Here is a 288,358-nt window from a genome sequence, read left to right as displayed (position 1 = left end):
AATCCTAGTTGTAGACATCCAAGTGAATCAGCAAAACTATTCAGAGAACCGTTCTGTTCTACTGTATACACATACAAACACTTGTAAATCGATCATCACACAGACTTGTTAATATTTTATTTCTTATTTACTTAAAGTGACTACGTTCTGTCCTGGTTATCCATCAAGACTGACACTCTCATTCATGAAATAACTACTTACTTAACCATAATACAACTGAGCCAGTAATAATCACTTGCAGTGAGAAAAAGAGAGAATGAAAGAGAAAACTAAAAAGGGGCAAAAAGCAAGACTTCAATAAGGCTCATTTCCAGACTGCGTCATGTTCTCAATTTACTAGGGAAAAAACAACCCACTCCACAAGACAGAAGTGACACTAATGTGTCTGTGGTTTGCAGATTTTTTTATAGTTTTAAAACGTTGTGTTTACTTTTGGAGCTTCACCCAATCCCAGGTAGCGACTTTTGGGGAAATTCCTTGAGTCACAGCTTAGGATAAGACTGAGAACAGAATAACTGTTCTGTTGATTTAAACATCTTTAGATGGGTCATCATGATATCAATTACTTTGGAAACCCAGTGGTCCCACTGGTCATAGAGGTCAATTCAATGGCTATTCCACGTTGGTTCAAGGTCAATTTCATTGAAATGACATGGAAACAACGTTGATTCAACCAGTGTGTGCCCAGTGGGGTCTCACTGGCATGCTAACTGGTCACCCAGGTACACTCAGTGAGTGTATAATCTACTTTCTCCCCAAAATTGTAAAACTATTAGATTGGTGTTGGCATTGGCTGGAGGGAGGGAGGGAGTTTCCATGTACCAGTCATTTCTTTCAAATCCACAAAGGGAAGTGAACAAGATTAGTGGGATGCAACCAGTCTGATGCATCCTGGCCCAGGCCTCTGAGCTCTGTCCGTCTGTCTGTCCATCCGTCTGTCCGTATGCCTGCTGGGTAGGGAGGGAGGACTCTACAAAAACACCCACTGCAAACACTGTAGTTTTCCACTCTGGCATCCCAGAGAGAAGTGCATCCTTGTGAATGAATCCCTTTGTATTCTACTCTGTGTTCTTGTTTTCCCCCATGGAATGGAGGCAACACTCAACTCCAAAGTTTTCCAGGGACTAATAAACGGAGGAAGGTGTTGGTTCTGAACTCAACTCGACTTCTATGGGTGTCATTCCCAGGAGTTCACAATATGTGTATACTTCAAAGTGACATGGGTCATGTTTGACCTCCTTCCCTACATACCCACTAAACATCTGTCAATGATGGGAGGAGTTGTTTGGTCAATCAATACCTATTGACTATGACAAATTAACACTATTCAAGGTATTTACAAACTTAGTGCTGAAATAAATGTGATGAATCATGATGCCCTGGACCATGAGGAAGTTTTAGGAGATAACCCATCAATTAGACATTAAATAGCTACTCTGGAAATAAAAGAGTCATATAAGTTGATCAGTGGCGGTCAGTGCAGTTTAACATGAGGGAGGACATATTTTTTTAATGAGAATGTCTTTATTTCTATTACAGCATTTGGATGATTGTCATTCATATTCCATTAACCCAGTTCAATGTAACAGCAATAGGTTTAGGCTACCACATGATACTAACATTTTCCCTATACCCATCATGAGGTTGCTACAACCTAGCCTATGAATGTTCAACTATTGTCTTGCTCTCCCTTTGAGTCAAATACTCACCACATTTTATGCACTGCAGTGCTAGCTAGCTGTAACTTATGCTTTCAGTACTAGATTCATTCTCTGATCCTTTGATTGGGTGAACAACATATCAGTTCATGCTGCAAGAGCTCCGATAGTTTGGAGAATGTCCTCCGGAAGTTGTCATAATTACTGTGTAAGTCTACGGAAGGGGGTGAGAACCATGAGTCTCCTAGGTTTTGTATTGAAGTCAATGTACCCAGAGGATGGAAGCTAGCTGTCCTCTGGCTACACTATGGTGCTACCCTACAGAGTGTTGTGGAGGCTACTGTAGACCTTATTTGCAAAATAGTGTGTTTTAGTCAATTATTTGGTGACGTGATTATATTTAGTATAGTTTTATCTAAAAAGGATAACTTTTTAAATGTTTAAAAATATATATTTTTATGAAATTCACTGTGGAGTACGGTCCTCCCCTTCCTCCTCTGAGGAGCCTCCACTGAAGTAGATGGATGAACAGCAATCAAAGAAGTCCCACTTAAACAGGAAGTACTTACCATCTGTGGCGATGTTGTCCACTGGGAGGTTGTGGATATGAGCCATGTAGCCGATTGCTGAGAATATCACAAAGCCAGCCAGGATACTGGTGGCCGAGTTAGCTAAAGAGACAATCAATGTGTCCCTAGGGGAGGACAAGAAAACAAACACAACAGTCAGACTGATGGGATGTATCATAGTCAAGTGGATCTCTAAGGAGAACACTTAGCTCTGAGGGCTAAAACTAGCCATTTGGTTTGAAGGACAGTCTGTGGTGAGTAACTACAGTAACTGGCCAGGGACAAGCAACATGGTTGGTTGCTTCTGAGGAGTAACCAAGCACTTGTGTATCAACCAGTTCCACTGAGGCTTTACGCCTTCGTCAAAGCTAAGTGTTCTCAATTCTGAAATACCATTTTAGTCCGCAAAACAACATCCTCATCGCACATGCTACGTCTATTTAGCTATTCTCACAGAACTAAGAAAGAATAACACTGATTTGAACTAGATATGACTTTAAAAAGGAGGAGCAGCAGTGCCTCCCTTAGAATGTATGGAGGGGTTTTAGTCATTGATAACATTACATGCTCACACAGGGATCTTTTGTGTTTACATTTTTATTGATACCATTCATGGGCAACAGCACTACAGTGTACAATGGCACATTTTTAAGGTCACAAATCGGGAATGTATTAACGGATCTGTGGATGTACAAAATATGGTGGGACTTATTGAGAAGACACAGTTAACTACTCTTAGTCACCATGAGAGGCAGCAGTGGGACGTCTTCATGGTTGCCAAGGGAAAATCAGGCTTCCCCAAAAAATTGACAAAAAAAAAAAATACAAAATAAAATAATGTATCTTTCGTCTCTGTGTTCCATAATTTTCTCTCAATTCACAAGAGGCTGAATGTATCTCACCGGAGAAAGCATCCGAGCAAGCGAAACAGCTTCCCTCGGTCTCTGTATGTGTAGCCCATTTTTCTGATGCCATCTGGTCAAAATTAGTATGATATTGATGCCACCCGTAGCATTGAATGCAAGGGAAGCCAGTGAGCATTTGGCCTCAGTTGATATTTTTCTTTATACAATAGCCGATCAGCGTTGAGCCAAACTGAGTGAGATCAACTGTGAATGGTCCTGGCGCACAAAAAAAATAAAAGTATCATGGGAAGCCTGTTTGGATTTGGCTTCACATCAAATCAAGCCAAATGTAATTTGACAGAAAGAAAATTTGATGCATTACGTTGTGTTGTTGTCTTCCGGCGGCTAGCTAGCTAGGTAAAATTGTCCCTTTACTAAATTAGCCACGAACGGAGATTTGGACTTGTGGTTTTACTTACGTAATTCTCCTTACTGGCCAATGATTATAACAACGATTCTGATCCAACCATAAATTTATACATTGTGCCTCTGGCTTGAGAGGATGGAAGTTCAATATGTAGCTAGACGTAGTAGGCTAATGTTAACTAGCTGGATAATCATTGTCCATGAAAGGAAGCTAGGCTAGCGAGCAAGTATTTTAGCCAGGTACCTTAGGACAACAAAAACTAAAAATGTGTACTGTATGACAGCGTCAAAGACCGTTTCAGCAACATCAGAGAGGAGGATGGCATTGGCGTTTCTTTACAAGTAGGTTGAGTCAACATGTTTTTTCTACTTACGCACACACACAAATCAGTCCCATGGACAGCCACATGATATTTAGCTTACGTTGAATGGACTAAATTGTTTTTGGAATCTTTTAATTGTCACTGTATTTATTAGACTAAGCATAGGTGATTTAATGATTGGGCAAAGGTGCTGGAATAATGGAGGCCACTCCTGTTTTCTTTGTGACTTGCAGTAACTCTCCAGTGTTCTAAATCAATAGTTGTTTAGTAGTCCAAAAATGTCAGAAACATTAAGTTGATTGACCATGCTGTAGGTTATGTAACTGTTTGTCACGTGCAATATGTTTTGTGGACTCCACCGGACAGATGTTGCTCTCTGATTTTGTGATGAAACAAAGGTGTGGTTAAATTTATTCTGCCAATGTGTCTTCTTATTGTTTCGGCCTAGGCCTATATATCACATTGTCAAGGCATATGAACTAACATGTTATAGAGCAAACAACGAAATTATCAAAACACATAGGTTGTAATATGGCTTTTTTCCCCAAAATTGGCTTCCCCAGTGATTTTACCCACGCACCACTACTGAGAGGCAGTTATTATTTTTTAACTATAGAATTACACTGTGGATCTGCGGACAATCATGGTAAAGACAAAGTGGTACTGTAGTGGTTGGAATAGGAGATTGCATGTCTAACCTAAGGATGTTATTGTTGAACTTGTTGTAACTGGCCATGGAGATCATGGAGCCAAATCCAATTCCAATGGAGTTGAATACCTGGGCTGCAGCGTTAACCCACACCTGCAGAACGTCAGAGGTGAGCGGATAAAGGTGAGAGAGGGACACAACTTATTTACTCATACTGTAAAACAACACAAATACACTTCTAGGTCGTTTCCCAGTAACAGATTAAGCCTAATCCTGGACTAAAATGCTTTTTCAATGTTGTCCAAGACTACACTCTTAGAAAAAAAGGTGCTATCTAGAACCTAAAAAGGTTCTTTGGCTGTCCCCATAGGAGAACCCTTTGAAGAACCCTTATTGTTTCCAGGTAGAACTCTTTTGAATTCCATGTAGAACACTTTCCACAGAGGGTTTGACATGGAACCCAAAAGGGTTCTACCTGGAACATAAAAGGGTGCTCCTATGTGGACAGCCAAAGAATCATTTTTTCTAAGAGTGTAGTAGGCTTAATGTGTGTCCAGGAAACCACCCCTTAATCCTCATTGATCCTCTCCTACAATATGTCAGACCTGAACTTCAAGCAGCTTGCTCCACTTTGGCTTCAGGAAGTAGAGCATCCCATTCTTGGCCCCGGGAAGCTGGACATTGTTGATGAGCAAGGCGAACAGAATGAAGTATGGGAACGTGGCTGTGAAATAAACAACCTAAAGCACAGAGAGTGAGAAGAAAAAATATTCAGTAAGCATAATATTAGATTAAATGTATTGTATTTATTTCTTATTTTATTAGGATCCACATTAGCTACAACCAAGCTGCAGCTACTCTTCCTGGGCTCCACACAAAACACATAACATTAAGACAATTACAGCTGTCACGGCCGTCAAAAGGTGGAGACCAAGGACCAGCGTGGTATGCGTACATTCTTCTTTTATTAATAAGAATGAACACTGAACAAAACTAACAATATAACAAAACGAACCGTGAAGCTATACAAATGAGTGCTGAACAGGCAACTACACATAGACAAGAACCCACAAATACCCAAGGGAAAATGGCAACCTAAATATGGTCCCCAATCAGAGACAACGATAAACAGCTGCCTCTGATTGGGAACCATATCAGGCCACCATAGACATATACCTAGACCTACAAAACCCCTAGATATACAAAAACCCTAGACAAGACAAAACTAGCATACCCACCCTAGTCACACCCTGACCTAACCAAAATAAAGAAAACATAGATAACTAAGGTCAGGGCGTGACAACAGCTGAAGGACAGAACTACATAAAATGACAATACATTACATTAATATACAGGTAATATAATTTCTTCTCCCTGTGCTACTTACGACTATTATTGCCTTATCATACAGGAATAATAAAGCCCCAGTGCACTCAATTTGTGGAACAAATAAATACTAAATATATACATTCTGATTTATCAGGGGGTGCTGCAGCACCCTCAGCACCCCTACTTCCAGCGGCTATGAATGTCACTGACTGTCACGTTCGTTGACGGAAGAATCTGACCAAGGTGCAGCGGTAAGCGTACATCATTTATTTTGATGAACACGAAAAAATAACTTACAAACAAACGTGAAGCTACATGCAGTGCAGAAAGCAACTACACACAAACAACATCCCACAAACTAAAGGTGGGAAAAAAGGCTGCCTAAGGATGATCCCCAATCAGAGACAACGATAGACAGCTGCCTCTGATTGGGAACCATAGCCGGTCAACAAAGAAATAGAAAAACTAGAATGCCCACCCAAATCACACCACGACCTAACCAAATAGAGAAATAAAAAGGCTCTAAGGTCAGGGCGTGACACTGACGACTATTTAGGTCTTCTCATGCAGGAGTAATAAAACAACAATGTCAAATATACTAATTCCTCCAGCTAAGGCTTTAACCACAGTTTTCACCCTAGCAACCGTGCCATTCAGTTCATAAATGAGCAACAGATGGAGTTTCCTCCCCCCGAAGGCTTCAATTTAATCCTTCACCTCAGCAACCGCGTTGGAGTTTTCTGCAGCTTAACTTTCAATTGAATCCTTCTCTTTAGCTACATAAGTTCACTTTTTAGAGATCCATAACTCCACTCTGTTCAATAAATTGAACAGAGTCATCATATCATCAGATGGGGTTCACTTACGTCCTTCGCCCTGTCTTGTGCATAGAAATGAACTAAACATTTGCTGTGCTACAGTCTACCACCCATAAAGGGATAATTGTGGTAAAGTGTAATGGTTTTCAGTCTACTGCCCGTAAAGAGGTAGCTAAGGTATAGTGCTTAGCCTTTGGATTTATTCATAAAATGAATAAAGTCTCCTCGATATGGAGTTTCCTCTGGTTATCTTATGGAGTTTCCTCCGGTTTTGCATTTCCATATTCAACCCCCGCACCACACTCACACCCAGCAGCACCCACCAGTCACACACAAAATAAGAATACACTTCAATAAAACTTTGCTCTACTGACTAACATCAGTAATCTGATAATATGGAGCAGGATGCCCTTACTCTGAGGCTTTGCTTACAATTGCTTTCTCTGAGTAGGCCCTGATATCCTGATGCCAAGGGCATATCTTATCTTTAACCCAAACACCAGCTGTGCTCGGGAGGAAGATGCTACAGCTATTTAAGTCAGAGGTGTTGTGCTGTGCTGTTTTATTTGTTTTTTAAAGCTACTTTTACAGCTTGCTTACTCAGATTTGAGATGGCAAGGAGTGCCATGCTTTGCCTTGAATTCATTTTGGCTTTAGGGACTATGAAGAGACCTTTAGTTGCATGCCTTGTGGAATATGAATGTCTGTCAGAGCTACACTATATATACACATAAGTATGTGGACACCCCTTCAAATTTGTGGATTCGGCTATTTCGGGCACACCAGTTGCATAACATTTTAGACAAACATTGGCAGTAGAATGGCCTTACTGAAGAGCTCAGTGACTTTCAACGTGGCATCCTATGACGGTGTTACCTTTCCAACAATTCAGTTCCTCAAATTTCTGCCCTGCTAGAGCTGACCCGGTCAACTTTAAGTGCTGTTATTGTGAAGTGGAAACGTCTAGGAGCAACAACGACTCAGCCGCAAAGTGGTAGGCCACACAAGCTCACAGAACGGGACCGGCGAGTGCTTAGGTGCGCAAAATTCGTCTGTCCTCGGTTGCCACCCTCACTACCCAATTGCAAACTGCCTCTGGAAGCAACGTCAGCACAAAAACTGTTAGTCGGGAGCTTCACGAAATGGGTTTCCATGGCCGAGCAGCCGCACACAAGCCGAAGATCACCGTGCGCAATGGCAAGCGTCGGCTGGAGTGGTGTAAAGCTCGCCACCATTGGACTCTGGAGCAGTGGATACGCGTTCTCTGGAGTGATGAACCACGCTTCACCATCTAGCAGTCCGACTGACGAATCTGGGTTTGGCGGACGCCAGGTGAACGCTACATGCCCCAATGCATAGACCCAACTGCAAAGTTTGGTGGAGGAGGAATAGTGGTCTGGGGCTGTTTTTCATGGTTCATGCTAGGCCCCTTAGTTCCAGTGAAGGGAAATCTTAATGCTACAGCATTCAATGACATTCTAGTCGATTCTGTGCTTCCAACTTTGTGGCAACAGTTTGGGGAAGGCCCTTTCCTGTTTCAGCAATGACAAGCAAGGTCCAGAAATGGCTTGTCGAGAGCGGTGTGGAAGAACTTGACTGGCCTGCACAGAGCCCTGACCTAAACCCCATCGAACACCGTTGGGATGAATTGGAATGCCGACTCTGGAATGCCGCAAGTCCCCGCAGCAATGTTACAACGTCTCATGGAAAGCCTTCCCAGAAGAGTGTAGGCAGTTATAGCAGCAAAGGGGGGACCAACTCCATAGTAATGCCCATGATTTTGGAATAAGAAGTTCCACATACTTTTGGTCATGTAGTTTATATGTTAGTTGATCGAATAGACAGTTTGGAGTTAACACATTAATATTTTTGATCAAAACGTAAAAGAAAAATGTATGAAACAACAGAGGTGGAACAGATTCTGTCTCCTCTGAACTCCAGGAGGAGAAACATGATATTTGAACACCATCAGTGCTCCTCCCACTCCTACCAACAATGTAGGCGACACAAGGCAATGGAAAACCCTTAAACATGTATAATGATTCCCCACTAACGAGACAGCCTGAGAGTATACAAAAGTTCTAAACGTATACATTTAAGGACTAAGAGTATCACTGGTGAGTGCAACCATTTCAAATGAAACAGCAGCTATACACTTCAGTTAAACTATACCACAAATTACAACCACTAAATAATCTACACTCTTAGTTACAAAAAGGTTATTCGGCTGTCCCCATAGGAGAACCCTTCTTGGTTCCGGGTAGAACCATTTTGGATTCCATGTAGAACCCTCTGTGGAAAGGGTTCTATATGGAACCCAAAAGGGTTCTACATGGAACCAAAAGGGTTCTACATGGAACCAACAAGGGTTATCCTATGGGAACAAACAAATAACCCTTTCAGGTTCTAGATAGCAACTTTTTTCAAAGAGTGTACTGCTCTGAGGAGGACTAACAATAAGTAGCTTCTGTTGTGAGGGAAGAGAATGCACTCTGACCTTGCCAGTGGATTTGACGCCTTTAAAGATGCACAAGTAGACAATGACCCAGGCCAGGATGAGGATGCCAAACAGCTCCCAACGTAGTCCTCCTGCATCCTCAATACCGTTGGTTATCTCCAGAAGCCTGTGACTGAGGAAGGAAGGGTCAGGATGGGAAACAAAGCTAAAGAAACCTTCATAGCTTATCATACTGTTATCATTCAATAACACAAAATCCCTGACTTTACAGTAATCTGTCCTGCTCCAATTCACATCCAACTTGGGGTTTTCATTACTTTTCTCACCATATGATTACCCAAAGAGAGTACAAACCCTCTGCGATAAAAACAAGCTATAACAATAACCTACCCATGTCTGCGACTTTCAGGCCCTACCACTACGTCAATATAAAAAATATTAAATGAAGATTCCCAATGAGATTTCAACCTTTATTAACCAACTCAAAAAGACAGCCAGAAGTTTGTTGAATTCCCAATGTGTTATTACTGCTTTCAACCATCTAAAAATACAACCAAATTCCAATGGAAAAACAATGTCGGATTTTTGGTTTAGTGATCATCTAAATGTGTTATTGCTGCGCTTTCAACCATTAAAATGCACAACAAAGATCAAATGGGAATAAAATGTCAGATATTTTGTATTAACACAATTACTTAATGGATTATCACTGTGCTTCATCTAATATCACAACCACATGACAAAGTACATAGTGCAAGTGATCAATGCTGTTCAAGAATCTGCTATCTTTGCATGCTATCTTGAACATGCACGCGTTCTATGATCACATAAAAATACATTTATAGTTACATTAGGCTAACCTCAAAATGTGGCCATGGATGTGTTACTCCGGTTGAATAACTACTGTTACATTAGTTTGTAAGATAGCCCTAACTTTACACTATTTACTGCATTACAAAATTATTATTGAATAGTGTTTGGTTGACAATGAATCCAAATGTTAACATTTAAAGAACATCTAATGCTTGAAAAGTTTGATCTCAGCCACTGGTTTTATCTTATTCTTTAACTTTTAATTTTGGTTTAGTTGGAGACGTAAAGATAATAGGCAATTAACTGTATTGCAAAAGTGATATCAAATTCCAGTTTGACTATAAATTAATAATTTATATGTTGGATTCACATCTCCATCTCAACCAATAATCAAAGTTAAAGAATAGAACTAAATTACATCAAACCTTATTTAAAGTGCATTTAAAGTTATATTTAGTCCTATTCTTTAACTTAGATTTTTGGGGTTGAGATTGAGACATGAATCCAACATATCAATTATTCATTTATAGACAAAAAAAAAAAGAGAGACCAAGTCAGTGGCACAGATGGAACTATCCAAGCAGAAGATACATCTCCTTCTAAGGTTGATATTTAGTTGTGTTGACAACCAAACACAATTCAGTATCCAGTTTGTCTACAAATTAATAATTTATTTGTTGGATTCACGTCTCCATCTCAATCACAACAAAAAAAATTGAAGTTTAAGAATAGGAATAAATCTAATCAAACTTTAAATGCACTTTAAATAAAGTTTGATTTGATTTAGTCCTATTCTTTAACTTAGGTTGTTGGTTGAGATAGAGATGTGAATCCATCATATTAATGATTCACTTGAAGATTACATTTGAAGTCAAGAAAAGCTTGAAAACATAGGCCTATATTTGTTTCTTTTTAGTTTAACAATAGCTGCTGATGATTTTGCAAATGCTATATAGGCCTAAATGGTATCATTGGTGATTTGACTTATAGACTATGGTTCCATTTCATTTGCTCTGTTAAACCTACCCTTCTGGAATGACTGATAATAACTCAATATATTCACTGTTGCTAAGAGGCGACTCAATAATCATTCTCACAATAGCATATTGGTAGTAGTCAGTGACAGATATAAAAGATAAGCATGGCTGGGCTTGGTTAAAACCCTGGATGGGAGACCAAATGAATAGCTGTGGATCAACTCTTCCGTAGGTGCTGCCCAGCCTAATGTTCATGTTTTTGATAGTGGATATAACATTTGAAGATCTGACGTTGTTTCAAAGGGACAAATTCAACATATTTAATACAATAGGTTTGTCAATGTTGAAAATGGGTAACTGCTGCTAGGACATAATCCTGTGGTTGAAGTTTTACCCAAAACAACAGTTAACGTTGATTACTTTTTGCAAATCCAATGTATTTTAAAACAGACTCCATGGCACAATATGTTGACAAATTACAATGAAACAACGTCAAGTCAACCAGTTTGTGCCCAGTTGGTCAGTGCTTACTCAAAGTACTGCTGACTGGCTGATTGCAGGTGGGTGGCATTTCCAGGGAAACCGCTGGAGCAGTTACCCACGGCATTCCAGGTGTTGTTGCAGGTCTGCCAGGGGAGGATGGCTCGGAATGAGTTGAAGAAGTAGTAGAGCGCCCAGCTCATAAGAACGTTGTAGTAGGTGCAGAGCACAAAGGAGATCACAACTGTGGCAATGCCCACACCTGTAGAGCAACAGGGAGGGCACAGAGGACAAAGTAAGATACCTTTCCTACAGTGGTGATGGCCAAGCAGCAGTAGCTACTTTCTCCTCTGGTGTCTCTTGTGTATGGACCTCCTTTGGCAGTGTACTGGTCTTTATGTGGATCTGTAAAGGTAGGCCTGGGTAAACAACAATGGTAGTGCTCCCATTAACAATTAGCTGTGGACAAAGTTTTTTTTTTAAAGATACTGTACAAAATAAGTACACTTCCAGTTAGTGTGGTACTTGGATAAATTCATCCAGCAAGAATGTGAGGTTCCAAGAAAGATGAATAGCTGCTATGGTAGGGTTTTAGACATGCATGTTGCTACAATCCAACTAAACTAGCATAGCAGGCGTAAAATAAATGCCTGAGCAGCGTTTCTATCTTTCTGGTCGGGGAAGGTTCTCTTCTGCACTGTTCAACCAATCCATTAAATGTCGAGGAGGGGTTCAGATGGAATGTCGCTCAAAAGCGGAAGTCGCGTCGAAAAGCAGATGTCGCGTCACATGCTCTCTTTCCATTTCCCCTGAAAACTAGATGCATCCGGTTGTTACCGACCCGCTGAGTGTGCAATCCGACAAACACTTTCCAGGAAAGCCCAAGCTCAAGAAAAATAAGTCCTTAGAGCACGTTCCAAACTCATTCCACGACGGGCCGAGTGTCTGTGGGTATTTGCTCCTCCCTTGTACTTGATTGATTGAGGTCACTAATTAGTAAAGAACTCCACTCACCTGGAGGTCTATGTCTTAATTGAAAGGGGAAGAAGAAAAAAACAGCAGACACTAGGCCCTACATGGAATGAATTTGAGAGCCCAGCCCAGCTTTCTCTAATATTTCTTTCAAAAAGGTTCAGTAACAGGACCCATTCAAAACCATGCAAACCATAAAAACCAGAGGTGGGAAGGGAACGCAACATTGGCCATAACCGGATCACAACTAAATACTGTAGGCCAGCAGTTCCTAACTTAGAATAATTCCACTATTTTGTGGGAACTAAAGAAGAGTCATATATCGACATCCTGTTCCAGGCCTTCTGGCATCTGTGGATATATTGAGTTGGGATTTCTTTTGCGACACAGTCCTTCAACAACAGGACAATATATATATATAAACAATAGTAGGCAAGTATAAACACCAGTGACCAATTTTTGATAATTGTGAATTGGCTGGCTGACACAGTTAAGCCCAGTTTCTCTTCTCTGAATAGTTTGGATTATAAAAGTCCTTATCGCCTAAAATATGTGGAGACAACAGTTTAGCAGTAGTGTCTTAATGACTGTCTGCTGTTCATAAATCTTTCCACTGTGACTCTGCATTACAGAATATACATAAATGTACTCAGAGAAGAACTAAATCTTTACAAACAAATCTGTGAGGTTACAAGTGTTTGTCACGTGGACAAGTACAGTGAAATGCTCTAACCACAATAGTGCAGTAATCAATAACAATGTAATACTAAAAATAACAAAGGTAGAACAAAAAAGCACAAATAAAAGTAAGAAAAATGTGCAAGGATACTGGAGTGATAGAGGTAGATATGTATAGGGGTAAGGCGACTAGGCATCAGGCTGATAAACAGAGTAACAACAGCGTATATGATAATTGTATGCGAGTGGATGTGCGTGTGTGTAGAGCAGCGGTTCCAAAACTACGGGGTCGGGGGTCGCCTGATATGAAAATGGAGTCGAGGGAGAATTTTCCAAAATCCTGAAGAATATTTTTTTATTTTTTATAATATCGTCTTTGTATCTCAAAATCATTGTAATGTGGGAAAGGGCAAAACTTGACCATTGCACTTGAATCATTCCCACGGTGAATGACTAGGTCCGCTACGCTATGAAACCACACATTATTGCAGAGACTTTGATATTACCGGCCGCAATTGATATGGTGAAAACAAAGTGTGGGGAGGCAGAGGCACAGAAACTCCAATCAATACCTTTGTCAGACATCACTGTTAAATGGAGAATTGCTATCGCTAGCAATACAGAGGAAACGGTCTGAAATGACTCAAACTCGCCCAGCTTATGCTCTCCAAATGGATGTTAGCTTTGAGGGCTAAAATGCCCATCTATTGCTTTTGTTCGCTATACATGTTGGGGATGCTATTCCTGAAGACATCCTGTTCCGTCTCACGAGAATGAAAGGGCACAGAGGATGTTCAGTGTGCTGTGGCTGTATTGACGAAAAAACAGATTTCATGGGATGGAATGGTGGCACAGACGGGGATCTAGAGCATGACAATGTTCTATTTAATACTGAGGCTTGGTGGTTATTGAGGGGAGTGTTGGAAAGATTTTTCACATTGAGAGGGGAACCATTCACAATGGTTTTTACATTTAAAAAAAAAATGAAATACTTGGTTGACTGTGTGTAATGAATACATTTTCTGTGTAGTCCATGAAAATGTAACAGACATATTTGGAAAACTGAACAAACTGAACGGAAGTTTGCAGGGGAAATACAAAGACATTCTACAGATGAATGACTGAATCAGTGGATTCAGAGGAAATAATTCTTATTGGAGAGAGTCTTTCAAAAGCGAATCATGCTATTCCCTCGGCTGAGCATATTTCTAACAGAATCAGTAACTGTCCCAAACGAATGATGACTGCTCACCTCCATCGCTTAGAGGAGCACATTGGCAAATCGAACAGCTGATCGAGCTGTCATGTGACCGAATGCATTCACAGGTCATTAAAAAGGAGTTTTGGTTCCTTACTCAAATGGAATAATACCCTGCCGAACTAAAAAAAATGCAAGCTCTGAGTGGGAAAAAACGTTTTGAAAGGTCATCCAACTTGGAATTCCAACTCGGGCCTCTTTTTAAAGCTCAGACTTTCCGACCTGAAGATCACTGACGTCATGATTTGACCTCGTATTTTTCCCAGTTTCTTGAAAGCACCATAAAACTCATGGTAGCCTTTGTCAGCTCATATCTGTGTGAAGCTGGATTCAGAGCTCTCGTCTGCATTAAAACCAAATATCGATCCAGGTTGGATGTGACAGCAGAGATGAGGCGCGCACTGTCGACCAAGCCCCCTGACTTTGAGAAGCTTCGACGTGACATGCATCAAGCACACCCATCTCATTAGTGGTGGTGAGATATGATACATTATGTCAGACTAATTTGCAAATGACGGTCAACTACTTACATTAAAAGTATGTGATGGTGAGTTGAGAAGACAATCAGAAATACTGTTGGAATGTTTTTTTTAATTGACTGCCATAGCACCAAATAAAAAAGTAAACATGGGCTGTTAATTACATAATTTTTTTCACATTGTTGGGATTCCGAGAATTGTCAAATATCAACATGGGGTCGTGGGCCCAAAAAGTTTGGGAACCCCTGGAGTAGAGTCAGTATAAATGTATGTGCATATTATGTGTGTGTGTTTGTTTGTGTGTGAGCAAATTATGAAGTGAGTGTGTGTGTTGGAGTGTCAGTGTGCGTGAGTAGGGCCCTGTGAGTGTGCGTAGACAGTGCAAAAACATAAATCAAATAAAAAACACAAGGGTCAACTCTGATAGTCCATGTAGACATTTGGCTAGCTTTTTTAGCAGTCTTATGGATTGGGGATAGGAAGCAGAGAGAACAGTCTATGGCTTGGGTGGCTGGTGTATTCAACGATTTCCCGGGCCTTCCTTTCACATCTACTGATATAGAGGTCCTGGATGTAGTGGGTTGTCCGCACCACCCTCTGTAGTGCCATGCAATCGAGGGCGCTGCTATTGCCATACCAAGCAACGATGTAGCCAGCCAAGATGCTCTCAATAGTATAGCTGTAGAACTTTTTGACGATTTTAGGGCCCATGTCAAACTTCTTCAACCTCCTGAGGGGGAAGAGGCGCTGTCACGCAATCTTCATGACTGTGCGGGTGTGTGTGGACCATTAAGTCCACACACACCAACCTCAGGTAGTGAGGGTAGGCAACATCACCTTCGCCACACAAAAGTGATTTGGACACAGAGGAACTCGACCTGCTCCACTGCAGCCCCATCGATATGGATGGGGACGTGCTCACCCCAGCGTTTCCTGTAGACCATGATCAGCTCCATGGTCTTACAAACGTTGAGGGAAAGGTTGTTGTTCCGGCACAGCACTGCCAGGTCACTGACCTCCTCCCTGTAGGCTGTCTCATCGTCGCTGGTGATCAGGCCTACAGTACCACCGTCGTGTCGTCAGCAAACTTGATGATGGTGTTGGAGTCGTGCATGGCCTCGCAGTCATGGGTGAACAGGGAGTACAATAAGGGACTAAGCAAACACCTCTGTGGGGCCCCCGTGTAGAGGGTCAGTGTGGCGAAGGTGATGTTGCCTACCCTCACTACCTGAGGTAGGACCATCAGGAAGTCCAGGATCCATGTTGCAGAGGGAGGTGTTCAGTCCCAGGGTCCTAAACTTGGTGATGAGCTTGGAGGGGACAATGGTGTTGGAACGCTGAGCTGTAGTCAATGAACAGCATTCTCACATAGGTACAGTATTCATATTATCTAGGTGGGTGAGGGCCATGTGAAGTGCAGTTGAGATTACATCATCTATGGAGCTGTTGGGGCGGTATGAACATTGGAGAGGATCTAGGGTGTCTGAGATGGAGTTGATGTGTGACATAGGCAAGTCAGTTAAGAACAAATTCTTATTTTCAATGACGGCCTAGGAACAGTGGGTTAACTACCTTGTTCAGGGGCAGAACGACAGATTTTTATCTTGTCAGCTCGGAGATCCGATCTTGCAACATTTTGGTTACAAGTCCAACGCTCTAACCACTAGGCTACCTGCCGCCCCAGTTTAGTGTCATCCTCAGTGTTAATCCAGGGCTTTCGATTGGGGAAGCAACGTGGTCGATGCATTTCCTAATGAAGCTGGTGACGGAGGTGGTTAGCTTGTTGATGTTATCTGTGGAGTCTCAAAACATATTCCAATCAGCACTAACAAATCAGTACTGTAGCATAACCTCTGATTCTGGGTGACAATTTCTCAATGGAACGAGTCACGGGTACTTCCTGTTTGAGATTCTGCTTGTAAACAGGAAACATACATGATCTGATTTTACAAATTGCGGACGAGGGAGGGCCTTGTATGCTTCCTTGTGGGTAGAATAACAGTGGTCTAAGCCTTTATCGCCCCTAGTGGTGAAGGAGACGTGTTGATGGATGTTGGGCATCACGTGTCTTAATGACGCAGAATTAATATCGCCGGCAACCAGAAAAGCAGCCTATGGAGGTACGTTTTCCTGCTTGTTTATAGCCTCATACAGTTTGTTAAGTGCCAGCTTGTTATTTTCTTGTCCTGAAGTGGAATGTATACAACAGTCACGATATCAGCTGAAAATCCCCTGGGAGGTAGAAGGGTTGGCATTTGAACATCTGGTATTCCATGACAGGTGAACAATGGGTCGACTTTTCTACCGCGTTCGAGTCAGCAAACCAGTTGGTGTTGATGAAGAGGCAAACCCCTCCCCCTCTTGATTTCCCTTACTCCACTGTCCTGTCCGCACGGTTAATGGAGAATCCATTGAGTTGGATAGCATCTTGTCCGAGAGCCACATTTCAGAAAAGCAGAGAATATTGCAGTTTCTAGAGTCCCATTGGTAGCTAATCCGCGATCTGAGGTCATCCATTTTAGGCCAGTAAAAAAATGCAGGGAAGAGGTGGCCGGTTTTCCCTTCGCCTTAATCTCTCCAGGATGTCACTTGCCTCTGTAATGCCAGCATTTCCTATTGGGTAGCCCGAACATTGTGTTGGAATTACAGAAAGAGCCCAGGGCAGATGAGTCGAAGTCGAAGCCGGAATTGAGGTATGTAACTGCCGATTTGATGTTCAAAGTTATTGCAAGAAATGATAGTGGATACATTTAGTGAAAATAAAGTAAAAGTTGGGTCGGAGCTTGCAAAAAGGCGGACATCCAATACGGCGCCATCTTGATTAAGATCAGGTCATGTTTGGTGCCTCACAAAAGAAAACAAAATATTTTGGCATTGTTAGCAGAGAAAGAATTATGGAATGCTGCTGACAATATGGAGGGGTGGGCTGGAAAACACCTATGTCAACACAATGATGGAGCCCAATCTAACCCCACTGATCTCCCGGATCAGTTGGAACTACTACACGTGGTACACCATAAGCCTCTTCTTTTGTCATCCATCCCCGAGTTTGCTCTTTCCCTTCACGCTAATTTATTGGCTCATCCTAACACACCCAGAATGGCGTAATGGTGTTTGCGTTCTCCCTGTCAAAATGAGTTTAATCTACAGTGTTCAATAACAACCCAGCGCCGCTATACTGCAGACGAGGAAGAATTCCGTGGGAGTGGTCCAAAGCATTGGAATATTTGAAGAAGAATTGCTTAATTGTATGTACTGCAATACAATAATAATGTGAATTGTAAGGGATCAGGGGTTGATCTCCAAATGTACAGTTACTGTTATCATTATTTTGTCAAGAAATAACTAAGTAAAAGCAGGTAAAATACATTCTCAGTTTACTAATCTAAAGCTAGGGAACCTCATAAGCCAACACAAGTCCAGTAGCCGATCTCTATCTTTCACTACAGCAACATTGCAATATATTTTGGCATGATATTGCCAGCAAGGAAAACCCAATTGGCTGGGTTTACAATTTGAGAAACACAAAGGCTCTTCTGATGCAATGCTACTTGTACACCTATTATTCAAATGTTAACCCTTTGTGTTAATGTTAACCTTTTCATGACCCAAGTCTCCCTGTGTAGATTCTGCTACTGCACCTGCAAAGTTGCTAAGTCATAGTGATTTCACCTGACATGACCTATGTGCCTATTTTGTTGTTGGGCATCTGATTGTAGTGAAGAAGAACAGGTTCCACCAGATTGAATTAACAGTGCATTTTTTACGTGCATTTACATGCCATTGTAGCGACATGTCATTTTAATGTCGTATGTTGAACAATGATGAACATTTTATTTAACTAGGAAAGTCAGTTAAGAACAAATTCTTATTTACAATGACGGCATACACCGGTCAAATCCAGACGATGCTGGGCCAATTGTGCGCTGCCCTATGGAACTCCCAATCACGGCTGGTTGTGATACAGCCTGGATACGAACCAGGGTGTCTGTAGTGACACTTCTAGCCCTGAGATGCAGTGCCTTAGACCGCTGCACCACTCGGGAGCCCTAAACATACATTTACTATCTGTCTAGAATGTTGAACTGTTATGAACTACCGAGCTCCTTCCTCCAAGCGCACTCTACTCTCTCTCTAAGACAAAGGGTCAGAAAAGTGGCCCTTCACACCCAGGTAGATACCATGTGACCTCACAGGACTACCAAAAGGACCCTGCAGTCTCCCCCTTTTAGCCTCTTATCCTGCTGGACCTTCCTCGATGAGGGAGAAGAACCTCCATCTTCAGTAGGCTGACCATAAGGAAGGACCTTCGCCTTAAATGGCAAGAACTGGTAAACTGATAAGTTAGGAAAAGTACATTTATAGAAATTGGGACGGAAGAGCCCATGCACTAAACAGTCTCAGATGGAGTTTTCATTTAAGCTAACCTTCTTCAAAGAAAGAAGGAGAAGACCATTTAGAGCACAGCCTCTGCAACTCAAAGGAAGAGCCATCAGGTAGAACAAGCAGGGACAAAACCCAAAGTAGCAGTCCACGAGGAACCATCCAAACTCAGAGGAAAGGAGCAAGAAACCACCACCAAGGAACCCCTCAACTCAGGACAAATGAGGACACACTGCCATCTTTCCTTTGTTCACCTCCATGCGGCCTAACCAGAGCCAAGGACAACAGACTATCACATCTTTAAATATTCAGATGTATTGAGGTCTCTTGTCTTTCATTCTATTTCCTACCTTTTCATGATCCCTCTCATTATGATTGTAAATATCTTGATTAGAGTTATTATACACTACATGACCATAAGTATGTGGACAGCTGCTCATCGAACAACCCATTCTAAAATTATGGGCATTAATATGGAGTTGGTCCCCCCTTTGGTACTATAACAGCCTCCACTCTTCTGGGAAGGCTTTCCACTAGATGTTGGAACATTTCTGCGGGGACTTGCTTCCATTCAGCCACAAGAGCATTAGTGAGGTCGGGGCACTGATGTTGGGCGATTAGGCCTGGCTCACAGTCGGTGTTCCAATTCATCCCAAAGGTGTTCGATGGGGTTGAGGTCAGGGCTCTATGCAGGCCAGTCAAGTTCTTCCACATCGATCTCAACAACCCATTTCTGTATGGACCTCATTGTCATGCTGAAACAGGAAAGGGCATTCCCCAAACTGTTGCCACAAAGTTGGAAGCACAGAATTATCTAGAATGTCATTGTATGCTGTAACGTTAAGATTTCCCTTCACTGGAACTAAAAACAGCCCCAGACCATTATTTCTCCTCCACCAAACTTCCCAGTTGGCACTATGCATTGGTGCAGGTAGCGTTCTCCTGGCATCCGCCAAACCCAGATTCCTCCGTCGGACTGCCAGATGGTGAAGTGTGATTCATCACTCCAGAGAACGCGTTTCTACTGTGCCAGAGTACAATGGCGACGAGCTTTACACCACTCCAGCCGACGCTTGGTATTGCACATGGTGATCTTAGGCTTTTGTGCAGCTGCTCGGCCATGGAAACCCATTTCATGAAGCTCCCAACAAACAAGTTATTGTGCTGACGTTGCTTCAAGAGACAGTTTGAAACTCTGTAGTGAGTTTTGCAACAGAGGACAGACAATTTTTACATGCCTCAGCACTCGGCGGTCCCATTCTGTGAGCTTGTGTGGCCTACAACTTCGTGGCTGAGCCGTTGTTGATTCTAGACGTTTCCACTTCATAATAACAGCACTAACAGTTGACCAGGGCAGCAGCAGCAGGGCAGAAATTTGACGAACTGACTTGTTGGAAAGGTGGCATCATATGACGGTGCACGTTGAAAGTCAATGAGCTCTTTAGTAAAGCCATTCTACTGCCAATGTTTTAGTCTATGGAGATTGCATGGATGTGTGCTCAATTGTATACATCTATCAGCAACGGGTGTGGCTGAAATTGCCGAATACACTAATTTGAAGGGGTGTCCACATACACTATATACACAAAAGTATCTTGAATGTATAAAGAACTTGTTTTTGTCTCGTTATTCTGGGAAAGAACTCAAATTTATTCTCAAAGAATTTATACCTTCAGATTCATCTATGTATTACTATCAATCAAATTTTGGGTAGGCCTTCTTAGACAAACTCTCTGAGGAATTACAAGACACATCTCAGGGACACCAGGATACCAAGGAGACAATCAGTCAAAACATACAGTACACGTGAGGCCACTCAAAGTATAAATAAAACAAAGCAAATCTTGGTCTAACAAATAAAATACAACATGTGTGCCCAAACCAGAGGGGTTTTAGACATAGGAAAGCATTTAGCAAAGGAAGAACTGTTAGCTCAGTTTGAGCTGCTGTGAAACTGGAAAGACGTAGTTGTATAGAATGTGAGAATATGAGTTTGGTGTATGATAAAATCCACAAGGCCATGTGGAATAGAATGTGGAAAAGAATCACATTAGGGGTCAACAGGTATATGCTGCATTCTGTATCCAAGCTCAACCACAAAAGTGACAAATTGTATATTACTCTATGGAATTACAAAATTACATTACAAATACAACCCACAGATAAAGGTACAATGGTGGGTCAGGAGAGGAATGGGGTAGAGGATTTTACAATGATATACATTCATATACTACTGAGTAAGTATACTGTAGGCATTAGTCCAGAGTGAAAATTGTGTTGGTTGAGCAGAGAGGTTTGTGGGGAATTGATTGGGAGAACTGATGACAGAAATATCACAGTTACTATGTGAGGCATAGTAATATAAATTAAAAAGATATATACAGAAAGAACTACCTGCTTTTGGCCTTCGCTTAGCACAGAGCCATTACCAGGCTGAAATGAGCGATAAATCAAGGGACGGACCCAAAAGTTTTGACCGGGTAGACTATCTCTGTCTTTGAGGAGATAAAAACTATGGAGAAAAGTCTTAAGTTAGAACAGGTGACAGAATACCTTATTGATTCAAACCCAAGATAAGCAATGGCTGTTGATGGCTGGGCCTTGTACATTGAGGGAGCATTAGGTGACCGCTAGTGTTCTGTAGATCCACACATTCCATGGTCAAAAATAGTGCAATCTTCCAGACTACCAGAGTCAGAGGCCATTTGGTGTTCAAAGGCATTTGGATTTAACCAATCAGAATTCTTCAGTATGATTTGAAACATATTCAACTCTCTAAATAGTGAAAGTTGTATTATCCAACAGTGTCCCTACTGGACTGCAAAACGAGATCCAGGCAGAAAGTTTGAAATCTTTAACTTAGATGGAAAGTAGTACCCTGCAGTTGACACTAGAAATAGAACATACTGTGCTCTCTTCTCTCAAAACACTGAGGACTTTGAAGGGATTTGTTGGGAGCCACTGACTCTGATCCTATAAGCTTATTTGATGTTTCAAAAGTAAATGTGCCAGGTTTTTTTCTGATAAAAACAATATGTTGTGAATCTGTGAATATCAAGAACACATGTTGAATCACCCATATTTGATTCCAAATTAAGATTAGAATTTGCTACTTTTATATGTTCAGAATGTACACCATTTCACTCCTTTAGTAATTTTAACATGTGTCAACTCAAAAACGTAGCCCCAACTGTTTTGTAGTAGATTTTGATCAAAACAACTCTTCCAGAAAGCATGGGCCAAAGAATTTGAGAAACTAATTCAGGCACTACAATGTAAATTGTACAAGGTCTCAGCCATCAACACAGCATCTGAAATCATTTGGTTTTGTGACAGATGTTTTATTCAATACAATACACATAATTGATTAAACAAGCATGCAGCACAGGCGGTTCTCAGGATAACGTGTGTTCCTACTACCACAGTCCAGCAAAATGCCAAATGAGTGCTTTCACAGAATCAGAACCTAGGGAATCTCTGTAATTCAAAGAAATGTACCATGATGAACAGTAGTTATTGTAGGGTGGCTTCTGACAAACTATCTTTCAAACCTTGTTGACTGAGGAGGCAGGACTTCCGCCTTTATTTATGAGGCGGGCATGTCCAGAGGTAATCAAATTAGGTAAATGAAATGAGATAACCAGGGGGTTTCAACCATTGTAAACATCCGGTTTGTGGGGGACGGATTTGGAAGGGGTTGGTAATTAGGTTTAGTTATGTTAATTAAGACTATAAGTTAGAGTGAATTAGGTTTGTCTGGGTGTTGTCTGTGATTGACGTATTTTCATATCATATGGCATAATGTCAGGTAGAACGTGACCCGGAAGTCGTGATTTATGACCACAGATGTCAAATCTGGGATTAGGGACAGATTTTTATAGAAGGGTATTTGCACAAGAAGATTATGTTACACATATTATCATATGTAACATGTAAAATATTATTATAATAAATGTGTAAGATCATTGAAGATCTCTTGCACATATGAATATAATTATATCCACGGATGCTGCAGACAACAGTTTTCAAGAAGTTACATTGGTGATGGAAAATGTCAGATATTCAAAGACCATCACATCTTTCACATTGCCGTCAGTGAAGCTTATGTTAGGAACTCAGTCCTGCCAGTGATTAATTGACAGGTCTTAATCCTACAGGGCTCCCTGTTAACCATCAAGTGAATAGACCACTTATCCCAACAGAGGTAGGGTGAAAAGTTGGAGAGAAATTGGTATAAGGGAGGTTGGGGTACTTTTTTGAACGGTCTTTTCACTCACGGGATACAGTAGCTCACCCCGAGAAACCTTTGCAAGGGTTAAATCTGCATAAACATTGTTGATTCGCTGTTACCTTACGATAAGACAGGCCCTCTCTAGACCCCTTTGTAATTAAGGGGTGGTGTGTCTGGACTTGTAGCCTGGTTGTGAGTCTGGGTGGTAGATGTAAATGGGGAGAAAGTGGGTGACATGTTAAAGTGGATATTGTCGGATGGTACCAATTTGATAACCTCAAAGTCTGGGTTCACATAGAATTGATTAATGACGTAACCTCAAAAGGTAAAATGCATATACGGGTATGTGTACACACATTTAACATATTACATTTAAAATATTATTAGATCAGATTTGAGATCACAAAGGATCTCTCTCACACAACTATATCCACCGATGCTGCATACATCTGTTTTCATGAATTAAGGATTATTTTACATCCCATACACTAATATTAGTCATTTAAATACAGTTTGCAGTAGCTTGGTGGTAGTTGAACTAAATTCAAATTTTGGTAGTGTTTTCAGTAGTTAATGACTTTTTCCCCCACGTAGCGGTGTAGATAACTACTGAAGCTATACACTATTTTATTTGTCGCTAAAATAAAATGTGTGAAGTGGGAAAGAATGTCCTTTATCTTTCGGCATCAGAGCTGCTAAATTTACACTGGACTCCAGAGTGATCTGTTCTTGCTATTTGTAGTCTACGACATTTCAGACTTAGACGTGATAATTTGTCAAAGTAGTTTGGATGTAGTGAACAACTTTTCAATCTAACGTTAGTTAGTTAAGTCAATTACAATACCCCATAATGATAAATCAAAAACAAGTGCTCTAGGGCTTAAATATACCCAACCAGTTTGAATACAATTTGGGGGCCCATCAACAGACAATTAGGTATGTATGCTAAGTTGAGAGCCTTTGAGAAGGTCTGTAAGATAGTCATGTTATATACTGTATATAGTCAGTGTTAGGAGAAAAGTACTCTGAACAAATATTTTACCAAGCTACCAATTACAGTACCAGTCAAAAGTTTGGACACACGTACTCATTCAAGGTTTTTCTCTCTATTTTTACTATTTTCTACATTGTAAAATAATAGTGAGGACATCAAAACTTTGAAATAACACATATGGAATCAAGTAGTAACCAAAAAAAATGTGTTAAACAAATCAAAATATATTTTATATTTGAGATTCTTCAAAGTAGAATCTTGATGACAGCTTTGCACACTCTTGGCATTCTCTCAACTAGCTTCATGAGGTAGTCAACTGGAATGCATTTCAATGAACAGGTGTGCCTTGTTAAGTTAATTTGTGGAATTTCTTTCCTCCTTAATGCGTTAAAGCCAATCAGTTGTGTTGTAACAAGGCAGGGGTGGAATACAGAAGATAGCCCTATTTGGTAAAAGGCCAAGTCCATATTATGGCAAGAACAGCTCAAATAAGCAAAGAGAAACAACAATCCATCTTAACTTTAAGACATGAAGGTCAGTCAATATGGAAAATTTCAAGAACTTTGAAAGTTTTTCAAGTGCAGTTGCAAAAACCATCAAGCGCTATGATGAAACTGGCTCTCATGAGGACCGTCACAGGAAAGGAAGACCCATAGGATAAGTTCATTAAAGTTATCAGCCTCATAAATTGCAGCCCAAATTAATTATTCAGTTTATGTAACAGACACATCTCAGGCAGGATCAGGGTCAAGGCAGGCAGAATAGTCAAAAACTGGGACAACTAGAAAACAGGAACTAACAAGAAACAGGAGTACGGGGGAAAAAAACTGCTGGTAGGCTTGACGAGAAAAGACGAACTGTCAACAGACAAACAGAAAACACAGGTATAAATGCACAAGGGATAATTTGGGAAATGGGCGACACCTAGAGGGGGGTGGGGACAAACAGAAGACAGGTGAAACCGCACAGGGTGTGGCAGCTACCACAGCATTCTGCAGCAATACGCCATCCCATCTGGTTTGCACTTAGTGGGACTATCATTTGTTTTTCAACAGGACAATGACCCAACACAACTCCTGGCTGTGTAAAGGCTTTTTGACCAAGAAGGAGAGTGATGGAGTGATGCATCAGATGACCTGGCCTCCACGATCACTCGACCTCAACCCAATTGTCATGGTTTGGGATGAGTTGGACCGCAGAGTGAAGGAAAAGCAGCCAACAAGTGCTCAGCATATGTGGGAACTCCTTCAAGACGGTTGGAAAATCCTTCCTCGTGAACCTGAGAATTCCAAGAGTGTGCAAAGCTGTCACAATCAAGGCAAAGGGTGGCTACTTTGAAGCAAATCAAAATATATTTTATATTTGAGATCCTTAACACTTGTTTTGGTTACTACATGATTCCATGTGTATTATTTCATAGTTTTGATGTCTTCACTATTAGTCTACAATGAAGAAAATAGTAAAAAATAAAGAAAAACCCTTGAATGAGCAGGTGTGTCCAAACTTTTGACTGGTACTGTACTTCACGCTGGAAGAAGTTAAGCTACACTAAAGCTTACCTTAACATGCTGACCACACTGCTCACATCGCGTGTTACATGTTATTAAATTATTGCACCAACACTGCTCGCACGCGCCAACGAGCGTCTGCGTTGCCAAGCGCTTAAGTAGAAGTCAGTTCTATTTGTGACACTGAACGCGGTGCAAGTCCTGCCTCTCCCATCTCCTCATTGGTTTATAGAAGCAGATACCAACGTGCCATCTCCTCATTGGTTATACCCACGTGGGTGATTGAAAGATGAACTGAGTTCGGTCGGTCGTCGTGGTAACTAGGAAAGTTAGATGCCAATCGCCATATAAAGTCCAAAGAAGAAAAAGACTGGAAGGAGGAGATGACTTGAAACGATTCGGTTGACTGTTTTATGTGTGGATTAATTGTCAGAGTAGAGGACCTTGTGCATTTCAGGTAAAATAACAACTCAACGTTTATATCCCAGAACAAATTATCTAGAAACAGCATGCTAGCTAAATAGGACAAATTAGCTAGCAACTGCAAGCTAGCTAACTAAATTGCCATAAATGTTTAATGCTTTTCGACCCTTCCCCAAAATAACAATTGGTTCAGAGTTTGTTTTGATATTTATACCTGCGTGTCGTGATCGTGTTTGGTGTGGGGGGACAAAAATCTATTTGGGCACAATGGTGCGTGGACGGTTTGGATACGGTGTTAGAACATATATTGGACTTGACTAAGGTACAGACTCATGTGAAGGCCTAATTACAGAGGATGAACTTCTAGATGCAATTAAAGACTTATAGTCCGGGAAAACTCCAGGGCTTGATGGAGTTGAGGCATAACAAATATTTTTCATTGTACTCAAACTACCATTATTAAGATGTTATTACTACTCCAATAAAAATGGTAAAAAACTGGAGACCCCTTACACTTGTTGTGATGCCAAAATTCGAGCAAAATGCATAGCGCATAGAATTAAAAAAGGTATTGTCGGATATGATTTATCCTAGTCAGACAGCTTTTAACATGGACGATACATTGGAGATAATATAAGACAAGTACTAGAAACAATAGAACACATTTGAGAAACCAGGTCTGGTATTCATAGCCGACCTTGAAAAGGCCTTTGATAAAGTACGACTGGAATTTATATATAAAGGGCCTGGACAATCTCTTATACAATGGGTTAAAGTTATGTATAGTAACCCTAGTTGTAAAATAGTAAATAATGGCTGCTTCTCAGAAAGTATTAACAACTGTCTAGTGGAGTAAAACAAGGTTGTCCACTGTCAGCAAACCTATTTATTATGGCTATCGAAATGTTAGCTATTTAAAAAATGATATATATATATATATATATATATATATATATAATTTATATAGATGAAGTCGGAAGTTTACATAAACTGAGTTTAAATGTATTTGGCTAAAGTGTTTCACAATTCCTGATATTTAATCCTAGTAAAAATTCCCTGTCTTAGGTCAGTTAGGTTCACCACTTTATTTTAAGAATGTGAAATGTCAGAATAATAGGAGAGAGAATTATTTATTTAAGCTTTTATTTCTTTCATCACACTCCCAGTGGGTCAGAAGTTTACATGCTACCAAATACTAATTGAGAGTACTGCCTTTAAATTGTTTAACTTGGGTCAAACATTTTGGGTAGCCTTCCACAAGCTTCCCACAATAAGTTGGGTGAATTTTGGCCCATTCCTCCTGACAGCGCTGGTGTAACTGAGTCAGGTTTGTAGGCCTTCTTGCTTGAACACGCTTTTTTCAGTTCTGCCCACACATTTTCTATGGGATTGAGGTCAGGGTTCTGTGATGGCCACTCCAATACCTTGATTTTGTTGTCCTTAAGCCATTTTGTCACAACTTTGGAAGTATGCTTGGGGTCATTGTCCATTTGGAAGACCCATTTGCGACCAAGCTTTAACTTCCTGCCTCTTGATGCCATCTATTTTGTGAAGTGCACCAGTCCCTACTGCAGCAAAGCACCCCCACAACATGACGCTGCCACCCCCATGCTTCACGGTTGGAATGGTGTTCTTCGGCTTGCAAGCCTCTCCTTTTTTCCTCCAAACATAACGATGGTCATTATGGCCAAACAGTTCTATTTTTGTTTCATCAGACCGGAGGACATTTCTCCAAATAGTATGATCTTTGTCTCCATGTGCAGTTGCAAATTGTAATCTGGCTTTTTTTATGGCGGTTTTGGAGCAGTGGCTTCTTCCTTGCCGAGGGGCCTTTCAGGTTATGTCGATATAGGACTCGTTTTACTGTGGATATAGATACTTTTGTACCCGTTTCCTCCAGCATCTTCACAATGTCCTTTGCTGTTGTTCTGGGATTGATTTGCACTTTTCACACCAAAGTACGTTCATCTCTAGGAGACAGAATGCGTCTTTTTCTTGAGCGGTATGATGGCTGCGTGGTCCCATGGTGTTTATACTTGCGTCCTATTGTTTGTACAGATGAACGTGGTACCTTCAGGTGTTTGGAAATTGCTCCCAAGGATGAACCAGACATGTTGAGGTCTACACATTTTTTTCTGAGGTCTTGGCTGATTTCTTTTGATTTTCCCATGATGTCAAGCAAAGAGGCACTGAGTTTGAAGGTAGGCCTTGAAATACATCCACAGGTACACCTCCAATTGACTCAAATTATGTCAATTAGCCTATCAGAAGCTTCTAAAGCCATGACATCATTTTACGGAATTTTCCAAGCCGTTTAAAGGCACAATCAATTTAGTGTATGTAAACGTCTGACCCACTGGAATTGTGATACAGTGAGTTATAAGTGAAATAATCTGTCAGCAAACAATTGTTGGAAAAATTACGTGTCATGCACAAAGTAGATAAACGACCAAAACTATAGTTTGTCTAACCAAAGTCCTAACCGACCAAAACTATAGTTTGTGAACAAGAAATTTGTGGAGTGGTTGAAAAACGAGTTAATGACGCCAACCTAAGTGTGTATATATATATATATATATATATATATACATACACATATACACACACACATACAGGGGCTTGTGAATTATGCAGACAATTGAATTGATAGAAGCCACAATCTGCAATATTAAAGCTGATCTACCCCCCCTGATCTACTAGTATTAGTGTATGGGATGTAAAAATGTAAACCATAATTCTAGAAAATGGATGTATGCTACATCAGTGGATATAATTGTGTGTGTGAGAGATCCTTTGTCATCTTAAAAATCTGATCGAATAATATTTTAAATGTAATATGTTCATAGTACATCAATCAATTCTGTGAAACCAGACTTTAAGGTTATCAAATTGGTACTATCAGACAATATCCACTTTCACCTGTCACCCCCTTTCTCCCTATTTACATCTACCACCCAGACTCACAACCAGGCTACAGCTACAAGTCAAGACACACCACCCCTTATTTACAGAGGGGGAGAGGGCCTGTCTTGTCTTAAGGTAACAGCGAATCAACAATGTTTATGCAGATTTAACCCTCGCAAAGGCTTATGCGGGTGATCTAATGTATCCTGTGTGATGATGTAGATCTTTGAACATCAGACATTTTCCATCACCAATGTAACTTCTTGAAAACTGTTGTCTGCAGCGTCAGTGGATAGAATTATATTCATATGGGCAAGAGATCTTCAATTATCTTACAAATGTAATACTATTTTAAATGTTACATATGTTAATATGTGTAACTATCTTTTTGTGAGTACAAACATCCTTCTATAGAAATCAGTCCCTAATCCCAGATTTGACATCTGGAGTCATAAATCACGACTCCCGGGTCAAGTTCTACCTAACATTACGTCAGATGATATAAACAGACATTAAATCACAGACAACACCCACACAAACCTAATTATAGAGTCTTAATTAAACATAACAAAACCTAATTACCAACCTCCCAAATCATGGGTGAAACCACTTGCTTCTCATTTAATTACAACTGGACACGGCCCCCTCAAATCATGGCGGAAGTCCCATCCCCCTATTCAATCAATCAATCAACGAGATGTGAAAGATAGTTTGACAGAAGCCAACCTACTATAACTACTATGAACATATACAAACACTTCACTTCAATTATCTGCCATGAAGCAAGTGTAAGAAATATGGAAAACATGGCACCTGTAATTACCATTAATAACAGTTTGTCAGCTCATAAAATAATAATATAATAAAATAATGTTAATACACATTCAGCGATTAGGTTGGATAACATAGCGTGGATGTGTCAAGGTAACAGAAAAATGTCATTTGCCACAAACTTGCATGAACAATTCTAATGAATTGCACCATGAAATTTATATCATGACAAATAGTTCAAAGTGAAGTGGAACTACAGTATAACCTGAAAATGTTGTGCTAAATTATTATTCACTATTAATAAACTTTGTGTTTATTAATCTGAAACAATTTGAGGTTGGTCTTATTTGTTTGTACATTGTCACCCTAAACAGCAAACTGCTTGTGTGGTGCTTTGTGCAACATGTTTAAACAACTTACCCCTCGAAGAAAACCACTGCATTGGTGTTACTTCTATTGACATTGTTCTAATAATTGATGATACTGATGCCAATGCCATAAAATGTACTGTTGATATAGCAAACATTAACTTACATCCCAACTTCTTAACCTGAATTTAAGGACAATCCACTGGGCACAATATGTCATTTCAAAGTGGATAATTGGGTAATATTTGGTTGAGACGTTGATCAATGAGATTGCAACCTACACTACCGTTCAAAAGTTGGGGTCACAGAAATGTCCTTGTTTTTGAAAGAAAAGCCAATTTTTTGTCCACAGAGTTCCTCTGTCCAGTGTCTGTGTTCTTTTGCCCATTTTAATATTTTATTTTTATTGGCCAGTCTGAGATGTGGCTTTTTCTTTTCAACTCTGACAATGTCAGATGTTTGGTTTAGTTGTCACCCAACTGCCTATCAATGCGCTTTCAACCAATTAAAAGCATAAGGTTAAAATGAGAATACAACGTAAGATATTTTGTTTATTTATATAACAGATTGTGTTATCACTGGTCTACATTAATAGTATATGGTGCAACCATCTCCCCAGACTTACGCATGCTATCTTGAACATGCATGCTTTATATGATTACATAAGAAGAAATGTATACAGTTACAGTAAACTCAAAATGTGGCCATGGATGTGTTACTAATTTTAAAAGGTTGAATGTTACATTAAGATTAACTTTAGGGTATTTACTGTATTACAAATGTAATATTGAACTGTGTTTGGTTGACAACGCAACCAAATATTAACGGAGTCACTGGCTTAATCCCATTCTTTAACTTGTATTTTTGGTTGAGTTGGTGACGTGAATCTAACATATCATTTGTTAACTTGATATGGGCTATTTATTGTATTTTAAAAGTGATATTGAATTGGGTTTGGTCGTCAACGCAACCAAATATCAACATTTGAAGGAGATTTATTTTCTGCTTGGATAGTTCCACTGACTTAGTCTGGCTTTAATTCCAGTTAGTCTACAAATTAATAACTGATATGTTGGATTCACGTCTCCATCTCAACCAAAAATCTAAGTTAAAGAATAGGACTAAATCAAATCAAATTTTAAATGCACTTTACATTCTTTAACATAGATGTTTGGTTGAGATGGAGACATTAATTCAATTCTTTCTGCAAATTAATAATTTATAAATTGGATTATGGCAGACTGTCAGTGGCACAGATGGAACTATCCAAGGCGTAGTTACAGTACATCCCTGGGTGGGATCTCCTTCAAATGTTGATATTTGGTTGTGTTGACATCAACGCAACATCACGCTGTAATGCTGAACTTCAGTTGATCGGAATTTAAAGGCTATGTTCCCTTGTTAGCGGAGACCACATTCACAGTAAATGCTGCATTCAGAGCCTTCAGGAAGTATTCACACCACTTTTCTTTTTCCACATTTTGATGAGTTACAGCCTGAATTTAATGATTTTGATTTTTTGGGTCACTGGCCTACATACAATACCTCATAATGTCAAAGTGGAAATGTTTTTCAAAATGTATACAAATTAATTAAAAATTAAAAGCTGAAATGTCCTGAGTCAATACATTTTCAATCCCTTTATTATGGCAAGCCTAAAGTTCAGGAGTAAAAATGTGCTTAACAAGTCACGTAATAAGTTGTATGGACTCACTCTGTGTGCAATAGTGTTTAACATGATTTTTTAATGACTACCTCATCTCTGTACCTCATACATACAGATAATTGTAAGATCCCTCAGTCAAGCAGTGAATGTCAAAAACTGATTCAATCACAAAGACCACAGAGGTTATCCAATGCCTTGCAGAGAAGGGCACCTATTGGTAGATGGGTAAAAAAATATATTTAAAAAAAGCAGACATTGAATATCCCTTTGAGGATGGTGAAGTTATTCATTACACTTTGGATGGCGTATCAATACACCCTGTCACTACAAAAGATACTGGCAGCCTTCCTAACTCAATTGCCGGAGAGGAAGGAAACCACTCAGGGATTTCACCATGAGGGAGAAAACTGAGGATGGATCAACATTGTAGGTACTCCTGTACAGAATAAAAATATTCCAAAACAAGCATCCTGTTTGCAACAAGGCAATAATGTAATACTGCAAAAAATGTGGCAAGGCAATTTACTTTTTGTCCTGAATACAAAGTGTTATGTTTGGGGGCAAATCCAATACAACACATTACTGAGGACCACTCTCCATATTTTCAAGCATAGTGGTGGCTGCATCACGTTATGGGCATGCTTGTAATAATTTTTCAGGATAAAAAAAGAAACCAAATACCTGGTTCCGTCTGCTTTCCACCAGACACTGGACACCCAAAATACAAGGCCAAATCTACACTGGAGTTGCTAACCAAGAAGACAGTGAATGTTACTTTCTGAAGGCACTGTAAGTAGGCTCCATTGGAAATTTCAAATTGGGAAATCTGTAACGCTTCAGTGATACCTGATATTTAGATTGAATTGAGCCCTAAATATCATTACATTTCGCTAGGCCTTTTGTTTGTTGAATACTGGGTTGAATTCAAACAATAGCTGTTGATGACTTTGCAAAGGTTATATAGGCCTAAATGGCATCATTGATGATTAATTTGCTCTGTTAGACCTACTCCTTGGAATGACTGTGAATCTATTTCGTTTTTATGAGGAGATTTCACAACAGTCATTGTCAAAATAGCACATTGGTAATAGTCAGTGAAAAATATCCTAGCTAAGCAGGGCTGGGCTTGGTTAAAACCCTTGATAGGAGACCAGAGGGTAGCTGTAGACAAATCAATTCTCCAGTACATTGTTTTAAGGTACAGATTCAACATATTTTATACAAGGTTTGTCTTTGTAGAAACTTGATTACCATGATGACATAATCCAGTGGTTAAAATGTCACCCTCAAAACAGTTGATTACTTTTTTCAAATCCAATGTATTTTCCACATCACTATACGTTGACAAATTAAGTTTGTCAACGTATAGTTTGGGCAGTTTGTGCCCAGTGGGAAGGTTAAGTTTATGTTTTTTAACCTGTGCACTTGGATTCCTGTTTATCAGCACATCACCTTATAATACCAAACCAAACTGGGCATAAGTACACTCACACGACAGGTTTCCTTTTGAACTAATTAGGCCCACATTGTAGGATCACTCCTTTCACTGTGAAGTGAAGCCAAAATGGGGCAAACATCATGTCAGTGTACTATTTAACTAGATGGAAAGAAGACTGGCCAACAGTTAATTGTCACGGATAAAAAAAATCTCACAAATGTGGATTTTACTCTGTATTACTTCACATTGGCACCTGTTCTTTTCAGAGGGGCCTGAAACATAAAACATTGAACATGAGGTTAAGAAGGAATATGATTTTATTCACTTCAGAAAATAACAGGTGCAAACCCATCTAACCAAAATAAACTGAAACTTTAAAGAATTACTTGATACAATTCATCACATTTCTCCTTAGTTGGTCTATAAGGATGGGTCTGTTACATAATACTATGTACATTATTGGTAACGTTTAATTTCTAGTGGCATCAATAAGCCTTTCAGATCAACGTTAACACAAAAGAAAATGTATAACATTATGATGTGTGATAAACGTCCATAACAAGTTACAACAATGATTTAGGCTTTGTCCATACTAATAATGATATTTGGAAATAGTTCATTTAAAAATAATCCATCAGACACTATGTGTACTGGAAAGCTTATGTATAACACATGAAGTGTTACCCATGAACAGTAGGTATGAAACTGAACATGTGACAGATGAAAAAAAAAATGAAAAAAAAGCTGTGAACAAGCACAGCTTTTAAGAAACATCTTATTTATAAAGGACTGTTTGTACAAAGGCCATTCCTTTTATAACTTGTAGCACATGGGCAGGAGTCTCTAACGTGGGAAGGAGAGCTTAAATTAGAGCTAAACAACAGGGTGCACCTTGTTTTCGAAAAAAAAAGTTAATTAGTGAAGAACACTTAAGGGTGAAAGTAATGGTGCAAAATTATTGCATGGGTGGTATAGTGTAAATACTTATGAGTGGCAGTTAATTGCATAAATCTTTCTATTATTATTTTATTCTGTGAACACCTAGTATAAACCCAATAGGCTATTCATGTGTAATGTCTAAATAATTGATAACATGTCAACAAAGATGTAGACTATTGTTTAAAGCCAATTTTGAGTCATATGACATTGTCGAGTAACACAATGTCTGATAACAGTTTATTAAACCCTTCCCCTTTTGAACAAAGGAGCAACCTGAACCTCCACATGTTAATCCCTTTACCTGTGCCAAGTAGGCCTACTGTACATATGCGCTCATTCAAATATCATTGTCTCTTTGCTGGACTCTTCCAGGTTGACTAAAACCAACAGAAAATGGTGGATAAAGGTTAAACATGTGTGAGGTCTTGGGAACCATAGGCCTGTGGATATCACTCACCTTTGAACAAGGGGCAGATTGTGGCTAGAGCATGCACCGGTCCCAGACGGGTGTACTGCCCAATAGCAAACTCCATGAAGAGAAGGGGGATGCCACACAGAAACAGCATCAGAAAGTAAGGAATGAGAAAGGCACCTAAACAAAGGGAGATATGGAGCCAAATAGATTAGTAACACAAGAAGTGTTCAAGATAAACAATAAATGTCTTGTTTTATTTGCAGTTTCTCTGGACCCCCGCAAGGTCGGAGTTTGTTAAGCCTAACATTTCACAAAGCTATACAGTGTCACAAATTGCTGGCTGGTGGCAATAACGTATGTTGGAAATTCAAACATTGCTGATTGTAAAATAAATGTTTGATGCAACATACTAATCAACTACCAATATATATTTTTATTTTAATATACAACTGTCCTGTATAGGCTACTTGAACCTGCATGACATGAGCCGTCCTCACGCTACCTCCCAGCTTGGATAGAAAGTTGTTGTGAAACCAGTCTATTAATGCCAAATAATACAGTCAGTCCACCCTCAAATCACTAGCTTAGTGGGGATTGTTTCATTCTGCAGTGTACAATCTATAGCTATATACTGTATTTGACTGCTATTTATACACTTTTTTTAAATGACACATGTAGGTAGCGTTAGCTGGCGCTAGTCTGCTATACATGTGCCAAAACTCTGGTCTTTTTCATCCTATAGCTTGTTCTCCATTTTCTTTTTAAATAGTAAGCCAACATGTTTTGAGCACTTATTTCCATGACAGATCTCATGCTCTTGTCTTTTCTGCAGCAGACATATAGTGAGCAATATGTTTGGAACATCAATTCTCAATACATATAGAATCGTGAAAATCGCAATACATAAATCATACCTGCACCTAAATACTGTGATAATATCGTATCGTGAGGTCCCTGGCAATTCCCAGCCCTACCCAGTAGTGATCATGGGTTTAAAGAAGTTGCTTTGCTAGCACTCAAATACAAGAAACAATGAACTCTCAATGTTGGTTCAATTCAATTGAAACTCGACCCAGGCAGTGGACCATCAACTATTGTCTACTACTACCACTAATACAGCATCTCCGTTTACAGAGCAGATCCACCCTATCTCAGTAACTGGATAGAGGTCTGGACTGCTAGCCCAGGAAACGGTCATATATGGTAATTACCATGACAGATAGCTTAACACCAAGGAGGATGAATAGGCAACACATGGTATGTCTTACTGTAATAAAACCAAGACAGACAGTCTTAATTCCCTAAACTACAACTAGAAATGTCCTTATACTTGTTTTAAGCTCTCGGGTGAGGGAATGAGATACAGACCCCTTATTGTAGTTGTCACAGACAGGATCTGAACCCTGGTTCCTCACAGGAGAAACATACATCTTGACCATTAGACCAAGAGCATTCCCCCACGAGATTATAAATCCAATTTATGTCTGCTACATAAACCAGGGATGTGAATGAATGCCAGATTAATGTAGTGCCTTCTAAGTGCCTGAGCAAACCAGTGTGATGGTATCTGTCAAGGTAGCACATTTCTGTTATACAGTGAGGTCCGTGGCAAAGCAGGAGAAGAAGTAAACTATTTGTATTTATTTTATTTAACCTTTTTTTAACTAGGCAAGTCTAACGAGGAAATACAACAGAACACAATCATCAGTGTCTGTTGTTTGGGAAGGTCTGATGTTTTGCCAAGTCACACATGCCTAGATCTCAGCTGTGCCAGATGTAAGCCAAGGCAATGCAAAGTCATGATGATGATGCAACAGTAAAGGACCATCACGTTTTTGACTGCACTGGTCCTTTACTGTACCAGTAAAGGTACAGTAAAGGATTTCAATTTCAATTGAATTGAACCAAAAACAATTTCAATTGAATTGAACCAAAAACGTGATTTTTCTATGATATATATATATATCATAGAAAAATCACGTTTTTGACTGCACTGGTCCTTTACTGTTGCATCATCATCATGACTTTGCATTGCCTTGGCTTACATCTGGCACAGCTGAGATCTAGGCATGTGTGACACGGCAAAACATCAGACCTTCCCAAACAACAGACACTGATGATTGTGTTCTGTTGTATTTCCTCGTTAGACTTGCCTAGTTAAAAAAAGGTTAAATAAAATAAATACAAAAAAATATATATATATATTTCCACCTATGTGGTTTGAATAATACTGTGAAAATTATCATATAATTTTAGTGTAAGATCTGTTCGAAAAGATAGAGTTTGGGATAGAGTTTTTGCCTGCCTGGTGATAATTCGTTAATAGAACAATACAAACAAGAGTTCCAAACCTCTGCCAATAACAGCTCGTTTTCAGTTTTCCCCTCCCCACTTAGACCACTCCAAGACAGTCCCAGCAAAATTAGTCGTGTGTCTCCTGGCTCCTTCAAGAAGTCCAGTTTATATTAATATCATCTTGACCTTAATCTCAACCTGAAAGTCTTCCTTTGCGGTGTATTTCAGAGGATGGGGCAGATAGAATCCCTGAGATCCAAGTTTCAACATTTTATTAAAAACAGAATCCATATGGCAGCATTTGGCTCAATCCTATATTCTACAAAAGGCATGCAAGTAAGATTAAAATCAGCAAGTAAGCAAAATGTCATACATCTTCAAGAAACAAACATCCAACATAAATTAACACATTATCTTTATTCTGAAAGCAACCTTGTTATTGCATAGTGAAAAGGCTTCTCCTTTTTAAATTAGTAAGGCTATTGTTCAACCAAAAGGCAAATACACCACAAGTAAAGTTTATGTAGGCTACATCACAGATTGCTCATACCTGTTGGCAGGTAGACTAGCAGTTAGAATGTTGGTCCAGCAACCGAAGGTCGCCAGTTTGAATACCCGAGCCTACAAAGTGAAAAGTCTGTTGATGTGCCCTTGAGCAAGGCACTTAACCGTAATTTGCTCCAGGGGTTCTATACTACTATGGCTGACACCGTAAAACAACACATTTCACTGCACTGATCATGTGTATGTTGCAATAAAAAAATTGCAACAAACAGGATTGCAAACTTCATGTGACTGTGCTCAGTAATTAAACTCATTTCTAAATTAAACAAACCGAAAAATCTTTCTGGATTTATACTTCCACATATACATGCTTACCTCCACCGCTCCTGTAGCAGAGGTATGGAAAGCGCCACACGTTCCCAAGTCCCACCGCGTACCCCACTGACGCGAGGACGAACTCAATGCGGCAACCCCAGGTGGCTCTTTCTGCTGTCGCGTGCCCCACTTTCTTTGATAACATAGCATCTACGTTTAAGGATGCTTTCAAAGCAATATCAGTCTCCTCTTTGTAGACCGCCTTGGTGGTGGATGATGTCTTTTCGGAGCCCAGTCCCATTGTAAAGTGTAATAGTCTTAACTCTCACCAACAATTTCAATTAAGTTATGGGCTATTATGCCACTTACTAACAGATAACAGTCGAATGTTCAGCTTAATCAATAGGCTAAATGTGACGAGAATCTTTATAACAGAATAAATCAGTAGGATAATACTGAATATTATGAACAAAGCCTATAGCAGGAAATATATAATAGCCGCACGACTAAAATGTCTAAACCAAATAGGCTACAGACAATCTGGACAACTCAATTCCCTTATGAAACACAATTATATTGGTATACTAGCTTTAGCCTACAACGTGCGCTATCTTACTGTAGGCATCAGATGACACCTCATTCGACGACTGCCTGACATATCACAACTAATGCCCCGATTTACCATCAATTCACATGCAGGATAATATGCACTAAACTCCCGGTAACCTACCCGTTCTTATTATATCTCAATGAACCCACCGAAACATTGACCTAAAAAATGTCATTCTACCTGCTTATGTACCGTCATAAAAAAAAATCGGGAACCCGCCCCTACGTGCCGTAGTTTCCTAGCGAAGCCCTTGTTGTGCGTTTCCACTAGTTACCACAGCCACAAACTACAAATTGGCAGTCAAAATTAATGAACACAAAAATGGTCTTAATTTAAGGTTAGGGTTAGGCATAAGGTTAGCAGTGTGGTTAAAGTTAAGATTTGGTCTGAGTCGAGTGTGATGCAATTATGTATATAATCCCTGGATTGCTGATGCTATGTATTGGCCATTGACAGGCTCTGGAGCCACCGGTCGGCCATATTGGCTCTACCCTGTAGCCACAGTCCTCCTTAAGAATGAATGACATTCCACAGTATTTCAATTAAGTGTCACATGTATTTACAAAATTACATTCTATTTTTATTTTGTTGTAGTGGAGACGACCGTAACATTAGTAGTCTCTAATAATTATACTTTAGGGAAAATGTTTTTTTAATATATTTTTTCAGGTTTTGTTTGTATGTTTAGCTCACATTATATAATTTAAAAGTTGCATTAAGGGGTCTTTTATATAATAAACGTGGCAGAAACGAATTGAGACATTAATAAATGCATTTCTATAGCTCCAAACTGTGTTTTACGATAGTGAGGGAGTGCCAAGATGGAGGCGCGGGGGCTTCAAAACAGTGCCCCTTATAAATCATCAAGTGTATATATAAATCGTTGGTGCGATGTCTGACGTCACTGTTTTAAAGGCTGCGTTCACACAGGCAGACCCATTTTTTTCACTAATTGGTCTTTTAATAAATCAGATCAGCTCTGAAAAGCGCAGACTTGAAAAGATTGCATGTGTTTGGTCAAAAGACCAATTAGTGAAAAAAAATATCAGAATTGGGCTGCCTGTGTAAACACTCAAATCAAACCTTTTCAGTGGATTATCTTTCATTATCGCTTGATTTGTAAAGGATTTAGATGCGATTCTTAATAATTTTATTTGGAGGAACAAGCCTCACTATCTAAGGAAATCAATTATCAGTAATACCCAGAAACAGAGATCTTATGGTTTTAGATTTCAATATTAGGTGAATTCAGAAAGAGTGGGATATATAAACTGGGACAGGTTAAACGCCCACACCATTAGAAATCCACTTTTTCGAGTTGAAAGATGGCCAAAGTTTACCCATGATGTTGCACAATGATGCAAGTCAATAAGTCAGAGTTTTAACCGAACTGCCTGCTTCATGCAAATGTGTGCCAATGGCGTGTCTTATGAAATTACGTATAAATAATTTTCCGCTTATGTTTAATTGAAGGCTGGGTTTTATTTGATTGGTACCACCCACCAGCATGGCATTGTTTATTAAATCAGAAACACCTGCAAAGTTTGAGTCGCTGCTGAGCAATATTAAAGTCCGCCACAGCGGACAATCGAGAGCATCCTGTCGGGCTGTATCACCGCCTGGTACGGCAACTGCTCTGCCCACAACCGTAGGCTCTCCAGAGGGTAGTGAGGTCTGCACAACGCATCACCGGGGGCAAACTACCTACCCTCCAGGACACCTACACTACCCGATGTCACAGAAAGGCCAAAAAGATCATCAAGGACAACAACCACCAGAGCCACTGCCTGTTCACTCCGCTATCATCCAGAAGGCGAGGTCAGTACAAGTGCATCAAAGCTGGGACCGAGAGACTGAAAAACAGCTTATATCTCAAGGCCATCAGACTGTTAAACAGCCATCACTAACATTGAGTGGCTGCTGCCAACATACTGAGTCAAATCTCTAGCCACTTTAATAATTAAAAATTGGATGTAATAAATGTATCACTAGCCACTTTAAACAATGCCACTTTATAATGTTTACATACCCTACATTACTCATCTCATATGTATATACTGTACTCTATACCATCTACTGCATTTTGCCTATGCCGTTCGGCCTTCGCTCATCCACATATTTTTATGTACATATTCTTATTAATTCCTTTACACTTGTGTATAAGGTAGTTGTTGTGAAATTGTTAGATTACTTGTTAGATATTACTGCATGGTCGGAACTAAAAGCACAAGCATTTCGCTACACTCGCATTAACGTCTGCTAACCATGTGTACGTGACAAATAAAATTTGATTTGATTTGAAAACATAGTGGTCAAACACGGAAATGGTTCCAATTGTCTTTCCACCATTCATTTTTCACATAGTGCATTTTACAAACACTTCAGGTTCAAGGATAATTTGAACCAGGATAAACCGCTACCCTCTCTGTCATCCCTGTCTGTACCAGACATTGTTAAAAAACAAGGGCACCTGGAGTATGCAGGCATCCTGGCTGGGATGGCGCTGTTGGTGGAGCACAGAAGGCTATACGGCAGGCAACAGTTGGACCGCGCACCAACCCCCAACCATGAGAAGAGGGAGGTTGACGGCCAGCAATTATGGAGCAGTGGTTAGGGCCAAGCGTGTTACTCCTTCGTTGCTAAAAAGGGTCCTCAGATCAGTCGTTGGATGGGGTGTCTGTATAGTGGGGCACAGATAATGACGAGGAGGGCACCAGACCATCCAGTGAGGCATCAAGGCAAATGGCTACAGGGATGGGTGTGCAGGAGTTCGGGCTTTGGGTCACGAGATCTGGGATCCTGGGTGCCTTACTGGATGGTCTGGTGGGCACCACAGCCGTGGTGGAGGTCATGTGTCCCTATGGCGCAAGGGACCTTACCATTTGAAGAGGCAGTCAAGTCGAAGAATTTCTATTTCAAGGAGAAAGGGTCTTACAGCCTCCGTGAAGACGATTCTTACTGGTCGAAGGTCAGTTCCACATCACTGGAAGGGACACCTGCTTCTTCGTTGTGTGGACCACCAAAGCCAACATCAGCATGACGACCTCTGACAGACTCGTATTGCTCCTCTTGTCAGTACCTGTTTTCAGGGAAGCCAATGGTCCAAAAATATTCCACACACACTAGGCTCCCAGAATAGATTATATTACATACAGGTTTTGCTCAAAGCAGCCAACTAAAGTAATGTAGTTAACATAAGTTAAATCACAAAGGCTGGTGTGAGTGCATCTCCTCAGTTTCATTCAGTAGTACATCACAATTCACATTGCATTTTATCATGGTCACAGTGGGAATTTATACCTGTGATGTTCAAATTATTTCTTACCCCATTCGTCCCTGCCTGTACCTGACATTGTTGAAAAACAAGTGAACAATAAATAAAAGTCATACACAAACAATAGGCTTCTAGAATATGTTAGATTATATTCAAGTTTTGCTCAAAGCAGTCAACTAAAGTAATGTAGTTAACATAACGTAAGTTAAATCACAAAGGCTGGTTTGAGTGCATCTCCTTAGTTTCATTCAGTAATACAACACAATTAGAAACACAAGCAATTAGCTGCACCTGAAATAGCATCTGCAAATCTGTGTACTGTATGTGACCAAAACTTTGATTTGAATAATAAATTAACTAGTTTCATTATAAAAATGTTGATAAGACCTTAATTAATTGAAACAAACATCACTTGGGTAGGGGTAGATTGATTTTTATTGTTATATAGCGATCTACCAAAAAGTGCCACAGACTCACAATGGCTTCTTCTAGCGGCTTGGTTTGGAGTTACAAGGTATTCAGTGTGATTGTTGAAACCATTTTGGTTGGCTAGTGTCAGTTGTGTTTTGGCCCAGTTTTTCAAAAGTTATGTCTATCTAGAGGAATAAATGCATTAAAAAAATTATGAACAGAACGGACAAATCATTTACTTGAATGGGGACTCCTGTTCTATTCATTCTATTTCTATGCCTTTAATCCTATCTGATAGGTGAAATCCAGATATACTGAACAAAAATATGAACGCAACATGTAAAGTGTTGGTCCCATGTTTCATGAACTGAAATAAAATATCCCAGAAATGTTCTTTATGTATAAAAAGCTTATTTTTTTCAAATGTTTACATCCCTGTTAGTGAGCATTTCTCCTTTGCCAAGATAATCCATCCACCGGACAGGTGTGGCATATCAAGAAGCTGATTTAAACAGCATGATCATTACACAGTTGCACCTTATGCCGGGGATAATAAAAGGCCACTTTAAAATGTGCAGTTTTGTCACACAACACAATACCACAGATGTCTCAAGTTTTGAGGGAGTGTGCAATTGGCATGCTGACTGCAGGAATGTCCACCAGAGCTGTTGCCAAAGAATTGAACGTTCGTTTCTCTACGTCGATTTAGAGAATTTGGCAGTACATCCAACAGGCCTCACAACCGCAGAACACGTGTAACCACGCCAGCCCCAGGACCTCCACATCCAGCTTCTTCACCTCCGGGATCGTCTGAGGGGGAGCTGAGGCATATTTCTGTCTGTAATAAAGCCCTTTTGTGGGGAAAAAAACTAATTCTGATTGGCTGGGCCTGGTTCCCAAGTGTGTGGGACTAGGCCCACCTATGGCTATGCCCAGTCATGAAATCCATAGATTAGGGCCTAACTTAAGATAACTTATGAAAAACTGGGCGCAGGTATACTACCGGTCAAAAGTTTTAGAACACCTACTCATTCAAGGGGTTTTCTATGTTTGTACTATTTTCGACATTGTATGAAATAACACATATGGAATCATGTAGAGATTTGCTTGGGTTGAGAGAATGCCAAGAGTGTGCAAAGCTGTCATCAAAGCAAAGGGTGGCTATTTGAAGAATCTCAAATATAAAATATATTTTGATTGTTTAACACTTTTTTGGTTACTACATAATTCCATATGTGTTATTTCATAGTTTTGATGTCTTCACTATCATTTCTACAATGTAGAAAATAGTACAAATAAAGAAAAACCCTTGAATGAGTAGGTGTTCTAAAACTTTTGAAAGGTAGTGTATATGTATCCACTCCACCAAACCGTAGAATAGTAGCTATGAGAAATAAATTGAGATCCCTACTTTTTGACAGTAGATGGTGCTCCCGTTTCAGTGTAGTAGGGGATATTGGCCTGTGGGCTCTCCAATTATTTTCTCCTGTTCCAGGTGTTGCTGTTTGATTCCTTCCGGTCTCCGTACAGGAATTTCAACTGCATGACGTCATTTATCCTGCTAACAAAGTTAGGCTACTGCAAAACAGAGCTGTGATATTAATAACCTTCCTTGGAAAATGTGACGGGATTTAGCGGACAATTTCCCTAGAACTGGATTTTAAGATTTTTGGATGCGTAGAATGAAAACACCCCATTGTAACTCATGCTGGATCACGATGAGAACTTTCTGAGAAAAAAAAAAATCGACGACACACAGAAATTAGCTATATGGAGGAACTGGAAGGTGAGCGGTCTAAACTTTTTTTCCCCATTAAATTGTCAATTAGCTTAGCCTACATGTGGATAACAATGTGGATTTAAAAAAATATATTGTTGGTATATAAAAAAAATACTTGGTGTGTAAAGGGAAGCCATAGTTACATCCAGTAGGGGGGACGCACTATTTTCTGGATTTGGTCAATTTTCGACCTGGTAGTGTTTACGTCAAATGAGAATTTGCTACAATGTATCTGATCATCATGACATACATAGTTACTTTCTAACTACGGCAATGATTCTGCCATCAAAGTAAAGCTGATTATGATGAATTATACTATGTATTCTACTGCGAGTCCAATTTACTACCCACTTTATATTTGTAAATATAGTCAATTATTACTATGAATACTACCCCTATTACTTGTTATTTTGGACTTTACTGTTATTGATTAATGTAGGCTACTACATTGTTGAGGGAGCTAGAATTTTGCTGCACGTTTTATACCTGCTGTAAACCTGTTGAGTAAAATCTTATTTCTTCATATTTCAAACTTAAATTTAGCTTCTTGGATTCATTGGGCTTGTTTGAGTGGTAAAGCTGAAGCAACCAATAATTTATATATACACTAGAATTACTGATGGGGGCGCTGTGTTGAAGCCACCTTGCCTCCATCTTGGCACTCCCCCACCGTTGTAAAAAATATTTTGGAAGCTATAGAAATGCATTTATTAATATCTACATTTATTTTTGCCACATTTATTCTATTAGACACCTTAATGCATAATTTTAAATTATATTATGTGAGCTAAAAATACAAAATATGTAAACATTTTCCTTAAAGTATATTTTTTTTTAGATTACTAATGTCACTGTCCTCACTACAAAAAAAAAACTTAAATTCATGTAATTTGTCCTTGAAGCATTTCTTTGAAATACTGTATAATTCCTTTAATTCCTATGGAGTACTGCTTCTACTGGGGAGTGCCATTATTGCCAACCGGTGGCTTCAAAGTATCTCAATGGCCAATACATAGCATCAGCAATCCAGGTTTTATATACCTAATTGGAAGCAACCTACTTCAGATGAAAGTCGAGGAGGGAAGTTGAGGGAGGTACATCTGTGACAGCCGAAAGTCAGACACTGATTGGTTTTCCAACAGCAAGGCTCAGTGCAACATGGCAGTGTTGCCATTGTTGATAAGCTTTTCTTTGTAATGTTGAAATTAACATGTCTCCATATCACACACTATAAATATGTGTGTACATTGTACTATCAATTAGGGAGAGAGGGACTCAAATGTCAATCATTTGTACACTGTATACATTGCGGCAAAGTTGCTTCCTGTTTCAGTCACGTCCTGTTTGCGTGGGTCAGACAAAAACACTTTAATGATTGGTTGACAGTTATTGCCTCCCACAATGCAGGTGATGGCTGCAAGTTGCAGCTGGTGAGGGGCAACTGCAGAAAATTGCAGTCGACTTCATGACCATTGATCACATGGTTGTTGTAAAGTTCATGCAGTCGACATTTAGGCGCAAGTCAGACAATTTTCATCCCCATAATGCAACACACTTTGAAAGGTCACCGACTTGACAAAAGTGAGCTGCTCGAACGCGCCCACTCAATTCTAAATCCCCCAATTTTCCCACCATATTCATTGCATAGAGCTTGCTAGGGGTGTATTCATTACAGAAACATTTTTAAGAAGCAAACAGAGGAAACAGGGAGGGACCTACCTGAATTTGTCCAATAGAAACTCTTGTTTGTGTTTTACATTTGAAGTAGGTCCCGTGTGGCTCGGTTGGTAGAGCATGGCACTTGCAACGCCAGGGTTGTGGGTATGATTCCCATGGGGGACCAGTATGAAAAAGTGTGACAATGTATGCACTCACAACCCTGGCGTTGCAAGCGCCACTAAGTCGCTCTGGATAAGAGCATCTGCTAAATTAGATTTTTTTTTTTTTTTAATGAGTAAACGGTTGTAATGTTTTCATCACAGCTTGTAATCCTAAAAAACGGAAACGAGTTACCCCTGGTTTGTTCAGCCATTCCTATGGGGGAAATTAATGGGGTCTGAGGTTAACACAGGCTTAGGAGATCTCTTCAGTAAGTTAACTTTACCTTTATGAATTATGAAGCCTTTATGTGCTTGTTTTGTTTACATAAATGCTTCAAAATTATGAAAATTTTACTTCAGCTGATGAAGATTATCTCCTAGAACAAAACGTATAAGATCTCCTAAGCCTGTGTTTACCGCAGACCTTATTTTCGGCGTTTATCCCTCCAAAAATGATTAATTTCACCATAAGCTTTGGCCAGCGAGCCATGGTGGAGTTGGTGCCTACAAAAAGACAACATTTCTATTGGAATGGAAGCGTCGTGGGTGCAGGCTTTTGTGAGAACAAAACTTTGGGAATAGCTCAATGAAAGATCTTGTTTAAGAATGATGCGCAGGCTTGTCTGAAAGTTTTCTTTGTTACTTGAGAATCACTTATAGCCCTAACTTTATAACTTTATAATGTAAACAGCCTGTGTCACCCTATGTTCTACAAAAACAGTAGCAGAGTTTCTCAACTCTACGATGAACATCACATCAATGGAGGTGAGGTGCGACGAGTCTGGGCGAACTGTACCCCCCAACTACATCGAGTCGCTGTCAAATGTTTGTCCAGTGTAAAGGCCACCTTTCTTTGTTTACTGAAATTTGTAGTTTTTGATAAAAGTAGAATTTTCTGAACCTCTGCCAAGGTTCCATTTTCAGGATCTCTGCCAATTCCAACTGACAACTCTAACAATCAGGGCAAGCACGGGTACAAGTATCAATCAATCATTCAAATGTATTAATAATGCCCTTTTTACATCCGCAGATGTCACAAAGTGCTATACAGAAACCCAGCCTAAAACCCCAAACAGCAAGCAATGCAGATGTAGAAGCACGGTGGCTAGTAAAAACTCCCTAGAACGGCAGGAACCTAGGAAGAAACCTAGAGAGGAACCAGGCTCTGAGGGGTGGCCAGTCCTCTTCTGGCTGTGCCGGGTGGAGATTATTAGAGTACATGGCCATTAAGGCCAGATTGTTATCAAGATGTTCAAACATTCATAGATGACCAGCAGGGTCAAATAATCACTGTGGTTGTAGAGGGTGCAACAGGTCAGTACCTCACGAGTAAATATCAGTTGGCTTTTTATAGCCGAGCATTCAGAGTTCGAGACAGCAGGTGCGGCAGAGAGTCGAAAACAGCAGGTTTGGGACAAGGTAGCATGTCCGGTGAACAGGTCAGGGTTCCCTAGCCGCAGGCAGAACAGTTGAAACTGGAGCAGCTGCACGACCAAGTGGACTGGGGACAGCCAGGAGTCATCAGGCCAGGTATTCCTGAGGCATAATCCTAGGAAGCATACTTCAATTCATACAGGACACCAGAGAAGACAGGAGAATTACACCAGATGTAACAGACTAACCCTAGCCCCCCGGCACAGAGTATTGCAGCATAGATACTGGAGACTGAGACGGGTGGTTCAGGGGACACTGGCCCCGTCCGACGATACCCCCGGACAGGGCCAACCGGGCAGGATTTAACTCCACCCACTTTGCCAAAGCACAGCCCCACACCACTAGAGGGATATCAACAGACCACCAGTTTACTGCCCTGAGACGAGGCTGAGTATAGCCCAAAAATATCTCCTCCACCGCACAAGCTCAAGGGGGCGCAAAACCGTCTGTGACTCAACCCACTCAAGTGACTAGAGCACTAGTAAGCCAGTGACCCGTAATAGGGTCAGAGGCAGAGAATCCCAGTGGAGAGAGGGGAGCCGGCCAGGCAGAGACAGCAAGGGCAGTTCGTCGCTCCAGTGCCTTGCCGTTCACCTTCGCTACCCTGGGCCAGACTACACTCAATCGTAGGACCTACTGAAGAGATTAGTCTTCAGTAAAGACTACAAGTGGTAGTGCCCGCTTGAAGTCGTAACTTCCTACTCCATTGGAAAACAGTGGATTATGGGGCATAGTTTGACAGATCACATAAAAGAAATCCCAAACTACGGATTTCAGCAAACAAAGAAAAGCACGCCTTTACACAGGACAGACATAGGTACACGGTAAGCGTTTTAAGAATTCACATTTTTGCAAGTATCGACTGACTGCGACACGATGTAGTCGGAGGTACAGTCCGCCCACACTCTTCAATTCCACTCCATTGATGTGATGTACAGTGCCTTCAGAAAGTATTCATACATCTTGACTTATTCCACGTTTTGTTGTTACTACCTACATTTAAAAAAAAATATATATATATATATATTATTATTCTCACATTTACAGACAATACCCCATAATGAGAAAGTGAAAACTTATTTTAAGAAATATCTAATTTGCATAAGATTTCACGCCCTTGAGAATACAAGTTAGAATCACCTTTGGCAGCAATTATAGCTGTGAGGCTTTTGCACATTATAAAAACAAAAAATATTAAAGTTCTGTCAAGTTGGTTGTTGATCCTTGCTAGACAGCCGTTTTCAAGTCTTGCTGTAGACATTGAAGCAGATTTAAGTCAAAACTGTAATTGGGCCACTCAGGAACAGCAACTCCAGTGTACATTTGTCATTGAGTTTTAGGTTATTGTCCTGCTGGAAGGTGAATTTGTCTCCCAGTGTCTGTTGGAAAGCAGACGGAAAGCAGGGTTTCCTCTAGGATTTTGCATGTGCTTAGCTCTATTCCATTACTTTTTATCCTAAATAACTCTAGTTCTTGCCGATGACAAGCATACCCATAACATGATGCAACCACCACCATGGTTGAAAATATGAAGAGTGGTACTCAGTGATGTGTTGTGTTGGATTTGTCCCAAACATAATACTTTGTCTAAAGGACATAAAGTAAATTTCTTTGCCACATTTTTTTGCAGTTTTACTTCAATGCTTTATTAAAATCAGGATGCATGTGTTGTAATATTTTTATTCTCTGCAGCAGGGTTCCCCAATTTTGTGCTAGTATTTGGCACCACAAGTTTTAATTTATTATTATTATTTAATTTTTTTTTGGGGGGGGGGACATAAAAGACTGTAAAAACACCAGGAAATCAGCTCCAAGTTATTTTAATTTAAGGATTCTGTTCCCAAGTATTCCCACGCATAAGAGAGAGATGTGATCGTAAACAAATGTAAGACATTTTCAAATAAAATGTCAAATATTATAAATGTTTGGACTTCTTGCAGTCAATTTCCAGTCTACAAATGATTTGTAATTATGTTCCAGCCCCCTGACCATCCGCTCAAGAAAAAAATAGGCCCACGGTTGATGATCCCTGCTCTACAGGCTTCCTTCTTTTCACTCTGTCATTTAGGTTAGTATTGTGGAGTAACTACAATGTTGTTGACCCATTATCAGTTTTCTCCTATCACAGCCATTAAACTATTTTAAATGTTTTAAAGTCACTATTGGCCTCCTGGTGAAATCCCCGAGCTGTTTCCTTCCTCTCCGGCAACTGAGTTGGGAAGGACATCTGTATCTTCGTAGTGACTGGGTGTATTGATACACCATCCAAAGTGTAATTAATAAGTTCACCATGCTCAAAGGGATATTCAATGTATGCGTTTTTATTTTTACCCATCTACCAATAGGGGCCCTTCTTTGCAAGGCATTGGAAAACCTCTCTGGCCTTTGTTATTGAAATTCCCTGCTTGACTGAGGGACCATACAGATTAGTTGTATGTGTGGGGTACAGAGATGAGGTAGTCATACAAAAATCATGTTAAACACTATTATTGCACACAGAGTGAGTCCAGGCAACTTTTTATGACTTGTTAAGCAAATGTTTACTCCTGAACTTATTTAGGCTTGCCATAGCAAAGGGGTTGAATACTTATTGACTCGACATTTCAGCTTTGTAAAAAATGTCTAAAAGCATCATTCCACTTTGACGTTATGGGGTTGTGTGTGTGTGTGTAGGCAGGCCAGTGACACAAAATCAACATTTGATCAATTTTAAATTCAGTCTAACACAACAAAATGTGGAAAGAGTCAAGTGGTGTGAATACTTTCTGTACATTGTGGATTAGAAAAACACAGCAACAAAAAAAAACTGTACCCCTATAACCATAGTATTTGCAATTACTCTGAATTGCAGGTATTTCCCTATCTTAAGAAAAATGTGACTATGCAAAAAGAGTAGATAAAATGTTATTTGTCACATGCTTCGTAAACAACAGGTGTGGACTAAGTGAGATGCTTACTTACAGGCCCTTCCCAACAATGCAGAGAAAAATAATAGCATGATAAATAAATACACAATGAGTACCGATAGCTTGGCTATAAACACGGGGTACCAGTACGAGTCGATGTACAAGGTAATTGAGGGTGGTATGTACAGTTGAAGTCAGAAGTTTACATACACCTTAGCCAATTACATTTAAACTCAGTTTTTCACAATTCCTGACATTTTAATCCTAGTAAAAATTCCCTGTCTTAGGTCAGTTAGGATCACCACTTTATTTTAAGAATGTGAAATGTCAGAATAATAGTAGTGGCTTTTATTTCTTTCATCACATTCCCAGTGGGTCAGAAGTTTACAAACTCAATTAGTATTTGGTAGCATTGCCTTTTAAATTGTTTAACTTGGGTCAAATGTTTCGGGTAGCCTTCCACAAGCTTCCCACAATAAGTTGGGTGAATTTTGGCCCATTCCTCCTGACAGAGCTGATGTAACTGAGTCAGGTTTGTTCGTAGGCCTCCTTGCTCGCACACGCTTTTTCAGTTCTACCCACAAATTTTCTATGGGATTGAGGTCAGGGCTTTTTGTGATGGCCACTCCAATACCTTGACTTTGTTGTCCTTAAGCCATTTTGCCACAACTTTGGAAGTATGCTTGGGGTCTTTGTCCATTTGGAAGACCCATTTGCGACCAAGCTTTAACTTCCTGACTGATGTCTTGAGATGTTGCTTCAATATATCCACATAATTTTCTTTCCTCATGATGCCATCTATTTTGAAGTGCACCAGTCCCTGCTGCAGCAATGCACCCCGACAACATGATGCTGCCACCCCCGTGCTTTCCGGTTGGAATGGTGTTCTTCGGCTTGCAAGCCTCCCCCTTTTTCCTCCAAACATAATGATAGTCATTATGGCCAAACAGTTCCATTTTTGTTTCATCAGACCAGAGGACATTTCTCCAAAAAGTACGATCTTTGTCCCCATGTGCAGTTGCAAACCGTAGTCTGGCTTTTTTTATGCCGATTTTGGAGCAGTGGCTTCTTCCTTGCTGAGCGACCTTTCAGGTTATGTCGATATAGGACTCGTTTTACTGTGGATATAGATACTTTTGTACCTGTTTCCTCCAGCATCTTCACAAGGTCCTTTGCTGTTGTTCTGGGATTGATTTGCACTTTTCGCACCAAAGTACGTTCATCTCTAGATGACGTGTCTCCTTCCTGAGCGGTATGACTGCTGGGTGGTCACATGGTGTTTATACTTGCATACTATTGTTTGTACAGATGAATGTGGTACCTTCAGGTATTTGGAAATTGCTCCCAATGATGAACCAGACTTGTTGAGGTCTATTTTTTTTTCTGAGGTCTTGGCTGATTTTTCTTTTTGATTTTCCCATGATGTCAAGCAAAGAGGCACTGAGTTTGAAGGTAGGCCTTGAAATACATCCACAGGTACACCTCCAACTGACTCAAATTATGTCAATTAGCCTATTAGAGGCTTCTAAAGCCCTGACACAAATTTCTGGAATTTTCCAAGTTGTTTAAAGGCACAGTGAACTTAGTGCATGTAAACTTCTGACCCACTGGAATTGTGATACAGTGAAATAATCTGTCTGTAAACAATTGTTGGAAAAATTACTTGTGTCATGCACAAAGTAGATGTTCTAACCGACTTGCCAAAACTATAGTTTGTGAACAAGAAATTTGTGGAGTGGTTGAAAAACGAGTTTTAATGACTCCAACCTAAGTGTATATAAACTTCTGACTTCAACTGTACATAAACACTAAATGATCAAAGTATGTGGACCAACCTTCAAATTAGTGAATGCGGCTATTTCAGCCACACCCGTTGCTGACAGGTGTATGAAATCGAGCACACACCCATGCAATCTCAATAGACAAACACTGGCAGTAGAATGGCCGTAAATGAAGAGCTCAGTAACTTTAAACGTGGCACCGTCATAGAATGCCACCTTTGCAACTAGTCAGTTTGTCCAATTTCTGGCCTTGACTGGCCTGCACAAAGCCCTGACCTCAACCCCATCGAACACCTTTGGGATGAATTAGAATGCCGACTGCGAGCCAGGCCTAATCGCCTGACATCAGTGCCCGACCTCATTAATGGTCTTTTGGCTGAATTGAAACAAGTACCCGCAGCAATGTTCCAACATCTAGTGGAAAGCCTTCCCAGAAGAGTGAAAGTTGTTATAGCAGCAAATGGGAGACCAACTCCATATTAATGTCCATGATTTCGAAATGAGATGTTCGACGAGCAGGTGTCCACATACTTTTGGCCATGTAGCGTAGGTAGGGGTAAAGTGACTAGGCAACAGGATAGATAATAAACAGTAGCAGCAGCGTATGTGATGAGTCAAAATGGTCAATGCAGATAGCTACACGGACTATTTGGCTAACTATTTAAGTTTTATTGCTTGGGGGTTCAGGAGTCCTTTTGGTTCCAGACTTCATCAGTACCGCTTGCTGTGTAGTAGCAAAACAGTCTATGACTTGGTTGGCTAGAATGTTTGACCATTTTTAAGGGCCTTCCTCTGAAACCACCTGGTATAGAGGTCCTGGATGGCAGGGAGCGCTGCCCCAGTGATGTACTGTGCAGTACGCACTACCCTCTGTAGTGCCTTGCAGTCAAATATCAAGCAGTTGCCATACCAAGCGGTGATGCAGCCAGTCAAGATGCTCTCAATGGTGTAGCTGTAGAACCCATGACAATTATTTTCAGCCTCCTGAGGGGAAATGGCTCACATCAACGTCATGACTCACATGTATGAGTCACACCTTTGTTCAGTCAACAAAACATATTCAGAAATTCGTTGCTACTGTGATTTTAGTTTTATGGATGGATAGAGTATGCTTTTCCTTTAATGAAATCCTTGAACCCTACAGGTACACATGGATGCCACTGTGCGGGTTGTGGAGGAGCAATTCAAGATGCATTCAATGTGAAGGTTCTGCAAGGAACTTGGCACAATACCTGTTTTCAGTAAGTCATACTTTTAAATGTGGATTTCAGTTATATTCACTTTTATTTAATTGACAATTTATTGTAGAAATCACATGCTGTCTGCACTACGCATTAGAACTGTTTTGACATTAAATAAGCAGCATTGAAGTCAACAATGGACTGTTTTGCTGGTCAACATACAGCTTTTGACAATTTCAGGGATTCTTTGGGGTGAAAAACTGTATGCACATGTTTAGAAATGGACTTGTGGGTAGCCCTACAGAATTCTACCTGTCCTGTGGAATGTTTTATCATCATTTTCGGCAGGAATGTCTCTGTTCAGTGTTCAAACTATTCTACAGTAACGCAGAACTCCATTACAGTACTTATTGAAAATCTAGTCACTCAAATCCCATTTGCTGATACCACCATTCTAATTTTTTTTCTTCAAACCATTGTAGTTAGAAGTTAGTACAACAAGTGAACAACTTTGAGGTGGTAGATATTTGTTATCCTTTTGCCTTTTTAAAGGTGGAAAATAATAGACATGAGGCATTACTCGCACATGAATTTGCATGGGTCACAGGGACACAGAGGATCCCACCACCTCTCTCTCCGGCCTTGTGGACTTTGGCCCTGGCAGTTTCTCTTCGTCCTGTGGCTTAGTCATTGTCAGGATTGAGACTGTCTGGCATTCTCCGATCACTGGCCTCCAGTGATAACCCTCTAGACTTGGGCTGAACAGAGGTCAATACGATAGGACCTATGTACAGACGCTCAAACAAACAAAAACATTTAGCTCCCAAAGCTCTCTTTGTGAAATACGATCACTCAGGTTTTCTTTTCCCAGAAGAGAATGTATAGATATGATGGAGCTTCAGTTAGATAAGCAGTAGATGGGCACATGACACTCACTGTGCCCATCCAGCACACAATGTGACGTAACACAAATTAAAGAATAGAACTGATGAATAGTTGAATGGAACTGAATAAAGTAGAGCTGTTTTTCTAGAGCTCTGAATTCCCCCTGAATATAATAAATTCATTTAGTCTTCTTTTTTTTCTTTTTTAAGGAATAAAGCCTAAGAGAACGCCAAATTCACGTCATATCATTTCCGAGTACGTCTCCCTTGGGTAAAAGGGGCTTGAAATCTGTGAGTGTTCCTTAGCCCAAGCACTCAAATTTCAAACAAAGCTTTTCAGCAACAGTGTCCTTATATAACCCAGGATTTGGGTCTCTTTCTATGTTTCTATAATGGCTCTTTTATAGAACCACGGAACCTTGTGTCAGTTCAAAAGCCAAGTCCTTGATACAGCTGTGCAATTCTCGCTCTCTGGCTGTCAGTCTGTGTCTGGGAATTTCCATGTAAAAAGCCCCATGAGAACTTAACATGCGAAGTTCGTAGGAGAACATCCATACCATTTTCCATCCTAAAAATCTTGATTATGTAAAGGCTTTGATTTCTGGTCTAACATATGGAAAAGGGGTCTGAGAGAACATCTAGCAGAAAGTCAAATTTCACATTTCTCTCCCTCATGAAAAGGGAGGATAATGGAAGTTCACAGAAGTAACAAGGTAGACCTACTAATTTGTTATTGATTTTACTGATAAAATTTGGTTTATGATTTAAAATGAGTCATTCTGTTACTAAATTGGTAACTCTCTCTCCCTCTCCATCTCCTCTCTCTCATTAATATCACTGACACCTACCCATGAGCCCCCTCTCTTTCCATTTACTGTAACCAGCCCTCTCACCCGCTGAGCACTGACCGACACCGGACGTCCATGGACGTTGAAAAGTTGCAATTTGGTCAGTCCAAATTTTAACCAGTCATAGACGTCTGTTTCACAAGTTTGGACAGTACAGTAAAGAAAAGTAGAGTATAGTACAGTGAAGAGTAGAGTATCGGTCAGTACAATACTGTAGAGTTTAGTACAGTAGAGCACACGAGTACAGTATATTTTACTGTACTGAACGATACTTTACTCTACTGTTATGTACTCTGCTGTACTGTGATGTCCAAACCTTTTAAATAGAAAAATCAGTCTGAGTCATTCTGTTACCGTGGAATTGCCCCTTTGTCTCTCTCTCTCCCCCTCCTCCTTCTCTGTTTCTGCCCAAGACCACCTCAGTCATTTTCTGTGAAATTAACTCTTTAGATGGAGCATCTGCTTTGGGATAAACCTCCATCGAGCCAGACTACCGTACTGACGCTCAGCCAAGTGTGCTGGAGTTTAGCCCTCAGCAGTCAGACCCCCTGGCCCCAAATCTGCCCGTTTTCTGGTAATTTGAGACAAAAAATGTCCTGTTTTTGTAAAATGTTGTACACAAATTTTGTCCATGGAGTACAGAATTCCTTTCACTCTCCGTGTGGGACATTGTGAAACTTTAAAGCAACTACAGTAACTTCCTTTTCCATGTTACCCCCTGCTCTGTTCTATTGTGCACACACAGTCCTGCACCTCTCCCAAGTTGTGCAGCATTGTGAAAGGCTGACGTTATCCCTGTTCCAGTAAAGCTGACATTCAGACAAATGTATAGGTAAAGACTAGACAGTGTGTGCCCCGCTGCCGCATTCCTAGACAGCGATTCAGAGTTGTGGGCCCGCTGCTCCCGACACTGCACAGAGTCCTTTGTTTTTCCCAGGGAAAACTGGATTTTGGGTTGTCCCAAAGGACTGTCCTTTATGAGTCGATGTTAGTCCTCTAAAAGAGGTGAAGCCTTCTGGCTCAAGTCATAATGATAGTACTTTCTCCTTGTTAATTGTCTGTGGGGTCCAATAATGTAACGTTGATGTGTTTGACTTGAACTGTTACACTCTGTTCACATTGGTTGCCTTCTGAAATGAAAATGTGCTTTCACTTAGCCAATGATCTGGTGGCCACTGCTCTGGCTGGTTTGCTTTGGTTTGGTTACTCATGAGTCCCTTGATAACAGCCGGACCTGCATTGACCAATACCAACCATGAGTGCAATGTGTGCTATTGTGTTCTTGATATGCTCTTATTAAATCGGATCTTAGTTGGCTAACATTGAAAGTTGTACATGCAGTCCATTAATACATATGATCAAGTTTGAGAGGTTTCAGGTTATGTTCCGTGTTATGGCATCTTGAACTAGTGTTTCTTGTTTGCATTACTACGACACTGCTTCCCCATAGGCCTCGTGCTTAGTGTCAGTTTTCATCATAGAAAACTAAAGTATGGATTCTAGTACACTCCAACAAAAGGTATTAAAGTTGGCCTTCCACAGGTATAGTGGAATTGAGGAAATGGAATAAGTAATGTTTGCCCATTTGTGTTTGTTCATAGCATTGTTGGAGGACCAGTCCTTCCTCTCACTTGAGACAGATTTTTCTCTTTTTTTTTTTCTCCCTTCTTGGATAAGAAATGGCACCAGTGTTGTTTACTCTGCTCATTGAGGTGTTTGTAAGGTCAGATAGTCTAAAGACCAAAACAAAGATGATTTCTTCAGGGACATAACTGAAGATTACACAGTCATCTGTCATCCCCTACACTGGGATTGACAAAGCAATGTTTCTCATGAGGTATTGGGTTGTTTTGGAATGACAGGGAGGGAGGACGCAGTGACTCAACAGGGACCAGCCAAGGTTACTTTGTTCAGTTTTACAGTGAAAGTTGGTTTCCCTGCAGCATACCTGGAGCCCCTGTGAGACTCGTCTGTCTGAGGCAAGACATTCTTCACACTTGTCGCGTGTGTGTTTGTCAGTGTAGTTTGGCATTGCCTCCTGTTTCTGTTTCCGTGACTGTTATAAAAACACAATGATTGCAGAGGGGCTGCTCACAAATGCTCACATACAGTGCACACCTAGCAAACAGACAGCCATGCGTACACAGGCAATATTCAGGTTTACTATCACATACAGTAGGACACTACTACTGACCACAGATTGGCTAGCAGACTAAACTGTTGCTCACAGAGGAGCGTACAGAGGAGGAAAAAGACTAGTGTTTTTAAAATGCAGTTCCTTTTTTGTCACTTGTTTAGTCTGGTTTTGTAACCGGGGTGTATGGTCTCGTCAACATTCTGTCAGAATGTTGATCTTTATCTGGACAGCCTTTCAGACCACCTCTGCTTTTCCACATCATCCCTCTGTGCAAAGGAAGGCCCGGAAACCTCTTTTCCACATCATCCCTCTGTGCACAGGAAGGCCCGGAAACCTCTTTTCCACATCATCCCTCTGTGCACAGGAAGGCCCGGAAACCTCTTTTTCACTCTTTTCCTGCTTACCTATTCTTGCTTTCCTTTTTGTGTGTCGGCTGCATTTCCTCACACAATGTACCAGAAGCTATTAACCACCTCTAAGGTTTACCCAGTAATAAACATTGTGTTAAAGAATGAACCATTGTAAAAGGGAATTGACTTTCCTAATCTCCAGGAGTGGATTGTCTCTCCAAAGGCTGATCAATTGGGATTAGCGCTATTGCAGGGTTCAGAGATCACTGTGATCCACAGACCCAGGCCAGCAGTGGGCAAAACTACAGCAAATCCCCAGACCGGCAGGTGGTTGGCATATTTGTTAAGACTGTTACCTCAGTGTTTGTCTGTTGCCAGTGTACCGACTGTTCTCCATATAAATATCAGTCAGTATGCAGAACTGGCAACCTCTTCTTCACAGGGAGCTGTCTGTGTAAGTGGGTTGCCAGTTTAGTGGCTTCATCTCTTTGACAGAGGTGTAGAATTGATTGTGTGCCTGACACAGCTTAACCTGGTGCCACCATTTTGCATAACCTGTGAAACTTTCGGAAGGTGCGCTCATAGCCTGAAAGTGCTCTCTCCAACTTCAGCATTCCTAACTCTGAATGTATCGCGACTAAGTCCGAGCCATATTTTTCTGCCTGATTTGCCAAGTTTCACTCCAGTCAAGGATGTGGATCAATCCGCTCTTGAGTAGTGGCATGGCAGGATAATTGGTCTAATCATTGTATTAACCACAATTGAAGTTGATACCCCTTCACCGGGCTGTAGATGGTTGTCAGGGTTTCTGTCAGAAAGGTGCTGCAGCCTCTCCAGAAACATCTGGAACACATTAAGATGCTGGAATGTGGCTGTGGAGGGGGAGGGCTGAGGGCAGTGTTTGGTGTTGGTTGCTGGTTGCTGGTATTTAGTACCAGGTTAATGACCATTGTTTCCCAACGTCTACTGCTTATCGCTTCATTCTTCTCTGAAACCACATCCTTCAGGTAGACACTGTTCTCAGTGTTGCCCACCTTGTGCTGGAGCACACCAATGAGACGTGACATGTCTCAGGAACAAGGTAGCCTACTTCTTCATCGTACCTGACGATCAGAGACGAGTACATACCGTCATTCTAAAGAAAGGCCTGAAGCAACCGCTGCACTCCAGTGCAACATGGGAGTGGAAAGTATTATGTTCACCAGTGTAATTTCTCACACGATGAATGGCTTCTGCTGCACTGTGTCTAATGTGCCAGTTCCTCTCATTAAAGGATACTTTCACCTCCACACTCACTTTGTTGGTTGAGGTTTGGTTGAGGGAAAGTGTACAGACAAGTCTGGTTAACTGTTTGGGCGTTGGTTAAACTATTTCCAATGTTACCTGACTTCGATCGCACACTAAGCATATTTGTCTTTGTCAAATGCTGTTTTCTTTCAGGGTCTTTTGCTAGGTATTTCTGCTCTAGCCTCTAATTCCTCCCAATCCCGGATCCGGGAGCACCCCCATCAGTAAAAAAGCTGACTAGCATAGCGTCACAAGTAAATACTAGCATCTAAATATCATTAAATCACAAGTGTAAGACACCAGATGAAAGATACACATCTTGTGAATCCAGCCATCATTTCTGATTTTTAAAATGTTTTACAGGGAAGACACTATGTAAATCTATTAGCTAACCACGTTAGCAAAAGACACCACTTTTTTTACTGCATAGGTAGCTATCACAAATTCGACCAAATAAAGATATAAATAGCCACTAACCAAGAAACAACTTCATCAGATGACAGTCTGATAACATATTTATTGTATAGCATATGTTTTGTTAGAAAAATTTGCATATTTCAGGTATAAATCATAGTTTACCATTGCAGCCACCATCACAACTCTCACCAAAGCGACTAGAATAACTACAGAGAGCAACGTGAATTACCTAAATACTCATCATAAAACATTTCTGAAAAATACACAGCGTACAGCAAATGAAAGACCAAGATCTTGTGAATCCAGCCAATATTTCAGATTTTTTAAGTGTTTTACAGCGAAAACACAATATAGCATTATATTAGCTTACCACAATAGCCAGAAACACAAGCCATTTACCAGCAGCAAAGGTTAGCGATCGTAACAAACAAGCAAAAGATATATAATTTGACTAACCTTCATAAACTTCTTCAGATGACAGTCCTGTAACATCATATTACACAATGCATATAGGGTTTGTTCGAAAATGTGCATATGTAGCGGCACAAATCGTGGTTATACAATGTGATTAGTAGGCAAACTTCAAGCAATCTGTCCGGCGCCATCTTGGAGAGGCACCTAATCTAATCGATAACTAATCATAAACTTGACTAAAAAATACAGGTTGGACAGCAAATGAAAGATACATTAGTTCTTAATGCAACCGCTGTGTTAGATTTAAAAAATTAACGTTACTACTACATACAGCTTGCGCTAAAGCGAGACCGCACCGAAATTCATGGCGGAATTATTGTTTAACATTTTTCAACATAAATACGAATTAACAGCATAAAGACTTCTTACTATTTGACGAGCTTCCATCAGAATCTTGGGCAAGGTGTCCTTTCTCCAGAACAATCGTCTTTTGGTTGAAAGATGTCCTCTTCTCCTGTAGAATTAGCAGCTAACGCTAGCTATGTGCCGGAGAGGTGTCCAACTCGTGATAGCGCGTGACAAAGAAATTCCAGAAAATCGCAATAAACTGATATAAACTGCTATAAGTCGGTTTAAATTAACTACCTTATGATGTCTTTAACACCTATAACGAATAAAAACATGACCGGATATATCTAAGGCCTATAACCGGAGCGTTCTAGAGCCACAGCCAGATGTCCTTCCTGCGTCAGAGCGAAGTGAACAAAGGCCGGACACTTTTTTCCCAGGCCATTTATAACCTCTCAGTTCTGCCTAGCAACCCCATTTCAACTCTCACTATTCGCTGACACCCAGGGGAAGACGTATGCAGTGCATCTCAACCAATAGAAGACAGGCAAATTAATAAACTGACCTGGAAACAGCTTGCAGATTTCAGCATTCTCACATCCTCATAGGAAAAGTGCTCCAACTCCTGTTCTGTTTCACTCACAGATATAATTCAAACGGTTTTAGAAACTAGAGTGTTTTCTATCCAATAGTAATAATAATATGCATATTGTACGAGCAAGAATTGAGTACGAGGCAGTTTAATTTGGGAACAAAATTATTACAAAGTGCAAATAGCACCCCCTATTGAGAAGAAGCTAGCTTTGTGTCTTGTTTATTTGTTTCTATATGTGTATGTCAAATCTCTCAGCTCAGTCAATACGTGAACGCTCACAGACTCCTCCATTGTTTGAGAGTGGACTCTCTGCTCAATTGGAATCTTTCAGGAATCTAACACAAGCCTTTGAGATTGTCAACTTGTCTTTGAAATGATGCACCCAGGCTTTGTAGTGAGTCTCCTTTGATTCGCCTTGAAACAGATTGCTTTGCGCTTGATATGGTCTCCGCTGAAAGGATTTGTTTGTCCACTCTACTCCCTTCATTTCCTGCAGAGGTCATGAAGTGTTTTCCCATCCACAGGTGCTCGGAGTGCTGTGACCACCTGACCAACTGGTACTATGAGAAGAACGGCAAACTGTACTGCCGTAAACACTACTGGGAGAAGTTTGGGGAGCTGTGTCACGGCTGTTCTCTGCTCATGATTGGACCTGCCATGGTAAGTTGCCCCGCTCCATCCTCCTCACCTCACTTGTCAGTAAACGCTGAGACTAAGGTTTGTCATTTCCACAAACACATATAATCTCAGTCTGATCCGCGCTATCTCTGTGTGAAATCAAGATGAACCCTGGTTTATCCAGGATCCAGAGTATCAGGTATTATGATGCAGTAGGCTTCTAGCTTGGTTCACTTAGATCTCATGGAACATGAAGAGGACAGTGTTTAACTGTGTGGTTCCAGCCCTGAATGCTGATTGGCTGGCAGCCGTGGTATATCAGACCGTATACCACCGGTATGACAAAACATTTATTTTTACTGCTCTAATTACATTGGTAACCAGTTTATAATAGCAATAAGGCACCTCGGGTTTGTGGTATATGGCCAATATACCACAGCTAAGGGTTGTGTCCAGGCAATGACAAAGCTGTACATTATATAATATTTGAATAATAATTCACTGTCAGGGTTACCATTGTATTCAGAGGTTAGATGTGTAGGGCCATACTCAAATAACACCAGTTCACAGTGAATCACTGTTCTTCTAATGTGAGTTCAGGGGGTTGTGGACTAATAGGATCTGTTTTTCCTCTATGTACACAAATTTAGGGAACTGTCAGCTTTACCCCTGTCCCCTGCCCCTCATCTGTGTTGTAACAAACATCTCCTTGGTGATTGAGGTCAATACTTGTACAGAAGAGTTAAACTATTTCCAATGTTACCTGACTGTACAGAAGATAGTTATCTGTACAGAAGAGGTCATGGGGGCTGGGCTATGGCTCAACAAGTAATCACCCACACAGAGCAGCCATACTTTGCATCCTGGTTGCTTTGAAAGATAGCCGACTGGACCTGAACCTTCTCTCTGTATCTGTGGAAGTTAGGTTCCCCATCACATTGTGTGTATTAGTTAGGTCCCCCATCATGGCCCTGCTCTGTTCTTTGTACAGTCTCCACAGTTCACTTCCCCCAGCACAACTTTTGGGGTGAAAGCAGAGAACATGGAGTGATTTTGGAGCTAGTCCATCACCTGATTCGGTCCACTGCGGTGGAAAGGCAATGGATACTATGCACACTGCACCACCAGACCACCACACTGTTTACTGGGGATGGTTTTTGAAAGATCGACTATCTGTTATTAAGGGAAGGTTCGAATGGTTAAGCTCTACTGCGTTTGTCAAATCTATGTTTATCTTCCAGGATTAGACCATGAGCTCATGGTTATGCTATGGAAGAGTTACTGAAGGCTGGATATCGGTTAGCTTTCTTGTTGTTTCATCAGTGCTATGGAATGCCCATGCCTCATGCATGGGGTTGGAGTGCTGGGGAACTTCATTTTAACAGTGTTATTGGCCCAATTTAAATCAGGTCTAAATTAAACTGCTGCTGGCACAAACAATCGCTCGTCACAAAAGGATGCTTTCTCTTCAACTGGATTAGGGGGGGGTTCCCAAAATGATTCTTTTTTTAGAGCAAGAAGTTTGCCAGTAAGCAAAACACACAATGTGCCTTTCTATTTGTTCTTGGCCACATTGGCTCTGAAAGCGAGATGCCAAGTATTTCTGGCAGAGTTGAATTGGCAGGCTTCTCTTCGATAGCAGCCGAACCAACACGGCGTAAAATCGTATGGATGTTGGGTCTCTCAGGAGAGGAGAGCAGTGTGGAGCAGGCAGCTACTTATGACCGTTGTGTGTTTGATGGGCAGGCTACGGCACACAACTGCATTTTGTTCTCCTAATTAGGAGATTGTGTCATGCCATTTTTTTCTTCTTCGGTTTTACAGTTCTGACACGTTGTAAATCCTCTCAAATTAGATCACTTTTGAAGATCCTTCTTTTGTTCCCTTTTATTTTGATGAGATGGGAAAATGAACTTGTGTGTTGTGTAAGAGACATTTCCTCTGGAGTCATGTTGGTCATACACACACAAACGCACACTAGCCTAGCCTCCCCTCAGAGAGCCTGCACACACACAGCCACCTATGGACTATGACACAGCCATGTGTGTCTAGCTGTGGCTCCTTCAGGCTGTTTCTGACTGGGGTCAGTGTGGTAATGCTCCAGCCTGGAGGGTGGGAGGCACAGCCACAGATGCACACATGGCTTACGTCACCCAGCCTAATCTCACTGCAGCCTGCAACAGCAACAATATCCTTTCCCAACAGTCTTACTCATAGCAGCATACAATGAACAGCAGGGGGGTAATGGAAAAGGTTATCCTACTTCAAAGACTACAGGTTTTCATGAATATCTTCACATTCCTTATAAGTTATCCCTGTTTGAATTCATCTGGGGAAGAGCTTGCGTCTTGGCACAACAGTCTTAAGACTCCCCTGGAACTCTTAATACTCCCATGAAACTGCAGTCTGTTAACACTGACTAGTTTAAATACTGTAGATTATCTTCCCACACTCTCCAGGCCTCATATTTAGGTTTTCCAGCTGCCCGCCCAGCCTTAAAAAGAAAGAATTGAGGGAGAGGTTGAGGTTTTATTGTCACATACACCAGAAAAGTGCAGTGAAATGTGTTGTTTTACAGGGTCAGCCAAAGTAGCACAGTGCCCCTGGAGCAAATTAGGGATAAGTGCCTTGCATAAGGGCACATCAACAGATTTTTCACCTTGTCGACTTGGGTATTCGAACGAGCGATCTTTCAGTTACTGGCCAAACGCTACAGTGCATTTGGGAAATATTCAGACCCCTTGACTTTTTCCACGTTTTTTGTTATGTTACAGGCTTATATGGATTCAATTGTTTCCCCCCCCCCCCTCAATCTACACAAAATACCCTATAATGACAAAGCAAAAACAGGTTTTTAGACATGTTTGTAAATGTATTAAAAAAAAAAAAAAACTGATCACATTTACATAAGTATTCAGACCCCTTACTCAGTACTTCATTGAAGCACCTTTCATAAAGGCCTTTATGGTAGAGTGCTGCAAAGATGGTTGTCCTTCTGGAAGGTTCTCCCATCTCCACAGAGGAGCTCTGTCAGAGTGACCATCGGGTTCTTGGTCACCTCCCTGACCAAGGCCCTTCTCCCCCGATTGCTCAGTTTGGCCGGCAGCCAGATCTAGGAAGAGTCTTGGTGGTTCCAAACGTCTTCCATTTTAAGAATGATGGAGGCCACTGTGTTCTTGGACCTTCAATGCTGCAGACATTTTTTGGTACCCTTCCCAGATCTGTGCCTTGACACATTCCTGTCTCGGAGCACCATGGACAATTCCTTCGACCTCATAGTTTGGTTTTTGCTCTGACATGCACTGTCAACTGTGGGACCTTATATAGACAGGTGTGTGCCTTTCCAAATCATGTCCAATCAATTGAATTTACCACAGGTGGACTCCAATCAAGTTGTAGAAACAACTCAAGGATGATCAATGGAAACAGGGTGCACCTGAGCTCAATTTCGAGTCTCATAGCAAAGGGTCTGAATACTTATGTATATAAGTTATTTCTGTTTGTTGTTTGTAATACATTTGCAAAGATTTCTAAAAACCTGTTTGTGCTTTGTCATTATGGGGTGTTGTGTGTAGATTGATGAGGATGTTTGATTTATTTAATCAATTTTAGAAATAAGGCTGTAACGTAGCAAAATGTGGAAAAAGTAAAGTCTGAATACTTTCCGTATAACCGCAGGAACCTCCGCTATGGCACAGGCCCTGTTTGTACTTGTCCCTTGCTTTAGGGGGTGGATACTGGGGATCGGGTAAAAAATCTATACAATAGAGTTTAGCAAAACATTTTTTTTATTTTTGACGATATTATATTGATTCTCCCCTCAAAAAAGGGTCGTTTTTGTCGCTAGTCGGTTGCACCTGCGCTAAAACTTCAGTATTTCTCCTCCTATATCTTGGCCTCAATCTTCTTCTTAAATGCTGAGCTAACATGTTTTCAGCACTTAAAAAAATAAAAATCCCCATGACTTATCAAAACTCGTTTTTATTATGACTTTCGTTTGTCCCTCTGCAGAGGAGACCTACAGTACAGTGAGCACTATGTTTGGAACATTGAATCGCAATTCAATCGCTGTATCGAATCGCAATACATATAGATTCATGATAAATTGTGAAACGTATAGAAGCACAATACATATCGTATCGTGAAGTCCGTGGCAATTCACAGCCATAGTGGATAAGTTGTTTAATTTAGCATGAGCGCAGGACCAACAGATTGGGAGTGTGTAAGTTGTAGATAGAAAGGGAATGAGTAAGCGAGGGTGTGAGGAAAGTTAGTGAGGAGGTGAGGTGAGTGTCAGCAAGAGGTGTGCTGTGATTGGAAAAGGCAGGGCTTGGGAGCTGGGAGGTAGATGACATCATAGCAGATTCCAGATAGGCTGAGAGTGGAGCAGCTGTTACTGTGACAAAGAGAGGACAGTACACACAACACCATCTAGCACACAACACGGGACAACACAGAACACCACACAGTGTACAGCTCAGCACAGCAGGATCACCCTGAAGAATTCTCTGCTTGGACCTGGAACACCATGGGAAAGATCAAAGCCAGGAGACAAACTCAACTTTATCTGTTCTTCCAGGTGGCTGGAGAATACAAGTATCACCCAGAATGCTTTGTATGTCTGAGCTGCAAGGTGGTCATCGAGGACAGAGACACGTACGCCTTGGTGGAGCGATCCAAGCTGTACTGGTGAGGGTTGTTTTACTATCTACTGCTCACAGAGTTGTTGGTTTTATTTCTTTAGATTCTGTTTGTAAGTATGGTGTTAAGTCAGATGTTGATAGAGGCAACTAGGGAATGTGATGTTATTGCAAACAGTCAACATCACTCTTTCGGCTTGATCTTTTAGGAATCTGGTGCGTCTGTCACACCTGAGTCCCCTCTACAGTCTGACTCTCTCCATACCCCTCCTTCCTGCTCTCTCCTTCTCTTCATATTTTTCTCCAATAAAACGTTGTTGTTCCCCAAAGGGAAATTATTTTGCAGAAAAGTACTCAGATGTAGGTAAAGGAAGTTGGAAGAAAGTAGAATAATTTGATGTTTAAACACTGATGAACACTTTTGAATACTTTAAGAACTGGTAAGAACTTAAAAAACGTCATTATCCACAACAATACCCCTTATTCCTTGTTTCCTCTCTCCTCCTCTCGGTGTAGTGGGAAGTGCTATAAGCAGGTAGTCCTGGCGCCCGTGTTGGAGAAGCGTTCGGCCGACTCGGCCCTGGACTCTCTGCCCCACACGGTCACCCTCATCTCCATGCCCTCTGCCACCAACAGCAAGAGGGGCTTATCTGTCTCTGTCCTAAGAGACGTTGCCAGCGGCTCCGCTAGCGTTCAAGTCAAAGAGTGAGTGGATTTAACTGTGACTCACAACTAGTGAATCTGTACACCCTTAACTATCTAGGCCTGAGTGGGACAGGGTGAGTCGTGTTCTGTAACTGATTATAGGTTTGCTGAAATAACAGGGCATTAGTCCTTGGTACAGATATGTGTACATTACCAATAAGATTATGTCATTTGGATTGAATAGTTAAATCCCAGATCTCTTTACGTTGGTGTTTATTATAGTCTTGATCCAGGTCAGCCAAAGGAGTCTCTCATTAGCTGATAGATGTACTAGATGTCGTGGACAGACGGACACACCCACCTCTGTATTGTCCAGGTGCTCACTGCTGATTGGTCAACAGAACCAGCTCTCGTTTGACAGACCTATATGGAGTCATAGTTCATTCTGATACTGGTGCTCCAAACTGACATGTCTATGTGCTGTATTTCTCTTAGGGTCAGAGGAATGCATATCAGCCCGGAAGTTCGGAATGCCATCCATGTTGGTGACCGGATCCTGGAGATCAACGGTCTTCCAGTGGGGACACTGATGGAGGAAGAGGTGAGTTGCATGATCCAGGTTTTGACAGTACACTGAATAATAAAGCATTGAAACTATTCAGACTATTCAGTTGTAACCCAGTGGTGTATAAAATGTGACCTATTACATAAGTATTTGTTACTGTTACTCTAAAATAGATTTCGGAACATGTGATCTTTGCATTCCATTCATTCTGCCTTCATTTAAACATTCTTTAGCTGGGAGAGGATGGCATCTGAAAGGACTCGAACACACAATCTCACCACACACCTCACTCAACCATGTTCATTCCAATGGTGCATTCACTAATTACATTTTAGTTCCCACCTTTCCTGTTTGCAACAAGGTGCATTCCAATTAAAATTATTTGGCTTCATTCAAGTCATGTCAGTTTGATAGCTCTTCGCGTTGTCAGGAATCAAGATCATTTTCTCATTGGAACCCTGCCTAGTTCTAATTCCATCCCGTGTTCTGTATAGGCCTTACACCAATACCTCTCTCATTAGTGTTGCTTGCTCATGTTACTATGTCAGAGGACTTTGGCCTAGCAGATGATGTATTCTGATTGATTTGTGTTTCAGGTGGAGGACCTCATTCATCGGACCAGTCAGACGCTGCATCTGCTCATAGAGTATGATCCAGTCAGGCAGCGGTTGGAAAGGCTCAGACTTGGGTCCTCGCACAACCGCTTGGGGGTCCCCGCCACCTCCCGCATGCGCCTGTCTTCGCCCTCTGACAGTGTCCTGGAGAGGACAGATCTGGTGGATGATGCCACCCTAAAGAGGAGGTCTCTAAGGTACAGCTTAACCAGCCAACCTTGGGAGAGAGAGAGTCTAAGCATTGGGGAAAGAATTGAGAGATACAAAATTATTTATAATTTGTTCCAGTAGAACCTGATCAATGTCTTACTGACCTTTGTTCCTCTCTGTTAATGGAAGGCGTAGCAATAGCATCTGTAAGTCCCCTGGGCCAGCCTCCCCTAAGGAACACCCTATCTTGACCCGGGACATCGGGCGCTCTGAATCCCTGCGCTCCTCCAGCAGTTGCTCTCATCGCATATTCCGCCCCTGTGACCTCATCCATGGAGAGGTGCTGGGCAAGGGCTTCTTTGGCCAGGCTATCAAGGTCAGCTTTTCACTCAAAAATCAACATCTTTTCCACACACATCTCAATCTGTATTTCCATACCTATTTGCTATAACTTTATCCAAAGCCTAAAGGAGTGCATGTGTCCACAGGCGTAGAAGGAAGCTAAAGTAATTCCACTGCCTAAAAATAGTAAAGCACCCTTTGCTGCCTCTAACAGCCGGCCAATCAGTTGGCTGCCTGTTCTTAGTAAACTGATGGAGAGAATTGTTTGACCAAATAAATGCTATTTTTCAGAGAACAAGTTAACTACTGAATTTCAGCATGCTTATAGAGAAGGGCACTCAACGTGTACTGCACTGACTCTGATAACAGCTGATTGGTTAAAAGTAAAGCTGTCCCGACCTAAAAAAAGTATTGGTCAATTGAGTCGTCTGTTCTTTCGACTCAATCGATTGGTCTACATTTTTAAATGTGCATTTTTCCATACATTCACACCCTGTGTGTTTTAATAAAATCAACTATGCACTGCGCTTGTCTGATGCTTTAAGCACACTGTTTGATGAAATGATTAAGACACAAATGACTTGAGGGAGCCAGAGATCAAGAGCCCCCCCCCCCTCACAATTTTTTCTGATCTGCGTGCCAGTTATGATTTTCATATGCTAATTTTCGTGGAACCGTTTAATTTCAGTTATAATAATGTGTTTTTGTTATTTTGCTAACTAGGTAACACCAATACAATTTTTTTTAAACAATACAAATATTGCAGGTAGAAAATATCCTGATATAAATAAATAGCCACTAAATCAAATTGGCTACGCATGCAGGTTTGTTCATGTTCTTCAATCGCATGAATCTCTCTACTCTGCCTGCCTGTCTGCAATGAAAGTGAAACGTGGTATCAACTATCACCTGGGTATGGCCCGGCAGCTCGAGCTAGCAAACTTGCAACATTGTATAAACTATTCTGGGCACTCAGTTTCCCATGCCAGTGACCTCTGGACAGAGAGCAGTATTTGCACAACGTATAAGAAGTAATCAGGTATTTTATGAAGTTTCCACTGGGTCAGAGCATGACATTTCTCCCTTTCACGCTGAGGCTTGTCGTGATTGAAAGGGAGAGCGCTGTAAAGATTTTTCAAATAAATTGACGAACTATTGTCATTCTAATTTGATGTAAAATAAACTTTGTTTACTTGCTGTTTGAGGTGTAGAAAAACATACTTTAAGAAGCTACACAGCTCATTAATGGTAGTGAGTTGAGAATCAGAGATCCCCAAATGGGTACATTTATACATTTTACGCGCAGGCTAGGCCTTCTGCATAATCAGGTGTGTGTCCTTACTCAACATTGACAGGAGTGCTCCAAACAAAATACAATGAATAAAATTGACAAAACTCGTAAATAGAATGAAATAAACCAAAACTTCTGTCTTGCAAGTGTAGCATAGGTTGTGAGCTCTGCAAACAAGGTGCCCACTCCGACAATGAGAACGGTAAACGACTGTAATAATAATGTATTGAATGTATTAACAGAAATTACCGTAACCAAACAAACATTGTAGATTAGAAATTATGGGAATTAATGGTAAATGTACTACTGGTGTTATATGTAATGGTGAATTGATAGACACAAACAAGTTATGAAACATTGAATGTACATGAATTGGTGGGATAGTTCAATCTGGAGAGAGACGCGCCTTGTGCATCTAAGCCACACTCCCCTTCTTGACTCAACATTTTAAATTATAGGCCTACCCAAGACACAATACTCTAGGCCTAAGGAATACTCTCACAAACGGTGTCAGGTTCAAAGGAGTAGCCAATTATGGAAAACCAATGCAATTTAACTTATTTTCTAAATTTGCTTGGTGTGCCAAGGCAAATAAATAGCCTCGCGGCACGCATGCCTTATGTTACCGATGCCTGTCTTAGTGATGGACCATTCCATTCCCGTGGCTTCCGCAATGGATTCTTCCACTGAGACAGGTGTGCCATGATTTAGTTTTTTTGTGACTGCTCGACAAAAGAAATCTCAATCAACAGCCTATCAACCAAACAATCGACCAGTCGACTATATGGGGTCAGCCATAGTTAAAAGAAATTGATAGTTGGAGCTCTGTTAGATTTCAGTGCAGCCTTTGATGTTAATGATCATACATTGTTATTGAAGAAACTCACTTGCTATGGCTTTACCTGCCATCCCGTGGTTGGAGAGTTCTCTAATAGAACCCAGAGTGTTCTCCATCGGAAGCTTCTCTAACAGCAGATACAGTGCATTCAGAAAGTATTCAGACCCCTTGACTTTTTCCACATTTTGTTACATTACAGCCTTATTCTACACACACACTCTAACACACACATTTTTTGTTGTATTTTTTTGTTGCATTGTCTGTATTTTAAATTTGAATGTTTTTCTCCATTTTGACAGGTGACCCACAAAGCCACTGGTGAGGTGATGGTGATGAAGGAGCTGATTCGCTGTGATGAGGAGACCCAGAAGACCTTTCTAAAGGAGGTCAGTAGACTAATCTGGTTATACATTGGGCCGTGATTTATTATACCCACAAATGAGAGCTTGCCAAATGTCCCTGTATTTGCTTCATAGATGGATTCCTTTAGGCCAACCTTATTATTTTTGTATGCATTTGCTCCAGTCCTCAGAGGGAAAAAATAAGCTTCTGATTTTTTTTGCAAAGATAAAATATCTCCAATGTGGAAACTGATTTCTGTGGTGATAATTTTCACAATTACATTGTGTTTATGATAATGCCCTTGTGTAAGAGCTGTTTGGAAGAAGAAAAACATTGCAGTTTCATTATGTTCTGGTGGGATGGAACTTTTGACCCACATCATGTCGTCACAATTTGATCTGCTTATAATAGACCAATGCCTGTACATATGGGTAAGGGGGTGGCCTCTAGACCATCCTATCAACCAATCAGGGATGTGTATGTAAATATCTTCACATTTCTTTCCTGTTGCCCACACGATCAGACTGAGCATTTCAAGGGCCAAAGGAGGCTCAGGGAAATAAATGCAAAAAATATATTTCGGAGTTATATTCATTAAATAAACACAGTGATTTTAATAGACATACAGTGATGATTTGAAAATAAAATTACAAAGACTGCATGGTGGGGGCTTTAATGGAAAACTCCACCCAAAAACTATATTTTGGTATTTGTTTCATTAGTCCATTGTTGACATGGTCCCAAAATGTTTTGCTTGTCAGCAATCAAGTTTTCAAGATATGTAACTTTCAAAATACAGAAATCCTCCCTGTATGATGCATTTTGCATCATGCAAAATGTGTCATATGGGGATGATTTCTGTATTTTGAAAGTTGCATATCTTGAAAACATACCTCTTTCTCTCCAGGTCAAAGTGATGAGGAGTCTGGAACATCCCCACGTGTTGAAGTTCATCGGCGTGCTATATAAGGACAAGAGGCTGAATTTAATAACCGAGTTTATCGAGGGAGGCACACTGAAGGATTTCATTAGAGACATGGTGTGTTTCAACTAGTTAAATTCACTTCACTCTCTCTGCTCTCCCACTGCTCCAAAATAGCATTAATGTTGGCCTTGGGTCTGCTGTTAGTGTTTTCCTTAAAGGAGAAGTAATTTTTTACAACCAAATCTAAATATTTTATGTAAATGGTATGTTATAGAAGGGTCAAGACACCTTTTTGGTGATTTCACTTTTTATTTTTTTTATTTTTTATTTACTTACCCCAAACAGCGAATCACTTCCTCATTCTTGTTGTCCAGTATAGGGGCCTGTAAAAATATTAACATGGGCTCCAAAAACACCCAAATACGTCCTTTTGGAAACAGCTAAGCTCTCAGTATATTGATGCGGGTCTTTTAAATGTTATACACATGAAATTGTGTCATTCCTAACTTTATCCGCAACATATATTCCATACATCTCAAGACCTGCATCACTATACTGAGAGTTTTGCCGTTTCTAGTAGGACGTATTTCAGGGCCCCCATACTGCACAACGAGGGTGAGGAAGTGAGCACTGTTTGGGGTAAGTTTCTCAAAAACAAGTGATATTGCAAAAAAAGGTGTTTGGACCCTAAAATTCCATTTACATAAAAAATTGAGTTTTGGTTGTAAAAAAAAAAAAACGTATCCTTTATTAAGGGCCTGTGCTGTTTGGGACTGGGACTCGCTTGACCTCATATAAAGGCTGTTGCCTCAGTGGTGGGCTGGCTGGCATGTCAACCAGCAGACCTATTCATTTAGTTCTTTCTTCTCTGGGTTGTTATAGGACCAGTTTCCATGGGAGCAGAGGGTCAGCTTCGCTAAAGGTATTGCTTCTGGAATGGTGAGTTGGTGCCTTCCAGGGATATTTACCATTGGCGGTAAAACACTGTCCATATAGACACTGGCTGCTTTTTGTTCAGCTGGACTAGCCTCCAATATGTATGGTGGTAGTTTAACGCAATGCATTTAAAGGTACAGTACCTGAAGTGTTTCATTCCAAAATGCTATGTATCCATTTACAGAAATGTTTGTTTAAAGAAGTTATGAAAGTGTAGTTCCCCCCCCCCCCCCCCCCCCCCCCCCCCCATCTAATCATGGAATGAGGTTGTTAAATAACAGACATGTACAGTGCCTTCAGAAAGTATTCATACCCCTTGACCTATTCCACATTTTGTTGTTAGAGCCTAAATTCAAAATGTATTAAATTGATTTTCTTTCCTCCCCCATCTACCCACAACACCCCATAATGACAGTGAAAACATGTTTTAGAAATGTTGGCAAATTTATTGTAAATGAAATACAGAAATATCTCATTTACATAAGTAACGTAAACTCACCCCATTCCGTACAAATGTGCGTAACTGCAACATTCAAACGAGGCTACAAAGAAAACGAATGGGACTGTAGCGACTGTGTTGACTTCAAAATCGGGGGTGTGAACTACGTTTCTATTCAAGCGTTGATCGACATGGTAATGGCTCTATAGTATTGGAGAAAAGTTGAAAAAACTGACCCCTCTGTTACAGCGTGACGTGTCATGCCATAACGTACAGCACGCATAAAGCAACTATCTTTGTCTTACAATCTCTCTCCACCAGGTGTAGCACTTCTCTCATCCTTTAAAAACAAGAAATGGACAGTGACGGGGGTAAGGGGGGGATACCTAGTCAATTTTTGCGTCATCATTGCATGCGATCATCATTCTCAAAGCCGCTGTTTACTTCTAAGATCACTTTAGCACCGCCCTAAAAACCTGATTCAAATTCGACACAAACCTTCAAATAGGTATGTAATGACACATTATATAAACTCTTTATAGTGTTTTATTTACAATTTAGAGGCGATAAGGTGATAAGTTGGATAGATCGAGTGAAAAAAAAGCAATTTTCCCACACAACATCTCTCCTTCTCACTATCACGCATTAGTTTCGCTTCCCCACCCGCCATTTTTAAAAAGACCCGACGGGGCTCATTGCCTTCTTGAATCATGCAGAAACGGGCAGCGTGGGGGTCATGTAATTGATTCTGTTGGAAAGGGGAGAAATTGTGCTGTACAATGGTATTGACATTACAGTTGATCTGGAAGTATTACGTTTTTGGGGCGCTAAAATAAGGTCAATTGTACAGACCAAAGCGATGTACAAAAGTGAGTGAGTTTACGTTATTCACACGCCCTTGACCATCCGCTCAAGAACAAAAATTGTCCTGTGGCTGAATCTAGATGATGATCCCTGTTCTACAGGCTTCCTTCTTTTCACTCTGTCATTTAGGATAGTATTGTGGAATAACTACAATGTTGTTGATCCAGCCTCAGTTTTCTCTGATCACAGTCTTTAAACTCTAACTGTTTTAAAGTCACCATTGGCGTCATGGTGAATCCATGAGCGTTTTCCTTCCTCTCAGGCAACTGAGTTAGGAAGGACGCCTGTATATTTGTTGTGACTGGGTGTATTTATACACCACCCAACGTGTAATTAATAACGTCACCATGCTCAAAGGGATATTTAATGTTTGCTTTTCATTGTTACCCATCTACCAATAGGCACCCTTCTTTGTGAGGCATTGGAAAACCTCCCTGGTCTTTGTGGTTGAATCTTGTGTTTGAAATTCACTGCTCGACTGAGGGACCTTACAGATAATTGTGTGGGGTACAGAGATGAGGTAGTCATTAGAAAATAATTTTAAACACTATTGTTGCACAGAGTGAGTCCATGCAACTTATTATGTGACTTGTTAAGCAAATGTTTACTCCTGAACTTATTTAGGCTTGCCATAACAAATGGGTTGAATACTTTTAGCTTTTTATTTATTTTTTATAAAAGAATGTCTTAACATAATTCCATATGACTTAGGGTGTTGTGTGTGTAGGCCAGTGATGCAACATTTCAATTTAATACATTTTAAATTCAGGCTGCAGCACAACAAAATGTGAAAAAAGTCAAGGGGTGTGAATACTTTCTGAAGGCACTGTATTTGTTTGAAATCTAGCCCTTGACGTTTTAATTTCGGAGACAAATAATCATGTTTTGTTGTAAAATACTATACATATCCGTTCAAAGGTTTGGGGTCAATTAGAAATGTCATTGTTTTTGAAAGAAAAGCTAAACATTTTGTCCATTTGTGCTAACATAATTGCAAAATGGTTTTCTAATGATCAATTAGCCTTTTAAAATTATAAACCTGGATTAGTTTACACAACATGCCATTGGAACACAGGAGTGATGGTTGCTGATAATGGGCCTCTGTACGCCTATGTAGATATTCCATTAAAAACCAGCTGTTTCCAGCTACAATAGTCATTTACAACATTAACAATGTCTACACTGTATTTCTGATCAATTTGATATTTTAATGGACACAAAAAAATTGCTTGTCCTTCAAAAACAAGGACATTTCTAAGTGACCCCAAACTTTTGAACGGTAGTGTATATCCCACCTTTACACAGTCAAGGTGATAAATAATTACATATTTTAATAAAGAACTGTGCAAATGATACATTTGTGACATCAATATTTTAAAATCTGCCTACTTGAGGCAGGGATTGCCCTTGCTCATGGGTCATACTGGAGTGGTTGGGGCTGGGCAGTGACCAACCATATGCTCCAGAGACCTTACTGTCTTAGCCAACAGTGGCAGGCCTGGCCTGCATGTTTCCCTGGAGACCAGCTCAATGCTGACAGTAATCCTAATTCCCTTTCCTTTTCCACAAACACAACTATGTGGGGCAACAAAAACATGTTTATATTTTCCCACTTAAGGAATTGTCAAATGATGACGTTTCGGTCTCTAATATGGCGTGTTTGCTTCCCCTCGTGGATGATTGGTTTGTTTGACTCATATTTCTTCTTTATTTCAGGCCTACTTGCATTCAATGAGCATCATCCATAGAGATCTTAACTCTCACAACTGCCTGGTGAAACTGGTAGGTGACCTGTCCTGAATTGTACATTGCATGCAGACTCAGAGATAGATATATAGAGGAGCAGAGATCCCTTTCAATTTTTCCTGATTTTCATTTACAGAAACACCATAAAGATACTAATCCAGCCTCATTATCTCAAATGAATCATGAAGTCGTTGTTTCTCTCTTATACCAAAGTGTTTGGCTCCTAAACAGTTAAAGCTAGATGTACCTTGGGCGTACTGTAGGTTATTTTTCCGATGAGCCTGGGGGCAGGGTGTTCTGGAGCATGTTTTGTTGTTGTGACAGGAGTCTGTTACTGAGCCAGGGCGGTCTTGTCGATACAGGCCAGGGTCCGGTAGAGCTAGGTTCTATTGTAGCAGCCGAACACAATTTACAACAACATGTTGTGTAAGTAGTAAAGTACAGGCTTATATAGATCTTCACAGATCTTTCACTGTATGGCAACACTCAATGAGGTGTAATGAGTCTTGTCTGTTATTTCCAATGAGGTGGCATCTGTATAATTGTCTCAGTTCAGTGTCGTTATATACAGGAAGACAACTCATTGTTTAAATTTGATACACATATCTGGTCATATTGCATTGTGATTTTTTGGGGGGGGATTTGTCAATGACTTTACACACAACAAGCAAAATCCATTGAACAATCTTATATTTTGTTGTTGACCCATATTGATTGAGGTATGAACAAAACACCCACCACTATTACATTGCCACTTCATATGCTCTTGACCTCTGACTTCTAACCCCTGTCCTCCCTCAGGACAACACAGTGGTGGTGGCAGACTTCGGCCTATCCCGGCTCATGGTGGAGGAGAAGGTCAAGCACCCTCCCCCTGAGAAACTGGCCAATAAGAAGAGAGTGTTCAGGCGCATTGACCGTAAGAAGCGCTACACAGTGGTGGGGAACCCCTACTGGATGGCTCCAGAGATGCTGAATGGTGAGCAGAGCAGGACGACCCAGCTTGGAGCTGTGGATCACACAGATCAGTCACTTCAACACGTCTTTATTCACTCTATGCTGGTCTGTTAATCAACTTTCCATTTTGTCATCCTCAGGTAAACGCTATGATGAAAAGGTGGACATTTTCTCCTTTGGAATTGTGCTTTGTGAGGTAAGAATGCCATTTTGAAAGTTTTGCTTTTTATATTGACAGTATTAGGCTTTGAGGTAGCTGTATGTTGAATTGAAGGATACATTTTGTGCTTCAAAGTTAAGCTAATATAGTTTCAGTATCATTTTCATCAGTTTGATTTGTCCACAGTGTTAGTCAGATACTGTAATCTGGAGTGTGGATCCATTCTTAACTCTCTCTGTTGTAGATTATTGGGCAGGTGAATGCCGACCCAGAGTGCCTTCCAAGGACCTATGACTTTGGCCTCAATGTAGACAAGTTCATGGAGAAGTTCCTCCCTGCTGACTGCCCACAAGCTTTCTTTGCATTGGCTGTGGCTTGTTGTGACCTCATCCCCGAAAACCGGTGAGTTTTATACAGTATCTTATGGCTTTTGACGCTGAGTAATGTATTACAGTTGAATCTGTTGTATTATCTAGATTATATTTGTATGCTAGTGACAACAGCTATAGTAGGCATGTTTACAAAACATTCTGTAATTGAAGGCTCAGGCTGCCTTCCCAGGGACACTCCCTCATCCTGACCTGCCTGCCTAGCTACATTCCTGGTTGTAACCTCTAACCCCCCCTGTGTCTCCCCCCACTCCCTCCCCAGGCCTGCCTCCCAGAAGCTGGAGGACTGTTTCGAAGCCCTGTACCTCAACCAGGAGATGGGCATCCCTCTGCCAGCCGAACTGGAAGAGCTGCACCAGAGACTGTGTCGACTCCACCCCCCCAAAGACAGCTCCTCTCCGTCCCAGTCCACACCCCCAACGCCAGCCCCTGCTGAGGATCCCAGCTTGGCTGACCACAGCACCTAGCCCACCTTCCAGGACCACCGTCTGGACTGCTGCACTGGATGAGGAGTGGGGAAGACGGACCTAACTCGTGCCATCTGGGAACTTGATACCCTGAGCTAGCTGGACAAAACCCCCAAACACCAGGACATGCAGGGTACACATCTATTTTTACCATACTACCAGAACATGTTATGTGGTTCACTGTCTCTATACAAGGAGGAATCATATTGAGAGTAATCTCTCCACAGCATTTAATATCAATCCCCACGTGTAAGCTGTTGTGTTTTTCACTGGGTTGTTTTTTTGGGGTTGGTCTGAAGTTGAAGTTTGCTGAGTGTGGAATGTAGAGATGAGACCCAGCCCATGAGAAGACTCCTTCAGCAGGCAGGCAGCAGCAGAGAAAACAGATGTGTGACAGACTGGCTTGATTGATGACTGGCTCAGAGTTAACGCAAGGCAGGGCGTTTGGAGTGAAGTTTGTTAACCATCAGGAGGACACGTCAAAGGACGAAACGAACACTCTCTCTGAGGAGGCCACGTCACATCAGTCAGAGAAATATGTGGAGCTGTGTCAAATGAATATTTATGAGCTCACCGACCAGAAAAATAGTTGTCGAACAGTGCTTCACCTTGAGGTGTGACTCTCTGAGGTCCTTGATCTTAGAGGGCACTTTCAAGCTTCACTGATGGGATCAGATCCACTCTACAACCGTTAAGTGTAATCATGTGCACTCATCCTTTAGTCTTCAGGCGTCCGCATGCTTTCCAGACAAAACATTTCGGAAGAGTTTGTGCATATATATATTATGACATTTTGTGACGTTTTTGTTTTGCACTTTGGTGAGGGTTTTTTCAGGTGTTCGGATGTGATTGGTCAAATGTAGGGATTCTTCAGTAAAGTCTTTGTTGTCATTCAATGAGAGACGACGCGTCTTCATGCACATTTTGTCATTAAGAAATACAGCTCCAAACATCTTAGTTAGATGTAAAATTGTGCAACTAAGATCTCCTAAGCAAAAACATCAAAATTAATGACAGATTTCTTGAGTTACCTTAGATTCCTTCTGACTTTTGATGAAGTGTATACTGGCTACGGCATCTCAAAATGGACAAGCGGTACTATTGCCGCTTTTTTCTTGTTTTTCAAGCGACGGTCTTTTAAGGGAGTATGCGAGCACACTTATTCGGTTTGCCTAGCCGACTTCGACTAGCCACCAGCCAAGCTAAAGCATGCTGATGCCGTTGTCAGTGGAGGGTTTATGGGGCATCTACTGACTTCAAGTTACTGTAAAGGGTAGTAATGGTAGTGTATAGATTTTCTTACCGTTAACTAAATGTTTTCATTCCACTTTATTAACTACATATGACTTTGTTTATCTGTTCATGTGCAGTCATGGACAGATTTTAATTGAATTGTGATTTGGGGATTTTTAGAGCTATTGACTGATTTGGCGTTTATAGAATGAAATGAATAGTGTTTTCACATGTAGCTAAGCTAGCACACTTTCAGAATCAGACCGGTACCTGGTGCTTGTTATTAAAGGTCCAATGCAGCCGTTTCTATATTAAATACCTTACTGTAATATAATTCCATTAAAATGGGCAAAAATTGCTTTTTAGCAAAACTATTTCTCAAGCAAGAATTTTACTAGAACTTTCTGGGAGTGGTCTGAGTGGGGAGAGAAACTAGCTGTTATTGGCAGAGGTTTGGAACTCATTTAACCAATTTACTGCATGACGTCACCATGGAAAGCTGAAACTCTCACCCATGCTAACCTGCTGATTTAGAAGGTTCTGTGTAGATTGTATTTTCAACCAGCAACTATCAGGAAATAATATTGATCAAATTTTTTCACACTTACTGTGTTCATTTCAGCAGCTATAGGACAATTATTTAAAACACAGGAAAAACAGAATTTGGACTGCACTTGGCTTTAATGACTACTCAACACAGCTCTGTATGTGCTTCAGAATCTCAGCTGCTGATTAGACACTGAACATGTGTAGTAAATGGAGCTCTGCTCTCAAAGGCATTGTACAACTTACTAAAAAGTGACTTGTATAAATAAAAAAACTGGATTTATTTGTTTTTGTGATGTTTGCTGTAAGAAATGTATATATGAATCTATCTGAGAATCAAGGGTTTATATATTTTGTTTAGACATTTTGTACAATATGAAGATTTAATAAAAACTTTGGGAGGTTTGTTTGATAGCGTAATCTTTCTATGGTACTGACTTGTACAAATTGTAACCACTATCATTTATATCACCATAGTGTTGAATGAATTTAATGAATTAAACAATACCATTTTGAAAGCAGTTTCTTCTTTTTTTGCCTAAAGTGCTAACTTTACAAACAACATTATTTACTTCAGTGGCACACATTGGAATCCTACCCTCCCCTTGTAAATGGAGGTAGATGACCACTAGAGGGTGGTAGTGTGTAACTTTGCGTCTCCGATGGTCTAATTTAATTCCCAGTGAGCATGACTCTCATTCTCTTTACAGGAATAGCAGGTTTCAGCTAAATTACGTTTTAAATTGAGAGTTGTGGTGAATTGGGATTGTGCAGCAGAGCATCATGGGGGATGTATGTGTTGAGATGATCACGTTCTATATAAATGTTTGAACTGAATTTCTGTCTTCCGTCTCATCATTATTGAATTGTTTTTAAAGACGTAGTTATGAAACCCATGAGACAAAACAAAAGATCTGTACCTACAGTTTTTACAAGTTTAACATTTTCCGTGGTACAAGGTGGTGTAGTGCAATTTTGTTTTAGGTGAAGGAACGGCAATTTCTTTTAATGACGTTTCCTTAAAGTTGAATAAGCCTTTCATGATATACCGAACAAAAATATAAAAGCAACATGTAAAGTTTTGATCCCATTTTTCATGAGCTGAAATAAAAGATCCCAGAAATGTTTCATATGCACAAAAGCTTATTTCTTGAAATGTTTTTGCACATTTGTTGACATCCCTGTTAGTGAAAATATGTCCTTTGCCAAGATAATCCATCCACCTGACAGGTGTGGCATATCAAGAAGCTGTTGAAACAGCATGATCATTACACAGGTGCACCTTGTGCTGGGGACAAAAGGCCACTCTAAAATGTGCAGTTTTGTCACACAAAACAATACCAAAGATGTCTCAAGTTGAGGGAGTGTGCAATTGGCATGCTGACTGCAGAAATGTCCACTGTTGCCAGAGAATTGAATGTTAATTTCTCTACTATAAGAGAAATTTACGTTTTAGGAGAATTTGGCATTACGTCCAACCGGCTTCACAACCGCATATCACATGTAACCACACCAGCCCAGGACCTCCGGCTTCTTTACTTGTAGGATGGTCTGAGACCAGCCACCCGTACAGCTGATGAAACTGTGCAGAAATTCTTTGGTTGTGCAAACCCAAACTGTCGTCGTCCTCACCAGTGTATTGCCCGGACTGCAGTTTGGCGTTGTAACCGACATCAGTGGGAAAGTACTCACCTTCGATGGTCACTGGCACAATGGAGAAATGTGCTCTTCACGGATGATTCCTGGTTTCAACTGTTCCAGTCAGTGGCGTCATGTGGTCGAGTGGTTTGGTGATGTCACCGTTGTGAACAGAGTGCCCAATGGTGGTGGTGGGGTTTGTTATGGGCAGACATAAGTCTTCGAAAGCCAAGTTAACAAACAGATCACCGACCATTTGAAATCCCACCGTACCTTCTCTGCTATGCAATCTGGTTTCCGAGCTGGTCATGGTTGCACCTCAGCCACGCTCAAAGTCCTAAACAATATAACCGCCATTGACAAAAGACAATACTGTGCAGCCGTCTTCATCGACCTGGCCAAGGCTTTCGACTCTGTCAATCACCGCATTCTTACCGGCAGACTCAACAGCCTTGGTTTCTCAAATGACTGCCTCTCCTGGTTCACCAACTACTTCTCAGAGTTCAGCGTGTCAAATCGGAGGGCCTGTTGTCCGGACCTCTGGCAGTCTCTATGGGGGTGCCACAAGGTTCAATTCTCGGGCCGACTCTTTTCTCTGTATACATCAATGATGTCGCTCTTGCTGCTGGTGATTCTCTGATCCACCTCTACGCAGACAACACCATTCTGTATACTTCTGGCCCTTTGGACTCTGTGTTAACAAACCTCTAGACAAGCTTCAATGCCATACAACACTTCTTCCGTGGCCTCCAACTGCTCTTAAATGCAAGTGAAACTCAATGCATGCTCTTCAACCGATCGCTACCCGCCCGCCCATCTAGCATCACTACTCTGGACGGTTCTGATTTAGAATATGTGGACAACTACAAATACCTAGGTATCTGGTTAGACTGTAAACTCTCCTTCCAGACTCGCATTAAGCATCTCCAATCCAAAATTAAATCTAGAATTGGCTTCCTATTTCGCAAACAAAGCCTCCTCCACTCATGCTGCCAAACATTCCCTCATAAAACTGACTATCCTACCGATCCTTGACTTGGTTGACGTATTCTTATGACTCATGTGAATAGGATATCGACATCATTTGTTTGTGATCAGGAAACATCTTGAGGATTTCAGAAATGTATCATGTGTTGCATGTCTGACCCGTCATTCAGGGCAGACGAGCATCACATTTTTTGCAACCGCCCAAACATATTAAAAAAGGAAAAAAAATTGGGGGGGCTTGCCTGTTTTGTATGTTATTTTGGCATTAATACGTGTCACACATCAGTTTGCAAACAATGTAAAAAAATATATATATTATTGAGTTAATTAAGCCGCATACAAACATGGTCTCTTTTTTGTTTTCTTGAGTAAGGCAGCTCCAAAATGCAGGTGTTTCAGCCTAGCTCAGTGCTTTCTGTGGTGGTGGGGCAAGCCAGCAGAAAATACAGAGCGTTGCACCATGATTGGCTCAGTGTTCTGTCACTCATGGGGACACTACGTCACCGCCAAGTCTAAGGGTAGAGCTAGAAAATTCTAACCCCTTGGGTGCTGCCATAGAGTTACATTTGAAGTGCCCATACAAGAAGGCCACAGATAAAATGACGTCAAATCATGTTATATGTACAGTAGCTTTAATTGGACAGATCATTGTCAATATCATACTTTCAAAATCTTAGCTAGCAGTCATCATCATGAATCAAGTCGACAATCTACTGGCAAATCATTTTTAATCCTTGTCATATGAAGAGAAATAATGAAGAGAAATTATAGATAAAACGTATCGGTGCACATCGGCCATTGGACATAAACATTACACAAGTTCGAAATCGCAAATTCAACAACGAGTGGTTTGGAAGGAATCAGTGACAGTGGCTAACTGCAAGCATTGCAAAGCAATCACTAGCCTGCTATTCAGTGGAGTGGCTGTGTAGTCTCAAATCTGGGATTATTTGGCTCTTTTCCAAGTTTAAAATGATAAACATTCAACATTGGCCATGCTGTCAATGAAACATGATTTGTGCCACGCTCAAAACAACTGTTAACCCGGAATTGCGAAAACTTGACTTCAGTGAGTTCAAGACACCTGGGCAGTCGGGAATAAACGAGCTCCAACTGGGAAAATATGTTTTCAACGGTCATCCAAATCGGAATTGTAAATCCGGCCTCTTTCTAAAGCTACGACCTGAAGATCAATGACGTCATCATGATTCGACCTTGTTTTTTTCAGAGTTCCCAGTTGTTTTGAAAGCACCATAAATCCAGAGAATGCCAGACTTTGATGACAAAATTTGCCCACGAAGGATCGCAGCGCCACCTTCTTGTTCAAGTGGGCACAGCACAACAAGGTGAGTCCAAAAATGTATTGTATGCTATTGCTGCTGCATAAATTATGTAATATGCCAGGGAGATATGTATACTGTAGCTAAGAAAGTAATACTAAGTGTATATTGTGTAGAACAATGTTAGTAGCCCATGTGCCTCACCCTAATAATTTGGTCAATTTACCCCTCTTAATTTCACCTACTGTTCTGACTTGGTGGTGCACATGTAGCCTTTAACCTGTCTTAGAGAAATGTAATCATCGAATATTGTAAGAGCTTTCATTGTCTGCTTATATGCCCACTTTATTTATCCTACGGTTCTGACTTGGTGTACAGGGAGAACACTGTAAGAACGGCCCATGTTCTGAATTCTGTCGTTGTACATTTCAAACGTGCTAAACAAATAGTTATAGTGACTATGTCCGTCCTAGCTCGCTCATTAATGTCTTAATCGAAATTACCGATTGCCTCTTATCTGCTTGTCGTTCCTTTATTCCATAGTTTGTACATCTCAATTGTCATTAGAAACCACATTTGTTTAAGCAAGTCAGCCATATCACCTATGTTTTTTTTAAAGACAGTAAATGAGGCTGAATAAACTGTTTCGCTGCCAGACAAGGCTCTGCTGATAGCCAGGTGTAGCAGTGGTAAGATGTTGGGACTGCTGTTAGGATAGCTTTATGTAGGCCTAACAGTTTGTGGGCACCGTTTGTCACCGTTAAAGTGCAATGAATGTGTTTTGTATTTTTTACCCCACCAAGATTTACATGCTGAAATCGCCTCTGCTTCATAGTATACTCTGCTGATCTGATGCTGTAACGGTGTCAAGCGAGTCATGGGTAATTGCTTATGTGGAGTGAGTCTGAAAGTGGCAAAATAAGTGGGAGGATCAACATAAGTGGGTGTATGGAAACCTAACAGCTAATTGGGCAGATTGGTTGCCACTCAAGACCATTTTGCGTGGCTGCTTGCTGCTTTCATGTAGCGTTTTAGCTAAGCCTAACCCTTTTCCTAACCTTAACCTCGTTCTCATAACCTGCTAGTTTAGTTCTCCTAACCTGATACATTAGTTATCCTAACCTGCCACGTTAATTATCCTAACCTGCCACGTTCATTCTCCTAACCTGCCACGTTCATTCTCCTAACCTGCCACGTTCATTCTCCTAACCTGATACATTAGTTATCCTAACCGGTTTAGCCAAAACGCTACAAGGAAGCAGCCAAACAAAATCTGCCCAATTAGCTCAGCTGTTATGTTTCAATAACCCCACTTGTTCCGCAACGCCCACTTTCAGACACTTCACGTATGCAGTTACCCATTGTGTAAAACCGGTGTTATGATACTAATGTTTTGTCTCCACAGATGGTTTGTTTATATTTCTACCGCTGTGGCGATATAGAGTAGGCCTACCACTCCATCTAGTGGTCGCGTCGGGGACAACAGTTGTTGACAACTAACATTGTCGCTAACCCTTTTACTACCTTTAACCTAATTCTCTTAACCTGCTGTGTTAATTCACCTAACCTGCTGCGTTAATTCACCTAACCTGCTGATTTAGCTCTCGCCTATCTTTTCTTTGCATTAGTGGATACATCTCATTATTGTAATCCTTTTTTAAATATTCGATGAAGGTTGTTGACGTCAACCGCCTGTATTCAATGGAGAGAGATGACAAAGATTTGTATAACTAACCCAAAACAGACAATCGTTTTTTCATTTAACCAGGCAAGTCAGTTAAGAACAAATTCTTATTTACAATGACGGCCTACCCCGGCCAAACCCAGACGACGCTGGGCCAATTGTGTGCCGCCTCATGGTACTCCCAATCACGGCTGGTTGTGATACAGCCTGGATTCGAACCAGGTGTCTGTAATGACACCTCTAGCACAGAGCTGCAGTGCCTTAGACCGCTGCGCCACTCCTCTGATGTGCGCGTGTGCAATAGCTTAATTCGCTATTGCACTCCTTAACAATAATATTTTGTCCACTCTGTTCTTAACAGATTCTAGTTTAGGAAACAAAAAACTGTATTAAAATCAAATGTTTCATCGATGAGAAAATTTGCAGAATGTCAGCCAAAATTAATCTCCTCCCGCTGCCGGCCACTGCGCTTCTTCTCACCACCATATTTGGTAGTGGGTGGAAACGCCAAACGGATGCTTCATATATATACATCCGATTGAAATATCTGTCTCATTGTTCTGTCTCATTGTTCTATCTGCTATCTACAAGCCTCAATGCATGAATATGCATCAGACAACTCTGATATAAAGTGTTTATTCTCAAAGTTGCCGGGATGCCACGTGTCCTACTTATGTCAGTACACAACTTAAGCATTACGAAACTTGAAATTATGAAATTTGATCAAATAAACCTCACATGGCAAATAAGCCATTTATTGTTTTGTTGACCAAATTCGACACTCATTGGTCTCCTTGCTTGGTGGGCGAAGCAATGGAAAAATGCCATCTGCTGGACAGAAACAGATTTTCTGCTGCTCTTCCTCTCTGACAGCGGAAATGGTCATTGTCTGCCTTCAGTATTCTCACCCCAATGAAGAAACATCCTACACTATATATACAAAGGTATGTGGACACCCCTTCACATTAGTGGATTTGACTATTTCACCCACACCCGTTGCTGACAGGTGTATAAAATCGAGCACACAACCATGCAATCTCCATGCAATCTCTCTCAGATAGGATGCCACCTTTCCAACAAGTAAGCTTCATGATATGGGTTTCCATGGCCGAGCAGCCGCACACAATCTTAAGATCACCGTGCGCAATGGCAAGCGTCGGCTGGAGTGGTGTAAAGCTCGCTTCCATTGGACTCTGGAGCAGTGGATACGCGTTCTCTGGAGTGATGAACCACGCTTCACCATCTAGCAGTCCAACGGATGAATCTGGGTTTGGCGGGTGCCAGGAGAACGATACCTGCCCCAATGTATAGTGCCAACTGTAAAGTTTGGTGATGGAGGAATAATGGTCTGGGGTGGTTTTTCATGTTTCGGGCTAGGCCCATTAGTTCCAGTGAAGGGAAATCTTAACGCTACAGCATACAATGACATTCTAGACAATTCTGTGCTTCCAACTTTGTGGCAACAGTTAAGGGAAGGCCCTTTCCTGTTTCCCGTGCATAAATCAAGGTCCACACAGAATTGGTTTGTCGAGATCGGTGTGGAAGAACTTGACTGGAGGCTGTTATAGTAGCAAAAGGGGGACCAACTCCATATTAATGCCCATAATTTTGGATTGAGCTGTTCGATGAGCAGGTGTCCACATACTTTTGGTCATGTAGTGCATCAGGAACAACGAAATTGAAAATGAAAAAGATAAATGGAATATTGTGACATATTATAACTGAAATAATATTGGAAAATGTAGCCTGTCAATTACGATGATTATGACTGCGAAAATAAAGTTATTGAAGACCAACTTTTAATAAATTACATTGTAAATGAAAGTGATATGGATTGCAGCAACGGGTGTGATAGACAATTTAAATATAATTTTAAAACAAAGCTCTTTCCATCTGTTTCTTTGGATAACGACTTCCATATAATAAGAAATTACTCGCCCTACCACATTTCAGACATTGTTTCTTCAATGAAGTAGGCTACAATATGCTACATTAGGCCTACTGGCCTAAATAATATTTCGTACAGTAGCCCTAAACGAAATTATGAAGGTTCACTATTGAGTGTTATCACATTGTTCTACACATAACTTAATTAAATAATCTCCACTATCCGCACAATATTAGAATGCAATATAATTTGATTCCAAATACAACTAAATCACAATTTAGTTTCAAATGTCAAATGTGTAGCCTACAGTTCAGGAATATTTCCTGGCTTTTCCCTTCTTGATAAGAAATTACCATTAATGGATTACATACATTTGAAATGAAAAATTAATCCTACACCATGACTTTTCCATTCATAAAGATTTGTTGTGGTAAACGACGAAATTAAATACTTTATTTCAGTGTACAGAATTATTGTCAAATAGATAAACAGCACTTAGTCAGTTAAAATAGCAAAATCAAATTGTTCTGATAATACCCACCAGAGGGCGTAATTGACTTGAAAAATGTTGGTAGCAATCAGGACAAGATAACGCCGATATCCGTGTTGTGAAGTGGTAAATCGGTGGTGGATGATGGTTGCAACTGAGATCAACTGTGTGGGGGATTTTAGAGCATATTGGTGGTTTAAGGAGAGATCATCTGGCTATAATCTAGTGGCCAATCTTCGTTTCTATTGGCCCATAATTTGTATATCTTGGTCAGTCCTTGCATGATAGCTCTGTCTATGAATTGGAGAGTGGTTACATTTCTCCAGGCCCATCCCTCTGCTTTTTACTAAAACAGAGGTGGGGGGTATCCACTTTGTTATTGTTTCAATTCCGGATTGCCCCTTTAAGGGTGAGGAATTAGAATGCAGTTCATCTTTTTCAAAATCAGTTTTATTTCAGTCACAGCAGTAAAAATCTGCCAAACATACAAATACAAGTACTAACCTCCAATGAGGAGCAACAGTACTTTGATGCATTGCAAAAGTGAAGAAAATGATATTTACAAAACATTGCACTAAAATTAAGGAACCACAATGATTGAGAAGTAACCAGTGATGCAGAATGATTTTCAACCATTTGAAAGATGAATAGTCTCATCACAAAATACCATTTGGAGTGATGCAAGGTTACATTAGCAGAACAATAGAGCAACCATGTAAAGCAGAAAGATATTACATTTCATCCCAACAAAAGAGATTGTGCTGAAATCAATGACTCCGATGATACGTTACATTTTCTAACCAACTCTGTGGCATTACTTTCAGCATCCTATTTCAAAATGTGACAGACTACTTATTAAGCAGTTAAACCATCCTGTACATATCTTAGGTTACCTCAAAAGGTTTGGACTTATATATCCTCTTTACACTGTTTTACTTTGCTCCACTGCTTGCCCAAACATTTGGGACACATAATTCAATGGTCTAAATTCAATCTAATGTCACAGGCATCAACCCTTAACAAGAGACTGTTCTGTTCTGTCCAGGCGTCATTCAACAGGATCTGTCTGGTTCTAGCCAGACAACAGACTGAGCGGTATTCTGTTTCACGCCAGTGCTGCTGCATTTTGTCCTGAGAACAAACTGTCTCTTCGATTTTCAAAAGAGGCTTCCCTTTTCCTGTCACTCCTTAACCTGAGGAACGATACAGTCTGTCTCATGTAAAGCCAACGAATGGCTGATGTTTGTAGTTACTGTATATTGGCTTCTGTCACACAGACTTAAGATGAGTTAAACAGAAAGGTCACCAGGGGAACCATGCAATACATTCAGATGCATCATGCTAAGGCAACGCCACAGCTTCAGCGAGCGGGAGATGTTGCCTTTTCTTTTGCAGATCTGATTTAGACCTCATATGAATTTTCTCTGAAGCTAATTCATTACTCCACACATCGGTTCCAACACTGTCTTTCAGACAGAAAAACACAGATGTCTAACAGGGCTATCCTATACATCTACTGTATACTAGATGCCCTCCCATACCTGACCTAGCACAGCCAAAGGGTCAGGGGACATGAGTAGCATTGTTTTCTCTGGTAAGCCCTTAACACCCAACTGCCGCACTTCAATATGAAAAAGAAAGCAGAAAATAAGAAAAGGCTATGAATTCCCCCTTTCCAAGCACTCTTACTCTCTTCACCCAAAGCTCATAAAATCACCCTTCTCATTAACGTTGATTGATACACATCCCATTGCTATAGCAGGGGGTCAGCCCATGATCATGTTTTCTTGGATATCAAATGCACTATTTCTCAATGAGCATCCCTGACATTCACATTTGTACACAACCATCACCAGATTCACCGGATGGTCTCCACATGGAGTGAAATTAGTCCTCCTCCACATGTTGTGTCGTATTCTTTCCCTGTTTGTGACACGTGTGTGTGTGTTAGAAGCAGGGCAATAAGGACACAGAGTTCAGTCTTTGGAGCTCATCCCTTCTCCTTGTAGGCCTTCAAAAGGGGGGTGATTTGGGGGCAGAGGGAGGTCAGGCTAGGGGAGTGTTTTGGTCTTCTGAGGTTCGAATGTCATGGTCCATTCCCAGTCCAGTGGGGCGGTCAGTGCTCAGGCTCCTGGTGTACCAGCCTGCTGGCCCATCAGGGGGTCTCCCCCCTCCCCTACCATACCATCCTGGGTGGGGGTCTGCTTCTCGGCCGTGATGACGATGGTGTTTTCATCCAGCAACTCACAGGTTGGGTTGGAGAAGGCTGACAGGGGCAGGGTGATCCTCTGCATCTCCCGCTCATACACACGCTGCTCATGCTGCTTCTTCAGGTCCCGACCTCTGCAGCAAACAACACATAGACAGAACAGGTTAGGTGGACTGTGGTACCAGGGGCGGAGCCAGAGGGGTGTACGGGGTGGCACTGGACACCACTGACATCGGATTGGCCACCCCTGGTGCCACACCAAAATGTCATTCCCTACTGGCAGTTTGATGCTGATTGACATCTCATTTCACCTCTTGTTGAAAGAAGCAATTATTTTGACATTTTCAAATTGAGGACGAGGAAGAGAGAATATTAGCGTTGGTTTCGAGATACAGAAGAAGAAGAACATACAGAAGAAGAAGAGAGAACATTTTCACAGCTCCACAAGCTCTTTTCGCGATTGTCGAAAGCATCATATTTGAAGTAAGTTTTAAGGCTTAGCATCGGGTTTAGGTTTCTTGAACAACTTTTACGAAAGTTGAGTCGCTGTGTAAGTTAACGTTAGACCTTTGGCTCCATTAACAGACAGTTAATCAGATAAGAGAGATCGGTTCCCAATTTAGCATTATGTTTACATCTGTGCTAGTAATACATGCATATACAGTGCAGTGTCGTAAGTTACAGTATACGAATGTTTAGCTAATGTGGGGTAACTAGTAGGCTACAGCTGTCAGTGTTCAGCAAGTTAACATTCAGCAATTTGAAATCCATTAACTCAGATTTTCGTACTTGAACTCAAAACGAACAATTGTTATTATCAATCTGTTAACATTACTCAAAAGATGACCACAATTTGCAGATAGCCTGTTTGCTATCGTGAAGGTGTAAGAAATTACAGCTAGCTAAGTTACTTACTGCAGAGTAGGACTAGCCATGATCTAACTAGTAACTTAGGCTGGTAGTTGATTTTAAGGTACAGTTATGATAATGAGGATTTGTATTTGAGATTGGACTAAAATGTGGGTAATTGGATGCTTAGATGTAACCATAGACTGTCTTATTTTTGCATAGGGTCAATTAAACATGAAAAGAAAGGGAGAGATATCAGACTTCTTTTTAAAGAAGCAGAAACAGGCAGATCAGGTGCAAACAGGCCCCAGTCATTGCATCACCACTGGACCCCAGAGCAGCTCCCTACCTGAGGCTAGTCAGAGTCAGTGTGGTCAGACTTCACAAGGACCCAGTCTACCAACACCAGGTCAGAGCATCTACCAGACAGTCTGTCACATGCCCAGTTCAGAATTTAAGTTTAGCTTCAGCTTTTAATAGATGATTTTGTCAGATTAAGCCTCACTTTAAAATGTTGGTTGTTGATTCATGTGTGTTCTTGTTTTGATGGCTGTGGCATTTTTATTTTGATTATACACTAATGGTTCTTGTGTTATTTTAATGTAATAGATCTAGTATCAAGGGATGACACAGAGACCTCTGGCTCTGAGCAAGACAGTGAGCCAGAGCTGCCAGGAGATGTCATCGAGCCCCTCCCAACTGCATCAAGCACCAGATATGCTGTTCCAAAAGGACCCAATGTTAGGCCAGGCCTATACTTTAAACTACACATTTTAGTTAGCAGCTGTTAGTATCTAATCTTGTGGATCCCTTAATTATACATTTCCATTAGAGATATGACACATTATTTAACGTGTATTTCAGACATTTCAAGATCCAGAGAAGAGGGTCCTGTATAGCCGTGTTTGAAAACATTTCCCAGAACTCAGCATGGTACTAGGAAAAGGGCTTTCAACGGATCCTGGTATAAGGACAATTCATGGCTTAAATATTCTGTAAGTCAAGATTCAACTTATTGTTTCACCTGTAGGCATTTGTCTCTGCCCAATACACCTGAATCTGCCTTCACATCACAGTCAGGTTTTTGTAACTGGAAAAAGGCTCTGTTTAAAGATTCTGTGTTTAAACTCCATTCGATTGCAGAGCATCATATCAATGCTATGTATGCTTGGAATCAGCATAAAAGGGATATTGACAGCAACTCATCAATGTTAGATGTCATAAATGAGGACTGGAAAAAGAAAATGGAGGAAAACTGTACTTACATTAAAACAATTGCAGATGTGCTCCTAATAACTGCCACTCAAAATATAGCACAGAGAGGTCATCAAGAGTCTAATGACTCTCACAAGAAGGGTAATTTTTTGACAATCTTAGAAGAAATAGCAAAGCATGACCCTCTCATAGAGAAAAGGATGAATGCATGTGGCAATGCTATGTACACAAGCCACCAAATCCAGAAGGAAGTTCTTGAGGGCTTAGCTGAGATGGTACAAAGTTAAATAATAAGAGAAGTAAAAGAAAGTGACGTTTTTAGTGTAATTGCAGATGAAACCAAAGATTTAAAGAAAAAATAACAAATGTCTTTAGTTGTGAGGTACTATTACAACGGTGCCATCCACGAAAGCTTTCTACACTTTCAGTCAGCTAAAAGCTTAGATGTCTCACAAAAATGATAATTGATTGCCTTGATTAGGCCAATTCCCAAACTTTTCTTTGCTATTAGTTAACATAATATATATGAGCATAAATATGATACTCTAAATTTGTAATATTGATGGGCACCAAAATTATTTTTTATGTCCATTTCTGCTTGATACCAGGTATGTCAAATTGCATTTTTTTTGTAAATAAATTGTTTTGTAAATAAACTATGCAATTTATGTAATACACAAATGCTATCTTATCTCCTTGGTGCTTGAGCTTTATTTTCTGAAAATATTTTGGATGTTCAACACTTATAGACCCAGATTATATATTCATGAAAACAGAGTGATTCAAGTCTCTCCAGTATGTGAGTACAGTGTGTGTGTGTGTGTGTGTGTGTGTGTGTGTGTGTGTGTGTGTGTGTGTGTGTGTGTGTGTGTGTGTGTGTGTGTGTGTGTGTGTGTGTGTGTGTGTGTGTGTGTGTGTGTGTGTGTGTGTGTGTGTGAGAGAGAGAGAGAAAGAAATTGAGCTGCAGTTCCGAGGTAGAGACACTGACTATTCATAGTATGTTAAAGAATTGTAGTGAAGTAACCCTTTATAGTGAAGTAACCCTTTTGGACCACACTATCTGCCACATTGAAGAACTCCACGTTAAGTGAATTATCACTTCTACCTCTAATCAGTAATCATAGGATTCACTCATGCTCCTTAGATGCCAGGTTAGGGTTACACACTCATTTTCTGTCATGGTCTATGGACCCCCTGAAGTAGCCTTGGCCACCCCATGTATAAAACTCTAATTCCGCCACTGTGTGGTACTGATCATAGTGTTGGGGCAGATTATATACACACACGGGGTTGACAGTTGCTATTTCACATTGCAGTTTGCAGAAGTAATGTCTTTAACCTGAGGAAAACACAGCTTTAAATCAGAGGCTCATCATAGCGTGCCTCAGCAACTTACTTTGACCTGGATACTCTTTCAAAACACTTGGAGAGCCAGCTTGGGTCCTGATTTCTATTCATGACAAGAGCGAGAGGTAGTGTCCCATGCTCAGTCTCATATCACTGGATGAGGCTATTTTTAACAGTGTCCCATGCTGAGTCTCATATCATTGGATGATGGTATTTTTAACAGTGTCCATTAATCTTGTGGTAGCAGAAATGACAGGGGCGGTTCAAGGCAGTATCTGGTCTGGTACAGGGAAGGGAATGTTTTGATGGAGACTGGGGGTAGGTGGTGGCAGGCATGCTGCAGTATGAGCTAAGCCAGTCCAGGCAGGTAACTGGAGTTGTCTCAAATGGCACCCTATTCCCTATATAGGGCTCTGGTAAAAAGTAGTGCACTATGTAGGGAATTGGGTGCCATTTGGGACACAATCTGAGGGTGTTGTGAGGTCTGCTATCTGCTGAGCCCCAGCCGGCACAGGGAACATACCATACTGTTGGACGGGAGCCTCTTCCTGCCCCCTGCTTCTATGCGACACTACGCCCCACTACAGCACTGATTCTACACATTGGGTCTGCGTTATGTAATTTTAGGAATCAGCAAATCCTCCTAACCCTCGCTATTTACTTATTATGCGGCTATCCTTCCAAATCTTGTCTCGTTGACTCCGACAAGCCTGGGATTCAGAGGCTGTACCTTTTCCCTAAACCTGATATTACTGCGCGAGAAAGAAAAAGGCTAAAACTCTGTATGTACGTATGATTGGAAATTGATCTAATCAATTTAATTCAAGCTACTCTCAAAAGTACACACATATCATTGGTGGCATGGATTCACTATCAATATGTGATGATGCGTGTTTACTATACATGTAGGAGGCTAAGCAAGCATCACATTACTGATGTCACTTGTCTCTGAGGGCAGGTCTAACCCCCACACATGCCCTCCCTCTCCCCACTGGCATTCCGCCAAAGAGGTTCCAAGCACTCAGCTGCCTTCATCATGAACACAACAAGTCTAAGCTGTGCCAAGCCTGTGCAACGCTACATTCGAGTTTTGAATCACCACTACACCACTGTCTCTCTCGTGGTAGAAAGAAGCATCTGTTGCAAATCGATGAAACATTGTGTTCCTACTCTCCGGAGAGGCACCGTTTAGTCTTGTGGTGCACAGCATGTGTTCTAGTTCTTATGTCACTCACACATACCACATGATACAACCTAACAAAGTAGTAAAACATAGCTAGGGTTGTAATGTTCTGTCTCTCCAGTTGTAGCACCTAGTGTAGCATAGTGGCTGACACTGACCTCTTGTAGAAGTATCCGAAGGTGATGCCCACCCCGAGGAGGATGATAATGGACATCATGAGGATGCCAACCACATAGCCTGAAAGAGACATGACACACCGTGACATGACACACAGTTTGGTAACTCTATGGTTACCAAACTGATTTCACAAAAGTTTATAGACAGTATGTATTTGAAAATGTGCATATCAGTGCAGTTCACTTGCAGTGAGGCAAATAATGCTGTTATGACTATGAGAATATTTTGAATCCTTTATAACTCATTTATATCCATCTCATTGTACCAAGCCGAGCTGCATCAAGTTGGCCCACTCTTTTTAGTACTGTCCCTTTAGGCTCACATGTTATGGCCCTATGGCATCCCCCCTTTCCCCTATGGCTCAGCAATGAGATCAGGACATACCAAGAGTGCCCAGGTCCTTCTTCTTCTTGGGTCCTGTGCGTACCCTCTGGATGATGCCCATGACTGGCTGGACCGCATTACCTCCTCCCTGGGCAAGCCCAGACTTGACCGGCTCAAAGATCTCTGTCTGTGCTGTGGTGAGGGGGCCTGCCTCTGATGCTTCTGCCTCTGTAGGGGCTTCGTCTGTGGAGACAATATGATCAACATCCAGTCCCCAAACACTGACCAACCGCCATGTTAGTTTGCTTTCTGTTTTTTCCAATGTTGTATTTGGGTTTCTGTACTTGAGGACACATGATAGTAATAGTTTTAACTCTATTTCTTGTTTAATGATTCACATTTCCCAGGCCGGTCAGAAGAGGCTCTTTACGTGCTTTATTGTAGAATCAACATTGAGATAAAATAAATGAGTGAATAGAGGAGGAAACTAATTTCCACTTGGTTCCATGTAGTAAATAGCATGGTTTCTAATCACTGCCTTGTTTGACATCAATAAAGTTGACACAGAGGCTATCCTCAGATGGGCAGGAGAGCTACTGGATTAATCTAATTTGTTTACTTTGGAAGCAGTTCTATAAAGAAAATGCATAATAAAAATGACAGCCATTTCACAGCACAATGGGGTCACTACACGTGACGTGATCGCAGTCTCAGGAGAAAGGAAACTGCAGCTGCGGATGTCAACATCTGCTCTCCAAAAAAGGTGTTTACCAACTCTGCTGGAGTTAAAGAACATGAGGTCATAGCCAGCATTAGCCAATTGCCTGCTGTCTCCATGGGAAAGGTCTCATTTCCACCAATGGGTTGAGTAAGAGGTTCCGGCTTATACCTAACCTTAGGCAGCCGCCTGCCTAACAAGTTATGGCTCTTTAAAATGTAGCATCTGCAGGTTCCGTAAGGACAGGGCCCTTGTTATTGTTTGACATGCACTGTCTTCCCAGACAATGAGAGGTCAAAGATCAAACCCCCAGGAAACAGCCTCATAGTGGATTGACTCTCACAGCTTTTCACATGGGAGAAGAGACTTCTCCAGATATGCCTAATCAGCAGGGTTATTAAAAATAAAATGCAGCAGTTTGTGTATAAATGCATAACCATAAAAAAATAACTACAAATATCTCTTGTCTAAAAATCTTCAGCTAAAGATCTCTAGTTTCCTTATTTTTTATATTCTTTATTTAACTAGGCAAGTCAGTTTAGAACTTGCCTCCTAGAACTTGAGAGGAAATACATTCTAGGTTCCCAAGAAAGAAACACACGCCTCCCATTAGTTTGCTTGGTTCTCAAGGCCAACTCTTAGGGGGACATTCCCATCATAACACTTCTAGAGCCTCGCACCTTAATAATAACATTCACAGGGTTAGACAAGTTCTCAGAAAAACATTTACATTTCACCTCTTTAAAGTTAGCGATTTCTCAACTACAGTGACTTTCCTTTCCAAGAACTGCTTTGAGAATACATTTAGGGAAGGGCAGAGGAAGCAGCCCCCCCTCCTCATCCAATAATGTGTTTTTACCCAGCCCTGACCTACATTTCGATGTGTGTGCATAATATATATGCCCTCCGCCAGGTATATGTTTAAGCAGCATTTTACATACATTTCCCCAATGTAGTGCATTGACTTGTGTACTGTCAGTGGAGGTTTTTCTATTAGACTGATTATTTCTTTGTATGACTGGGCAGCTAAATACCTTTGCAGGTGTCAATGGCACATGATTGTCTCTGTGCCTCAGCATCTGGGCCAGTCACGTAGCACCAGGGCTTCTCAGATGAGTCTGGGTTACGGCAGTAGTTATGTTCCCCAATACCTACAGAGCATGAAGAAAAGGACATCAACATCCTCACTGTTCCTCACAGGTGGAAAAACCCTCACGGTATAATTAATTAAAAGCTTGCATAATGAACACAAAGGGCATGAAATATACTGTACTACTGAAATGCATGCTCTGGCTCTGTATTTTGCCAACAATATTGAAATACATCAACCCTGACCTTACTAATATAACCCACACAGAGAGACTAGAGCCTTGAGTTATACACTCATGTCAGGAACATCTATAACCAAACAAACATTTTTACCATCACAACAAATGTGCCATTTAAACCAGGGCACTTCTAGTGAACACCACAGGAATGGTGGCAGATGAGAACTTGTCAAATCAATGAACTATCAATTTGATGGTATATTACATGTTTGATTGTGTCATGAAATGACAATGTAATTTACCCATTTGTGAATCTCTATACGCCATAACATCATAGTCCCGGGTTGTGTTGGTCCAGTTCAGACAGGTTAGTCCTGTGTAGGAGCTCTGTTGCTCCCCTCTGTACTCCACACCGTTGGATTTGATGCAGTCTGGGGACACATTGATTTATGGGAAAATTAACATGTTCAGTTGAAAATAAAGAGGAGAAATTGATAGCAAATAAAACATCAACATACTGTAAGTGCATAATCTAGAAGTAATACATTCAACAAGGAATTGCCCCGAAAGTGCTGTAATCGTACATTCATATTAATAATCAACACAAAATGTATTCTTGAATCTCCTTGTTGTAAACAAATACATTTTAGAACTTGCATTTTCTTGGACTCAATTTCTCAGGTCCTAAGCCATAATGTAACTATAAAATTCAAATTCTTAACCGATAAAGGGAGTATATTGAGTATATAACAAAACAAATAAACATAATTATATGTAATAATAAATAGACTAGTGTGAACAAAGGCATTGCTTTTCAGTCGTCATAATAAGAGTATTGTGTTACCTTCAGCATTGGGTGTTCTGTCCGCTAAAGCCATGCTTAGCAAAACGAAGTGCAGCGAGAAAAACATTCCGTAGAGTTGACAGGATGAATAAAAATGAAAAAGTATCAGTGCACAAAATGAAATAGATGGGTTATTTAAATAAAACAATCTGTTTTATTGTGGAAGAGCCTATGCTGAATAATTCAGTCAAACTGCTCTCCTCTCTGCAGACTAGCCCTTCTTCTTGTCAAAGCAAGATCTGTTTTCTTCGTAAACAGCCTCTCTCTCGCTCTTTTGGAGAAGGAACGCCCCTTTGCACTGCAGTACCGGTGGCGGCAGCTGCGGCGCGCTGCCTTTTTCAATGTCCTAGACTTAGAGCCAAAAGTGCTCCACCCAGAAACTCGCTCCATCCATTGGGACCAAATTGACATGCTCAGATTGCTTACTCGGCACTGAATAGTACACCTTTTAATATCATATCGTCATGAAGTTATACGATTTGAATAACTCACTGTTTCTCTTGATGTTTGAGCAGCTAAAATGTAGTTTTTATAAGCAAATAATATATGGTTCCTTTAGGATCTGTTGATTTGAATTAACTGTGTTAAATGAAAATGTTTTTAGACGGCCTTGTTGTACTGATCACTGATCAATGGTATCATCCTTTTTTCTAATCTTCTTTTGATGGGAAGATTTAGGTGATCTCCTCCTTTGGCAGCACAGAGCAAAGCCAACCCACTGCTCCACCAACTACATTATCGGCTGCAGGAGACATGGTAAAATGAATTGCAGAAAATGAAACAATGAGAAGCTCCTTAGAGTAACAGCATTGAAACACTTCTCCCTTGTTTGTTCCCCATTTAGCCTGCTGGCCCAATGGAACACATTACGGAACTCATAAATTATTTCCCCACTGCCCTACTTCGCCAGCTTTCAAAACAACACTCTGAATATAGAGACTGTCTAGAGTCCAGACACCGTCCCACTGTATCTCTCAAAGAGCCTCTCTGCCTTCCTGAGCTGTCCAAAGATTACCCCAAAAGACTCACACTATAAAGTATGAGTGCTGGCAATAGACTTGACTTGCAACACTTTACATATTACCTCAATTATTACCTCCACGCCATAAGACTCCTGAACATCTAATCAAATGGCTACCCAGACTATTTGCATTGCCCCCCTCCCTTGACACTGCTGCTGCTCTCTGTTATTATCTATGCATAGTCACTTTAATAACTCTACCTACATGTACATATTACCTCAATTACCTTGACTAACCGGTGCCCCCGCACATTAACTCTGTACCGGTACCCCCTGTATATAGCCTCGCTATTGCTATTTTACTGCTGCTCTTTAGTAATTTGTTAATTTTATTTGACATTTTTTACTTATCTATTTTTTACTTAACACTTTTTCTTAACTTCTTAAAACATTGTTGGTTAAGGGCTTGTAAGTAAGCATTTCACTGTAAGGTATACCTTGTTGTATTCGGCAAATGTGACAAATACAATTTGATTAGATTTTTTATCCCAGCTATGCCCTTTGCTCCCTCCACACAACCTTCCTCCACCACCCACCCCCTCTCTCTCTCCACCATGTTCTCCCTCAGCCTCGGTCCCTGACAGCACAGGACATCAGAAGGCTATGGGGACTGGAGGGGGCCGATGTTAAATGCTGCCCCCTCTCCCTGTGCACCCAGCTGCCTAGCTGGGTGCTCAAAGGAGAGAGGCCCCTGTCATTGTTGCCTGACCCCAGCAGGAGAGAGCCACAGGCCACTGGCAGAGCATGACTCATTCACTCAGCAGCCGCTTTTCAAACAAATGTCACCCTGCTTTCAAACAATTACCAATACAAACACTCTCCCTCTCTCTCGTACTCTCTATCCCATTCTATAGTCACTCTGTCTTTCTTCCCCATGCCAATACAAATACTCTCTCACACCCAGTTCTCTCTCTGGTTCATCTAAACACACACACACACTCTCTCTAATGCAGTATATTACTTCATTGTCAGTCCTAAAACCAATGTCACACAGACAGACTTCGTATATTTATTAACTTTACATTGAGTTGAGCTAAATCAAGTTGTGTTGATGCTGAGTAAAGTGTGAATGTTCCCTCTTATTATTTCCTTAACCAGAACTGCACTGACTGGTAGTATGTCAGTTAGAGAAGATTCCTTGTGACACTAATGGAACACTCCGCTCATAAAAGCCTTGTTTCTATCTGCCGTGTCTAATCATTTCATTACCTGTACAGACTTAATGAAACCTCCAAGGCTGTATCCAGGTAAACCTTCGGTCTCAGGGAAATGGTAACAAAAGCTCTAATAAGGCCAGATGGTCAGCCTCCAGGTTCCTTTTAAACCCTCGCCAGAGTGCAGGAAGCACGTACGCACACACACCCCTTCCAGAAAAGGCCCAACTTTCCTTTTCTTAATTATGTATGGAAAGTTTCCAATGGAAAAACATTTGGACAGTTAAATAGGTCATTGTTAAGACATGAGGGGGAAAAAAACACTGAAATAAGCAAGAAAATAGGAAATTGTTTATAAGATTAGGCAAGTCATGTTTTTATTATTCATTTCATGATATGTATGTTCTAGTTCAGGAAGACTCAAGGACAGAAATCAGAACATGTTATCTGTCCGTCTTTGTCTGGAACTAGCACAGAGTTCACAGATCTTTTTTTCTGTTTGTTTTAAAAGCACTTGAACCTCAGTGCCGGGTGTCACAACGGGTAAGTCGATAGACCCGTTTTAAAGTGTTCTAGTACGGTTCCTACTCCAAGCCTGCTGTGGTTTGCTCTCAGACACATTTAAATCCTGTAGGATTATCTCTCGGTGTCTCTCATTTCTAAGACGTGTTTTAGGAACACGTACTGCGTAATTCCCACGTATGACTCATGAAGTGGTTACATAAAGTAAGTGAACAAAGGTATGAGGGGTGAGTTACACTCCAAGAAAGATGTCTACAGAAAACCAATAGGGAACTGGTAAAGAAACTGGCTAACACATCACCTAGTTGCTCTTAGGCCTGTGTATTAACATTGTAATTAACACAGGAAAAACTTCACAGGAAAAAAAAAATGACCAGTTCAGAAACAGTCCTACTTTATAATGCCTGCTCCAACAGACTACAAGGACATATTAGAAAGGTCATTCAGCCCCAATGTACACACAAACACTTCTAAAGAGCGTGAACTGTAGCCTATCAAATATTTGCCTGCCACCAATAGAACAAAAAGGAGTGGACTGCTGTGATAATGATGTAAGACCGTTCTAGTGTGGGGTGTTGCACGGCAACCAGCAGCTCAACAGTACAGTCAATCATCTTCATCTGAGGGAGGCAGGCAGTTTGACAATGGACACTTATCCAGGCAGGAGACTGGCCACTAATGGAGCATAAAGCCTTGTATGCCCATTCTGTTCACCAACCCTCCTGTCTGTCTGCCTCTACTGCTGACGGCCACTGGCATTACATCACTGTCTGTGTCCCACTGCTGCAGATGAAGCCCAATAAGACGTGGCTAATGCGGAAAGATGAACAGGAGGGAAGAAAAGGCAACGTAGCCTACTATAGACTAGAATGAAGGAGTGCGCCTTGCTGTGGCTGCTGGTGGTATGATAAATATACCAGGAGTGGTCGGAGGCAGTTGGAACCGGACTGAGACAGTTGGAACCGGTCTGAGAATTCACACAGAGGGGCCTTGTTCAAGCACAACAGAGGGATTTAATGTTGGGCAACAGATAAAGGAAGACATCCTAAACGTTAAAGCCTACAGAAAAGAGAGGACAACCCCACTTTAATAGATTATTTAATCTATAAAATTAAACATTTATCCTTTAAAACCATACAAAAATACTTGCATCATGGCTGCATCATGATCACACAGACATGCAAATGCATTAACATAGTAAATAAAATACACAATAGCATCAACAGAGATGTTCTAAGAGGCTCTTTGGATCAGTATAGACACTCTCAGTTCAGGCATAGTAGGTATAAGGAGATGCTCTCTATAGCTGGTCAATACTTAGCAGGCCTCATCAGCAGCAGTACGTAATCTGATCATTGCATTCATCTGGCTGTAGTCAGTTCTTTTTCATAACTAATCAGAGAACCTGCCTGCCAAATGCTACTGTACTGTAGTGCAGAAGCTACAGAGAGAGTACATTCAAAGCCCACGTTGTTTGCAGCTGCAGTAGGCATTCATGCTGCATCCATGGATTCATTAATTCTGGACTTGGATCGTCAAAGAGGAGAACTAAGGCAATCTGTTGTCACAGTGTGGACCAGACTACTGTATCATCAAGGCAGGTCTCCAGTCAGAGCTGCAGTAAAGGCAGCGGGCATCTGGACACCGTTCTGGCGGAGCACACAGTGAACTTCCTGGATGTTCTTACGTAAACTCTCGGGATCACAGAGGGGCCGGAGGTCATCAGATATTTCTAGCAGCCGCAGGAGGAATGCTGCCCTGGCCCACAGACCACACAGGGTGCCATGGAAACTAGAATCCATGAGAAGAGCCAACCAGGCCGGGTCCAGGGTGTCACCTAGAATGGAAGAACAGTTAAAGGGATTCTTCGGGATTTTGGCAAAGACGTCCTTTATCTATTTCCCCAGAGTCAGATGAACTTGTGGATAGCATTTTTATGTCTAATTTGTGTGTCTCATGCTAGTACATACCCATAGACTTCCAGTCATTGTGCTAATGCAAGTTAGCCTTGGCTTGCGAAATTACCTCTAAGTTCCTTCATACGGAGATATAAAAATGGTATCCACAAGTTCATCTGACTCTGGGGAAGTAGATAAAGGGCCTCATTGTCAAAAGCCCGAAGTATCACTTTAAGCTCACCTAATCCTGTCAGCCATGACATTTTCAGTACGTTTACATACACACTAATAATTTGATATTAAACTGATTATGGCAGTAGGCAGAGTATGGCAATAGTCAAGTAAACACTTGATTCTGTTTATCTTAAAATCGGAGTGAGGTCAAAATCAAAGTAAGCATACGCTGCTTAAAACTTGGTTTTCTGAGCCATCTTTCAAGTTATTGGGACATGTAAACAGCTTAAAATCAGCGTTCCAGCTGTGTATTCGATCTGCACATGTACCAGCAGCGGTAGCGCAAGCCTCCCTCTTATGTGCGAGTATCTTAGAAATAGTTCACATACAAACTTTATATGCCTGAACTCAGAATCAAATATGCTTCGCAAAAATAACATGGTCGCAGTGGTAGAACGTTTATTTTGATTGCCGATTTTCAGCATTTGTTTAAGTCCCATCAGGTAGCCTGATTTCAGATGTGTCCATGTAAACAGGATTATTAGGGAAATTGTTCTTCTTGCAAAGCATGTAAACATTTTAAAGAAACTATTATATTAATGACTATCCACAATAATCGTGTTATTTGCATGTAACCATCCTCATTCTGTAGCTTTCCGACACAATCAGTAAGTATGTGGTCCTTGGTCTGTGTGTTACCTAGCTGGAGGTCTTTACAGACCCTGAGGTTCTCCAGCAGGTCTGTAACATTCTCCCTGGCCCATACACCCAGGCGTTCTCCCACCACTGAGGATGCAGGGTACTTTTCAGCGAGCTGAAGCAGGTATGGAAGCAGACATGCTGACATCACAGACGGTTCTGCAAATACGTTGGCCTCATCCTGCTCATAAAGACTGGCACACCTGTGGAACAGAGAGGGATTGATGAACAACATAAACAAAACAAAATACATACTCGGCCTACATGTCATGAATTTGTTGACTGTGTGTGTGGTGACTCACCCAGTGTCCCTGGCCTCCCTCAGGACTGAGCTCAGGTCAGACTGGGGCATGTGACACAGCAACACCTCCAGGGCATCAGGACTATCCCAGCATTCCTCCAGCAGCAGCTCCAGCAGGAAGGGCAGAGCCTGGTTGACCTGCATCAGGTACATGCTCCTCTCCCCTCCTCCTCGCCTGGCTTGGCAGAGTGTGGAGGCAAAACCTGCCGCTTTTATCCTCACCTGCTGGCTCTCATCCTGCAGCAGGTAAAGCCCTGTGTTGATCAACCTGCATAGGAAGAAAGACGGAGAGGACATTATGCAGCAGATTGTGACAAAGTCAGTATGCATACTGTAATTGACTTTTTAACCTACGACTCTGCTCTAGATCTCTACCTGGTGCTGAAGACAGGGAGAGGAGTGTGGTCCCTCAGGGCCATGCTCAGTAAGGGGGCCCCAGCCAGACACAGGGCCCCGGCACAGGATCTCCTGAGAGCCTCAGGGGCCTCTGGCACCCGGTGGACCTCCAACAGACTGCACCACCGAGGGAACAGAGATGTCTGAAGACTGAGACAGAGGGAGAAGAAATGTGTGAATGTTCCGTATGTTTTTTGTGGATCTGACACCCTAATGACTTGTTGTTGTAAAGTAAATTAGAAATCATGTCAAAACAGAGAGGAGTGCAGTGTGCAGAATTCTGTATGCTGACCTTTGGGAGAGCAGCAGGCTGGCAGCACACAGGGCCTGGGATAGGAACTCTGGCCCCCCTCTGTGGCCCTCCAGGGCCCCCAGCAACAGCTCCACACACTCCAGCAGGACTGGACCCTCCAGGGGGGGAGAAGGGGAAGGCTCCTGGGACAGAGTATGGTCAGCCCCAGGAGTCATCACTGCCACTAGGGTTGTCAGATATGTCCTGCTATACTCCACACTCTGATCCAACAGCGCCTCCTTCAGGTTGGCCTGAGTACAGAGAGCAATGTTAAACACCATTACCCTAAAACAGCATGGTCAGGTCACCATTGTCAAATCAGGAACGTGGTGTCATTAAAGGGTAGCTAATAGGTGGGAAGACTTTGCTGTCCAGAAACTGAAGGAGGTATAAAACAGGGGCACTGACACAGGCATATTGATTGGGCCTATGGAGTTTTATTAAAAGGCTAAATAATATTTTCTTTAGAATTTACAATAATATATGCCATTTAGCAGATGCTTTTATCCAATGCGAATTAGTCATGGGTGCATACATTTTATGTATGGATGGTCCCGGGAATCGAACCCACTACTCTGGCGTTACAACTTACAAGTGCCATGCTCTACCCAGTGGTACTTGAAAGTACTAAAGCAAAAATACTTTCAAGTACTACTTAAGTCATTTTTTGGGATATATGTACTTGTCAAAAATATAAAAAGTAGAGTCAACTTTTACGCTTACTTCACTTTTAAAGAAAATAGTGTACTTTTTACGCCCTACATTTTCCGTGACGCCCACTTGTACGGCATAACACAGCAGAGAAAAAGGATGGATATCCTTGACTGTATTGGTCTAGTTCAGATTTACCTGACCCTGTTTAGTGAGTATATAATAGCTGTGAGCTGATACACAACCATTCATTTTCACGAGGGGAAAAAACCATTCTCAGCTTGATTTCAGCCCTATGCAGCATTGTGTTTAAAGTCAAACATATCTTTAGTGCCTTGAATTCCTCATGTTGTATATTGAAAACTAGTCGTTGAAAACTGTTGGTAAGGTTTTGGACAGGGTGACTTTCCCAGCATTCTCTAGTCTAGACAGGGTGTTGATGTCTCACCTGCAGTGCCGTCTGCAGCACCTGTTGCATGCTCGTCCCACTCCATCGCCGCCTCTCAGCCGCCCAACTGACCAACGACAGCCTCAGGTCAGAGCTCTCTGTGGAGAAACTCCCCCACACCTGGCAAGCCCACCGGGGCTCTGCACACAGGAAGTGGATAGCGTTCTGATGGAAGGAGGCGGACCCAACCTGTAAAATGGAATGTCATAGAACTTTCAGTATTGTGGGACGGCTAACACAACCTCACTGATATATCAGTTGGGACATACCCAGATGATGAAAAGGATAACAAATCATGACAGTATCTCTGGATAAGAACGGTGTGTGTGTGTGTGTGTGTGAGACAGGGTCTGTTGGGCACCTGGAGCCTTTGGTGTGGTGAGTGGAGCTCTGACAGGAGCACATCCCTCATCTGGCGGAGGAACCCCTGAGAGCAGAACCCCCTCAGCAGGCCTGCCACACCCAGGTAGGCCCCACGCACCAGGGGGCAGTGCTGAGCCCCTGTCACCAACCACAGTCTGGACTCTACACGGTCCACCACATCACACAGTGCGTCTGGGGGAGGACTGGGGAAATAACAACACAAATTACAAAACCTGACAGCGCCTTAATCACAGAATAAATAGAACATGAATTATAGAATCTTTCCCTGTTTGTTTTCCATTCTGTAAACCCTCACCGTTGTGTGCATAGACCCCTGTCCAGGATGGCTCTGATCTGCAGTAGCTGTCCATGCAGACGATTGTGACAGCTGGGGTCCTGGGGCTCTGGCAGCTCTCCTGTCAACCGGAGAAGGGTGCTCACGTATTGGCAGGGGGGCGTCATGGCGACCAAGGCTTTAGAGGTCATGATCCTCACACTGTAGATGGGACTGGCAGCCAGCTGGAGCAGGGGAATCAGGAAGTCTGACAGAGTCCTGCTGGGAACAAAGGTTACATGGACCAGTTTTCATACTGCAAGGAGATGCACAGAACACTGTAAATGATTGTGTGCCTACCTGGAGAATACAGGTGTGTTATCCTTAAACAGGCCCATGGACATCATCACCTGCTTCATTGAGTAGATGCAGCTATAAAGAGATTCTTTAGCTTGACAAAATTAAATAAATTACATGAAAACAGTAATCACCCAGTTTGGTCTTGGACCCCTCGCTGGAGTTTGGCCAGGAGGGTGAGGACAGGGTAGAGGGAGGGGTGCAGGCGGAGCCGGGCCTCCCCAGAGGGACCCTGCAAGTCCTCTGCCGCCCCCCTCAACTCCCCCAGGAGGAAGGGCTGCAGGGCAGGGTAGTGGGTGAAGAAGGCGGGGGGAGACATGCCATGCTGGGTGGAGCCCTCCTCACCTCCAGAGCGCTGACCCAGCAACCTTGAGCACAGAGAGCCTGTTCATGGGAAAGGGTTCAGTCAGAGGGAGTACAATAACAAATTAATAATTTAACATGCATGTCTGATAGCTACATGAAAGAAATTGGAGCAGACAGCGCAAGTGAAGCTAATGGATTCTCTCCCGGTCTATATGATCTAATGTTTGAGCTGGTCAGTTTCAGAGAATACAAATGACACTGAAACCTGAGCTCTGTCCTCAGTGTGCGCATTACAGTAGTGAGAGGGAGAGATTGTCTTTTTACTGTAGAGCTGCAGTGCAGCATTCCTCATGGCCCAGCAGGGGGAGCTGAGGAGGGTCAGTGACAGGATGGCCACAGCTGGGGCATACTGCAGCACAGCCACCCCCAGCCCAGAGCCTCGTACCAGGGCCTGCAGGGTGTGGACCGCACACACCTGGGGGAGTGGAGGGGAAAAGCCAACATTAGACAGCATGCTAACTGACCTGGACTTGAGTATCCTATTGGTATGTGTGTATCTCGATGGCTGTGCATCTCATCTGTGTACGTGGTAAGTAATGTACATGTGCAGATTTCATGGGAAGTAGTGTACGTGTGTGTGTATATCTGGCAAACTTTTGGTGAATTCATGAATTGTACTACCTGTGGCAGGTCCAGTGTCTGGTCCCAGTCCTGGGGCAGAGGGGACCTGGCTGTGTCCAGCAGGGTGTGTATGCTGTGGGCCAGGAGGGGCCGGGCCTTACTGGCCTCCTCAGCTGACACCACACACAGGATGAGCATGGGAAGCCCTGCCGCCCGCCGGGTCACTGACGTACAGCGAGACTGCAGCACCTCTAGGCCCTGGAGAGAAAACCCCATATCAGTTAGCACACACACAGTTTAACCATACTAGCTAAATATGCATGCAACATAGCTTCATTGTTGCAGGTAAAATTCGATATGAATTGGCAGAGAATGATAAGGTACATCACTGGCCTGGACCTAAAACATACTCTACAGAAACCCCTTTACCCCATGAGAACCCTGTGTGCGGTGTGGATGAGCCCCCTCAAAAGGGCCTGGGTCAGAGGTTACCTGCTTCAGCATGTGTGCTGGGATATCCCTGAGCTCTGGGTCACTGCTGCTCAGGAGACAGGCACAGAACCTGGTAAAGCCCACACAGCAGCCCTCTACTGCCCCCTGGGGGATAGAAACATGTATGTCAGGACTGAAGATGAGACAAGAAAACCAGGGCGGCTTTGAGTTGTGAACCATAAATGGATGTTATGTCCTTTTTACCCAGTGGCGGCATTTGAGAAGAATGTTCTTGAACACTTTAGAGGCCCTCTTTAGGTCTTCTAAAGTTAGAAAGGGCTCTGTCTGTTTGGCCTGAGCAAGCATTCTCTCCACCAGAGAACCTAGAAATATTCCTATTTCCTGAAAAGGAAAACAACAATAGTTATTGAAGGCCAGAATGTGTTTCTTAGTGGTGCTGAACATGGGTTAGAGGGTGGTCAGTGCGAGTGTTGATCGGTAAGATGAAGAGTACCTTGAGGGAGACCCAGCAGCAGGTGAGGACCAGACTGTGTTCCTCAGACAGCAGCACACACTCATCCCCCTCCCCCTGGTCCTCTCCTGCCACCTGGCCTATCAGAGAGGTGATGGCATTCCCCATGTCACAGAAAGTTGGGGGTATATCTGGAAAAGACAAGGGCGGGGGTGAGACAACCATTCCATATCAAGTTTACCCTTCTCCGATCTCTTGTGTGATGTCTCTATACGCCTTACTGGCGATACCTTTCTCATCACCGCAGGCATCCTGGTCTCCATACAGCACACCCAGTAGGAGCAGAGTGATCCTCTCCAGGAGAACCAGGATCTCTATGGTCACTCTGTGATCGACCACATCACACAGGGTGTTAGGTACCTCTAGTATACACCTCTCTAGGGCAGTCAAAATACCTGAAACAAATACATCACTCAAGTAAGGTTGCAATGTCAAATGCTTTGGAATTCAACATGTTTATATATAAGCTGTTAGATAGCTGCAAAATTAAATTTTGTGAAATAGCAATGATGCAACAGGTCTCACCGTGTATGGGTTTGGTCCTTGCAGCAAGCATCATATCATCCTTAGCGATCAGGTAATGCTGCTCGAGTTCCTTGAGTAGATACCTGACCAGAGTAGCGGCCTTCGAGTCCCCAGAACTGACGTAGTTGATACGGCTGTCCAGCCAGGGCACATGAGACTGACCTCCAGACCTTCAGAGAGGGGGTCATGCAACACTGAGGTCGAGGACAAGAACTCTGGCTACAGGTGGTGTAAAAATTAAGGTCTACTTACTTATGGAGGAGGACCTTCATGATCAGAGCTCCCATCTGAGCCTCTGGCACACGGGGACTGCAGAGGAGCAGTTCTGCTCGGCCGAACAGCACAGGAGTAATGTCCTCCAGAAAACTAGGTGGGAAAAATCTCACCAGTAACCCTGCAGAGAGCTCCCGAATCTACATAGGAAGAAAATAGAGCAGAGAAAATACATTATTTCACTTATCCTTCTGTCACTCACAAATGTATTAAAAATAAAAACTGGAATTTGTAACATAAGTATTAAGTCTACCTCATTGGTGGAATCCTCTAAACAGCCAATAAGGACCAGCTGTTTTGATCGAGAGAAGAAATCCCACCATCCTCTCAGCCTTGCCCAGTTGATCAAAGAGGCCATGTTAACTACAGAAAGGGAACAAAAACCTATTGGAATTTTGCTTCATACAGGCTTTAAAGCCCCAGAATGAAGTCAACCATCTCATGCCCCCTTTACTGACCTGGGGGTTGGCCCTTCTTCTTGTCTGGGCTCCAGGTGTCTGTGCAGGTCTCTAGTACAGCAGACAGCAGCAGCAGGACAGTCTTTTTCCTCTGGTAGCTGTGTCCTGGTGCCAGATAGGACAACGGCAGCTGTGACAGCCAGTCCACAAACCCTACAATGATCAGGATGAATAGGATATTAATAAATTGCACCGCACAGCTAGATGGGACAAGGAAATAAAACCATTATTTAGTGCTTCAAACTTTCACAGCTCTCACCTACTCCCTGATCAAGTGCCATCTCTGTCTCCTTTGTGAGGCTGACACCACCGTCCCTTTTCCCCTTCTGTCCTCTGAGGTGGGCCAGGCAGCTGTCTCGGATCCGGACCAGAAACCTCTTCACCCCCGCCTGAAGGTGCTGGCGGAACGGTGACGACTCACTGTTGAGGTTCTGGGGGATGAAGGTCCTCATGGTAGACAGCTCCTCCGGCGTCGGGGCCTCTTTGGTCTTTGGGCTGCAGCATAGCAGGTTGAGGGCGGCCAGGCGGACTCTATCATCCACACATCCCAGGGCAAGACGGAGGGTCTCCAGGGCAGAGCCACTCTCCAGGGCCCAGGGGGAGCCTCCATAAGTGGCTCGGCGGGCACTCATCACACAGGCCCAGGCATGGAGGTGCCCTGGAGAGGCAGGGTCTAGAGGGGCCAGCAGGGGCTCCACAGCAGCAGGGAAGACACGCAGAGTCCAGGGCAGCAAGTGGCTGGAGCTGTTGTTCTGAAGAAGGGTCACGTCAGAGGTCAAGGCCTCCAGCAGAGTGGTCCGCCAACGCCTGGCCCACTGATTGGCCAGATCCAGCTCCAAGGGAGGAGCATCCTGGGCCAGTTCCTCACACAGCTCGCACCTCTGCTTCTGGATCAGACACTTGTAAAGCTCTGAGGCACATGGGGACAGATGATTGGTGGACATGCACTTTAGGAGATGGTTGGGAAGCTCTGAGTACTGCTCCAGCACCTGAGGGGTTAATGGAAAATGTATTTTAATCAATTTCCACAACTGAACATACACTTTAAAAGGTTAAGATGACCTTGAATACACTCACCATGTCAGTGCCAACATAAGGGAGCAGTGAACAGAGGGGGAAGTATTTGGCTTTGGCCTCCCAGGGCAGTTTGGTTATGTGGTGGAGTAAGGAAATGTGCAGGTTCTTCTGTGTGTCTCCAAAACGCTGGCAGTCCATCTCATAGATCTCCAGCAGCAGGCAGAACGCACTGCGCACAACCTCTGACACACCCTCGACCTGGGCATGTGTAAGGAGAAATGGGATGTTATTGTTACTACTATACTAGAGTAGCTGCTGCTTTAAAAAAATAAAATAATAATAAATATATATATATATAAAAAACACCATTTATATTAGTAAAGAGATGATTGAAAACTCACTGGACTCTCAGCATTGTCCCAGATGACCTGGATGAGTTGTTGTCTCAGGCTAGAGTCATCAGGCAGCAGGGGAGCGCTGGTCACCTCCCAGATCTCAGCTAGACACTCCTTAACACTCTTCAGCCACAGTGTTAACACTGCCATCAGACATAGGCTTTAATAAACGTTGATTTGATACTCAGGTATTTCTTACTTTCATTAGGTTTGCACTTACAGAAACACACATACACACTGGTTTGGTTTTACAGTACCTTCAAAGACATAGTAGTGACAGTCAAGCTTCTCCTCACACAAAGCAGAGACCAAAGGAAACAAACCACCCAGGAGTAGACAAGCCTGAAGCAATAGGGAGAAAACCTTGAATCAGAAACCACATTTTCTAAATTGGCAGAGAATTCCATAAGAACGAATGAGCATGAGCAGTCTGTGACATACCCCTGTGGTGTCCACCTGACTGACTAGGATGCCCCTTCTACAGCAGGTCAGCAGACCCCTGCTCACGGCCAGTCTGTCCACTCCGTCCTGCGAGCGGGGGCTGCACTGCACCTGGAGACCACCCACACACAGCTGCCAGGGCTCTGAGCAACACACATCAACCAGTGGCATTAAAAAAAAACACTTCATCATCACAGTCCTTATTTGCATAGGGTTATGGTTCAAATCCTTCATATGTGTTGTGATGATTTGGAATGTAAACAATATAGAATGTAAACCATAAAAGTCAACATACAATGTCAACAATATGAAAGTCCTGAATGTGTACCTGAGTGAGTGACTTGTAGCAGACTCCAGGCAGCTGCTCCTCCCTCCCCTCCCTCTAGTACGGTGTTAATCAGCATGGCCACTGTGGTGCCAGCCAGGAGACGGGTGTCCCTGTTGGAGCACTGCCCGCACACAGAGGAAACAAGTAATATAATAATAATTAAAAAATGCTATTTAGTACACGCTTTTATCTAAAGCGACTTACAGTCATGCATGCATACATTATACATATGGGTGATACTGGTAATGGAACCCACTACCCTGGTGTTACAAGCGCCATGCTCTACCAAATGAGCTACAAAGGACAATGTAGTAAGAGTAAGAGCTGGACCATGGAGCGACATCAGGGAGAACAGACTGGCAAACCTGAATCATATTTATTTAAAAATAGTTTGAGATTTAACCTGAATCGATGTCAAACACAGACCTGTCCCAGGATGATGTCCATTAGAGACTGTAGGATGCTCTGCACTGCCAAACTCCCCTGTTCCTTCTCCCACACCAGAGGGGCCACCTCACCTGGCAACAGCTGAAAAACCTGCAAACACACCTGAAGGGACAGGTCCCAGATCAGTTAAGACACCTACTAACACAGCCAACTCACAGGTCAGTTCAATGACAAGACGTCTTCTGAACAGTGCTTCAAATGAAAAAAGACAAGTACAATTTTGTTGACAAGAGCCAGGAAGTTAAAGGTTGATAAAGTGCATATACAGTATTTACCTTGACAGCTTGGTAACACAGTGGTCCATTTCTCAAACCCTCCTGCTCCAGTATTATAGGGAATAACTCAGCCACTTTATCTATCAAGGAAGGGCAGGCCTCTCGCCACAGCTCACGACCAATAGAGCTGTCCTCCAGGAACATGCAAGCTGCAAACACAAACCACACACAGGAGATAACTTGGCACCTAAAATGAGGCCAAAAAGATAATAGTTCATATTGACAATGCCACTCACACTAAAACAAAGAACAATTCAAGATGATTCTAATCCACAAATTACCTCTCTGGAGGTCCCCAATGGATAATGCCTGAAAAGGAAAGATGCTGAAACATTATCGCATTGCTAAAGAATACTTCTAACCATGGATTATTTTTAGAACAATACACATACCTGATCCTTTCCCACAATAGTGCACAAACAGTGTTGGATTTCTCGAAAAACCAGCAAACGATTGACTTCTGCCAGATGTTGCAACATCTGTAATGGCATGATCAAATACATATTCAGAATAGCACTTTAGTTATTCAGCATTGAAAACATCACTTCTAAAGGTCAGAGCTTGTTCTGGACCTGGTCTAATTTGCGACTGGCGATGTTAAACATCTGCATCTGCATGGCGACGAGTAGCCTGATGAGTGGCAAGAGGAGCCTCTCCTCTAAACACTGAAGCTGCTTCACTGGGATCTTCCTCAGCAGCTGGCCTGCCTCCTCCAGACTACGCTCTTTGCATCGCTTTATGTTGCTCCTGTTCAGAGACAGACAACATGCCATGAAGATGAGTGACACCGACGGTAAACAATGAATGTGTACTAATTGGTTGGAAATGGGAACAGTCGGAGTGGAGCTGGAACCAGCAACTCCGAGACACCGCAGGGACTATCCCACTGCTGACAGCAATGTAGTGATGGAGATAGAACAATCGCTGCAGGGCTTGAATCAACAACCCTGTGGTTATTGTGGTGTGAATGCATTACCACCTATGCCATGAAAGCCCAGATTTCTTGGCAGAGGCAGTAGTACATGCATTCCCATACAGGGAGGCTACACATGCATTGTCATACAAACATCATTGGTGTATTCATTATGGAAACAGTTTAACGTTTTAGCACCAAACAGAAGCATCAGAGCATAACGAGAGTTTCTATTGGACAAATGCAGATAGGTCCCTCCTGTTTCATTCTGTTTAAGAAACATTTTGCAACAGAATCGGTGTAATGAATAAAACACATTAGGCACTTGTCAACCAGATTTACCTTGAGCACTCATCAAGTTTGTTAATGAAAAGCTTTAACGTAGTGCTGACATCTGTGGGTATTTTATCCTCAGTGACCACACAGTCTAGTACAGCTTTCATCTGATCTTCGACCGATTGAACAGGCACCATTGTTTGTCAATTCCGAAAGTTTGTTTTAAAATTATCCCTGGAAAGAAAGAGAACATGCTTCCTCGTGTTTTTCTTGTCAAACTAACTCTACTGTTGGAGTTGAGTCGTTACAGAACAGTGCATTATGAATTGCCGCCATCTAGTGTATAGGAGTATGCGTTCGGTTAGCAAATCATCTTTGTAACATTACATTACGCTTTTGTGTTCATGTTTTGTTGTCAATTCATTAGGATGCATGCAGAGAGTCCATGTAATAGTGCATGTTGCAAATTTGCTTCTAGAAGTTTGCTATAGCAGGTACATTCTTTTTTGTCTGTTTCCGTAGTACACAACAGCCCCACGAAGGTCGCTGTTGGCTATCTCAGTAGAAGCTCGCCCATTTCTGGAGCATGGACGCAAGTAATCCCCTAAACTGTGATTGGTTAATATGTCATTGCCATCTCTCTACAACACTTTGCAAAAATGGTGACTCCCTGGTGAGGTGGAACTATTGCGTTCTCTACAGGTTATAGGGAAGGTTCACAGATAGAACAATTCGTTTTTTATTATATATATATATATATATATATATATATATATTTTAGGTTTAGTTATACAAATCTTTGGAAGGCTCGCAGTTCGATTCCGGGTTGGACTACGGTTTCTTCCGGTTTAAGAAAAAGACGTCGGAAGCAAAGTTAGTGAAGACGAATGTTCTGAATGGACAACAGCAGTAGCGAAAACTATAACAAAAGGAAATTGTCTAAAATTGGAGTGGATGATACGTGTATGAATGATAATGAATCGCTTCTTGTTGGGATGCATATGTGGGAAACCCGTTTGATGTGTCAAATGGTGAAGTATGCGCTGGGAAAAGTCTGTCAGATTGGTCTTATTATGATTAATCGTATTTCTGAAGAACATAGGAAGATTGCAGTGAGCCTCAAAAGAATCCGAACAACAGAAGTTATGAACTTCGGAGTAGAGCACTCTCAAAGGAGTCGTTGAATACCTGAAGAAAATTCCTGGTGTGGTTGGTGCCCGGCGTCTAACCCGCTGGGTGAATGGAGAAAAAGAAGAGTCTGTCGGTCCAGTTGTTTTCTGATAAATAGCAAATACCTACTCATGTGAAGCTTGGTTATGTAAGATACGCTGTAAGAACTGTCATCCCCAAACCATTGCAGTGTAAACAGTGGCGGTTTTAGCTTGTATGGCTCCCTGGGCGAACCCGCCGCCCCCCTCAAAAAGCACAATTCTGCACGAACTCATTTTTATTCAGACATTTTAAAACTATATAAATCTAAAAATATATACAAAAAGACTCATGAATATCAAAGTAACAAAGAAACAAATTGTAGTATATAAATACAAAATATAATTATTACACTATTACCCTATTGCTAACAAAAAACACAAATAAAACTAAATTGCACAAATCCTATATCACACAAATACACAACACACTTTTAAAGAAGAGAACCGGACTATTGCACTTCAAACAAGAAACACACTAACTAAATTGCACAAATAATTGCATTACTAAATGCATTAGTACTGTACAAAGGTAGAGGTGCGCTATTTGATAGAGGTCAACCCCCCCCCCCCCCCCCCCCCATCTCGTACTTCTGAGTGGGAGACCTTCCCACCTTCCCTAGCTCACTGACAAGATCCAGGGCGCCCACTCCGACAAGGTTAATTGACCCACAGTCCCACACGATGACAAGATCAAGATATCATTGACGTGACGTGGAAATGAGTGATAGATCGCACAAATGTCACCTTTCCAAAAAAAAGAAATTTGGTGCGGGCGCCTCGTGCAGCCCCCGGCAAGATGCCGCCCTGGGAGGCTGCCCATGTCGCTTATACCTACATCCGCATCATTAGAATTGTAAAGGATTTGGCCATGTTTCAAGTGTGTGCAGATGGACAGGGTATTGAAGAACGACGTGTAGAAGAACGACGGTGTTGCAATTGTGGTGGTGATCATGATCCCGGGTTCCTGGAGTGCCCTGTAAGGGTGAAGGAGATTGAGGTAGCAAAAGGTAGAGCAGTCAATCGAATCTCCTATGCGGAGGCGATTAAAATAATTGAGGAAACAAGTGATGCTAGTGAAGATATGGTAGTGGACGCACAACAGCCTGTAGTACTTTTTTTTTTTGGGGGGGGGGGGGGGGGGGGGGGATCAGCTTAATATTGCGGAAAGATTGTTGCTTCCATCATTGTAATTGTCTGCATAATTTCCAATCCCCCATATCTTTTTTTTGGTAAATATATATATACGTACATACCCATACATATACATATGCATACACAAACATTCATACATACACATATAGATACTTTTTTTAGAATATATCTTTATTATTCCACGCAAACCCTACCACCCTTCCCCCAATTGGAGTAAACTAATAAACAACACTTAGGCTTCTACCTTCAGTTTATACATATTTTACAGACACAATCTATTTTACAATAGTTATATTTTGTTTGTTTTTTGTCCTTCCTCTATTTCTGATGTCCATCCAGTTTGATTTCTATTTGTAACTGCTATTTCACAGAATTTCTTAACTTACAGTTGAAGTCGGAAGTTTACATACACTTAGGTTGAAGTCATTAAAACTCGTTTTTCAACCACTCAACAAATTTCTTGTTAACAAACTATAGTTTTGGCAAGTCGATTAGGACATATACTTTGTGCATGACACAAGTCATTTTTCCAACAATTGTTTACAGACAGATTATTTAACTTATAATTCACTTTATCACAATTCCAGCGGGTCAGAAGTTTACATACAGTGGGGAGAACAAGTATTTGATAACCTGCCGATTTTGCAGGTTTTCCTACTTACAAAGCATGTAGAGGTCTGTCATTTTTATCATAGGTACACTTCAACTGTGAGAGACGGAATCTGAAACAAAAATCCAGAAAATCACATTGTATGATTTTTAAGTAATTCATTTGCATTTTATTGCATGACATAAGTATTTGATCACCTACCAACCAGTAAGAATTCCGGCTCTCACAGACCTGTTAGTTTTTCTTTAAGAAGCCCAGACAAGACAGACAAGTTCCTTACTTTTTTACCCTTCTACTTGCCTCTTCCATTTTTTGTGGTAATGCTGCAATTAGTTGGTTGCAATTTCGGGTAGAGCAGACATTTCCATATGTCTGTGTTAGCTGCATGTGTGAACAACTCCACCAGTCCTATTTATGATATAATTCACTAAAATTATACCTTTTTTAAACATTTAATCGAAAATACTTTTTAATCAATTAGTATATTTGAGTTTAACCACAATATTTGTTGTATTATTTGTTCTGTTTTTCAGATGGATTGAACTGAATTGCAACCAACTTTCTAAGGCTTGTTTAAAAAATAACAATATACCAGAGACTCTGGGTTCGAGCCCAGGCTCTATCGCAGCAAGTATGGTTCTCAATCAGAGACAACGATTGACAGCTGCCTCTGATTGGGAACCATACCAGGCCAAACACATAGAAATACAACACACAGAACAAAACATAGAATGCCCACCCCAACTCAGTCCCTGACCAAACCAAAATAGAGACATAAAAAAGGAACTAAGGTCAGGACGTGACAGGGTGAGACATTCCTACCAATTTCCTAGAGAACCAGTTTGGATTTAAGTATAACTTTTGTATGACTGATGCCTTTAGTGAGAGGTCTAATGCTTTAATATTTAATAATTTCTGCCCTCTGAATTCATATTCGTTATATAGGCCCTTTTCATTTTGTCTGGCTTGCCATTCCAAATAAAATTGAATATTTTTTGTTCATATAATTTAAAAAGCAGGTCACTAGGTGTAGGCAAAACCATAAGCAAATAGGTAAACTGTGATATGACTAAAGAGTTAATCAGGGTGATTTTTCCACAAATAGACAGGTATTTTCCTTTCCATGGTAGCAAGATCTTAACTTTCTATAAACATTTATTGGAGTGAGATCATTTCTTTCTTTTGGGATTTGTATACCGATTATGTCCACATCCCCATCAGACCATTTTATTGGTGAACTACACGGTGATGTAAAATTTGCATTTTTTAGTGATCCAATACATAATATAGTACACTTATCATAATTTGGTTTTAATCCAGAGAGGTTAGCAAAATTATCTAGATCCTCTAGGAGGCCGTGGAGGGAATCTAATTGTGGTTTTAAAAGAAAACATGAATCATCAGCGTACAATGACACCTTTGTTTTTAAGCCATGGATTTCTAATCCCTTAATATTATTGTTGGATCTAATTTTAACAGGACTCCGGCCGCAAAACCTGAACCTATAGGGGAGGGTCTGGGTGGGCATCTATCCGTGGTTGCGGCTCTGGTGCGGGACGTAGACCCCACTCCACCACTGGGGACCCTCGCTGCGGGCCCCGGACTGGGGACCGTCGCTGCGGGCCCCGGACTGGGGACCGTCGCTGCGGGCCCCGGACTGGGGACCGTCGCTGGGGGCTCCGGACTGGGGACCCTCGTTGCGGGCCCCGGACTGGAGACCGTCGCTGGAGACTCCGGACTGGAGACCGTCGCTGGGGGCTCCGGACTGGGGACCGTCGCTGGGGGCTCCGGACTGTGGACCGTTGCTGGGGGCTCCGGACTGGGGACCCACGTTGCGGGCCTCAGACTGGGGACCGTCGCTGGAGGCTCCGGACTGGAGACCGTCGCTGGAGGCTCCGGACTGGTGGCCGTCGCTGGAGGCTCCGGACTGGAGGCCGTCGTTGGAGGCTTCGTGCCATGACTCATCACTGGAGGCTTCGTGCCATGACTCATCACTGGAGGCTTCGTGCCATGGATCATCACTGGAGGCTTCGTGCCATGGATCATCACTGGAGGCTTCGTGCCATGGATCATCACTGGAGGCTTAGTGCCATGGATCATCACTGGAGATCTGGGGAGCAGAGCTGGCACAACCCGTCCTGGCTGGATGCTCACCCTAGCCCGGCAACTGTGGGGCGTTGGCACAGAACGCACTGGGCTGTGAGAACGCACCGAAGACACTGTGCGTAGAGCCGGCGCAGGATATACTGGGCCGAGGAGGCGCACTGAAGGTCTGGAGCGTAGAGCTGGCCCCACCCTTCCTGGCTGGATGCTCACCCTAGCCCGGCAACTGCGGGGTGCTGGCACAGGACGTACTGGGCTGTGGACACGCACCGGAGACACAGTGCGCAGAGCCGGCCAGGATATCCTGGACCGAAGAGACGCACTGGAGGCCAGATGCGCTGAGCCGGCACCATTTGTCCTGGCTGGATGCCCACTCTAGCCCGGCCGATGCGGGGAGCTGGAATATAGCGCACCGGGCTATGAGTGCGCACTGGAGACACACTGCACAGAGCCGCATAACATGGGGCTTGACTAGTCACACTCTCCCCACGGTAAGCACGAGGAGTTGGCTCAGGTCTCCAATCTCCTCGTGTCCCCCCCCCCCCCAATTTTGGGGGGGAGTGGCTTATCGGGCTTCCGTGCTAGCCGTGTCCCCTCGTAACGCTGGGCCCCCTTTGTCGATGTGCATGCATACTTCTGATTGTTTTGATTACGGATGCAAAGAGCAATGACGGTAGGTCACGGCAACCTCTCTCCTCTGTTTCGAGTGCAGCTGAGTCTGAACCACAGCCTGCTCCTGTGTGGTAATAATCTTGACACAGACACAGACTGCTGTCCTAAGCCACTGTGTATGCTGTAGACTCTGTGTCTGCCTCACTGCTCATCCAGGCTAGGATTTATGCCCAGGTGTCTCCCACTGAACCCGTGTCTGGTAAGTCTGTCTCTTTTTAGAGAAAGTATGTTTTGGCGAATCCAAGGGATATTTTAGTACTTATTTTAATTGTTTGTCTGGTTATCCCCTTTTTAATAGTGCTCTCTCAATTTTGTCAGACAACAAAACAGTCATTCCCAACCAAGTATACTGGCCCCTGGGCTCCTGTCCCTGTGACTTCACGTCCCTGTGACCTCACGGTGGGAGCCTGTGATGTGTGCTGCTGCTGTGACAAGGTATTTACATCCATCATTACACATACTGATCCACTTTACCCATGGAAAGAGTAGACATTTTGATTCTGTTTATGTCTGTTCATCAGGTTATGGTGTTTCTGTCATGTGTCTCCCACAGGACTGTTGCCCTGAAGCTGTTTCATGGCCAGTGTCTTTTGGGGCTCTTTGGACAGAAAGTCTCTCCAGTTCCGTATTACCTGTGCTATGCACAGTCTGCTGAAAAAGCCCCCGATTTGTTCCCATTGCTCTGCGTCATCTTGCTGCCTGACAACAATCCCTTCCTTGGACTTTTTTTATGAAGGGGACACAGTGTGAGACACCGATTTCCTATACATTTTTGTGTCTCAAAATCCAGTTGTCATAGAGATAGACTTCAATCTTAATTGGTAGCTTTTTTGTGTTTGCTATATGTCCCTTTTTACTGCATTATCATTGTCTTGATCTGAAATGTGTTGTCTTCTATACTGTCTTCTATAGCTGCTCCAGCACACCAAAGCCCAGGCCATCTTTCCAAAGTGTAGTGCTGTCAGCTCCACTGCCCACCGATGACTACCAGCAGCGGGATCTCTCTCTGTCTCTCTCTGTGTGTCTCTCTCTCTCTCTGTCTGTCTGTCTGTGTTTGTAAGTGAACAGTCAGAACTCTCACAGTAACTGTTATGTCTAATTTCTGTCTTAATCTGTTAGTGGAATTAAATAATTCCTCTAATGTACTCATTAATTAAATTCAATCTGTCTATTTATAAGAATTTGTAAGATACTTATTAACATAAAATAGACAGGATGCAGTCTTATTAAAAGTAGATAAGTGTTTATTCTCGGAGCACGCTTCCATTTGATCATAAACACAGGTTTATATACAAGATATGACGTCATAGATTACAGAATGAGTCTCATTGTCCTGACAAATAGAAAACAGGTTCAAAAGTTCATTCTAACCTCACAGGGCACTCACATGAAACACCATATAATCATTTATCCTGAAGGCTCACTATAATTGATTACCACTTTAGCAGACAACTCAAGATAATGGAAGACCTAAAAAGTTTATCTAAACACCTCAGGGCTAAGTTGGGTCAGTTCAACCATAGTTTAACGACCCTTTCTGCTTATTTTATGACCCACAACACAAATCTCTTTTCACCAGGCATGCAGAGTTCAATTAGTTATAGTTTTATCTAAAGCTAGAATTTGTTTTAACTATTTATTAACAAAATTCCTAACATAATCCCTCAGATCTTCCTGGTTGGCCAGTGTGTAGATAATGCCACTGTGACCTTTTTGAAAAACTAAGAGCAGTGTGTGGTCTCCTGTCCTGCCCAACTGGACCCAACCTTACAAATGACACCAACTGAAGTGAGGGATGGCCAACGGGGTATGACTCTCTCCCCATGAGCAGAACAATTACTTACTACTTCAACTTGATCGTTATCTGTTTTATTCTGATTGATTTGCATTGTATTTTTGTGTGCTCATTGGGGAAACATTTTAGGTGTAGTCACAGATATCACGGATGAAATGGCTGTTGACCTGAGCCCCTTTGTCTTGAGTCCTGTGGCTGAAGATGGCAGTCCGCTGTGAGAAAATGTAACCTTGAATATAAATTCTTCTGGGGAAGGAACAGCCCTACAAGTATCACACTAACCTGCATACTTGGGCACGTCCCTTCTGCTAATGGTAGGGGCCTCTTTCTTTTAGTTTTCCCTGCTGGGTATAACTACGTATCTGTAGCATCATTCAAAAGCTGACGTTGTGTTCGTCACCGATTAACACCTAATTCTCCTGCTGTTGTGTGTTTGTATTTCCTCTTCCTCTCACAGTGGCTTTGACAGCCAAGTATTCAGTTGTGTTTCTGGGATGCTTTGGCTTCGCCCAACTCAGGGAACCCAGGTTCGTGCAACCATATACACTTCTTATAAGCGTTTCAAAATGGGGAGCTTAATGTGCAACATAAAAAGATGAGACTGATTTTTGACTGACAGTTTCACAGATTTACAGATAAAGCTTTGTGTTATCTCTCTCTGCTTACCAGGTGGGCAGGCCTGTGATTGTTGGGGTTGTGAACACCTTGGAAAATGGCACAGTCATACAGAGGACCCCAGTCAATCTTTGGAAGCCAGGTAACAGCCATTTTTGTACCATGAATAGTGTACTGGAAAATCAATGGCTTTAAAGGTCTCAATTATCAAACTCTGCACATCTTTATGTACATTTTTATTTAGGCTAAGGCACTAGGATTGGACTATAGTGAGAACCTGACCCAATATATTCTGTTCAGGTAAGTCACTGGATACACACACTGAGAAGTTGATCAAAATACCGCTCAATGCATACAAATGAGAAGGATCCATGTCTCTCTGTAGAATGTTTGACCTTCCTCTTCTACCTCTGTTAGTCAGACTGTGGCCTCTTCAGAGGGCACTGATCACAGCAATACACAAAGCCAGGATGGAGAGCCAGATTTCCTTACCCTGGCTGACTGGTTGATCAAACCCTTTTAACTTTAACTATTAAATCCTAATATTAGCTTAAATATTCACCCTATTAATTCATAATTTTGGCTTTGTTGCTTCTCCATTCCACTTCTGTGACCAACACACAGATTAACTCACAGTTGTGAAACTGAACTGCAGCCAGCCTGTGGGGGGTGGTACTGGAACATGTTCTGGGATTCTGTCCCACCGGCACATCCACGTTAGGGTCATTGTGACAGAGGTGGTGGTGGTGGGGGGGTTGTCTCAGTGGGAGATCCAAGCAGTGGAAGTCAGATAAGTGGGAAAAGCCTTAAACACTGTCCATTGCCATCACACCTATGTTACCTTTCTGTCTGTGCTGTCCCTCTGTTGAGACAAAAAAAAGTGTGATTGAATAAAGTCCTCCTTGTTAGGACTACTGTCTCTGATGTGAGTGTTGCCCCGATTGGGACTCAGTCTTTCCCTGTCACCTCCTCCATCACCTTCACTGATATCCCCATCAACACAGGACCACCCAAAACCAGGTGACCCCTGAAATACTAAAGCCCTCAGAATTGAAATCAACAGCCTCCGTATAATGTTTTTATGACTACGTTGAAAGGTTTGGGAAGTGCTGTGAATAAAACTCTGATGTGGTTCTGCCCTGGTGTCCTTCAGCATTCAGATTAACTTTACAGAGTATGACTTCGACAGGAATGATGTGTGCTGGCCCCAGCTGGCTTTCCCCCTCACCAGGTATTACACAGGTGAGACTCTGCTGTCCCAAGATGTGAAATGTTATAAATAGATGATGGCAGTATGATTAAAGCTTTCCCTCCACCCTTCTACCTCCAGGTGAGTTGTATTTTGTCTCTGGCCAAGGGCCTTATCCTGGTGTTTTTCTTCATTGCTGCCTCCATTCTTGGCACTCGATGGAAACAGATCCGACAGGCATGGAGAAGTGCTTTTCTCTAAACCCAGGTATCTGAGAAAGAGTGAGGTAATAATCTGACAAATAACATGCACTAACTCTTGAGGCTTGAATCTGCTTGATCCTGCAGTTTGAAAAATAATGTCTGAACATTGTTATTGATGTAATGAAGTCATGTTCAGGTGGTAAGCTTAACAGTTTCAGCAGGTTTTCATGGTTTATAAGAATGTAAATGATCAAGTTGATTGTATTTTGATATTTTTAAAGAGATTTTTTTACCTTTTGGAAAATCTAATTTTTGATTAACTTGAAATGTGAATCTGGCCTGGGACTTTGCCTATTATATTTATGAGATATTCAAGTGACCGCTCTAACAATGGAAGAGGTGAGATCAGGTGGGACCATTCTAACCAATGAGAGGGCAGATACGAGTGTGAACAACAGGCATAGAGATAGAGGACTCATCTTTGTATCTGTGCCATTCTAGCATCTGCGATGGCATGGACAGTGCCATTGAAGACATCTCCATTTTATAGTAGTCCATTTCCTTCTTCATTGGCTGATTGCTCCCTACTCATAGCAATCCCCACCAAGTTGACTACTTTATTTTAAAGTAGTACATTTTCTTCTTCTTCATTGGCTGATTGCTCCCAAGTCATAGGAATCCCTATATAATAGACAATATTTGTCCCAGGCCAGATTCACATGTCAAGTTAATAAAAATGCTTTCCCTTACTTTTTTGTACATGATGTTGCTGCTACCATCGCTTATGACCGAAAATAACTTCTGGACATCAGGACTGTGATTACTCACCACGGACGGGCAGAATCCTTTTTTTCCTTTAACGAGTCTGAACGAGCCCAACGAGAACAATATACTGCTTTCTCGGGAACAGGCACAGATCCCCGTGATTTGCGCGAAGAGGAGGCGGAAAAAAAGGTGCCAGAGGGCAGGCTGCCTTCTGAGAATTTGTAAGCGATCGAATAAACCCCCACTTCCTTCCATTCTGCTAGCAAACGTGCAATCTTTGGAGAATAAAATCGATGACCTACGCGGAAGATTAAACTACCAACGGGACATTCAAAACTGTAATATTTTATGCTTCACTGAGTCGTGGCTGAATGATGATATTATCAACATACAGCTGGTTGGTTATACTCTGTACCGGCAGGATAGAACAGCAGCGTCTGGTAAGACAAGGGGCGGCTGACTATGTATTTTTGTAAATAACAGCTGGTGCACGATTTGTAAGGAAGTCTCCAGCTATTGCTCGCCTGAGGTAGAGTATCTCATGATAAGCTGTAGACCACTCTATCTACCTAGAGAGTTTTCATCTGTATTTTTCGTAGCTGTTTACATACCACCACAGTCAGAGGCTGGCACTAAGACAGCATTGAATGAGCTGTATTTCGCCATAAGCAAACAAGAAGACACTCACCCAGAGGCGGCACTCCTAGTAGTCGGGGACTTTACTGCAGGGAAACTTAAATCCATTTTACCAAATTTCTGTCAGCATGTTAAATGTGCAACCAGAGGAAAATAAACTCTGGACCACCTTTACTCCACACACAGAGACGCATACAAAGTTCTCCCTCACCCTACATTTGGCAAACCTGACCATAATTCTATCCTCCTGATTCCTGCTTACAAGCAAAAATTAAAGCAGGAAGCACCAGTGACTAGATCAATAAAAAAGTGGTCAGACGAAGCAGATGCTAAGCTACAGGACTGTTTTGCTAGCACAGACTGGAAAATGTTCCGGGATTCCTCCGATGGCATTGAGGAGTACACCATATCAGGCATTGGCTTCATCAATAAGTGCATCGATGACGTCGTCCCCACAGTGACTGTACGTACATACCCCAACCAGAAGCCATGGATTACAGACAACATCCGCACTGAGCTAAAGCTTTCAAGGAGCGGGACTCTAACCCTTGAAGCTTATAAGAAATCCTGCGATGCCCTCCGACGAACCATCAAACAGGCAAAGCGTCAATACAGGACTAAGATCGAATCGTACTACACCGACTCTGACGCTCGTCAGATGTGGCAGGGCTTGCAAACTATTACAGACTGCAAAGGGAAGCACAGCCGAGAGCTGCCCAGTGACACAAGCCTACCAGACGAGCTAAACTACTTCTATGCTCGCTTCGAGGCAAATAACACTGAAACATGCATGAGAGCACCAGCTGTTCCGGAAGACCTTTTAAACAGGTCAACATTCCCAAGGCCGCAGGGCCAGACGGATTACCAGCACTTGTACTGCAAGCATGCGCTGACCAACTGACAAGTGTCTTCACTGACATTTTCAACCTCTCCCTGTCCGCGTCTGTAATACCAACATGTTTTAAGCAGACCACCACAGTCCCCGTGCCCAAGAACACTAAGGTAACCTGCCTAAATGACTACCGACCCGTAGCACTCACGTCTGTAGCCATGAAGTGCTTTGAAAGGCTGGTCATGTCTCACATCAACACCATTATCCCAGAAACCCTAGACCCACTGCAATTTGCATACCGCCCCAACAGATCCACAGATGTTGCAATCTCTATTGCACTCCACACTGCCCTTTCCCACCTGGACAAAAGGAACACCTACGTGAGAATGCTATTCATTGACTACAGCTCAGTGTTCAACCCTGGGACTAAACACCTCCCTCTGCAACTGGATCCTGGACATCGACGGGCCGCCCCCAGGTGGTAAGGGTAGGTAAAAACACATCCTCCACGCTGATCCTCAACACAGGGGCCCCTCAAAATTGTATTCGTCCCGTACACATATTTTGCAGATGTTATCGCGGGTGTAGCGAAATGCTTATGTTCCTAGCTCCAAAAGAACAGTAACCTAACAATACACGAAATCCCCAAAATAAATGAATTAAGACTATGTACATAGGGCAGCAGTCTCTAAGGGTGCTGGGATGAGTACCGGGTGGTAGCCGGCTAGTAACTGACTAAAGTTCAATGCAGGGTACTGGGCGGAGGCCAGGAAGTGGTGACTATTTAAGTCTGAAAGCCTGGAGATAAAGCTGTTTTTCAGTCTCTGTCCCAGATTTGATGCACCTGTAATGTCTCCACCTTCTACATGGTAGCGGGGTGAACAGGCCATGGCTCAGGTGGCTGAGGTCTTTAATGATCTTACTGGCCTTCCTGTGACATCGAGTGCTGTAGATGTCCTGGAGGGCAGGCAGTGTGACCCAGGTGACGCATTGGGCTGACCGCACCCCTCTCTGGAGAGCCCTGCAGTTGCGAACGGTGCAGTTGCCATACCAGGCGGTATTACAGCCCGACAGGATACTCTCAATGGTGCATCTGTAGAAGTTTGTGAGGTTCTTAGGGGCCAAGACTAATTTATTCATCCTCCTGAGGTTTAAGAGGCACTGCGTTCACCACACTGTGTGGATGGACCATTTCAGGTTGTCAGTGATGTGCACACTGAGGATCTTGAAGCTTTTCACCCTCTAAACTGCAGCCCCATTGATGTGGATGGGGGGCTTGCTCATTCTGCTGTCTCCTGAATTCCACAATCAACTGTTTTGTTGACGTAGAGGGATAGGTTATTATCCTGGCACCACTCCGCCAGGGCCCTCACCTCCTCCCTGTAGGCTGTCTCGTTATTGTTGGTAATCGGGCCTACCGCTGTTGTCCTACTGCAAACTTGATGATTGAGTTGGAGACGTGCGTGGCCATGCAGTCATGGGTGAACAGGGAGTACAGGAGGGGGCTGAGCACGCACCCTTGTGGGGCCCCTAGGTTGAGGATCAGTGTAGCGGCGGTGTTGTTGCCTACCTTCACCACCTGGAAACCTCTCCCTGGGTCTGAACACGTATCGCTTGCAGTACTGTTTTGGATACATAAGGACCTTATTGTTCATATCAGTGAGAAATAATAATTTTAAAGGTTAAATTGATACACACCTTTATAGGGTTAGTGTTCCCAAACGGCCATATCTCCATGTTACAGCAGGTATTTACGGAAGACAGAAGGACAACCTGTGCTAATTAGCTATCTAGCATGATCTGAACACCTGTGTGTAATGGAAGAAGGCCGCCAGAAACGTGTTGTCACTGAAAAATACTGTCGGCTGCAACTGTGTTAAAACAGTAAGTGTATATTTTGCATTTGTGAAATTGTTTTGATGTGATATGAAATTAAAGGGCTTTATGTTTGTATAACCGTATCGCAATTGAGAATCGATTCACGTTTAGATGGAGTATTTAGCTGTTTTGGCTGCCAGAGCCAGTCTACCTCTAAAAATAACATTACGGTCCTTGGACCTTAAGGAGTAATGGTAGGCTCCTTAAACAATTAAGAGTACATCTTGGTCTAAGGCATCCCCACCTAGTTTTCTACTTTAAAATGGTGGAAGCCCTCAATGGCCATGCTAAAGCGGGTTATATCCATGATGAGTCCTCTATCTATCTATATGACAACAGGCACAACTCCAATATAGTCAATTTTTTTCTTCAAAGTTGCTGAAATGCCATGTGCGTTCACTCATATCAGTGCATTCGTAGCAACCTAAACATTACGAAACATATATTAGATCAAATAAGCCTCACGTAACAAATAAGCAATTACATTTTCGACCAAATTCAGCACTCATTGACCTCCATACAAAAAAAAATCCTCACTTTGTGGGCTTATTTTTTTGTGGACAGATTTTGGGCGGCATAAAACCTCTCGCTTTACCTCTTCCCCTCTACCTGGGATAATGTCATTTTATTTGCAGACTTTTTTTTTTTTTCTCTTTTAATTTTTTTTTTTATCCCATTTTCTCCCCAATTTTCATGGTATCCAATCGCTAGTAATTACTATCTTGTCTCATCGCTACAACTCCCGTACGGGCTCGGGAGAGACTTAGGTCGAAAGCCATGCGTCCTCCGAAGCACAATCCAACCAAGCCGCACTGCTTCTTAACACAGCGCGCCTCCAACCCGGAAGCCAGCCGCACCAATGTGTCGGAGGAAACACCGTGTACCTGGCCCCCTTGGTTAGCGCGCACTGCGCCCGGCCCGCCACAGGAGTCGCTGGAGCGCGATGAGACAAGGATATCCCTACCGGCCAAACCCTCCCTAACCCGGACGACGCTATGCCAATTATGCGTCGCCCCACGGACCTCCCGGTCGCGGCCGGCTGCGACAGAGCCTGGGCGCGAACCCAGAGACTCTGGTGGCGCAGCTAGCACTGCGATGCAGTGCCCTAGACCACTGCGCCACCCGGGAGGCCCTATTTGCAGACTTTTGTGCCGAATCTACTGAGCTGTTTCAGGTAAAACGTTTATTGTCATGTCGCAGCAGTTTGAAGGAGGGAGATTCCAAGATTTGGGAAGTGTGCAGGAGGGCATGGGATAGAGGATTGTGTAGTTTCAGTGGATAAAGTTGTGTGTCAACTGTAGGGGTGCCCATGTTTCTGGGGAGGCAGTGAAGAAAGTAGAGGAGGATGGGTCAAGGGTGAGGGATCCTGAGAGGATCCCTGTGAGTAGTAGATCTGTGCCAGCACAGAGGAATAGGCCAATGAGTGACATACAGTACCAGTCAAAAGTTTGGACACACCGACTCGTTCCAGGGTTTTCCTTTATTTTTACTATTTTCTACATTGTAGAATAATAGTGAAGACATCAAAACTATGAAATAACACATATGAAATCATGTAGTAACCAAAAAGGCGTTAAACAAATATATTTTATATTTGAGTTAATTCAAATTAGCCACCCTTTGCCTTGATGACAGCTTTGCACACTTGGCATTCTCTCAACCAGCTTCATGAGGAATGCTTTTCCAATCGTCTTGAAGGAGTTCCCACATATGCTGAGCGCTTGTTGGCTGCTTTTCCTTCACTCTGAGGTCCAACTCATCCCAAACCATCTCAATTGGGTTGAGGTCGGGTGATTGCGGAGGCCAGGTCATCTGATGCAGAATTCCATCAGTCTCCGTCTTGGTCAAATAGCCCTTACACAGCCTGGAGGTGTGTTTTGGGTCATTGTCCTGTTGAAAAACGAATGATAGAATGATAGTAAGCGCAAACCAGATGGGATGGCGTATCGCTGCAGAATGCTGTGGTAGCCATGCTGGTTAAGTGTGCCTTGAATTCTAAATAAATCACAACAGTGTCACCAGCTAAGCACACCCACACCATCACACCTCCTCCTCCATGCTTCACGGTGGGAACCACACATGCAGAGATCATCCGTTCACCTACTCTGCGTCTCACAAAGACACGGCGGTTGGAACCAAAAATCTCAAAGATTTCCACCGGTCTAATGTCCATTGCTCGTGTTTCTTGGCCCAACAAGTCTCTTCTTCTTATTGGTGTCCTTTAGTAGTGTTTTCTTTGCAGCAATTCGACCACGAAGGCCTGATTGACGCAGTCTCCTCAACAGTTGATGTTGAGATGTGTCTGTTACTTGTATACTCTGTGAAGCATTTATTTGGGCTGCAATTTCTGAGGTTGGTAACTCTAATGAACTTATCCTCTGCAGCAGAGGTAACTCTGCGTCTTTCTTTCCTGTGGCGGTCCGGATTGACTGACCTTCATGTCTTAAAGTAATGGTGGACTGCCGTTTCTCTTTGCTTATTTGAGCTGTTCTTGCCATAATATGGACTTGGTCTTTTTACAAATAGGGCTATCTGCTGTATACCACCCCTACCTTGTCACAACACAACTGATTGGCTCAAACACATTAAGAAGGAAAGAATTTCCACAATTGAACTTTTAACAAGGCACACCTGTTAATTGAAATGCATTCCAGGTCACGACCTCATGAAGCTGGTTGAGAGAATGCCAAGACTATTTAACCTTTATTTATCTAGGCAAGTCAGTTTAGAACAAATTCTTATTTTACAATGACTGCCTACCCCGACCAAACCCTCCCCTTACCCGGACGACGCTGGGCCAATTGTGCACCGCCCTATGGGACTCCCGATCACGGCCGGTTGTGATACAGCCCAGGATCAAACCAGGGTCTGTAGTGACGCCTCTAGCACTGAGATGCAGTGCCTTAGACCGCTGTGCCACTCGGGAGCTAAGACAAAGGGTGTTTGATTTGTTTAACACTTTTGGTTACTACATGATTCCATGTGTTATTTCATTGTTTTGATGTCTTCACTATTATTCTACAATGTAGAAAATAATACAAATAAAGAAAAAACTTGAATGAGTAGGTGTGTCCAAACTTTTGACTGGTACTGTATGCTTCAGTAAGGTTGGCTTCTTAGCGTTCATAGCAATGGTTATCACAGAAAATAGATGTTGTGGTGCCAGCTGCAGAGATGTATTTTGGCATTCGAGATTTGACTTCAGAAGTGTTACAGGATGTGTTGAGTGGTGGTGTCCCGTCCTCCCAGGCTGTTGGCATGGTGCAGGAGCAGATAGGGTCAAAGTAGTGGAATTGGGTAGTGGGCTTTTAATGAGTGTAGAGTTAGTTGGTAGGGTGTTTTTATAATATTTTTTTTTTGTTTTGTTTTTCCTTTTCCCATTTTGTTTCACAAAGTATAATGGATTTATATTATAGTCCAGTTGAAGGCGGTAATGCAACATATTGGATGCCTTCCGCCGTTAAACTCAAAAGAAGAAGAAGACTTGCCGAGTTGGATGATGGTTGGGTCAAGTCGGAGCTCCTTTTTCCCACCGAGTTACCAGTCGTCTTGAACGCACTGAAGTCGGAGATTTCCGAGTTGTTTTGAACGCGGCATAACTTGCATACAAGCTCCATATCAATGGGCGCATGAGTATTTAAAGCAAGTTAGTATTTATTGAAGTTTCAAGTTTAAAATGTGCTTATAGTAATAGTTATCTACTGGAACGTTTCTACTGTCAGAAGCTAGCTTACATTACCACAACTTGATTGAGAAGAGAGTTTACGGAACCATCTAACGCTAGCTAGTGACAGAGTGGACCTTCTGGTTCGCTAAATCGATAGCCACGTTAATATGGTTACAGCAAGATGACTTCAACAACCACTTCGACGGGAACTTCTTGAGACTCACTGGACTGGAGACGCGTCACTGATGGGCCAATGATTGACACGGTGTTGAAGTGAATGCACCGGTAGTTTGCGAGCCAGCCAGCTAGCTGCTAGCTTGCTTGCCTGCTAGCTAGCTACTTCTAAGACGCCGGAGCTCACCAATGAGATTGTTCGTCCGCTAAGCCTACCCAGGGAAGTGGTTTGGGCTCGTGACTAATATTAGCTGTAGCTGAAACTAGCAAGCCGGTTGTATTGTGTGAGGAGAAGAGCAGGCTGTCAAGATGGGCTCGTTGTTCCGAAGTGAAGAGATGTGTTTGACCCAGCTGTTTCTGCAGTCTGGATCAGCGTACGACTGCATCAGCGAACTGGGAGAAATGGGTATGGTGGAATTCAGAGACGTAAGTATTGATCCCCAAATAAACTGTCATCTAACTAGCACAGCTGTATTAAAACAAATTGAAAAGTTATTCTCTCTTTGGTGCTGTTGTATTGTGAGCTCTCACTGTCAGACATGAGCAGGGATGTAGTATGTTGCCCATGGGTTTCCCTAACACAAGACCTGACACAAGATGGCTTATATAACAAGTCAAGTCTAACCATACTGAGTACAGTAGATTGTGCTTGCTTTACCGATGTTAACAGGTTCTTGTGAGGAGTCTGGACCAGTTTGATTTCATTCGTTGCAACTTGCCCTGTAGAGCAGTGGTCACCAACCTTTCCTGAGGCAAGACCACTTTGAGTCAAAATTCAAGCAGAGATCTACTGCTCAGATTTTTTTTTAAACATGATTTAAAAAACGTAAGTGAGGCAACAATAACCAATTAAAAACAGTTTTGTAGTAATGAGGTTTTTGCAGTATGCTATAGGCCCAATACATTATCACTGCATATTGGCTATGCTAGATTTGTACTGGAGATGTTGTTCTCCTCAGATAATTAAAAAATGATTTAAACAATTGAGGTATATGATCACACTGGTAATATATAATTTGTTGTATTACTTGTGAGGCACAGCTAAGTAAGCATAATGTTATTTTCTTTTTTTTTACTGGACTGATGGCCTGCATCTGATGGTCAGTCTGAGGGGAGTGAGGGAACAGTGTGAGGCACTCCAACCTGACTCACTGTCCCACCGCCCTCTTTCCCTCAGCTGAGAAAAGGGCACACAGTCTTCCAGCTGATGTTGTTACTCCTATGACCAGAGAAAGTGAAATATTCCTTGGTATTTTAAAAATACACAAGTCGCTAATAATAACACAAGCTTATCAGAACACTCTTCTATACTCATTCATTGCAGCTGCAATGATGGTGGCTTATAAATGTGTTGAATAAAGTGTTGACAGTGCTGAATAACAATTTAAATATGAACTTACAAACAGTAGCTCTTTGCTGTATTCGTTGAGTCGCTAGTCATGGTTTTAAGTTTTGAAATCTCACAGTATCAACATTGCTGTACGTTCCAGGTTTCTTTTTACAGTCTATGGCTCGAGGAAACTTTGCAGACTCGGTGATCTGGCCTATCTGATTGGCCAGTGGTAGGCCTTTAGGTGCACTTGATTTGCTCTCTGTCTGCTGGGTACGCAGAGTTCTACCTTCAGACACATGAAATGGTTCAAAATGGGAACTTTGACTTCCTGGTGCTAGGGCTGCTGAATCAAGTGCACCTACCGCCAACAGTGTGAAACGAATACAAAAACATAGGAACAAAAATGGCGTTATCGTTGTGTTTTTAACAGAAATGTCTTGTGGTCGACCTAGAAATGCCTTGGAGAACGATCAGTCGAATCACGATCAACCGGTTGCTGACCACTGCTGTAGAGTATAATGTGGATTGTTGGCGATAATTTGCAAAATCCAGTCATTCTGCTCAGACAGGTGTGTGTTTGTGGTGAAAGTTTCAATGTGGCTCTGCTCCTACTGTTTCAGCTCAACCCCAGCGTGAATCTATTCCAGCGGAAGTTTGTCACTGAGCTAAAAAGATGTGAGGAGATGGAGAGAATTTTAGGTAAGGATAAAACCGATCGGTTTAATCTTTAATAAAAGTGATGATGGGCGTGATTCACTCCTGAATAACTCAACAACATTCACACTTAGTTACTGTGTAAATCCCACTCTCCATGGCCATGGTAAAGTTATGAGATACACTGCTCTGGCCAATGAGTCTCGTCCAAGGCAGCTTAACTCAGGCTTAATTTGAGGCCAATGCTTGGAGATTAAATTTAGGTCCCCAAAAAAGCAAAGTACAAGGAGCGTTGGGGTGAGTTGTGAGTTTCTCAGAAATGTGAGCTACTGAGAGGAAAGGATAAGTGTGAGGCAGAGTACATTTGACTCTTGAGGACTTTCAACACTGCGCTGTCCTTAGCCCCGGGCTGTCCTTAGCCCTGGAAAAAGGGTGTTTTCACATATAGTCCTCTTTAAAAGAACCGATCTCAGTTCTCTTTAAAGTGAACTCTGGGGTAAAGAAAAAGAGAAGCAAAATAACTGTTCTCTTTGTATTCACACTGCCCTTGCATTTGAATGACTCAACTATTTTGCCAGTTCACTTCACCTATTTTGTGGACAGAGTCCTCTTTGCTTTCACATTGCTATGTTTAGAAAGGAACCAAGATGCTTTTTCTAACATGCACTCTGGGTTTTTACAAAGTGCAGGCTAGATAACTTTCAGAATGCACTGTTTCAGACCCCTTGACTTTTTCCACATTTTGTTACGTTACAGCCTTATTCTAAAATGGATCAAATAAATTCCTCATCAGTCTACACACAATACCCCATAATGAAAAAGCGAAAAACAGTTTTATTTGTATTTTAGCAAATGTATTAAAAATGGAAATACCTTATTTGCATAAATATTCAGACCCTTTGCTATGAGACTCGAAATTGAGCTCAGAAGCATCCCGTTTCCATTTATCATCTTTGAGATGTTTCTACAACTTGATTGAAGTCCACCTGTGGAAAATTCAATTGATTGGACATGATTTGGAACAGCATACACCTGTCTATATATATATATTTTTTTTTAAAGTCCATGTCAGAGCAAAAACCAAGCCATGAGGTCGAAGGAATTGTCCGTATTGCTCCGAGACAGGATTGTGTTGAGGCACAGATCTGGAAAAGGTTACCAAAAAATGTCTTCAGCATTGAAGGTCCCCAAAAACACAGTGGGCTCCATCATTCTTAAATAGAAGTTTGGAACCACCAAGACTCTTCCTAGAGCTGGCCGCCCGGCCAAACTGCGCAATCATGGGAGAAGGGCCTTGGTCAGGGAGGTGACCAAGAGCCCAATGGTCACTCTGACAGAGCTCTAGAGTTCCTCTGGAGATGGGAGAATCTTCCAGAAGGAAAACCATCTCTACAGCACTCTACCAATCAGGGCTTTATGATAGTGGCCAGAAGTAAAAGGCACATGAAAGCCCGCTTGGAGTTTGCCAAAAGGCACCTAAAGACTTTCAGGCCATGAGAAACAAGATTCTTTGGTCTGATGAAACCAAGATTGAACTCTTTGGCCTGAATGCCAAGCACACAGCCAATACGATGCAGGAGTGGCTTCGGGACAAGTCTCTGAATGTCCTTGAGTGGCCCAGCCAGAGCCTGGACTTGAACCCAATTGAACATCTCTGGAGAGACCTGCAAATAGATGTGCAGCGATGCTCCTCATCCAACCTGACAGGGCTTGAGAGGATCTGAAGAGAAGAATGGAAGAAACTCCCCAAATACAGGTGCGCCAAGCTTGTAGCGTCATACCCAAGAAGACTCAAGGCTGTAATCGCTGCCTAAGGTGCTTCAACAAAGTATTGAGCAAACGGTCTGAATACTTATGTAAATGTGATATTTCAGTTTTGTATTTTTCTTTACATTTGCATAAATGTATAACCTGTTTTTGCTTTGTCATTATCGGGTGTTGTGTGTGGATTGATGATGGGGGGGAAACGATGTAATCAATTTTAGAATAAGGCTGTAACGTAACAAGATGTGGAAAAAGTCAAGGGGTCTGAATACTTTACGATTGCGCTTTATACCTACTTACATTTTGGAAGCTAATAGATTGCATTTAGTTCAAATCTGAGATATTGTAATCAGAAGATACTATTAACATGTCCATTTTATTGGTAACAGAATAAATAGCAATAGAATAACTGCAGAATAAATAATGCTGTAATTTGAAAATTGTATGCCCAAAGTAGAGCTAGAATAGATTATGTACCATATGCTGTGATTCTCACCAACTATATTGTCTAGTCACACTATTCAAACCCCACAAGCAATAAACATCTTATGAAGCTATCTTAGTCTGTCACATATTGCAAACAAATAATCTAAACTAAAAACTCCACACATTTTGGAATTTCTGTGCGTCATTGACAATCGCTAATCAATATCCAAAAACGGCAAAATAAAATTCTGCGAACCTGCACATCTTCTCTCATTTGTGGCACCAATGTGAGGGTTTATGCCAGGGAAAACGGTGTTACAGTAGTCTAGTGTGTGGTGCGGGAATAATGACCAGCAAACCTGGGGAGCTTTGCATTCACATTGTCCTAAAAAAAAGGACACCGGACTGCGGAATTCAAGCAAACCGAACTCAGACCACCTCTCGAGATGCTCTTTTGAGGGGTCTGAGTTCACACTGCCCAAAAAATTAAGCGAACTGCTCTGAGTTCACAAAAATTTCCTGAAAGGGCCTTAAGACTGGCCCTGGGATAGCTTATCCCGTGTTCACACAAGCATTTGTTAACTTTGGGCTAAGCTTTAGCCCTGGACTAAGGATTCACATTTGTATCCCAAAGCCCTGGACTAACAGACGAATGCAACACTCGACCAGAGGTGGAAAGTAACAAACTATTCTCATTACTGTAATTGAGTGGCTTTTCCAAGTACTTGTATTTTCAAAGTCAGTTTTTTAAAGCTGCAATATGTTACTTTGTCTTTAAAAAAAGTTTTTAAAAGTTCTAAAGCTCTTAAGTTGCTAGTGATCATCCAATGTGATTTCAACAGTAACAATATTGTGCCTCCAGCCTACCTGAAAACTGCTGCATTCAATTTCCCTGTTGGGTTGGATTTTCCCGCCAGATTTACAACTGCGTATAATGAATTACGAGTTTCCGGAGGCAGTGCCAGATCAGACTGAGATATGAATGGAACTTTGATGCCCATATGGCAGATACGGGTAGCACACAACTTTTCCCAGCAGTTCGGACCCCATCTAACATAAAGAAACTAGAGGTCGACCGATTCTGATTTTTAAACGCCGATACCGATTTATTGGAGGACACAAAAAAAGCCGGTACCGATTAATCGGCCGATTTTTTTTATTTATTTTATTTTTTATTTTTTTATAAACTTTTTACAATTATTATTTAAAAAAATATATATATATATTTTTTTAAATATATATTTGTAATAATGACAATTACAACAATACTGAATGAACACTTATTTTAACTTAATATAATACATCAATAAAATCAATTTAGCCTCAAATAAATAATGAAACATGTTCAATTTGGTTTAAGTAATGCAAAAACAAAGTGTTGGAGAAGAAAGTAAAAGTGCAATATGTGCCATGTAAAAAATCTAAAGTTTAAATTCCTTGCTCAGAACATGAGAACATATGAAAGCTGGTGGTTCCTTTTAACATGAGTCTTCAATATTCCCAGGTAAGAAGTTTTAGGTTGTAGTTATTATAGGACTATTTCTCTCTATACCATTTGTATTTCATATACCTTTTTGAATTTGTATGTTCTAATAGGTACTTTAGTATTGCCAGCCTAATCTCGGGAGTTGATAGGCCTGAAGTCTTAAACAGCGCAATGCTTGAAGCATTGTGAAGAGCTGCTGGCAATCGCAGGAAAGTGCTGTTTGAATGAATGCTTACGAGCCTGCTGCTGCCTACCACCGCTCAGTCAGACTGCGCTATCAAATCATAGACTTAATTATAATATAATAACACACAGAAATACGAGCCTTAGGTCATTAATATGGTCAAATCCGGAAACTATCATTTCGAAAACAAAACGTTTATTCTTTCAGTGAAATACGGAACCGTTCTGTATTTTATCTAATGGGTGGCATCCATAAGTCTAAATAGTGCTGTTATATTGCACAACCTTCAATGTTACGTCATAATTATGTAAAATTCTGGCATATTAGTTTGCGATGAGCCAGGTGGCCCAAACTGGTGCATACACTCTGACTCTGTGTGCAATGAACGCAAGAGAAGTGACACAATTTCCCTAGGTAATGTTGCCTGCTAACATGAATTTCTTTGAACTAAATATGCAGATTTAAAAAAATATTATTCTGTGTATTGATTTTAAGAAAGGCATTGATGTTTATGGTTAGGTACACATTGGTGCAATGACAGTGCCTTTGTCGCGAATGCACCATTTGGCGAAGTAGGCTGTGATTCAATGATAAATTAACAGGCACCACATCGATTATATGCAACGCAGGACAAGCTAGATAAACTAGTAATATCATCAACCATGTGTAGGTAACTAGTGATTATGTTAAGATTAGATTTTTTTATAAGATAAGTTTAATGCTAGCTAGCACCTTACCTTGGCTCCTTGCTGCACTCGCATAACAGGTAGTCAGTCTGCCAAGCAGACTCCTCGTGGAGTGCAATGTAATCGGCCATAATCGGTGTCCAAAAATGCAGATTGTTATGAAAACTTGAAATCGGCCCAAATTAATCGGCCATTCCGATTTAACCGGTCGACCTCTAAAAGAAACAGGGAACTTAAGAGCCAACAGGCGAAAAGGGGAAAATGATTGCGCCCGGGCCAAGACAAGTCGAGAGTGAACCTCCTATTTGCGTTCAAAGTGGAGAGAGCGAAGGGATTCAAAACTGACCTGCTGAAAAGGTAAGACATACGTTAGCTAATGTAGCTATCTTGCTAGCTAGATATAAAGTGATGTGTTGCATTTTAGTTGAAAATATAGAAGTGAGTGTTATAGCTACTATGGATTACTTGTTTGGAATGTTGTTTTCAGGCCATGCTAGCGCAGCTAGCTTGTTAGCTAGCTGACTGCAACATTGGTTTGTTTCATTTTCATTTAGAATATTGCTTCGCTATTTAGTTGTAGCTAGCTATACAGTTGAAGTTGGGAGTTTACATACACCTTAGCCAAATACATTTAAACTCAGTTGTTCACAATTCCTGACATTTAATCCTAATAAAAATTCCCTGTCTTAGGATCACCACTTTATTTTAAGAATGTGAACTGTCAGAATAATAGTAGAGAGAATTATTTATTTCAGCTTTTATTTCTTTCATCACATTCCCAGTGGGTCAGAAGTTTACATGCACTCAATTAGTATTTGTTAGCATTGCCTTTAAATTGTTTAACTTGGGTCAAATGTTTTGGGTAGCCTTCCACAAGCTTCCCACAATAAGTTGGGTGAATTTTGGCCAATTCCTCCTGACAGAGCTGGTGTAACTGAGTCAGGTTTGGAGGCCTCCTTGATCGCACACGCTTTTTCAGTTCTGCCCACACATTTTCTATAGTATTGAGGTTAGGGCTTTGTGATGGCCACTCCAATACCTTGACTTTGTTGTCCTTAAGCCATTTTGCCACAACTTTGGAAGTATGCTTGGGGTCTTTGTCCATTTGGAAGACCCATTTGCGACCAAGCTTTAACTTCCTGACTGATGTCTTGAGATGTTGCTTCAATATATCCACATCATTTTCTTTCCTCATGTTGCTCTTCATCTATTTTGAAGTGCACCAGTCCCTCCTGCAGCAAAGCACCCCCACAACATGCTGCCACCCCAGTGCTTCACGGTTTGGATGATGTTATTCGGCTTGCAAGCCTCCCCCTTTTTCCTCCAAACATAACGATGGTCATTATGGCCAAACAGTTCTATTTTTGTTTCATCAGACCAGAGGACATTTCTCCAAAAATTACGATCTTTGTCCTCATGTGCAGTTGCAAACCGTAGTCTGGCTTTTTCATGGCGGTTTTAGAGCAGTGGCTTCTTCCTTGCTGAGCGGCCTTTCAGGTTATGTCGATATAGGACTCGTTTTACTGTGGATATAGATACTTTTGTACCTGTTTCCTCCAGCATCTTAACAAGGTCCTTTGCTCTTTTGGGAATGATTTGCACTTTTTGCATCAAAGTACGTTCATCTCTAGGAGACAGAACGCGTCTCCTTCCTGAGCGGTATGACGGCTGCGTGGTCACATGGTGTTAATACTTGCGTACTATTGTTTGTACAGATGAACGTGGTACCTTCAGGCGTTTGGAAATTGCTCCCAAGGATGAACCAGACTTGTTGAGGTCTACAATTCTTTTTCTGAGGTCTTGGCTGATTTCTTTTGATTTTCCCATGATGTCAAGCAAAGAGGCACGGAGTTTGAAGGTAGGCTTGAAATACATCCACAGGTACACCTCCAATTGACTCAAATGATGTCAATTAGTCTATCAGAAGCTTCTAAAGCCATGACATCCTTTTCTGGAATTTTCCAAGCGGTTTAAAGGCACAGTCAACTTAGTGTATGTAAACTTCTGACCCACTGGAATTGTGATACAGTGAAATAATCTGTCTGTAAACAATTGTTGGGAAAATGACTTGTCATGCACAAAGTAGATGTCCTAACCGATTGCCAAAACTATAGTTGTTAACAAGAAATTTGTGGAGTGGTTGAAAAAACGAGTTTTAATGACTCCAACCTAAGTGTATGTAAACTTCCGACTTCAACTGTATGTATCCTTGACCTTGTGTTATATTTCTAATGTCTGTGATCTTAACTGTGCATCTGATTGGCTAGCCAGCTAATTCACTTCACAATAGTGGCACGGAATAGCCATGATCATCATTTGACGACAAAGCTCTAGCTCAAAGCTCTAAATATTGCAGCTTTTTCAGTTATAACAGGGAGCAATCGACATCAACACCTACCAAGTGTAGTGTGTTTCCAGCCCCACCATTGTCAAGTATTGAATCAGATCGGGAAGCAGGCTTCAGCAAAGTATTTTTGGCCATGTCTGTTCCAACTTTATTTTTCCCCTAGCTGGCCAAGAACAATAATATTTCTACTAAAAATGAAGTAGACATCTGCAAATGCTAGGCATCTATGTGGCTAAGATGTTTAGGAAAATTAACTACCAAGGATATTCTTTGAGTAATGATGGCATACTATCCCAATAGATTAGCTTAGTGCACAGAGATATGACCATGTTATTCCTCATTTGAGCTGTCTGGCTGAGATGTAGACAGTCCTAGCCCGAAAGCTACACATGTATAGGACTGTGACATTTATATTACATTTATATTGACTGGAAACATAAATTATGTCTGCATAGTAGCCTCCTCCAATTATCATTAATCCTAAACTGGATGTATTTACCCTGGAAATATAAGATTGATGGTCATCAAAGGCAATTCTGTCCCAGTTGTCAAATGGTAAAATTGGATTTGAGATTGGGATTGATGGAGCATGTTATTTTTTTATGGGTAACTCCAGTTCTTGAGGGCTTGATTGGTGACACACCTTTGCCCCAGCTGACACACCTGACTTCAATAATCAACTAATCATGGTCTTCAGTTTAAAATGCAATTAGTTTAATCAGGTGTGATAGCATATTTTTGTTTTTTTATAGGGCTGGGGGAAAGTGTGGCACCAATTAGCCCCCGGGGACTGGAGTTGCCGATCCCTGATCTAGGTCTACATCTGAGCTGGAGTCATTCTAGAACCACTTACTCATGTACATGGTTTACTTTCCTTCCTCTGGTAGAACTTGTAACCATCGTCCAGCCTCATGGAATGCGGAGGGCAACAATATGTAAGTGTCAACAACAGTTCTGCACTTGTAGTAATGAAATTCTATAGACAGAATAATATTTGGTGAGCATTTTATCTTTCAGCTACAGGAGACTCTACAATAACAAGTCTCGAAGGTGAAGTGTCTAAGCATTGACAACTTCAGAGGTCTACTAAACCTACATCCCAGAACTTCAGAGAGCAGTGTTAAGAAGTCTGGGCGCTCAATTGGTGCTACCAAGAAGAATGACCCTGAGATCAAATGAACCAAGACTCCATGATGTGCCTCCACTAACAATGGCTGAGCTGCTACAACTTCAAGTAGATATCACCACGCAACACAGGATGCAGTTAGCACACCTTTTGAATGGGGAAGGAGCTTTCCCTCATGTCAGACTTAGTGGTTCCTGGGAATGTGTGAAAATATTTCTGAGTACTCTGTAGGTTGTTGAAAGAGGGTGGCCTACAACCAAACATGAATCATATGTAAATATGGGAAGTTTGTGTGGGCAACAAACTTGTATATGAAACAATATTTGTGTGTTCTTTATCTAGCATATAGGCATCATTATTGTAATTTTGAAGTGGTTTTAGAATTATTTACTAAACTGCTTTCCTTTATCTATGCTCTGGATGGTTTTCACTTCAAATTAGCAGACTTACAGTAGGGCACCGATCTAGAAAAATGGACTTCCCTGGTGTAAATACAGTACAAAACAAGTCAGTCAGATTACACAGATCATGTCAAATAAATGTTTATTAGGGAGATAAACAACGTAGTCTCCAAAATAACAAAAACGCAGTGTAAGGAAAACAATTTAAAAAAATATATTTGAAATGATGCAAAACATACAAACCTCAACGATATCACTCTGCTCACACCCACATCTCCAGCGCCTGCATCACCCTCCGCCACATGACCTCAAACTGCACCATTTTGTTTCTCTCCGATGGAAGACATTCAGATAAAGTACTGAACTGCTATCACCCAGACCTAGGGGAAAAAATCATTACTATAAGAATATTTTGACGATAAATACACAACGCAGAGGACGAGAAGTCAATAGAGTAATAACGATCAATGGAAATAGTTGGTTTTCAGTTCAACATCTGTTAGGAATGTCAGTCCTGAACTTATGTTGTGGCACGTTCGCATTGGTCCAACCTGAAATAGGATAGAGTTTTATGCAAGGAATTCTAACTAGTCAGCCACAGGCTAGGGCTGGGTTATAAACTGCATCCTGTCTCTTTGTTCACTGGAGAGAACCACAGGAGAGGATCACTGAGGGAGCATCACTAAGAACCAGGAGAATGAACATCTACCATCTACCTCCCAAGTTTTGTCCCATTTGAATAAACCTATTTTCCTCCCCCTGATTTGCTTTGGGGTCTGTGTTAAAGAATAAAATCAACTGCTTAACATTACTTAAAGATAGGAAAAATATTACATTTGGTGCTAATTGGGATCCAAGTGACAAATAAAGTACAGTGTAGTCATGGAAAGTGTTCAAATCGGGTTAAAGTTCTCTACTGCAATGGATTTCCATCATTGATTCTTGAGAGGTTGTTTTTGAGATCAGTGTAGATCTGCATTCAACATACTAACCGAAGCATGTCTGTTTTGCGAAATATTCGCTATGTATGTGGACACCCCTTCAAATTTGTGAATTCTGCTGTTTTCAGCCACAACCGTTGATGACAGGTGTATAAAATCGACCACACAGCCATGCGATCTCCATAAACAAACATTGGCAGTAGAATGTCCCGTACTGAAAATCTCCAGTGACTTGCAATGTGGCACCGTCATAGGATGCCACCTTTCCAACAAGTCAGTTCGTCAAATTTCTGCCCTGCTAGAGCCGCCCCAGTCAACTGTAAGTGCTGTTATTGTGAAGTGGAAACGTCTAGGAGCAACAACGGCACAGCCACAAAGTGGTGGGCCACACAAGCTCACAGAACCGGACCGCAGAGTGCTGAAGCGTGTAAAAACTGTATTTCCTCGGTTGCAACACTCACTACCGAGTTCCAAACTGCTTCTGGAAGAAATGTCAGCACAAGTTGGAGTGGTGTAAAGCTCACCTCCACTGGACTCAAGAGCAGTGGAAACGCGTACTCTGGACGCTTCACCATCTGGCAGTCCGAAGGACGAATCTGGGTTTGGAGAACGATACCTGCCCGAATGCGTAGTGCCAACTGTAAAGGAAGAATGGTCTGGGGCTGTTTTTCATGGTTCGGGCTTGGCCCCTTAGTTCCAGTGAAGAAAATCTTAACGCTACAGCATACAACGACATTCTAGACAATTCTGTGCTTCCAACTTTGTGGCAACAATTTTCCCTTGCCTGTTTCAGCAAGACGATGACCCCGTTGTGAGGCGTGGTGTGGGCGAGCGGTTTGCTGATGTCACCGTTGTGAACAGAGTGCCCCATGGTGGGGTTACGGTATGGGCAGGCATAAGCTATGGACAACGAACAGAATTGCTGGTCACAGAATTGTGAGGAGATCCTGAGGCCTATTTTTATTTTTTTAAGGTATCTGTGACCAACAGATTCATATCTGTATTCCCAGTCATGTGAAATCCATAGATTAGGAGCTAATTCATTTATTTCAATTGACTGATTTCCTCATGAACTCTAACCTAATGTGCAGCACAGCATCGCTCACCTCAGACAGCGGTATGTAGCCTACTGTAACTGCTGGCAAAGTAATTCGAAGCCTGTACTTTATCACTCAGGATATAACTTTCCAGTGCTACTATTTTTGCCATGTAGGCCTAATTTTGTTATTAAAACAAAATCAGTCAACCCCATAGTAGAATAGTTTTTACCTATTTACCTAGTCAGCTTGTGTATTTTATGTGAGATAAATATTCCTCGAGAGACATTCAAGTTGCGAGAGCCATGAGGGGAAACATGTACGATTCTGATTAGCAGTCAATACACAACACTTCCCTGAAAGCAGTTTTGGCAAATGTAGTTTGAAAAAAAAGTTGGGGATCCCAGTTTTACGTTGCTACCACGTTTATTTATCTACTCCTTCAATTGCCGGTGTGGCATCGTTTTACAAATGCAGTTTTACAACCTGAGTTTTAAGAATGGTTTCGGCACAACAGAGCTTATAAAGGGGAAATGTCCTCTTAAAAGAGCAATGAAATACTTTGTAATAGAAAAAAAACAAAAGTCGAATTGAGTGAAATTATTTTTATTCATTATAGAAAATAATTAATAATATCAATCAGGATGTTGTGTCCAATGGGGTAAATGCAGATGGATGCAGGTCACTGAACTAAATGACTATCGCCCGTGGCACGCACTTCTGTCATCATGAAGTGCTTTGAGAGGCTAGTCAAGGATCATATCACCTCCACCTTACCCGACACCCTAGACCCACTCTAATTGGCATACCGCCCCAAGAGATCCACGGATGATGTAATCGCACTGCACACTGCCCTATCCCATCTGGACAAGAGGAATACCTATGTAAGAATGCTGTTCATTAACTACAGCTCAGCATTCAACAACATAGTCCCTTCCAAGCTCAGGACCCTGGGATTGAACACCTCTCTCTGCAACTGGTTTTTGGACATCCTGATGGGCCGCCCCCAGGCGGTCAGGGTAGGCAACAACACATCTGCCACACTGACCATCAACACGGAGGCCCCTCAGGGGTGTGTGCTTTGTGCCCTTCTGTACTCCCTGTTCACCCACGACTGCGTAGCCGCGCACGACTCCAACACCAAGTTTGCTGACGACACAACGGTGGTAGGACTGATTGACAATAAATCAGAATATAGGGAGGAAGTCCAAGACCTTATCAGCCAGACAGAGGAGCTGATCGTGGACTACAGGAACTGGAGGGCGAGCACACCCCCGTCCACATTGATTGGGCTGTAGTGGAGCAGGTCGAGAGCTTCAAGGACATCTGTGTTCACATCACTAAGGAATTAACATTGTCCACACACCCACACAGTTGTGAAGGGGGCACGACAGCGTCTTTCCCCCTTCAGGAGGCAGAAAAGATTTGTCATGGGCCCTCATCCTCAAAAAGTTATACAGCTGCACATGAGAGCATCTTGACTGGCTGCATCACCGCTTGGTATGGCAACTGCAAGGCATCCGACCGCAAGGCGCTACATAGGGTGGTGAGTACGGCCTAGTACATCACTGGGGCCGAGCTCCCTGCCAACCATGACCTCTATCAACCAGGTGGCGTAAGAGGAAGGCCCAACAAATTGTGAAGACTCCAGCCACCCAAACCATAAACTATTTTCTCTGCTTCCGCACGGCAAGCGATACCAGTGCACCAAGTGTGGAACCAACAGGACCCTGATCAGCTTCTACCCCCCCCAAGCCATAAGACTGCTAAACAAGACTGCTAAATAGCTAATCAAAAGGCTCCCCAGACTACCTGCATTGACCCTTTTTTGCACTGACTCTATGCACACAAGCTGGATTCTACTCACACATACACTGATACCCCAACACACACACTCACTTTTTTACACTAACTCTCCCGCACTGGTTCTATGCACACATGACTCTACCCACACACTCACATATACTGACACCCCAATATATACACACACATTCACACTCACCACATGCTGCTGCTACCGTCTTATCTATCCTTTTGCCTAGTCACTTTACCTCTATATGTACATAGCTACCTCAATTACCTCGTATTCCTGCATATCGGCTCGTTATTGGTACTCTGTATAGACAGCTCCTTCAGAAAATATTCACACCCCTTGACTTTTTCTGTTGTATTACAGCCTGAATTTTAAATGGATTAAATTGAGATTTTTTTGTCACTGGCCTACACACAATATCCCATAATGTCAAAGTGGAATAATATTTTTTAGAAGTATTTACATATTACTACATAATGAAAAAGCTGAATAGTCTTGTCAGTAAGTATTCAACCCCTTTGTTATGGCAAGCCTAAATCACTACAAAGATACAGCCGTCCTTCCTAACTCAGTTGCCAGAGAGTAAGGAAACTGCTCAGGGATTTCACTATGATGCAAATGGTGACTTTAAAACAGTTACAGAGTTTAATGGCTATGATAGGAGAACTGAGGATGGATCAACAACATTGAAGTTGCTCCACAATACAAACCTAATTGACAGAGTGAAAAGAAGGAAGCCTGTACAGAATACAAATATACCAAAACACGGATCCTGTTTGCAACAAGGCACTAAAGTAATACTGCTGAAAATGTGGCAAACCAATTCACTTTTTGTCCTGAATACACAGTGTTATGTTTGGAGCAAATCCAATACAACACATTACTGAGTACACATCACTCTCCATATTTTCAATTGTAGTGGTGGCTGCATCATGTTTGGGTATGCGTGTAATTGTTAAGGACTGGGGAGTTTTTTAGAATAAGAAGGAAACGGAATAGAGTGAAAAACTGGTTCAGTCTGCTTTTCACCAAACACTGTGAGATTAATTCACCTTTCAGCAGGACAATAACTTAAAACACAAGGCCAAATCTACACTGGAGTCGTTTACCAAGAAGGCAGGGAATGTTCCTGAGTCACCAAGTTACAGTTTTGACTTAAATCCGACTTGAAAATCTATGGCAAGACTTGAAAATGGTTGTTTAAGAGTGATCAACAACCAATTTGACAGAGCTTGAAGAATTTTGAAAAGAATAATGGGCAAATATTGTACATTCCAGGTATGCAAAGCTCTTAGACTTACCCATAAAGACTCTCAGCTGAAATCGCTGTCAAATGTGATTCAGTGGTGTAAATACTTTTGTAAATGTGATATTTCTGCATTTCAATTTTCAATAAATTTGCAGCAATTTCTAAAAACATGTTTTCACTTTGACATTATGGGGTATTGTGTGTAGATGGGTAAGAACATGTAAACATACACCTGTTGTACACCTGTTTACGAAGCATGTGACATAACATTTGATTTGAATTTAAGAAAATGTTTTGTTTTTCTGTCTTGAATAAAAGTAATAATGGAAAAGATTAATGGCTGGGTCTTGACTTGTTTATTAAATTGTATTATGTAGTCTCTGTTTGTGTAGCCAGAAGGCTGACATTTCATTTATTTTATGCAGTGACAATTATTTATTTTTTTAAACAAAACCTTGAGATGATAATTAAATGTATTGCTAGAATAGGCCTACCATTGATTTTCAGGCTAATGAATGATAACGAATGCAATAAGTCAATCTTAGCTGTTATATATAAAATATAGCATACCTTAGAATGTCACATGATTCACGGCGGGTTTGGATTCGTGGGCAAAATATAAGCGCAACATGCAACACTTTCAAATATTTTACTGAGTTACAGTTCATCATATAAGGAAATCAGTCAATTTAAATAAATTCATTAGGCCCTAATCTATTGATTTCACATGACTGGACAGGGGTGCAGCCATCAGTCGGCCTTGGAGGGCACCCTCCCCAGACGATTCCGCAGGTGAAGAAGGGATGTGAAGGTCCTGGGCTGGCGTGGTGACACGTGGTCTGCGGTTGTGAGGCCGGTTGGACATACCGCCAAATTCTCTAAAATTCTCTAAAACAACGTTGGAGCCAGCTTATGGTAGAGAAATTAACATTCAATTCTCTGGCAAACAGCTCTGGTGGACATTCCTGCAGTCAGCATGCCAATTGCACGTTCCCTCAACTTGAGACAGCTATGGCGTTGTGTGACAAAACTGCACAGAGTGGCCTTTTATTGTCCCCAGCACAAGGTGCACCTGTGTAATGATAATGCTGTTTAATCGGCTTCTTCATATGCCACACCTGTCAGGTGGATGGATTATCTTGGCAAAGGGGAAATGCTCACTTACAGGGTTGTAAACACATTTGTGCACAACATTTTTGAGAAATAAGCGTTTTGTGCGTATGGAAAATTTCTGGTATTTTGTATTTCAACTCATGAAACATGTGACCAACATTTTCCATGTTGTGTTTATATTTTTGTTCAGTGTAGTTAGTTTGAAGTTCACAACTAAATATTTGCCAGCAAGATATCTTATACCTATTAAGTTAACTGTCTAAAATTTGCTAAATGCTATGCAGTTGTGCATTTGGTTTGCTAATTTAGTAGCTAGTTAGCTATCAAACAAGCTTTGCTTGGTGACCGCAGAGAATCCCCTCCTGGATCAAGAGCCTTGTTGTCTAATATTTATTTTGTGCGTGCAGCAAACTGTGAGTCAGATTGTTTTGTTACTTGTATAACTTTATGAGCTGGGATGTCTGTCCTACAAATACTTTAGTCCAGAGACTGTATAAAATGTTTACACTCGTTAGCATTCTCTATGGGATTTTACATTTACTTGTTAGCATTGCTAACCTTTGGATATCAGAGGATCAGCGGGGTTTTTAGAATAGTGGCCCTTGTGTTCAGTGCCGGTATTACTGCATATCCTGGTATGGCACAAGGTCGGTATGACAATCTGGGTACCGCCCAAGCCTAGATTATATGCTTTTTAAATAGCACTTCTGATTTGAACAGGAATACCAGGATGTCCGGGAATTTCATGCACCTTTTCTATTTAAGGAAAATTGTTAGCTAGCTAAGGGCTACCATACGGCTCTTGAGAATCCAAGGGGCCATACCCAGTAGTATTGTCAGAAGGACAAAGGACTACCAATGCATGCCAAAGTAATGTTCTGTGAATTCATAACTATGGTAGTCAAAATGCATTGTTTTACACTACTTTTTTCCAGTGTGATAGCTAATGTATCTACTAAATTAGCTAACTTATATAGCGATCTAATAATATTTTACCAGGCAGAGAAACTCACGGTAGCTACAACATTATTACAAGTTATTGTACCTAACATTGCTACCTTTCTGGCAAATATGAGTACTTTTTTTTCAATGTGAAAACAAATAATTTTACCCAGTGTATAATGTTTTTACCTGTTCTCAATACATTGTTAAATGGAATAGATGTATCTTTTCATTCTTGTCCGTAGCATTTATTGCATCCACTTTCAGTCTCAAATTCCAAGCACCCTAGACTGTTCAGAGAAGATGATACTACATAATTCACAGCCGACTACTCATGAGAGCGGTGTTCTTTTTCTTCTTTGGTATTATGGCGGTCCGCAAACAAATGCTATAGTTGCATGCCGCCACCTACTGTATTGGCTGTGTATCGGCTTACTATTCTGTAGTATGAATGCATTACACTTTGTGAAACAATTGCCCTACCAATATAACCTTACACCTATTGAAACCTCATCACTATCCACTACTTTAGCACTATCTGATCCTACAGAGAGCGGGCGGTTCTAGGAAATTGCATTCAAATCTAGAAAAAATACTGCATTCTTGTCAGAGGGGTCTCCAAAAACACTTATACACACATACAGTAGTTAAGCAGTGCAACTTTTAAGTTGGTTTTGAATGAAGTATTGTACTTCGCTACTTTTGTTTAAGCATCTGTTACATAGTGCATTTTGTAGGCTAGATTTTGTAGTTTTTGTAGGCTACAGTAGAGGGATGACACGGAAAGGTTGTGGCAGCCCCTCGGAGTCAGAAAGAAAATTGCTCATCGTTGTTCAGAGATTCTAATTTCCTGCAAGTTTCTAAAGACGCAACGGCATGCATGGGAATGCTTGCACATGAAATATAACTTTGTAATCAGTTAGCGATGCTAATGAAAATCGTTTTGGTAAATGGAAAGGCTTTCCCCAAAACCTTCTCAATTCAATGTTAACTACAAAGTAGGCTTACTCTGTAGCAAACTCTGCAATCGTGTGCAGTGCAGAAACATCTCTAACCAAACACATTCCTCTCTTTCTAGATTTGCAATTAAAGGGGAATTACAATCAATCAACAACAACATTAAATTATCCCACATTTCTTCGGGTGTGATTCATGCATTAACATCGACTCAGAACATCCAATTTTGTTGCATTCTATAAATAATTGTAATTTTGATAGTGAAAAGCAAAACGAAAATGAAAAAGAATCATAAACCAGGAAAAATATAACCAAGAAAATGGAATTTGGGAAAATACTAAACCGAATTAATCAAATGGGGGTGTGTGAGTGGAAGATGGAGAAAAGTTAATGACTGAGGGAAAGCGTGAATGGGAGAGTGAATGTCATTGCATGGAAAAGATGTGTAACAACGTTCAGGTAACTTTAGAGAAATTAGCTAATTATCAAGGTCAATGTTTTTATTTTAAAAGTAACTTAATTACTTTTAAATTACCTACACCCATGCCTGCGACTTTCAGGCCTCCCCTACCCAAGCCTGATAATACAGCTACTTCCTCAGTTTAATAGTATCAATAAGCTGCTTGTCTCGCTGTCCCCGCTCCCTGCACTCTGTGGGTGTGTTTCGGCTGCTCAATGATGAGATGTGAGAGAGAGCTGTTGGCTGACGTTAGCCAACTACTCTTCATCACTCTAAGCTCTGACAAAATGTGTGGAACATTATTATTTTCTGTCAACTCTGACAATGTTTTTGCTAGGGCTGGCACAATTACCGTATAACCGTGAAACCAACGGTTATGAAGACCGCCATGAAAATAAAATAACCGCCATAACCATAAAAACATTTTTTTTTAAATTGATGATTGGACGGCTGGGCATTCATGCAGTTGAGTCCGTTTCTGCGGTAATATGGACTCTTAACAACGTTGTTAAACTTTTTTGCTCCTTGCTGAAACAATCAAGGTGTTGTAGCAAACGTTCTACATTCCATGGTAACGTAGAATGTCCATTCAAATGAGGTTAGATTCAGCAAAATGAATCCACGAGCAGCACTGTAGATATTGAGATGAGCGAGATGTAAGACTTTGCTCTCGCAGTCACACACAGTGTCTGCGCAGCTTCACGCTGTTACAGCGTGGTAGCCAGGGCGCCAAAACAGCTGAGAAGTTGAGGTTTGCGCTTCAAAGCTCTGTTGTTCAAGAAATTGACCCACTATGCTCTTTACTTTCTGCATCTGCGTCATATCGCTGAGTCTACCTTTTTAAAGGTACATTTCTAAAATGTTCAACTTCATATTCATAATCTCCAGCGGGGTTTAGACATAACTATGACTTTGTGGCTGTGTTAACTAGTGACGACCCATATTGATGTGTACTCCTGCTTTTACTTCCTGCTTTGCTCCCTGCTTTGCTATGGGTATACTCGCAATGGCCGCCAGTCCACCCATTATGCCATCATTGACTTGAATGAGGATGCCCGTTCCATTCATTCTATTTCTAGGGCAGCACATGCGGTCAGGAACTGAGGAGAGGAGAAAATGTGCTCCATAAAAAAAATTATTTGACAGTGAATATTCTACGTGTTGTTCTTGACCCTGTAAAACACTGGATATTTTGGCACCGTGTTTCTGGGGCTAACCCCTGAAAAGTCGGTGCTAACCCTGCTGCGGAGCAGGGCCAGCTAGCCCTGGGCTAAGGTTGGTGCTAGTCCACTTTAGAATGTGCAAGTGTGAACACTCGCTTAGCCCCGGGCTAAAATCCCTTAGCCCAGGGCTAGTGTGGGCTTGATGAAAAACACAGTGTAAATTACAACAGATGAAGCGTATTGATATATATGTATTATTTGAAACAAATGGATTGTTTGGAACGCAGTGACTCTGTGTGTTGTGTACTAAGACTTCATTGCATCTTTGACAGGGTACCTTCTAAGAGAAATCAAGAGGGCAGACATCCCACTTCCAGAGGGAGAAGTGAACCCGGTTGCACCCCTGCCCAAGCATGTCCTAGTTATAATGGTTAGCGCACCCTACCTGTCTCATTCTCTAGAACGTTATAAATCCTTTTATCATAAGAATGAAGTATTGTCTTCATCCCAAATAGCACCATATGTTCCCTATATAGTGCACTACTTTTGACCAGGGCCCTGGTCAAAAGTAGTGCACTATATAGGGAACATATGGTGCCATTTGGGACAAGTCCCATATTGCCATTGCTATTGACTCTCTGTATGTATGGCTGTCTCCAGGAGCAGTTGCAGAGGTTGGAGGTGGAGCTGAGCGAGGTGACCAGGAATAAGGAGAAGCTACAGAAGAACCTCCTGGAGCTGACAGAGTATACACACATGCTGCGTATCACACGCAACTTTGTGCACCGCAGCGCAGAGGTAGGTCCAACAGCTTCCCCACAAAGCAGGATCCCACCACTGTACAACGCTCTGCCCCTCAGTTTGACTTCAGAGCACTTGCATTGGCTTTGATTTGCTTTATGAGGAGACTGAGCAGATTTTAGTGTCACGTGATTTGGCTTAGAGCATAACATTGAGGCTTTCTTTTCTCAGTTTTTTTCTTCATAGAGGTTGTTTTGGGGGATACATCTGGGCCTAGCCAAAATCTTGCTGCTTGTCTTTTATTCATTCATGCATGGGCAAATTCTTGCCCTTTTTCTAACAATGTGTTATGGGGGTGTATGTGTTTTGTGTGTGTCCTCACACTGGGGTTATGTTTCACAGCGTGAGCCCCCGCAGGCCCAGTATGAGGAGTTCCCCTTCCTAGAAAAGGATTCCATGATGGACTACAGCAGCATGCAGCGACTAGGGGCCAAACTAGGGTAAAGGGCTATCAGCAGTCATATATATTTGTACACACTTGGGTATTTGTGCCTGTTTACTGTAATGCCCTGTTTATCTCACCCTCACTCCTGCAGGTTTATATCAGGGCTGATTCAGAGAAGAAAAATAGAGGCCTTTGAGCGCATGCTGTGGAGAGTGTGTAAGGGCTACACCATCCTTAGCTACTCTGAGATTGACGAGTACTTGGAGGACCCTGACACGGTGGGTCAATGTTGTTCTGCCTGAGAGAGATTCTTAGCCCTTTTCTAAATGGTTGAGTGTGAGATAAAATAATAAGGTACTGCTTACCTCATAGCTAAATTGAACAGCATCCCTGTTGGGCCTGTGAGAGGTAGAACATCTCACCTCAGCCTTACCGTGTCTATATTCTAAACCACTTCCTGTTCTCTGGTTATTGCAGGGTGAGCCAACTAAGAGTGTGGTTTTCCTCATCTCCTACTGGGGCGAGCAGATCGGACAGAAAGTCAAGAAGATCTGTGACTGGTAATTAAAACACCTCTCCAACTGACCTGTTACACTTTCAGCCTGAGGTGATTCCCTGTCAAACCATTAGGCCTGTTATGTTGCCCCCAACAAGCTCTGAAGACTGTGGCTTTAACCTATGTGATAACATCATGGAGCTTATAATTTTGCCCCTCAGCTACCACTGTCACGTGTATCCATACCCCAACAGCAATGAGGAGAGGAATGATGTTGTGGAGGGACTCAGGACTCGCATCCAGGACCTGCACACTGTAAGCTCTCTAAAATCCTTGTGAGCAACAACATAGTGGGTGATGTTTTTTTAGTTTGTTTTGTCTTTAAGTAATGAAAATAACTTTTTGACTATCAAATTTGTACAGTTAAAAATACAGATGTTTTCTTTTTATTATTACACCCATGTATTCTTTAACCAGAAAAGGTTAACTCCAGAGATCTCTCCCTAACGTCACTGGCTAGTTAAAATATAAGCTATCAACAGATTAAGGTGTTCTTCCTGCTGAATTTAGCTGTTGAAATACAGTGCCTTCAGAAAGTATTTTAGTCCTCTTTTTTTAGTCCTCTTTTTAGTCCTTCCTGTATTTCTGATGTCCATTCGGTTTGATTTCTATTTGTAACTGTGCTATTTCACAACATTTCTTAACCTACAGTTGGAGTCATTAAAACTCGTTTTTCAACCACTCCACAAATTTCTTGTTAACAAACTATAGTTTTGGAAAGTCGGTTAGGACATCTACATTGTGCATGATGCAAGTAATTTTTCCAACAATTGTTTACAGACAGATTATTTCACTTATAATTCACTGTATCACAATTCCAGTGGGTCAGAAGTTTACATACACTAAGTTGACTGTGCCTTTAAACAGCTTGGGAAATTCCAGAAAATGATGTCAGGGCTTTAGAAGCTTCTGATAGGCTAATTGACATCATTTGAGTCAATTGGAGGTGTACCTGTGGATGTATTTCAAGGCCTACCTTCAAACTCAGTGCCTCTTTGCGTGACATGGGAAAATGAAAACAAATCATCCAAGACCTCAGAAAAAAAAGTGTAGACCTCAACAAGTCTGGTTCAAACTTTGGAGCAATTTCCAAACGCTTGAAGGTACCACGTTCATCTGTACAAACAATAGTACGCAAGTATAAACACCATGGGACCACGCAGCCGTCATACCGCTCAGGAAGGAGACGCGTTCTGTCTCCTAGAGATTAACGTACTTTGATGCGAAAGTGCAAATCAATCCCAGAACAACAGCAAAGGACCTTGTGAAGATGCTGGAGGAAACAGGTGCAAAAGTATCTATATCCACAGTAAAACGAGTCCTATATCGACATAACCTGAAAGGCCGCTCAGCAAGGAAGAAGCCACTGCTCTAAAACCGCCATAAAAATGCCAGACTACGGTTTGCAACTGCACATGGGGACAAAGATCATACTTTTTGGAGAAATGTCCTCTGGTCTGATGAAACAAAAATAGAACTGTTTGGCCATAATGACCATCCTTTTGTTTGGAGGAAAAAGGGGGAGGCTTGCAAGCCGAAGAACACTATCCCAACCATGAAGCACGGGGTGGCAGCGTCATGTTGTGGGGGTGCTTTGCTGCAGGAGGGACTGGTGCACTTCAAAATAGATGGCATCATGAGGAATGAAAATTATGTGGATATATTGAAGCAACATCTCAAGACATCAGTCAGGAAGTTAAAGCTTGGTCGCAAATGGGTCTTCCAAATGAACAATGACCCCAAGCATACTTCCATAGTTGTGGCAAAATGGCCTAAGGACAACAAAGTCAAAGTATTGGAGTGGCCATCACAAAGCCCTGACCTCAATCCTATAGTAAATTTGTGGGCAGAACTGAAAAAGCGGGTGCGAGCAAGGAGGCCTACAAACCTGACTCAATTACACCAGCTCTATCAGGAGGAATGGGCCAAAATTCACCCAACTTATTGTGGGAAGCTTGTGGAAGGCTACCCGAAACGTTTAACCCAAGTTAAACAATTTATAGGCAATGCTACCAAATACTAATTGAGTGTATATTAACTTCTGACCCATTGGGAATGTGATGAAAGAAATAAAAGCTGAAAGAAATAATTCTCTCTACTATTATTCTGACATTTCACATTCTTAAAATAAAGTGGTGATCCTAACTGACCTAAGACAGGGAATTTTTACTAGGATTAAATGTCAGGAATTGTGAAAAACTGAGTTTAAATGTATTTGGCTAAGGTGTATGTAAACTTCCGACCTTAACTGTATACCCCTTGACTTCTTCCACATTTTTTTACAGCCTGAATTCAAAATGGATTAGATAGATTTGTTTACCCTCACCCATCTATACACACTACCCAATAATGACAAAGTAAAAACATGTTTTTAGAATTGTTTCACATTTATTGAAAATGAAATACAGAAATATCTCATCTACATACAGTACCAGTCAAAAGTTTGGACACACCTACTCATTCCAGTGTTTCTTTATTTTTACTATTTTCTACATTGTAGAATAATAGTGAAGACATCAAAATTATGAAATAACACATGGAATCATGTAGTAACCTAAAAAGTGTTAAACAAATCAAAATATATTTTATATTTGTGACGCTTGTGACGCTATTTGTGACGCTTCAAAGTATTTCAACTCTTGAACTTATTTAGGCTTGCCATAACAAAGCGGTTGAATACTTACTGACTCAGCTTTTAATTGTTTATTAATTTGTAAACCTTTCTAAAAACATAATTCCACTTTGACATTATGGGGTATTGTGTGTAGGCCAGTGACACAAAATCTCACCATGCTCAAAGCAACACAGTCACTACAAAGTCACTACAAAGTTACAGACCAATGGTGACATTAAAACAGTATCCCTTAAAGAATGGGCCTCGTGCTTCCGGCTACGGCAAAGATAATAACTTCTTGGAAAGCAGCAGAATGGAGTGTGAGGGGTAGAGTTTTAGGAGCGAGAGGGAGAGTGCTCTCACTCAGGCGCCAGAGCGTGACCACTCTGGGGTCACTTGACTCTGCTTGTGCCTTGCAGTCTGGAAGACTGTTCAGATCAATCCTTTTGGAAGTTCTACCTCTGAAGAAAAAAGAACTAAATTAACCTCTGGTCCCAGCACGTGATCTCCATGAGGTCTCAGCTGAAGGCTGACTCTCCCCCCCCCCCCCCCCCCCCCCCTCATGCGAACACATGCACATACCAGAACTTAAAGCACACAGACTCAAATTCCCTCCCTGGCATGTTCATTGCATTTTCTCTAGCCCTACATTCTTAGACATTCATTCATCATTTACCCAACTGTGTCTCGTGCCAAAAATACCTTTGCTTCAATACCCAAACAAGCTATGGGCCCTTGCACTCAATGAAGGCTGCGCTCATTGAAACGAAGTCAATTCTACACACCCTTTTGATATTCTGAATGAATGTGAAATCCCTCCAATGTCATACTAATACCCCCCCCCCCCACCCCCCGGCTTCCACCAGGTACTCCACAGGACAGAGGACTACGTGAGACAAGTCTTGAACAAGGCCTCTGAGTCCGTCTACACCTGGGTCATCCAGGTTAAGAAGATGAAGGCCATCTACCACATCCTCAACCTGTGTAGCTTTGACGTCACCAACAAGTGTCTGATAGCCGAGGTGTGGTGCCCTGTCAACGATCTGCCCATCCTGCGGAGGGCATTAGAGGAAGGCTCGGTGAGTCAGCTCCCTGTTACAATGGCTCCCTGTGTAATGTCATCGTTGGGCTTAACTCTTTTATTGTTTTGGATTGTAATGTCATTGTTTGTGACCCCACCTTCTAACTACACTTTGTTCAGTATTTGGCTAAACCAACAGTCACACACCCAGTCAGCATGACCTGCTTTAATAATGGGGCTTTGGTTGTGGCAGAAAAAGGGAAATTGTTCTCGTCTTGACCACCTCTGATCATTTTAGACAGAGCCAGGTATTTAGAGAGTTGGGCCAACTTTTTGAATTGTGAATATTGTTATAATTCTAGACATTCAGTTACATAACATTATTTTAATATTCCCATGTAATGTTTATACGCGATAACATGGCTGCCATAGAATTTTGAAGTGTCATGTAAATGCTTCATAATGCTTATTCTAGACATTATTCTCCATGTACTGTAATGTTAATGGGGGGCTAACATGGCTGCCATAGAATGTTGTAGTGTCATGTAAATGCGTAATAATGCAGAAACCTCAATTGCCCAACTCTAAATACATGGCTCTGGTTTTATTTATTTAACTAGTCTAGTCATGAGTCCTGTTGGGCCCCAATTGAAGGCTACCAGGGCTTCTGTCCATTATTACATTACACTGGCTAATGACGTGCATAATATAAGGTCACATTCAGTTCAATGACAGCAGTCCATGCCAAGGTTCTGCCAGGGGTTTTAGTCCTTTAAAAGGCTTAAATGAGGCTTCTAAATACGAGGCTTAAATGGTCAATGTATTTGAACAGTCTTGAATGGTCTAAAATATTTGAACTAACTGTTTGATGAGATGTTAGGATTCTGTCTCCATTTGGAGAAAACAAATGATGGCAACCCAATTATTTGAGACATCACTCAACCTCCACGCAACCTTAATAGGCTAACATTGCAATAATGCCAGTCTGAAAAGCCACTGTATTGACATTATTGGCTTACCTTTACAGAGGAAAAGTGGAGCCACGGTGCCTTCTTTTGTCAACCGTATTCCCAGCAACGACACTCCACCAACCCTAATAAGGACCAACAAGTTCACATCAGGCTTCCAGAACATAGTGGAGGCCTATGGAGTGGGCAACTATAGAGAGGTTAACCCAGGTACAGTACGCCCTCGCTAGCCAATGACCACTGATTACTACATTTAGGATTACATGCTATCATTAGGCCTACTGCTTTTATGTTTTCTATTTGTTTGCTATTTCTATGAGCCATATGCCTGCAGCCAAAGACACATGTCCACTCCTAACAAGAATGGACAATAAAGTTTTACACTTTATTCATAGTTGAATGTGTATATAGAGGAATTATGATGTATCATGTATTGTCTGTTGTGTCTAACAGCTCCTTACACAATCATCACCTTCCCCTTCCTGTTTGCTGTGATGTTTGGAGACCTGGGCCATGGTGTGATCATGGCTCTGTTTGCTCTCTGGATGGTGCTGTATGAAGACAATCGCAAACTGAAACGCACCAGGAACGAGGTGAGAGGGGCAGCGGAGAGGCTGTCAGTTTGTACGTCCCGAATGGCACCCTATTCCCTACGTAGTGCACTAGTTTTGACCAGGGGCCATAGGGATTTGGCCAAAAGTAGTGCATTACATAGGGAATAGGGTGCTGTGTGGGATGCAGGGTGGTTGTGTGGGGAAATTGTTTCTGGTCTAAATGAGCTAAATGAGTAATAAGCAAAAAGTAAATGTTGTGGTTAGCTGGATGTTTCCTCCTACGTTGACAATGGTGTATTTGTATGCTCAGATCTGGAACACATTCTTCGAGGGCCGCTACATCATCCTTATGATGGGCTTGTTCTCGGTCTATACCGGACTCATCTACAACGACTGCTTCTCCAAGTCTCTTAACATCTTTGGCTCGGGCTGGAGAGTCAATGCCATGTTTAAATCTGGAAATTGGACTTGGTAAGTACTGTACTCTAATATGTTCTGTACTGTAATATCTGTTCCTGAGATTACAGAGATGATTAGGTCAGGGTGAATGGCCACATGATCACAACTCAATGCCAATATGCTTTGGTTTTTGATGTCCTATCACTGATTGGCCATACTGGTTTTTCAATTATATATTAATTACAAGTCAAATTAAGTATAACAATTGCAAATATGTATGCGACATTAAAGATTACATCACCTGATAGCTTGCTCTTTTAATTGTTCACTTTTGTATTTTCTTTAAAAGGGATTCCACACTCCGCACCAATGCCTTTCTGACCCTTGATCCCAATGTCCCTGGGGTTTTCAATGGACCCTACCCTTTGGGCATTGACCCGGTAAGTACATGGCTTTATGATTCATGGTCACAAACTGCTTTGTCTTGTCTATGTTCGCTACACACACAAGTTATTCCCTGTCTCTTAACTGTACACATTTGCCTCTCACCAACCAGGTCCAATAAAGTAAGTCATGGATCATTACTCATTATCATTTCAATGTTTTGTTAACAATCCCATCAGTCTGACTGTGATGTAGTCTGTCCATACCTCAACCTGATGTGGTTATTTTCCTTGTTTCTTCCACTGTGTAGATTTGGAACTTGGCGTCAAATCGTCTGACCTTTCTGAACTCCTACAAGATGAAGATGTCTGTGATCGTTGGTATCAGTCACATGAGCTTCGGGATCATCCTAGGTGTCTTCAACCACCTGTGAGTTACAGCACACACTCCACCCACACTTTGCAGCCCTTGTGTGTGTCTATGAAAGCACTTTAAAGCTCTGTTGTCTGTGTCTATCTATGTAGGCATTTTAGGACAAAGTTCAACCTGTACTTGGTACTCCTCCCGGAGCTGCTGTTCCTGCTGTGCCTGTTTGGCTACCTGGTCTTCATGATCATCTACAAGTGGCTGGCCTTCTCTGCACGCGACTCCCAGATGGCCCCCAGCATCCTCATCCACTTCATCAACATGTTCCTCATGCAGGGGGACGGGGTGCCACCCCTCTTCCCAGGACAGGTACATGTGTGTTCACACAGTGGCTGTGTCCCAAATGACATCCTATTCCCAATATGCACTATAGGGAATAGTGTGCTATTTGGGACACACCCACTGAATATGCATATAGAACTGGGACTTCTCACTAAAACCCTTACTTGTGAAGGACCACTCGCTCAGTGAAGACATGTATACAAGCCCAACCCGCTCTGAAACTACTTCAGTGAGACTGTAACAGACCTGTCTGTTCTTTCCCTCTCCTACTATAGTTTGGGCTGCAGATGTTCCTAGTGGTCATTGCTCTACTATCGGTGCCTGTCTTACTGCTGGGGAAACCAGTCTACCGCTACTGGCTGCACAACGGAGGAGCCAACCGCATTGGAATGTACAGGGTGAGGCTTTGAGTTTGTAGGTCTAGCTGAGTTACGAGTTATAAGCATGTGTGTGTAGTGTGTCCATATGAGTCTGTGTTCTGGTTGTAACATAGTCTATGGTGGTGTGTGTCTGTGTGTGTAGTCTGTTTATAGGAGTGTGCTCCGGTTTTAATATGCAGAGTGTGTGGTGTGTGTCAACAGGGTTATGAGCGTGTGCGGCGGCACAGCGAGGAGGAGCTCTCCCTGATGAGGGAAAATGACATGGAGGAGGGCAGTGTCCCCAGTGACCTCTCCACCAGCAGAGAGCAGCAGAAAGAGGAGGTTAGCTGATGACAACACAATCACCACCTCCTACTAGCCTCTCATTCAGGCATCAGTACACTATGGGTCCCGAAAGTAACAGGTCCTCCTGTCTGTGTGTTGTGTTTTACAGTTTGACTTTGGGGACATGTTCCTGCACCAGTCTATTCACACCATAGAGTACTGCCTGGGCTGCATCTCCAACACAGCCTCCTACCTGCGCCTCTGGGCTCTGAGTCTGGCACATGCCCGTGAGTATCACCACACCACATCAAATGTTTATTATTTGTATTCATCTTTGAAGGATAAACATTTAAAGTGCATTTTATATTGAGAGAGGATCATTATTTATGTATGTTCTCTGACTGGAGCAACCTTCTTCTTTTAAATTATTAAATAAAATGAATCAATCAGAGATGTGACGGTGTTTGTTTGTCCCTGCTCCCCCAGAGCTGTCGGAGGTGCTGTGGTCCATGGTGATGCGGTTGGGCCTGCGGATGGACACCAGCCTGGGCATCATGTTTCTGGTGCCGGTGTTTGGGATATTCGCTGTGCTCACTGTGTCTATCCTCCTGGTTATGGAGGGACTGTCTGCCTTCCTCCATGCTCTCAGGCTGCACTGGTTAGTTACTCACTATACTTGCAGAATTGAGTGAAGGACAGGAAATATGTGTAAAAATTCAACACATCATGCTTTTATAATGCTTTTATTAATGCTTACTCTATATTCAGTGATCTCTGTTCTCTCTCCATAGGGTGGAGTTCCAAAATAAGTTCTACACTGGGACTGGAATCAAGTTTGTTCCATTTGCCTTCTCCCTCCTGCCCTCCAGCTTTGAGCATGATGGCTTGCTGTGAATGGGACACAATGCTTCTGCCCTCCCAGAGGCAAACTGACACAATGTGCCAGCAGGATCCAGTGCTATATAGCTAGCCTGGGTACTAGTCGGTTTGTGCCATCATGCCACTCCTACATGACAAGGAGTGGCATGATGGCACAAACATATTGGTACCCGGGCTTCTATTGAGCCTCATCAACATACAGTCCAAATTCATAGTTGTTTTTTCTACTATTTGTTGCCTTACGTAAGTACAACCAAATCTCAGCGTATCATGCTCTATTTTCAATTGAATGATATTCTGGGTTACCAAAACTTTGCAAGGAAAAGCCTCCTTCAGTCATGTTTGTAAATGAAAAGTATTTTTGGATGAATGTGGGAGAGATGTACATTTTGTTTTATAGAGTGATAAAGTTTGAATGAGAAATTAACATTTGAATGACTACGACAGGCTTAAAAAAAGTGGTGCATCACTCTTGAAAGTAGGCATACCGTGTTGTGCTGAATGCTGACAAAATTGTTCTAAGACATGTTTCCTATGCCTCCATCGCTTTGTGGAAGACTACTCCTTAAACTGCCCATTCCATGGATGGAAATGAAAAGTATAGCTGAAGACATCATTTAATGACACCAACAATCCCTGATTATGAATAAGGCAGGAAAAGCAGGCACTGGATCAATTCTCTCCAAAGCTTTTTCCTATATTCCCATCCTGTAGCACCATAGCAGGAGAATGTAGTTTATGCTGTTGGGTAATTGTACCTTCAAGATGGAAAAATAAGAAAGAATTATATATATATATATATATTTTTTTTTATATTGGTTAAATGTCCTAATGATGGTATTAAACCATCTGAAGAGGAGCTAATTGTTTGAATTGTGATTACCACGTAACATGGAACTTTAACATTATGGGGAGCATTTCATTGTAAACTCACTTGCTGTGTTATCAAACAGTAATGTGCTGTATCTTAGTGATGCTTAAAGATGCCCCTAAAGCAGGATCCTATGGGAAATGCTGCTGTGAAATTGAGACTAGGGGAGAATCTCAATTGCATACTACTCGCATCCTCAAAACCCATTGGAGAAGTTCATAGGGGAAGGACCTCTGGCTTTCTCATCCAATGGGTTTTCAGGAGGCGAGGAGCGTGGACTCCAGGAGTCTGCAATTGAGAATATGTCTAGGTAATGTAAAAATAGTGGTTAGAAAATACTTTTCTATAACTATGATGACCACTAATTTTTAGATGTGAAGTCTGATTAGCAATGGCTCTAACGTCTAATCCTTGATTACACAATGTGTGTGGTTTGTTGAAGGGCTTGCTGTAAATGTTTGTACCTATTCTAATGTAGTCTATTTTAATCTTATTTATTTTAAAGAATAATGTAAACATTTGATTTCTTCGCATCATTAACTCCATACTTATATTAGTGGTATGCATACATTCCTCTGTTTTGGCTTTGCTGAATTATTTTATATCAGATAAAGGTGAACATGTCAATGTAACAGGTGAATAAAGCTGACTGAATAAAGTTGAATTTGACTGAAAATGTTAATGTCATTGGCGTTACTTTTGCGACAGACACCAGTGCCGCGCGAGACTATCAGAAGTTGCGACTGGAGGGCGCCAAAGGGGGCGCATGGCTCACAGAAACAGAAAGTTGACCAGTTGCCATAGTGACATGAGGCTGTCAGTTGGTTGCAAGTAGCTAGCTACATCAACAAACGACAACATTTGAAGTTAGCTAGCTAAAAGCTAACATTAGTACTTTGTTGTAACTTAATTGAGGGATAAAATGTCCCTCGACGACCCGCGGGTGGAGTGGATCCGAAACCGGGTATATTCCTGTTTTTATTTGCCGGAGCCAGGTTGTTTCGAGGAATTGCTGAGCCGCGGAGATGGAGAAGAAGAGCAGAAAATAATCCGATTTCTGAATGAAGTCACCGAGGAAGAGTCAGCATCGACGCTGCTGTTTTTCAAAGGAGTCAACGAGGAAGAGATTGAAGTTGAAATTCCGATTGGTACGTGAGTGAGGAGTAGCCACACGTATGTTGCCAATGTCGCGTTCAAGACCACTTTAAACTTGGAACTCTGAAGAACTCGGAAATCGCGTTAAGTGCGACTTCAGTGGGTTCAAGACAACAGCTGGGATTTCAAAGTATAACTAATTTTAATACATTCTGAAATAAAATATCCAATCAGAAACTCTGACATCATCCTTTGCTGGGTTCAAAACAACTGGGAACTCGGAAATCTCTGACTTCAGTGCGTTCAAGACATAGAGAATGATGGAGGTTTCTAGTGGCCAAAAGGCTGTATTAGCATGGGCAGCACCATTGAGGTCTTCCACCATTTTAATGTAGGCAACTGGGTGGGACTTCCAACTTCAGAGGCTTATCCCTCCTGGGGACCCTGTTGGAGGGATCAGCCAATACTGAAGAAGAAAATTGACTCCTTCAAAATAGAGATTGCCTCAATGGTGCTGCCCATGCTGTCATAGACTCACGCTATAACGGCACAGATACAACGATGAGCCATCTGTCTATCTATCTAATATATTTAGCTATCTATATGGTTCAAGACAACTGGGAACTCTGAAAAAACAAGCTCAGACTAGGAAAATTTGTTTTGAATGGTCATCCAACTCGGAATTCCAAGTTCGAAAACTCAGACATCTTCGACTTTCCTACCTGAAGATCACTGACATCATGATTTGACCTCGTTTTTCCCCCGGTTCCCAGTTGTCTTGAAAGCAGCATAATGACTCACTCATCATCACCCTGTGGCCTTTTCTCAGTTGGATTTTTTCAACTCCTGCATCCTCTCACGCTTCCTTTTGAAAAGGTCAAAGGTAATCTAGGCGAGATGGCGAGGAGAGGGAACGTGGACAAAAATGCGCTTGTATGAAACTCCTCCAGTCGCGCATCATCAGGAAAATTACATTTACTAGACCAAAGCAATCGTTGCAAATAGATTGATGTAAAGTAATTGAATATCGAGTTGGGAATGGAATTTGAGAGTAATGCGATGATTGTTATAGGGCACCCCTCTCTGCAAGAGCCTTTCCAATGATAAACGCACAGCTGGGGCTGCAACCTGGTCTCAGAGCATTTTGTATTATTTTGTATGTAAATCCGAGACACTCCATTTAGTATGATATTTTTCCACCTTATCGGATCAAGGATTCAAACCAGCGACCTTTCGACATCATAGTATCAGCTAATGGGGATCCTAATAAAAAATCTAATTCAGAAAGGCAGGCCTTCAGTAGGCAACCTCAAGAAGGCTTCCACCCAGGCCAGAGGTTCATGGGCCAGAGGTTCCTGCTCCAGAGGTTCCTGGACCAGCACAGGAATGATGTCCACCTGGATGGTCAGTTTCCTGAACCAAAGGTGGGAGCAGTTCCTGGGTGGGTCCTGAGCCAGTCTTACAGCTGGGGGCTGAATCAGTGCCTCTCTGGTTCTCACCTGGTTAGTCTTATTCATCCCACACTTCCAGTAAGGCCTGGTCTCTTGCTTAACGACAGTGGCTGTTAGGACAGGTTCCTTGGCCACAGTGGGTGTTGGGACAGGTTCCTGGGCCACACTGGGTGTTGGGACTGGTTCCTGGGCTGGAGTTTGATATGTTTCCTGGGCGTCTCTGGTCCTCTGGTGGTGCAGTAGTTTATGTATGTCGACGTGTGTCAAATACACTATATATACAAAAGTATGTGGACACCCCTTCAAATTTGTGGATTAGACTATTTTAGACACAAGGTGTATAAAATCGATCAACAAGCCATGAAATCTCCATAGACAAACATTGGCAGTAGAATGACAGCTCAGTGACTTTCAACATGGCACTGTCATAGGATGCCACCTTTCCAACAAGTCAGTTCGTCAAATTTCTGCCCTGCCAAAGCTGCCCAGGTCAACTGTAAGTACTGTTATTATGAAGTGGAAACGTCTAGGAGCAACAACAGCTCAGCTGTGAAGACCGGCGAGTGCTGAAGCTTGTAGCGTGTAAAAATCGTATGTCCTCGGTTGCAACACTCACTACTGTCATGCCACAGCATCTCAATCGGGTTGAGGTCAGGACTGACAGGGCCACTCCAGAAGGCATATTTTCTTCTGTTCAAGCCATTCTGTTGTTGATTTACTTCTGTCTTTTGGGTTGTTGTCCTGTTGCATCACCTAACTTCTGTTGAGCTTCAATTGGCGGACAGATAGCCTTACATTCTCCTGCAAAATGTCTTGATAAACTTGGGAATTCATTTTTCCATTGATGATAGCAAGCTATCCAGGCCCTGAGGCAGCAAATCAGCCCCAAATCATGATGCTCCCATACTTTACAGTTGGGATGAGGTTTTGATGTTGGTGTACTGTGCCTTTTTTTCTCCACACATAGTGTTGTGTGTTCCTTGCAAACAACTCAACTTTAGTGTAATCTGTCCACAGAATATTTTACCAGAAGTGCTGTGGAACATCCAGGTGCTCTTTTGCAAACTTCAGACGTGCAGCAATGTTTTTTTTGGACAGCAGTGGCTTCTTCCGTGGTGTCCTCCCATGAACACCATTCTTGTTTAGTGTTTTACGTATTGTAGACTCGTCGACAGAGATGTTAGCATCTTCCACAGATTTCTGTAAGTCTTTAGCTGACACTCTAGGATTCTTCTTAACCTCATTGAGCATTCTGCGCTGTGCTCTTGCAGTCATCTTTGCAGGACAGCCACTCCTAGGGAGAGTAGCAACAGTGCTGAAATTTCTAAATGTATAGACAATTTGTCTTACCGTGGACTTTTTTTTATAGATACTTTGGTAACCCTTTCCAGCTTTATGCAAGGCAACAATTCTTAATCGTAGGTCTTCTGAGTTCTCTTTTGTTCGAGGCATGGTTCACATCAGGTAATGCTTCTGTGAATAACAAACTCAAATTTTGTGGGGCAGGGCAGCTCTAACCAAAATCTCCAATCTCATCTCATTGATTCGACTCCAAGTTAGTTGACTCCTGACTCCAATTAGCTTTTGGAGAAGTCATTAGCCTAGGGGTTCACATACTTTTTCCAACCTACACTGTGAATGTTTAAATGATGTATTCAATATAGAAGAGAAAAATGCAATAATGTGTGTGTTATTAGTTTAAGCACACTGAGTTTGTCTATTGTTGTGACTTAGATGAAGATCAGATCAAATCTTATGTCAAATTTATGCAGAACTCCAGGTAATTCCAAATGGTTCACATTTTTCTTGCCACTGTATGTCTGTTTGAAGTGTATGCAAATATATTATACAAGTGGTTAGCCATTTTAAATACATGCATGTTTTTTAAAAAGAGAAGTAGTACATTTCTCCTCAACAGTGAAAGACTATCATGTGTGTTGTTGATGTTAGTTCTGTGTGTGCAGTTAAGGGCAAGGAGTGCTGCTTTGTTTTGAGCCAGCTGCAGCTTTGCTAGGTCTTTCTTTGCTTCACCTGACCATATTACCAGACAGTAATCAAGATGGGACAAGATCAAAGCCTGAACAACTAGTACAGTTGATCTTTGTGTCATAAACGCAGAATAGCTTTTTATAACAGACACACCTCTCCCCATCTTCACAACAACTTTGTCAATATGACTTGACCATGATAACTGACCATCCAATGTTACTCCTAGGAGTTCAGCTTCTTCAACTTGTTCAGTTGCACAAATCCAGTTGAAGTTTAGGTCTAAGAGAATGCTTTGGACCAAATACAATGCTTTTGGTTTTAGATGTATTTAAGTCCAGTTTATTGTTAATTACCCATTCTGACACTGACTGCAACACCTTGCTAAGAGTCTCAGTGCGCTCACCGGCTGTAGGTGCTGATGTGTAATGTGCAATCATCAGCATACATAGTGATTTTAGCTTCTTGTAAGACAAGTGGCAAATCATTTCTAAAAATAGAGAAGCGTAACGTCCCAAGGAAACTGCCCTGGGGGATACCACACTGTACATATCTGATGTTAGAGAAGCTTCCATTGAATATTACTCTCTGAGTTCTATTGGATAAGCAACTCTCCAACCATGTGATAGCAGGTGATGTAAAGCCATAACAAGTTAGTTTTTTCAAAAATAAATTATGATCAATAACATCAGAGGCTGCACTGAAATCTAACAATAGAGCTCCAACTACCATCTTATTATCCATTTATTTTAGCCAATCATCTGAGTCAGTGCCCTTCCCTATATGCATGCTGAAAGTCAGTAGTTAACTTGTTCTTTAAAAAATAGCATTGTATTTGTTCAAACACAATTCTCGCCATCAGTTTACTAAGAACAGGCAGCAAACTGATTGGTCGGTTGTTAGATCCAGCAAAGGGTGCTTTACTATTTTTAGGTAGTGCAATTACTTTAGCTTCCTTCCACGCCTGTGGACGCACACATTCCTTTAGGCTTTGGTTAAAGACATGGCAAATATGGTGTGGCAGATTTCAAGACTCCAGTAGGATACACTCTTCCGTTCGCCTACTAACTAATTGACATCTCCTCTGCCACTTATCGGTTTCCGGGTCACGGAGGAGAGAGGGTAGAATATGGACTTTTGCCCAAATGAGAAAAGACCTGTGATACTTCTGCTAGCAAAGCAGGCCCAAGCAGCCTAGTTAGCTACGTTTGCTAACCAACAACAGAGGTTTCTGATTTAAACCTAGCTACATGACCAAGAGTGACTGTGACAGCAAACAATGTTTTCAGTTGTTCAGCTAGTAATTACTATTATGTGTAACATTAAAATACTTTCTACTTCTGTTTTCTGATTAAAGATCCCTCGGAACTAGCTGAGAATGAGGATGTAGGCAGCCTGGCAGAGTCATCCAAACCCTCCTGTGACACACCTGCTTCTGAGAGAGACAAGTCCCCTGGAGATAGTCAGTACTACTAGTGTAGTATCTGCTTAGATACAATGTGACTGGTGGTGGTGTAGTGGTACACGTAATACATACAGTAGACCTATCCTTTGTCCTCCTATTATTGGATACAAGCTTTTACTGTCATTGCATATGTTGACACTTGTTTCTGTATGGCCACAGAAAAGAAAAAGGGGAGAGACTCAGAGGCCTCACGTATGTCAGATGCCCCAAAGACAGAGTCTACACACCCTGCAGATGACTCCCAGGCCCACGAAACTGAGGGCACCTCTGACTCAGAAGATGAGCCTCCCCTCACTGTAAGATTTACCCTCTGTGTGGGACTACAGCCTCCCTTTCAAACATGATTCAAGGTGTTCTAAAATACATAGCACTTAATAGTAGTCTATTGTTTTTGAGGGCTAGGCTATAACAAGAATCTGGATTCTGGTCAACTAATATGATCTGTGTATTAGACATGAAGTGAAGGTCATATTAGTTGAGTGAGATGGAATCACATCTATCTTGTTATCTGTCTAATTGTGTGTTTTTGTCACAGAGGATTGAGGTTCGAGTCGTGTACCACATGGAGCTGCATGTAGCAGTAAATCATGTCCCAGAGAGGTTCATGAAATCCAACATCCTCTACTTTCTCAGGAACACTAAAGGTGGGTGAGAGAAGGGAACCAAAAGAAGACCGGTCTACTCACTGTGTTATTATTCGTGTGTCCCTAATTTGTCACAGAGAAAGCATTCAAGACAACCCTTTTTAATGTTTCATTTATATATTCTTTCTTCTGTTTTTAGAAACCATCATTGAGCCCATTGACGTGAACGAGGCCAACAATCTGATGCCCAAACTGTTGGAGATTGGCATGCTGAATGGACACTCCCTACTGATGCTGAAGGACATGCTCAACCATGTGTGTAATAGACAAGGGATTCATACTCTACTTGAGACAAAATCTTCAAACTTGATGAACAAGTTAGATAGGATATTCATGTTTATGACTCATGTATAATATGCACTCTTCTTTGCAAGTGGCCCATTAAAGCTCACTGCGTTCTGTTCTTAGTTGTTTCAGATGAGCCCTTTAAGTCTCAAGCCATCGTTACCCTACTGTTTCTTGGTGATTCCAGGTGTACATTCCAATGCTGTCTGTCAACCAGCTGAAGCTGACTGATGGAGGCTACCAGCAGGGGGCAGCTGCCTCCCAGGATAAGGAGGCAACTGGTGATGGGAAGGGGGACAAGGATGAGAGGCCTGTGGAGTCTCGTGGGGTACTTATGATTCGTGATGAGTTACTTAACAGCACTCACAAGTTCCTGGGTCACATCGACAGGACTCTCCAGCAGCTGGAAGGTGTGTGTGTCTGTTTGTATATCATACCATCAAATAGTTCCTCCTCCCAGACAGGACCCAACCATCAACAGGGTCAGGAATTAGTTCAGCAGCTACCATGCTCTCTGTAAGCATGATGTGTGAATGCATGTATGCGTCATGTAACAAGTGCCCCGTTTTCTCTGGTGTTTTAAACTGTATCTGAAGGTTTATGTGGTAAATGATAATGCCGTGGCCTCTCCATTTCAGGTGAGATTAAGCTGCACATCCCTGAGTTGGACCTGGAGCCAGAGGTGGATGCGCTGCTGGCCACTCCAGAGGTGGTGGAAAAGCTGGAGCAGTGTGTGATGAACTGGCAGACTCAGATCACCATCGTCATTGAGGAGCAGCAGAAGAAGAAACCACAGGTGAGCGAGATGGAATAGGCTACTGGGCCCATACATTTGATGTATGCAAACCTTTTATGATTCAAAATGAAAATAAATGAGTAAAATTGTTGTTGTTTTTTTAGTAAAAATGTCTGGTTACTACTATTTCTCGTTGTTTTACACTCATTCCTATTCCCAGGTGCCAGGCCCCATGGCAGAGATAGATTTCTGGCGGGAGCGAACAGCCATTCTGAGTGCTCTGAGTGAGCAGCTCAAACTGCCTGTGGTGAAGAAGATCCTGGAGGTGATGACCAAAGCTGACCCGGTCACTGTCCAGAACCTGGACCTGACCGTGACCGAGCTCAGCAAGCTCCACGTGGAGTCTGTGGAGAATGTACGCTTCCTCAGCACACTGGAGAGACACTTCAAGGTGGGCTCATAGTCCTGAAAAAGAGACCTTGTTCTCCCCAAACCTCACAATATGGCAGAAACATTCTATGTATTATTGAAAGATGTAGGTCTGACTATTCTGCTGCTGAAAGATGGAATAAGTTATTTTGATATGTCGTCTTTATATTCCGGAGGCGAAATTGTAAGCTCTTCTCCATGCCCCAACTTAGCATTTGTCTTGTGTATTCCAGAACCTGGCCACGGGGGCAGACTTTGGTGTGATCCTGGACACCATCCCTCTGATGATGAACGGCCTGCGCATGGTGTGGATAATCTCCAGCCACTACAACAAGGACGAACGCATGGTGCCCCTCATGGAGCGCATTGCCTGGGAGCTGTCTGAGCGTGTGGCTCGCGTCGTCAATGTCCGCATGCTCTTCAAGTGAGTTGACCCTGCCCTCTTACCTCTTCTCATGACTTCAACTAACTCCACACTTAGTTTTGAAATCCTAACTGTAATCCATAACCCTAAAAGTTTTTAAACGAAAGTCATGTTTTCTCATCCTCTCTTTACAATGACATGTACTGTATGTCGCTGTCTTGGCTTGAATCTTATATTCTTTGTAATGGACAGAGACAAGAGGGAGGTAGCAAAGGCCAAAGCTCAGGATGGAAAGCAGGTGCTGGACCAGTGGAAGGCTTGTTACTTTGAGGTGCGGGCCAGGATTGAGACATCAGGTAGAGACCCACGCTGGGAGTTTGACCGCAAAAAGCTATTTGAGAAGACTGACTATATGGCCTCCATCTGCCAGGACCTGTACAAAATTCTGCAGGTCAGTTCAACCTGCCTGAGTGACAAACACCTCAACATCCTCTCAATCTAACCTTAAACAGACCGATCACATGCATATCCTTTATTGATTCAATGACTAACCCACACCCTGTTTTCCCATGCGTTCTATGAATGCTCAACACTTTCTGAAAACCTATTGTAAGGCATTCACTTCTGGCTAAACACAATAGGAACATACTTTTGCAGATCTTGGAGGAGTTCTATAACATCTTTGGTCCAGAGCTGAAGGCAGTGACAGGGGATCCTAAGCGTATTGACAATGTGCTGCGCTGGGTAGACAGCCTGGTGGTGCCCATCGAGGAGCTCAGCTTCGACCCCTTCAACATCCGCAAGATGGGCAGTTGGAAGATGGTCATGCAGGACTTCAAGGCCAAGGTTCAGGTGGGAGCAGCAGGACATCCTGGTAGCAATTTTGGAATCCACATTCATTCATTCATCACCAAGCCATGATTCACTCCTCTCACCTTGTCTGTCTACCCAGGCTATCGAAGGAGAGGCCATCAACTTCATTGACCAGTCCTTCAAGACACTGCGCTCTGCGTCGGCAGCCTTCGACATGCTTCTGAAGTTCAAACACATCCGCTCCAGAGAGGCCATCAACAACCAGATGATGATGAAGTTCAACGACATCCTGGCCCAGTACTGCAAAGAGGTACCTTAGGAAACGGACATCAAAAGAACAGAAAAGAACACAAATGTGTTGATTGGATTGGTCTTGACATTAGCTCCAGGCTTATAATATATAATTGTATATTTTTCATATAATTTGTAGAGTTCAAAAGGTACTCGCACTCAAATCATATCATTTGTATACACAATGTGGCATCTGGATGGAGTCATGTTAATGGTGTGAGCTTTAGGAAAGCTTGGTCACTGTTGTGTGTTGTGGGATAGGTGGACATAATCAATGGGATATTTGTGAAGTGCAAGGACAACCCTCCTCTGAATAAGAACCAACCCCCGGTGGCTGGAGCCATCTACTGGGAGCGTTCTCTCTTCCACCACATCAAACACACCATCATCCGCTTCCTGGAGGTCACAGATATGCTGGAGAGTGAGTCAGGCAAAGCGGTGAGAGCACTGAGCAACTAACTAACTAATCAGAGTAATTGCTCCATGTTGTACATCACATGTATGTCTCCCAAATGGAAACCTATTCCCTGGTCAAAAGTAATGCACTACATAGGGAATAGGGTGCCATTTGGGATAAAAACCTTTGTCTGAAACAGGTTTTTTACAGCACCATCTTCTTCTCCTTAGGCCAAGGCCAGGTACCTGGAAGTGGGGATCTGTATGAAGGAGTATGAGCAGAAGAAGTATGAGCGCTGGCGTGACGAGACGGAACAAAGCCTGCCCCTGCTGATGAAGAGGACCCTGCTGGTCATGGTCAACAGCTCAGGGGTCGTCACCGGAGAACAGCCCCCTCTAGACATGGTACATAGTAACGCACCACTGGGCGGCTGGACCTAGGATGAAATACACCTTTCCTCACTAGCAAGGCTTTTATGAACAAGTCTATCCTGTAAACATCTTGTGAAGTTCCTTAACGTTGTCTCTTGGGTCATATGTCCCTTATGTTTTCTCATCTCTGCATACTTTCTTTCTTTCTCAGACTGGCCCAGCAACTGAGCGTGACATGGAGAGAGGGGTGCGTTACATGATGAATTTTGCCCCGGAGCTGAAGGAGATCATTTCAGAGACCAAGTACTTGGAACAATTGGGCTACTCTGTGCCTGAGCTTGCCCGTAATGTGGCTCTGCAGGAGGACAAATTCCTCAGGTGATATTTCCACACAACCAACACTGAGTGGCAACAGATGGAAACAGCTAAACCAGTTGGTGTACTCATCACAGTTGTCTTAACCTGCTTTAACACTGTTCTACTAGATATGTGGATGGGTTGAAGAACCTGGTGAACCGCTACCACTCTCTGATGGACTGTCTGAATGATGCAGAGTTCTTCCTACTGGCCGAGCAGATCCAGGAGCTGAGGAGGGTGATGCGCTCAGGATACAAGAGGCTCAACTGGAACGCCCTGGGTACATACGCTCTGCTCTGATATAATTAAATAAATGTGCATTTGAAGTTTTCATTGTTTTTCGTTCCCCAATGTGAGTACATGTCACAATACTCAGAGGTATCTGTCCTTTCTGGTTTAAGGCATCTCTGAGTTCATCAACCGAGGCACCCAGGCTGCGTCTAAGTTTGAGTCGCTTGTCAATCAAATTCAGAAGAATGAGAGGGACATTGATGCCAAGTTGCAGTCCATTGAGACAGCCAACTTATTCAAATTTCCAGCCCCAGACAAATCTAATGACCTTCCAGGTAAACAGAATGTCAATACTATTTAGAATGACATTGGGTAAGCTAAAATATCACATCAAGTGGGAACGAGAGTCTGATAAACTGGCATTTTCAGTATTTTAGCCCTCCCTCACTGTAACTGGTTTTAGGAGTGAAAGAGTTCTGTGAGCTGATCGAGCGAGAGAGGGCGAAGGATTTGAATCTGTTGAGTAGGAAGTACACAGCCATTGGCCCCCTGCTCACCAAGATGGAGAGTCTGATCATGCAGACCAACAGTGGCAAAGCCAAGCGCATGGGCCAGTACTACACCTACTGGGAACGCAAGGTCTTCGACTCCCTCACCAAGATGGTGCTCAGGTGGGACATTTAGCATACCTCTTTCCAGGTGGCTTTAAGTACAGGCAAATACACATTGTGGTATTGTAAGCTATGGAAAAATTGGTAATGTTTCATGATTTGAGATGAAAGGTGTGGACATAACAGTGCATTATCTCTGTTCTCTCTTGTAGGAACATCCAGACTTTTAACCTGGCCATGATGGGCAACACCCCACTTTTCCAAATTGAAACCATCTTGTCTGCCCCTGAGATTGTGCTGCACCCCAAAAACAGTGAGGTGTACAAGCTCATCATGCAGTGTGTCAGAGACTGTGTAGAGAGCACCAAGGTAGGACACAACACCCTTCCCCTCCCCCATACCTGTTTACCAACATATAAGAAGACATCCCTGTGTAGTGTATGACTGGTGTGACTCTCTTTCCCCACTAGCGGTTTGTGCGCTGGATGCATGGCACCTGTATAGAGTGTCCTCCTCAGCGTGTTGATGGAGAGGATGAGTCGGTGGTGTTCAGTTTCTACAGCGAGGTGTGTCAGCAACCCCAGGTCAATGAAAGGGCCATGGCCGTCTCCCAGAATATCCAGCGCCTCCTCAGCGCCGTGGGACGCTACCTCAATCGCTGGAAGCGCTACCGGCCCCTCTGGAAGCTGGACAAGGCCATTGTCATGGAGAAGTTTGCCGCAAAGAGGCCCTCCTATGTCATGTATGACGAGAAGCTGCAGTTCTATGCCCGGGTCAGCGTAGAGGTGGCACTGCAGCCGCTGGTGAAGGATGAGCACATCATGAGGCTGAACCTGGAGCCTTTGGCCCGCACCGTGCAGGAGAACGCCCAGGCCTGGGTCAACTCTCTGGGCAGACTGCTCAACGAGTCAGCCCGAGAGGACCTGTTCAACCTGCGGGATGAGCTACTGGTACTGCATACTTATTATTCAGTCAACGTTCCTATCGGTCCTAGACTATGGCGACATCATCTACTGTATATGAACGCAGCTGCCACTTCATTATAGCTGTTAGAAGCAGTTTATCATAGCGCACTGCACTTTTTTACGGCAGACAGTTGTATTACTCATCACTACCAGAAAGTTGGTTGGATCTCTCTTTGATGTCACGTAGGTTGAAACATTGCTATGTTTTCATTTATAAAGCCCTTTTACAAAAACTCCCACTGTACTTAACATCATTACTAAACTTTTGACTTGTGAGTTAGCACACCCGGTCTCAGGGATGGCTAACTGAAAAAACTTTTGGTCTCTACCGAGTTAGGTAAATCAGCTTTTAGTTTTCTTGCACCTTTTTTGTGGAACAATCTTCAAAATGTTCTTAGATTGGATGCTTTGGTGCCTCTAGGGCAATTCAGAAAGCTGATTGAGGACCTGATGAATGTGTTTTTTATGACTTTGATTTTCTTTCTGCTTGCATTTTGTACAGTGCCGTAAAAAAGTATTTGCCCCCTTTCTCTATTTTTGTATATTTTTTATACTGAATGTTAATCGGATCTTTAACTAAAACCTAAAATTAGATAAAGGGAACCTGAGTTTACGAATACTAATTTTTCGTAATACTTATTTTATTTATTTAATAAAAAAAGTTATGCAACACCCAAGGCCCCTTTGTGAAAAAGTAATTGCCCCCTTACACTCAATAACTGGTTGTACCACCTTTAACTGCAATGACTGCAACCAAATGCATCCTGTAGTTGTTGATCAGTCTCACATTGCTGTGGAGGAATTTTGGCCCACTCTTGCATGCAGAACTGCTTTAACTCAGCGACATTTGTTGGTTTTCATGCATGAACTGCTCGTTTCAAGTCCTGCCACAACATCAATTACTTTTTCACAAAGGGGCCTTGGGTGTTGCATAACTTTTTTAATTAAATAAATAAAATAAGTATTACGAAAAATTAGTATTCGTAAACTCGGGTTCCCTTTATCTAATTAGGTCTGAACTTTGACTAGGCCATTACAAAACTTAAAATGTGTTGCTTTTTAACCATTTTCATATAGACTTGATTGTGTGTTTTGGATCATTGTCTTGCTGCATGACCCAACTGCGCTTCAGCTTACTGACGGATGGCCTGACATTTTCCTGTAGAATTCTCTGATACAGAGCACAATTCATGGTTCCTTCTATTAAGACAAGTTGTCCAGGTCCAGAGGCAGCAAAGCATCCCCAAACCATCACACTACCACCACCATGCTTGGCCGTTGGTATAAGGTTCTTACTGTTGAATGCAGTGTTTGGTTTTCGCCAGACATAATTGGACCCATCTCGTCCAAAAAGTTGACGAAAGTTTGCCAAAAAGCACCTGGAAGCATCTGGATGATCATCAACACTATTGGAAGAATATTCTATGGACAGATGAGTCAAAAGTATAACTTTGTGGACGACATGGGTCCAATTATATCTGTCGAAAACCAAACACTGCATTCAACAGTAAGAACCTTATACCAACGGCCAAGCATGGTGGTGGTAGTGTGATGGTTTGAGGATGCTTTGCTGCCTCTGGACCTGGACAACTTGTCTTAATAGAAGGAACCATGAATTGTGCTCTGTATCAGAGAATTCTACAGGAAATGGCCAGGCCATCTGTCTGTGAGCTGAAGCACAGCTGGGTCATGCAGCAAGACAATGATCCCAAACACACAATCAAGTCCACATGAAAATGTCTAAAAAGCAACAAAAAAATACGTTTTGGAATGGCCTAGTCAAAGTCCAGACCTAATCCCAATTGAGATGTTGTGGCAGGACTTGAAACGAGCAGTTCCTGCTTGAAAACCAATAAATGTTGCTGAGTTAAGGCAGTTCTGCATGCAAGAGTGGGCCAAAATTCCTCCACAGCAATGTGAGACTGATCAATATCTGCAGGAAGCATTTGGTTGCAGTCATAGCAACTAAAGGTGGCACAACCAGTTATTGAGTGTAAGGGGGTAATTACTTTTTCGCACAGGGGAATTGGGAGTTACATAACTTTAAATAAATAAAGTAAGTATCCATAAAATAAATGTCAACTCAAGTTCCGTTTATCTAATATTAGGTTTTGGTTGAAGATCTGATAACGTTCAGTATAAAAAAAAAATGCAAAAATAGAGAACATCTGAAAGGGGGCAAATACTTTTTCACAGCAATGTATTTATATTTTGATGTGTGTATTTTCTGTAATTTCTGTAATTCAGGGCTCATTGGTAAAAGAGACCTTGGTCTCAGTATGACGCCCTGATAAAATAAAGGTTAAATAAAAAAGAAATGCATCATACTATGAATTGCTGCTATACTCTTCAACTCTATTCCTTACTAAGCAACCCCTCATGTTTGTGTATGATTGTATTGTTGAATAGCAACTGTCTGAGAACCTGAAGAGGAGCCCAAACACCCTGGAGGACCTGAAGTTTGTCCTGGGCACCATCTCAGACATCAGGGACATGTCTCTGGCTGTGGAGATGAGGTTCACTGACATCCAGGAGAGATACAGGACCCTGGGCATGTACAAAGTAGAGGTGAGGAACATACATTACTCGAGTGTCTGTATATTGTCTCTTTGTTATTTGTGTGTTTAGTGTAAGTCCGTATAGTTTTCTCTCTTGAGTTTATTGTGTTGCTGTCCCCTGTTTGAGTGTGGATCCCTGTGTGTGTTGCAGGCCACGGAGGAGGAGCTGCAGTTGTCGGCTAGTATCGGCCGCCTGTGGAGTGATCTGTTTGAAGAATCCAGACTGGTGGACCGCAGCCTAGGACGGGTCAAGAAGACCTTCACTGAGGTGAGACAGACGCCACGACACCTCGACCAACACTAACTTTACCGTCACAGTCTCACCTATATCTATCATTTTGATCCTCATCCCAAAATGTACATCCCCTCTCCCCTGTTTCACAGATTACTAAGGAGCAGATTGAGACGTATAAGCAGGAGCTGACCATCTTTGCAGAGAGCTTCAACATGCATGGACCTGGAGCTGTGGGAGACAACCTGGAGAAAGGTAAGTGTTGACCCCCTTTCCATCAGACTGTCCTAACAGCCCCATCACTGCTTACTGGGTGATTTAATGTTTTTCTACTGGACCTGTCTTTTCCCATTCTCTGTGTAGGAGTGACAGTGATGGGGACCTATGAGACAGAACTAGCCAAAATAGAGGCGGGACGTCAAGAGTTGGCCAATGCAGAGAAGCTCTTTGACCTGCCAATCACCATGTACACAGAGCTGCAAAACGTACAGAAGGAGATGAAGGGCCTGCGACAGATCTACGAGATCTACAAGTCTCAGAAGGTACGAGTTTGTGGGTTGAGTACAGTGTGTGTTTGTGTAGTAGAGAACACAATGGCGCCAAACTTACAAACATAAGCAAGCATTTCAAGTTAAACAGGTTCTCATGCACAAAATGTGTATCAACCAATTAAAATGGTTGATTTACTTGCATGTGACAGAAAGTCATATAGAGCCTCACAGTGGAAATAAAGACGAATATATTGATAAAAGTCACCTTGTGATTTACACGGTTATCAAAACGTCACGCCAGGGTAAGCCTACACAAATCACAGCCCTTATTTGAAGTGTTTCTAAAATCCCCTATGGGAAAAATTAATGGTGGAAAAACGATTGGAACCATTCCCTGTTTGACATCTAGGTTTTATGGGTATTATGACTCATATTGTGGTACTCTATAGTAGCTGGTCCCATCAGATAACATGGCACATGTTAGCCCTTTTCTAACCTCACCAGGTGGCATGGTTACATCGTGGCACAGCTTCTGCAGCCAATTAAAATCCTAGACGTAGTTGGACATGTTCCAACACTTGTTCATGGAAGCATCTTTAACATACCTCAGTCCAACAGCACGTTCTGATCTAAGCAACTAGGCTATCACGTGTCTTTGACTGACTGGTCAAATTGCTGTCTGTGTAAAGTTCCTAGTCGAAGATTTTGGCAAGAGTTCGAATCTCACGTTAGTCGTCCCCCCCCTTTGAAATATAGATTTATATGTAGCCTATTGGGTTAGTGCGTGCATGGGTGTCAAACTCATTCCATTGTGGGCCGAGTGTTTGCAGGTTTTTGGTTTATCCTTTCAGTTGTTCCTTACTAATTAGTGATCTTATTTCATCAATCAAGTACAATTGTGGAGCGAAAACTCGCAGACACTCGACCCTCCGTGGAATGAGTTTGACACCTGTGTGTTAGTGTGTTGAAAAGGAACATTCATTCAATTTCAGCCTTGCACACAAACACACTGCTATTGCCTACAAATCTGGTTGCATAGGATATCTTACATGGATGTGTACGCCTAAAAGTAGGCCGACATTTTACACGCATTTTTATAATCATCTGCTTTGTCTTAAGTGTTATTTCACTAGAGAAGGATGATCCAAAGTGGAACTACAGTCGTGGCCAAAAGTTTTGAGAATGACACAAATATAAATTTTCACAAAGTCTGCTACCTCAGTTTGTATGATGGCAATTTGCATATACTCCAGAATGTTATGAAGAGTGATCAGATGAATTGCAATTAATTGCAAAGTCCCTCTTTGCCATGCAAATTAACTGAATCCCAAAAAACATTTCCACTGCATTTCAGCCCTGCCACAAAAGGACCAGCTGACATCATGTCAGTGATTCTCTCGTTAACACAGGTGTGAGTGTCGACGAGTACAAGGCTGGAGATCACTCTGTCATGCTGATTGAGTTCGAATAACAGACTGGAAGCTTCAAAAGGAGGATGGTACTTGGAATCATTGTTCTTCCTCTGTCAATCATGGTTATCTGCAAGGAATCACATGCCCTCATCATTGCTTTGCACAAACAGGGCTTCACAGGCAAGGATATTGCTTCCAGTAAGATTGCACCTAAATCAACCATTTATCGGATCATCAAAAACTTCAAGGAGAGCGGTTCAATTGTGAGGCGAAGACTTTTGGAGGATGGCCTGGTGTCAAGAAGGGCAGCAAAAAAGCTACTTCTCTCCAGGAAAAACATCAGGGACATACTGATATTCTGCAAAAGGTACAGGGATTGGACTGCTGAGGACTGGGGTAAAGTCATTTTCTCTGATGAATCTCCTTTCCGATTGTTTGGGGCATCCGGAAAAAAGCTTGTCCTGAGAAGACAAGGTGAGCGCTACCATCAGTCTTGTGTCATGCCAACTGTAAAGCATCCTGAGACCATTCATGTGTGGGGTTGCTTCTCAGCTAAGGGAGTGGGCTCACTCACAATTTTGCCTAAGAACACAGCCATGAATAAAGAATGGTACCAGCACATCCTCCGAGAGCAACTTCTCCCAACCATCCAGGAACAGTTTGGTGACGAACAATGCCTTTTCCAGCATGATGGAGCACCTTGCCATAAGGCAAAAGTGATAGCTAAGTGGCTCGGGGAACAAAACATCGATATTTTGGGTCCATGGCCAGGAAACTCCCCAGACCTTAATCTCATTGAGAACTTGTGGTCAATCTTCAAGAGGTGGGTGGACAAACAAAAACCCACAAATTCTGACAAACTCCAAGCATTGATTATGCAAGAATGGGCTGCCATAAGTCAGGATGTGGCCCAGAAGTTAATTGACAGCATGCCAGGGCGGATTGCAGAGGTCTTGAAAAAGAAGGGTCAACACTGCAAATATTGACTCTTTGCATCAACTTCATGTAATTGTCAATAAAAGCCTTTGACACCTATGAAATGTTTGTAATTATACTTCAGTATTCCATAGTAACATCTGACAAAAATATCTAAAGACACTGAAGCAGCAAACTTTGTCGAAATTAATATTTGTGTAATTCTCAAAACTTTTGGCCACGACTGTACAGTAGAAATAGTTTGCACTCTTGTTATCATCCTACAGGTGGCAGTATTGCATCTTAAATCAACTCTAAATGTAGTAAGACACTTGGCTGTCATTAGTATGTTCTCATGTATGCTATACTTACATGCAGGCCTACAATGTTTTATAGTTTTGCACTATTATAATAACCCCCTTTGTCACATGTCTTTTGAATCGAACATCAAGGACCAACATTGAACAGATTTTTCCTCAACAAAAATGCTTCATGCGAGGATGACTCGAACCCATTGTTAAAAAGCACTATCAATTCTGAGTCAACCACTTTAGTAGTGGGTTCCACCTAGAAGTGATGAGAACTGCGATTTGACAAATATATAAGGCTCTTTGTTTTTTTAACGATGTATAATAAGCTTTCTTGTAAGGACCTCATTTATCTTTTTTTCCATTGATGGGTTCTGACTTCTAAACTTGAAATATTGTTAAACATCAGGTATCCTATGGCAAGGAGAAGGGCCACAGTATGCTTGTTACACACACCAGAAGTTAATGGTTATCTGTAGGAGGAATGTATATGGTGGAGTCAATTAAGGTTGGATATGAGCCAGGGGATTGGAATCTTACTGTGTGAGGGAAAGGTAATCACATGGTTGCGGTCCCTGATAAGGGTGTAGAGCTGTGGATTAGTGAGGAATGGGGGTCGAGGTCAGGTCAGGTAACAGTAAGGGAGAAGGAACAGTTTATTAACCACATCACTTAACTTCCTGCCTAGCAATAAAGATGTAATGTTTAGAGGGAAGGAGGAGTTCACCTAAATTGGAGTATATATATTTGTGCTGGTGGGAACATGTCTTTGTCTGTTCAGCTGTCTGACCCTTTGGGTGAATTAACTTGGTTTGAGCTCTTTATAGTTGTCTGTCAGTTTTTACCCTGTTATTTAGAACCTAACACCATAAAAGCACATGGATGTGAGTGAAATTGTCATATATGCGAAAACAGGAAAATGTTGTCTAACGTTAGTAGTAGATAGTAGCTTAGTCAAGAATGCATTAGTGCAATATTGGCACACTAACGTTCGTCTTGTGGTGATTGAACGGACCAAGGCGCAGCGGGTGATGAATACATACTGAATTTATTTAACAGACGAAACACTGACAAAACACTAGAACAAACTACAAAACAATAAACGAAGGCAACAGACCTGAAACAAACGAACTTACATATAGACGAAGAACGCACGAACAGGAACAGACTACCTAAAATGAACGAACAAACGAAACAGTCCCATGTGGTATACACAGACACAGGAACAATCACCCACAAACAAACAGTGAGAACAACCTACCTTAATATGGCTCTCAATCAGAGGAAACGACACACACCTGCCTCTAATTGAGAACCATACCAGGCAAACCATTAACCCAACATAGAAAACACATAACATAGACTACCCACCCCAACTCACGCCCTGACCAACTAAACACATACAAAACAACAGAAAACAGGTCAGGAATGTGACACACACAACTTTTTGTTACAGACCAATGAAACAAGTAAACCTTGAATTTATAGGTTTAACATATCCTTCTAGTGGGCAGGATCGACCAATTTTAAGAAATGCCATTTGTTGGTGTATAGAAAATCTAAGATCATTGATAGGCTGAAGCAGAAGTTGTGCTAGGATATAATCACTTCCACCTGGTGAAGTTAGCATAGGTCTAACTTGTACCATGTTGTCTGATGGGACAAGCTACAATTTAACGTTCGGTCATATGCTAGTAAATCAACTATTTTAATTGGCTGATATGCATTTTGTGCGTGAGAACCTGTTTAACTTTAAATGCGTGCTTATGTTTGCAAGTATGGACCCAATGTTTTCTAGAGTTCTGTGTGCATTGCCTTTATGTGTGTTGCCTCGTGTGTCTTTCAGGCAGCTAAGACGGAGTGGTCCCAGACTCTGTGGGTGAACCTGAACATCCAGCTGCTGCAGGAGGGCGTTGAGAGCTTCATTAAGAGTCTGAGGAAGCTGCCTAAAGATGTGCGGGCCCTGCCTGTGTCCTTCTTCCTAGAGGGACGCATGAAGGAGTTCAAAGAGTCCCTGCCTCTCCTTCTGGACCTGAAGAACGAGGCCCTCAGAGACAGGTACGCCTAATCACCTATGGATGTGGACTTAGAGAGTAGGATGTTTAGGTGACTGAACCTGATATCAACACCTGATATCAACACTATAACAATCACATGACTGTAGTGGGAAGTAATATTTGATATGTGTATATACAGGATATTATATATACATCACATCAGACTCATAATAAGACTATGCAATTAGCCAATTAAAATGTTTATCTGACTCCATAAAGATAATTAAAATATACATGCAAGCATTAGGCAATGAGTTGACGTTGACTCGCAAGAATTGGTCTGAGAATTGTCTATATCAAAGGCAGATATTTAATTAAAATTGTACAATGAATGGATTCACATACAAAGCATAAAGCGTAAGTTATAAAACATTAACAAGCATACTTCTAGGCATATACTGTAGAGCCTAAGGTTAACTTATAAGACAAAGCATGAACAAAGGGATGCCTATTAGGCCAGAGGCCTAGAAGCCAAGGAAATGAGAATTGATCATACAACCTTCCTCCATGGACTGGATACAGGAGAAGAGCGAGAACAAAGGCATTTAATTCCATTTATAACATCTGAAAGTGTACATTTCAACCTAAAACCAACCATCATTGACCAATCAAACGATACCAAGTTTACAGTAACGTAAACACTCCCATGGCCAATCTCCACAGTGTGTCACAGCATTTAAAGGCGTGTGTGGGAGATGAGACCAATGTAAATAAGACAGAATTCCTGAGAAGACAAAGTTCACCCTGTACAGATACAAGTAACCACAGAGATCATCATTCGTATAGATAGCATCAGAGTTATCCTCAGTGAACACGTTTCAGATAGATACCAAACATGGATAATGTAGTATTATTCTGTCACTCATTCAATAGTCAGTCCTCTGGATACTGTAACAGAGAGATACATTTTGGCCCCTCAGAGGGGGAAGGGCTAACTAGTCTTTGAGCATTGTCCTTTGTGCTTTCCTTGTGTTCCTGGACCATTTGCCATGCAACTCCAGGTGTCAGAGAGCACATAAATGAAGGCCAACAAAATACCTCCTGAAAAAACTACAGACAAATGAAGTGAATGTGGTTTTAATGTATTTATTTATACAGAGAGTATGTGAATGTGTGTTTGTCCTTGATCCCCCTCAGACACTGGAGGGAGCTGATGCAGAGGACTAACACCAGCTTTGAGATGAATCCAGACACCTTCACTCTAGAGAACATGTTCGCCATGGAGCTGAACAAGTATGGCAATGTCATCGGTGAGATTGTCACCTCAGCTGTCAAAGAGCTCAGCATTGAGAAGGCAAGCAACCCCTTTAGGACTTTTATTTCATCACACAAAGCTGTAATTGTACAATTCTCTTTGCTGTGTGTTCAACATTGTATGGTCAGTATCACTAACTAAACATTGAGTTTATATGTCATTTACATTTAGATAATGGGTGTGTGTGTGTGTGTGTACAGGGAGTGAAGGAGGTGGTGGAGACCTGGGAGAATATGAAGTTTAGTGTGCAGCGCTACTTCAAAGGCACCCAGGAACGTGGCTCTATCCTGGGGGTGGTGGACGAGATTCTGCAGAACCTGGATGACAACGCCATGAACCTTCAGAGTATGGCAGGCAGCCGCTTCGTAGGGCCCTTCCTGGCCACCGTACAACAGTGGGAGAAGAGCCTGTCCCTCATCAGCGAAGTCATAGAGGTCAGTCAATGGATGCATCCCAAATAGCACCCTATTCCCTATATAGTGCACTACTTTTTACCAGGGCCCATAGTGCACTATGTAGGGAATAAGGTGCCCTTTGGGACACAGCCAGTGACCTTTGGGTCCTAATTCACAGAAGAGTTCAAATACTGTTGCGTACAACTCTCATCACAAGCTCATTGTCCTTTGAAACCATCGTTGAGTATAATGGTAACCACCCATACAGGATCTGTGCTGAAATTATATGGCATCTCCTAAGGTTTGGATGCTGGTGCAGCGGAAGTGGATGTACCTAGAGAGCATCTTCATTGGAGGGGATATCCGCTCTCAGTTACCTGAGGAAGCCAAGAAATTTGACAACATTGACAAAATGTTCAAAAAGGTGATTGACTTGACTCCCACTTCTATTAGAACATAATTAAACACAACACGTAATGCTTTTAGACAGTATTGTCTTACCTAGTTTTGTGTGCTTGCATGGTCTGCTCTAGATTATGACAGATACAGTGAAGGACCCGGGAATTAAGAGGTGCTGTCTGGTGCCCAACCGGCTAACTGACCTGCAGAGTCTGAGTGATGGTTTGGAGCGCTGCCAGAAGAGTCTCAACGACTACCTGGACTCCAAACGTAACGCCTTCCCTCGCTTCTTCTTCATCTCCGACGACGAGCTGCTCAGCATCCTGGGTAGCAGCGACCCTGTCTGCGTTCAGGAGCACATAATAAAGGTACCTTAGCATGTCACTACAGGCCAGAGATAGTTCTCTTCAGGTGATCAAAGGTGTAGTCATCTTTGTGGCTTTTCTTGCTCACGATTTTAAGCACGGGTGCTTGTAGACCTGCTCTTTTCCTTTGGTAAAAGTTGGTTCCTAAAGTGTGTGGAGTTAACGTTGCCTTTTCTCTCCCTTTTTCCTCCCACCCAGATGTATGACAACATAGCGTCTCTGCGGTTTGACGTGGGGGGTAACGGGGAGACGGTGGCTGGGGCCCTGGTGTCTGCGGAGGGAGAGGTGATGGACCTGAAGCGGCCGGTGCCAGCTGAGGGCCGGGTGGAGGACTGGATGACTGGAGTACTGCTGGAGATGAGGAGGACCAACAGACTCATCACCAAGGAAGCCATCTTCCGCTACTGTGAAGACAGGGGCAGGTTAGTCTGTTTCAGAAACACACGGACCTACTCCTGTCTTCAAAGTAAAACTTTGTCTGTGTGTAAGATGCCAGTGAAATATTTAGCAGCACCAGTCCATAGTGTGTGTTTCCCTCAGGATTGACTGGATGTTGCTGTACCAGGGGATGGTGGTGCTGGCTGGGAACCAGGTGTGGTGGACCTGGGAGGTGGAGGACGTCTTCCAGAAGGTGAAGAAGGGAGACAAGCAAGCGCTGAAGAACTACGCCAAGAAGATGCACCAGCAAATAGACGAGCTGGTGACACGCATCACTCAGCCCATGAAGAAGAACGACCGTAGCAAGATCAACACTGTCCTCATCATCGACGTCCATGCCAGGGACATTGTGGACAACTTTGTCCGGGACAGGTAGGGAACAACATAGTGCCTTGTTATTACACTTACTGTATTGCATGTAGTGACATATGACTTCAGATGAAAACTAGATTATGTTTCTCCTCATTTCTCTCTCATGCAGTATAATGGATGCCCGTGAGTTTGAGTGGGAGAGCCAGCTGAGGTTCTACTGGGACCGGGAGCCCGATGATCTGTTTGTGCGCCAGTGCAGTGCTGCTTTCTCATATGGTTATGAGTACATGGGACTGAATGGTCGTCTGGTCATCACCCCGCTGACTGACCGCATCTACCTCACCCTCACACAAGTACAATACCTGAACCTCAGAAAGCTTTGTCAGTCTGTATTTATACACTGTTGAATGATGAAGGTGAATGATTTTGTCTAACTGTAACTACCACTGTGTTTCTGCTTGCCTCAGGCCCTGTCCATGTACCTGGGTGGAGCCCCCGCAGGGCCGGCTGGAACGGGGAAGACAGAGTCCACCAAGGACCTGGCCAAGGCTCTGGGCCTCCTGTGTGTGGTCACCAACTGTGGAGAGGGCATGGACTACATGGTGACGCCCCTCACGCCAAAATGAAAGCTTTATTTCCTCTATTGTAGTCCACATTAATAGTTTCTTTATTTAACTCATGTATTAATCTATCATGCTTCTCCTCTCCTCTGTCTTCCCCCTCCTCTGTGTCCAGGCTGTGGGGAAGATCTTGTCTGGCCTAGCTCAGTGTGGTGCCTGGGGCTGCTTTGATGAGTTCAACCGCATCGATGCCTCTGTGCTGTCTGTCATCTCCTCCCAGATCCAGACCATCCGCAACGCTCTCATCCTGCACCTCAAGAGGTTCCATGTAAGTTATTATGACACACAGTCATCTCTTAGATGTCTGGAGACTGCCTGGACAGTTCTGGATTGGGAGAGGGTGATACTAAAACCTTGCAGTTTGAGTAGGTAATCACAAAATATTGCTACAGAACATTATAGCAAGGTAATAACAGTTTTAGGATGTTTTCCCTCAAGACTGTTGGTGACATTGACTCAGGACGATTTTAACTCAGTACCCTCTATGTGTTGTGGGTGTCAGTTTGAGGGCCAGGAGATCAGCATGGACGACCGCATGGGCATATTCATTACTATGAACCCTGGCTACGCTGGACGTACAGAGCTGCCTGAGTCAGTCAAAGCCCTGTTCAGACCTGTGGTGGTCATCGTCCCTGACCTGCAGATGATCTGTGAGATCATGCTCTTCTCAGAGGGATTCCTCTTGGCTAAGGTGAGCAGCACATCCTCTCATCAACACACACACACACACACACACAAACACACTTACAATATTATAGATAAGTGTTGTCTGACATTGTTAGACGCACACTCACTCAGTTAGTCATCTTCCTTTGAATGTAGATTCTGGCCAAGAAGATGACGGTGCTGTACAAGTTGGCCAGGGAGCAGCTGTCTAAGCAGTTCCACTATGACTTTGGCCTGCGGGCTCTGAAATCTGTGTTAGTAATGGCTGGAGAACTGAAGAGAGGCTCACCAGACCTCAATGAGGTAAAGACCTGTGAAATTATGCAAAGTCCACTGTGATACGATTCCTATGTGTTGTACTTACAGTAAGGAGACAAAGAGAGCATTTATGATTTTCTGGAAGTTTTGGGTGGTTTTATTTCATTGCCCTTGAAGACATTTTTGAATATTTTTTTTTTTTATGTCTTCAAGGGCAATGAAATAAAACCACCCAATCACTCTCTTTCTCTATCCCTCTGTTTTTTTTTCATTCTCTCTCCCGTTCTCCTTCCTCACCTACTCCTCACCCACTCTCTCCATTTTTCTCTCTCAGGATGTGGTGTTGATGCGTGCCCTGCGGGACATGAACCTGCCTAAGTTTGTGTTTGAGGATGTGCCTCTGTTCCTGGGGCTGATCTCAGACCTGTTCCCAGGGCTTGACTGCCCCCGTGTGTGCTACCCCAGCTTCAATGATGCTGTGGAGCAGACCCTGATGGAGAACAAATACCTCATCCTGTCCAACCAGGTGCCCTGGCTACCCTTCTCTGTCTAAACTTTAAATCTCAGGGCATAGGCAACTTTGTGAAAATGTCCATCCGCATTGAAAGATGACAAATTATTATTTCTACACATGAAAGTGAAGATGTTGATAAGTCCCTGTTTCTAATGCTGAGTGTCTGTGGTGTTTAGGTGGACAAGGTGGTGCAGATGTATGAGACCATGATGACCAGACACACCACTATGGTGGTGGGCCCCACAGGTGGAGGCAAGTCAGTGGTCATCAGCACTCTGTGCCAGGCCCAGACCAGGTCAGTGCCTCTCAGACCATTGTGACAGCTGGCATCACAACAGCCTTGCTTCTCAAAGCGTTCAACGGAGAGTGTTTTTAGGAATAGTAGCCCTCATAATTGTGGTTGTTTTCATGCCTACAGGTTAGGCTTGGTGACCAAGCTTTACTGCCTGAACCCTAAAGCCATGAGTGTCATCGAGGTGTACGGCATTCTGGACCCTGTCACCCGTGACTGGACTGATGGGATACTGTCCAACATCTTCAGAGACATCAACAAGCCCACTGACAAAAAGGAGAGGAGGTAAAGACCATGTCACTGCCATTCCCTTGTAGAATTCAACCTGACGTTTCTAGGTATTTTATATCCAATGCTAAACTTTAGACCCAAACTGTTATAGACCTATATGCATCCTGCCCTGCCTTTCTAAAATCTTCGAAAGCCAAGTTAACAAACAGATCACCGACCATTTTGAATCTCACCGTACCTTCTCCACTATGCAATCTGGTTTCCGGGCCTGTTGTCCGGACCTCTGGCAATCTCTATGGGGGTGCCACAGGGTTCAATTCTCGGTCCGACTCTTTTCTCTGTATATATCAATGATGTCACTCTTGCTGCTGGTGACTCTCTGATCCACCTCTACGCAGATGACACCATTCTGTATACATCTGGCCCTTCTTTGGACACCGTCCTAACAAACCTCCAAATGAGCTTCAATGCCATACAACACTCCTTCCGAGGCCTCAACTGCTTTTAAATGCAAGTAAAACTAAGTGCATGCTCTTCAGCCGATTGCTGTCCGTACCCTCCCGCCCGACTAGCATCACTACTCTGGACGGTTTTGACTTAGAATATGTGGACAACTACAAATACCTAGGTGTCTGGTTAGACTGTAAACTCTCCTTCCAGACGCACATTAAGCATCTCCAATCCAAAATTAAATCTAGAATTGGCTTCCTATTTCGCAACACAGCCTCCTTCACTCATGCTGCCAAACATACCCTCATAAAACTGACTATCCTACCGATCCTTGACTTCGACGATGTCATTTACAAAATATCCTCCAACACTCTACTCAGCAAACTGGATGCGGTCTATCACAGTGCCATCTGTTTTGTCACCAAAGCCCCATATACTACCCACCACTGCGACCTGTATGCTCTCGTTGGCTCGCCCTCACTACATATTCGTCGCCAAACCCATTGGCTTCAGGTCATCTATAAGTCTATGCTTGGTAAAGCCCCGCTTTATCTCAGCTCACTGGTCACCATAGCAACACCCACCCGTAGCACGCACTCCAGCAGGTATATTTCACTGGTCACCCCCAAAGCCAACACTTCCTTTGGCCTCCTTTCCTTCCAGTTCTCTGCTGCCAGTGACTGGAACGAATTACAAAAATCACTGAAGCTGGAGTCTTATATCTCCCTCTCTAACTTTAAGCATCAGCTGTCAGAGCAGCTTACCGATCACTGTACCTGTACACAGCCAATCTGTAAATAGCACACCCGACTACCTCATCTCCATATTGTTACTTATCTTCTTGCTCTTTTGCACCCCAGTATCTCTACTTGCACATCATCATCTGCACATCTATCACTCCAGTGTTAATGCTAAATTGTAATTATTTCGCCTCCATGGCCTATTTATTGCCTTACCTCCCTACTCTTCTACATTTGCACACACTGTACATAGATATTTCTATTGTGTTATTGACTGTACGTTTGTTTATGTGTAACTCTGTGTTGTTGTTTTTGTCGCACTGCTTTGCTTTATCTTGGTCAGATCGCAGTTGTAAATGAGAACTTGTTCTCAACTGGCCTACCTGGTGAAATACATTTTTTATAAAATATATATATATATACAGTGCCTTCGGAAAGAATTCAGACACCTTGACGTTTTCCAGATTTTGTTATGTGACAGACAACCTTATTGATTAAATAAATAACAATTCCTCAGCAATCTACACACAATACCCCATATTGACGAAGCAGAAACAGGTTTTTATACATTTTTGCAAATGTATTAATAATAAAAACAGAAATACCTTATTTACATATTATTGAGACCCTTGCTATGAGACTCGAAATTGAGCTCAGGTGCATCCTGGTTTTCCATTGATCATCCTTGAGATGTTTCTACAACTTGATTGGTGTCCACCTGTGGTAAATTAAATTGATTGGATATGATTTGGAAAGGCACACACCTGTCTATATACGTTCCCACAGTTGACAGTGCATGTCAGATTAAAAACCAAGCCATGAGGACGAAGGAATTATCCGTAGAGCTCCGAGACAGGATTATGTCGAGGCACAGATCTGGGGAAGGGTACCAACACATTTCTGCAGCATTGAAGGTCCCCAGGAAACAGTGGCCTCAATCATTCTTAAATGGAAGAAGTTTGGAACCACCAAGACTCTTCCTAGAGCTGAGAAATTGGGAAATTGGGGGGAAAGGGCCTTGGTCAGGGAGTTGACCGAGAACCCGCTGGTCACTCTGACAGAGCTCTAGAGTTCCTCTGTGGAGATGGGAGAACCTTCCAGAAGCCCAACCATCTCTGCAGCACTCCACCAATCAGGCCTTTATGGTAGTGGCCAGACGGAAGCCACTCCTTAGTAAAAGGCACATGACAGCCTGCTTGGAGTTTGCCAAAAGACACCTAAAAACTCTCAGACCATGAGAAACAAGATTCTCTGGTCTGATAAAACCAAGATTTAACTCTTTGGTCTCAGACCACTACCTCATGAAGCTGGTTGAGAGAATGCCAAGAGTGTTCAAAGCTATCATCAAGGCAAAGGGTGGCTACTTTGAAGAATCTAAAATCTAAAATGTCTTATGATTAGTTTTTTTGGTTACTACATGATTCCATATGTTATTTCATAGTTTTGATGTCTTCACTATTATTCTACAGAATATATATAATTTTACACTAATACAATTGCTCTATTTTCATGTCATCTGACCATAGTACCAGTTCCAATCCAAGTGCCAATGCCATTTAGCAAACTCCAGGCGTTTACATTTGTTGGAGGACATGAAAATAGAGCACTTTGGCCACGCACACCAGTAAGGAAATAAGGATGCCCAAGCAGAAAAGAACCGAATACTATTACCTACTGTAAAATATAGTGATTTATCTTTAATTTTATGGGGCTATTTTGCATCCACTGGTCCTGGGGCCCTTGTTAATGTTTATGGCAGTATGAACTTTACCCAGTACCTAGATAAAAACCTGGTTGCCTCTGCCAGTAGGCTGAAACTTGTCCGCAAGTGGATCGTCCAGCAAGACAATAACCCCAAGCACACATCAAAATCCACAAATAAATTATTAATTGACCACAAAATCAGCATTTTGCAATGGCCATCTCAATCTCTGGACTTGAACCCCTTTGAAAACCTGTGGTTTGAATTGATGAGGGTAGTCCAAAAGCGCAGACAATGGATATCAAGAGTCTGAAAATATTATTTATGGAGGAATGGTCTGAGATCCCTTCCAATGTGTTCTCCAATCTCATAAAACATTTTAGAAAAAGGTTCAGTGCTGTTATCCTTGCAAGGTGAGGTATGGAAAGGTATTGAAAACAGGGGTGCCAATCATTTTGACCCCTATCTTTTTGGGGGGGAAAAATATTACTTGTTAAACAAAATCTATTTTTCTGAGCAATTGTATTAGTATAAAATAATATGATTTCCTTTTTTTTAGCATACAATAAAGCACAGTATTTGTATTATTTATTTTATGCTGTATTTTTTGCTCATCTTTATCAAGGGTGGCAATAATTTGGGACCTGACTGTATTTCTCTTGTTGCCACATGAACCCTTACCTACAGGTACATCCTGTTTGATGGGGATGTGGATGCTCTGTGGGTGGAGAACATGAACTCAGTAATGGATGATAATAAGCTGCTCACCCTGGCCAATGGAGAGAGGATACGCCTGCAGAACCACTGTGCTATGCTATTTGAGGTTTGTCACTAATATCACTATAGTCTCTTCAGACCACACCTTACTTGCACAGTTGTTAAAGGAATAGTTTACCCAAATTACAAAATTACACACGTTTGTGGCTCAAATCCCATTCAAGTCATGGGACCCATGTTAGCATTTTTCGCACATCATGTTCAAATCATCTATAAGTGACTTTGTTGAGCTTCACAATCAATTTTAGATACTTGTGAAAAATTTGGACGTAATGCGTGAAAAAAAATTATATCGGTCCCATGACTTGAAGGGGATTTGTGCCACGAATTCTAAAATGTTAGCATGTGGAAACGAAATAGCATGAATTTTTGTCATACCTTGTCCATAGACTGCTTACAGGGTAAGGAAGTCAATGTGTCATTTTGTAATTTGGGTGAACTATCACTTGAAGAATTTCTCAATGCGAATCGTAAATACATTTGTCCATCATGTGTTGTAGGTTGGAGATCTGCAGTATGCCTCCCCTGCTACGGTTTCTCGCTGTGGGATGGTGTTTGTGGACCCCAAAAATCTTCGCTATACTCCCTACTGGCAGAAATGGGTCAGCAACAGACCTCCAAAGGTAAGGAACATGACACAGTAAAATGCATAAAGGTGTTATCCTTTCAGCTTTCTCAAAATTGATGTTGAAATGTCTCATCTTGCATTTGCTTGTCTTTTCCTGGACAGGAACAACCACACCTGGAGAAGCTGTTTGTAAAGTACGTGCCCAGCACTATCGACATGATAGTGGAGGGTATTGTTGACGGCAAACAGGTGGAGAAACTGAAGACCATCGTCCCTCAGACAGATCTCAACATGGTTGGTACAGCTTGGCCTTCTTGAGTGTTATAACATGAGTGTTATAACATGTTGCTAATTATATTTACCCAAATTGAATCGCATGAACAGGTATGCAGTATTTCCTGCAACAAAATCAGTTTCTGTATCACCTACCTCAGATTGGATCCAGCAAACTTCTTACCCTACATTTCTAGTTCCATAGTCCATTTTCATGATGCCTGTCCATAACGTCTGTCTGTCTGTCTGTCTGTCTGTCTGTCTGTCTGTCTGTCTGTCTGTCTGTCTGTCTGTCTGTCTGTCTGTCGTGTCCTGTCCTGTCCTGTCCTGTCCAGGTGACGCAGTTGTCCATGATGCTGGATGCCCTGCTGGAGACAGAGGTCTATGATGCTGATGTTCTGGAGTGTTTCTTCCTGGAGGCGCTGTATTGCTCTCTGGGGGCATGCCTACTGGACAACGGAAGGGCCAAATTTGATGACTTTGTAAAGAAACTGTCCAGCTTGACCACTGGTCATGATGAGAAGGCTCTTGCTGGACCTGGAGAGATTCCAGGTGAGAGAGGCACTGTCCAAGCCAAGGGTCAAATACAGTCATACATCAATTTGTATTCAGCTATTAGATACCCAAAACTACAAGTTATTCATAAAATGAATGGTTGGGATGTCCGTTCACACAGGTTACCTGCCAACTCTGTACGATTTCCATTTTGATGGGACCAAGAAGAAGTGGGTTACCTGGAGCTCCCTGGTCACCAAATACGTCCACAGCCCTGATGTGAAGTTCATCGATATCCTGGGTAAAGCGTCAATGCATGTGTGCTCAGCAAAAAACAAATAAATAAGTCATCCACTGGATTCCTACAGATACCAAATGTACCCTTTTTTCCAACCTCACTTTAATTTTCCAACCTCCCCTCTTTCTCCCTTCTCTCTCTCCATCTATTTCTCTCAATCTCTATCTCCATTTCTCTCTCTCTTACAGTCCCTACTGTGGACACCACGCGAGCCAGTTGGCTACTGGAGCAGATGGTGAAGATCAAGAGGCCTGTAGTTCTGGTGGGAGAGTCTGGCACCTCCAAGACAGCCACTACTCAGAATTTCCTGAAGAACCTCAACATGGACACTACTGTGAGTTTACAACAGGATGTCACAGAGACACAGACAGAGCCCATGACACTGAAATGGCAACCTATTCCCTATATAGTGCACTACTTTTGACCTGGGCCCATTTAGGACGACACACCATGTGTATTAACTATGTTTAATGTTGCTTCTTTGTGTCTCCAGATGATGCTGACCATCAACTTCTCATCACGGACCACCTCCATGGACCTCCAGAGGAACCTTGAGGCCAGCGTGGAGAAGAGGACCAAGGAGATATACGGCCCTCCCATGGGCAAAAGACTGCTGGTCTTTATGGATGACCTCAACATGCCCAGGGTAGGTACCTGCCTGCTCTTCTCTAGCTCCCCATCACCCTCTCTTCCATCCCTCAACCTTCATCCTTTACATGTGCGTCTCTGTTAATGTAGGTTAGCGTGTTTGTTTGTCTGGTTGATTGTATGTTGGTATGTCATTGTACCTGTGTCCTCTCAGGTGGATGATTATGGGACCCAGCAGCCCATTGCCCTGCTGAAGCTGCTTTTGGACCGAGGAGGCATGTATGACAGAGGGAAGGAGCTGAACTACAAAGTTCTGAAGGACCTAGGCTTCATCGCAGCCATGGGAAAGGCAGGAGGTGGGAGGAACGAGGTGGACACCCGCTTCATCTCCCTCTTTAGTGTCTTCAACATCCCCTTCCCAGACGAGGACTCCCTCCATCTTATCTACTCCTCCATCCTCAAGGGACACACCAGGGTGAGACGCACTGTCACACATTTTAAGATGCAGCTGTTACCACGAAAAACAGCATTACCACACATGAATTATTGTATGAAATGACTTGATTAAACTCTAACCATTTAAACCGTAGCCGTTTGAGGAGTGCATCCAGACGATGTGTGACAAGCTGACTATCTGCACTCTGGAGCTGTACAAGAACATCATCAAAGACCTGCCGCCCACGCCATCCAAGTTCCACTACATCTTCAACCTCAGGGACCTGTCCAGAGTCTACAACGGTCTGGTCCTCACCAACGCTGAGAGGTCTTAAACATTACCCTCGGTTGAATCTAAATAACATGTGTTAAGAAGATGTTGCTGCTGACACCTAGAAGCTCATGTTAAGTGTTGTGTCATGTTTAGTCTCTGAACGTTTCTCTTCTGTAGGTTTCTGACAGTCACCCAGTTTGTGCGTGTGTGGAGGAACGAGTGCCTGAGGGTGTTCCATGACAGGCTCATCAATGAAATAGACAAAGCCCTGGTACGTTCATCTGCATGGTTCTGTTCTGCTTAATCATGAAAAATGTATTAATGACTTTACAGTAACTTCCTCTTACTATATTGTATTTGTTTTCCATTCTCATCTGTCCCCTGTCTTGTTGTCTCAGGTCCAGGGCCATATAAAGAACCTGATAGATGAGCACTTTAAATCAGACTTGGAGTCAGCCATGAGGGACCCCATCCTGTTTGGTGACTACAGAACTGCCCTCAACGAGTCTGAGCCACGTGTCTATGAGGACATACAGGACTATGACGCTTCCAAAGCCTTGTTCCAGGTACTCAGAAGTTGGGATGATGACTTTCAAACATTTGTTTGATTTTTACATTTATAATTGCCCCTTGTCACCTGTACTAGGCAAAATTAAACAGCACCCTTTTTTCAATATGTTCAAAATATCACAACTTTACTGTTTGCCCAGTCTCAAGCCTTTGTCTTGTCCCTGTCACTGCTCTGTAGGAGATCCTGGAGGAGTACAATGAGAACAAGACCAAGATGAAACTGGTTCTGTTTGACGACGCCCTGGAGCACCTGACAAGAGTGCACCGCATCATCAGGATGGACCGCGGCCATGCCCTGCTGGTGGGGGTTGGCGGCTCCGGGAAGCAGTCCCTTACCAAGCTGGCCGCATTCACCGCAGGCTGCGAGGTCAGCCAGACACATCTTCTGCGTCCCAACTGGCACCCTATTCCCTATATGGTGCACTACTTTTGCTCTGGACAAAAGTAGTGCACTGTATAGGGAATAGGGTGCCAGTTGAGACACATCCATCATCTGCTACTGCTCATATAGGAGGTGGCCTTTAAAGAGACACCAGAAAGATACCTTCTTATATGGACTGTTGTTTGCCTCTCCAGGTGTTTGAGATTACACTGAGCAGAGGCTACTCAGAGACCAACCTCCGTGAGGACCTGAAGATCCTGTATCTGAAGCTGGGCATTGAGGACAAGAAGACGGTTTTCCTCTTCACTGATGCCCATGTGGCTGAGGAGGGCTTCCTGGAACTCATCAACAATATGCTCACCTCGGGTAAAAACTTGAGCATACACCAGCTCACATTGTGTGCATCCCAAATGCCACCCTATTCCCTAGATAACGCACTACTTTGGACCAGATTCTCCAGTCGGACTAACCCTCTGTGTGTGCAGGCATGGTCCCTGCTCTGTTCCCAGATGATGAGAAAGAGATGGTGCTGAACCAGCTCCGTGATGAGGCCATGAAGATGGGCTCTGGCCCGTCCAAGGAGAGCGTGTGGCAGTACTTTGTCAACAAGAGTGCCAACAACCTGCACATTGTCCTGGGAATGTCCCCTGTGGGAGACACCCTGAGGACACGCTGCAGGAACTTCCCAGGTACACAACCCTTCACTACCGTTCACTTGGCTTTGTCGACTGTCTGAAGAGTTTATGTAATTGCTCCTTGTCTCATTTATCTCACAGGGCTGGTGAACAACACTGGTATTGACTGGTTCCTGCCCTGGCCTCCTCAGGCTCTGCATGCTGTGGCTCAGTCTTTCCTGGGTATGGAATCACAGATTCACACTTCCACTACAATGTACTAAAATTGTACAATCGATACATTTATCACTGACTCTGATTAGGGTGTTTTATACAAGCTTTATAGTGGTGCAACTGAACCCATCAATGTCATGCCACAGGTGAGAGTCCGATGATCCCTGAGAGGCACTCGGCAGCTGTAATTGCTCACGTGTGTATGGTGCATGGCTCGGTGGGTGACTACAGCAAGATGTTCCTGCAGAAGCTCAGACGCAGCAACTACGTCACCCCCAAGAACTACCTGGACTTCATCAGCACCTACGCCAACCTCCTGGAGGACAAGGACCAATACATCCTGGGTAACAGGGAGCACAGAGTGGGAGAAATATCAAGCCTAATGAAAGAGCCTTGGTTTCCCTGCTACTGCTGTGCTGTATTGCAGTGGTATTTTTTTTTTTTGTGTGTGTGTGCCTGCGTGTGTGAGAGATAGTAAAGTTGTCTCCCTCTGTCCCTCGCGTGGTGTTCCAGCTCAGTGTAAGCGTCTGGAGGGTGGTCTGGATAAGCTGGAGGAGGCCAGTGTGCAGCTGGCTGAGCTCAACATCAAGCTGGCAGAGCAGAAGGTGGTTCTAGCAGAGAAATCCTCCGCCTGTGAGATCCTACTGCAGGAGATCGCCACCAACACCACCGTGGGTCAGTGCAGTCAACACAGCATTAGGCTGAGCTCCAAATATAACCCTTTCCATATACCCTATTCACTATTTAGTGCATTACTTATGACCAGGGCTCATACGGTAATGCACTATATAGGGAATCTGGTGCCATTTGGGAAGAGCCTTTAGACACGTTCGCTGTACAAGTAAACACAACTCTCCTTCTTGTGTAGCTGAGGAGAAGAAGAAGCTGGCGGAGGACAAAGCCAAGGAGATCGAGGAGCAGAACAAGGTGATCGCTGTGGAGAAGAGGGATGCTGAGAGCTCATTGGCTGAGGCCCTGCCTGCTCTGGAGGCAGCCCGCATCGCCCTGCAGAGCCTGGACAAGTCTGACGTCACTGAGATCAGGTGCCCCTCCCTGCCTTCCCCCCTCTGTGCTCCACTGCACCCACCTGGTTGGTTTTGTGTCCCACAAGTTAAACAGAGGTTGCGTCACAAATGGCACCCTATTCACTATATAGTGCACTACTTTTGACTCTGCACTATATAGGGAATAGAGTGTAATTTGGGAGGCACCCATAATGTAGTGGTTACACTCATCAGACAGATCAGACAGTCTGGGCCAGGAGTCAGCAGTCTGGTCCTGATGGAGTGTCACGTTGTCATCTGGCCCCTTCCCCGGCCCTTGGCTCTCTGGAAAATAGGAAAATGTTGTCATAGGAAAATTACAGATGGTGATTTTGGGAAATGTCTTATGTTGATTAATGGAACAAGTTACTCAGTGGCTTTAAAGCTTACACAGAGCAGACCCCCAGGAGCAGGATTGAACTGAACACACCTGGTCCAGACCACTAACCTCATAGATAGAGAAGGCAGCTTTGGTTAGACACAAATCAATAAAAACATATAACAAAAAACACAAATCAAATACGTCATTCCCACACTTCAAAAACATTCACTGGGAATACGTTTCGAGTTTTTAATCCATCTGTTGAAGGAGGATATACAGTGAGGGAAAAAAGTATTTGATCCCCTGCTGATTTTGTACGTTTGCCCACTGACAAAGAAATTATCAGTCTATAATTTTAATGGTAGGTTTATTTGAACAGTGAGAGACAGAATAACAACAAAAAAATCCAGAAAAAACATGTCAAAAATGTTATACATTTATTTTTATCCTAAAAAATGTCCTAGTCCTAGCCGATGACAAGAATACCCATAACATGATGCAGCCACAATCATGCTTGAAAATATGAAGAGTGGTACTCAGTGTTGTGTTGGATTTGCGCCTAACATAACGCTTTGTATTTAGGACAAAAAGTTCATTTTTGTTGCCACATTTTTTACTTTAGTGTCTTATTGCAAACAGGATGCATGTTTTGGAATACTTTTATTCTGTACAGGCTTCCTTCTTTTCACACTGTCATTTAGGTTAGTATTGTGGAGTAACTACAATATTGTTGATCCATCCTCAGTTTTCTCCTATCACAGCCATTAAACTCTATAACTGTTTTAAAGTCACCATTGCCTCATGGTGAAATCTCTGAGCGGTTTTTGTTCCTCTCCTGCAACTGAGTTAGGAAGGACACCTGTATCTTTGTAGTGACTGGGTGTATTGATACACCATCCAACGTGTAATTAATAACATCACCATGCTCAAAGGGATATTCAATGTCTGCTTTTTTTTACATTTACCCATCTACCAATAGGTGCCCTTCTTTGCGAGGCATTGGAAAACCTCCCTGGTCTTTGTGGTTGAATCTGTGTTTGAAATTCACTGCTTGACTGAGGGACCTTACAGATAATTGTATAATATTGATAATAAATATAACACACTGTATATTTCCCCCTTGGAGAGGTGTAGGATTTGCCAATGGATAGAAACGAAACAAATATTTTCTGGTTTAGATTGTTTTCCTGCTCGACTCCTTTAAAGCAGCAATTCGTACTTGGGGAAACTGCCACGTCAATTTGTGATATTACAATAACAAAGAAGTTATTTCAGACAACGAACACAGTTTTTTCCCTCAGACATCATTACATGCGTGATTTTTTTCTAAATTATGCCAGATGTTCCTCTCCTCTTTTTCATCAACAAAAGAAAATAATAACCAAGGCGCTACGTCATACAGTGGCGCTGTTTCACCTTATGCGGATTCCAGCTTTAACAAAAGTTGTTGCCCTAGAGCTCCATTCATGTTCATTGATAATTTTTTTCCTGTGCCTGTCTCTTTGGTTGTGCTTCTGTCCGCTCGTCTTGCAGATCATTTGCCAAGCCGCCCAAACAGGTGCAGGTGGTGTGTGAGTGCATCCTGGTGATGCGAGGCCAGAAGGAGATCAGCTGGAAGTCAGCCAAGAGCATGATGTCAGAGGGCAACTTCCTGCGCGCATTGATGGAGATGGACTGTGATGCCATCAACCCCAGCCAGGTCAAGACTGTCAGAGGTAGGTAGGCCACTTCAGTCCTGTGGTTTTCACGCCAAAACAGGACAACAATAGGTCTAACTTTATCCGTAATGCAACTTTAATATGCAGTATGAGCCCTCAAATAGCAAATACATGGATATAGGTAACTGCCAAAATAAAGGAAACACCATCATAAATTGTCTTAATAGAGTGTTGTGCCACCATGAGCCGCCAGAACAGCTTCATTGCTCCTTGGCGTAAATTCTACAAGTGTCTGGAACTCTATTGGAGGGATGCGACACCATTGTTCCACAAGAAATCATTTGGTGTTTGTGGTGGAGGAAAATACTGTCTCAGGCGCGGCTCCAGAATCTCCCATAAGTGTTCAATTGGGTTGAGATCTGGTGAGTGGTGACTGAGACACGCACACACACTCTAAATCCCCTATGCTCCTTTGAGACCCCTGTGGCTTCTTCTAGCCATGGTAGCCAAACTCATGGGCAACTGGACATATGTATAGATGACCCTAAGCATGATGGGATGTTAATTGCGTAGTTAACTCAGGAACCACACCTGTGTGGAAACACCTGATTTCAATATACTTTGTATGCCTCATTTACTCAAGTGTTTTCTTTATTTTGTCAGTTACCTGTATATGTTCACTCTATTGCCCTGTGTTTCCCCTGGCCAGGCTTCTTGAGGAACCTGAACACCAGCTTTGAGGAGATGCAGGCCATCAGTAAGGCTGGCTCTGGGATGCTCAAGTTTGTGGAAGCTGTCATGGGCTACTGTGACGTCGCCAGGGAGATCAAGCCCAAGAGAGAGAAGGTAACGTGATCCAGGCAATGTGATAGAGATAGTATAAACAGTGTAAATGACTTTGATCGGCACAGGGGAAGTGCCATAGTCATGGATCTATTTTGTTTATGTTATAGGCATAACACTATCCAGAACATGGCCCATGCCAGTTAAATGGCACCAGCCTTTAAGAATGAGCAGTGTTGTGTTAGTGGTGTTTCAACCCCCCTGGCTGTCTGTTGCAGGTGGCACGCCTAGAGAAGAACTTCTTCCAGAGCAAGCGTGAGCTGGAGCGTATTCAGAATGAGCTGGGGACCATCCAGAGGGAGCTGGGGGCGCTGGGGGACAAGTACAGTTCTGCCATGGGGGAGAAGCAGCTGCTGCAGGAGGAGGCTGAGGTCATGGAGAGGAGGCTGATTGCTGCTGACAAACTCATCTCAGGCCTGGGCTCGGAGAATGAGCGGTGAGGACAGCACAGTGGAGTGCATATACACACAGACTCAGCATGACTTACAGCCAGTTGAAGGCTGTGGACCGTATTTGAATCAATGTTGTTTCCATGTCATTTCAACAAAAAAATTCAATGTGATGATGTTGAATCAACGTGGAAAACTGATTGGATTTGCAAAAAGTCATCAACGTCAGCATGACTTACAGCCAGTTGAAGGCTGTGGACCATATTTGAATCAACATTGTTTCCATGTCATTTCACCCAACTTTTAACCTAAATCCAATGACATGGTGAAATGTTTTGTTGAATTCACATTAGTTGACAACTCAACCAAATGTAAACCAAAACTTGACGTTGAAATGACGTCTGTGCCCTACCATCTCTGTATCTGTCTCTTCCTCCTCTTCTCGTCTTCCTCTCCTTCTTCCTCTTCCCAGATGGACAGATGACCTGGAGGAGTTGAAGCAGCGTCGTGTGCGTCTCCTAGGCGACTGCCTGATCTGTGCTGCGTTCCTGAGCTACGAAGGGGCATTCAGCTGGGACTTCAGGAATGAGATGGTGTTTGACGTGTGGGAGAAGGATGTGTTGGAGAGAGGCATCCCTCTCAGCCAGCCCTTCAGAGTGGAGAGCTTACTGACCGACGAGGTGGAGATCAGCAGGTCAGAGACTGTACGTGTGTGTTGGTGTGTGTAAGTGTGTGTGCGTACATGCATTTGTGAGTGCGTTTTTTTTAATGCGTGTGTTTCCGTCCCTGTGTGAGAGGAAGAGAGAGAGTAAAGGTGTCTGTGTTGTAGATGGGGGTCAGAGGGCCTTCCTCCAGATGAGCTGTCAGTCCAGAACGGGATTCTGACCACCAGGGCCAGCCGCTTCCCCATGTGTATCGACCCCCAACAGCAAGCCCTCAACTGGATCAAAAAGAAGGAGGAGAAGTTCAACCTCAAGGTACGGCTAACTTTATCAGCTGACTTCACAGGATCTAACTATTATTCTTTTACATTTGCAAATTACTGGAAGTCATTTACTGGATGTTATTCTTATACTGTATGTGATTGACCTCTTCCATAGATCTCTTCGTTCAACGACCCAGACTTCTTGAAGCAGCTGGAGATGGCCATCAAGTATGGCTTTCCCTTCCTGTTCCAAGACGTGGATGAGTACATTGACCCTGTGATCGACAACGTCCTGGAGAAGAACGTGAAAGGAGCCGAGGGCCGGCAGGTTATAACGCTGGGGGACAAGGAGGTGGACTACGACCCCAACTTCAAACTCTACCTCAACACCAAACTGTCCAACCCCAAGTACTCTCCCTCTGTGTTCGGGAAGGCCATGGTCATCAACTACACTGGTGAGACGTCTCTGTATGTCAGCACGCCTGTGTCTACACTGTATGTGGTGTGAGTGTGTGGGGTAACAGTTTGTGTGCGTGTGCCTGTGTGTGTGTGTCTCTCTCAGTGACGCTGAAGGGTCTGGAGGACCAGCTGCTGAGTGTGATCGTGGGCTTTGAGCGTAAGGAGCTGGAGGAGCAGCGGGAGAGACTGATCCAGGAGACCAGTGAGAACAAGAAGCTGCTGAAAGACCTGGAGGACTCTCTGCTGAGGGAGCTGGCCACCTCCACAGGCAACATGCTGGATAACGTGGAGCTGGTCCACACTCTGGAGGAGACTAAGTCCAAGGCCAGCGAGGTTTGTCTGGAGACAGGATATACTCACTCTCAAGGGGAAGACATCAGAGAGCATGAGGCCTGGGCTCTCTTAATGCTTTGTCTGTGTTCTCTGATGTAACTCCCCAGGTGTTTGAGAAGCTGAAGCTGGCAGAGAAGACATCAACAGACATTGATAAGCTGCGAGATGGCTACCGTCCCGCTGCCAAGCGCGGTGCCATCCTGTTCTTTGTGCTGGCGGAGATGGCCCTGGTGAACAGCATGTACCAGTACTCTCTGGCCTCCTATCTGGAGGTTTTTGACTTCTCCCTGCGCAAGTCCCTGCCTGACTCCATCCTGCCCAAGAGGCTAAAGAACATCATGGACACCCTGACATACAATGTCTACAACTATGGATGCACAGGTGAGGTGACAGGGTGTTCAGGAATGGTCAAACCTGGACTTTTGTGGGAACAGTTATGTGATAGCTGGGATTGATCTGAAACGGTGTGTGTGTGTGACTCAGGTCTGTTTGAGAGACACAAGCTGCTGTTCTCCTTCAATTTGACAATAAAGATTGGGCAGCCAGAGGGGCGGGCTCCCCAGGAGGAGCTGGACTTCTTCCTCAAGGGTGAGAGACATATGATGTCATCTACCATACACTTACATAAACACAGCACACCAACTTGGAGACGCATAACTCACATACACTTTTTTTCCTCTCTGTGCTCCCCAATCCAGGTAACCTGTCCCTGGAGATGAGCAAGAGGAAGAAGCCATGTCCCTGGCTTCCAGGCCAGGGCTGGGAGGACATCATACGACTGGCTGAGCTCTTCCCTGCTGAGTTTGGCTCCCTACCAGATGACGTGGAGAAGAACCTGCCAGAGTGGAAGACTGTGAATAACACCATCCAATCTTGTGACCTAGTGATGCACTGAATATGTTCCTATGTCCTCTCTAGAATGGTTCATTGTTAACCCTCCTCTCTGTTGTCATCTCAGTGGTATGACCTGGATGGGCCGGAGCAGGCTCCCTTCCCCATGAAGTATAAAGACAACCTGACTGCCTTCCAGAAGCTGCTGTTGCTGCGCTGCTTCCGCCTGGACAGAGTCTATCGGGCTGTTACTGACTATGTCACCATCACCATGGGAGAGAAGTAATAGACCGTTCTCCTACTTGTAAACAAACCTGAACTCCTATTGCTTTGATCCAAAATATCTTGACTTGTGGAGATGAGACTTTAGTGTTTCTCCCTATTCACTTTCTACTGTCTACCTCGCCACCCTCCCTCTCAGGTATGTGCAGCCCCCTGTGATCAGTTTCGAGGCTATCTATGAGCAGAGTTCACCCAACTCCCCCATCGTGTTCATCCTGAGCCCCGGCTCCGACCCAGCCAGTGACCTCATGAAGCTTGCTGAGAGGTCTGGCTTTGGGGGCAGCAGGCTCAAGTTTCTGGCCATGGGACAAGGTCAGGAGAAGGTACCAGACAACACTCATTAATCACAGCAATAGAGCTTCCAATGTTACAATTTATTTGTTATTTTTTATTGAACCTTTATTTAACTAGGCAAGTCAGTTAAGAACAAATTCTTATTTACAATGACGGCCTACCAAAAGGCAAAAGGCCTCCTGCGGGGGCTGGGATAGGAAAAAAATATATAGGACAAAACACACATTATGACGAGAGACACCACAACACAACATAAAGTGCGACCCAAGACAACAGTATAGCATGGCAGCAACACATGACAACACAGCATGGTAGCAACACCACATGGTAACAACATGGAAGCAACACAACATGGCACCAGCACAACATGGTAGCAGCACAAAACATGGTACAAACATTATTGGGCACAGACAACAGCACAAAGCCAGAAGGTAGAGACAAAAATACTTCACACGAAGCAGCCACAACTGTCAGTAAATGTGTCCCTGATTGAGTTTTTGAATGAAGAAATAGAGATAAAACTGTCCAGTTTGAGTGTTTTTGGCAGCTCGTTCCAGTCGCTAGCTGCAGTGAACTGAAAAAGGAGAGACCCAGGGATGTGTGTGCTTTGGGGATGGGTGTTGTATGTGGAGGATGAGGGCTGCAGTAGGTATCTCAACCAGTGGGTCTTCCGACCGGTATACAGAGATGACCAGTTTACAGAGGAATATAGAGTGCAGTGATGTGTCCTATAAGGAGCATTGGTATCAAGTCTGATGGCTGAATGGTAAAGAACATCTAGCCACTCGAGAGCACCCTTACCTGACGATCTATAAATTACATCTCCGTGATCTAGCATGGGTAGGATGGTCATCTGAATCAGGGTTAGTTTGGCAGCTGGGGTGAAAGAGGAGCAATTACGATAGAGGAAACCAAGTCTAGATTTAACTTTAGCCTGCAGCTTTGATATGTGCTGAGAGAAGGACAGTGTACCATCTAGCCATACTCCCAAGTACTTGTATGAGGTGACTACCTAAAGCTCTAAACCCTACCCCTACCTCTAAGCTCTAAACCCTGAGAGGTAGTAATCACACTGTTTGGGAGAGGGGCATTCTTCTTACCAAACCACATGACCTTTGTTTTGGAGGTGTTCAGAACAAGTTTAAGAAAGCTTGTTGGACAGTAAGAAAGCTTTGTTGTAGAGCGTTTAACACAAACTCCGGGGAGGGGCCAGCTGAGTATAAGACTCTATCATCTGCATATACACACATTGGCTCCCGAGTGGCGCAGTGGTCTAAGGCACTGCATCTCAGTGCAAGAGGCATAGTCCCTGGTTCAAATCCAGGCTGCATCACATCTGGCCGTGATTGGGAATCCCATAGGGCGGCGCACGATTGGCCCAGCGTCGTCTGGGTTTGGCAGGGGTAGGCCGCCACTGTAAATAAGAATTTGTTCTTAACTAATTTGCCTAGTTAAATAAAGGTTCAAATAAAAATATAAATGGATGAGAGAGCTTCCTACTGCCTGAGCTATGTTGATGTAAATTGAGAAGAGCGTGGGGCCTAGGATCAAGCCTTGGGATACTCCCTTGGTGACAGGCAGTGGCTGAGACAGCAGATGTTCTGACTTTATACACTGCACTCTTTGAGAGAGGTAGTTAGCAAACCAGGCCAAAGACCCCTCAGAGACACCAATACTCCTTTGCCGGCCCGCAAGAATGGAATGGTCTACCGTGTCAAAAGCTTTGGCCAAGTCAATAAAAATAGCAGCACAACATTGCTTAGAATCAAGGGCAATTGAGACATCATTTAGGACATTTAAGGTTGCAGTGACACATCTATAACCTGAGCGGAAACCAGATTGCATACCACATGTACTTTTGGTGCACATTCAACCACAAAGCTAATTGGAATGTTGTTCGTACGATACAGTATTGTTGTTGTGTGCTGTAGGTGGCGCTGCAGCTGCTGGAAACGGCGGTATCTCGGGGCCAGTGGCTGATGCTGCAGAACTGCCACCTGCTGGTGAAGTGGCTGAAGGACCTAGAGAAGTCCCTGGAGAGGATCACCAAGGCCCACCCTGACTTCAGACTGTGGCTCACCACTGACCCCATCAAAGACTTTCCCATCGGCATCCTACAGAAGTCTCTCAAGGTGAGGAAGAGCTCTAACTTAGTCAAACAGACCTGCTACCTACTGCAGCTAACACAGACTGTTGCCTACTGCAGCTAACTGTATACAATGTGACTTAGTTTTATGATAAAGTGTCTGTCCGTCTATCTCTGATTCACTCATCCAACACCATACAGTCTCCCCAGCCCGATTCGTTCACCTAATCACGGCAGAACTGAGCCATTGAGGATTGAAGCGAATTGACTTTAGGACCTGATCTCTGTTTCTCTGTTCGTCCAGGTGGTGACGGAGCCTCCCAACGGGCTGAAGCTGAACATGAGGGCAACCTTCTTTAAGATCGCCCACGAGACTCTGATGGGCTGCCCCCACCCGGCCTACCGCAGCCTGGTCTACGTGCTGTCCTTCTTCCACGCTGTGGTGCAGGAGAGACGCAAGTACGGCAAGATCGGCTGGAACGTGTCATACGACTTTAACGAGTCTGACTTCCAGGTGAGGAAAACAACTGTTTTTAACAGCATCCACAGGACTTACACTATTGATTACATTTTGCTTCATAGTAATTTCCTTTTGCTGATCAGTTTAAATGTCATGACTGTAACTCCACTCTTTGTGTGTGCTGATGTGGATTTTCTCTGTTGACTAGGTGTGCATGGAGATCCTGGACACCTACCTGACCAAAGCCCACACTCAGGGAGACGCTAAGATCCCCTGGGGAAGTCTCAAGTACCTCATAGGAGAGGTCAGGCTCACCTATTCATACATCACATTGACTTAACAATGATAATACAGAATCCTATTAGTATAATAGCCTAGCACTAATGGCTTCCATTTGTGTGTGTGTGTGTGTGTGTGTGTGTGTGTGTGTGTGTGTGTGTGTGTGTGCGTGCGTGTTTACGCTCCCTCTCTCAGGTAATGTATGGAGGCAGGTGTATAGACAGCTTTGACCGCAGGATCCTGACGGTCTACATGGATGAGTACCTGGGAGACTTCATCTTTGACACCTTCCAGCCCTTTCACTTCTTCCACAACAAGGAGGTGGACTACAAGATCCCTCCTGACGGGCCCAAGGAAAATTATGTTGGTCAGTGGATGTAGTTCATCACTGGTCTGATATACAGACTTCAAATGTAGCTTTTTACATACGATTTCTGCTGCACCGCCATTGTTGTTATTAACTTGTAGTTGTCATCCATCTTCTCTGATTGACTTGCTATGTATCACAGGGGAGATTGAGACCTTGCCCCTGGCCAACACTCCAGAGGTGTTTGGTTTGCACCCCAACGCTGAGATTGGATACTACACACAGGCAGCCCGCGACATGTGGACCCACCTGATAGATCTGCAGCCGCAGACTGGTAACAGAAACCTCACACACACACATACACACAGACTGAGCATAATCTGGCCTCCTCACCTTTCTGTCGGGGTCCTCAGGTGAGTCTGGTGGAGGCATCAGCAGGGATGAGTACATCAGCAACGTGGCCCGGGACATCCAGAACAAGCTGCCCCAGGTGTTTGACCTGGACGTGATCCGTAAGAAGTTTGGCCTGGAGATCTCCCCCACCTCCGTTGTGCTGCTGCAGGAGCTAGAGCGCTTCAACAAGCTCATTGTCAGGATTGGACGCTCTCTGGCTGAGTTGCAGAGGGTGAGAGAGGGGGAGGAGACAGGCAGGAACAGTGAGGGGTATAGAAAGAGGAAGAAATACAGGGACAGATTGCCATGGGGCCTTCCTTTGTATCTACATAAAACAGTATAATTATCTTTAGAACGTTTGCTGTTGTCTATTGCATATTTACTAAAGGAACCAGGTGAGATACCTATAGTACCTATAGTTTGGTATGGGGATGTGAACTAACAAATGTGTCTGTGCCCGTAGGCTCTGGCTGGTGAGGTGGGCATGAGTAGTGAGCTGGATGAGGTGGCACGCGCCCTCTTCAACGGCATGATCCCTGCTATCTGGAGGAAGCTGGCACCTGATACCCTCAAGTCCCTGGGCAACTGGATGATCCACTTCAAGAGGCGTTACGACCAGTACAACTCCTGGGTGAACATCCTGCTCTCTAATACAGTTATTCTCTGAGACATATCGTACACATCTCCCAGAAGATTGGTTTAGTTTATAAGGATCCCCATTAGCTCTTGCTCGTGCAGATATGTTATTCAAGGTCAGACTTTCTTGGTATCAAAGTATCCATGACGTATAGTACATATAAATGTACATACTGTAAATACAGTATGTACATGTATGTAGTGGTTGTGTAGTTATGTTTTATTTGGATGGTTCTTCCTTCCAGGTGGATAAAGGGGAGCCCAATGTGATGTGGTTGTCAGGGCTGCAGATCCCAGAGTCCTACCTGACTGCTCTGGTTCAGGCCACATGCAGGAGGAACGGCTGGCCGCTGGACCGCTCCACACTCTACACACAGGTCACTCAGTACACCACTGAGGAGGAGGTCAACGAGAGGCCTGGACAGGGTGAGAGTCCTCAGACAGACAGACAAACAGACAGACACGGACGGACGGACATATTAACACACACACACACACACACGTACGGACATACTAACACACACACGGACAGACATACTGACAGACAGATGGACAGACAGACAGATGGACAGGCGGACAGACACACGGACGGACATATTAACCAACACACGGACGGACATACTAACACGGACGGACGCGCGGACGGACGGACGGACGGACGGACGGACGCGCGGACGGACGGACGGACGGACGGACGGACGGACGGACGGACGGACGGACGGACAGACAGACACGGACGGACATATTAACACACACATGGACAGACATACTAAGACAGACAGACAGACAGACAGACAGACAGACAGACAGACAGACAGACAGACAGACAGACAGACAGACAGACAGACAGACAGAGACAGACAGAGACAGACAGACAGACAGACAGACAGACAGACAGTGATGCTTTGATACTGAGGGTTGTGGTTGTGTTCTCCCAGGCTGCTTCGTGTCAGGCCTGTATCTGGAGGGAGCAGACTGGGACATAGAGAGGGGTTGTCTGATCAGGAGTAAACCCAAAGTACTGGTGGTCCAGTTGCCCATCCTGAAGGTCATCCCCATAGAAGCACATCGCCTCAAACTACAGGTAGGGGCAGCGCCACTCACCACCTTATCCCTTCAATCAATCAATCAACTGTATTTCTAAAGCCCTTTTTACATCAGCTGATGTCACAAAGTGCTATACAGAAACCCAGCCTAAAACCCCAAACAACAAGCAATGCAGATGTAGAAACATGGCGGCTAGGAAAAACTCCCTAGAAAGGCAGGAACCTCGGAAGAAACCTAGAGAGGAACCAGGCTCTGAGGGGTGGCCAGTCCTCTTCTGGCTGTGCCGGGTGGAGATTATAACAGTGGCCAAGATGTTCAAACTTTCATAGATGACCAGCAGTGTCAAATAATAATCATCACAGTGGTTGTAGAGGGTGCAACAGGTCAGCACCTCAGGAGTAAATGTCAGTTGGCATTCAGAGTTCGAGACAGCAGGTGCGGTCGAGAGAGAGTCGAAAACAGCACGTCGGGTGAATAGGTCAGGGTTTCATTGCCGCAGTCAGAACAGTTGAAACTGGAGCAGCTGCACGACCAGGTGGACTGGGGACAGCAAGGTGTCATCAGGCCAGGTAGTCCTGAGGCATGGTCCCAGGGCTCAGGTCCTCTGGGAGGGGAGGGAGAGAGGGAGAATTAGAAGGAGCATACTTTAATTCACACAGGACGCCAGATAAGACAGGAGAATTACACCATATATAGCAGAATGACCCTTCAGAACATGTGCTTAGTGACTTCGCTAGTGGCCTCTCTAGCAATGCAGTTTCATTGTTTTAAAATGTCTGTTTTGCCGCTTTCTAACTGTGTCCAAATGTCTGTGTGTTTTTTTCGTAGAATACTCTGAGGACTCCAGTGTACACCACGTCCATGAGGAGGAATGCTATGGGTGTGGGGCTGGTGTTTGAGGCAGATCTCTTTACCACCAAGCACATCTCCCACTGGGTGTTGCAGGGAGTCTGTCTGTGCCTCAACGCAGACTGATGATGTTTATATTTGTTTTAGATTTCTATGTAGATCATTTAAAGGCACATTTTAAAGGCTGAATTTATTTTAAATGTTTGGGAAACTATCAAATATCACATTTGGTGACATGCTTATTAGTATACTATTACATCAATCGATTTCTCTGGAACATGTGGCGCAGTGGTCTAAGGCACTGCATCTCAGTGCAAGAGGCATCACTACACTTCCTGGTTCGAATCCAGGCTGTATCACATCCAGCTGTTATTGGGAGTCCCATAGGGCGGCGCACAATTGGCCCAGCGTCGTCCAGGTTTGCAGGGGTAGGCCGTCATTGTAAATAAGAATTAGTTCTTAACTGATTTAGTTAAATAAAGGTTCAATTGAAAAAATCCACAGTTGTTCTTATCACGAATTAACACTAGGTGGCAGCCCACCCCAGTCCTGTGTTCACTCAGAGTAGTGGAGTAGAGACCCACTGCAGAACTCCTGTCTCCAATCAGTCCTCTGAAGACGTGCCATTGGATCTCAAAGGTTCTATCCCCAACCCTTGCTATTTTTAATCTCTGAAGACAGATATTTTTATTAAGTCCTCTCTCTACTTTATTTCTCGTGACATTTCTAACGCCCAGCATCTGTGCTCAGGCCGCCTCGACCGACTGACGGGGGAGATAAATCCACAGGGAAAACAAGGTCTGTTTTGTATTAGTTTTAATTAAAATCGTAACATTATTTCTCCAGGTTATATTTCATCCCCCCTTTTCGTTGACTACATAGAGCTGGCGTATAGGGGAAGGGAGGCCCTCAATTCTGATATAGTTTAAAGATAGGCGTTTTAAAATGTATATCCCCACACATTAAATGTAGATTTAGGTCTGAATATGATCGTACAGGTCAGATGTGTATGTGCTGTCTTCATATGTTTGTAATTTAATTCAATGAAACATCTTTCATGTTTTTTTCATGCATAATCCAAAAGGAATTGAGTCCATTTTCAAAGAGCTTGAGATATATGTCCTGCCTATAGAGGCTAAAAATTGATTATAGCTGTCACTGGGAAAACCAGGAGTCTGGAAAATGTGTATCTGAGTGAAACATTGACCACAGTGCACACTCCACAAACTTATCCTAGACCTCCAATATTATTTTCCTTTCTATTTATTTGATCGAGCTCTGACTATAAGTATTGTGGTTTGTTCTCTGCCTTAGCTATTCAGAGTGAGCAAACAGACTGATTTTGAGTAATCTCAGGTACTGAGGTGAGATAGCGTTCTGGGTCACAGAGGGGCTCAAGCATGACCATGACGTCGACATACACCACATGTACAGGCAGTTCTGCCTGGAATTATCTGACTTAAGTCACCCAGCTCGAGCTCTGTATTGTATAATCCCACAGCAGTGAGCAGTGTGACCAGTCTTGACAGTGTGGGGCAATGGTTAGAGGGGTGAGGGGGGCAGGCCAGATAGCACCTGCTGGTTTCACTAGTATGGCTGTCATAAAGCAGACAGCACTGTGGAGAGGAGCTGGAGACACTTTTATGAGCCTACACGGGGAGGGGGGAGGCAGTAAAAAGTCTGTGTTGCCACTCTATAGAATAGAAAAGTCCGAATGGTCTACTTTTTCATGTATGTGCAGGCAAATTAGTCAAAGGAACTTCAGTAATACATGACCTTAGAGAGACAATAGGTAAAGGAACTCTTTATATTTGATTGCATGGTGGAGAGAAGAAAAAAGGGTAGGAAAAAAGTAACAAGACAAGAAAGGGAAAAGATAAAATGCAAACGACCCCTACCTCCCCCTTCAGAGGCCAAGATCATTTTCAGCTGCGTGAGACTGGAGGGATTTACATTAACCTTAAACTCCTCCAGTTCCTTCTTGGCTCCACTCTGCGCCGGTCTGCTGCCTCATAAAATGCCAAGGATGCCCTGAAACAAAAAATGCAGACACTACAATCCCCCCCGTCAAGCTTTCTGAAGCAGTTTCCGTTTGGTGTGATTCGGAGCAGATGAACCTCAGAGAGTAGATCAAAGCTTCCACTGCACTGCGAGGAGAGTCCTGCGCCAGTCTGTCTCAATGCCCATCTGTGCAAGGGTGTCTGAGTCTGCGACAACCCTGTTACAGCCCCATGCAAAGCCACTACATTAGGGAAGCTTGCCCACCTACGTGTTAATGTGTGTAAGGGGGTGCAGTCATCATCAATGCCGTAATAATCTCATAAATGCAGTAGTGATAGGAGTCAAACTACCACACAACATACAGTGTGCCTCAGGAGGACAGGATGCCAAGATGTCTGCCCTGTGTTGTGGTGTAACTGTGTGCTGTTATGAATCATGCTCTTAGATGGCCTCTCTTCCTCTTCAGCATCATGATTGTGTGCAGCTGGTGAGCCCTACAGTGCTGCCCATTGAGAGACCTGAGAAGTGTAGTCACTCTGACCACAGATATAGATTACTGGGCTGCAGGCTGCAGGTCCAGGTGTTTAGCTTGGAACTAGCCCACAGCTCTGTGGTTAGTGGCTGTTTGGACAGAAACCTTCCAGGTCCCACCTCCACTGGGCACGGGAGAGAGGTTACAGAGAGCCCACCACCCCTGCTCTCTGGCTCTGTCTGCCTGGACCTTGCCCAAACACCAGGGTCTGCCCACAGGCTGCTGAGTTAGGATGCAAACGGCAACCACATAGTTTAAGGCTGGACAAAGACCAAGATTAGGAGGGACTGGAGGAAGAAGGATCACTGGCGTAGCACATGCCCCACATATAGCATATGGATGCATCATAAGCCATGCCATTTTACTTTTTTTACAGGAAATTTGCTTTCACACTGCCAAATATTCTCTCAGCCTCATGGCAAAAGGATTCTTGAAAGTTGGGACAATCTTTGTCCGGCACAGAAACTGTATTTTTATAGTTGAAAAAATAGCTTTTGTTGCATAATTTGAGTTTAAAAATGTACTTTTTAAGGGAATTTTTCTAAGGTAAAATATTTTTTGGGGGGGGTTTTCAAAATACTTTCAATATTAATTTCCATTTCGGCTCTATGCCTGCAAATGCCCTTGTCCGGAGCAAAGGATCCGAAATTAAAACTCTCCAAAAGAGTATTTAACAGTTTTAATAAAATTGGCAAAAATGTATATCAACTGAAAAAATATTATATGTAGTTTCTTGCAGTAGCCTTCTGTGACTTCAAATAATATTTCTCTCAAAACTTTGATTCCTAAAATGTTTGTCCGGAGATTTGGTTTACTACGTCAGATTTGTCTAAAATCCTAAATGAATCAGGAACGTAGTAAACCAAATCCTCAGTTTTCTCCTATCACAGCCATTAAGCTCTGTAACTGTTTTAAAGTCACCACTGGCCTCATGGTGAAATCTCTGAGTGGTGTCTTTCCTCTCCGACAACTGAGTTAAGAAGGACGCCTGTATATTTGTAGTGACTGGGTGTATTGATACACCATCCAAAGTGTAATTAATAACTTCACCATGCTCAAAGGGATATTCAATATTGGATATATATATATATTTTCATATACCAATAGGTGCCCTTCTTTGTGAGGCATTGGAAAACCTCCCTGGTCTTTGTGGTTGAATCTGTGTTCACCACTTGACTGAGGGACCTTACATATAATTGTATGTGTGGGGTACAGAGATGAGGTAGTCATTAAAAAAAAATAAGTTAAACACTGTTATTGCACACAGAGGGAGTCCATGCAACTTATTATGTGACTTGTTAAGAACGTTTTTACTCCTGATCCTATTTAGGCTTGCCATATCAAAGGGGTTGAATGCTTATTTACACAAGACATTTCAGCTTTTCATTTTTAATACATTTTGTAAAAACACACACACACACTTTGGCATTATGAGGTATTGTGTGTAGGCCAGTGACACAAAATCTAAATGTAATCGATTTTAAATTCATGCTGTAACACAATAAAATGTGGAAAAAGTCAAGGTGTGCGAATATTTTCTGAAGGCACTGTATACCATAAAGACCCCTTATAGAGCCTAACAGTGGAAGTGTCATAATACCCATAAAATCAGGGAAATGGTTCAAATCGTTTTTCCACCATACATTTTTCCCATAGGGAATTTTAGAAACGCTTCAAATAAGGGCTGTGTTTCGTGTAGGCTTACCCTGGAGTGACATTTTGATAACCATGTAAATCTCTCAGAAAAGGTGACTTTTATCAATATATTTGGCTCTATTTACTCTCAGATTCAAAATGCTAATTAGCATCAACGTAGACATCATGCAAGACTACAAATCCCTGAAAGCCCCTGCATGTCATTTCTAGCTGACACCTTTCCTAACAGGTATTGTGTCAATTTAACACTTCCACAAGACAGTTCACAGAATTGTTAATTTATAGAAATGTAGCCAATTTAATCATTACTCAATTTGGCTAACATTAGATTGTTAATCCAGAGATTTTTACCTTTGCCTCGATTCGGCAGTCTTGTCCAGATCATCATGGCATTTGTAGTTCTTTATGATAGACATATTAGCAGCTAGTTAGCATTTCATTTTTGGTGGGTAAATACAGGCGAATATATTGAGAAAAGTTACTTTGTCCAAGAGAGATTTACATGTTTACCAAAACTTCACACCAAGGTAAGCCTACACAAAACACAGCCCTTATTTTAAGTGTTTCTAAAAATTAATGGTGGAAAAATGTTTGGAACCATTTCCTTGTTTGACCACTAGATTTTATGGGTATTAATGCTCATACTGTGGTACTCCACTCATGTCATCATTACATGTAGTGCAACAAGACCACTCATGGTCTGTAAAGTTCTCTACTTGTGATAGATTTAAACAAACAATATTGGAATCACCATGGTCACAACCATAAACTGTCAATTCCATCTGCCTTATAGATTAAAATAGATATGAATTTTAGTTCAAATATGTTACATTTACCTAGGTTTTATAGTCATAAAGCAATTGAGGAAAAAGAAAATTGCTATTGTCTATACCACATCAATGAAGAAGAAAAATGCAATTTTTGTCAACTCCTTAAAACATAAACTCCATCAGATTTTTGTCTAATGTCAACTCTGTCAGAGTGCTGAAAGATCTGATAGAATAGTTATGCTTCTATTGGGGATTTTCAAGTAATACATTTTCCATATTTTACACATTTTGTATTGAACTTTTATTTTTATAGGCAAAAATATGTCTGTTTTGAGAATCTGTTGTCAACTCTGTCATTGATGGCTTAAGATCAATAAAATTAAGTAAAAATCTGTTTTTTTTGTAATCACTGTTGTGCAACAAACAATTGAAGTATTTGCTGTGCTGACCTAAGGGATAATGTTTGCTTTATAAGTGTTGTTTTATGTTCTAAATCTAGAAAAACATGCCAAAATGCTAATGAAATTAGCCCTGGAGCATATAGTAGTGCTATAAAAAAAAAAACATTAATTTGGAGATTTCTATTGCATATTTGAATAATCTATGTTAGAATTAAACAATCAAGGCCTTGTTGGACAATAATTGTGAAAATGAAATGCCTTTTATGGTGTCTGTCAGAGTTGACATAAATCCAGTTAATTGAATTTTATGAGAAAAAAATGATACTTAGGAGGATGTTGCTTTACATCAGGGTTCCCCAAGTTTTCTGACATAGTAGACTAACATAAAATACTGTATAAACACCAGGAAATCAGCTCCAAGTGTTTTTAATTTAAGAAATATGTTCCCAAGTATTCTCCCGCATAATAGAGATACACGTGATCGTATACAAACATAAGCAAAGTTTGAAATGATTATGTTTTAGTCAAAACTTACATCTGTTTGGGCTTTTTGCAGTCAACAAATTATTTGTAATTATGCCTCCATTTTGGTAGATATTCTTATCCATAGCGATTTCCATGAGTATTTATGATTAAGTGCCTCACTCAGGGGCACATCTACAGATTTTTCAACTAGTTGACTCTGAACCAGTGACCTTTCGGTTACTGGCCCAATGCTCTTAACCACTGCCGACCTTGCCTCCACTGCCCCCGACAATTCTCTCAAGAAAAAATCTAGTTGAGGGTTTCTGCTTTACATAGTGTGATAGCTGATACTTTGATCTATCAAAATGTATAAACTGGGTGGTTCAAGCCCTGAATGCTGATTGGCTGACAGCTGTGGTATATCAGACCGTATACAATGGGTATGACAAAACATTTTTACTGCTCTAATTACATTGGTAACCAGTTTAATAACAATAAGGCACCTCAGGGGTTTGTGATACCTTTGAAGTCGGAAGTTTACATACACCTTAGCCAAATACATTTAAACTCAGTTTTTCCACAATTCCTGACATTTAATCCTAGTTAAAATTCCCTGTCTTAGGTCAGTTAGGATCACCAATTTATTTTAAGTGTGAAATGTCATAATAATAGTAGAGAGAATTATTTATTTCAGCTTTTATTTCTTTCATCACATTCCCAGTGGGGCAGAAATGTACATACACTCAATTAGTATTTGGTAGCATTGCCTTTAAATTGTTTAACTTGGGTCCAACAATTCGGGTAGCCTTCCACAAGCTTCCCACAATAAGTTGGGTGAATTTTGGCCCATTCCTCCTGATAGAGCTGGTGTAATTGAGTCAGGTTTGTAGGCCTCCTTGCTCGCACACGCTTTTTCAGTTCTGATCACAAATGTTCTATAGGATTGAGGTCAGGGCTTTGTGATGGCCATTCCAATACCTTGACTTTGTTGTCCTTAAGCCATTTTGCCACAACTTTGGAAGTATGCTTGGGGTCATTGTCCATTTGGAAGACCCATTTGCGACCAAGCTTTAACTTCCTGACTGATGTCTTGAGATGTTGCTTCAATATATCCACATAATTTTCCTCCTCATGATGCCATCTATTTTGTGAGGTGCACCAGTCCCTCCTGCAGCAAAGCACCCCCACAAAATGATGCTGCCACCGCCGTGATTCGTGGTTGGGATGGTGTTCTTCGGCTTGCAGGCCTCCCCCTTTTTCCTCCAAACATAACGATGGTCATTATGGACAAACAGTTCTGTTTTTGTTTCATCAGACCAGAGGACATTTCTCCAAAAAGTACGATCTTTGTGGAGTGTTTGAAAAACGAGTTTTAATGACTCCAACCTAAGTGTATGTAAACTTTCGACTTCAACTGTATATGGCTAATATACCACGGGTAAGGGCTGTGTCCAGGCACTCTTGTTGCGTTATGTGTAAGAACAACCCTTAGCCTTGGTATATTGGCCGTGTACCACACCCCCTCGGGCCTTATTGATTAAATATATTTCAAATTGTGTTAATATCAAGATAAATGTTTGCGATTGTCCCGTCTTTCAAGAATCCATGAGCAACAGCAACATTTTCTCTCAGCCTCATGGCAAAATGTGTAAAATGGCATGAGATTAGCTATAAAACTGCTCGTTTTTTCTTACTTGGACCTTGCTGGGCGCTCAGCGAAACTGCGCTATGCCACTGAGAACGATACAGAGCATGTCTCTACTGCATGATAATATAAACCAGATGACACAATGCAAAGTGTGTCTGGCATCTAGGTGTTGTATCCTTAGAATAAAGCATGGGCATTTATAGACACTCACTAACAGAGATTAAAGACTAATTCAGCAGCAGCATCATCACCACCATAATATTGAGCTATGTATGCATGTTTATTGTCATCAGAATGCATCGGACTAACTTCTTTATTTCACAATCATGTATTCTGTTCACATGAGTCCCACGTGTAGCCTACTACTGTAGAATTTCGAAACTATAATGATTTAGGATTAGGAATATGACATAAATCACTCCGGGATAGTTCAGAGTTGATAATGACGAAAGACGCTTAAAGGGAATCTGTTTTTAAACGTGCCTTGTTTGCGGTGAAATGTTGAAATAGAGAATGGGCAGGGTAAAAGACTGCGGGCTGTGCTTTTAAAAGACTGAAGGAGACTAATTTATTTCCATTGTGAGAAGCTCGACTTGAGATAGGCTACAGTACGCACAGACGGAGGGAGGGAGTGCTGATAGTGAAAAGAAAAGAGACCGGCCAGTCACATTAGCCTACCTATTTCGTCTGGTTGCTTCGGAACACTGCCTATAGATTAGGGCATGTGGGGAACTTTCTGCAAAGTCGGTGAATGTTTGAATATTTTTGTTTTCGGCCTGTCATTTTTACCTTTCTTTTCGTGATATTTAAAATGCAGCCACGTTCTTTTTTGCTATTATAACGGTAAAGGTGTAGTTGATATTTGTATTTTATGTATTTGGTTGATGAAGGGATGCGCTCTCTCTCCGTGAAGCGAAAACCTGGACTTTTAGGTATATTTTTTTCTCGAACTGGAAAGAAATCCACTCACTAGCTCACTTTTTTAGGAACTCTTCAGCCTGTGCTTTTTTGACGCCGCGGAAATGGGAGCGTGTCAACCCGACTGCGTGTCCGCGCTTTCCCGAAAAAGTTTCAGTTGGATTGTGCTGCTGCTGTGGCTGACTTCTGCAGCGCACGGAACCTGGAGGACGGGTCTTTACAAATATTCAACTGGGACACAGCTCAACAGAGAGTCTTCTGCAGCGTCTCGAACCTCTATTTATCAAAAAAGGTATGGATTAATGCCTTATCGTTTATTGTTGTGCATCTTCTAATTTTGTGTATTAGAGCCTATAACCTTTTATGGAAATGATGATTACTAGGCTAGTACAGTAGGCTAGATCTTCATAAGGCCCAATAAAACAAACCTGTCAAAGACTCACTCAAAGGTTCTGTGTCTTTGAAGCATCCTTTTAGACAAAACGACCTGCTTTAGGATCCATACCATTCACAATACATATTAACAATTTGAAACATTCATAGATTAGGCAACATTTAATGTCACAAATTAAAAAGTCTATTTTCAATTCATTTTAGTTGTCTTTATTTATTTTTTCAGATATACTTATAACTAACCTCCTATTGTTATCAATACCTATCCATCTTTTGAGGACCTCAAAGACCCATTTTTTCTGCCTATTTAAGCAACCAACAATGACTCTTCCCAACCCTATCCTATCCATCTAGCAGGTCTCATTGTTTACTTGACACTGGGTTTCCTTTTTCCTGTCCAGGCAGCACATTGCGCACTGTGTGCAGTGCTCTCCCGTCCTCATTGGCCTGCCCACTGTCGCTCTGTGTGGCCTATTGGCTCCTGTCCTGTGAGAGCAACGCTGTCTCTAAACTGTGCTCTGGTCTGGCCGGCAGCAGTTCTCTTCCTTTCCAACATCTGCTGCCTCTCAGCTGTCAGGGAGCTCCTCATCTGACCAGACTCAGTCCTCAGTCCTCTGAGGATCTTCCACTAAGCCCCACACACATCCATAAAGACAGGTACAAACCATCAACTCAACCCTCTCATCTGCCTCTATAAATCCCCCTTGTATGGGTCTCTCAGCAAACAGAGGGGAGCTCTTGAACTGGAATGGGTAGTGAATGGAAAACGCTGGTCTGTTTTATGTTGTAATAAAGTGGATCTGCTGAATAACAGGTGAAAAAGCTACTCTTTATCGTTTGTTGCACAAATATACTACTATATTGTGTGAAATGGTCAGATCTGTGTTTAGTCATCTCTCTTTCTGTTGGATTGTTTTGATGTTCTCCCTCTGTGTGTTCCTCCCCTGTGATCCTCAGAGGTGAGGGTTCCGTATAACAGCAGGGTTGTTGATGAGGGTAGTTCTGTGAGCAAAGCCCTCAGACTAAACACAGAGTGGAAAACACCAGCCCCCTCGCTTCCCTTTTGGACAAAGCTAGTGTTTTTCACAGAGGCCAGCCAGCCAATGTGGATGTGATCAAGTTCCCCATCACACTAATATTTACTCTCTCGGGTTCTGAGCGATGGGGGGTTGATGGGGGAGAGGAGAGGAGAGTGGGTGGAGGATCCTGCTGATGAGTGTAGTGTCCCTGGGAAGTGTCCAGGTGGTGCAGAAAGGTCCTGGCCTTGGTCCGCTGCGTTTACTCCTCCACCCTGAGTCTCTCTCTGTCACTCACGTGCGGTGGTTGGTGGACATGTTTACTGAACACATGCAGCTGCAGTTCTACTTCATCTGGGCTGCTGTCTGTCTAGGCTGCGTCATGTAGACAGGCATGTTTATGGTGTGTGTCAACAAGACCATTTGGGGGCATTACCGTTTAGTTCCGTGTAGGACAGAGGACTGTCCTCTCCTCTCACATGGCCGTAGTAGGAGCACTGTAACATTCCTTTGTCCACATACAAAGCATTGAACAAAGTCTTGATGACAGAGGTACTGAGAGAGATAAAAATTGATTTTAATCATGGTAGGGGTGGTCGAAAGATAATGACTATTGGTCAAGAGATAACAATGACTGAAAAAAGTCTCTAGTCAAACATACTTAGTGCTAGATTCAGACCAGCATCCCGGGCAACCTAGAAATGTTATTTATTTAACCTTTATTTGACCAGGGTAATCTCGATGAGATAAAAATCTATTTTTCAAGAGAGACTTTGACTAAGACAGCAGCATCAACACATCAGTATCAGGGCTCCTGAGTGGCGCAGTGGTCTAAGGCACTGCATCCCAATGCTAGAGTTGTCACTGCAGGCCCTGGTTTGATCCTGGCTGGATCACTACTGACTGGGATCGGGAGTCCCATAGGGCGGCGCACAATTGGCCCAGCATCGTCTGGGTTAGGGGAGGGTTTGGCCGGGGTAACCCGTCATTGTAAAATAAGATTTTGTTCTTAACTAACTTGTATAAATAAAATAAAAGTGAAATAAAAGACAAACAGGCACATGACATCAACCAGACGAAAATGCCATCAATACAATAAGCAGCACATACATGACACAAGCCAGAGCTTGTAATAAATCACAGGGCCATTACAGTATCAAAAAAATACTATGAGTAAACCATTCTTACAATAGAGGCAATGCAGCAGGGTCTTTTCACCATTGGCCTAAATGAGGGCTATTGAAGCCAAGCATAGTTAAGGGATAAGACAGCAGCCGGGTCATTCCACTAATTCAGTGCTTCTTGAGAAGTTTAACTTGGTCCTAAAAAACGTTTGATTTAATTTTCCCATCTCGAGGTTACATTTTTTTAAATGACTATAGTAAGTGGGTATTATGTGCCAAATAAACTAACAGTGTTGACTGTAACAAGGTTGACAATTTCATCTTAAATCAGCCACAAATCTCATTTTTTGGGGGAATGGAAACTTGTTGTGTGCAACAGGGGGTGGCAATTGAATGCAAGCTTCACAAGTTTGCATTTATTGTTAAAACATTTCCAGCCAGTCTATCTATGGGTAACAAGGTTGACGTGTTATGCTCAGCCAGCTCAGTTTTCCACCACAAAACACCAGCAAATGGCCAAAAAGAGTAGAACCAGTTCACCTCCCACTGGGCAGAAACGCCTATTTAACGTCTATTCCACTTTGGTTCAACATCATTTCATTGAAATGACGTGTAAACAACATTGGTTCAACCAGTGTGTGCCCAGTGGGCTGCTTTTCCACTATGATTTGACTATTAGATCTTCAAGGTTTCTTTTTGTCACTCTTTTTTTTAAGGAACAGTTTCACCATATTAAAATGAGTGAATCACTAATCACCTTAAATAAATAATAATATTCAGAAATGACTTTGTCACAGCAACAAAATAACTAGGGCTTTACAATGATGGTGAAAATGTTGGCAAATGTTGGGGCTAAGTGGGTTCAAATGTTTCTAGAAGTCATTGAGGGTGCACGGAAAATTGTATTTAGTCATCTAAAAAATCTGAATGATAAAGTGCACTTTATTCATTTAAAATAAGTATTTTTCCAATTCAATATTGGTGCACAATTTCTACTTTTAAATATCAAAGGGATGCAAAAGGTACTCATTTTGTGGAACAGCCCAGCTATTTCCTGTGCTGCCAGCCTGAGGAGGGGGAGTCATGGTCTGACTGCCACACAGACCTCTCACTGTGGGACCTCTAGAGCCTGACCCATCACCACCGCATTCTCCTGCACTACCCCCAACAGAGGAGCTGACAGTTACACACACACACACACACACACACACACACACACACACACACACACACACACACACACACACACACACACACACACACACACACACACACACACAAACACACACACACACACACACACACACACACACACACACACACACACACACACACACACACACACACACACACACACACACACACACACACACACGCACATGCACACACACACACACATGCACACACACACACACACACAGCTTGGTCATCCATATCAAAGAGTGTCACACACTCCCACCTACACACTCACTCAAACATCACAGCTGTCATAGGAAAGCCCAAAAAATTGTCAAGGACTCACACAAGTCATAGACAGTTTTCTCTGCTCCCGCACTGCAAGCGGTACCGGAGCGCCAAGTCTAGGACCAAAAGGCTCCTTAACAGCTTCTACCCCCAAGCCATAAGACTGCTGAACAATGAATCATATGGCCACCGGATTATTTACATTGACACCCCTCCCCCTTCCTTCCATTTGTTTTTTACACTGCTACTACTCGCTGTTTATTGTCTATGCATAGTCACTTCACCCCTACCTACATGTACAAATTACCTCAACTAACGAGTACCCCGCACATAGACTTGTTACCGGTGCCCCCTGTATATAGCCTTGTTATTGTTATTTTATTGTGTTACTTTTTATTATTTTTTACTTACATTTATTTGGTATATATTTTCATAACTTTTTCTTGAATTGCACTGTTGGTTAATGGTTTGTAAGTAAGCATTTCACGGTAAGGTCTACACATGTTGTATTCGGCGCAGGTGACAAATAAAGTTGGATTTGATTTGATTAACTCCAACCTGTTGTCTTGGTCACAGCTGGATGAGATGAGGGTCCATTCAGGCTCACTGTGACTGCTGCTGTGTGAAAACCACTTGTCCTCCACAACCCCTTCAAGGCCTCACTCTGGTGCTTTGATGATGTGTAGGTGTTTTCATTAGGAGATCACTGACCCAGAGCGGGGACGTTTATCAGGTATGGAGAGCCCTTTTGCCCGGCTCTGCTTAGAGGGCTTTGGCCCCTCCTCTCATTCACTATGGCCTGATTGGCCCCTGACATGTCCTTTGATCATGACTAAAATTGCAGCACAATGGGACACCCCTAATATCCCCCATTAAACTCTCATTCAACACCTCTTCTACACCGCTGCAGTATTTCAACCCACAGAGCAGTGACAACCACCAACACACTATAATACTGGTACTTATATGCTCTTTCATGTTCTTTTTTGGCTTAATTTATCTTTGTATTTTTTTCTCTCTCTATTTTTGTTGTAAACAAAATACACTCTTTATCTAACTCTGTGTTCTATTCTCTCATGTCCTTTATTAAAATCAGTCCTTTAACTTTCCCTCTGTCTTTGTGCAAAATAATGTCTTTCGTGGTCTATCCCAGTTAGAAGCTCACTCTCGTTCTCTCCAGCTCCAGATTTGAACTCCAGGAATGTTTGATCCGTCTCTCTTCAATAATGTCACTGAATATCTCTCTTTTGTTGCACCCTTTTCCCTATGCCCTGGGACCCACAGTGCATCCTAATTGGTCTATCCTCTACACCTTGTCTCTTCCACTGAGGGCTTCCTTGTGTGACCTCTGCCGCCTCCTCTCCTCCACCTCCTCATCGCTTCTCGTCTGGCCGTCTGCCACATCTGTCTTTTGTCGTTTGTTCTCGACAAGAGCTTTTCCCACAGCCAGAAATCTAGAGGAATTCCTTGAGATTTTTATCATACTAAATGTCATTTTTTTAATGTTCTACCCTCCTCCCACAGCATTGGGCTGGAGAAAGAGGGTGAGAAGGGGGGGCTGGGATTTTTCAACTATGTCCCAGATGAAGAGAGTTATTGAGAGGGAGAGGGACTGAAACAGGAAGCTCAGTGGGGAATGCACCTGGATGTTATTCACCCTAACCTGGCCTTCCTCTGTCCTCTGTGAGCCTGCCTGTCTGCCCTCCTCTACTCTCTCTGTGTCTCAGAGGGTTATTCCTCTCTCTATCTCTGTTTCTATCTTCTCTCTCGCTCTATCTCTCTCTGTTGTTGTTTGTCTCTTACAATGACTAGTGCTCTTACCTAACTGCATATAGATCTGCATGGTCTTGGAGGAGCCTTCCTGTGTGAACAGCAGTCCTCAGGCACACTGCAGTGAGAGGACAGCAGCGCTGCTCACCTTGAAGAGTAGAAGCTTGTCGTCGTGACAATTTCATGAGCTCTGTCAGTTTTATTAATTCATTGTTGGGCCAAAGCTGTGATCTTTCTCTCCCTTAAGCATTTAGATTTCCTTTTTCCCTCTGAACATTGGCTGTGATCAGTTTCAGGGCTCGTTGTGCCTTGTGATTTACTTGGTTTTGGTCCAGCATCGGGAGTGAAGGAAGGAAGGAGGGAGGGAGTCTGAGGTGTTTGCAGAGAGACTTGATACTCACAGTGGGCCTGCCTGCCTGGTGCCAGTGCCAGTTAAACACAGCCGTGCTGTTGGGTTTCACACCTTGTAACCAGGGGACATCTCAACCCTGGGGAAGTTTTACACTTCGCAGTTGAGAGTGGAACTATTAGGTAAAACCAACACCTGTGTCCCTAATGTGAGATGCAGTCCCCCAACTCCCCACTACACCCCACTAGTTCAGCTGTAATGTTTCACTATGATAGCACAAGCTACAGTATACTGAGTCTCTATAAAAACGACTTCAGCTGTAATCTGTTTTTCACTGTGGTACTTTTGCAATGGATAACACAAGCTATAGTGAGTCTCTATAGAAACAAAGTTGTCTCTCCTATCAAATAAAGTCATTATTTGTGGGAGCCTTACTGCAGACTGCTGCGATTCCAGCTGAGTAGTAGAAATGACATGGAAGCCATGTTGTAGCAGGGGATAATGGTCTTAGGCGGTGTTACCTCTGCTTAGCAGACTCTATTGGTGAGCCCGTGGGCCCATGGTGGATCAAAGCTGGGAACAATCACAGTGTCTGATCCCCTTTTTAGTGGGGAGGATGTGGGCAATTTCTCTCACCCACAGGCAGGCTCATCTTGGGCATTACCAAAAAAGCAGTAACGGAATAACTGCAACTGAACTGGCTACAATGGGAAATCATAATAGTCACAAACCAGTTGGATCACCTGCTACTGTCCTCCTTTCCACTGGTGTACTGTTATGATCAGCTCATAACGGTTTTATTGCTCTTTCTGTGTCTGATGGTCAAACCAAGAATGTTAAAACAGTCTTAGTCTGGACAACCCCCCCCCCCCCCCTCTCTCTCTCTCCCTCTCTCTCTCTCTCTCCCTTTGCCCCTTTCTCTCTCTGTCTCTGTTTCTGTCTCTCCCGCTCTCTCTCCCAGCTCTTACTGACGCCTACCCATGAGCCCCCTCTCTTTCCATTAACTTTCACCAGCATCCTCACCCACTGAATAAGTAGACCAACCGACACCGGACGTCCATGGATGTTGAGAAGTAGAACAGTGTAATGCAGCACAGTACAGTAAAAAAAGTAGAGTATTATAGTAGAGTACAGTATAAATCTACTATACTGTATTGCACTGCACTGTACTGAACTCTACCCTACTCTGCTGTGCTGTATTGCACTGCACTGAACTCTACTCTACTCTGCTGTGCTGTATTGCACTGCACTGTACTGAACTTTACCCTACTCTACTCTGCTGTGCTGTATTGTACTGCACTGTGATGTCCAAACTTGTGAAACATGAGGAGAATGACATTCATATCCATAATTATGTATTTCTGTGTAGTACAGATCAGGGACCAATGACCAAAATATAAGGTGCTATCTACATCCTTTAAGGGTTCTTCGGCTGTCCCCGTGGGATAATCCTTTGAAAAACCCTTTTTGGTTCCATGTAGAATCCTTTCTACAGAGGGTTCTACATGGAACCCAAAAGGGTTATACTTGAAACCAAAAAGGATTCTACATAGAACCAAAATGGGTTCCCCCATGGGGACAGCCGAATAACCCTTTTTTCTATGTGTGTGCCATGTCATAGCTGACACCCGATTCCTTCTGTAGATATCTTTGAATCTTAATTCTGAGAAGACAGTTAACAGAGTTTATGGAAAACGTGGTCGCATAAAAACCGGAGGGAGATTTTACCAGAATTCCGTTAACAAATTTTGCATCTGCACAGTTCTTCCACTAAATTCGTTTTGTACATTTTCCAGTGGAAATTGTTAAAAGTAGTCCGAACGTTGAAATCAATGGTTTCTGTTTGGCAGACATTTAAAAAAACAAAAACAGAGTCAAAGCATAATTCTGTTAACATGGAATTTCTCTCTTCTATTATCCACTGGATGAATTAATCTGGCTAATTCCCAGTCCTGTTGAGATCTAATCCGTGCTATCAGTCATGGTAATATTCCTCATACAAGGTTAGTGGTTTAAACTGTGTAACCTGCTTTTCTTTTGATCCAGGTCCAATGCTGTCAGGGTAGTGTACAGATCATTGTGGTGCGCAGCAGGAATAGCAGGAATCCCCATTTCAGGTGATTGTGGTAAGGGTAGGCAACAACACGTCAGCCACGCTGATCCTCAACACGGGGAGCCCCTCAGGGGTGTGTGCTTAGTCCCCTCCTGTACTCCCTGTTCCCCCACGACTGCGTGGCCTAACACGTCTCCAACACCATCATTAAGTCTGCTGACGACACAACAGTGGTAGGCCTGATCACTGACAACAATGAGACAGCCTATAGGGAGGAGGTCAGAGACCTGGCAGTGTGGTGCCGGAACAACAACCTCTCCCTCAATGTGAGCAAGACAAAGGAGCTGATCGTGGACTACAGGAAAAGGCAGGCTGAACAGGCCCCCATTAACATCGACAGGGCTACAGTTTTATTTATCTGTTATTTTAACAGGTAAATTGACTGAGAACACATTCTCATTTACAGCAACAACCTGGTGAATAGTTACAGGGGATGAATGAGCCAATTGTAAACTGGGGATTATTAGGTGACTGTGATGGTTTGAGGGCCAGATTGGGAATTTAGCCAGGACACCAGGGTTAACACCCCTACTCCTACGATAAGTGCCATGGGATCTTTAATGACCTCAGAGAGTCAGGACACCCATCCGAAAGACAGCACACAATCACTGCCCTGGGGTATTGGGATATTTTTTAGACCAGAGAAAAGAGTGCCTCCTACTGGCCCTCCAACACCACTTCCAGCAGCATCTGGTCTCCCATCCAGGGACTGACCAGGATCAACCCTGCTAAGCTTCAGAAGCAAGCCAGCAGTGGTATGCAGGGTGGTATGCTGCTGGTAGTGGAGCAGGTTGAGAGTTTCAAGTTCATTGGTGTCCACATCACCAACGATATATCATGGTCCAAACACACCAAGAAAGTCGTGTAGAGGGCACGACAACACCTTTTCCCCCTCAGCACTCTGAAAAGATTTGGCATGGGTCCCCAGATCCTCAAAAAGTTCCACAGCTGCACCATCGAGAGCATCCTGACCATAAGGCACTACAGAGGGTAGTGCGTAAAGCCCAGTACATCACTGGGGCCAAGCTTGCTGCCATCCAGGACCTACAGTATATACTAGGCGGTGTCAGAGGAAAGCCCAAAAAATTGTCTAAGACTCCAGTCACCCAAGTCATAGACCGCTTTCTCTTCTACCGCACGGCAAGTGGTACTGGAGCGCCAAGTCTAGGACCAAAAGGCTCCTTAACAGCTTCTACCCCCAAGCCGTAAGACTGCTGAACAATTAATCAAATGGCCACCGGACTATTTACATTTACGGACTATTTCTTAACTCTTTCTTGAACTGCACTGTTGGTTAAGGGCTTGTAAGTAAGCATTACACGGTAAGGTCTACACATGTTGTTTTCAGCGCATGTGACAAAGTTTGATTTGATTTGTTGTGTGATAGAATAGCTAAGTCCTAGGAACAAGAAAATAAAATTGAGGGATATCAAGGGAAAACCACCTCCCCTGGCTAATTCTGAACTGTTGGAGGGACGGTTAGAGGTCTGGCCTCCCCTGAAGCGCAGCTCTTCATCTTCTCTCTCTCTCTCTCTCTCTCGCTCTCTCTTCATCTTCTCTTTTCTCTCTCCTCTCTCTCTCTTTCTCTCTTTCTCTCTTCATCTTCTCTCTCTCTCCTCTCTCTCTTCATATTCTCTCTCCTCTTCTCTTCTCTCTCTTTTTCTGAGGCTTCAGAAGGTTATCTGTTGGTTCTGGAGGCCATGGAGGGGGAAGGGAACAGGGACCCATCCCAACAACCCCTTTACCCTTTATGGAGGCTCATACAGTGTTAAAGTGGGAAAGGTTCTCTAGATTATATGGCTCTAGTAGGAGCTTGTGTGCACTGTGCAGGCACTACAACATGTAGGAGTCGTTACTGTAGGCTGCTTTAGGGCTGCTCAGCTTGGTACACACACACACTCTTTCTCACACACACACTACATGACCAAAATTATGTGGATGTAACGGCAGTCTAAGTCGTCCTCCTCCTCAGACGAGGAGAGGCGAGAAGGATCAGAGGACCAATACGCAGCGTGGTAATTTTCCATAATGAATTTAATCAACACAAAACAATACACTATACAAAATAACAAAAGAACATACCGTCACAGTCCTAGCTGGTGCAGAACACAAACACAGAGACAGGAAATAACCACCCACAATCCCCAACACAAAACAAGCCACCTTTATATGATTCTCAATCAGGGACAACGATTGACAGCTGTCTCTGATTGAGAACCATATTAGGCTGAACACAGAAACAGACGAACTAGACACACAACATAGAATACCCACCCCAACTCACGCCCTGACCAACTAAACACAACCAAAACAACAGAAAACAGGTCAGGAACGTGACAGTGGACACATGCTTGTCGAACATCTCATTCCAAATGTATGGGCATTAAAATGGAGTTGGTTCCCCTTTGCTGCTATTACAGCCTCCACTCTTCTGGGAAGGCTTTCCACTAGATGTTGGAACATTGCTGTAGGTACTTGCTTCTATTCAGCCACAATGGCATTATTGAGGTCAATTCATCCCGAAGGTGTTCTATGAGGTTGAGGTCAGGGCTCTGTGCAGGCCAGTCAAGTTCTTCCACACCGATCTCGACAAACCATTTCTGTATGGACCTCGCTTTGTGCACGGCGTATTGTCATGCTAAAACAGGAAAGGGCATTCCCCAAACTGTTGCCACAAAGTTGGAAGCACAGAATCGTCTAGAATGTCATTGTATGCTGTAGCGTTAAGATTTCCTTCACTGGAACTAAGGGGCCTAGCCCGAACCACGAAAAACAGCCCCAGACCATTATTCCTCCTCCACAAAACTTAACACTTGGCACTATGCATTCGGGCTGGTAGCGTTCTCCTGGCATCCGTCAAACCCAAATTTGTCCGTCGGACTGCCAGATGGTGAAGCGCGATTAACCACTCCAGAGAACATGTTTCTACTGCTCCAGAGTCCAATGGCGGTGAGCTTTACACCACTCCAGCCGACGCTTGGTATTGCGCATGGTGATCTTAGGGTTGTGTGCAGCTGCTCGGCCATGGAAACCCATTTCATGAAGCTCCTTCCACCCTGAAGAAGGCACAGTGATGCCAAAAAGTTGGTGTTTTACCCAATAAATTGCTGGGAGTTGATACATAAGGAGTGTGTTTTTATAGCTTACAGTTTATTCGCCGTTAGTCAGCACCTCTACACTAAATAATTTTCTCTAGGTGTGCACCAGCTCATGTTTTTTATGAAGCTCCCGACAAACAGTTCTTGTGCTGACGTTGCTTCCAGAGGCAGTTTGGAACTCGGTAGTGAGTGTTGCAACCGAGGACAGACGATTTTTATGAGCTACGCGCTTCAGCCCTCGGCGGTCCCGTGTGGCCTATCACTTCTCAGCTGAGCTGTTATTGCTCCTATACCTTTCCACTTTACAATAACAGCCCCTACAGTTGACCGTGGCAGCTCTAGCAGGTCAGACATTTGACGAACTGACTTGTTGGAAAGGTGGCATCCTATGACGGTGCAACGTTAAAAGTCACTGAGCTCTTCAGTAAGGCCATTCTACTGCCAATGTTTGTCTATGGAGATTGCATGGCTATGTGCCCGATTCTATATACCTGTCAGCGACGGGTGTGTCTGAAATAGCTGTATCCATTAATTTGAAGGGGTGTCCACATACTTTTGTATATACAGTGCCTTCTCCACATTTTGTTACATTACAGCCTTATTCTAAAATGTATTAAATTGCTTTTCCCCCTCATAAATCTACAGACAAAACCCCATAATGACTAAACAAAAACAGATTTTATAAATTTTGGAAAAAAAAGAAATATTACATTTACATAAGTATTCAGACCCTTTACTCAATACTTTGTTCGAAGCACCTTTGGCAGTGACTACAGCCTCGAGTCTTCTTGGGTATGACACTACAAGCTTGGCATAGCTGTATTTGGGGAGTTTCTCCCATTCTTCTCTGAAGATTCTCTAAAGCTCTGCCAGCTTGGATGCGGAGCATTGTTGCACATCAGGTCTCTCAAGAGATGTTCGATCAGGTTCAAATCCAGGCTCTGGCTGGGCCTGAATTTGGACATTCAGAGACTTGTCCAGAAGCCACTGCTGCGTTGTCTTGGCTGTGTGCTTAGGGTCGTTGTCCTGTTGGAAGGTGAACCTTCGCCCCAGTCTGAGTTCCTGAGCGCTCTGGAGCAGGTTTTCATCAAGGATCTCTCTGTACTTTGCTCTGTTCATCTTTGTCTCGATCCTGACTAGTCTCCCAGTCCCCCTGCTGAAAAACATCCAACAACATGATGCTGCAACCACCATGCTTCACCGTAGGGATGGTGCCAGGTTTCCTCCAGAAGTGACGCTTGGCATTCAGGCCAAAGAGTTCAATCTTGGTTTCATCAGATCAGAGAATCTTGTTTCTCATGGTCTGAGAGTCTTTAGGTGCCTTTTGGCAAACTCCAAGCGGGCTGTTATGTGCCTTTTACTGAGGAGTGGCTTCCGTCTCGTCACTCTACCATAAAGGCCTGATTGGTGGAGTGCTGCAGAGATGGTTTTCCTTTTGGAAGGTTCTCCCATCTCCACAGAGGAACTCTAGAGCTCTGTCAGAGTGACCATCGGGTTCTTGGTCACCTCTCTGACCAAGGCCCTTCTCCCCCGATTGCTCAGTTTGGCCGGGCGGCCATCTCTAGGAAGAGTCTTGTTGGTTTCAAACTTCTTCCATTTAAGAATGTTGGAGGGCACTGTGTTCTTGGACTTTCAATGCTGCAGAACATTTTTGGTATCCTTCCCCAGATCTGTGCCTCGACACAATCCTGTCTCGGGGCTCTACGGACAATTCCTTTGACCTCATGGCTTGGTCTTTTGCTCTGACATGCACTGTCAACTATGGGACCTTTTTATAGACAGTTGTGTGCCTTTCCAAATCATGTCCAATCAATTGAATTTACCACAGGTGGACTCCAATCAAGTTGTAGAAACATCTCAAGGATGATCAATGGAAACAGGATGCACCTGAGCTCAATTTCGAGTCTCATAGCAAAGGGTCTGAATACTTATGTAAATAAGGTATTTATGTTTTTTATTTTTAATACATTTGCTAACATTTCTAAAAACCTGTTTTCTCTTTCTCATTATGGGATACTGTGTGTACATTGTTCAGAATTTGTATTTATTTAATCCATTTTAGAATAAGGCTGTAACGTAACAAAATGTGTAAAAAGTAAAGGGGTCTGAATACTTTCCGAAGACACCATATAATATCTATATATTATATATATATATAGTATATATATATATATATACAGTGGGGCAAAAAAGTATTTAGTCAGCCACCAATTGTGCAAGTTCTCCCACTTAAAAAGATGAGAGAGGCCTGTAATTTTCATCATAGGTACACTTCAACTATGACAGACAAAATGAGAAAAAAAATCCAGAAAATCACATTGTAGGATTTCTAATAAATTTATTTGCAAATTATGGTGGAAAATAAGTATTTGGTCAATAACAAAAGTTTATCTCAATACTTTGTTATATACCCTTTGTTGGCAATGACAGAGGTCAAACGTTTTCTGTAAGTCTTCACAAGGTTTTCACACACTGTTGCTGGTATTTTGGCCCATTCCTCCATGCAGATCTCCTCTAGAGCAGTGATGTTTTGGGGCTATTGCTGGGCAACACGGACTTTCAACTCCCTCCAAAGATTTTCTATGGGGTTGAGATCTGGAGACTGGCTAGGCCACTCCAGGACCTTGAAATGCTTCTTACGAAGCCACTCCTTCGTTGCCCGGGCGGTGTGTTTGGGATCATTGTCATGCTGAAAGACCCAGCCACGTTTCATCTTCAATGCCCTTGCTGATGGAAGGAGGTTTTCACTCAAAATCTCACGATACATGGCCCCATTCATTCTTTCCTTTACACGGATCAGTCGTCCTGGTCCCTTTGCAGAAAAACAGCCCCAAAGCATGATGTTTCCACCCCCATGCTTCACAGTAGGTATGGTGTTCTTTGGATGCAACTCAGCATTCTTTGTCCTCCAAACACGACGAGTTGAGTTTTTACCAAAAAGTTCTATTTTGGTTTCATCTGACCATATGACATTCTCCCAATCTTCTTCTGGATCATCCAAATGCTCTCTAGCAAACTTCAGACGGGCCTGGACATGTACTGGCTTAAGCAGGGGGACACGTCTGGCACTGCTGGATTTGAGTCCCTGGCGGCGTAGTGTGTTACTGATGGTAGGCTTTGTTACTTTGGTCCCAGCTCTCTGCAGGTCATTGTGTGGTTCTGGGATTTTTGCTCACCGTTCTTGTGATCATTTTGACCCCACGGGGTGAGATCTTGCGTGGAACCCCAGATCGAGGGAGATTATCAGTGTCTTCCATTTCCTAATAATTGCTCCCACAGTTGATTTCTTCAAACCAAGCTGCTTACCTATTGTAGATTCAGTCTACCCAGCCTGGTGCAGGTCTACAATTTTGTTTCTGGTGTCCTTTGACAGCTCTTTGGTCTTGGCCATAGTGGAGTTTGGAGTGTGACTGTTTGAGGTTGTGGACAGGTGTCTTTTATACTGATAACAAGTTCAAACAGGTGCCATTAATACAGGTAACGAGTGGAGGACAGAGGAGCCTCTTAAAGAAGAAGTTACAGGTCTGTGAGAGCCAGAAATCTTGCTTGTTTGTAGGTGACCAACTACTTATTTTCCACCATAATTTGCAAATAAATTAATTAAAAATCCTACAATGTGATTTTCTGGATTTTTCTTCTCATTTTGTCTGTCATAGTTGAAGTGTACCTATGATGAAAATTACAGGCCTCTCTCATCTTTCTAAGTGGGAGAACTTGCACAATTGGTGGCTGACTAAATACTTTTTTGCCCCACTGTATATAGTAGTTACACACAGTCATTGGTTTAAACAACCTGCCACATATGCAAACATCATGACACTAGTAATATAATAGTCAAATCATAGTATTACTATGAAGTACACAGAGACTCCTCTGCTGTTCTGTGTTCATATACTAAACAGATGGGGATATGGTAATTGTTTTCCATGTTCTGCCCTCTTCTCAGCCCAAGCCATATGAGGGTGATCATGGTATTTGTACACTTTGTTGTTAACAAAAGACTGCTAACACATGTTGGCTCTAACAGCCTCCGTGTAGATTTCTCTCTGTGTCGCTCCATGTTTCCTTGATTTATGGTTGTCGACTTGAGGGATGAGAAGTACATCCAAACACATATCAATAGGACTTTGTCTCGTCTGGGTTTTGCAGGGTTTGTATCATAAACTCCTCTAGGTTCTCCTCAGTTTGCTCTCACTCTGGTTTATAAAACAGTTAGAAAACATTTTTTATGTGTGTTTTGTTTTGTCCCTCATCCGGTCTTTGTTGCCGGTGGCTTTTAATTCTTGCTCTATGTCGGACATGTTTAATAAATACCATCGAGAGGTTTTCCCCCCTTATTTCTATGAGCATTGTTTCCCTTGTTAGCATTTTCTTCCGACCAATAATGCAATGATTGAAACCATCCCATAGCTCCTCTCCTAATCAGGCTCAGATTTCTCCTCTACACAGCACAGCACAGGCAAACAGATATGGTCCTGGCTGACTAACATGGACAAGACCTGGTTCAGGTTAACTAGTACACTACTCCACTGACTCTATGTCTTTGGCTGAATGTGGTCCAAAATAAATCTAAAAACCAAGACCTTCATTAGTTGTGAGAGCTTTATGTAGTGACAGTATGTATACAGAGCCTTTATAGAGGCTACATAAAAACTGAGAGGTAAATGTAAAGCTTTGGTGTTTAACTTCTTAAAAGACACAATGAGGGCTTCTGTATCTGATATTGACCTGTGAGGGAGTGGGCCTATGACTTACTATTAACCTGTGTTTGAAACTCACTCTAATGTGTGGGACCCCCCCCACCCCACCCCCCCCTCTCTGTTCCCCCTCAGTGGCTCTGCCTCTCAAGAGACCCAGGGGGGGGAAAGCCAGCGGATGTGTATTGATAAGGGAAAGACTGCAATGTCAACACAGCCTACAATGCAGTCCTGCAAGTCTCACGACCAATTGAACTTGTGTAAACACCATAAAGGACTTTGAAAAGAAAGGGGAGAGAATGAGAGGAAAGACTCAAAACCCCCGGGATGAGTAGACTTAGGCTTATGGAGAGCGAGGGTATGGCTAATTTCCCTTTGTGTGCATATGTGTACGTACGTACAGTACCAGTCAAAAGTTTGGACACAAATACTCATTCAAGGGTTTTTTGTTATTTTTACTATTTTCTACATTGTAGAATAATAGTGAAGAAATCAAAACAATGAAATAACACATATGGAATCATGTAGTAACCAAAAAAGTGTTAAACAAATTCAAATATATTTTATATTTGAGATTCTTCAAAGTAGCCACCCTTTGCCTTGATGACAGCTTTGCACACTCTTGGCATTCTCTCAACCAGCTTCACCTGGAATGCTTTCCAACAGTCTGGAAGGAGTTCCCACATATGCTGAGCATTTTTTGGCTGCTTTTCCTTCACTCTGAGGTCCAACTCATCCCAAACCATCTCAATTGGGTTGAGGTTGGGTGATTGTGGATGCCATGTCATCTGATGCAGCACTCCATCACTCTCCTTCTTGGTCAAATAGCCCTTACACATCCTGGAGGTGTGTTGGGTCATTGTCCTGTTGAAAAACAAATGATAGTCCCACTAAGCGCAAACCAGATAGGATGGCGTATTTCTGTAGAATGCTGTGGTAGCCATGCTGTTTAAGTGTACCTTGATTTCTAAATAAATCACTGACAGTGTCACCAGCAAAGCACCCCCACACCATCACACCTCCTCCTTCATGCTTCACGGTGGGAACCACACATGCTGAGATCATCCGTTCACCTACTCTCCGTCTCACAAAGACACGGCGGTTGGAATCAAAATCTTAAATTTGGACTCATCAGACCAAAGGACAGATTTCCACCTGTCTAATGTCCATTGATCATGTTTCTTGGCCCAAGCAAGTCTCTTCTTCATCTTGGTATCCTTTAGTAGTGGTTTCTTTGCAGAAATTCGACCATGAAGGTCTGATTCACGCAGTCTCCTCTGTTACTTGAATTCTGTGAGGTGCTTTCTGAGGCTGGTAACTCTAATGAACTTATCCTCTGCAGCAGATGTAACTCTGGGTCTTCCTTTCCTGTGGCGGTCCTCATGAGAGTCAGTTTCATCGTAGCGCTTGATGGTTTTTGCGACTGCACTTGAAGTAACTTTCAAAGTTTTAAAAATGTTCTGGATTGACTGACATTCATGTCTTAAAGTAATGATGGACTGTCGTTTCTCTTTGCTTATTTGAGCTGTTCTTGCCATAATATGGAGTTGGTCTTTTACCAAATAGGACTATCTTCTGTATACCATCCCTACCTTGTCACAACACAACTGATTGGCTCAAACGCATTAAGAAGGAAAGAAACTCCACAAACTTAACTTCTAACAAGGCACACCTGTTAATTGAAATGCATTCCTACCTCATGAAGCTGGTTAAGAGAATGTCAAGAGTGTGCAAAGCTGTCATCAAGGCAAAGGGTGGCTACTTTGAAGAATCAAACACATATTTTTATTTGTTTAAAACTTTTTGGCATACTACATGATTCCATATGTGTTATTTCATAGTGTTCATGTCTTCACTATTATTCTACACTGTAGAAAATCGTAAACAATTAAGAAAAACCCTTGAATGAGTAGGTTTGTCCAAACTTTTGACTGGTACTGTATGTGTGTGTGAGAGAGATAAATATATTGTGGGTGTGTGGGTGTTTAATCAGATAATGATATGAGCACCTGTTGCTTGTAGTTTTGTAGAACAGGTGTGGAGGAGAACTGAAGCCAATATTACATTTACCTTCCCTTTTGTCTTGTTGACTTTGAGTGCGTGTGCTAAACCTGCTCTGTGTCTCCCCCTCTCCCTCTCCCTCTCCTCTCTCTCTCTCTCCCTCTCTCTCTGCTCCCTCTCTCTCTCCCTCTCTCTCTCCTCCCTCTCTCTCTCTCTCCCTCTCTCTCCTCCCTCTCTCTCTCTCTCTCCCTCTCTCTCTCCTCCCTCTCTCTCTCCCTCTCTCTCTCCTCCCTCTCTCTCTCTCTCTCCCTCTCTCTCTCCTCCCTCTCTCTCTCCCTCTCTCTCTCCTCCCTCTCTCTCTCCCTCTCTCTCTCCTCCCTCTCTCTCTCCCTCTCGCCACTCTCTCTCAGGAACTGGTGTCCCCACACGGTCACTAAGACAGTGACGTGCCAGGTGCAGAATGGGACAACCATGCAACGTGTCTACCAGACATGTCGTTGGCCACAGGGATGCACAGGGGGCAGGTGAGTCTCTCTAACCCAAAACACAGCATGTCGAAACCTCATGAACACACCCTACATCTACAGCTTGAAGAATGAGCCACACGATCAGAGGAACTGGTTCCTCCTTACCCTGTTTGTGACATTGGCCTGTGCGTGTGTGTTCCTCAGCTACCGGACAGTGGTCAGACCCTCCTATAAGGTGGTGTACCGTGCCGTCACCTCTCTGGAGTGGAAGTGCTGTCCAGGCTACAGCGGTACCGCATGTGAAGAAGGTAAGAGGGCAACAGAGGAATTTATGCACTTACAGACTTTTCAGATCTTCTCCAGTTGAGCATGTCTCTGTACTTCTCTCATTTCTGGTCCCTGTAGTGTCTTTCTCTCACCTCTCTGCATCTCATTTTCTCTCTCTCTCTCTCTCTCTCTCTCTCTCTCTCTCTCTCTCTCTCTCTCTCTCTCTCTCTCTCTCTCTCTCTCTCTCTCTCTCTCTCTCTCTCTCTCTCTCTCTCTCTCTCTCTCTCTCTCTCTCTCTCTCTCTCTCTCACTCACTCACTCACTCACTCACTCACTCACTCACTCTCTGCGCTCCTCTGCTTGACTGGCAGTGCTCCCAACTGAAAAGCAGAACAATGAGGACATAAGGTTTTGGTGAGAAGAGAGAGAGAGAGACCCCAGGATGTGAGAGTGATTAAGGGCTGAGGTAGTTAATCATGTGGATGTGTAGTCCTGGAGGCCTGGAGCCTGGTTCTGACGCGGCTCTGAGCGGGAGCCAGCCCCTCAGCCGTGGGGTGGAGGGGGAAACCGTGACGACCAGACAGCTGCCAGGATGCCTTGGCTCTCCCCTCCCACTTCCTCCGTCTCTCCACACTCTCACTTCTCTTTTCACTCTGTCGTTTGGTTAACGTTCTCTCACTCTGGTTTGATATCTCTCTAATTTCTCTCTCTTTTTTTCTCATCCCTTTCTCCAAGTTATCTTTTCTGACTTATCTGAAGTTCAATAGTGTATCTAGGTCTTTGTTCTATTCCCCATTTCCATCAGCACACCTCTCAGTCTCTATCGTTCTCTGTGTTATCCAGTATTCCCAGTTCCCCACTGTGTTAGTCTCCTAGGAGTTCCTCCGAACGAATATATGAGTAATATGACTAAAGTGTTTGGTTATTTCCGCTAGGATACCCCTCTGTTTGCCTGCATCATAACAAAACATTCTCACTCTCCAATGGTCTTGTGTTAACCTCACATCAGGATCTCAGGGCAGAGCCAACAGCCTCCATTTTATTAATCTTCTAGGTTGTTACGTGTCCAACTTCACAGTCATTGAAGCACATAAGGTCAATTATTTTTTGTGGTTTAGAGTTATATAGTCCAGCTGCAAGTATGTTGTCATCCTCTACCATGCTAACTCTCTGTTATTGCTCTTCTGATCATTTCAACTCCAGTAGCTCCCCCCGTCCATGCGACCACGCCCCCACACACACCTCTCCTCACCCCTCTCACCCAGAACAGAACAGAGCCTAATGATTTCCCTTGGTCCTGGCTGGCCCCCTGTCTCAGCCTTGTCCGGGGTACAGGGTGGAGTGACTGTTTGTCCCAGGACTTGGGACTGTTAGTGTTCTGGGTGGAACTGTAAATCGTTGAGCTTTGTGACACAGATTACTATGTTAAAACATTGAGTTCTCAGTGGTGTTGACATGGGACTGCAGTTTCCCTCTCCAACCAGCCCACTCCTCCCAGGTGAGCTAACAGTTTCTCTGGGGCCTCCCAGGGGCCCGCTGCCTGCTGCTGGGTGCTGTAAGGGGGCCTCTTTTGGGAGAAATTACTCCACTTTTCCCACCAGCACACCGTTTACACATGTTGACACAAGGTGTGCACATGTAACACATACTCGGATACAGGGTACAAGACACTCAAAAACACCCATATGTGCATGGATGAAAACAGGCTACCGAGATACACACACACACACACACACACACACACACACACACACACATGTCATAGAGGGCTGTGGTGGGGGTTTGACTGGAGGGCGGGGGGGGGGGGGGGGGGGATTAGGCACTTATCAGAGTGCCCTTCCTGGTGGCTCAGATCACAGGCAGCGCTGAGTGGAAGTGACAGCTACTATTCGGAGAGAGCTGTGCTGAAGCACCGTGGATAGCATCCAGGCCTCCGGCGCTCTGTAGGAGAGGCCCCTGACAGCACACAATCTGATACCCCTCCTCTCAGCCCCCTCATCCCCTTTCTTAGGGAGCAAAAACCAGCGACATGGGGATGACTGGAGATAGGATAGCACAAATTGTTGACATAGCGTTGTCAAGGAAATTTAGAGCGCCACTCACAGGTTCATTGAGTGTGAGGTCAAGTACAAGCTGTGTGCTTGTCCCTCTGCTGCCTGTTTGCTGTCTGACTCTCACAGACTGTGGAAAATGTGCATGATCCTCTCATTTACTTTACCTCCCCTACCTCTACCTCCTCTGTACTGCACCACTACCCTAACTGACTCCCCCGCAGGGCTGGTCAGCATTACTGCATCCGTCACCACAGCAAACAGGCAGACTGGGAGGATGAGAGTAGAGGTGAGATTGAATGATAGCAAACCTCCTCACTCAGGAAAAGGCAGAGCGGTGAGGGCGCTGGCTGTAATCTTAGTGCTCAGTATTGTTGTTTTCCTTTGCTCACTTTTCTGAGTTCAGCCTATGTTCCATTACATATGTGTACTCTCTGACCCTGTTGTGGGGTTTGGAGTTTGGTCCCCCCCTTGCTGCTCCCCTGCCTGCTGACTAGGGGTTCTGACTGACTGTCTGGTCTGTCTGACCTAGAGATAACACATCTCTGTTTTAGTTTAGAGCCCCTTGATGTGTTTTCCCCAGTCCCAATGACCCTGGGAGCAGAGTGCACCAACCCAGGATGAGTGAGCGCATGTTATTGGACGGGTTCAGGTCACTCTGGCACCTGAGAGACTCTCTCGTCCAATCAGAGGTTCCCATGAGATCTGTGGCCTGTTGGCTCCACCATGATCCAGCCCAGGGGCTCCAAAAACAAAACATTACATCACACCATGGCGGGTAACAGAAAAACAGTCAGAGAATCAATGTGGAGTAAGATAACACTGTATTAAACCACCCCTCATATTGCTCTCTGTTTCTCAGGCCCCCACCCCAATCTCAATCATTGGCTCAAATTCCAGACCAGTGGTGTAATTACTAGGTCCTAATTGTTTTCTTTGAGGTTGGGGAGATATTGTCTTACTGCTGGACATGGAGCACGATGAGCTTGATGGACACACTTTCATAAGCTTTCAGATAACAGGGATATCCCTTCACCCTTCCAAATAACACTATCAAAAGTAAACCCCATTTCGATAGCAATTTTATTATAACAGAATTTCAAATATATTCCATACAGGCTAGACTATGACATCCAATCTAGCTGTCAAACACATCAGTGTGCCTACAGTATCAAATACTGCATCAAATGGAGATCCCAGTCTCTCTGACATATAAACTGTGATAGTATTCATGTCTCTCTCAGGTCAGGTGTGTTAGTTGGTGTACTGTCCTTGTCCTCTGCTGTGACTGAGTTATGTGATGATATAGTGTGAGGATGACACTGGGAGACTCCAGTTGATATCATGGATTGTACTTGAGAGAGGCACTTGAAAGCAACTCACCACCACAGCAGAGTATCTCAGGAGGGGGCGGCAGGCAGGCAGGCAGGCAGGCAGGCAAGCAGGCAGGCAGGCAGGCAGGCAGGCAGGCAGGCAGGCAGGCAGGCAGGCAGGCAGGCAGGCAGGCAGGCAGGCAGGCAGGCAGGCAGGCAGGCAGGCAGCACATTGAGACATTAGGGAGGAGGTTTTGCTGAATTAGCAAGGTTGTCGATGCTCTGCGGGAGAGTCCCCATCAATGTCTCTCAGCCAAGCTGAGGCTGCGGTTTCTGGGCCGCAATTACGCCGTGGCCGGGAGGTAGAGGCGCGGCGTCTGCAATAAGCCGCAGAACTGTAATCTGTGTTTTCACAGCTCAGCGTGGCTTATCAGAGGCCTACACTCTAAGCCCCTTGCTTTTAACATCACTGGGCTGCAGCTTGCCATTAGCAAGGGCAGTGTGGGAGTATGTGGGTGCTGGTGTGTTTGTGTGTGTGGGTGGGTGGGAGAGCGAGGTGTTGAGGATTTGTATAGTGAAGGATACAGCTGTTAAGCATGATTAGCTGTTTTAATGGCTGCAGTTTCTAGTAGCTGTAAATCGAAAGACCTAGTGTGAGGTCCCGGGTTTGGGGCCTGCACGAGGCCAGTTCCTCTCTTTGAGTGCCGACCTCAACTCCCACTCCTCTTGGACCACACAAAGGAGCGCTGTCAAAAACAAAATATGCTGACCCAACATAAAGCCACCATTTTCCAGAGCTGACCCTGAAGTGGTCCTTCTCCCTCCTCCCATCCACACACCCTGGGTCCCCCAATCCCTGTGTTTGTATAAACAGGTTGTAAAACCACTGGAACACTCACATGTACAGTGGGGTCTGAAATGATTGACACCCTTGAAAAAGATGAACAATAATGACTGTATAAAATAAATAATTCAAATACTGAGCTATGTATCGCATGCTCAACAAATTGGGAAACTATATTATTTTATACAAATACAATTACTTAAGTAATACTTTTTTTCTCAAAATGGTAGGGGACCAAATTATTAGCACCCCTAAAGATTATTTTAAATAAAGTAGTCAAAAGTTTAGTATTTGGTCCCATATTCCTAGCACGCAATGACTACATCAAGCTTTTGAATCATGTGTGCAGTTAGTTTTGGTTGTGTTTCAGATGATGTTGTGCCCAATAAAAATGAATAGTAAATAATGTATTGTGTCATTTAAGAGTCACTTGTACATTTTTCTAAACACTTCTACATTAATGTGGATGCTACCATGATTGCAGATCATCCTGAATGAGTGTTAATAATGATGAGTGAGAAAGTTACAGAGGGTCAAAGATCATACCCCTAAGACCTGCTAATCTCCCCTGTTATTGGTAATGGTGAGAGAATAGCATGTTTTGACTACTTTATTTATAAGAAACTTTAGGGGTGTCAATAAATTTGACTCCTATCTTTTCGAGAAAAATTATTATTACTTGTTCAACTAAATATCTTTCTCTGAACAGTTGTATGAGTATAAATAAAGAAAATCTAATTTTTGGGGAGAATACAATATAGCTCAGTATTTGAATTATTATTGCTTATCTTTATCAAGGGTGTCAATCATTTTTGACCCCACTGTACATACACACACATACATACACACGCTTACTGATTTATTTAACAGGAAACATAGACACACACGTCACATTTCACACACATGCACGTTCAGATACACTCACAACACAGGAGGTTGGTGGCACCTTAATTTGGAAGGACGGGTTTGTGGTAATGGTTGGAACGGAATGAGTGGAATGGTATCAAATACATCAAACACATGGTTTGATGCCATTCATTTCGCTCCGTTCCAGGCATTATTATGAGCCGTCCTCCCCTCAGCAGCCTCCACTGACTTAAAATCACCCACAAAACATGATTTACACAGACACACATACCCACAAAGGCATCCTATGCATACACACAGACAGGCATGCCCCCAGCAGAATGCAAACAGGCCTGTGCGGAGATTCATGGGCGTGTAAATGGCGAGCGACAGCAGCACAAGTGCCAAGCCCAAATTGGAAACAGCTGAGGCGAGGGGAGCTGAGGGCCCCAGATGAGATTAGAGGTGGGAGCGTCTTGCTCCTCGCTTCTCCACTCAGTGGGGAATAGTCACAACAGCCATTCATTATAAAATGACACCAGTCATTTTACCAATGTGACCAGCCATCAATTAACTAAAGCAAACAGGGAAAATGAAGCATTTTTCTCCCTGTTTGCCCCTCTGTCGTGCTCCTCTGTTGATGTTTGTGTGCTCATTTGTTAGAGTGGTAATGGTAAAGAGTTGTTTTAGACTATTTCGAAGTATATTTTCGAGGAAACCAACTATTGCCACAGGTCAGATGAGTGTTGAGATTCCTTGTGCTGCATGCAGGTCAGTATATTTATGGTTTCCCTGGCCTCCGTTCTGAGTCCCTAGGGGGGCGTAAATTATTGAAAATCATGCTTCTTCTTCTTCTGGGGAAATGGACCCAGCAGGCAAAGCTAGAACTTGTAAGGCTGCAGGGATGAAAATAGTGAAGCTGTGCGCGCACACACACACACACACACACACACACACACACACACACACACACACACACACACACACACACACACACACACACACACACACACACACACACACACACACACACACACACACACACACACACACACACACAGTCCTGCCCCATGGCAGACACAATGCGCTCCTCTGTCCCCAATAAATCAGAGGCATTTCCTCTCACCCTGCAGTTTAACAGGGCCTGTGTGGGCTGTATGAGTGACCCGTAAACCCACAGGCACTCTGTAGCTCTGTTCAGGGCCCTGCACAGCAAAGGACTATCAATGGGAAGAGGCAGAGAGATGCAGAGGGAGATAGGAGGGGGAAGAAAGGGGGAAGAGGAAGGGAAACTAGGGTTTTGACATCTAAAAAAGAACCCTCCACTATCCTATTCTTTTTCTGGGGGGGGGGGGTCAGTGCCGCTACTGACATCACCCTTCATCTCCCTGTGTTTGCCTCAGTTCTCAGGAGTAGCTAGCGGTGTAGAGGTCAGTCATGGTGTGGTATGGTGCTGCAGCCCTCAACTGTCTCTGCTCTACATCCTAAGTGATGTCATCAGAGGTTTCACTAGGCCTGTCTGCTGTCCCTCAACCCCTCAGAGTGTAAACTAATTACCATCCCTCAACCCACCAAGGCACCATTCAGAGGTAGTGAGTGACATGTAGTAGTTAGAACACATACTGTAGCTTTCCTGTGGCCATGAGGTATATGTCTCTGTGTTTTGACGTCGTTGAGTCTGAGACAATGGCAGCATTGATGGGGATGGCCTGTGCTCCCAGGGGGCTGGTGGTAATGTACTGTACAGCCCTGATGAGTTCACCTGGCCTGCGCTGCCTGGCTCCCAATGGGACTGCCCTCCCTCCATCTGTGGATCTCTTTCACAGAGGGACCTCCACTCATTCCCTATACCACCTCTCCTCTTTTCTTTTAATCTCTCTTCTACCTCTCTCCTCGCCTTACCGTGTCAGTCTCTCCACTCTCTTCTCCTCTCCTGTCTTCTCACATCATCATTCCTCTTCTTTTCTATCCTTTAGTCTGCTGTGTCTCTCCTTCCCTTTTCTCTCTCCTTGTGCAGTGTGTCAGTACTGGCTGCCTCTCAATCCTCCACACTGCCAGGTCTCTCTTTCTCTCTCCTTGTGCAGTGTGTCAGTACTGGCTGCCTCTCAATCCTCCACACTGCCCGCTCTCTCTTTCTCTCTTACTTATCTCTTTATTCTTTTTATTAAAGCCCTGGGCAGCCTCAGATATGAATCAGAATGAAATCTCCCTCCTCCTCTTCTCTTCTTCTCTTCTCCTCTTTTCTCCCTCCCTCCTGCAGTTGTGTCCAGATGCTGCAAGGCAGAATGTTTAGTATGAAACCAGCATGTAAACAATGCTAGCAGTTGCTATGTTGGTGCTGTGTATCATTCTGTTTATATGCAGTATCTGTTTGAGGTTTTGTGTACTCCCAGAAGTCTTAATTGTCTTGTTGCACATTTGTCATCTATAAGAGTGCAAAAACATATTACGACACCACATGAGAAAGACTCAAAGTGTTTTGGTCCAATGGGCTGGGATTGAGGAAGGAGCTATCTAACCCAGGCCACACCTCCCCCCACCACCACACTCCCTTATCCCAAACCACAGACAGACCGACAACCACAACAGAGCATTGGACTGCGGTGGACGGACAGGTGGTGAGGACATCATTTATGACCCCTCATTTCAAGGACCTCCCAAAATCCCTCTTCTTGCTCTTCCTCTAAGACCCAGCCCTTCAAACCTGGGGCCGCTGGATGGATGAGGGGACTCAGGTTGCAGTCACATTGGTGTCCCCACTCCTCTCCCCTCAGTGGCTGCTGCTGACGTGGTGGAGGGAGGTAGTGCTGAGTCAGAAAGAGAAGCGGTCTGGTGATAGTTAGTTCTGGGTTGAGAAGGGGCTGAAGAAGAAGACGTTTTTTTTTGGATGAGCTGCACTTACACACAGGCTAATTGGAGACATGCCTGGCTCTGTGAGAAGCAATCAGAGAAAACAGAGTACACTGCTTCCCTCTGGGCTCTGTGGAACCAAATTCCTTGACTGGGGGAAAATTACTTCCCTTCATAGGGTGGTACAGGGAATAATGGAAGGTATGATCAGATGGCTGATATATGAGACCAAATGAAAGTGATTGGCTGGCAGACAGGCTGTGCATTTACAGTAGGGTGTGGCGGGGATAGATGAAGTGTGAAGATCTCTGATAAGACCCATGAGTGACCCATCCCTCATCATGTGTGTCTTGTGTGTGTGTATATGTGCGTGTCTGTGTCTTTGTCTGGATTGTGCCACATGTGAGACAGTGACAGTCCTCCTCAGCACAGCCCTGTATCTGGCACTGAGTGTACGTTCACACATGCGCCAGACAGATGAGGAGCGTTTCCCTCTGCAGTGTGCTGTTTACCTACTAATAGAGCGTGGAAGACATGCATCATTTAGGAGAGAGCTCATATCTCCTCTTCTGTCCTGACTCCTCCACTGTCACGCCTCGGAGACCACTGGACTCCATCATACTGCCATCCCTCACACACACATACACACACACGCACACGCACATGCACACGCACACGCACACGCACACACACACCTCCTCTCTGCTCTCTCCTCCTCTCCTCCATGCACAGAATGAAGGACACAGACTTGGGAGGACCATCCTCCTCAGTGAATTTTTCATTTTTTTTTTTTTAAATAGTGAAACTTATAGTTATAATTTTTAAATAAAACATTATTAAATATATTCCCATGTCACCAAATAATTGATTAAAACACACTGTTTTGCAATGAAAGTCTACAGTAGCCACAACAGCACTCTGTAGGGTATCATCATGGTGTAGCTGGAGGGCAGCTAGTTTCAGTCCTCCTTTGGGTACATTGACTTCAATACAAAACCTTCAGTACAAAAGCTTACCCCCTTCCATAGACTTACACAGTAATTATGACAACTTCCGGAGGACGTCCTCCAACCTATCAGAGCTCTTGCAGCATGAACTGATATGTTGTCCACCCAATCAAAGGATCAGAGAATGAATCTAGTACTGAAAGCATAAGCTACAATTAGCTAGCAATGCAGTGCATAAAATGTGGTGAGTAATTGACTCAAAGAGAGACGAAGACAATAACTGAACAGTTTTGAACAAATTAATTTCTTCAAAAATGAAGGAGAGGCAAGAGAGAGAGAGAGAGAGAGAGAGAGAGAGAGAGAGAGCTATATTTTGTTTTTATTTTTTTCACTTTCACTTTCACTTAGCTAGTGAATGCTGCTAGCTAGTTTAGCCTACTCAAACACCTGGATCAAACAGAGAGGGGTGGTAAGTTAGCTAGCTGGCTATGGCTATCCAACACTGGAACTTTTCCAAGTCAAGGTAAGGTTTTGGTTTTATTAATTTATTGCCACCGGGCCCGCCGGTGTAACTGCTAAACTGCTTGCTAACTGTACATTGCACTGCATGATTGTAGCGGATTTACTAACGTGTGAGTTCTAGTAGCTATGTTGACTGACATTAGCTAATATGGTGACAACGATGTAGGCTGTGTGTAGCGGTTATGATATGAAGGTTTGACTTGGAACGTTTTTTTTGTCTGGTCACAGACAGCTGATGTGTTGTGCACTGAAGCCAACAAGCAAAGGGAAAAGGTGAGAGGAGGAGCGCACTTAGATGCAAGAAGGAATTAACGAGCAAAGTGATCATGCTGTTTGTATGTGGCTGCAATGAAAGTGAACTGTGTTTGCGTGTGGTCAGGGGTGTATTCATTCTGCCGATTCTGTTGAAAAACGTTTCTTAAATGGAAGTAAATGGAATGAAACAGGGATAAACATACTTGAATTTGTCCAATAGAAACTCTCGTTTGCAGCTGTGGGACTATTGATTACATTAAAGATCAGCTAGATCACATGTCAAACTCTTTCCAAAGAGGGCAGAGTGTCTGTGCGTTTTTGCTCCACTCTTGTAATTTATTGATGAATTAAGATCACTAATTAGTAAGGAGCTCCTTGCACCTGGTTGTCTAGGTCTTAATTGAAAGGAAAAACCAAAAGCCCGCTGACACTCGGCCCTCCATGGAATGAGTTTGATACCCCTGAGCTAGATGCAGACAAGCGTTTGCAAGGCGTTATTGAATGTGCCACTGTCGGTCTGTCACCTTGATTACTCAAAATGTTTATCTCAACCTGTGTGCCTACTTTAACGTTCATTCATAGGCTAGTTTGTAGCAACCTCGTGATGGGTATAGGGAAAATTAGAGTATCATGTAGTAGCCTAAACCTATCGACGTTGAGCTGGGCGAATGGAATATGAGTGACAGTCATCCAATATGCTATAACAGAAATAAGGCCATGCTCATTAAACGTCACCTACCGCCACTGGTCTAAACATACTGTAGTCTTAGTGCTACTGGGTGGGAGCACAGCAGAGCCTCCAGTCACAGCCCTGTCTATCTGCTGCTGTCGTTGGAGCGAGGCAGGGAGAAGAGTGGCTCTTCAGTACTGGCTGTATTATTTCTGTTGGCTCACCTCCATGCTGTCTGTCTGAAGGTTTCACCTGACAGGGACTGCACTGTCTGGGTCTGAGAGACGGTGCTAAGATTCCTTAACATGACCAGCATGCTGTCTGTTGCCTTATTCTGCAGATGGATACCTGACCTAAAAGAGGAGCTGTGAGTTTGGATGAAATAATGCACTGGTTCTGACTTTGAGTATCAATCAGACTGATACACAAATCTCTCTGTCGCTGTCTCCTCAAATAATGTTTTTCCTTTCTGGACATAAACCCGTCATTACATCCTATTTACAAAAGAACAGAAGCATTATTCCAAGCTAATGCGTCTTTTAAATGAAACTTCCACTGCTTTGTAAACCTAGCTGCTAGTGTAAACAGAGACTGATTAAGACTGTGTTACCGACGCTGCAACCAGTTGGGTTCTGAACCGGAGACTGTTGAGAAGTGCTAAAAGTCCCAGCACAGTTTAGATCCTCCCCATCTCTCTCTCCTCCTCTCTTTCTCCAGCTCAGTAATCTATTCACCCCATTGAAGATGGAGAGAGAGAGAGAGATGGCGGTGAAAGACATGAGCAGCAGAATGAGTTGAAATTTGCCCCTGCTCCAAAGGGACACGTTTCTCTGAGTGCTGCCAGGTAGAGATAGAGCAGAGAGAAGAAAGAGGATGGAGGTAGGATGTCCTCTCCTCCCCTTTTCATTGTTAGCCCTGACACTTGGCAGCGATGGCTGAGGGGTTTGGATGGCACAGTGTTTTTTCAGCCAGCGGTGAGAAAAATAAGGTCATCGTAATAAAGAGAAGAGGAGAAAGAAGGCGTTTATTCTCTGTTTGAAAGGCTTGTTGAAGGTTGGTAAGGTCATAACCTGAAAGGAACAAATACTGGCTGGACAGACTGATCAGCTGACCTAACTGATGGTGATGATGAAGGTGATTTCAGTTGAAGTATTGGATTAGAGGGTTGAGGTCTATAAAACATTACAGCTTCTTGCAGGAGTCTGCAGCCATTCCCTGCTCTACACATGGGTGATTGCTAGGAGGGGTAAAAGGCCAGAATAAGGAGTGGTACAGGGTAGGGCCAGTGTTATAAAAGAATGCTATGCATTATTTCTTAATGGCTGTACCCATGCTATCCCTGGAAACCTCTCAACACATTCTCATGTTCAGTCAAACATACTGAAACCCCTTAAGGGTGTATGTTCTAAGTATGTCAGACCTCTGGGGACAATGTCCCCCTGTGCATTGGTCAAAGCTGAAGAAAGGAAGCATGTCTCTAGTGTTTCATAAATTGTATAATTTCCTCTCATAATAGATGGAGATGAATATCTAAGATAGTCCAACAGAGTTGTTTCAGCCCTGTAGTACACTCAGTTCCCTTCTCTTTTTCGCTCTCATTTCCCCTCTACTCTCCCTCATTCACTGGCGGGCCGGGAATGCTGCGGTTACCATGGACCCCTGCCAGAGGTGCAGAGATTCCTGAGGCGTTTATGAGCGACGGTCCAGTCTGGCCTGGTTCTGACAGACTGCTACTCTTCCTCTCTTCCTCTCTCCCTCTCTCTTTCTCTTTCTGTTAGTATAGCAGTGATGGAGCCCTCACACACTCTCAGATCCACTTAGGGGACGGAGAGGACATGCTGTGAGATGCTGGTTAGGATCATTCATCTTTTTCTCAAAGAGCTTTTTTTGCAAACTGGAATTCCTTTCTCATGGCTGCACCTGACAGAGCAGAAATCTGACCCGCTCGTAACAGTACAGCCAGGTTCAACAGCTCTGCACAGTGTTCAACAGCTCTGCACAGTGTTCCATAGAGCTGCACAGTGTTCCATAGTGTTCCATAGAGCTGCACAGTGTTTCATAGAGCTACACAGTAGAAGGGTCTTACAATGGGAAAGAGCATGTCAGCGCCAGGCAGCTAGCTGCCCTCCTCTGTGAATGTGTCTGAAGGACAGACGAAGGGAGGAGATGCATCATCACCCTATTAAAGACTATCAACACCCATCGTCTGCACTGTGCATGCAGTAGTTGAATGTTAACGTTGTGAATATAATATTTTGTTATCTGTAATGACTTGTAGTGAAATACTAGTGTGTGTGTGTGTGTGTGTGTGTGTGTGTGTGTGTGTGTGTGTGTGTGTGTGTGTGTGTGTGTGTGTGTGTGTGTGTGTGTGTGTGTGTGTGTGTGTGTGTGTGTGTGTGTGTGTGTGTGTGTGTGTGTGTGTGTTGATGTGGTGTGTGTGTGTGTGCTCTCCAGACTACTGTCTTTTAAACTTTTAAACTGGGAAATCGTTCCACCAAGCCTGACTGATAGGGTTTTATATGAGTCAGTCATGGCAGAGATAGGGATTATCATTGAACCCTGTCGCTATGAAAGCAGCCAAGGAGTCCCACGTCTCAATTATGATAACTCGCCCCCTCACTCCCTTTCCACCCTCATCCACCCGCAGAAATATGGTAAAAGGCTTTAGTGCTGAAATTGTACTAAGTTACTTTCATTTTCCACTTGCTTCAGCATCTCATCATCTCACCCCCAAGTGATGTCATTTATAATTATAAAGATTTTATAAAGATTATAAGTGAAATACTTTTTACGAGACCTTTATGTTAAGACCATTTTTATGTAGAAGGGAGTGTAATGATTTTAACATGATTGTCCTAAATTGTTACTTGTGATTTTTACAGCTTTCATGAGTAGTTTAACAGGCTGCTGATAAAACAGCAGTCTGCTAAGTCAAGGACCTTGTTCCTATTAAACTCTACCAATTATATTATACTCCCTCAAAAATGACCTAGAGACTTCAGTTAAATTATCACCTTCATAAAGTCCTAAAAAGGGTTGAAGACCCTTTCAGATACAATGGCGCCGGAGGAGATGGCTGCCGTTATACGGCCTCCTAACCAATTATGCTATTGTGTGTGTTTTTTCACGTTATTTGTAACTTATTTTCTACATAATGTTTCTGCCACTGAAAAGAGCTTCTGGATATCAGAACAGAGATTACTCACATCGTACTGGACAAAGATTTTTTTTTTACCGAGTCGGACACGAAGGATTTACTTCAGACACCCGACAAGGCCCAAATCCCAGTCATTTGCATGAGAAAAAGACAGAGATACCTGGGACGCAGGTCGGGGTGCCTTGTAAGGATCTGACGGCGAGTGGGTAATCTGTCTCTACCATCAGTCCTATTAGCCAACTTGCAATCACTGGAAAACAAACTGGATGATCTACGGTCGAGACTATCCTACCAACGGGACATTAAAAACTGTAATATCTTATGTCTCACCAATTCGCGGCTGAACAACGACATGGATAACATACAGCTAGCGGGTTTCACGCTGCATCAGCAAGAACAGCTGCCCCCGGTAAGACAAGAGGTGGCGGTCTGTGTATATTTGTAAACAACAGCTGGTGCATGAAATTTAATATTAAGTCTCAAGGTTTTGCTCGCCTGAGGTAGAGTGTCTCATGATAAGCTGTAGAACACACTATTTACCAAGAGGCGGCGCTCCTAGTTGCCGGGGACTCTAATGCAGGGAAACATAAATCCGTTTTACCTCATTTCTACCAGCATGTTAAATGTGCAACCAGAGGGAAAAAAACTCTACACCACCTTTACTTCACACGCAGAGACACATAAAAAGTTCTACCTCGCCCTACATTTGGTAAATCTGACCATAATTCTATCCTACTGGTTCCTGCTTACAAGAAAAAATTAAAGCAGAAAGCACCAGTGACTCGGTCAATAAAGAAGTGGTCAGATGACGCAGATGCTAAGCTACAGGACTGTTTTGCTAGCACAGACTCTTCCGATGGGATTGAGGAGTACATCACATCAGTCACTGGCTTCATCAATAAGTGCAATGATGACGTCGTCCCCACAGTGACCGTACATACATACCCCAACCAGAAGGCATGGATTACAGGCAACATCCGCACTGAGCTAAAGGGTAGAGCTGCCGCTTTCAAGGAGCGGACGCTTATAAGAAATTCTGCTATGCCCTCCGACGAACCATCAAACAGGCAAAGCGTCAATACAAGATTAAGATTGAATCGTACTACACCGGCTCCGACGCAAACTATTACAGACTACAAAGGGAAGCATAGCCGCGAGCTGCCCAGTGACCCGAGCCTACCATACGAGCTAAATTACTTCTATGCTTGCTTCGAGGCTAGCAACACTGAAGCATGCATGAGAGCATCAGCTGTTCCGGATGACTGTGTGATCATTCACAAGCCCGCAGGGCCAGAGGAATTACCAGGACGTGTACTCCGAGCATGCACTGACCAACTGGCAAGTGTCTTCACTGACATTTTCAACCTCTCCCTGACCGAGACTGTAATACCAACATGTTTCAAGCAGACCACCATAGTCTCCGTGCCCAAGAACACTAAGGTAAACTGCCTAAATGACTACCGACCCGTAGCACTCACGTCTGTAGCCATGAAGTGCTTTGAAAGGCTGGTCATGGCTCACATCAACACCATTATCCCAGAAACCCTAGAACCACTCCAATTTGCATACCGCTCCAACAGATCCACAGATGATGCAATCTCTATTGCATTCCACACTGTCCTTTCCCACCTGGACAAAAGGAACACCTACGTGAGATTGCTATTCATTGACTACAGCTCAGTGTTCAACACCATGGTGCCCTCAAAGCTCATCACTAAGCTAAGGACCATGGGTTTAACCACTTTCCTCTGCAACTGGATCCTGGACTTCCTGATGGGCTGCGGGCTCCAGGTGGTAAGGGTAGGTAACAACACATCTGCCACACTGATCCTCAACACGGGGGCCCCTCAGGGGTGCGTGCTCAGTCCCCTCCCGTTCCCCCTGTTCACCCATGACTGCATGGCCAGGCACGACTCCAACACCATGATTAAGTTTGCAGACGACACAACGGTGGTAGGCCTGATCACCGACAATGATGAGACAGCCTATAGGGAGGAGGTCAGAGACCTGGCCGAGTGGTGCCAGGATAACAACCTCTCCCTCAATGTGATGAAGACAAAGGAGATGATTGTGGACTACAGGAAAAGGAGGACCGAGCACATCCTCCATTCTCATTTTACCTATCTATTTTTACTTAACTCTTATTTGTCTTAAAACTGCATTGTTGGGTAAGGGTTTGTAAGTAAGCAGTTCACTGTAAGGTCAACACCTGTTGTATGCGGCGCATGTGACAAATAAAATTTCATTTGATTTGACTGAGAGGGAGAACGAGACAAAGAATGAGTGTGAAAGAGAAAGGGAGAAAGGGAGAAAGGGAGAAAGGGAGAAAGAGGATAAGTGTTTGGGAGATATAGGGCAGATGAAGATAGAGGGCGAGTAAGGGAGAGCGAGGATGAAGATATAGGGCGAGAAAGGGAGAGGATGAGGACTAGAGGTCTTCATGGGTCCAACAGATCTGAAATTTCGAGATCCAACACGAGAGCGGGTTCAGATCCTAAATTCGAACTTTTGTCTCGGATCTGGGTCTGATATAATTGCCACGAGTCTCAGGTATGTGCAATTAAAATATATTTACAGATTGGAGCCGATTGGACCCGCCCTCTGTTAATTTAATGTGTGTGAGTCGATGAGAACTGCGTGACCTTGTTATCTGTCAGCCAGTTACAACTCAATAAAACTTGTAGCTTATGTCCAGCTGAAACTGGTTCCGGCTACTTATGACATGTGCGCCTGGTGCTGAGGAGAGAGAGAGAGCGAGTGGAAGGAGCCTTGGCCTAATCTACTGTTGATTGCGAAAATTGAGGCCTTTTTCATTTAAGTAAAATTAAAGTTAGAGGAGAAAGAGTATAGTGAAAACAATCTGACAAGGGGACTGTCCTCTGGGACAACTTTTAATATTGTACTGGACAAAGATGAGAATAACGTTGGCACGGCCAAATGGACTGTGTGTGCAACTCGCTAATCAGGTTTGATGCAATTTTCTAACTTTTATGTATTTATTTTCGTATTTATTATCATTTGTTTCATCGTTATTATTATTATTGTATATCATTATTATTATTGTAGACTTATTTAAGAATCTACACAATTTCTTTATATATGCAAAAAGTGTTTTGTTTCATTGTGTTGATACATTTTCGTTGGCTAAGTTTGAACTGTCTTTTTAATTTTGTGCTATATTTAGTTGAAGATTAAAAATAGGCCTCTTGTGTCTATGGTTATCTGGAAGTCTATTGGTATCTGCTAGCATCCTAGTAGATACCCATAGACTTCATGTCATTGCGCTAACGCTAGTTAGCATTGGCTCGCAAAACTACCTCTAACTTCCTTCACACTGGACACAAGACATACAAATGGTATCCACGAGTTCATCTGCCTCTGGGGAAGTAGATCATGGTTTCCATTGATCATCCTTGAGATGTTTCTACAACTTGATTAGAGTCCACCTGTCGTAAATTCAATTGATTGGACATGATTTGGAAAGGCACACAACAGTCTATAAAAAGGTCCCACAGTTGACAGTGCATGTCAGAGCAAAAACCAAGCCACGAGGTCGAAGGAATTGTCCGTAGAGCTCCGAGACAGGATTGTGACGAGGCACAGATCTGGGGAAGGATACCAAAACATTTCTGAAGCATTGAAAGTCCAAGAACACAGTGCCCTCCAACATTCTTAAATGGAAGAAGTTTGTAACCGCTGAGACTCTTCCTAGAGCTGGCTGCCCGGCCAAACTGAGCAATTGGGGAAGAAGGGCCTTGGTCAGGGAGACCAAGAACCCAGTGGTTACTCTGACAGAGCTCTAGAGTTCCTCTGTGGAGATGGGAGAACCTTCCAGAAGGACAACCATCACTGCAGCACTCCACCAATCAGGCCTTTATGGTAGAGTGGCCAGACGAAAGCCACTCCTCAGTACAAGGCACATGACAGCCCCCTTGGAGTTTGCCAAAAGTCACTTAAAGACTCTCAGACCATGAGAAACAAGATTCTCTGATCTGATGAAACCAAGATTGAACTCTTTGGCCTGAATGCCAAGCGTCACGTCTGGAGGAAACCTGGCACCATCCCTACGGTGAAGCAAGGCTGTAACGTAACAAAATGTGGAAAAAGTCAAGGGGTCTGAATATTTTCCGAATGCACTGTATAATGCTTATCTTTATAAAAAAATAATAATAACAAATTATCCTCCCTCTGTATGACTATATCTGTATAGCAGTAGTAGCCTATCTGATAAGTGTAAAGAAATTAATGTCATGTCGGGATATCTGTATCTGTCTCTCGGTTGCTCTAGGGCTAGGCCTATTTCTCTTCCTTTAGATGTTCAATATGAATATTATACAGTGGATGTCTAGGCCTATATGCCTGTAATGCCCTGATGCATTTAGGGCTCAAACCTCCGATAGCTAAACCATGTGGTGGACAATTATTGTTTTAGGAAAGTAAAAAACAATAAAACAATAGGCTATAAAGTTTTGAATATGCTACACATCGAAACAATGAATATACATTTTTTTTGTTATAGGCAGTTTTTAAGGACACGTAACTGTGGGTCACTTAGCCAATATCACTCGTTTATTGATGGAGCTGGCACCGCCGGTCTGAGGTTTCTTTCTTTTTTTTCTCTCGGATCCGATCCGGCTGTTCTCGGGTGCATTCGGAATGGGTCTCAGTTTTATAAAAATGTATTTATGCATATCAGGTGGGGTGGGAAAGCCACTAATTCATTACGGAACCGGTCCAACTTTTTGGCCCCGGTGAATACCTCTTGTGTGAACTCTTCAGTAGTGTTCTTCATCTTCCCACTCCTGTATTGTTTCGATTAGAGTTGCTCTCCAACGGTTTGTATGACCGCTGGATCATGTAATTCCCCATCACTCAAACCTACACTCACTATGCAGACACACACTCACACTGTCTCACACACTCACACTGTCTCACACACTCACACTGTCTCACACACTCACACTGTCTCACACACTCACACATGGACACGTTACCACATACTCACACCCTCTCACTAATCCACATTCACACACCTTGTCCTACTTACGGTATGAAACATATGCTATCACATTCTCTCACTCAGAGACACATGCATGTGCACAGAAGCACTCACACTCACTCCCTTTATCTGTACCTGGATGTCACTATGTTTGATTTAGCTCTCTTGCCTCACCAGTTCCTGGGCCAGATGTCAGTGTGAGGGATAATATACTGTTTATCCATTCTGCTTTACTACACCCCACTCTTATACGCCTAGGGACCCAGGTCTCTCCCAGCCATGACCTTTGGGCCTCCTCCAGAACAAAACACATACTGCCAGACGCATCAGGAGGACACACACACACACACGCACGCACGCACGCACGCACGCACGCACGCACGCACGCACGCACGCACGCACGCACGCACGCACGCACACACACGCATACAAGGTAGGAGGCAGGGTGAATGAGAGCATTCTTCCTCAATGGTTCCTATAGTAGTGTAGCGCTGGCCTCTGTTCTCAGATCAGAGCTATCAGCTCATGTAGCCAGATGTGCACGCAGACAGACCTCTAATCTTACACAGCAAAAGGAGGTTTTTTATCTCTCCTCCTCCCACCTCCCTGTCCCAGACAGGAGCTGCTCCTCCTGCCCCCTCTACCTTCCTCTACCTCAGCCCCCCCATCCCCAGAGGATGACGCATCTCAACACAGGGCATCCTAATTTCCCTCCCCTCCCCTCCTCCTTCTCCCTCCCCTCCCCCTTCTCCCTCCCTCCTCTCTAAGCCCTTGCTTATTATTTCCCATCAGCCTGGTCTGTGGGTAGGGTACCCATCCTGAAGTGAAGTCCCACTGCTGAGAATCGCTCCAAGGCACTCTCATAAATAATAATGACTATAATGAATACAGAAACAATGAGCTCTGCTTCCCTCTTCCCTCACTTTCCCTCTGACGTTTGAGTACTGAATACAGTGCCTCCCTCTGACCTTTGAGTACTGACTACAGTACCTCCCTCTGACCTCTGAGTACTGACTACAGTACCTTCCTCTGACATCTGACTACTGACTACAGTACCTCCCTCTGACCTCTGAGTACTGAATACAGTACCTCCCTCTGACCTCTGAGTACTGACTACAGTACCTCCCTCTGACCACTGAGTACTGACTACAGTACCTCCCTCTGACCTCTGAGTACTGACTACAGTACCTCCCTCTGACCTCTGACTACAGTACCTCCCTCTGACCTCTGAGTACTGACTACAGTACCTCCCTCTGACCTCTGACCTCTGAGTACTGACTACAGTACCTCCCTCTGACCTCTGAGTACTGACTACAGTACCTCCCTCTGACCTCTGAGTACTGAATACAGTACCTCCCTCTGACCTCTGAGTACTGAATACAGTACCTCCCTCTGACCTCTGAGTACTGACTACAGTACCCCCCTCTGACCTCTGAGTACTGACTACAGTACCTCCCTCTGACCTCTGAGTACTGAATACAGTACCTCCCTCTGACCTCTGAGTACTGAATACAGTACCTCCCTCTGACCTCTGAGTACTGAATACAGTACCCCCCTCTGACCTCTGAGTACTGACTACAGTACCTCCCTCTGACCTCTGAGTACTGAATACAGTACCTCCCTCTGACCTCTGAGTACTGAATACAGTATCTCCCTCTGACCTCTGAGTACTGAATACAGTACCTCCCTCTGACCTCTGAGTACTGACTACAGTACCTCCCTCTGACCTCTGAGTACTGAATACAGTACCTCCCTCTGACCTCTGAGTACTGACTACAGTACCCCCCTCTGACCTCTGAGTACTGACTACAGTACCCCCCTCTGACCTCTGAGTACTGACTACAGTACCTCCCTCTGACCTCTGAGTACTGACTACAGTACCTCCCTCTGACCTCTGACTACAGTACCTCCCTCTGACCTCTGAGTACTAACTACAGTACCTCCCTCTGACCTTTGAGTACTGACTACAGTACCTCCCTCTGACCTCTGAGTACTGACTACAGTACCTCCCTCTGACTACTGACTACAGTACCTCCCTCTGACCTGTGACTAGAGATGTACAGTGGAGCAGACAGAGAACGTTTTGGCCCAATGATTTATGAAGTCTCTGTACGTGTGTCACAGGCACAGTACTGTCTCTGGAGTGGAGAGTAGAGCTGGACGTGTTTTCATGGGACCACTCACCCAGCCTGCACATTATTTAGACCTTACACACAGTTACAGTTAGCAGCCAGAAAACACCCCTTTAAATGCAAGTCTCTTATTACTCATAAATTAAGGGGATTTTCTCTGGTGATCATGTTTGTGTCCAATGAAATAATGACATTTTACCCAATCCTCTACTCTGCTATGATGATTTCATAGAACCAGTGTGCCATAGAACCGTCCAACATGTCCTCCCCTGCTGGGCCCCTGAGGGTGAGCTGAACCCTGTTGACCCTGAGCTGTGATCACACAAGCCTTTTTATTAGCTGCTGAGAGAACAGCAATTGATGACTCTGTATCGCTCTTTTGAATTTCTTTTGTTTGTCGTTTTCTTTACAGTAAAGACCATGATAGTTCTGCCATTTTTCTTCTTTTCCATTTTGATCTGCCTCCTCTGTTGTCCCTCTCTCCTGATCCTCTTCCACTCTCCTGCATGGGAACCTCCGATCTGTGTGTGTGTGTGTCCTTTATCCCTGCATGTCTTCACATACACAACTCTGTCTGAAGGCATGTTGTGTTCAAGTGACTTTCAGAGATAAGACTCTCATCATTCTGCCTGCTGGGAAAAGAAGTGAACAAGGAAGGGGCAAAGACACAAATAGAATCCTCCTTCATTCTCTCCCTCAGCCCTGTCCTTCTTTCACTCTCATTCAGTTTCCCTGCCTCCATTTCTTTCTGTTTCTTCCTGTGTTGGTGGTACAGCGTATTGAGAAAGCAGGCATGTGTCTCGGTCATGCTGTTTTTGAACCCCAGCTTCGGCCTTAGCTGTATTGCTGCCTGGCCCTGGGACTGGCCCTGGACTGGCACTGGGACTGGCACTGGGGCTGGCCCTAGCACTGGGGCTGGCACTGGGACTGGCACTGGGGCTGAGAATGGATGTCAGAGATACGTTAGAGCACTTCATCACTACAGCATTGTCTCTACAGCTCTGGCTGAGAGATGGGAGAGAAAGAGGGAGAGAAAGACACAGAGAGAGAGAGAAGGGGGGGAATAGGCTGTCTCTATAGGCCTCTCTCTCAGTCCTCTATTGGCCGTGGTGTATTTCAGCCAAGAAGCCTTTGAAAGCCCAAACCCCCACGTCTGCTATACGACTCTGAGAGCACTCATCACACGCATAATAAATTTGGCCTTTAAAAGAAACTACTCCCTCTTTTAGCCACAGTAAAACAATAACGACAGGGAGGGGTGCATGCATGCGAGGAGGGCATTGGGTCTCTGTGTGTGTGTGTGTGTGTGTGTGTGTGTGTGTGTGTGTGTGTGTGTGTGTGTGTGTGTGTGTGTGTGTGTGTGTGTGTGTGTGTGTGTGTCTGTGTGTGTGTGTGTGTGTGTGTGTGTGTGTGTGTGTGTGTGTGTGTGTGTGTGTGCCTGCGTGCGTGTGACTTGTGAATTTATATTTATTTTATTGGTGTCTGCGCCTTGTTTTATTTGCGCTTGTAGGATGCAGAGCAGTTTAGGTATCTAGACACACACGTGCGCACACACATGCACCCGCACGCTAGTGATGCGCGGGTTGACTCATAGGGTCATTAAATACTGTGTGGATGAAGGGCGGGTGGCTGGCGGGCGTGTTGAATGAAGAGAAAACAATAGCTTAAAAAATCCATAAATGTGTTATTCTTGTACAATTTATATCTATAGGCTACATTTAGGTTTTTCTTTCATTATTTTAGGCTATCTGGCATTACTGTATAATCCTACACGCCAACCACTTTTGGGAACTAGCACGCACACACACACGAGTGCACACACACAGACAGACAGCTCTGGCTCTTTTCCCTCCAGCTATTTAAGCGACCACATTGCAGCCTGCCACTGAGGAAACACTCAATGACCCTAAACTGGAGATTTAACTCTGAGGAAGGCCCCATGTTGAACCAAGTAGCCCCGTCTCCAGTCCTCTCTCCTGAGCCACTGGCCCCAGCTCCCTCTCTCCCCAAGCCCTGTTCCCTCTCTCCCCAAGCCAATGCTCCCTCTCTCCCCAAGCCCTGCTCCCTCTCTCCCCAAGCCCTGCTCCCTCTCTCCCCAAGCCCAGCTCCCTCTCTCCCCAAGCCCTGCTTCCTTTCCCTAAGCCCTGCTCCCTCTCCCCCCAAGCCCTGCTCCCTCTCTCCCCAAGCCCTGCTCCCTCTCTCGCTAAGCCCTGCTCCCTCTCTCCCCAAGCCCAGCTCCCTCTCTCCCCAAGCCCAGCTCCCTCTCTCGCTAAGCCCTGCTCCCTCTCTCCCCAAGCCCTGCTCCCTCTCTCCCCAAGCCCAGCTCCCTCTCTCCCCAAGCCCAGCTCCCTCTCTCCCCAATCCCAGCTCCCTCTCTCCCCAAACCCTGCTCCCTCTCTCCCCAAGCCCTTCTCCCTCTCTCCCCAAGCCCTGCTCCCTCTCTTACCAAGCCCTGCTCCCTCTCTCCCCAAGCCCTGCTCTCTCCCCCAGCCCTGCACTCCCCCCGCAGACCCCCTCTCCCCCAGCCCTGCTCCCTGCCTCCCTCTGTCCTGCTCTGGGTGCCTGTCCTCCCCTTATCATCCCTTAGAGCTCTATACAGAGTATGCACACTTATCTCCATTGGTGCAAAACACAAACAGCCTACTAACCCGGTGAGCAAGAGGGCTCTCTGTATTTCTGTCTGTCAAAGGAACCAGATGAGATACAGACCCACGCGCCTCTCTAACACTGCCCAGACCCAGGCCCTGGCTGCTGGGTTCAGGAGAGGGGGAACTGGGGTGGCTGGTTCAGATAGGGGTGAGATAAAAGGTGTGGATGCATACATCTGTAGCACAAAGGACCATGGTGGAGTTGAGATGAGATGAGTGAGGCTTTCATCTAGGCTGATATCAGGGAGAGCAGCACATCACAGTAAGATAAGATAGCACTATACAACCATCCACACACACAGACACACACACACACACACACACACACACACACACAAACAAAACAGTCTGAGTATTTGTTTTGGCTTACCCATTCATTAAAGCCAGGGAGGGGGAGTTGTGCCAGCTCAAGCCTGCCTGCCTGTCTGGTCTCGCTCACCTGGTACTGAAAGCTCAGGTCCTTTAAAGGTCATTTCACTGCTATTCTTCTCATAACACCATTGGATTCATTTCAACAAGCATGGTTACTCTTATGAAATACTGTATGTATTTATCTTACTATACCATAGTATTGTTACATTAATTCAGCATCCACGTTACCCACCAATACAGGAGAGTGTGTTGTGATTACTATTGTAGTGACTACACCTACCTGCCAGTCTGTTTTATGTGTGTCCAAGCACAGCTGCTGCTTTAATATTATTTTTTTAAACTATTTTAATGATTTCTTATATCTGTTCATAGCCTGAGAGCTGCACAAGTGTGTGTTTATTTCGGTTGAGGTGGAGATGCTCCGGATATCCAAGGGTATACGTAGATAAGCCATTGAAATTCCAGCACGCAAAGAGAACAAAGTTGTGAATGTGTGTGTGTGTGTGTTTTTTTCTTTTATGTGTGGCCATGCTTATCCCGCTCTTGTGTTTCTCCATGTGCTGCGGTCGGAGGGGAGACAGACAGGGGCCTGAGATCTCTGCCAACTCTACCTCTGGTTGAGCTGCTTTACTTCCTGTCTTTGACACTGTCTACTTCCATGATAACGACTCCTCAGATGTACATCAGATGTACATACTATTGAGTAATCTTGTCTTTTGCTCTCTCTTCCTCTGAGAGCGCAATAGACACCCATGTGATTCTACCTAGGTAAAGGTCGAAAGTCATGTCCGTTTAAATCATTCACATTTGTTTGGTTAAAACAACAGGATAAATACACATGTAAGTAAAGTCCATTCCCCTTTTTTTTCTCCTTTGTGTAATGTTGTCAGAGATCAGTCCTAGTGTTTGTTGTACTCTTTGATCAGTCCCGTTGGATGTTTGTTTAGCCTTGAAGGAGACAGATGTGTGGACCAAGACAGTGTTCCAATAACTGTTCGTCATTATAATTATCGGGGACTTGTTCACTTGTGGCTCAGCTCTATTGCTTCACTCATTGTACAAGGCTACCTTTCATTCATAAACCATCTCCATGAATGACTGCAGGTTGACGTTTATTGGGATGAATCTTGTCCTGGAGGCAGAACTTAGCAATTTCGCTAGCTGCAAAGTAAAATTAGTCTATTTTGTAAAAATGTATGAAAACAAAAATGAGCTTTCTGGTCTTAATTTAAGGTTAGGGTAAGCATTAGGGTTAGCAGTGTGGTTAAATTTAGGGTTAGGTTTAAACTCTGATTTTCTGACTTTGTGGCTATGTCAGCTAGTGACCATTCTGCAGAGCTGCCTCCAGAACAAGATTCATGACGAAAAACGCTAACCTGCTGAATGACTCTCCACATAGTGTGTAAAGTGATCCCAGATTTAAATCTGAATTATTTCTCATTTGTGTACCTTGTTTGTGTACTTTCCAGTAACTGAGGTCTAGAATACTTAATTTATTGTTGAAGTGTAATCCCAGACCCAGGTCCTATCTCCCAGGGCCCAGCTGTCAGTCATCACAGCTGGGGTTAGCAGTGACATGGATTAGGTCAGATTTGACCCCCACTGGGTGTTTGGGACCTGTGTTAGCGTCTCATGTCTCTGCTGTGGTGTCGTGTTCCCATGTCCCCCTGTGTGAGTCAATCTCAGGTGAGTATGGGATCAGTGTCCCTCACACCACCACCCTGGATGCCATAGTCCAATCAGCTTTGATCCCGCCCCGCGGCCCCTGGAAGTAAGTGGGGTCTAATCCCCAGAAAGCCCTATAAGACACAGAGGAATGTCTGGCACACAGGAGACCATTCAACCAGGGATTACACAGAAAGCAGCTCAGTCTCATACAGCCATAACCCCGGTGTGTGTGCGTGTCCTTGCATGCGTGCAAGCATCCAGGCATATGTGAGTGTATTTGAGTGACCTGAGCAGTGAGGGTGTTGATTCCTCAACACAGTTTTGTGTATGTAAAGAATCAGTGACCACACATCTGATAATAGCTTCCATCCCCTTATTAACCCTTTATGGAACTAAACCTTAAGTGACAGAGAGTGTCTCCATCCACACACTGAGCCTGATAGTTCATCCATACCTGCTGTGCCAGTTGAAACGTAGAGCAGCTGTAGGGAAAACGTTGTGGGAATGTTTCAGATGTTTTTTTAGGTGTCTATGGCCCAGAGGTGGAGAGCGGCCATACCACTGTCTCAGCACTCTGGCTTTTATTCTCTGTCATTCTCAACCCTTATAAGAGGTCAACTCTTGGACACTCAAGTATATAGTGGATTGATGGTTTCTCTGTGGATATTTTATTTTATTTAACCTTTATTTAACTGGTTCATGGATGTCCATATGGCGGTACTCCGCCTGTTCCTGTGTACTAGGAGGCTGGACACAGTGGATCTGGCTGATTTCAGAGTGGGTATGAAACTCATGTCACAGATCCACGGGAATCAGCGTATCATCATCTGCATCCCAATTTGCACACTATTCCCTATATATTGCACTACTTTTGACCAGGGCCCATGGGGTAGTGCAATGTAGGGACTAGGGTGCCATTTAGGATGCATCCCCAGTGTCTTCCTGCAGAGTGCTCTGCTGTGTAGGGATCCCAGCCCAGACTCCCCTTCTGTATTCTACCCTTCAGCTACAGACAGCTCCCCTCTCCCATGAGATGGCCTGCTGGGAACCTGTGTGTGTGTGTGTGTGTGTGTGTGTGTGTGTGTGTGTGTGTGTGTGTGTGTGTGTGTGTGTGTGTGTGTGTGTGTGTGTGTGTGTGTGTGTGTGTGTGTGTGTGTGTGTGTGTGTGTGTGTGTGTGTTTGACATGCAGGCACGTGCATGTGTTTCTGCATGTAAGTGTGTGTGCGCAAGTGTGTGTTTCACCAGGCGTACAGTCGCACACGTGTGCATGACTGTAGAGATTGATGTAGAGATTTGGCCCAGAGCAGATGGTGAAAACAATGAGGCAGCAATCTGGAGCAGGGCCATCAATCTGGAGCAGGACCATCAATCTGGAGCAGGACCATCAATCTGGAGCAGGACCATCAATCTGGAGCAGAACCATGAGAGTGGAGGGAATTATGTTGATCCTGGCCCAGGTCCATGGAATTAAGAGTTTGCGTGCATGAGGGTGTGTGTGTATTCTCGAGTCTACAGTAAATGCTGACTAGTACGGGTTCCTTATATTGTCTAGTGGAAAAGGCATGTATCTTTATCCGTTTGTTTATATGTACCAAACGTTTCTTTTACATGCAGCTATTCCTTCCTGCGTTTTTATGTGTAATAGTTTCACAGTCGGCCCAAATAGACAGTGACGTTTTTATCTGTGAAGAGTATATAGGCCAACTAAATCAAGGCCTCTGAGACCCAGCTGTCTGAGCGCTGCAGTCTGTGTCTTTCTGAGTCAGGACCACAACAAAGAGCTTCTTCTGTTAACATATTGACTGGCTGTCTTACTGCCTTACTGCCTGGCACGCGGACACAACACTCTAATCATCCTGTGGTCCATGTCTGTCTTCCTTGGCCACATTCTCTGCTAGGGAATCAGGGAACCAGGGGACCTGGAGGACAGAGCTTTATACACAGATCATCCATTAATGCTATTGTACCTGTCAACGTGTTGCCATCTGTAGTTCAATCTAAAAACTCCCACCCTGCTGGGAGACTTAGACATCAGCGTTATGTCTGCAACTACTGATGCGTGGTACTGAATTTGCAATAATACAGTGAATACAAGGTATTCTGAGACCAGTGAGTGCTGTGTGCCTGGCACTCTGTCTGGGCAATCTCTCTCTGCTCTGTCTAAACTTTTAAAAAGGAATGTTTCAAAAGGACTGGTGTTTTGGTTTTTTCACGATACTAAATCTTTTATTTTTCCTGAGAGAACTGAGTTTCAGTGGAAATTCCACTGCAAGGCTAAAATCTCTGAACAGTGCAATGGTCCAAGCTTTTAACGACGATAGAGAGATTTGGGGGCCGTGAGAGAAGTCCCATAGGAACATGCACATTTAAATAATAGCCAAGCGAATTAGGAAAATGGACAATGTTCTCTAAAAGGAGCTGAATCCTGAGGAAAATGTAAAGAAGAAAGAGGGCGAGCTTGGCCCCCCTCACCGTGCCCGTCTCTGCTGCTTCTTGTTCATTTATAGCACACTGGATTAAGGCAGGTTTACGGTTTGCTGTTGGAACAGAATATCGCCGAGGTGGGAGTTGGAATAGCTACGCCTGGCAACCGCTGCCTGGCTTGGGGAGCTGTGCAGTCACTATCATATAGTCAGTCAATACATTAGAACAAAACCTTGGTTGCCATGGGTACAGTTACGAGGTTGTCATAGGGGGCTCTTAATTATTTTGGTTGTTTCGGTGGGTGGTGATGGGAGGGAAGGGTGTTTTAAGCCTTTTTTAATACACCTCGCTTGCCTTCATCTGCTCTCATGTACAGATCAGCTCCCCGTCCGTAGAAAAAACACAGTGCTATGGCCTGATGGAGCAACAACAGGCCCCAGAGCTACAACAAGTAATCAAACCAACCTCTGGGTTTTACTGTGGCATGTAAACGATGTGTGTTGGAGCTGATGTGTCATTCAAAGATTTAGGCCACAGGACATGGGGCCGGATGTTTAGCTGCAGGCCTGTTTCTCGCTTGGCTGGCGTTGTGGGCAGAGTTGAGGGCTGAGTCCCAAATGGCATCCTATTCCCTATAAGGTGCATTACTTTTGACCAGGGCCCATAGTAGTAGTGCACTACATAGGGAATTGGGTGGCATTTGGGGCTCAGCCCATGTCACATCTCCAGGGTAATGAGCCAGGCCAGAGTACATGGTTGACTGGCCAAGAATTCCCTCAGTATCTTGTTGTTGCAGGGTGTCTTGGTGCAGCAAACCACCGTGTGTGAAATAGCCTAGCTCACCACGGTTCTTACATGGGGTTTTAGATCAGTGTTCTTAGCTTGGAAGCAGATTTTTCATATTTCTCTTTTTCCTACTCTCACAGTTTTCTCTAGTATTCAAGCCAAGAGTGCAATGCAATACTTGCCTCTCACAGCACATGATTACTGTGTATATTTACTGTGTTGTCAAATTCAGCTACTCTATTCCTCAACTGGTGGAATTAAAATAATATATGTATGCATCATGAACATGGACTTTACAGCTCATTGCAAAGTGTTAATACATAGTAATGCACAGTGTGGTTATTCCTGTGCCTGTGGAGAGTATGTGTATGTATGGAGGTCAGTAAGCAGGTATATTCCTGGGCCCAGTTGTTTTTGGAGCACTTGTTTGTCAGCCACTTGTGGCTGTGTGTTGTCTTAGAGGTGAGGGTTTTAATTGCTGTGGTGTGTCGGGACGGGACAGGAGGAGGTCACAGACGGTCCTCTCCCTGCCACTCTAAATACACAACAGAGGAGAGGAGGCGAGTGTGGTTTTACCCAGGCACTGTCAGCAGCACAGCGCTCCTGGTTTGAGAGAAGCATCTGCATGCAGGTCGACTGGGGTCACGAAACGGGGACATGAAAGGATTTATTTTTTATTGTTTTCCAGTGTTTTGTGTCTTAGTAAAAAAGTGATGGGTGGGAGTTGGTAACGTCAGCCTTTGCCTCATGTTTTTATTGGACATCTGTTACCTTCAAGCGGAGGAAATGTTTAAAAAGTGTCGGGCGGATTTGTGGTGCAGCCCATCACAACCGCATGCCGCCTCAAACCCAGCGTGCTTCACTTCCCGAGATATGCCTGATGCTAATTTTAGCCATTTTACACAGACCGCAGCGTTGTTTGTTTTCGCAGCACCAATATAATTGTTTCCATTTTGTCATAAACTAACAATCTAAACTTTTTTTTTGGAGGGGGGGTGGTGAATCTTTCTTAAACCATGTTTAGCCTTGCATTTCCACATCTGTTTGTTATTTCAGAATACTTTTATTTTCTGTGGCTTGCTCTATGAACCCACCCAGTTGTTGTTGTGGGCATCAGGTATCATGTTGGTGAGATGAAACTTGCTGAGAGGACTGAAACAGTGCTGAAGCAGATGTGAGGAAAGGAAAGGGATATTTTGGACAGTGAAATAAATAAAGTGGTCAGGCAGCAAGAGAGGGAGGTACTGTAGTCAGTACTCAGAGGTCAGAGGGAGGTACTGTAGTCAGTACTCAGAGGTCAGAGGGAGGTACTGTAGTCAGTACTCAGAGGTCAGAGGGAGGTACTGTAGTCAGTACTCAGAGGTCAGAGGGAGGTACTGTAGTCAGTACTCAGAGGTTAGAGGGAGGTACTGTAGTCAGTACTGAGGTCAGAGGGAGGTACTGTAGTCAGTACTCAGAGGTCAGAGGGAGGTACTGTAGTCAGTACTCAGTGGTCAGAGGGAGGTACTGTAGTCAGTACTCAGAGGTCAGAGGGAGGTACTGTAGTCAGTACTCAGAGGTCAGAGGGAGGTACTGTAGTCAGTACTCAGAGGTCAGAGGCAGGTACAGTAGTCAGTACTCAGAGGTCAGAGGGAGGTACTGTATTCAGTACTCAGAGGTCAGAGGGAGGTACTGTAGTCAGTACTCAGTGGTCAGAGGGAGGTACTGTAGTCAGTACTCAGAGGTCAGAGGGAGGTACTGTAGTCAGTAGTCAGATGTCAGAGGAAGGTACTGTAGTCAGTACTCAGAGGTCAGAGGGAGGTACTGTAGTCAGTACTCAAAGGTCAGAGGGAGGCACTGTATTCAGTACTCAAACGTCAGAGGGAAAGTGAGGGGAGAGGGAGATGTGAAGCAGAGCTCATTGTTTCTGTATTCATTATAGTCATTATTATTTATGAGAGTGCCTTGGAGCGATTCTCAGCAGTGGGACTTCACTTCAGGATGGGTACCCTACCCACAGACCAGGCTGATGGGAAATAATAAGCAAGGGCTTAGAGAGGAGGGAGGGAGAAGGGGGAGGGGAGGGAGATTAGGCTGCCCTGTGTTGAGATGCGTCATCCTCTGGGGATGGGGGGGCTGAGGTAGAGGAAGGTAGAGGGGCCAGGAGGAGCAGCTCCTGTCTGGGACAGGGAGGTGGGAGGAGGAGAGATAGAAAACCTCCTTTTGCTGTGTAAGATTAGAGGTCTGTCTGCGTGCACATCTGGCTACATGAGCTGATAGCTCTGATCTGAGAACAGAGGCCAGCGCTACACTACTATAGGAACCATTGAGGAAGAATGCTCTCATTCACCCTGCCTCCTACCGTGTGTGTGTGTGTGTGTGTGTGTGTGTGTGTGTGTGTGTGTGTGTGTGTGTGTGTGTGTGTGTGTGTGTGTGTGTGTGTGTGTGTGTGTGTGTGTGTGTGTGTGTGTGTGTGTGTGTGTGTGTGCGTGCGTGCGTGTGCTCCGTATTATGGGACCACATGGACCTGGTCTTCTCTGTTGAGGAGCTGGTGTGGGTTAGTGCCACCCTGCTGAGTCTGTCGGTACCTGCTCTGTGGAGGCCAGTTAACAGCTCATCTGGAATCAGAACACACGGGTATGTTCAAGAACAAGAGGAAGACAATAGAATTCAGTCAGTAACTGCAGCCACACAGGTTACCACACTACGCTGAGTGGCCATGCATGCCAAGTGTTTGTTAAATAATCCAGGGTGTCTGAGTCTGTTCTCAGATCCATTAGTGATGCAGGTCTAGCCTAGTAAATGTAGTGGAGGTGGAGGGAGGGAGGGTCTGACTGCAGACCAGGGCTCTCCTGTCTGTCTGCCTCCCGGCCTGCTGGTGTGTTGACTGATGAAGTGAGATGTGTCTGTAGGAGGTGAGAGCCCCTCCCGCCCCTCCCTGACCCCCCACCACCCCAACCCTCACCTCAGAGTCCTACAGGCGACGTCTGGCTTCAGTTGCAGTTTGGCTGGCCCAACACCACTGCAGCAGGTCAGCTCACAACAGCCATAGCAGTGTGTGTTTGTGTGTGTAGCCAAATATGTGTGTGTAAAGACTCCCTCAGCTCCCCCCACCCTTACACCTGCCCACAGGAACCCAGTGGGTACTGCAGTGTGAGAAGAGAGTGTGGGTCGCCGCACCACTGCAGGCTGAGGTCAGGGGTCGATGGGGTGTGGCAGTTCCTCTGCTAAAGGAAGGAAATAAGGAAGGCCGTCCCTCCCTCTCAGCCAATCACCTAATAAAAGTAAAGCTGGAATCCTGGGAAAGCACAATAAACACTGGGGTGCAGGGCAGGTTTGTGTTGGCCCATTGAGGTCCCAACGCAGCCTGGGAGATGGAAGGAGGGAGACACAGAGAGAACTGGATGAGCATCACCCCAATTTGTTATCATATGTAATTTTAGGTCAAAATAATAGACTATGGAAACTGCTGGATATAAAGCATATTTATAGGATCAGAGGGTTGTCTAATAGTAGTGCTTCTACAGAAGTGTCCATATCTTTGTCCACATGCAGCAGGGGTCTTTAGTCTTCCTGAAGGCTTAAGCAGCATTGTGACAGAGACAAACTCCCTGGCCTGGCTGGTCAGAAGCAACTGGTCACTAATGGTGTCGTAATGCTGAGCTCAGCTCTCTGAGCAGACAGAGATGGATCAGATCAGGAGCACTCCCCTCCCCTGCCCTGCCCCCCCCCTGCCCCCCCCTGCCCTCCCCTGCCCTGCCCCCCCCCTCCCCTGCCCTGCCCCCCCCCCCTCCGCTGCACTCCCCTACCCTCCCCTCCCCTCCCCTGCCCCCCCCCCCCCTGCCCTGCTCTCCATTCCCCTGCCCCTCCCCTGCCCTCCCCTGCCCCTCCCCTCCCCTGCCCTGCCCCCCCCTCCCCTGCCCTCCACTCCCCTGCCCTCCCATCCCCTGCCCCCCCCCCCCCCCCCCCCCCCCCACCCTCCGCTGCCCTCCCCTCCCCGGCCCAGCCCTTTGTTGACTGGATGGTCTGTGTGTCCACAGCTGCCCCCACTTCCTCAGACCCCATACCTCCCCATGGGAACCTCTAGCTCTAAGATAAACCAGTCTGATGAAACTCAAGCAAAAGGAGGAGGAGGGGGGGCAGCCAGAGCCCCAGTCAGTGACATGTCACAGAGTTCATTCTCAGGTCTGACTGGTGAAATCACAGAGCTTCACTTCACGCCTCGTTTTTGATTCAACTCCAGCAAGGCCACCACTGAGACGAGATGTGTGTGAGCATAAAGTCAACCGTCAATCATTACAGACCATATGAAACAAAGAGACGCTTTAGCCATTGAAGTACCTCCACAAGACAGGCCTTCCTGGCAGAAAACAGCACAAGGACTGTGTATGTCTGCACAGTGCTACTTATCTTACATCCATATGAAAGAGTGAATAAATAAACCAGGGCAAATAATGAGCTGAGGAGAGGGAGCACGGATGGGCTCTGTAGAGAGAGGAAGGGGGAAACGTGCTCTCTGGGCTGACTGGGCACTCTGCAGGATGGTCTGGTTTGTTTTCACTGGTAGTATCACTGGAGGACTGACCTTGGACCATTAATAATGCTGCAGGCAGAGGAGAGGAGAGGAGAGCAAAAAGAGCCTGTGGAAAATGATTACACACACACACGCAAACACACACAAACACACACGTGCACACACCAGCCTGCTGGTTGGTAAAACATTGTTCTCCTCTTTGAGTGTGATGGCTCCCAGCCCCTCGCCCTCTGACCGTGTGCTGGCAGGGGCCTCCTCCGGACTGCCACAGAGGGCCCTCAGGGGCATGCTTAAAGGGTGGTGAAGGGGGTTATTTGGGTAAACCCAGTCACAGAGGGGGAATGTGTTATGCTTTTTGGAAGCTTGTCAGCAGAATGCCAAGACCCCCCTCCCCTGCTCCTACCGCCAATATTGTATGTACTTTATACTTCTTCATATGAGATAGACATTGAACACATATAAAGGAGTTATGAGTGAGACTCACCATTTATCTGCCCAACCATTTAAGCTTCCAACCCTACTACTGCCATTCTGTCTGTCTGTCTGTCTGTCTGTCTGTCTGTCTGTCTGTCTGTCTGTCTGTCTGTCTGTCTGTCTGTCTGTCTGTCTGTCTGTCTGTCTGTCTGTCTGTCTGTCTGTCTGTCTGTCTGTCTGTCTGTCTGTCTGTCTGTCTGTCTGTCTGTCTGTCTGTCTGTCTGTCTGTCTGTCTGCCTGCCTGCCTGCCTGCCTGTCTGTCTGTCTGTCTGTCTGCCTGTCTGTGCATCATACATTATTTCTGTGGCTATGTGAAAGTTGTGACACACACATATACACACACACATAGGTTTTAGGTGACACTGCAGTGGTGTGACCTTCGCTCCTCTCCCTCTTTATCCTGAGAGGGTTGCACCAGGCAGGCCAGTGGGGAGGAACTGACTTGTCAGTGTGTTTGTAAACAGTGGAAAACTCCCCTTGTGCTGTGCTGTGCTGTGCTGTGCTGTGCTGTGTGTCCTATCCTGTCAGCCCCAGAGCCTGGAACCAGACACAGAGACAGAGCTGATGTCAGGATGACCTCTACCCTCTCCTTTCTCCACAGGGGGCTCCTCTAATGAAGAGTTCTGATTCAATCACTGATTACGGCCCAGAGCAGCGCAGGGTCAAGGGCCAAACGCACTCGCAAGTCTCTTTGACCCCCTCTAGTGGGCCAATTAGCTGAGAGACAGAGAGAGAGACAGAGAAAGAGAGAGAGAGAGAGACAGAGAGAGAGAGAGAGAGAGAGAGAGAGAGTGGACACGCTGAACCATGTCTGTCAGGGGCCAGTCATTAGCCCTGACATTATTACTATCTGCCCAAATGAATGGATCACAATCAGCACATCTAAGTCAACACACACCCATCCCCGCACACACACACACATGCACACACACCCTGGTTAACAGACACTGTCTATGGGGATATAGAGGAATATAGTTTTCTTGTTATCCTGTGATTTCTAAAACTTGAGACATGGATAGACAGAGTGAATAGAAGAGAGAGTAAGAGAATGGAAGTTAGGCTGTTGGGGTGGGGGACGGTTGTCTGTGTGCAAAGCCAACAGAATGGTTTATACAATGTGTTTGAGTGTGGGTGGAGGGAACTTGGCACTTGAATGGTCTATAGTCTAGAGGAGAAAAGAGGTGCTGTCTGTCAGAGAAGAGGGGGACGCTGGGTTAGAGGTGCCTTCAGTGCGTTCTGGAGCAGGGGTATATTTTCAATTCCCGAGCCCATTTGAAATCGGACACAGCTATTATTATGAGCCGGTCTCCATAGGAAACTTCTATTGAGTCCCCCCCCACCACACACACACACACACACACACACACACACACACACACACACACACACACACACACACACACACACACACACACACACGCTCACACACTCGCACACGCACAAGCTCACGCTCATAGACAGACATGGAGCAGAACAGAGTGTGTTTAGTCCCCGATCGAAGTTCGCCACACATTTTACATTCTTACTGAAATGGAAGAAGACATGGCTCACAGCAGTTTTTCTTTACACATTCCTTTGAAAATACCAATACTTTACAGTCTCAGCTCTAACATTGTTTCATTTCCACATGCACTATTAGTAACCCGCTGAGAAAGCCTTTACAACCCAAAACATAGAAAAACTAAACCACAAAGGTTGAGGGAAAGTGACTGGAGCAGGATCCATTTACACAAAGCCTTTTCACACTGTTCTTTTCTCTTTCTCCTTCTCTCTCTTTATGCACATTGACTCTTTCTGTTAGTGCTCTCCTCTGTCCTCTCTCTCTCACTCTCACCAAACTCTAAACAGAACATGAACTCTCTGTACCGTGTCTCTGTCTGTGCTGTCTCCGACAAGCATCAATAGCGCGTAGGATATATTACAGTACGTGTGGCTGACTGTGAGTGTTTGACAGAGAGAGATTGAGTGAGCTCTTGGAGGACTATAATTGTCTCCTCTCCCTGCCCCTGAAAGGGTTGCAGGTGCTATTTCCAGGCTATGTTGGCCAGTGGCTTGCGTTTGGCTCCAGCCAGCTGACTCTGAGAGGAGAGGAGATGTTGGCTGTCCTCTAATGAGGTGCTAAGCCCAGGCTCTTGTTTTTGTCAGGAGCACCTGGGTCATACAGACAGAACCACACAGTCTAGGACTTCACAAAGGTCTGCCCATTCAAAACATCCCCAACCCGCAGGAACACAAACTCCCACACTTCATCAAATAAAGGAAAGACACAAAATCGAGCTCAGAGCTGAAATGGCTCATTCTCCTAATACAAGGCAGCTATTGTTTGTCTAACTCCCTCTCTCCCAGGCATTGTGTTTTTATACTCAATAAAAACATGCCAGAATGAAAGCAGTTTGTTGTGTGTGAATTTGATACAATTGCAGAGTATGATGTTTATGGGTGGGACTTTGGAGAGCAGAACTCATGCTGTGGGCCTTTCATGTCTGATCTGGCACCATCTCTTTCCATCCCTCTCCCCCGTGGCCCTCACCGGCTGGTTCTCTGCCCACCATGACTGTGGTGTTGGTGAGGTCACCTGATGGAGAGGGGCCCTGTCTCCTTACTGTCACAGGACACCAGAGAGTTATTGTACGGGGCTTTCAGAGCAAATGCCAAATAATTTGAAATGACAAGAGAATGTTGGCTCCACTGAGCATTCAGAAATTGAGTGAAAATACTTTGGGGGGGGGGGGGGGGGGGGTTCTTGTTTTCTTTTTCTGTTGATTGAGTTGTGTAATGAAGTTCTCTTGTCTGGAAGCCTCGCTGCTCATCAGTGCCATTTGCATGACTGACTATGTGCCTCATAACGGAATGACATCTGTATGACCTCACTGTGTGGTCCATCGATCTGACTCCACTTCATCCTCCTCTTCCTCTGCAGAGTCAGGAAACCAGCTGGTGGCTCAGGAGGCGGTGAGGAAGCCGTCTACTCTCCGCCGGCCACCTGCCCCGGCCCGCACAGGAACAGGGGAGCAGCTTTCCACCAGTAAGAACCAGGACCCTAACACTCTTACACAGTAAAATAACACCTGGAACCATATTTCTCTCTTGAATATCGTCAGACTCAGAACACCTGGGATTTCATTTCTCTCCTTTACACTGTTTCTGTTTTAATACTCAGGCCCCATGTTTCTCAAATTCCCTGAAGTACATTTTGGAAGCGCTTTTTGCAGATATCGATACTTGTCCACATATAATATCTGTCTCTTTCTCCGTTCTCCAGATTGCCTCAACTGTAGTCGAATCACAGCCCTGACAGATAGACTCAGCTCACTGGAGGCAAAGGTACAGGCGTGGACTCCTCTACTGAAGAATGTGCTGCAGTGAGAGACTACACAGTCTCTCATCATAAACAACAGTGTTGGAGTCCATTTGAAAGGCATTGGCGTTACTACCTACATTTCTCTCTTTCTCTCTCTTCACCATTTTATCCCACTAGGTTCAGGTGCTGTCCTCTCCCGCCTCCGCTTCTCACCGCCACCTACAGGGTAAAGGAGGATTGGCACGGGAATCTTCCTCACAGATGGTGGATCCACAAACCAAAGGAGCCCCTGGCGAGCAGGGACTCATAGGTATGTACAAGTCTCCTATGCCCATGTATGGGCAGGTTTGAGGAGGAACCATAATTGCCTATTATTTTGAGTGAAGTGGTTATGTTTGTTAATTGAGTAGGAAATCACTCTGCACATGCCATAATTCTTTCTCCGTTGCCTCTCTACCTGCTCTCCTCCCCTCATATCCTATTTCCTCTGTCGCTGAGAGAGAGACGTAGACACATACACACACACACACACACACTATCATTTCCTCTATGACTAGTCAGAGTCCAGTTGTCTGCACTGCTCACTTTCAGGGTTCTGTGGGAGGGAGGGATGGTGTGTGGAAAGTGAACAGTTTAGGGCATGAAAGCCCTCTCCTTCCCTGGAGCTCAGCCTAGCTTTGGCTGCAGCTGAAAAGAGAGGGTGCTCTGCTGCTGTACTCTCAAAAGACCTTTCAATAGTGTATCAACTTCCATCCAATTACATTCAAATCTGTTTTAGCTGAAGGCTTCCAGGTTAAGATCATCACTGGCCTTCTAAGGCCTGTTGAAGAATGTAAATGCACCATTATGGGCACCCTAACACACAGTCAATGTCTTACTAGTTTAGAGAGAGAATGACATTATCTGTTTGGTATAGGTGTTTAGTTTCCCTACAATATTAGAGCTATAATTTGGCTGAAATTTTCGCCCTGCATGGGTTTGGGTTTTAGTCTCCCATGACAAGCTGAGGGGTTCGTTCCTCACTGGCACCTCTGTGGCCCTAATTAACACCTCAGTGCTTAGTGTGTCAGCGAGCCTGTCTAATCCAGAGCACAGCTCGGCTGCTCTGCCACCTCCATCTAGTGACCCTTCACCTCAGGAAGCACTCAACCTCTAGTCCATTTCTCCACACAAGGCAATGGACGACCCCTTTCTCTTCCTCTTTCCCTCGTCTACTGTCTGACGTCTGTCTGTTTCCTCCCTAACACACAGGTCCACAGGGTGAAAGAGGCAGAGACGGTACCTCTGGACGAGATGGTAAGTTGGAGATGTTGTCAGCTCAATCATTACTTTTTTTTGTAACACAAACTCTTGTGGCTGTATCAGTATGGCTCCATGGTTACTGTCCACTGTCTTTGCTCAGGGAAGCCAGGGTCTCAGGGACTGCCGGGACCCAGGGGCGAGGCTGGGGTGAGGGGCCCCTCGGGGACCCCAGGACCAGTGGGTAAGATACTTACTGTAACTAGATGATGGCAGACTGTATGATTTAATTAAACAACTACTGATTTCACTGTGAGATTTCATAAGCCTCCAAATTTGTGACAGTCATTCCTTTTGGCTGAAGTATGATAATAACAGACCGTAATCAGTATGAATGAAAGCAGTTTCATGAATACCATATGAAGATAATTCCATGTTTACAGTTGATTAAGCAGGGTGCACAGATGTCAAACAAGACGTTGACACTGTTTGTCAATAAATGTGCATGTTGTAAAGATCATTGTGGGGACAGGGGGATTGTATGCGTACCCACCCACTTAACCCATTGTCTCTGACAAAACTATGACAATACTCTCTCTAGGCCAGCGCAAACAAGAACCCTGAGTGTATGTTGCTCACTTTAAGACCTGACACAATTGTGGAAAAGTCCCTCAGAACTATCTCAACAAACTGCAACAAACTGCATCATGACATCCTGCATCAGAGTGTTTGTCTTTCTGTGAAACCACTCGGCCATTCCACAAACCTATGCTGTAGTCCATGAAAAACACAGCTGTTCCTCAGTGGACAGCACGGTGATAACGTCAACTTTTCAAACATAAGACTTACTAAATACAGAGTTTGCTGATTCAGCATGGTTTCCAGCAGGCTGCCAAAATATTTGTCCTCAGACTAAACTCCCCTATGGCTCGGAACACTCGCTGTTGTTCCTGCCTGCTGACCAACCAGAGTCCATCGTTCAACAACATAAAGTAAGCAAAAATCTGTTGCTTATATTCGAGGCTCAATGGTTACGGACAAATAATAAATAACAGTCGTGAAACAAGAAATCCCCGGGCATCCCAGTGACAAGGCAGTTACACGTTTAATGATAATAAAATACATAGTAATACAAGTTTGTCATAACGTGTTGTAGCTGGCGGCTGTGGTTCTGATTCCTCTCCGTGTGGAACATTTAGACAGTGTGTGTCCTTCCCTCTCTGAGGGATTTATGAACCCTGCTCTGTGCCTACTGCTGCCGGGTAGACATGAGATGTAGAGCAAAAGTTAAACTACAAAACCCCTTTCTGAGAAGCACCATGTGAATCCAATCTGAAATGAACATGAGCTATGTATACAAGTCCTGTCTCCTTCTGCCTTCCATATGTATGCAGTGTTATTGTTTTCCCTATCTCCATTATATTATGTCTATTCTCAGAGTGCACTAGAGTTTCTATCCAAAACGATGTTCTCTCTCCACATGCACATTCTTCCTGTCCGTTGCACGTAAGACAAATGTTACCATTGAACAGAATATGTTTAATGTAACAGGAAACCTGAGCGTTATGAGAGAGTGTTTGGTGGCGATAGGTCCAGGGGGGTAAGGTGTAGGAGTAAGGGAAAGTAATGAACTCAGGAGGGGTGACAACACAGTAAAGACAGATTCATGAAGACTCAAGGGGAGATTGAATCACATTAACAGGGGGCTGCTACTTTTCTGCAGGGAGGGAAGCAGTGTGAGGTTGGGGTTGGAGTGTGTGCAGCGCATAGAAAGGAAATTTTTCCTGTATAGAAGAACTAGGATTCCCTAACACACACACATACACATGCAAAAGCACACACACATTTACTTACAAATTGACGCTGTTGCCCACATCCACTTCAGGGCCCCATTACTCTGCAGGAAGAATAGAGCCTTGTTTGCCCTAACATCATGGGAACACACAGACTCTGAACGTCATGCTAACACAGACTCTGGAGAGGCCACTTTGACTACCCAGCTGTGCTACTATACTGCTGATCAAGGGTCATGGTCCTTCAGGTGGGGTTGAGCTAGTGCAGAACCACAACGCAGTCAGTTATGCTGCGATGTTTACCAAAGCTAAGTGAAAATAAGTTAGTGAAGTGTCAAATCCAATCAGAGCTGTAATAACACATTACAAATTAACCAATATTATGCCAAGTTATTCATAGTTGATAATACAATAATTGTAACACAATGATAGCTGTTGTCAGTTGCATCACCCTCCAGAGCATTATTCAAGGTCACAAGACAAGGAGATAGATTAATAGATGAGGGTTATGTGTGCGTGCGCTTTGGGGATGGGGAGGTCGGGGGTCATGTTGAGCACAGCATTACCTCAGGAAAGTGCAAACAATGAGGTCAGATGTTGTGGTTGGGAGGTGAAGCACTTTGTTTGGGTTTGTGGATGGAACAGCCCAATCCAGCTGGGCCACAGGGACAAGTCACATCTCAGCTTTTCTTTCTCGCCTCTTTTCAACAAAAGGAGAAGTCATGGGGGAGGGAGAGAGAAACATTGGCTGGCTTGTCGGGACAAGTTATATATACACACACACACACAGGTGCACAACCGCGCAAGCTCCCACACTCCGGCTTGTGCAGACGCAGGCAGAATGTAATTTATTGCGCACTAGTCCGCTAATACGCTCCGGCTTTAATGGTGTTTATTTGAGCTTTCCCAAATCTCCCTTTGAGCTCCCAGCACACGGCCATTAAGAGGCCTCCTCCTGTTAATTACAGCAGAACACCAGTCAGTCTCTCAGCCCCCCTCTCCTGCTGCTGATGATATTAGCCTGCCTCACACAACCGCCAAGCACTGAAACTTAATACACCATGCAGCGCTTGCTGTCTCTCCCGCACTCTCCCTCCCTTTACATTCTCTACTATATATCTTATTGCTCTGTACCCATCACCTTTTTATAGGTTCACCAGCGTTCCCCTGCCATTGCTATGCATGCCAGGAAAGGCAACACAGAGTGAAACCTCTTCATCAAGGAATCACCTCTGGTGCCCTTTGAAATGATGAAAATACTCAATCAAAAATATATTGGTATACCAAAAGAGATGAAAAGTTTCTCTGTTCACCAATGCTGGTTCAATGTTGATTCTTGTTTTTGTCGCTGACTTTTCACCTACCTTTTCCGTCATTGTCATGCCAATGCTGTCCCTCAGCATAACAGTGTGGTGTATCTCCTCTCCCCCCCAGGACCCAAAGGTCTACCAGGTCTCCCAGGAGAGAGGGGTCTACTTGGGCTACCTGGACCTCCAGGACCCCCTGGACCCCCAGCCACTGCCAGTGCCCACATCCCAGAGCCAGACCGGGGTAAAGGGAGCACCACTACAACAGACAGCCATATCCAACACCACACACACTCCATTCATCAGATTAACAGTAGTGTTATGGAACACCTCCCACTCAAATCATTTGTTTGTAATTATGATGTCATGTAGGACAATGTGCGTGCCTTACAGCCCTAATTGCTCTTTGTCACCATCGCTCATGCTCATCTGGGTCAATTTTCCATTCAGTGGGTTTGTATGAAAATGGTAGACCATTCTAGTGCAGTTGATGAGTTTTCACACCCCGGTATTATGGACTTGGAGATGTCCCAGAGGTGAATAACCAGATGCATAGTCGGCCCCTGTCAGACAACCACCCTCACCCCTCCCCTTCTCACAATAGGTGGTCTTTTTCTGGGCCAAACCAGAGGAAGTGACCTCAGTCCACACAGAATCAATTTGCTATGAGTCCAAAATAAGTGGATCTGCAGAGGTTTACTGAGAGGTGTGGGCTGAGGATGCTACCTTCCTTTGGTCTTTAAATAAGTGAGAAATACCTGTTGATGCTCTCACTTCCACTGGAAATCATCATGTTCCCCATGTCTATTACATTACATAGAGTCATGTTGAACTTCTATTTGAGTTAGAAGAGAGAGATAGAGAGAGATGGAGAAACGGAGAGGATGGCTGAGGGAATAAATGTAAGGATATTAGAAAGAGACAAATGTATGCAATGTGTTTTAACGGGTTCTCCCTCGCCCCTGTCATGTCTACCTGCCAAAAAGGCCTGAGAGGAAGGTGATTGAGTGGCGGTAGAGAGGGTCTGAGTCTGTGGAAGGGAAAATATATATATATAGAGAGAGAGATGGGGAGAGAGAGAGACAGAGGGAGGGGCGAAGACACAAACTGGGATAAGAACCTGTCCGTCGCTGATGTCACTCAACCATTTCCAGATGTGGAGCTGAAACAGGGGTTCATACAACCTCACTCAAGGTTGGAGCTCAGGCAATATGGGAAGGTATGAGGGCTGAATGGCTAAAATAGAGAGGAGGAAATGGGCTGCAGAGTGTAGGTTGTGTAGTTGAAGAGATGGAGAATTCTAGCTGTAAGTAAATCAGGGTTGGCATTGAGAATTCTGAGACTATGAGCCGTTTCTTTCAAATCAAAGTGAAAGCAGGGGTTCTGTGCTGAGCTTCCTTTGGAAAACACTGGCTTATTGGCTTCCCCGTATCGATCTGGAGGCTGGAATCTCCTGCAACAGAATGGGAATAAACCCTCCTATCTTCCGGTGGGACAGGGTCACAGGTAGAGAGGAGAGGATGTGTGAACCTAGCCATTTTAGAAGATCATAGACATTACAGATGTAGGACACTATTGTAAACCCAGGACATTGTGGGGTTGGAAGTAGAGGGACATAGACTCCCTGTCAGAGAAGGTGTTGAAGAACAGGAGCTGGAAATGAAGAGAAAAGGGAAGATTGTTTTAATAGAGACAGACAGGCAGACGGACCGAAGGATGGACTAGTGGGAGGGCGGAAGAACAGACGAACAGACAGAAAAACAGGCAGACACCTCAACTCCGCAGCTATTTTAAGCAGGGTTGTGTGGGACTGGAACAGAGTTTAGAGTCAGTGTGGCAGCTGGAGGATGTGTCTCGTTGATAGGCCTTCTCCTCCCTGCTCTCCTCTTCTGTGGCACTCCATTAACACTGTGCTCCCTGTCAGCCCGAGACAACCCTTTAAAACCACACACTTCCACATCACTGGGACATTTCCTACCCTTTTTCCTCTCTCTTTCCCAACAGATGTAGAGCAGCTCAGAAGTGCTCTGTCAGCACAATGTCAATGGAGGTGACTCAAGTCATTCTTAAATAGTGAACCATGTATACTTGTAGGACATGAATTCCACATACACATGAGTGCTAACAATGTGATAATCATGATATGATATTTAGCCATACATTTACCTATCTATGTAAAAGATGGGCCGTGTAATGGTGCTGAAAGAAGCCTGGACATTTGTGTGAGAGCATTGCCCCCTGTAGGCACCTGTCAGTAATGCAGTTCAGTAAATGGAGTGCTCCATCAGTCCTCTTGCCATTGTCCTTTTTAACCACTCGCCTGTGTGCATGTCCTCTGAATTCCAGGTCAGGGCAAGCTGCTCCTCTCCAACACCTTCCCTGACCCACGAGGGGCTCCTGTCCAGGGCCCCCAAGGCCCTGCTGGACCTGCTGGTCAGTATCTCTGTCTCTCTGTCTTGGACCCCAGCCAGAAAACATATTGGTTTCAATATCATGTCAGTGTAGTGATTCAATTGCATATTAATTTGGGTTCTCTTACCAGTTATGCCCCTGGACTAAATATAAGAATTAACAATAGTCTCCGTTCTCTGTCAGATTCACTGAAACACATCTCCCCCTGTCCCCAACTCTCATCTTGAAATTCCTGATTTCCTCATTAGAGGAAGTTGGATTTGCTTCTTGTCTCTTAAATGTTGGATTGATTTGTTATTTGCCTGTCCCTCTTGCCTTAGTTTGCATCAACAGACGTTCAATCGAATTATGTGTCAAGATGAGCCTTTTTCATTCCCGTGTTTAAAGTGAGCTGTAAGAGGAGTGTGCTTGGGCCAGCTCCTATGATTGATCAGATTTTGGATAAGACATATCTAGCATCCCTTCTATCATGACCAACCAAGGCAGATTTAAGTGTGTTCAATATAACATTGAAACAAGCATGTCCGTATATGTAACGGTTTTCCCAGTCCAGTAATTCTTTACAGGCCTACAGTGGAGGTAGGAATAGGAAGACACAGTTGTTTGTATTCATCTGATAAATGACTTCTTATTATTTGTTTTACTTTTTAACAGTGGTTTATGTCATAGTCCAAATACCTTTTGGACTATGTAAATACCTAATATCTGATTGTCTTATCTTGTTCCAGCTGTTCCAAAACACACGTAACATGAAACCCTTTCCTATCAATTATCCATAATTAATATTTTTTCTCTCCTTTATTTTGTCTCCCCTTTCTTTCTTTTTTTTCTCTTTTTTTAAATTTTTTTTTATCCCATTTTCTCCCCAATTTTCGTGGTATCCAATCGCTAGTAATTACTATCTTGTCTCATCGCTACAACTCCCGTACGGGCTCGGGAGAGACGAAGGTCGAAAGCCATGCGTCCTCCGAAGCACAACCCAACCAAGCCGCACTGCTTCTTAACACAGCGCGCCTCCAACCCGGAAGCCAGCCGCACCAATGTGTCGGAGGAAACACCGTGTACCTGGCCCCCTTGGTTAGCGCGCACTGCGCCCGGCCCGCCACAGGAGTCGCTGGAGCGCGATGAGAGAAGGATATCCCTACCGGCCAAACCCTCCCTAACCCGGACGACGCTATGCCAATTGTGCGTCGCCCCACGGACCTCCCGGTCGCGGCCGGCTGCGACAGAGCCTGGGCTCGAACCCAGAGACTCTGGTGGCGCAGTTAGCACTGCGATGCAGTGCCCTAGACCACTGCGCCGCCATTTTGTCTCATATTTCATTCTCAATTTGCCTTGTGTGTCTGATAATAACCTATCTTGGCCTATAAAGGCAACCTAACCTAAAAGCTGCTTATTACGTTGATGCTCACAGTACTTATGTGTCCCATCATACAGGTCCCCCAGGCCCCAAAGGCCCCATGGGACCCCCTGGCCCAGCAGGACAGAACGTAGGTGTTTGCCTTAGCACTACAGTAGGCAGTGTGTAATGGTGCAATAGAAATAATAATAATCATATGAGTGAGATTAGATCCACTTACTGCACACTTCTACAAATGATGTGTCTTTTTGAACATTTTCTCCGGTCTCTCTACAGGGGAAGTCGGGGACCCCTGGGATACACGGCCCGGTGGGGCCAAAAGGAGAACGTGGGGAGAGAGTGAGTACAATGCACAGGCCAGCCAGGGCCCAACCACACCTAATGTTTTCATTCTATTTTTTCCATCCCCTAGATAGAGAGACAAAACTCCTAACTTGCCTCTGGCTTCTTAGGGTCCTCTGGGATATCCAGGAGAGAGAGGATTCATAGGAGATCCGGTAAGCCACCTACTTCCTGTATAGCTGTGACCTTAGTGTGAGAAAAAACCTACACGTCACACCTGAATACACCATGGTAAACTATACAAACCAGCATTCTCACAAACTCAGAGAATGGGTTTCTTCTGCTGCTTTTTCAAAGGCAGTACTGTCATGCAATTGAAGTGACATCACAGGTGTGCCATTACTCTTTACTTAATGTTTCTATTTAGGGAGTACCAGGAGCCAAGGGAGAACCAGGAGAGAAAGGCCTGCCGGTAAGACTACAATATATGGGCTGTACACCATTGGGCTGCATAAGACCAAGAGGCAGGAGAGGAAACTGTGGCCCTTTCTCAATTAGTCTTTCTTTGATTCCTTGTGTCTTCTCTCCTTGCATCCATCAAAGCCATAGGAGGAGAATGTCCAAGGGGAGGAACCTTGGAGTCTTCTCTTCCAATGGTGTTTGAGAAGGAAGCGAGGATAGAGGATGCGAGAAATGTAGGAAAAGGAATTGAGAAAGAGTCAATTTCCCCACATTGTACTTAAATTGTATAAATACTGTTTACTGTATAGACAATTATTGTGTCTGTCTAATCACTGCTTTTCCTTTGCATCTTTCTCACGTTACAAGAACAATCTAAATGTAAGTGATCTAAATGATTTTTGCCAGCAAGTCACCACTACGATCCATGTCCAATCACCACGTTTACATGCATATCTTTGCGATTTCACTTTTTGATAAAGTTTACTGTTAGTATTGTTCTGCAAATGGTCCTGCATTTGTTTTGTTTTTTAAATACTTATTTACTTTATAGTATGTCAGTTTACTGCATGTGGGATTGTGGTTGCTGTTGTTTGTGTGTGTTCTGTTTCATGATGATTTTATGATTGTTGTGGTTTTTTGGTCCTTGGGGTGTGCTGTAGAATGCTGCCCCATGTTGAAAACACTGTCCTACTCCTGTCCGACCCTAAAGCTGTCTGACTCCCTCTGCAAGCTACTGTCTCCATGGCTACCTTTCACAGTCACATTCTGAGAATCTGACATTGGCATATACATACACACACACCTGCCTGCCGCTCCTACCTCACACGTGCTAAGTAATTTGCTGACTGAGGGAAAGATCATGGAATCTATAAGAATCTGTTGAGTGGCATGTAATATATAATTGTATTGAGGATCAATATTTGATCATGCCATGCTTTTACAAACCCTTCTATAAATTATGCAAAGGATGACATGTTCATATGTTAATTTAACTAGTGTACAACACATATTGTTTTTACATAGTATAAATGTTATTATAAACTGGGTGGTTCGAGCCCTGAATGCTGATTGGCTGACAGCCGTGGTATATCAGACCGTATATCACAGGTATGACAAAACATTTTTACTGCTCTAATTACATTGGTAACCAGTTTATAATAGCAATAAGGCACCTCAGGGGTTTGTGGTATATGGCCACTATACCACGGCTAAGGGCTGTATCCAGGCACTCCGTGTTGCGTCGTGCTTAAGAACAGCCCTTAGCCGTGTTATATTGGCCATATACCACACCCCCTCGGGCCTTTTTGCTTAAGCATGTGTCGAATGTATATGCCAAATCACTCCATTTAGAGTTGTGGGAACAGTGGTGGTGGGTTAGTGCTGGGTGTGTGGGGTAGGGTGTTTTGGATTGGGGTTGGAAATGTGAGTGGATACAGCTATCCTCCAGTGTCCCACAATGCATGGCTGCATGCTCCCATCCTTAGTTACTGCACTGTTTGCCATTTCTCTTTTTGCTTGCCAAACTCATATGTAAACTCTGTGTTTAACTTTGTGTAATAACAAAAAAATGCAGCAATAACACAGGAACCAGGCAAGATTACTCTAAATTGTATCGCAAACCAAAAATATATTTCTTATCTCCTCAACGGTCTCACAATAGCCCCATTATCCGTTCTGCTCCCATCTGCTCCTCATCAATCAACCATGACATAGAGGAGCTTGTTATTGTGGAGCCATACAACCTGGAAAAACACAAACACACTGGACATTAGACATTGATATGATTTATAGATATACAGTACTGTAGCTTCAGGAAATCTTGCCTTTTGTTCCGTAGAGGTTTGTCTGCTACTCGTTAATCAGTTTATTTCTTGACCCAAGAGAAAAGTACTCAGGCGTCCACGCTAACAAAATCGTGTGCATGCGTTCTTTATCACTGTCACTGACATGATTGCTTGTGTCTGTGTTATCTTTGTGTTTTTATTTTCTATGTTTCATATTTTTTCTTAGGGGATGATTCATAAAGCCAGTAGGTCTTTCTTGAAAAGTAGATATTGATCTGTTTCTCATTTTAAACAGAAAAAAAAAGACTAAAGACTTACTGGCTTTATGTGGTGAGCATATTTTAATACAGTGAGAGATGGATTGGCAGCTATTATGACCACAGCTGTATTAAAAGTTATGTAGATACAATATACTAAGACTTCAGACTAAGACTTTACAAATGTTTTAGAAAATCACTCTTTTGTCATGCAACCCCTCTAAAATACTTGCCTGGTTGAATAGCTGCTCAGAGGGAATGTGGATGGCATGGTCAAACCTGAAGCCTTGGATAGTCTACTCCACTTTTGTTATGTCAACAACATAGGAATGTATTGTGATGTGCATGCTGTTTTTGCCCAGCATGGCAAAGACTGGCCTGGTATGGCAGCATGGCCAGAGAACGAGGGAGATCGAGAGATACAGGGGAGGGATGAGGTAAAGGGATGCGGGCTGGGTGCGTGGACTGGTTTTAACCTGCTAACTGCTGTAATGGATTGACAGAGAGAAAATGACTTGCACCTTGGCGGGCAATTTGTTTGGCTTGTGCTCCTTACCTTGACGGCTGTATCTATCTTCACAGGGGGACGGGATACATCAGATCAGAGAAGCGCTGAAGATCTTAGCCGAGAGGGTTTTAATCCTCGAGACTATGATCGGTATTCATGGTGAGTAGGAGGCGGGGTCAGCTTGAGGCAGCAGGGTCAGCTTGAGGCAGCAGGGTCAGCTTTAGGCAGGGGTCAGATGAGGCTGGATCTCACCCCACCCTCCACCACTCGTGGGACGTGGGACATGGGGTATGGACAGAGGTAGGCAGCCCCAGGACCAGGCCTGGTGTGTCCACTCTCCACCCCTCACCCAGTCCCCTTGTCACTGTTCTCCGATAGGACATTAGTTTGAAGATGTTCCAAGACTTGCAGGCAGACCTGGAGCTTCTGGCTCGCAGGGTGACACTGCTGGAGGCTATCATCTGGCCAGGTAACGCTGGTAACCATCCTCACCCCTCATTCAGGCTAGATTACATTATCTACTGCATTTGGCATGCAGGGATCATACGTAAAATACTATTTTATGTATTTTTTTGCTTTAAAAGTTGTTGCTCTAAGTTGCTCTAACTCACATTAGTAGACATCAACCAGTAAATGTTGATTCATTCACTAAATAAATGCACGTAACTCAAATGACTTTCATCTCTAGGCACATGATAATGATGGATATCTCATCAGCCTCCTATGGCAACATCATATAAATTCTTTATTATATTTAATAATGTGCTCTATTAACTAAGTATTTTATATGTATGTCTCATATATGTATGCATAGGGTAGCATGGCCCCAACTCATTGTTTCTTCAACAGAGCCTGATCTAGGGTCTGGAGATGGTTCGTTCGGCACTGCGTCCCCAGGCGCTTTCTACAGGAATAAGCGGGCAGGAGCCCTACCCTATTGGCTTGTCTCCCCTCCTCTGTCCTCGGACACCAAGGTTCAGGGGAAGTAGCCTCCCTCCTGCATCTCTGAGGATCACGGGGTCTAACCACCCCTCCCTTAGGTCTCTCTGGCACTCTACTGATCCAGACCTTATCTGATACCCTCTGTCGGCTGTACCATCAGATGAAAGGTGGGGGACACCTCAGGGAAGCCCCACTGGTGCTCCGGAGTCTTCCCACCTCCATTGGGAACCAGTACCACCCCCCTCTACCCCAACACACACCTCCCCATAGACCCATGGCTCCCCCTGTGTCCCGTCCTTGTGTCTACAGCTAGGAAATATTTTAGCCTCGGAAAACATGCAAAGATTCTTGTAAGATAAAAGGAAACCCAATATTAAAGGAAAATTACCAACCAAAAACTATATTTTGGTATTTGTTTCATTAGTCCATTGTTGACATAGTCCCAAATGTTTTGCTTGTCAGCAATCAAGTTTTCAAGATATGTAACTTTCAAAATACAGAAATCATCCCTGTATGATGCATTTAGCATCATATGATAATTTTTGCAGGGAGTTTTCCTTGAAATGTTTAATGGTGCTCATTCAACTGAAAACAATTCTGGACTATAAGGGTCATTGCAGTATAGTATAAATGAGAGTCAATTAAAGGAGAAATCAAGTGTGAAAGAAAAGAGACTGTCTCTGAGAATTTGTTTGGACCTTATCAATGTCGGGAATCTCAGAGGTTTACTTATTTAAATGTATTTAACATGTACAGACTGCAAGACACACATGTACACAAACAAACCTCTTCCCCTTATATTCCTTTTGGTTCTATAATATTGTTTTAATCCTTGTTATTAAGTGCACTATAAAGATGAAGAATTACACACCGTTCCCATTGAGGTATCAGTTAATAGTGACATGTTATGAAAAGTCAAGCATATCTGTGTGTGTGTCTTGGTGTCTGATATCCCCCCCTTTAAATCAAACACACAAGGGATGTAACTTTATTTATTTTATTCACATTCTAGTTGAGATTTATGTTGTTGCACATCAATTCAGTTCTGTGCTACCCTTTTCTGCACTTTCTACATTTTTAGACGGTATTTTCTCAACAACGGTGTCGAAATACAAAACTCAAATCCTTATAGCAAAGTATGTTCTACAAAGTTCTGATTTGTGATCAAATTCCTGCATTTCTTTCGAACCCCCCAAGCTGCAGCTCCTTGGATAAACTATCAGTAGTAAGACATGTCACATTTCTTTTAAAGCCACAAGCTAAAGCAATGTCATCTCTAAGAAACCCTTTCTCCTACAGCAACTTCCATCCTAAGCACACACCACACAGTAGGAGTAGAGGACTTGTTGATGGAACTTGAATACATTTTTGTGTAACTTTGTACCACCATTTCATTCTTTAGATTTGACATTTTAGTAATTTAGCAGACGCTCTTATCTATCCACAGCGACTTTCAGTAGTGAGTGCATACGTTTTTCATACTTCCTTCGTATATTTCGACTGATTTATCTGTCACAGTGAAGAAAAACGCTTCTTTGATCAAATGTGTTTCTTTATCTTAAAAAAAAATATCAATAGCAGTTTCTTGTTTTGTATGTAACGTCATATGTATTTTCCATTTTGGGCCTATTTCAAATTGCTTGCTAATGTGTTATTGTGCAAAAAAATCTTGTAGATGGTTGGTATAATAAATAATTGTTTTGTGTTTTTTAACAGGCTCATTGTCCTCAGTCTTTTCATAATTACATTTATTTGGGTACTCTTGACTTTTCCTTTTAGCCCCCAGGGTACATTTTAACACAAGTTCAGCTCAGTAAAACCCAAGCAAATAACAATATCATGATGCTAAATCATACCTTCTGTTCCAAGCTCCTGCTAGTTGGCCACTATGTGTTGATCTGACAGGCCTCAGGTATTCCTTGGTGGCAGGGGCTCTTTTCTTTGGATGTCATCACAGCCTCCTCCCCAACTCTGTCATCAATGAGCAGGGAGATGGCGCCATCTAACTGTCTAGTGGCATCCAGTGCCACCACAGCTTTATCTGTAGGAAACTCCATCTTCTCCAGTTGCTGAAGCCTTAAAAAAAAGATGTCAATATAATTATTTTATTTGATGAGTCAGGCATGTTTGATCACAGCTTGCTTTTGGGTGGAATCAGCTAAGCATTATATGATAAATTACTCTATAAAATATAATACATACAGGCTACAACAAATATGCTCTTCTTTACTAGTAAATACCCTAGTAAACCTGACTGACTTCAGAGAGGACACTAGGACATTGACACTTCCACTTTGGCCCCTGGTTCCTCCGGGACATCCTGTAAGGATGCCAGTACCCCCGTCCTCAGCATCTGCTCCTCCAATAACTGGGCCTCTGACACTGCTTCAGACCCATTCATCAGCCATTGAGGAACAGGCGCTGGCCAAGGCTGTGGGTTCATGGGTGAAAGGTTAGAGGGAGCCGCCTGAGGGAACGACCCAAATCTGTAATAAACAACAAAGTCTCATGTGACAATACTCACTCATGCAACCAACTCTGCCATTCCAAGGCTAGGTAGTAGTAATTCAGACTTGAACAAGCTACTGTTGTTCTCACCTCTGTGCCTGGAGTAGTAAGGAACATAGGCCCAAGCAGGGGGGAAGTTGAAAATCCCTATAGCCTTTATTTTCTGCAACACTCCAATAAAGGATGGACAATCTTTAAACAAAGGTAA

At 43.3% G+C, this 288,358-nt stretch overlaps 7 protein-coding genes and 1 long non-coding RNA gene across 8 annotated transcripts in view; 5 read left to right on the top strand and 3 right to left on the bottom strand.

Moving 5' to 3' along the window:
• si:ch211-225b11.1 (uncharacterized protein LOC561694 homolog) overlaps positions 1–38,187 on the bottom strand; it is a 51,381-nt gene extending 13,194 nt beyond the window's left edge. The window contains exons 1-7 of the mRNA XM_038998071.1: positions 37,947–38,187; positions 34,815–34,949; positions 11,397–11,607; positions 9,115–9,247; positions 5,076–5,210; positions 4,520–4,623; positions 2,228–2,352 (exon numbers count right to left, since the gene is read on the bottom strand). Of these exons, the coding sequence (XP_038853999.1) occupies positions 2,228–2,352; positions 4,520–4,623; positions 5,076–5,210; positions 9,115–9,247; positions 11,397–11,607; positions 34,815–34,949; positions 37,947–38,187 (1,084 nt within the window). The remainder of the gene's footprint in view (positions 1–2,227; positions 2,353–4,519; positions 4,624–5,075; positions 5,211–9,114; positions 9,248–11,396; positions 11,608–34,814; positions 34,950–37,946) is intronic.
• Positions 38,188–43,719: 5,532 nt separating this feature from the next.
• Positions 43,720–79,588, top strand: LOC120025885 (LIM domain kinase 2-like). Its single transcript, XM_038970635.1, has 16 exons — positions 43,720–43,967; positions 53,047–53,143; positions 60,888–61,023; positions 65,561–65,670; positions 66,138–66,326; positions 66,762–66,867; positions 67,428–67,642; positions 67,785–67,971; positions 70,366–70,452; positions 71,316–71,447; positions 72,216–72,272; positions 75,289–75,354; positions 76,120–76,297; positions 76,416–76,471; positions 76,680–76,837; positions 77,087–79,588. Exons 1-16 carry the CDS (start codon positions 43,952–43,954, stop codon positions 77,289–77,291), a joined length of 1,995 nt encoding a protein of 664 aa, XP_038826563.1. The 5' UTR covers positions 43,720–43,951; the 3' UTR covers positions 77,292–79,588.
• Positions 79,589–87,479: 7,891 nt separating this feature from the next.
• LOC120025804 (phosphoinositide-3-kinase-interacting protein 1-like) lies at positions 87,480–97,238 on the bottom strand. Its single transcript, XM_038970519.1, has 6 exons — positions 97,172–97,238; positions 96,630–96,758; positions 96,094–96,210; positions 94,402–94,584; positions 93,999–94,077; positions 87,480–89,380 (listed from the first exon to the last, which is right to left on the bottom strand). Exons 1-6 carry the CDS (start codon positions 97,236–97,238, stop codon positions 89,161–89,163), a joined length of 795 nt encoding a protein of 264 aa, XP_038826447.1. The 3' UTR covers positions 87,480–89,160.
• Positions 97,239–100,948: 3,710 nt separating this feature from the next.
• si:ch211-225b11.4 (thyroid adenoma-associated protein homolog) lies at positions 100,949–113,224 on the bottom strand. Its single transcript, XM_038970386.1, has 31 exons — positions 113,027–113,224; positions 112,344–112,518; positions 112,164–112,250; positions 112,053–112,080; positions 111,772–111,920; positions 111,476–111,598; positions 111,050–111,170; positions 110,722–110,864; positions 110,538–110,622; positions 110,287–110,423; positions 109,946–110,143; positions 109,128–109,857; positions 108,869–109,021; positions 108,664–108,773; positions 108,390–108,550; positions 108,138–108,307; positions 107,843–108,007; positions 107,595–107,743; positions 107,345–107,482; positions 107,141–107,245; positions 106,709–106,906; positions 106,352–106,502; positions 105,856–106,105; positions 105,407–105,646; positions 105,089–105,293; positions 104,728–104,916; positions 103,629–103,879; positions 103,316–103,486; positions 102,942–103,208; positions 102,640–102,842; positions 100,949–101,705 (listed from the first exon to the last, which is right to left on the bottom strand). Exons 1-31 carry the CDS (start codon positions 113,155–113,157, stop codon positions 101,461–101,463), a joined length of 5,628 nt encoding a protein of 1,875 aa, XP_038826314.1. The 5' UTR covers positions 113,158–113,224; the 3' UTR covers positions 100,949–101,460.
• A 5,209-nt stretch (positions 113,225–118,433) lies between these two features.
• LOC120054829 lies at positions 118,434–119,889 on the top strand. The gene is made up of 4 exons (XR_005477640.1): positions 118,434–118,907; positions 119,027–119,143; positions 119,262–119,454; positions 119,621–119,889. It is a non-coding gene; the product is annotated as an uncharacterized LOC120054829 (long non-coding RNA).
• A 10,794-nt stretch (positions 119,890–130,683) lies between these two features.
• LOC120025668 (V-type proton ATPase 116 kDa subunit a2-like) lies at positions 130,684–160,521 on the top strand. The gene is made up of 20 exons (XM_038970259.1): positions 130,684–130,888; positions 132,416–132,494; positions 150,877–150,974; positions 151,205–151,342; positions 151,688–151,785; positions 151,882–152,008; positions 152,208–152,290; positions 152,448–152,541; positions 155,767–155,979; positions 156,949–157,099; positions 157,343–157,482; positions 157,754–157,914; positions 158,192–158,282; positions 158,537–158,655; positions 158,751–158,961; positions 159,210–159,332; positions 159,516–159,635; positions 159,748–159,865; positions 160,065–160,236; positions 160,370–160,521. Exons 1-20 carry the CDS (start codon positions 130,772–130,774, stop codon positions 160,470–160,472), a joined length of 2,556 nt encoding a protein of 851 aa, XP_038826187.1. The 5' UTR covers positions 130,684–130,771; the 3' UTR covers positions 160,473–160,521.
• Positions 160,522–162,250: 1,729 nt separating this feature from the next.
• Positions 162,251–209,499, top strand: dnah10 (dynein axonemal heavy chain 10). The gene is made up of 80 exons (XM_038998057.1): positions 162,251–162,476; positions 163,708–163,827; positions 167,218–167,322; positions 167,485–167,621; positions 167,861–167,969; positions 168,109–168,224; positions 168,442–168,664; positions 168,893–169,050; positions 169,211–169,441; positions 169,653–169,843; positions 170,036–170,234; positions 170,441–170,635; positions 170,736–170,906; positions 171,149–171,325; positions 171,515–171,640; positions 171,867–172,033; positions 172,141–172,292; positions 172,414–172,578; positions 172,707–172,914; positions 173,067–173,223; positions 173,325–173,804; positions 176,229–176,387; positions 176,529–176,645; positions 176,762–176,864; positions 176,973–177,151; positions 181,582–181,793; positions 182,930–183,090; positions 183,252–183,481; positions 183,744–183,866; positions 183,976–184,209; positions 184,405–184,628; positions 184,747–185,016; positions 185,126–185,309; positions 185,424–185,558; positions 185,692–185,844; positions 186,079–186,267; positions 186,399–186,545; positions 186,835–187,026; positions 187,191–187,309; positions 187,433–187,591; positions 191,117–191,252; positions 191,707–191,829; positions 191,937–192,068; positions 192,383–192,599; positions 192,724–192,843; positions 193,029–193,174; positions 193,334–193,486; positions 193,643–193,903; positions 194,019–194,191; positions 194,315–194,408; positions 194,536–194,703; positions 194,886–195,074; positions 195,284–195,455; positions 195,575–195,778; positions 195,866–195,946; positions 196,084–196,281; positions 196,451–196,612; positions 196,806–196,980; positions 198,836–199,017; positions 199,670–199,806; positions 200,022–200,239; positions 200,665–200,886; positions 201,022–201,169; positions 201,293–201,572; positions 201,680–201,909; positions 202,017–202,290; positions 202,393–202,497; positions 202,608–202,762; positions 202,868–203,022; positions 203,162–203,345; positions 205,248–205,448; positions 205,707–205,916; positions 206,071–206,166; positions 206,337–206,508; positions 206,651–206,782; positions 206,862–207,073; positions 207,305–207,472; positions 207,723–207,903; positions 208,416–208,561; positions 209,353–209,499. Exons 1-80 carry the CDS (start codon positions 162,251–162,253, stop codon positions 209,497–209,499), a joined length of 13,962 nt encoding a protein of 4,653 aa, XP_038853985.1.
• Positions 209,500–217,484: 7,985 nt separating this feature from the next.
• Positions 217,485–287,355, top strand: LOC120025569 (EMI domain-containing protein 1-like). The gene is made up of 17 exons (XM_038970153.1): positions 217,485–218,056; positions 236,200–236,313; positions 236,461–236,564; positions 272,916–273,020; positions 273,258–273,319; positions 273,474–273,606; positions 274,548–274,592; positions 274,699–274,779; positions 277,763–277,879; positions 279,982–280,068; positions 281,485–281,537; positions 281,684–281,746; positions 281,860–281,904; positions 282,117–282,161; positions 282,518–282,529; positions 284,775–284,859; positions 285,550–287,355. Exons 1-17 carry the CDS (start codon positions 217,869–217,871, stop codon positions 285,687–285,689), a joined length of 1,479 nt encoding a protein of 492 aa, XP_038826081.1. The 5' UTR covers positions 217,485–217,868; the 3' UTR covers positions 285,690–287,355.
• Positions 287,356–288,358: the final 1,003 nt, after the last annotated feature.

This window comes from Salvelinus namaycush, chromosome 1, assembly GCF_016432855.1.
Source record: "Salvelinus namaycush isolate Seneca chromosome 1, SaNama_1.0, whole genome shotgun sequence".
In the NCBI taxonomy this organism is placed as follows: Eukaryota; Metazoa; Chordata; class Actinopteri; order Salmoniformes; family Salmonidae; genus Salvelinus; species Salvelinus namaycush.
This window is presented reverse-complemented; position numbering and strand designations above follow the sequence as displayed.

Bases quoted from the DNA above. Each gene is read 5' to 3' on its own strand.
- LOC120025668 (XM_038970259.1), top strand. From the start codon at position 130,772: ATGGGCTCGTTGTTCCGAAGTGAAGAGATGTGTTTGACCCAGCTGTTT. The intron at 151,786-151,881 runs GTAAAGGGCTAT...TCACTCCTGCAG, and splicing joins CGACTAGGGGCCAAACTAGG to GTTTATATCAGGGCTGATTC. The intron at 160,237-160,369 runs GTTAGTTACTCA...CTCTCTCCATAG, and splicing joins CATGCTCTCAGGCTGCACTG to GGTGGAGTTCCAAAATAAGT.
- LOC120025804 (XM_038970519.1), bottom strand. From the start codon at position 97,238: ATGTTTTTCTCGCTGCACTTCGTTTTGCTAAGCATGGCTTTAGCGGAC. The intron at 94,585-96,093 runs GTATTTAGCTGC...TTGTCTCCACAG, and splicing joins TGCCATTGACACCTGCAAAG to ACGAAGCCCCTACAGAGGCA. The intron at 94,078-94,401 runs GTATGTCCTGAT...TGTCTCTTTCAG, and splicing joins GAAGGACCTGGGCACTCTTG to GCTATGTGGTTGGCATCCTC.
- LOC120025885 (XM_038970635.1), top strand. The intron at 65,671-66,137 runs GTGAGGGTTGTT...CTCTCGGTGTAG, and splicing joins GAGCGATCCAAGCTGTACTG to TGGGAAGTGCTATAAGCAGG. The intron at 67,972-70,365 runs GTCAGCTTTTCA...CCATTTTGACAG, and splicing joins TCTTTGGCCAGGCTATCAAG to GTGACCCACAAAGCCACTGG.
- dnah10 (XM_038998057.1), top strand. From the start codon at position 162,251: ATGTCCCTCGACGACCCGCGGGTGGAGTGGATCCGAAACCGGGTATAT. The intron at 183,482-183,743 runs GTCAGTCAATGG...GCATCTCCTAAG, and splicing joins TCATCAGCGAAGTCATAGAG to GTTTGGATGCTGGTGCAGCG. The intron at 205,917-206,070 runs GTGAGGAAAACA...TCTGTTGACTAG, and splicing joins TTAACGAGTCTGACTTCCAG to GTGTGCATGGAGATCCTGGA.
- LOC120025569 (XM_038970153.1), top strand. From the start codon at position 217,869: ATGGGAGCGTGTCAACCCGACTGCGTGTCCGCGCTTTCCCGAAAAAGT. The intron at 236,314-236,460 runs GTGAGTCTCTCT...TGTGTTCCTCAG, and splicing joins CAGGGATGCACAGGGGGCAG to CTACCGGACAGTGGTCAGAC. The intron at 274,780-277,762 runs GTAAGATACTTA...TCTCCCCCCCAG, and splicing joins GGGGACCCCAGGACCAGTGG to GACCCAAAGGTCTACCAGGT.
- si:ch211-225b11.4 (XM_038970386.1), bottom strand. From the start codon at position 113,157: ATGGTGCCTGTTCAATCGGTCGAAGATCAGATGAAAGCTGTACTAGAC. The intron at 108,008-108,137 runs GTGAGACCTGTT...TATTTGTTTCAG, and splicing joins AAGGACCAAACCCATACACG to GTATTTTGACTGCCCTAGAG. The intron at 106,907-107,140 runs GTAACCTCTGAC...TTTTCTCTCCAG, and splicing joins CAGCACACATGCTGAAGCAG to GGCCTAGAGGTGCTGCAGTC.